General features: G+C 40.4%; 10 protein-coding genes and 1 long non-coding RNA gene across 30 annotated transcripts; 7 read left to right on the top strand and 4 right to left on the bottom strand.

The window, feature by feature from the left end:
• The first annotated feature begins 902 nt into the window (after positions 1 to 902).
• Positions 903 to 25579, top strand: adora2b (adenosine A2b receptor). 2 transcript variants are annotated; one of them, XM_034292986.1, is made up of 3 exons: positions 903 to 1093; positions 1299 to 1764; positions 21141 to 25579. In XM_034292986.1, the coding sequence occupies exons 2-3, from the start codon at positions 1433 to 1435 to the stop codon at positions 21895 to 21897; spliced, it is 1089 nt and encodes a 362-aa protein (XP_034148877.1). In that variant the 5' UTR covers positions 903 to 1093; positions 1299 to 1432; the 3' UTR covers positions 21898 to 25579. The 2 variants fall into 2 exon arrangements, with proteins under 2 accessions (XP_034148877.1, XP_019903765.2); XM_020048206.2 differs by lacking the exons at positions 903 to 1093; positions 1299 to 1764 and adding an exon at positions 18850 to 19146.
• A 6609-nt stretch (positions 25580 to 32188) lies between these two features.
• Positions 32189 to 52076, bottom strand: zswim7 (zinc finger, SWIM-type containing 7). Of its 2 annotated transcripts, none has more exons than XM_020048542.2 (6): positions 52059 to 52076; positions 51438 to 51540; positions 50249 to 50270; positions 49501 to 49603; positions 35965 to 36069; positions 32189 to 33101 (listed from the first exon to the last, which is right to left on the bottom strand). In XM_020048542.2, the coding sequence occupies exons 2-6, from the start codon at positions 51511 to 51513 to the stop codon at positions 32982 to 32984; spliced, it is 426 nt and encodes a 141-aa protein (XP_019904101.1). In that variant the 5' UTR covers positions 51514 to 51540; positions 52059 to 52076; the 3' UTR covers positions 32189 to 32981. The 2 variants fall into 2 exon arrangements, with proteins under 2 accessions (XP_019904101.1, XP_010897986.1); XM_010899684.3 differs by lacking the exon at positions 52059 to 52076 and adding an exon at positions 51660 to 51734.
• LOC105027551 lies at positions 52053 to 55289 on the top strand. 2 transcript variants are annotated; one of them, XR_002197010.3, is made up of 4 exons: positions 52053 to 52177; positions 52350 to 52786; positions 54105 to 54215; positions 54442 to 55289. It is a non-coding gene; the product is annotated as an uncharacterized LOC105027551 (long non-coding RNA). The 2 variants fall into 2 exon arrangements; XR_004575986.1 differs by having other exon boundaries at positions 52053 to 52786.
• Positions 55290 to 58081: 2792 nt separating this feature from the next.
• On the bottom strand, positions 58082 to 159549 carry ncor1 (nuclear receptor corepressor 1). Of its 7 annotated transcripts, none has more exons than XM_013134453.4 (47): positions 159409 to 159548; positions 151876 to 152067; positions 149560 to 149654; positions 149223 to 149442; positions 148772 to 148954; positions 146452 to 146574; positions 145449 to 145505; positions 145286 to 145338; positions 145017 to 145083; positions 141417 to 141589; positions 134852 to 134942; positions 133210 to 133388; positions 130569 to 130623; positions 130339 to 130440; positions 109376 to 109506; positions 108006 to 108307; positions 101222 to 101305; positions 94131 to 94267; positions 93657 to 93747; positions 90665 to 91145; positions 90360 to 90486; positions 88144 to 88345; positions 87170 to 87331; positions 85671 to 85837; positions 85125 to 85242; positions 84763 to 84849; positions 78963 to 79021; positions 76999 to 77164; positions 76584 to 76703; positions 76407 to 76490; positions 74086 to 74342; positions 71670 to 71994; positions 71172 to 71396; positions 70522 to 70725; positions 69922 to 70071; positions 69301 to 69525; positions 67725 to 67863; positions 66288 to 66772; positions 65124 to 65303; positions 64118 to 64266; positions 62739 to 62977; positions 62433 to 62579; positions 61757 to 61899; positions 61417 to 61470; positions 61108 to 61296; positions 60772 to 60951; positions 58082 to 60608 (listed from the first exon to the last, which is right to left on the bottom strand). In XM_013134453.4, the coding sequence occupies exons 2-47, from the start codon at positions 151984 to 151986 to the stop codon at positions 60409 to 60411; spliced, it is 7518 nt and encodes a 2505-aa protein (XP_012989907.3). In that variant the 5' UTR covers positions 151987 to 152067; positions 159409 to 159548; the 3' UTR covers positions 58082 to 60408. The 7 variants fall into 7 exon arrangements, with proteins under 7 accessions (XP_012989907.3, XP_028976591.2, XP_028976587.2 ...); XM_029120758.2 differs by having other exon boundaries at positions 64118 to 64263; positions 90240 to 90486; XM_029120754.2 differs by having other exon boundaries at positions 90240 to 90486.
• Positions 159550 to 160142: 593 nt separating this feature from the next.
• Positions 160143 to 184908, top strand: pigl (phosphatidylinositol glycan anchor biosynthesis, class L). The gene is given in 7 exon segments (NM_001304180.1): positions 160143 to 160441; positions 160813 to 160912; positions 179374 to 179464; positions 181390 to 181457; positions 182859 to 182890; positions 183973 to 184106; positions 184603 to 184908. Coding segments are annotated over 7 exon segments (837 nt in total). The 5' UTR covers positions 160143 to 160158; the 3' UTR covers positions 184732 to 184908.
• Positions 184909 to 190004: 5096 nt separating this feature from the next.
• Positions 190005 to 192109, bottom strand: cenpv (centromere protein V). Of its 6 annotated transcripts, none has more exons than XM_034293477.1 (5): positions 192038 to 192109; positions 190961 to 191065; positions 190573 to 190642; positions 190313 to 190427; positions 190005 to 190164 (listed from the first exon to the last, which is right to left on the bottom strand). In XM_034293477.1, the coding sequence occupies exons 2-5, from the start codon at positions 191050 to 191052 to the stop codon at positions 190040 to 190042; spliced, it is 402 nt and encodes a 133-aa protein (XP_034149368.1). In that variant the 5' UTR covers positions 191053 to 191065; positions 192038 to 192109; the 3' UTR covers positions 190005 to 190039. The 6 variants fall into 6 exon arrangements, with proteins under 6 accessions (XP_034149368.1, XP_019903630.1, XP_034149367.1 ...); XM_020048071.2 differs by lacking the exon at positions 192038 to 192109 and adding an exon at positions 191690 to 192000; XM_034293476.1 differs by lacking the exon at positions 192038 to 192109 and adding an exon at positions 191187 to 191374.
• A 5187-nt stretch (positions 192110 to 197296) lies between these two features.
• Positions 197297 to 202529, top strand: LOC105030976 (tuftelin-interacting protein 11). The gene is made up of 15 exons (XM_013134422.4): positions 197297 to 197424; positions 197845 to 198057; positions 198170 to 198326; positions 198515 to 198683; positions 198802 to 198929; positions 199100 to 199261; positions 199424 to 199615; positions 199698 to 199877; positions 199996 to 200130; positions 200258 to 200364; positions 200471 to 200639; positions 200800 to 201043; positions 201419 to 201561; positions 201682 to 201847; positions 202037 to 202529. The coding sequence occupies exons 2-15, from the start codon at positions 197855 to 197857 to the stop codon at positions 202384 to 202386; spliced, it is 2505 nt and encodes an 834-aa protein (XP_012989876.1). The 5' UTR covers positions 197297 to 197424; positions 197845 to 197854; the 3' UTR covers positions 202387 to 202529.
• A 1068-nt stretch (positions 202530 to 203597) lies between these two features.
• On the top strand, positions 203598 to 229504 carry p2rx5 (purinergic receptor P2X, ligand-gated ion channel, 5). Of its 4 annotated transcripts, XM_010905127.4 has the most exons (13): positions 216582 to 216907; positions 218036 to 218186; positions 220041 to 220112; positions 220784 to 220859; positions 223543 to 223627; positions 223769 to 223849; positions 224405 to 224546; positions 225375 to 225508; positions 226220 to 226313; positions 227850 to 227915; positions 228534 to 228616; positions 228718 to 228939; positions 229021 to 229504. In XM_010905127.4, the coding sequence occupies exons 1-13, from the start codon at positions 216771 to 216773 to the stop codon at positions 229031 to 229033; spliced, it is 1356 nt and encodes a 451-aa protein (XP_010903429.2). In that variant the 5' UTR covers positions 216582 to 216770; the 3' UTR covers positions 229034 to 229504. The 4 variants fall into 4 exon arrangements, 3 of the variants coding, with proteins under 3 accessions (XP_034149030.1, XP_010903429.2, XP_010903428.2); XM_034293139.1 differs by lacking the exon at positions 216582 to 216907 and adding an exon at positions 203598 to 204596 and having other exon boundaries at positions 228718 to 229504; XR_002196903.2 differs by lacking the exons at positions 228718 to 228939; positions 229021 to 229504 and adding an exon at positions 226703 to 226916 and having other exon boundaries at positions 216575 to 216907; positions 228534 to 228554.
• On the top strand, positions 207593 to 210710 carry ubb (ubiquitin B). Its single transcript, XM_013134495.4, has 2 exons — positions 207593 to 207703; positions 208775 to 210710. The coding sequence occupies exon 2, from the start codon at positions 208783 to 208785 to the stop codon at positions 210610 to 210612; it is 1830 nt and encodes a 609-aa protein (XP_012989949.3). The 5' UTR covers positions 207593 to 207703; positions 208775 to 208782; the 3' UTR covers positions 210613 to 210710.
• A 60-nt stretch (positions 229505 to 229564) lies between the features above and the next one.
• emc6 (ER membrane protein complex subunit 6) lies at positions 229565 to 230783 on the bottom strand. 2 transcript variants are annotated; one of them, XM_010905125.5, is made up of 2 exons: positions 230551 to 230783; positions 229565 to 230310 (listed from the first exon to the last, which is right to left on the bottom strand). In XM_010905125.5, the coding sequence occupies exon 2, from the start codon at positions 230272 to 230274 to the stop codon at positions 229942 to 229944; it is 333 nt and encodes a 110-aa protein (XP_010903427.1). In that variant the 5' UTR covers positions 230275 to 230310; positions 230551 to 230783; the 3' UTR covers positions 229565 to 229941.
• Positions 230784 to 231490: 707 nt separating this feature from the next.
• On the top strand, positions 231491 to 238234 carry shpk (sedoheptulokinase). Of its 2 annotated transcripts, none has more exons than XM_010905128.3 (7): positions 231491 to 231679; positions 231969 to 232110; positions 232279 to 232462; positions 233939 to 234091; positions 234254 to 234429; positions 234964 to 235164; positions 237347 to 238234. In XM_010905128.3, exons 1-7 carry the CDS (start codon positions 231545 to 231547, stop codon positions 237739 to 237741), a joined length of 1386 nt encoding a protein of 461 aa, XP_010903430.2. In that variant the 5' UTR covers positions 231491 to 231544; the 3' UTR covers positions 237742 to 238234. The 2 variants fall into 2 exon arrangements, with proteins under 2 accessions (XP_010903430.2, XP_019903426.2); XM_020047867.2 differs by having other exon boundaries at positions 231588 to 231797.
• Positions 238235 to 241750: the final 3516 nt, after the last annotated feature.

The raw sequence follows: 241750 nt of genomic DNA on the forward strand, positions 1-241750 counted from the left end.
TCGCTCTCTAGTGACACTTGAGCACACGCAAAGCCAATTGAGATCATCAGGTGAGCGAGCGCACCCTCACACGTGTTGACACATATGACATGCTCGGTTGGAAGAGCAGTGTGAAAGCAGAACATGTCTATGAGGAACACCAGCTGTTTGGGGTTTTTGCAATGAGACAAAGGGATATAATGGCATATGACAAAGATGGGGAAGGGACAATACTCAAATAAAAGTATACTTATTCTTGTTTTGGGCTGTGTTTTTTGAATAACAGATCATCTAATGCATGCCCTTTTTTTTTTAACCCAGGTCTTATGTTATGTTATGCTACAGATGAGATATAGCAGGGGATTTTAGTTATTTGTGTGTGTACCTAGCTGGTAACACTAAACTCTAGTCTATTAAACCCTCTGTGCCATGGTTGTAAAGGTGTTTATGGAAATATCAAGTGTAAGGTGTGGAAATATATTTTGCCATTCACCTAATGCCTTCATAAAGTTACTTCAGAGTTCCAAGACTGGTACATGAGTGTGTCCTCTAACTTGTAGACAATCCCCATGTCTATCCTGCATACAATCCCCATGTCTATCCTGCATACAATCCCCATGAATAACACTTAAAAAGAATGTTGAACATTCTGAGGGGGATAACAGTAGTCAGAGGATTAATCAGTCTGCATTTTAGGCACTGGTGGAGAAATAGCCTTGAAATGAAAGACATGTAAATGTCTTCAGAGAGAAAATGATGCTCAATAAAAAGACTAATAATTTAGCATGATGGTTGATTCATTTCAGCTGACGGCAACTGTAAAAAAAATACATAATGGGTACGTGATGACTCTTTTACAAATGATGAACTTGTCTGAGGAACTGTGGTTTGTAGCATTGCATGTCTATACTCTAAACACAACTGAATTCGAGGCGTGGCTGTACTCTAATGACATTTTCTTTCCTTACTTGAAAAACCATGTGTTGAACCGAACTAGCGTAGTAGCGTGACAGTCTCCACCATCGCCGCGCAACCAACGCTCGGACGGACGGGACGCAACACAAATATATGTTGAATGAACTACTGGTAAAGACAATTCACCGTTTCAAGAGTGGTAAGCAACGAAACCAATAAAAAATACTGTTAGCATTGGGTTTCCATGTTTTGAATGTCTTTTTGATTAAGTGTCTTGGTTTGAGATACCTTGTCGTTTTTGATAGACGCATATCTCAAGTTTTCAGATGTAAAGACTAGTAAATTAATTACAGGGTTGCTTTGCAGAAAACTAAACCATCCTATGTTCTTTTTTCTTTTCACAGATGGCGGTTTTCGCAAACTATACTTTTGGAATATTCATGGATTACCGCAAAAATATTTTATATCACTTTTGGGCGCACTAGAATAGTGTACCTAATGACACTTCTATTTCCAACAACCGACTACATTTTCTGAAATGTTTGCTGAGATGAATATGTACTACATAGCATTTGAAATATTAATAGCAGTTTTTTCCATCTCTGGGAATGTGTTGGTTTGCTGGGCTGTCGCCATCAACACCAATTTGAAAACCGCTACGAACTATTTTTTGGTGTCTTTAGCTGTGGCAGATATTTTGGTGGGTTGCCTTGCCATCCCCTTTGCCATAACCATAAGCATCGGTATTGTTTTGGACTTCTATGGATGTCTTTTCCTTGCCTGTTTTGTACTGGTACTGACACAAAGCTCAATTTTTAGCCTCCTTGCAGTTGCAGTTGACAGATATTTGGCTGTGAAAATACCCCTCAGGTGAGTAGTCAACCGTAGCATGTTCATTGTTAAACAGAGTATGAGCCTCAACAGTAGCGTATGGGTTGTAACCAATATAGTGATGCGGGCAACACTTTCCGTAGATGCCTAGTTTTGTTCAATATGTAATCTGTCTCAACTTTATAAGGCACTCAGCTTTGAGTTACACTGATCTAATATTTTGTAATTTACAAGAAGTTATATAAATATATATATCATCTAATTTAGAACTATAAAACTTTATATATTAAAATTACTTTCAGATGATTTGGACAGGAAAAACATAAAAATATCAGTAGACTTCATGAACATTTTCTGTTTAGGATGTTGCTAGTTTAACTTTGCCATGTCATTTTACATCTAATATATTAAAGTAAAAAATATATTTTTAGAGGTGGGGTAAAAATAATCAAACATATTATGGATTTGAACACACTAATCTTCAGAGGCACTTTACTCTATAGTGTGAGTCGTTTTACTCCAATAGTGGGGAATAATTACCTCTTTTTATAGTTTTTGGTTTTATTAAATGAGAAAATGTTAAATTTTGCCCAAACTGTTTCAAAATGAATTTGTCTAAGGATAGCCAGTACTCAAATGTAAATCCTAACGTTTTTTAGTTCAGAAAAAATAAATAGTTCCCTTAATGAGGGGTTATTTTGTCCCAAGTTACTCTAAGAAAAGAGATACAAAAATAGCATTGTTTTTCAATACTGACTTAAATTTGTTCTACTTCACTCACTATCTCAGTGTACACATTTAAAATGTTGTTAAGAAAAAGGAGGTCCAGTGTAATCTAAGCTGCTGCCTCCAGTGCACTTGGGATGACAAAAACAATACGCAGACAAGGAATTCACAATACAAATCCATAACAATTCATAACAGATCCTTTGAACAAAAAACTAAACGCATTTGTATTCTAGTTCAGTATACATTGCTTTCAGCGTGTCTAAAAGACATCAGTGGGTTGCACATGTATTGATGTTGATAATGATTAGCGTATTTCAGTTCTAGGAAAAAAAAATCAACTTCTGAGATATGTTGTATGCTTGAAAAAAGTGAAGATTATAACATAAATACAAATTAACATTCTGAAAAATATATTTTCAAGAACTTGGGAAGGATCGTGGATCCAGAGATGAGACTGAGATGTCTTCTACAAAATGCAGATGCTTTTTTTCTAGATGTGAATGTGTACGTGGAGTTATTGTCTTGTACGACAATTCACTTGTGACCCAGTGTTTTCCTTCTGTCAGACTCACACAACATCCTCCTTGCAAGGTGAGGTATGGAACGGAATTGAAAACAGGTTTCAGTAACTTCTCCTGCTTATTTAGACAACATATATATTACTTGGTAAAATAGTTATTTCTTGTTATCTCTCTTGTATTAGTACAAAATATTCTAATCTCCACATTTATTTGAAATTTCCATGCAGCTCAGTATTTGAATTGTGTTAAAAATGTATCAAAAGGTGTCGTCTCAAGGGCACATCTTTCTCATTTTAGGCTCACTGTATCATAACGTAAATACATGTACTGAACTTGGAGACTCACTGTAACACTTAAAATTGTGGTGGGACTGCAATTTTCATGACTTCTGTAGATATAAAGTGTGAATAAACGGATAACCAACACATCATAAAGGGGCACTGGGTCACTACCAGCCGTGAGAACAGCTTTTGTTGATGGTGGTGTGGAACGCTGTTTCAGGCAACGCTCCAGAATCTCCCATAAGTATTTGACTCGGTTCAGATCTGCTGACTGTGACGGCCATGGCAGTGGTGAAAAACCAGCAAGTTGAGTAGTCTTGGTCTTCCAGTTTTCCAAATATGCCCCAACAATCCCCCATCTTTCAAAGCCATTGTGATCTCTTCTTCTAGCCATGGTAACCAAAATAATTGCAAACTGGGCATGTCCTTTTATACATAACCCAAAAAAGTGTGGGATTTAAATTTCACCCCTGTGTGAAAGCAACTGTTTTCAATGTTCTTTGTATCCATCATTTACTCATTTAAGTGTTTGCTTTATTTCGGCAGTTACCTATTGATGAAAGCCTGCGGATCTTAGTGGGATAAACCCAAGTTTTAGGAGGGATATTACACCTGGCAAAAAAAAAGTCCTGCAGGTGGGTGCCCTATATCTTCACCCAGATAGGGAGTAGAGGTCCAGGTACAGGGTGTGGATGGTTGAGAGGCCTAAACTTAAAGATGTCAAGCAGGCCTTACTGTCTCACTCCAAGTGTCTTGCTTGTTGTGTTGATAATCTTCATGTTCTTCTGGCAGTAATATTACCAAACCCACAAATAATGCAAAATACCATGTAAATATTTGTAAATCAAGGTCAGTATAGTACACATGATCTAAATGTAAGCAGGTTTGCTGCAGCAGAAACATTTGCAGTGACAGGAAATGTGAATTTTGTAGTGGTTGGTAAACCTTTCCTAAGGGAACTCAAGTCTTATATTTTAAAGAGGAATTTGGGAACTTCTGAATTATTAAACGTATTGCACGAAAGTTCTCCTGCAGTAGTCCAATCACATTGAGACCCTTATTCTTTACTGTCAACATAAAAATATCCTAGGTTTTTGTTGTTGTGAAAGTACAGGTCCATCTCAAAAAATTTGAATGTCATGGAAACATTTACGTAATTCAAATGAAAAAGTGACATCTTCATATATTTTAGATTCATTACACAGAAAGTGAAACATTTCAAGCCTTTTATGTTTCAATCTTGATTACGGTTTACAGCTCATGGAAATAAAAGAATACAGTATCTCAAAATATTAGAATAAAACATTTACAATACAGAAATGTCAACCTGAGAAGAGATCTAATCAGCTAATTAACTCCCAGAGCCTTCAGTTTCTCAGTCTGGTTTAGGACACACAACCACAATCATGGGGAAGACTGCTGACTTGACAGTTGTCCAGAAGAAGCTCATTGACACAGAAGGTCATTGATGAAAGGGCTGGCTGTTTGCAGAGTGCTGTACCAAAGCATATTAATGGAAAGTTGACTGGAAGGGAAAAGTGTAGTAGGAAAAGGTACACAAGCAACAGGGATGATTTCAGCCTTGTGAGGATTGTCAAGCAAAGCTGATTCAAGAACTTGAGGGAGCTTCACAAGGAGTGGACTGAGGCTGGAGTGCATCAAGAGCCACCACACACAGACGTGTTCAGGAAATGATTGGAAAGTGGAAAGTGTCAGAAGCATCTTACCTGGGCAAAGGAGAAAAAGAACTGGACTGTTGCTCAGTGGGCTAAAGCCCTCTCTTCAGATGAAAGTAAATGTTGCATTTCTTTTTGAAATCAAGGTCCCAGAGTCTGGAGGAAGAGTGGAGAGGCACAGAATCCAAGTAGCTTGAAGTCCAGTGTGATGTTTCCACAGTCAGTGATGATTAGGTGCCATGTCATCTGCTGGTGTTGGTCCACTGTGTTTTATCAAGTCCAGAGTCAATGCAGCTGTCTACCAGGAGATTCCTTGCTTCCATCTGATGACAAGATTTATGGAGATGCTGATTTACTTTTCCAGCAGGATTTGGCAACTGCCCAGAGTGCCAAAACAACTGGTAACTGGTTTGCTGCCCATGGGATTACTGTGCTTGACTGGCCAGCCAACTTGCCTGACATGAAGAGGACTAGAGGAAAATGTAAAGAGGAAAATGAAATACACCAGACCCAACAACACAGACAAGCTGAAGGCCGCTTTCACAACAACCTGGGCTTCCATAACACCTCAGCAGTGCCACAGGCTGATTGCCTCCATGCCACGCCGCATTGATTCAGTAATTTGCGCAAAAGGAGCCCGACCAAGTATTGAGTGCATAAATTGACATACTTAGGAAACCTTTGCAGGTGTTTTGCGTTAATTAGCTGGTTAGAGCTCTTCTCAGGTCGACATTTCTGTATTATACATTATTTATTCTAATATTTTGAGATACTGGATTTTTATTTCCATGAGCTGCAAGCTGTAATGATTAAGATGTCACTTTTTTATTTGAAATACGGGAAAATATTCACTTTTCTTTTGTAGATGACTGTTGGTCTGTATATTTAGTCCACTGAAGCATATTGTCCAGGAATATTAACCCATATATCTGAACATATAGGGAATCTACAAACTTAATGTCCTGAATTTTGAGAGATGCATAAGTTAATCTTTTTCACTTTAGGAATTCTATGTGCATCTCATTGATCTTGTTGTTGTTGTGGTAATCATCACAGTGTTTTTCTCATTTTATATTTGAGCAGCCATATTTATGCAGTGACTTACAGTTAGTCATTTTGGTGAACTATTGCTTCAACAAATGTATATTGGCTCTTCATTGCAGGGAAGATCATTGTCTATCCCTCAGACCCTCCCGTCTGTGGACATGGTGCTTCCCATGGGTTCATAGGCGCTATTGAACAAGTTAAAAATATATATACTTCTGTGAATCTCTATGCACCCACATGGAAAGATTGAGAAAGTGGGCTAGAATGTTGTTTCTTTATGATTATCAGTAATCTCGTCCCCAGATTATTGTGCCAAGTACACTTAAACCTGCCACAACAACCATTAAAAGTTGGCCTCAGTTGAGTGACCGTATCATTCTATAGGAGTGGCCTTACCAAGAAAACTATTTGTCATCTTTTGATTTTGGCAAATAAAAATACTGCAAGGCTTGGCTCCAAATTGAGATTTGTTTCTGATACGTTTTAATTTAAAGCAACACTTGTCCATTATTGTTAGGGTTAGGCCTAAGCAAGTCTATTTATGCAAGTGCTAACCAGCCAGTAATGCAAGCTAACAATGCATAGCCTCTAACCAACAAACCATTGTGGCACTTTTGCATATCACAAGAGGTATATGCTTATCACACTCTGATAATTCAAAACAAAAATTGATCACAATCTAATCAAGTTGCTGCCGCAACGACACCTAATCTGAAATATATCAAGAAATACTCCATATCTGTACACCTAGCAATCATAAATGTATATTGTTTATAGTACACTTTTACAAGTCACACAGCTGTCCCACAATGACATTACAACTGAGCGTTTGGTGCTTGGAGGCACAAGTGGAGGAAGATGTTGTGGGAGATGAGTGGTAGTTAGACAAAGTTGATGAGGCCAGTTTTTATCGCACCAGCAATTCTTCTATTGGCTGTTATCACACCAACAACTATTCTATTGGCTAATGAAAGTCAAGTTTAAAGGATTATTTCACCCGACCCTCCACGTCTTCTGGTTGTTAATTGAGATTAGATTACCAAAAACATGCAAAGTGTGGTGTCCATTTTAGGACGCCCATCAGAAACATTTCTGTCATCTGTCAGAGTCCGGAAAATCTCTGTCAGAGTCACAAGGACATTTGTCTGAGTCAGGAAATTCTCTGTAAAACCATTGTCTGTCTCAGGAAAAACTTTCAAAAATAACTATCAGCTTCAGGAAAAAAAAAAAAAAATACTTAGCTTAAATTAAATGATTTACAATAATTAAACCCAAAACAGCATCTTTTGACGTGTTCAATCTAATGATACAAAACCAACATAACATTTTAAACATGACACTATGACATCAGTGGGGAGAACACGTATTTGATACACTGGTGATTTTGCAGGTTTTCCCACTTACAAAGCATGTAGAAGTCTGTCATTTTTATCATAGGTACCCTTCAACTGTGAGTGACGTCATCTAAAACAAAAATCCAGAAAATCACATTGTATGATTTTTAAGTAATTAATTTGCATTTTATTGCATGACATAAGTATTTGATACATCAGAAAAGCAGAACTTAATATTTGGTACAGAAACGTTTGTTTGCAATTACAGAGATCATACGTTTCCTGTAGTTCTTGACCAGGCTTGCACACACTGCAGCAGGGATTTTGGCCCACTCCTCCATACAGACCTTCTCCAGATCCTTCAGGTTTTCGGGCTGTTGCTGGGCAATACGGACTTTCAGCTCTCTCCAAAGATTTTCTATTGGGTTCAAGTCTGGAGACTGGCTAGGCCACTATGCTTCTTATGGAGCCACTCCTTAGTTGCCCTGGCTGTGTGTTTCGAGTCGTTGTCATGCTGGAAGACCCAGCCATGACCCATCTTCAATGCTTTTACTGAGGGAAGGATGTTGTCGGCCAAGATCTCGCGATACATGGCCCCATCCATCCTCCCCTCAATACAGTGCAGTCGTCCTGTCCCCTTTTCAGAAAAGCATCCCCAAAGAATGATGTTTCCACCTCCATGCTTCACGGTTGGGATGGTGTTCTTGGGGTTGTACTCATCCTTCTTCTTCCTCCAAACACGGCGAGTGGAGTTTAGACCAAAAAGCTTTATTTTTGTCTCATCAGACCACATGACCTTCTTCCATTCCTCCTTTGGATCATCCAGATGGTCTTTGGCAAACTTCAGATGGGCCTGGACATGCGCTGGCTTGAGCAGGGGGACCTTGCGTGTGCTGCAGGATTTTAATCCATGACGGCATAATGTGTTACTAATGGTTTTCTTTGAGACTGTGGTCCCAGCTCTCTTCAGATCATTGACCAGGTCCTGCCGTGTAGTTCTGGGCTGATCCCTCACCTTCCTCATGATCATTGATGCCCCACTAGGTGAGATCTTGCATGGAGCCCCAGACCGAGGGAGATTGACCGTCATCTTGAACTTCTTCCATTTTCTAATAATTACGCCAACAGTTGATGCCTTCTCACCAAGCAGCTTGCCCATTGTCCTGTAGCCCATCCCATGATTGAGAGTTTGGACAGGTGTCTTTTATACAGGTAACGAGTTCAAACAAGTGCAGTTAATACAGGTAATGAGTGGAGAACAGGAGAAAAACGAACAGATCTGAGAGAGACGGAATTCTTACTGGTTGGTAGGTGATCAAATACTTGATGTCATGCAATAACATGCCAATTCATTATTTAAAAATCATACAATGTGATTTTCTGGATTTTTGTTTTAGATTCCGTCTCTCACAGTTGAAGTGTACCTATGATAAAAAATTACAGACACAATTTGGCAGTGTATCAAATACTTGTTCTCCCCAGAGAAATATTTAGGTTATCACAACATAAAATTCTTAAGCTTTTATCAACTATAACTGCTATTGTTTGATTTACATAACATGAATTGAATTGAACCATTCAAGATAGAGAGACAACTTTCACATGTTAAGGCTGTAGAATGGAAAGCCTGGCTCATATATGTAAGTAGCTTGAGCTTGAAATGTGGATAGCTACAGGTTGGAGACGTCAATACAATTCTAAATTTTATATTTATCTACTATTCGGAAATCTTAAAATTATTTTACAAAAGTATGTGGTGTTCTTGCAAACTTAGAATGAAAATGCTAGATGGTTAAAAACAAATTTAAGCCAATTTAGAATCGATGTGGATAAACAGTTGTGAAATTTAAGGTGGGATAAATTGTGAAATGTTTGTGGTAGCTTAATCAGTTCAAGAGATACTGTTTTAGGCATATCTAACAGTAATTATTCTAATTAAGCAAAATATAGTCATAGTCGAATAATGTGTAATACCTTTCTGTTGGTATGGCCTAAACATTTGAAAACCTGTTGGTTTGGTATCTCGATTTGAACCGTTCATGATATACTGTTTTATGATTAATTCATGCTAATTCTGCAAAAAAATTGGTCATAGTGGATAAATGTTTAAGAGTTGTAGGTAGGGACTGGCTGACCAAGTAAACCAAAGTTGGTTTGATCTCTGTAGCTTCAACAGTTCAAGAGACGCTGTGTTAAGGTTATTTGTTATTGATTATTATGCAATTCAAGCAAATCAATATAGCATAAAGTACAACCTCGTTTCCAAAAATGTTGTGATGCTGTGTAAAATGTAAAGAAAAACAGAATGCAATGATGTGCAAATTATTTAAACCCTATATTTAATAGAAAATTGTACAAAGACAACATATCAAATGTTGAAACTGAGAAATGTTATTGTTTCTTAAAATATGCACACTTTGAATTTGATGCCAGCAACATGCTGAGACGTAGGCAACTTAAGTGTGGAAAAGTTGTGTAATGCAAAAAAAAAGCCATCTAACAACTAATTAGGTTAATTGGCAGCAGGTCAGTAACATGATTGGGTATAAAAAAAAACATCCCAGAGAGGAGGAGTCTTTCAGAAGATGGAGAGGGGTTCACCACTCTGTGAAAGACTGCATGGGCAAAAAGGGCAACAATTTAAGTATAACGTTTCTCAATGTAAATTGCAAAGATCTCACGATCTATGGTAAATCATATAATGAAAAGATTCAGAGAATCCAGAGAAATCTCTGTACAATGGGACAAAGCCGAAAACCAATATTGGATGGCCGTGATCTTCGAGCTCTCATGCGGTACTGAATTAAAAACAGACATGATTCTGTAGTGGACTTCACTGCGTGGCTCAGAAACACTTCTGAAAACCATTGTCTGTGAACACTACGTCACAGCATCCACAAATGAAAGTTGAAACTCAACCATGCAAAGAAGAAACATATGTAAACAAGATCCAGAACCACCGCCACCTTCTGTGGGCCCAAGCACATTTAAGATGGACTGAGGCGAAATAGAAAACTGTCCTGTGGTCTGAAAAATCTAAAATCTCTAATTATTTTTGGGAATCAAGGAATGCCAGCATCCATGATGATATGGGAGTGCATTAGTACACATGGCATGGGTGACTTACACACCTGTGAAGGCACCAGTAGTGCTGAACAATATATACAGGTTTAGGAACAACATATGCTCTCATCCAGACAATATATTTTTCAGAGAAGACCTTATTCAGCTTATTTCAGCAAGACAATGCCAAACCACATTCTTCACATATTAAAATAGCATGGCTCTGAAGTAAAAGAGTCTGAGTGCTAAACTGGCCTTCCTGCAGTTCAGACCTGTCTCCAGTGTAGACGTTTGGGGCATTAAGAAACAAAAAATGCGACATAGCTGAAATCCTATATAAGCAAGAATGGGAATACATTTCACTTTCAAACTACAGCAATTGGTCTCCTCAGTTCCCAAACGCTTACAGAGTATTGTTAAAAGAACAGTTGATGCAACACAGTGGTAAACATGCCCCTGTCCCAAAAAAATGTAAACGTGTTGCTGGCATCATATTCAAAACGGCATGTCGTTTTCCAAAATAAATACAATATCTCAGTTTCAACATTTGATATGTTGTCTTTGTACTATTTTCAATGAAATATAGGGATAAAGGATTTGCACATCATTGCATTCTGTTTTTATTTGCATTTTACACAGCGTCCCAGAACTTATCCTGAGGATGATGAATGTCCTTGAGACAGACAGGGACTTTCCTGACATATGACAGAGGTTTTCCTGAAGGATGACAGAGATTTTCCTGACTCTCATGGACATCTTAAATTGATCACCATTTAGTATGGCTTGGCAAGAGGTTTGGCATTTGATTCAACCCACCAAATACATCATTGTTTTTGGTGTTAACTGTGTTAACTGTTACATCCTCATAAACTGCACATTGAGACAAATGAAAGGTATCCATGAGTTTGTCTGACTGGGTAAAATTATGTTCCATATAAACTGAAATAACATTTAAGCCAGAGTAGTCTTAAAAGAATGACTTTAGGTTTACTGCCTAGGTCTATGTAAGGCAATGTGGAAAGAATATACTTAGGGTTAATCAAGCTATAAAGCATCATTTCAGTGCCAAACACAGGCTGTGAATGACCAATTTAGTTTATGCATGTAATGCACTGCATTGTGTTTCTGCTTGGAAGTTGAGTTTTCTGCTTTTTAGTAAAGTTCTCTGCTCTCTTGATTATGTATACTTTCTGCAATTGCACAACATTTTGCAACTTATATCATGCAATATATACACATTTATATTCACATTTGCATTAGGAACGTGTTGGCAGCATGCACAACACTTGCCCTCACCAAAATACACTCACCTAAAGGATTATTAGGAACACCATACTAATACTGTGTTTGACCCCCTTTCGCCTCCTGAACTGCCTTAATTCTACGTGGCATAGATTCAACAAGGTGCTGTAAGCATTCTTTAGAAATGTTGGCCCATATAGATAGGATAGCATCTTGCAGTTGATGGAGATTTGTGGGATGCACAACCAGGGCACGAAGCTCCCATTCCACCACATCCCAAAGATGCTCTATTGGGTTGAGATCTGGTGACTGTGGGGGCCATTTCAGTACAGTGAACTCATTGTAATGTTCAAGAAACCAATTTGAAATGATTCGAGCTTTGTGACATGGTGCATTATCCTGCTGGAAGTAGCCATCAGAGGATGGGTACGTGGTGGTCATAAAGGGATGGACATGGTCAGAAACAATGCTCAGGTAGGCTGTGGCATTTAAACGATGCCCAATTGGCACTAAGGGGCCTAAAGTGTGCCAAGAAAACATCCCCCACACCCTTACACCACCACCACCAGCCTGCACAGTGGTAACAAGGCATGATGGATCCATGTTCTCATTCTGTTTACGCCAAATTCTGACTCTACCATCTGAATGTCTCAACAGAAATCGAGACTCATCAGACCAGGCAACATTCTTCCAGTCTTCAACTGTCCAATTTTGGTGAGCTCGTGCAAATTGTAGCCTCTTTCCTATTTGTAGTGGAGATGAGTAGTACCCGGTTGGGTCTTCTGCTGTTGTAGCCCATCCGCCTCAAGCTTGTGCGTGTTGTGGCTTCACAAATGCTTTGCTGCATACCTCGGTTGTAACGAGTGGTTATTTCAGTCAAAGTTGCTCTTCTATCAGCTTGAATCAGTCGGCCCATTCTCCTCTGACCTCTATCATCAACAAGGCATTTTTGCCCACAGGACTGCCGCATACTGGATGTTTTTCCCTTTTCACACCATTCTTTGTAAACCCTAGAAATGGTTGTGCGTGAAAATCCCAGTAACTGAGCAGATTGTGAAATACTCAGACCGGCCCGCCTGGCACCAACAACCATGCCACGCTCAAAATTGCTTAAATCACCTTTCTTTCCCATTCTGACATTCAGTTTGGAGTTCAGGAGATTGTCTTGACCAGGACCACACCCCTAAATGCATTGAAGCAACTGCCATGTGATTGGTTGATTAGATAATTGCATTAATGAGAAATTGAACAGGTGTTCCTAATAATCCTTTAGGTGAGTGAATGATCTCCAAACGATTATCCGAATTTAGTCCTCACAGTCTCCTTTACCATTTAAAAAAAATCACAGCAAGCTTCCATTGATGCGTAAGTCATTTTACATCAAGCTGTTCGACAGTCAGTGAATAATTGTCCAACATTAACTACTTAGTTCAAGTCAGCCAGTAAAACTTTATATAAAACGAAAGGGAATAGGGATTCTGCTAGTTTCAATTCAACTTCTAGTGTGAATAAGCCCCATCTTTAATTATGTAGTACAAAATATGTGTTGATTACTCTAGGCCTTTTCATTTAGTATGTTTAGGGTGGGAGGTACTGTGCTCTGGCTTGCTTTTGATAGATCATGGATGCCCAAAGAGACATTTGAAAAGTAGCACTTGATAATTGCAAAAGCAGCTGTATAGTAACTACATTGTGCAAGGTAGTAATGCTATTGGTATTCACTATGAGACAACACCCATGGTACACTTTCACACGTGCAATAATCACATATTAAGTCTGAGAAAATGAATCCATACCTAGCCTGCAGGCCTCAGTATCATCTTATCTTGAAATATAGCTGAAGATGGCAAAGGGGCACCCTGATACTGACACACAGTCAGCCAGCCTGGCAGCCTAATGACAGAGATGACAAATTGGTCAAGGTAGAGAAACAAATTTCACACCCTCAGTCTAGCAGGGAATCTTTAATTGCAGTACTTTAGTATAAATATTGCAGATCCTCAATATAGCCTACCGACTCCTGTTGGACTTGCAGTCAAGAGGGAAAGTACAGACCATTGCCTCTTAGGGTGAAGATACATTAGCAAGCAGCTACATGTTCTTGAAGTACCACTCCTACTCATTTTCACAGAGACAAAAGTGTAGAGAAGCGAGTTGGGCAATGAGTTGCTGAGCGGTGTGCGCCTGTCACAACAGGTGTAGTGCAGTGTTGCAAGAGCAAGGAACCAGGTGCAGGCAGGTGTAGTCGGTGTGGAGTCTTTATTTGATAAGAAATAAACAAACACCGAGCACAAAACACACAAAGTAAAGGGCTGACTAAAGCAGCAAAAAACAACAATATGAAATAACACAAGTACTTACAATAACGGCAACATACACGACAAGCACAATGAGCCACAATGTGGGGAGCAGAGGGGAAACATACATACACATACAAATTAGCTAGATTGGGACCTGGTGTGGAAGATTGGAAACATGTGACAGTCCGGGATGTGTTCGTGAGAATATGGGAACTTGTGAAAATATGGCACGGTGGCGCTGCTGCTCACCGCACCATTACAGTACCCCCCCCCAAAGGCCCGGCCACCGGACGGGCCAAGACGAACCCCAGCCCAAGGGAGGGGGGGAGGGGGGGCGGGGCAGCGCAGTACCCCCATCGGCACAAACCCGCCGAGGGGGTAGAACAGCCGAGACTAACCAGGGTGGCGGAGCCGTCGGGACAGGCCGGGGAGGCAGAACCGGCGGAAGATCAGGAGCCGGCGGAGGGTCAGGGGCCGGGAGAGCCGACGGAGGGTCGGTAGCCGGCGGAGGGTCAGAGGCCGGGAGAGCCAACGGAGGGTCGGTAGCCGGCGGAGGGTCAGAGGCTGTGAGAGCCGACGGAGGGTCGGTAGCCGGCGGAGGGTCCGAGGCCGGGAGAGCCGACGGAGGGTCGGTAGCCGGCAGAGCCGAAGGAGGGTCGGTAGCCGGCAGAGCCGAAGGAGGGTCGGTAGCCGGAAGAGCCGAGGGAGGGTCGGTAGCCGGAAGAGCCGAGGGAGGGTCGGGGAGGCCCCGGACATAGAGGGGCCAGCCTGCACGGGGTCGAGGAGGCCCCGGACATAGAGGGGGCGCCGGAGGGGCCGGGACAGGTGTGGAAGTTTACAAATTAGCTAGATTGGGACCTGGTGTGGAAGATTGGAAACATGTGACAGTCCGGGATGTGTTCTTGAGAATATGGGAACTTGTGAAAATATGGCACGGTGGCGCTGCTGCTCACCGCACCATGACAGCGCCTGGTGTGGTAGGCAGCAAACATTTTTGTCATTATGGAAATCACCAACGGCGGACGCTTTGCTCATCGATTTCTTGCCACTGAACAACGGCTCTCCATACTACTACATCTTCCTGATGTATATATTGTGACTATGTTGGGCAGACGCTCAGAATGTGAGCTACCTGGGCTGTAGTTCTCTGGTAACCGAACAGACTGAGTCATTGAATTACTGTACGGTGTATTATAGGATGCATGCCCGAATGCCCTTCACACTAATATGAAACAAGTACTCGACAATGCCATGTTGTAAAGTGTCATTCCTTTAGAATTCCTTTAAAAATCCAGCCATTTTAAAATGGGTTTTTACTATCAGGGTTTAACCTTTAACCTAGACCACATCCCACATGTGATGGGGTGTGGTTAGCACAAAATGCTATTCTCTAGTCATTTCTTGTGTGTGGGTGGGTTTTGAATACAGTGCGTGTAGAACAGAGCTTAATTTCTCATGGTTTTAAAACATCTGGGCCTACCCTTTCTCTTCCGCTAGAGCCAGCTGTGAAAACACTCTGATATAGGGGAAACTCAGTCCCACAAGACTAAGGCTCTGTCAGTCGAACACACGTACAAACACATTTTTGTTTTACTACAGAGTTATTGTATTTGAGTTACTGATATTGTTATATGCTTGTATTTAATTATGTTTCATAGTAATGAACAAATGTTCCCCTGATAAGCATAGAGTATGATGTGTAGAAAATCAAACTCGTGAGGTATTTAATCTATAATTAACACTTTAAATCTGAAATTGTGACGTCTTTCTTTTTAAATTTGTTTAATTACATAAAAGACAGGAGCATATTTGGCATCAATATAGTAACAAACCAGCTTGCAATGAGCGTAAAGATGGAGCATGGTATAAAAGCTGGTTTTCCCTTGGGCGTTATTTGTTTGCCACGTGTGACTGATCATACGTCATCTGTTCTCTAGCAGCTTTTAGGTAGCAAGCCCCACTCCCCTGCTGGTGATATAGCCATAATAAGTGTGAGAGATAAAGCTAGTTATGTCCTTGACTTGAGTAAGGACATGATCTGGGAAAGAATATATCAACTAAGAGAAGCATTTGTCACTTCTTTGATCTATCACACAGATAATATCACACATCTCATAGAAATATCACACCTCATAGAAATATCACATATCTCATAGAAATATCACATATCACTTGAGCATATTTCAAAAAATTGCAGTGATATACCATGAAAGGGTGGCATACAGTGGGGAGAACATGTATTTGTTCTCCCCACTGTGAGAGACGGAATTCTTTCTGGTTGGTAGGTGATCAAATACTTATGACATGCAATAAAATGCAAATTCATTACTTAAAAATCATACAATGTCATTTTTGGGATTTTTGTTTTAGATTCCGTCTCTCACAGTTGAAGAGTACATATGATAAAAATTACAGCCTTCTACATGCTTTGTAAGTAGGAAAACCTGCAAAATCGTCAGTGTATCAAATACTTGTTCTCCCCACTGTATCTGCATATACTAGTAAATGGAAATGAACGGGATACAGTAAACATCTCTGTGTTTAAGGCTATACTAAAGACTCTATTGAGGCTGTATTGTAGACACCTCTTTCACAGATTGATACAGAGTTAGATAGTCGAACAGACATATCAGTTAATTTACACTACCCTTGGGGAAACGAAGCCCAGTGGCTGGGCAGATTGTGGAGTTGGGCTAACATTCTGCCAATTTTCTCATTGATGATCTCAATACAGTTTTCGGTACCCAAAAGTAGTATGTGTTAAAAAGTAGACTTTTTGCTAGTTTCATTTGCATTGTTTAGGAAGATTTTAGGGTGAATTGAGCTATTATACTACAATGTGCCAGTATTGTCCAATAGGATCTCACTACTGTAGCTTGTGCTTGGCTCTGCTCTCTTTTAGGTTCTTCCCTCTCTGCTTCACTTGCCTTCCATAGGGAATGACAACTTTTTTGGTTTAGTTATAACAGTCTTCTCTCAAAGTTTATTCTTTTAACTATTAAAAAAATTAAATAACCTAATAATACTACTACCAGTACTACTCGTGCTAATACTACTGCTACCACCACCACCACTACTATGACCACATTTAAGCAGATATGCTATACAGTTATTGACATTCTGTACGAGCCTGGTAGAGGTTTGTGGGCTGCAACTGGGCGTAGGTGGAAGCACAGGAACACTGGGGGTATGAAAAGGACTGGTGGGGAAATGGGAACAGAAACGAGAAAGAGCGAGAGGAAGAAAGATGCCAGCATGCTGTTGTCATGCCCAAACTAATCCACCCATCCGCACATTCAATGGCCCTCACAAAGAAGAATGCCCCTGGCCCCATCAGAGCAATAAGTAGGGAGAGGGAAAGAGAGGGAGACAGAGAGTGGGGGGGGATAGAGCAGGGAAAAGAGACTCAGAGAGCGATAGAGGGAGATAGAAAGAGAAAGCATGTGAGAGAAAATGACAGTTTGTGTGAGAGAAACAGAGAACTTAATAGAGATAACTTGAGCATGTATGTAAGAGAGAGAGAGAGAGTGAGAGAGAGTGAGAGAGAGAGAGTGAGAGAGAGAGAGAGAGTATCCCCCCGATGTAAGCCACTGCCTGGGATACAGACCTCTCTGGGTTTGCCTGACATGTTAGAGGACTAAGAGGAGAAAGAGTGATGGGAAATGGATAGATGGTGAGAGAAGAATAGAGGAAGGAATGACGCACGTGTCCACCCTGTTGCCTCCAGGCCCATCACTTCTGGTCCCTGAGAAGGTTCATGGATGTCTGTGGGTTATTGATGGTCTTGGGGGGGTGAGAGAGGAGAAAAGGGAAAAGGCAGGAGAGGGCTAGTACCCTGGGACCCATGGTAAATAATTTACTGCTGCATCATAAATGCCCCAGTCATCTGTTTTGAGTCCCTGGCGTCTGAGGGGCTGTGACGACTGGAGCTAACGATGGGAAGCCAGGGTTATTAGTCAAATAAGGCACTGCTTAAATATGGAGCCGTGAAATGACACACAACAGAAGTCATTTTACTGACAAGTTTATCACGTGAAAAAGTACAATTTTTCCCCCCCTCCATTGCACTCCTTTATTAGTTTGTATAGATATTTCATACCTTATCAAAGTGCATGTACTAATTCTTTGTTTTATTATCAGTAGTAGTAAGATGATCTTCTCTGTGGCTGGACTAGGTGCTCCAGATATTGTGCCCAGAGCAATGTAGTCTAAGTGTTGGACTCTGCCATTGTTTTTCCTGTCACATGTCTGTCTCCAAGACAATGTGCAGATTTACTTAATGAAAACAACGTAACATTTTTATGTCGAAGTCTGGGTCAACGTGTTGGATGCAGGACTGGATAAATGTTTTGGTAGTAAAGACCTGAGCGACTTTGACTGGGGCCAATTTGTTACGGCCAGACCAATTTGTGACCCCTGTGACCACTGTTGAAAGTGCCTACAATGAGCACACAAGCGTTGGAACTGGACCTTGGAGAAGTGGAAGGTCAACTGGTCTGATGAGTCCCATTTTCCCATCACTTGGACGGCCGTGTACGAGTGCCGTTTACCTCGGGAAGTGATGGCCACCAGGATGCACTGTGGGAAGACGACAAGTCGTGGAGGGAACATGATGCTCTGGGAAACCCATCCGGGCATTCATGTGCACGTCAGTTTGACACATGCCACCTACCTAAACATCGTTGCAGACCAGGTACACCCCTTCATGGCAGTGGTATTCCCTAATGGTAGTGGCTTCTTTCAGCAGGATAATGTACCTGCCACACTGCACACATTGTTCAGGAATGGATTGAGGAACAAGTTAAATGTGTTACCCTGGCCTCCAAATTCCCCAGATCTCAATCCAATTGAGCATCTGTGGGATGTGCTGGACCAACAAGTCCAATCCATGGAGGCCCCACCTTGCAACTTACAGGACTTGAAGGATCTGCTGCTAATGTCTTGATGCCAGCTACCACAGGACACCTTCAGAGGTCTTGTGGAGTCCATCTTCGGCATGGACCAGCAGCATATTAGGAAGGTGGTCACAATGTTTTCAGTGTCCAGTTGTGTAGTGTAGTGGGTTAGTGTAAGAAAACAAACTTTACAATTCAGATGTTTTTTTCAATAATAGGTTGTTTGACCCATCACCTGGGCTCTTAGGATTTATGAAAAAAGGGGAATGCCATAACTACTGGAACCGAACACGACACCTCTGAGAAAGGCTACATGTACAATTCAATGAAAAGGTATTTTCCCCTGTCAGATTCATTTATTTTTGGCACTGAATGTTTTCAACCAAAACCTGATATTATATAACAGGGAGCCTAAGTGAACAAAAACACATTTAGATTTGTACTTATAATTATTTTTTTCATTGGCTTTGGTACTATTTTCTACAAGTATGGGGTACATTTTCACACCTTTTAAAACAAAAAATACAACGGATAATCAAAAAAGCCTTTCTACATTTTTTTTTCGCACTTTGTACCTTACAACGCACATGTTTAATCTAGGAAGAGATCAGATTAGACCAAAATCAATGTAAAAAACTTGTAACAATGCAGAGAATCTGATACCTTCACTGTACAGTAGGATGTGAGGCAGAGCTGTGTGTGCACAGCAGTGTGCTGTTTAAGGCCATTAAGTTGTTCTTAGGTCCTCACACACGTAGAGCCAGGTGACATTCTCATCCAGACCTTCATCGTCCGATGGTCTCGTTATCTGTTGGTAACCTTCTTTAAGCAAAACAATGGAAATCATGTTGTATATTTCCTCTGTCACAGCTGTATAATTATCAGGTGGAAGAACTTGAGGATGTTTGCTTTGCTACTGCCGTATTGACTTTCTGTTACTCATTGTTATTGTGTTCATAAATGGATATGTAGCATCAGTGCCATAAAGCTTGATATAGGACCACAGTGGACTTTAAGGGCACTCAAACTCGGGAACAGAAAATATTCAAGAGTCGCTAGGGAAGGTCTACACATTCCATTAGATAGTCAAATTTATATACAAAAAGGGATTCAGCATTTTTTCCCCACCCATGGTACAAAAGCTACTAAAATGTTTAAGGTAAATTACAATTCATAGCTAATTGTATAAATTATTGTATAAATAATTTAATCTGACCACCACAGTCTAAGTTTAAGCCTTGACTTTTTCACTGGCTCAAAAGTACCTTGGAAAACCAAGGAGTGATGCATCGCCCAGGGAGTAAGGAAGCATTGTCAGGAGGGAGCGAGTGCTGTGCATCGATTGAACACAGGAAAACATTGGATTTGTTTTGTCTGAGGTGAAAAAAGAAGGGGAGGCGTCGACTGGCATCCGGGGAGAACCCTTTTCCCAGATTTGGCACATTTATTTGTTTCAGCCCTGAGACCCCCAAAATGTCTGTGCACAGCTCTACTTGAGACAGATGCCTATGGAAAACATTCACTCCCAATTCCATTGAGAGCTATTGTGATGAGGCAGGGCAATATAATTAGATATGAGAAAACCAATTGAAGGGAGGGCAATTGTTTTTAATATTAATAATCATGCTAATAATATGTTGAGTGAGTGTAATATTATTCATCCTCTGTATTGTCAACTATTGAGGTGGCAGCATCCTGTTTTGGGGGTGGTTGTCCCCAGCATGGGACGGGGAGTCTGTTAAGACTAAAATCGATATGAAAGGAACCAAGCTTAGGTAAGGAAAGCCTGCCCGAATGCCTAATTATGGGACAGTTGAACTTTTCTGCAAGAAAATTACACAAATTGCGACACCAAAGACACACCAGAATAGCTTTCAGAGTGTTCTTGAATGGTCCAGTGTCACAGTCTTTAATTACATTGAAAATCAGAGACACGGTTTGAACATTTCTGTATACCAATGATTACTAAACAAATTGATGACAAACATTGTGCAATTTTGACAAGAACAATGGATATACATTTACCTAAGTGTTGATACAGTTGATACAGAATCTTATTTAAAATAATTCACAGCTCTCAGTGCGGCCATAGGTGCTTTGTATTAACTGGGGTGTGAACACGCAGAAAGTCATTCAATTAATTTGGAAAATGTTCTACAATTTTCTTTCACTTGGGAAATGTGGAGTACTAATAAAATCCAGTTTAATATCTTTTTACATTAAATATTTAGGCGTCAAAATGTGAAAACTGCAAGGAATGTGTAGACTTTAACCAGGCCCTGGGTGTTAACACTGTGTTTTTGGTCTGCCCACATACCCCTACCTAGGTACAAGGAGCTGGTGACGGGATCCCGGGCCAGAATTATCATTGCCGTACTGTGGATCTTGTCCTTTGTCATTGGTCTCATTCCATTCCTGGGGTGGAACCGGAAAGGGACCACCTGCTGCCAGAATGTCTCTTACAGCCAGACCGGCAGTGCTGCGCAGGACAACACCAGCACCACCGCCGGCCGTGATCCGGACAGCGCAACGGACTGCCTGAAGAGCTGCAAACTCCCCTGCCTCTTTGAGAGTGTGGTAGACATGCACTACATGGTGTACTTCAACTTCTTCGGCTGCGTCCTGCCTCCTCTGTTCATCATGCTGGGCATCTACGTGAAGATCTTCACTGTGGCCCGCAAGCAGATGCACGAGATTGAGCTCAAGTGCTCGGTGAGCAGCAATGGGGACAGCCAGCATCATGGGCTGCTGCAGCGTGAGATCCGCGCTGCCAAGTCTCTTTCCATCATCGTAGGGCTGTTTGCCCTCTGCTGGCTGCCTGTGCACATCCTCAACTGCCTGACCTTATTCAAGGGCCTGTACAAGCATCCCCTCGTCATGTTCACAGCCATCATGCTGTCACACGCAAACTCGGCTGTCAACCCAGTCATCTACGCCTACCGCATCCAGGACTTCAGGAACACGTTCCGCAAGATCCTGACACGTTATGTCATGTGTCAGAGGGAGGAGCTCTACCTGCACTCCTCCAATGGGAGCAGTCGGAACAGAGACCAGATTCACATGACCATTGACCCTTTAATTTGAGGGTTACAGGGTCATGATAATTTACTGTAAGGGCAGGGAACATAAACGTGTGAAACACCTAGTCCCACGTACATGACCATTGACCCTTTACTTTAAGGGAATGACTCTAGGAGATCTTCAACTCTCCAAAACACTATCTATGTTAGCGTGATTGTTGTGTTCTTAAATGCAATTTTACGTTAGATTATAAATGTTTACAGAACAAGGAGAGTGTGTGTGATGATACGTGAAGCTGAATAGATTGTTAAATATGCCTTGAATGTGGAGCATTATTTATGAGTTAACCTGAATATCAGGGGAAAGTGATGAAAAGCTAGCTTGGTCCCAGATCTGCTTGGTCCCAGCTAACACATCTAGGACAGGCTAGTGAAGTCATCTTTAACTGTTGTGAAGGTTTTTTTAAGTTATTGTATTTTATTCAAGCTAACTGGATTTGCTGGACTGTGAAATGAATCCTTTAATGAATCAATTATAATGATATAACACATTTAACCATTATGATAACACATTTGACCATATCATAACCTCAAAAGTAATTTTTCTAAGCCTTAACTTAAAAGAATATGCCTCAAGTGTTCAATGTTGTTTACCAATGTTTTATATTTTTATTTAATTTTACATATAGCTGAAAATGGAAAAACCTGGCTGAAGTTTATAGTTGGTCATTGGCTTTTTATGAGGCGTCCTCAGTACTGGTGTCTTTATATGGGACTTTCTCAATATTGGTGTCTTTATATGACACTTCCTCAGTAGATACTCAACACAGCTCAAGTAGGAAAGTATTTTTAAACAATATAATCTTCTGGAGTGTTATTGTGCTTTCCTTGAATTATTTAGCAAATATCATGGCTTTAGTGTCATGAAGAAAGCTCAGGAATATGAAAAATGTGGTAGGATGATGTGAAAATACATTACTGAGAAAAAAGCATCAGTATTTGAAATTATTGATGGTTAATTAGCAATTCCTTTTCAAAATCATTGACTTACATTATTATTCCTGACAGAAATTAGGACATTCCAGATCATTTTTAATGTGGCCTTAATCATAATAACCTATTATGTAATGTAACAGTGATGAATTGCATATCTGAATGTCATACTATTCCTCTGGCATCCCTAGAAGACATATTATACAACAGAAACACACCCAAATCCACAGAGACACAGTGTTCTGATCATTTGCCCTAGTGGCATATTCCATTCCACCACAGGCCACCTTTGTCATTGTGTCAAGTGTGACTAGCTGTCTCTCTGTAATGAATGAAGAGAGAGGACAAGGGCACTGGAATTTAAAGGGATAGTTCAACCTAGATTCTTTCTACACTACACCATTAAGGGCAATGCTGAGGTCTTTCTTTGTTGAACAAATTAAAAACAATGACTAGATTGTAAGGATGAAATTCCATTTACATTAAGATGCTCTTGAAGGCCCATGGAGTCAATTTTCACAATAAGACATTATTCATTTCTGTTGCAGCCAGGAATTAGCATTATTAACATAGTCCAAATTCATGAACTGAAACTGTGCGTCATGAGGCACAAAAGCTGCATTGCTAGGGGAAACAAACTCAATAAACACATCAATCTAAATTGAGTGATCTGTCACGTAAGCATAGGTATTTTTGACTGCATACTGACGAAACAGCTGGCAGAATTAGGGGACTTCAAACTGGCACTACACAAATTATTTTCTGTAGCTACACACACAGCCTCTGTCATTCAGGCATAGATGTAAATTGGTAGAAAGTGGTTGCTAAGTGGTTGTTTAGAAAGTTACAACAAAACTTCCTCTTTCTGAAAAACAGAAACGCTGAGTGATACCATTTGTAAACAAAACTGACTAGTAAACATAGTATAAGTTCAGCTGAAAAGTAGACTTGTATAGCAAAAAATGTATATTATTTCAAGGAATATAACATTGACATGTTCTTTGAATAAAACAACACCACTAGTATTAGTTTGAAGTGTTTTGGAGTAGGTTTCGGATAGCAAAATGCTTTGGTTGCTTGGGACGCACAGTTTCAATTCATGAATTTGGACAATGCTAATAATGCTTCAAGGCTGGGACAGAGTTCAATAATGGCCTGTTGTGAAAATGAATCCATGGGACTTCAAGAACAACACAGAGTAAGCAAAAATTTACCCAAATGTGAATCTAGGTTGAACTATCCCTTTAAAGTGTTACCCCCTGCAATATTACAGGTGACTTTTAACACAAAATTATTTTCTAAATATAATTAAGTATAAAATATTGTACTAAATACTAAATATTGTCAAACTGCAGGATCAAACACTTACATTGTGTACCCCTGTCCTTGTACTAGCATAGCAGCTAAATGTAATGTGAAACACTTCTCAGTCAGAAATCCTTAATGCAGCACTTTACCACACTATACCAAGCAAAATCATTACCAATGCTGAGGAGGTCTTTCTTTGATGAACAAATTAAAAAACACTGATTAGATTGTAAGGATGAAAGAAAGAAAAAGCTTTATTAGTATGAGTGTTTATGTTCTTCTATCCGAGAGTGTGACAATTCTGATTAATGGTGCATTTGTCTTTGTTTGGATTCCATCATGGCCACTGTATATTCATTCTCCCTTCACCACTGATGCTCTTAGGCATCAGTGGCTGTCTGTTTTCTTTTCAACTGGCTAATATTAGATGAGGCCCTTCCTCAAAGAAAGACATCAAACCTCCACAAAAATGATAGTTTAACAGGACCTCTGGATGGAACAGCACACAATTGTTGCTAAAATAAGGTGGTTTTACTCTCTGATAAGAAAACGGACATCCTTGGTGTAGTCAGATTTGGATTACATGCACTGACATTTTAGATTAGGTTTGTTATCTTCCAAATTGAGATATTTTTAACATGCTTTAAAATGTTGTTCCTAATGACCAGTGTTGTGTACTGTGTTAGTGAAGACTAGCATTGTTTTAGCTCTGGGGTCCATAAATTAGAGTTGTTTTTTAATGTTTAATTTCCTAACCATACTTAATCTTCACATTTCTAAAATTTCAAGGGTTAAATTGTAGGAGTGGGCCAAAATGCAAGTACATCACATTGGAGACAGCTATTTGTTCTGTACTGGCACTATCATTTGTTCAATCAAATTTGAACCAAGATAACGTGGATGGGGTGCATTACTTTTCAATCCAGTAAATTTACAACTTCCCTCATTGCTCCTAAATGAGAACATTTTTGAATTTGAATTTACTTTGGGTATAAATGGAATTGACCCGAACCATGTAATGTACTGTAGGTTGTAAAGCCAACAAGTGTGAGTTGTGATAGTTGCTTTCAACTGTTTTGAAGAGAAACCAAGCGGATGTAGTAGATGTAATAGCTATCCTGGGGTCCATTCCAACCTGTGATTGTAAATGTGTTTCGGTATTGATGTCACTAATCAGAAGCCTAAACAGTCTACTGTAGTTCACATTGATGATTTTCAATGCTCCTCTTCTTTAAGAAATATTTAATTCACCTGCCTACAACTATAAACCAATACTGCAATTTAACCCGAGAAAATATTTACAGTGCCTTCAGAAAGTTAAAATCCCATTACTTTCTTTACATTTTGTTGTTTTATAGACTTCATTTATAATTTATAAAACTGCCATCAATCAATGCACAATACAACAATGAAAAAGCAAAAATGTTTTTTAGAAATGTACTGAAAATAAAAAACAGAAATATTTAATGTATGTATACCCTTTAGACAGCATATATGGATTTGGAATTTTTCTCTTATTCTTACTTGGAGATCCACTCAAGCACTAAAAATGGTCAGTGGGATTCAAGTCCACGCATTGGCTGAGCCACTGAAGAACATTCACAGACTTCTACCACAGCAGTGTTGTCTTGACTATGTGCTTGCTCCATTGTCATGCTAAAAGATGAATTGCCCAAACATGATTATCCAACTAACATGCTTTTCCATATGGACGGTATTAGCTAAATGTAGCGCTTAGCATTCGGGCTGAATAGTCTGATTTTGATCTTATTAGACCAGAGAATCTTTTTCCTCATGCTCTCAGAGTCCTTTAGATGACATATCATATGAATTTAATTTATGAGTGGCTTCAGTCTAGCCACACTCCTATAAAGGCCTGATGTAGTGCTGCGGAGTATATTTGTCCTTCTGGCATGTTCTCCAAACGCTGCAAAGAAACTTTAAAGCTCTGTTAGAATGGCCATCGGGTGCTTGGTCACCCTCTGACTAAGGACCCTCTTGTTCGGTTGGTCAAACAGCCAGCTCTAGGAAGTCTTGGTGGTTCTAAACTTCTTCTATTTCACAAAAATGAAGCCCACTGTGCTCCTGGGAACTTTCATTGCTTTAGCAATTTTATTTTATAACCCTCCCAAGATCTATGCCTGAAAACCATTTTATTTCGGAGGCCTATGGAGAGTTCATTGGACTTCATGGCTTATATACAGGTGCTGGTCATATAATTAGAATATCATCAAAAAGTTGATTTATGTCAGTAATTTCATTCAAAAAGTGAAACTTGTATATTATATTAATTAATTACACACTGACTGATATATTTCAAATGTTTATTTATTTTAATTGTGATGATTATAACTGACAACTAATGAAAATCCCAAATTCAGTATCTCCAAAAATTTGAATATTACTAAAAAAGGGATAAAAAAAGGATTTTTAGAAATGTTGGCCAACTGAAAAGTATGAACATGAAAAGTATGAGCATGTACAGCACTCAATACTTAGTTGGGGCTCCTTTTGTCTGAATTACTGAGGCAATGCGGCGTGGCATGGAGTCAATCAGTCTGTGGCACTGCTCAGGTGTTATGAGAGCCCAGGGTGCTCTGATAGTGGCCTTCAGCTCTTCTGCATTGTTGGGTCTGGCGTATCGCATCTTCCTCTTCACAATACCCCATAGATTTTCTATAGGGTTAAAGTCAGGCGAGTTTGCTGGCCAATTAAGAAAAGGGATACCATGGTCCTTAAACCAGGTACTGGTAGCTTTGGCATTGTGTGCAGGTGCCAAGTCCTGTTGGAAAAAGAAATCTGCATCTCCATAAAGTTGGTCAGCAGCAGGAAGCATGAAGTGCTCTAAAACTTCCTGGTAGACGGCTGCGTTGACCTTGGACCTCAGAAAACACAGTGGACCAACACCAGCAGATGACATGGCACCCCAAACCATCACTGACTGTGGAAACTTTACACTGGACTTCAAGCAACGTGGATTCTGTGTCTCTCCTCTCTTCCTCCAGACTCTGGGACCTTGATTTCCAAAGGAAATGCTAAATTTACTTTAATCAGAAAATATAACTTTGGATCACTCAGCAGCAGTCCTGTCCTTTTTGTCTTTAGCCCAGGCAAGACACTTCTGACGCTGTATCTTGTTCAAGAGTGGCTTGACACAAGGAATGCGACAGCTGAAACCCATGTCTTGCATACATCTGTGCGTGGTGGTTCTTGAAGCACTGACTCCAGCTGCAGTCCATTCTTTGTGAATCTCCCCCACATTATTTAATGGGTTTTCTTTCACAATCCTCTCTTTTCTACCATATCTTTTCCTTCCCTTCGCCTCTCTATTAATGTGCTTGGAAACAGAGCTCTGTGAACAGCCAGCCTCTTTAGCAATGACCTTTTGCGTCTTGCCCTCCTTGTGAAAGGTGTCAATGGTCGTCTTTTGGACAGCTGTCAAGTCAGCAGTCTTCCCCATGATTGTGTAGCCTACAGAACTAGACTGAGAGACCATTTAAAGGCCTTTGCAGGTGTTTTGAGTTAATTAGCTGATTAGAGTGTGGCACCAGATGTCTTCAATATTGAACCTTTTCACAATATTAAAATTTTCTGAGATACTGAATTTAGGTTTTTCATTAGTTGTCAGTTATAATCATCACAATTAAAAGAAATAAACACTTGAAATATATCAGTCTGTGTGGAATGAATGTAATAAAGTTTTTTTTTTAATGGGATTACTGAAATAAATCAACTTTTTGATTATATTCTAATTATATGACCAGCACCTGTACACTGGGGGCCAAAAGTTTGGAAAAATGTACACACCAAAAAATTTCTTTACAAAAATAAGGAACAGAAGACTGAGGGGTACAGGCCTTATGGGAAGAATTGCCAAGAAAAGCCACTTTTGAAACAGAAAAACAAAAAGAAAAGGTTTGAGTGGGCCGATCCGATCCAGTACAGCTCAGAGTAGCGCTCACTTCACATGGTCAGGGCATGCTCATCCCAGCATACATTTTTCAGGCCTAACGGTGCCACAGAGAAGAACCAAGAACAGGAGGGGGAGCGTGGTGTTGTAGTTATCACAGCTAAAGAATCATTGTAGAATAGGTGCACATACTAGCAGACAGGAACAGGGAGTGGGTAGCTAGGCCTACTTGTAACATTGTAGCAAAGAATTAAAACGTTTAGTACATTTTCATTTTATTTGTTGATATTTTAATAGGTTATTTTTGTTTGTTGCCTGAAGGTACTAGCCTGACTTTTACAATAAGATTCCGTTTTGATATGATAATTTACCTTAAAAAATAGAACTATAATAGGCCGATATATATATATATAAAATGTGATAGTAGTTGTATTATCTGTAAATTATCTTAGCCTATTAATGGAAAACTACCCTATCAGAGAATGTTTCCACTGGTTATGCGCGGTAGGCTAGATAAGTATCTTGTCCTAGCTGCTTTTTTGGATCCAAGATTTAAAACCAAAGGGATGATCTAGTGTATAACCAGTTTAGAGATGTACACAACGGTCCTCGCTGGAAACTAAAGAAGTAGAGAAGTACAGCAATGAGAAGAAATGTATCATGCACCATCGCATGAACATGAAGCCACTGACTCGGGCCAAACTCGTGTTTCTAAAAGTGAATTCCAAGTTTCTATGGGCAGAAATCTAGCATAAGGTTAGAATTACATTTCAAGTCAATTTTATATTTTCTTTTTTACATACATATATTTTTTACAGCCAGTATGCGCATTCTATAGGCAAAATATTGTTTAAACATTCTCATCTGTACATGCTCCTGATGTATGTCAGATGCACTGACACATAACGTCCCAGAGGTTCAGGTCTGGGGAACGTGACGGCCAGTCAATGGCATCAATGCCTTCGTCATCCAGGAACTGCCGAAAACACTTTGGCCATGGTGCCGGGCATTGTCTTGCACCAGAAGGAACCCAGGGCCCGCTGCACCAGTGTAAGGTCTGATGATGGGTCTGAGGATTTCATCCCAGTACCTACCAGCAGTCAGGGTACCATTCACTAGCACGTGGAGGTCTGTGCAACCTTTCAAGCAGGGTTGTGTAGGTTACTTTTTAAATGTAATCAGTTACAAATTACCTGTCCACATTTGTAATCAGTAATGTAACTTTTTGATTACTCAAACTCAGTAACTTAATCTGATTATTTCGAATTACTTTTAGATTACTTTCATATTAAGAGGCATTGGAAAACAAATAGGAATAGCCTATAACCAACTGAACACCTTTTGCGGGATCAAACAATGTTAGAGTTTACATAGGTGGCCAAAAACGGAATTTGCATTTTACCTTATGGGTTGTGTAGGCTATAGTGCCTTTGGAAATGAGTTTCTAAATAATTACTTTTTACTTCAGTATGATTGGGCTACACCTCTACATTAAAGCTAAAGGTCTGTCAGATATTCAGTCATTCCAATAAATCCAATAAACCTTGATCTTCCAGAATCTGACTTTTTATCTGAACATAACCCAAAATCTAATGATGCTTATGCCTGTTCTGTTATTTGTGTTTTATTTATGTTTTTAATTGCTTCAAAACATTGTTAAAATGAATGGCTGGATGATGTTGCAGGCAGCATAAGGTTCACCATGGCGTCTCCAGACTCTTTCATGTCTGTCACATGTGCTCAGTGTGAACCTGCTCTCATCTGTGAAGAAAACAGGGCACCAATGGTGGACATGCCAAATATGGTGTTTTTCTGGCAAATGCCAATCAAGCTGCACAGTGCTGGTCTGGCAGTGCTCTTCCTGGCACAAAGGAGCAGATACTGGTCCTGTTGCTGGGTTGATTGCCTTCTACGACCCTGTCCAGCTCTCCTCGTGTAACAGACAGTATCCTGGTATCTCCGCCATGCTCCTGAAACTGTACTGGGAGATACAGCAAACCTTCCTGCGACGGCACTTCCTGTGCCATCCTGGAGGAGCTGGAGTATGGGCTACTAACTCATGCCACCAGCAGTAACAAGGACACTAGCAAAACATAAAACTAGAGAAGAATCAGTCAGGAAGGATAAAGAGAGAGCAATTGTCTGTGGCACCACCTGCAAAACTATTCCCTTTTTTGGGGTTGTCTTGCTGTTGCCTCTCCAGTGCCCCTGTCACTTTTATTTGCACCAAAACAGGTGACATTGATGCACAATCACTTATACTTCCTAACTGGAAAGATTAATATCCCTGAAGTATAACTGACTTCTTATACTTACGTGTTCCCTAATCATCAAAGAAATGTTTTTATACTTTAAATACATAATCACAAAATTGACGGATTATGTTTGAATTATGACTGAACAAAAAAATGAGCGAATTCTGGTGGCAATAATTGTTTTCTTAGAGCGAAAAGCGGTTTTAGAGTGAGGGGAAAGACGTGGAGAAAGCGTAACCTTCGCTCCGAGAGCGATGAGCGGGATTTCCAAAAACTCAACTCCCCTCACATACTCTGATGAGAAGTGCCCAACAAGCCAGCCAGATGTATGGCAAGTGCTAGAGGAAGCCTTAGGTGAAATGTCACCGGAAAACCTGGACAAACTGACAGCTAGAATGCCAAGGATTTGCAACGCTGTCATTGTGGCACATGGAGGATTTGAAATCCTCTTTGAAACTCTTTGAAGTAGTTTCAGTACAATTTTTTTTTTAAATTATAATAATAATTGTTCATGTTAACAATGTCCTGATTACACAGGTGCATCTCAAAACATTTGAATATTGTGATTTTTTTTTCTTTCCTTAATTCAAATCAAAAAGTGACACCTTAAAATATTTTAGATTCATTACACAAAAAGTGAAATATTTCAAGCCTTTTTTGTTTCAATCTTGATGACTTGATCAAACTCAGTGGACCAACACCAGCAGATGACATGGCACCCCAAATCATCACTGACTGTGGAAACTTCACACTGGACTTCAAGCAACTTGGATTCTGGGCCTCTCCACTCTTCCTCCAGACTCTGGGACATGCAAAATGTACTTTCATGAAGAGAGGAATTTGGACCACAGTCCAGTTTTTTCTCCTTCGGCCAGGTAAGATGCTTCAGACGTTGTCTCTGGTTCAGGAATGACTTGACACAAGGAATGCAACACTTGTAGCCCATTTCCTGGACACGTCTGTGCGTGGTGGCTCTTGATGCACTGACTCCAGCCTCACTTTTTGTGAAGCTCCCCCAAGTTCTTGAATCGGCTTTGCTTGACAATCCTCTCATGGCTTGTGCACCTTTTCATACCACACTTTTCCCTTCCAGTCAACTTTCCATGAATATGCTTTGACACAGCACTCGGTGAACAGCCAGCCCTTTCAGCAATGACCTTTTGTGGCTTACCCTCCTCTTGGATGTTGTCACTCAGTGTCTTCTGCACAACTGTCAAGTCAGCAGTCTTTCCCATGATTGTGGTTGTGTGTACTGAAGGAACAGGGAGTTAATTAGCTGATTAGAGCTCTTCTCAGGTCAAGATTTCTGTATTGTAAATGTTTTATTCTAATATTTTGAGATACAGAAGTCATAATCATCTGGATTGAAACAAAACATTGTGATCAGTTGAATGCTAATTTGGTGAATAAAAGTACACATTTCTTTCCATAAGAGCAAAATCTGTGCATTATCCTAAACTTAAGGCCCCCAGTGTAGATAGCTGTGTGCCTTTCTAAATATTGTCCAATCAATTGAATCTGCCACAGCAAGACTTCAAGCTAGTTCCAGATAAATTTAAGGATGATCAAACACAGGATGCCTCTGAGCTCCATTTGGAGAGTCATGGCAAAGGGTATGTACAAGCGATATTCAATAAATAGGCAATTCAAGAAATTATATTTTGCTTGGTCATTATGGGGTATTGTTTGTAGACTGATGGCAATCAATTATAAAATAAGTTTATAACACGAAGAAATGTGAAGAAACTGAAGGATCAGAAACTGAAGGCACTGTATGTATGGTGAATGATTTTGGTAATAAAATATGTTTATATTATTACATGTCAGACTTCTATATTCTTACAGGAAGAGTTTACAATGAATTACGCAAGACAATTTCAATCCCCCATTCAACAATTTCCATTCATTTTATTTCATTATTTTACTATCAACAACAAACTTATATATACACAAATAACTTGAATGTAAAAAAACATATTTATACTCCTTGAACAACATAAACATCTTTGTACTCTCTTGTAACTAAAGGACTAGGAAAAATGTCCAGCAGTCAAAAAACTGAGCAGAAGTAGGCAACTACATTCACAGGCTGTTTTTTGTCAGGCATATGGATGGAACATACTTCAAAAAAGATATTTGTACACTACAACTTGACATCAACTAGGCCCAAAAGTGATTCTGATTAAATCCCTGGTAATTTTTATGTTTATTTGTTCAAAATGTTGAGAGGACAAATGATCCAAGCTTGCAGCCAACCCCTGCCAAAAAGTGATTGTGTAGTCTCAAACAAAAAGGACACTAAAAATAATGTCAAAAAAGTTCCATTCTCAGGCAAAGGATTAAGAACATAAACACAAAAAACATTTGTTCAGTTTGAGTTTTATAGACCAGAAAGAAACAAAATGACAACAACCTTAAAGGCCTAAAAGTAATCTTCACACATGCAGAATGACTGGAGAAGACCATGCAATAGTTACAGTTTGCCTTTTAAACAAACGCTCCACCAGATTCCTGCTTGGTTGTGCTCTTCATGTCTTTACTTTGGCTCTGTAGCTGAGATCTGCATGTAAATCTGGATCAGTGACATGGGGTCTGGTGCTTAACATTTAGAATCTGGTGGTTTACATGTAAGTCTGGATCAGTGACATGGGGTCTGGTGCTTAACATTTAGGATCTGGTGGTCTATGTGTCGGTGGCTGCTGCTCTCCCAGAGAGGATGTTGGACATGTGCTGGTCAGACAGGGTCTCCTGCTGGAACAACCCCATGGCCTGACTCAGGTAGGCAGCCAGGATGTGCTTGCACTGACATAGGAAGAGGAAGGTTAGGAAATCACAGTACACTACAATGGTGTGTGTGTAAGACAGTTTAGCTGTTAGCTAGCTCATTTAAGTCTTTCTTTTCTGTGGGTAACACATTGAAATTCAGGTAGCTTTACATTATTATAATGAGTTATGATTGGGAAATTACATTTATTATGCCTTCACAGTGTCAATATTTGTCAATGTGGTAAAGTCCTCTTCAAAGCATAATTGTAGGTGCCCTTCAGAATTATCGGACCACTTGGTAAAGCAGAGCAGAATTACTGTGAAGAAGTCATTTTTGTTTACTAGCTTGATCTAACTAGGCAAAATGAGAGAAATCTAACCTTTAATTAAGGCTGAAAAATATTTATTTGCTAAAAAGTGGAACAATTATTGGCACCAATAGAAATTATGAATCTCGTCTTCCCATTTTTTAAATCTAAGTAAACCTTACTGAATAGTACTGTAGTCTTACCTGAATTCTGTTTCAATGGGGTATAAATATTAGGTGACAGACACGAAGACACACCAAATTCCACAATTTAGCAAAGGCTATAAATAAATACCTACATGCTTTTTGGCCAGAAACATCAGAGGTGGGTTTGCCGTGACAAAAAGAGATGTAGAAATCTACTCCCCGATGTGATGTATAGGCTGTTTTGCATCCAAAGGTGCTGGGAACCTTTGCTAGGTTAAATGGCATCATGGACTTTAGTAAATAACAGGAGATTTATAAACTAAAGTCTAGATGCTTCAGCCAGCAGGCTAAAACTGGGTCATGGTAAGATGCTTCAGCAGGACAATGATCCAAAGCATTCTTCCAGATCCAAACAAAAAAGTAATAATCACTGAGCATAGAATCAAGCTTTTGCAATGGCCATCCCTATCCCTTGTAAAACCATTAAACACTTGTGAGCTGAAGATGACAGCCCACAAGCGAGAGATCCTGCATGGATGAATGGTCTCAGATCTCCAATGTTACCCCTATTAAAGGATAGCTTTCTTTAATTTCAAGTGTACCGTAAGATCAAGACAAGAAACAACAGCGATATCACCTTTTTTGCTAAGGGGTCTTTTACCAAGAGGCCCTATTATTCTGGAGGGCATTGTATTACATTTAAAAAACAAACTAAAATAATTACTACAAAAAAAACAAGGACTATAATTTCTGGAAGACCACATTAGTACAGTGCAGTGTATTAATATACTCTGCAGACAAGAATAACAGAACATTTTATTTTTTCCGTTCTGTGTTGGTAACTGGTTTACAATAGCAATATTCTATCTGGGGGACATTAATTGCAGATGCAGACTGGAAGAATATGCATGGCGGGCCCTTTGTAGTTGACTCTTTCTCAGGCTGATTTTAGCATTGCCTATCTAGGGACTGGGTTTGTCCTTATGCAATAAGTAGATAGGAGCCAAGATTATTTCATGGTAAAAACAGATATTTGGAGCAACAGTTCAACTAGAAACACAGACCGATATATGTTATCGCCTGGCTGCTCAGTAACTGTTTTCAGTGTTACTTCAGTGTCACTGAAAACCGTCTATGCACGACCAAAGACAAAGAGCATTAATTGACCATGTATCAGATGTGTGTCTCTGTGAGAGTGTAGGAGTAAGGAGGCTGTAGTTTTGGGCAGTGTTCTCAGTTTGTTATTAATGAATCTTGGTTGTGTACTCGGTTAATTTATAATACATTTGGTAGCACTTCTTAATAACACAACAAAGCATTTAGAAAGGATAACTAAATACTCCTACTTTATTTGGCCTTTTTCCAATTAAAATGTGCTATTTAATGACCAGTCACTAATAATTAGCTACCTTTGTTTGTAAGGCCTCATTTAAAGTTTGGGATAATTATACCCCAAAAAAATTTATTCATGTTTTGCGCTATTAGTATACTTTTTCCTAAAATGATGCCCTTGGTAGACATTCCAGCATGATGCTCCTTCAGGTCTCAAAACAGCATTGAACAGAGGTTGGCACCTAGGTTTGACCTTGGCCAGAATATAAATAACCACAATTAAGAGCCTAAACCTGATGTAAAACATATTAGAGCATAGGAAATGCAGGATGTGTTGTGGTGTTCTTACTGAAAATAATCTGTTAATGTTTAAATGGTCACCCTTAAATGTTTACTCCAATGATTGCAACAAGCACATTTCATACAGACATTGCAGGAGAATTAAGAGGTGTGTTTTAAGTTAATTTCGGGGTGTATTTGCTGTGTTTCAAAAAGTAATTTTAATATTTAATTACCTCAACTAGGATTCCCAGACAGTTGCATCTTAAATTGTCATAACTGTTTAATATTCACCCTGGTTCAACAGGGTGTTATTCTTTAAAACAGTTGAGAGACATACCTTTAGCAGCACCACTCTTATTATTATTATTTTGGTCTGTGTGTGATTTGTGAGCTTACATTTACGGAGCAGGCTTTTGTTATACATGAAAGAAAGTAGAGTGACAAATTTTCCTTATTTGTTGCCATTTACAATCAGGATCCTGCAGAGATTTTTTTTGTTCAATGTACAAATTAAATGGTTTCTCACAAAATACTTACGTTTATAAAAGTTTGAGGATTGATTAAATAATAATTCATTAATTATGAACTACGTATAAATGCTTTATGTACAGTTATCAAGTGCTACCATAACTTATTATGGGTGTGTGTGCTATTAATTATGACATGATAATGGTAATAATGTAATAATACATTTTCATGAGTGCTCATATTATTGATTGCAACTCTGTGCTTTACTAAGGATAAATACATTATTCTGACTATGTCCTCTATGGATAACACATAAAAGATTAGAGCAATGTGGTCAATTCACTGTTGTAGCTGTGTGCTCACCAGCAGGCTCTCGTTCCTCCTCAGCACTGTGTAGCTGAAGGCTGGGCAGGGGCAGTAGTGACAGTAGGTGTAGCAGGTGTACAACAGCCCCGAACCTCCCATCACCTTAAACAGAACACACAACAACTACAAGTATGAGTCAAAGGCAGAGATGAAAAAAATATATATACAGAACTGTGGCATTTTTCAAACAAGTAATTCATTGTAGTCTTGTCTCCACCGAGTACCCGATCACACAAGATTCCACACACGTTCAGAACAGCCATGTTACATGCCCTTTCCATGAGTAGACTGCATGGTATGTGGTTGGGGTTCCGTGTCCTTTGCCTCTGTCTCTCTCAAATACCATGAAGAGTGAGCACAGGTGTGTCAAATATGTGTGATCAAGGGGGCATGGTTGAACAATCACTGAATGGACTATATATATATACACGTTTCATTTGTGTGTTTAGAGAGAGGGGAGGAGGTTTATGCTGCCGCTATATTGATTGTATTCCTGTGATTAAGCTATTGCATCGTCTTCTTAAATCACTTTCTGGAGAAGGGCTAGGTAAGACACCCTGGGGTTTACACCCCTCCCATTGATAACTCTTTGTTATACACACCAGGTTAGACGCGAGTGGCTGTCACCCTTTAATGTAGCAGACAAATTAATAGGTGAAAACAGGTGAAAAGTAGAATTAATTCCACACATTCAGATCAGCCAAAGTAGCATGAGGAATGACCTCCAACATGTCCTGACTCCATGCAACACATCACACTGCATCTAACATGTCCTGAGTCCATGCAACACATCACACTACATCTAACATGTCCTGAGTCCATGCAACACATCACACTACCTCTAACATGTCCTGAGTCCATGCAACACATCACACTACCTCTAACATGTCCTGAGTCCATGCAACACATCACACTACCTCTAACATGTCCTGAGTCCATGCAACACATCACACTACCTCTAACATGTCCTGAATCCATGCAACACATCCCAGTAACCTCCAATATATCCACTATATCCTGAGTTTTGGATACTTTAAAAGGGTAGGGTTTCAGAAGTTTTCAGAAAATGGGTAAGTCCTAGCTATCCTAGCTTCAGTCGATGTTGAGAACAGTTGGCAAACTGGAGATCTAGATATTTTTGACAGCATGAGCAGAGAGTCCAACCAAACAGCCAACCAAACATTTGCAGTAGCCTAGACGTGATGAGACAGATGCCTGGATTAGGACCTGCGTTGATTCCTGTATAAGGAATGTAGCCACTGCCTTGACATCAGAAGAGAACAACAGGGTGTTCCCCAGAGTCACACCAATGTTTCCCAGCAGCAGAAGAGTAGTTCTGTGTTGTCAACATAGAGCTTGAGGTGGGCCAACATTCAAGCAGAGATGCGTTTCACCACCTGAGAGGAGATATTCTAATAAAGGTGTCATCAACCCTCTTTTCAAAGTGGTTGGCAAAGTCATCCAAAGAAAGAGAAAATTGGGGGATAAAAAAAAAGAATGGGTGGCAAAGTGTGTACCGGGAGGAGAGTAGGTTTAAAGACAAAAAATCTGCATACAAAAAGGACTGTGAAAGAGTGAGTCTAAGAGGAAAATAATTGAAAGAAAAAGATGGGTAGAAATGTATCAAAAGGAGACATCAGGAGGTTGAAGATATATTAGGTGTGCTTCCTTCAGAAAATGTGCTTTTCAAGGTTTAAAGCTCATTAAGGACATTTTCAAGGGCACTTGTTGGATAAATGACTAGAGTGTTCAGCTTGACTAGTTAAGCTTGAATGGTCCAGTGACACTGAAAGCATGGAATTCAGAAGATAATGCTGACGGGTGAGTGAGAAAAACTATTCATATCGGAGAATATCAATTGGGTATCAATTGGGTATCACAAAATTCTAGTGAAAACATTCCCTGTTTTGTGTGTTTATTTTGGTTGTTATTTTAATTGGTGTCCAATTAAAAACTTGACAACTAGCTGTGGTGAGTTCCTACTTAATTAGTGAACAGAATTTTTTATCAGGTAAAAGGTAGGAGAAAAAACCCATGCAGACACCGCACTCCATTAAATGAGTTTGACTATTGCTCTTGATGTATCGTATTGTAAAGAACTGTACTATAGAGTATTTTATTGCATTCTATTGCTATCAACTATGCTGTTTCGTCACTGTAATTTACTGTTTTGTACACAGTAAGTATACAGTCCCCTACTCACAGTACTGTGCAGTCAAAACTTGTTAAACATAGATGACAAAAGAAATCAAGGCCAGGACCATGGAGGTCCAGTGTTGGTTGGTGTTCAGTGGGTATGGATGCCGGTTACAATATTTGGAAAGTAGGATGGGATAGTTAACAGCTGGGAGAGTTAACATTCAATCAATCAATCAAATGTATTTATAAAGCCCTTTTTACAACAGCAGTTGTCACAAAGTGCTTTTACAGAAACACCCGGCCTTAAACCCCAAGGAGCAAACAACAGTAGTGTTGAATTTCAGTGGCTAGGTAAAACTCCCAAAGAAGGCCGAAATTTAGGAAGAAACCTAGAAAGGACCCAGGCTCAGAGGGGTGACCAGTTCTCTTCTGGCTGTGCCGAGTGAGATATTAAGAGTCCAATTGGAATAATTAATAAATGCATGTGGGCTAAATCCAGAGTCTATTTAAATTTAGACTAGGTCAGAAGCATGACAAGATGGAAAAGGACAGGGACAGCAACGGGGCCCCCAAACCAGGTACTCCGCAGGTGTGGACCAGGACCTCATGTCCTCCTAAAGTTTAAAATGGGAGGAGACTGGGAAAATTCAGAAAATGCATTCCTCATATCAACAATGATTTATAGTGGAGAAGGAGAACTTAGTGGGGAAGGAGAACCGACCCAATCCCGCAGCACAATAGTATAGCAGCATAAGACCTTGGGACTGAGACAGGGGGGGTCCGGCGACGAGAGCCCACCTGGCAAGACAGCAAGGGTGGACAGTATCAAGCCTTCTGGTCACCTTCACGCCCCCGGGCCAGGTTACACTTAATCATAAACCGTGCTGTAGAGATTAGTAGACACTTGAAAGTTTGCACTGAGTTTGCATTTCTAACCTTAATTGGCAGATCATTCCACAGTAGTGGAGCTCTATGAGAAAAGGCCCTGCCTCCGGCTGTTTGTTTAGAAATTCTAGGTACAATTAAAAGGCCTGCATCTTGCCATCGTAGGTTACGTGTAGGTATGTATGGCTTTTCAGCAAGGTAAGTAGGAGCAAGTCCATGTATTGATTTATAGGTTAAGAGTAAAACCTTAAAATCAGCCCTAACCCTAACAGGCAGCCAGTGTAAGGACGCCAGGACAGGAGTAATGTTTTAAATTTTTTTTGTTCTAGTTAGGATTCTAGCAGCCGTGTGCAGCACTAATTGAAGTTTATTTATTGATTTTCAGGGTAACTGGAAAGAAGAGCATTGTAGTAATCTAGTCTAGAAGTAACGAAAGCATGGATTCGTTTTTCTACATCAGTTTTTGATAGAAAGTTTCAGATTTTTGCAATGTTTCAAAGATGAAAATAAGCAACTCTTGAGACATATTTTATAAAAGGAGAGGTCAGGATCAAGGGTAACGCCAAGTTTTCTTACAGTTTTTTGGGATATGATCATGCAGCCGTCGAGGTTCACGGTGAGATCTGCTAACAACACTTTGTTTCTTGGGTCTTAAAACTATCATTTCTGTTTTTCTTGAGTTTAAGAGCAAGAAGTTATCTGTCATCCACTTCCTTATATCTGAAACCCATGCTTCCAAAGTAGCTAATTTTGGGGTTTCTTCATGCTTCATTGAAATATATAACTGTGTGTCATCAGCATAACAGTGAAAATTTACATTGTGATTTCGGATTACATTGCCCAGAGGCAGCATATACACTCACCTAAAGGATTATTAGGAACACCTGTTCAATTTCTCATTAATGCATTTATCTAATCAACCAATCACATGGCAGTTGCTTCAATGCATTTAGGGGTGTGGTCCTGGTCAAGACAATCTCCTGAACTCCAAACTGAATGTCAGAATGGGAAAGAAAGGTGATTTAAGCAATTTTGAGCGTGGCATGGTTGTTGGTGCCAGGCGGGCCGGTCTGAGTATTTCACAATCTGCTCAGTTACTGGGATTTTCACGCACAACCATTTCTAGGGTTTACAAAGAATGGTGTGAAAAGGGAAAAACATCCAGTATGCGGCAGTCCTGTGGGCGAAAATGCCTTGTTGATGCTAGAGGTCAGAGGAGAATGGGCCGACTGATTCAAGCTGATAGAAGAGCAACTTTGACTGAAATAACCACTTGTTACAACCGAGGTATGCAGCAAATCATTTGTGAAGCCACAACACGCACCAGCTTGAGGCGGATGGGCTACAACAGCAGAAGACCCCACCGGGTACCACTCATCTCCACTACAAATAGGAAAAAGAGGCTACAATTTGCACGAGCTCACCAAAATTGGACAGTTGAAGACTGGAAGAATGTTGCCTGGTCTGATGAGTCTCGATTTCTGTTGAGACATTCAGATGGTAGAGTCAGAATTTGGCGTAAACTGAATGAGAACATGGATCCATCATGCCTTGTTACCACTGTGCAGGCTGGTGGTGGTGGTGTAATGGTGTGGGGGATGTTTTCTTGGCACACTTTAGGCCTCTTAGTGCCAATTAGGCATTGTTTAAATGCCATGGCCTACCTGAGCATTGTTTCTGACCATGTCCATCCCTTTATGACCACCATGTACCCATCCTCTGATGGCTACTTCCAGCAGGATAATGCACTATGTCACAAAGCTCGAATCATTTCAAATTGGTTTCTTGAAAATGACAATGAGTTCACTGTACTGAAATGGCCCCCACAGTCACCAGATCTCAACCCAATAGAGCATCTTTGGGATGTGGTGGAACTGGAGCTTCGTGCCCTGGATGTGCATCCCACAAATCTCCATCAACTGCAAGATGCTGTCCTATCAATATGGGCCAACATTTCTAAAGAATGCTTTCAGGACCTTGTTGAATCAATGCCACGTAGAATTAAGTCAGTTCTGAAGGCGAAAGGGGGTCAAACACAGTATTAGTATGGTGTTCCTAATAATCCTTTAGGTGAGTGTATAGTGAGAACAATAATGGGCCCAGAACCGAGACTTGAGGAACACCAAAGCATACCTTTGACTTGTCAGAGGATATGCCATCCACACTAACAAACTGATATCTTTCAGATAAATAAGATTTAAACCAGGCTAGAACATGTCCATGTAGCCCAATATGGGTTTCCAGTCTTTCTAAGAGAATGGAGTGATCAATAGTGTCAAAAGCAGCGCTAAGATCAAGAAGCAACAGGACGGATGCAAAACCTTTGTCTGAGGCAATTAGAAGGTCATTTGTTACCTTCACGGGTGCACTCTCAGTACTATGATGGGGTCTGAAACCTGACTGGAGCATTTCATGAATGTTATTTGACTTCAGGAAGGCCTTCAGTTGTTGGGAAACACATTTTTCTAAGATTTTTGAGAGGAACGGGAGATTCGATATTGGCCTATAATTGTTTATTATGTCGGGATCCAGATTAGATTTTTTTAGAAGAGGCTTAATTTCCGCTATTTTTAATGAGGTTGGTACACATCTGGAGGAAAGGGAGCAATTTATTATGTTCAACATTGGCTGACCTAGCACAGGAAATTGCTCCTTCAGTAATTTTGTTGGAATCGGGTCTAGCTGACAGTTTGTGGGTTTAGAACTCATTACAAATTTAGTGAATGTGTCAAGCAATACGGTATCAAAAAATTCAAATGTCCCCATTGACACCTGGTCAGGGAGGTTCAGGACATTCTCAGGACAATTGAGATTTTGAGGACCATAAATATTTAAGGTCAGTTAACATTAACAGCTGGGAGAGTTAACATTAACTGGAGAAAGAGTTGAGGCACAAGGAGAATGAGAATGCTGTCTTGCATCAGATAAAAGAGAAACAAACCCATTATGAGAGGAAAATAACAGTATGACAGAGGAAGGCAAGTAGAAGGTGATAAAATGTGGTTTGTGACAAATATCAGTTCCCTTTGTAATCAATTCTATTGCAGAGGACATGAACACAAAAAGGCATCCAAAAATGATGGAGATACATTTAAAAATGAGTTTTAGTACCGGAGACCCACTAAATGTGTTATAAACTGACTCACCCAGGATAAATGTGCAGAAAATGACTCACTCTGGATAAATGTGTTATAAACTGACTCACTCTGGATAAATGTGTTATAAACTGACTCACCCTGGATAAATGTGATATAAACTGACTCACCCTGGATAAATGTGATATAAACTGACTCACCCTGGATAAATGTGATATAAACTGACTCACCCTGGATAAATGTGATATAAACTGACTCACCCTGGATTAATGTGTTGAAACTGACTCACCCTGGATATCAGCGTCCGCAAAAATTGATTCTTCTATTTTGAATAAATGATGCAACATAATGGATTGGCTGGACCAGTTTTGTTTCCATCTAACCCAACATTTCTGATTGTTCCAAGGGAGGAACAAAGGAAGAAGTATTTCTAAATAAATATTTTATTCAGTATATATAAATCCAGTGGTATCTACAGACATACTCCAACAAACCCTGTAGCTATAAAGTTTGGATGACTAGAGGAAGAAAACAACTCCTGGCCATACAGACTGTTCCAGCTCAAACCCCATACTGAAGATGATACATGAGGGCATTAATTCACAGCATTACTCATCTCTAATGACTCTCAACATGGCAAAAATAGACTCCATTATTCCCCAGTCGACTAATTCCCCCTAAATTATCTTCTCAGTGACCAAAACATAAAACAACTCATTTGTAGTAAAGTGACACTTTATTGTTATTTCTTGGAGTTAATTTAAAAAGTGACAAATGTAGTAATGATGGGTATTCCCAGTATTTCTGGTGGGCTGTCTCTTCTGACTCTGTTCCTCTGAAAGAGTTGGCTCATTTGGCTCCTGAACGGCTCTTAGTTAAAAATTACGCAAAAACAATGAAAAAATTGCAAATCTCCAAAGTAAAAGCCGAAAAGATAGGCTTGAATTATTATAGAATGTGAAATAAACATTCAAATAGGTTACATCTCATCTTGTTCTAATTATTCGATTGCCTGCTGTTTTTTTATTTACTGACTTTATTGAAAGAATTTACAAATATTTGCTGTCCTCACTATTTATCAAATCAGCAGTGCAAATATACAGTCTGTCATGAATACATTATCATCTCATCAGCAAAGAAATTATATGAAAGAGACATTGAAAACATCCTATTCTTTTACAAACAAACCAGCGCTAAAATGCAGTTGTGAGTCCGAGCCACACAAACTGTGTAGAAATCATGATTGCCCTACATGAATCTTCTCAGATTTTTTTACTTTACATGTCGATAATTATCATTGGAATAAAAGCAAGACAGCGGCTGACATTCCCCTCTTCAAAGTGTGATAAGTTAGACTAAAATTGCTAAATTTCTACCATGTCCTGCCTAAAATGTTTGTATGTCTGATAAACAAACAGATAACCCGCCATTTTGACTGCCATCATACTCTATCTGCGATGCAATCAGGCTTTAGAGTTGGTCATGTGTACCTTAGCTACCATGAAGGTACTAAATAACATCATATCTGCTGTACATAAGCAGCAGTACTGTGCAGCTGTTTTTAATCAAACTAGCCAAAGCCTGTGGCTCTGTAAACCATCACATTTTAATCAATAGACTCAACAGCCTTGGGTCCTCAGAGAATTGCTTAGCCTGGTTCGAAAATTAGTTATCTGACTGTTCACTGTGTGTAAAATCTGAGGGCCTGCTCCCTAAACCTCTAGCTATAACGACTGTGTTCCTTAGGGTTCAATTCTTGAGCTGTTCTCAGTATACGTCAACAATGTAGACAATGCTGGGGCCTAGTTGAACTCGGTACTGAGCACAGTTCCACTGCATATCGTCTCGCCAAATGCTCCTAAATAATGTAGGCTTTTAAATTCAGAAATTACCTATACCTGCCTCCGCCCAATCATGCTCATGTAAACGTGATTTCATAGACATGGGATATGGTGTCATGTGGTGAACACCTATCTAAGCACCTAATCTATCTGTTTATATGTAGCACAATATATCGTGTAATGTCTATCTTTATCTCCACGGATGGTATAATTAATTTGTCATTAAAAAAATATTCTCCTATTGTATACAGATTATTCTGAGTAATATGTTTTTGTCTGTGTAACTTGGAATTGGTCTTCAATCTACTTGCCGGATAACACATAAAATAAAGGTAAAGAGACTATGCCTGAGCCAAAAGACAGGGGCCTATTTTAACTGATGTTGATGGCAAGAAATGTTCAGTACGGCCCTTCAAACCTTGAAACCCTGAATGTGCCCTCAGGCAGAATTTGGTGGACACCTCTCTGAAGCATGAGAGTAATTGAAAACCACCTCACATTTGGGCTGTTTTGTCCTCTGCGGGCATTTCAGAATGTGTTCCCACTGCTGAATTCAACCCACAAAGCCAACAGGACGATCCCACAAAAAAACACTTAAACACTTCCTAGTATTCTCCTTCCACTATTTGGCAGGTGTCCCATTCAGAGCAGGGGGTTCCACATTTAGTAAGGATGTCAATGTGCAAAGTTCTTGCAAATGGAACAGACTGGAGTTAGCTTCCTTATTTTTATGGTAGGAATCCTGGGTTCTCGCGGGACTACTTTCAGTAGAAGGAAGTTGTTACTTGCCAGATCGCTCCAAGGATAGGGTTATGGCTTTGTCATCAGCCCGTCACTGCCAGTCTCAGTTATAATTTACAGCCCATCAGGGAGGACCGGTTTTCGGAAAGTTACAACAATCCGAGGAGTCATTGATGCATCCTGCGTAAAGGATTCTCATAACATGGATAATCTGGCAGAATTTGTCATAAAGGGGTAAAATGTGTGCCTTTGTCTAGACACCCACATGGAAAATGCAGGGTTGGTTTATGGAATGGCTAAAACCAAGACAAATCATGGCAGACATTTTCTCACCTTTAAGAAGATCTTGTAACCAACATAATAGATAGGCACACATCGCTTATTTCTCCAGTCCTGAATTTCCCAGTTACCAGAAATCTGAACACCCCCAGACCTGGGTTTCTTACATCAAACAAACAAAAAAAGCCCTATGAATGCTTTTTTTTTTTCATTATACAGTAATGTGGAAAATATTACCAAAACAGGAAAGTACCCAAATGTGAGACAGAAACTTCTGAGTCAAGTTGCAGTATACATATGTATAATGTGGATGTTGCTACATATCAGGTCTAATCCTTACAGGGGAAAGGCAACTGTAGAGAGCAAAATGTATATGCATAATTGTTAATCATATTCCAAATACTTAACCCCACTGTCTTTATGTTGGGACAAATATTTTGGATTTTAGACCCACCTACAATATCAGATACTAAAGAAGATACGGTGTATCAAAAAATGTGTTAACAGGAAACACTGAATTATTTAAACGTTACGTAAAAACAATATTCGCATTAAAGGGGATAACCCCAATTTACTCCCGTCCTTTGGACGATAGCTGAATTACAGTAACAAATTAGCTAATTAAAAGCAACTGTAATGTCTCCCACTTCGAACTTTTGGTTGAACAGCTACAAAAGCTGTAAAAGAGATTTTTTGGAATATTTAAAAACACATTTTCAATGGCACAATGATTCTGTACACTATTTAGTGGGTGCTTTTGGTTGGAAATAACACCTGTGTAATAATAGTAACTGGAAATAATTTGTGGTGAGTAAATGTTGTGAAACACTAAAATTCCACAATTACTGCAGACTTATTAAGGACATTTACTTATATTACAATGGATACATTCTACATAATTCCCCTTTAAAGGACGCTTCACAAGAGCACACATTCATCAGTACTGCATGGAAACAACACTACATTTGTACTTACGAATGGAATTAAGAATGTGAACATGCATAAAGTGGGATTAATCAAACAGTCCTACATCAGTTTCACAAAGGAAATTACCTTTGATTAATACCACTTGTTCTCAGACTCAGTAAACATGCACGACCATGGCTGTTTGCATGTTGAAACTCCCCTAATTACCTGTCAAAAGCATCCCTTCAGGCCTCAGGGAAACATACAATGACAAATCATGAAATACAACGATGCAACCCAAAATATTATTTTTCGGACATTTAAGTATACTGTACAATACAATAACATAGTGAATGCATGCCATAATTCTTTATTTTCTCTTGACTAGTATGAAAATCTTACCATAGAGAGAACAGTTAGGACAACTCACATTTATTTAGCATTGGGAAATAAAGTATGTTGTGCTTTAAATTAGTTTTCAACAATCACCAATAGGCCTCCTGTCCTCAACAGCTCCCTCATATGTATTACATAAGTGGCGCTAAATGCCTTACATCGTATTGTAAATCAATCCAGTCAATATTGCTCAAGCAATGTACAATCAATCAAAAGAGTTAATTAATCATTTTTAAATCGTCACCATTGTAAATGTGAATGAGCATGGGAGACAGGGGGAGCATGTTTTTTGAAAGATATATTAAAGTATTAAAAACAGAGGTTGGAGTGTGCTGAAACAGCATTAGGCCAGACTCGAACCCATGCTGCAGTGGTACATGTGCAACAGAATATCTCTAGGCAAAGATAATTAGGTACTACGCGCACAACCTCACACTGACAAAAATTAAACAGTGACGGCAGATGAGAACACAGGAGAAAAAAGGTAAAGAAGAGGAGTCTTATTTATCAGCCTCTTTTCTCTGTCAAACAAGCTCGTTCAAAATACCGGGTCAAGGCTATCTAGGGTAATACAGACCTCGGGCTGTTAGGCTATGGTTGACATGGGATTCTGCAGGTGGTCATATTACACATTAACACTTCCATTTGTTCAATGAAACAATGTGCATCTTTTAATAACTCTGGTTTTAATTTAGAGTTTTGTCAAATGAAAGAAAATTAGGAAGCAGATGCTGGGACAATTCTACATAATGAACAACACCATAACCTTCAATGTTGTGCCACTTGGACATTTGCCCCAGGTTACGTAGTTGTTGTATTGCCCATTACAATTGACATGTTGATTAAAAAGCCCTGGGGGGAAAAAATATTCATGAAGAGTTAAGTTCAATTCAGAAGGACTAAATATTCCCCCCCGGGTAAGAAATATGGGGAAGAGAAAAACTAAAGAATGTGTACTACTGAATCCGAGGCAATCTTGATTCTCAATTACCCAGTATGCCCACAAAAAAACTAAGCAACACTAACCTAAATGAACACCTGGTAATCACAACAACAAACTCCATCAAGATGTGTCCCAATGCTTTCTCAAGTAAACTGGGCCAAGTAAACTGGATTGCAGTGAATAACTATAGGATATTTACTCAAAAATAAACATTTTCCTTTGAGATTAGTTTAAAGGAAAAAGGCAGAAATCAGAATGGGACAGATAGGTTATCCAAAAGATATTGGAAGATAGCATACTGTGAGAAAACACAAACTTAGAGAGAATGAGATGAGGGATGTGAGAAATTTGTGACATGGGTTTGGGTGGGCAGTCATTGTGTAAACCCCAGTCTATCACCACCTCAGTATTACCTAACCTTCTTTAGGAAACAAGAAGGATAGCAGGCAGAGGTCACCAGGTCAGAGGTCACTACTTATTCACATCACTCAACTAAAGAAAATAAAACTGTCATAGTGTTAAAGGGCCTGATTGTACATCTGTACAGAGGAAATATACAGTAAATAGCTTAGTGGTCAAGAGTTTTGGGCCAGTAAATGGAACGGCAGATACCATAGCAGGTAAACCTGTTGAGCTGAAGGTTTTAATCCCTGAATTTATAGGTTCATAATCTCTAATAAATACCACATCATTTCACCTCAGAAGTCACCAACCGCAGTAGACTGCCTGGTTCATAACTGCAGCAACACTTTTTTCAACATCACATCTTTCCTTGGTTACAATTATGTAAGTGTCATTGTTTTTTGTTAAAATTGACAAAAGTTTATTTTTATTTATTTTTTAGTCCACTGGGCAGATTGGTTTAAATTACCAAAAACTTGAATGAAAACTATTATGCAATTTATTCTAAAAATAAATAGAAACCACACTTTTTCATTCTCATTGCGTTTTTTTTGTGCGCCATTTTATTAAGGATGTCTAAAGCCTTAACAGGAAAACTGGGTCACAATGACAACAACAGAATGACACTGACAGGACAGGAAAGGCCATGCCATAAACCACACAGGACATGAACTAAAAGGAGTCTGGGAGAGAATTAATCTGGTTTAGGTGTTTTCTACAAGAAAAAGCACAACAGTAATATGGTCTTGGGATGGTCGTGGGATTCTGAATGAAGTGCTGAGAAGACAAAACTTCTGATTAGGGTGTCTAGAATAAACTAAGAATATACTACTTCTTCATCTCTACAATGCGTTAAAACAAGAAATGGTATTTAATAAATCATAATACCAGAAAACCTCAAATAATGACTGACAGTTTTTTTTTTATTTGTTGCAATTTAACTCAAGGCTCTCCCAAAGCCACTAAAAATTTACAAATATGACATGCTTGACGTTCTGATCCCGGGGCACTTCCATCATTAACTGCAGTTCATTTAGTACTTTTTCATTTACTTCAGTTACAGGTGGGAGGAGAGGATATGAATGAACCAATGAGAAGCTGGGGATGATCAGGTGGCCATGAGGGTCAGATTATAAATGCAGCCAGCTGAGCAGGTATAATAACCCTATTCTTAGTGCCCTGGGATTTGTTTGTGAGAAGAGAAAGTCAGGACACAAATCTGAAAGGAGGTACCCTACGAAGGGTAATGTCCCCTGTACCGCCCTGGTGCATTGGGATTAGACCTTCAGACCAGGGGAAACGGTCCCCCACAATGGCTCCCTAACACCATGCTAACCAAGTGATAATTGTCATATACATATTTACAGTAAGTGACTATGCCCGTATGCACGTCTGTTTTGGTGATTGTGTGCGTGAGTATTGTGTGCCCAGCGCTAAACCAAATTTCTACCTGTAGCCACAGTAGATCAGCAATTCGGTCAACAGTGAGTAGCCACAAATTATATTTTGAGTCTCCTCCAGGGCCACACAGGTAGTTTGGTCAACCGGGAACGTGTATCAGGGAATCGCATGTAACATATACATAAGACCAACAACTCAATTTATAATGGCTACAAGATAAAACTGATGTTTTCTTTGAGACTTTAGGTTCAGAAACCTAAATACGGTGCTAGCGTTCTGATGAAGGGTCTAATGTACTAATGAAGCCAGAGACTCTGATGCCTGTTTTATGCAGATATTGCATGTACATTTATTTTTTGTTGCGTTGATGCAGCATAAAAATGTAATAACATTTAGGGAAAATGGGAAGGTGCTGGTTATAACATTTTGGGGTACTGGTCATAACATTTTGGGGTACTGGTCACTGGTATTAAACTGTTGGAGAACGCTTGTAGCGGATTTTTACCTGATATGCTCGCCGTCCACTGGGTGAGGACACACAGGTGACAGAACGCTGATCAACCAGGTCCAAGGCCTGTAGGGCACAGGAGCCAAACACAAACCTCAACCTGGGACAGAAACAGGGGTGTGGAACAGGCAGAGGCAAGGCAACATATTAAGGCTCTGGACATACTACCAAAGCACTTGGAATTACACTTGGAATGAAACAAACCGCTGAGTTGGGGAGTGGCTGACAGTGAGCCTGGTGGCATTATTCTTTACATACACAGCCAATAAGCTAAGTAAAACTATGTTCGACATGACTGAATAGGGAAAAACAGGTGTTATACCAGGAAAACCATAGACTAAAAACAGACAGGGCAAGATACAGCCTTAAAAGGCCAAAGCACAGCTTCCACTAACCTAGGTCAGGAAAGCCCTAACCCAACAACCAACCAACAGGAAAGGGCAAGTCTGTCTGGATGACAGTAACAGCATCTCCATCTAACTTTTAAAAGCACACACTATAAAAGGCCACCCACTAGCCAACTTCCCTGGCATTCCAAAAACATACATACTCACTCAGTTTCAATGATGTGATAGGTTTTTATTATAAATAGTATCACTACTATAAACATCGGCCTTTAGTTTGTTTAGATTTTAGTGGTGGAGTTTTTTTAACCACTTTTAAAAATGACTTCTTGGTCAAATGTGTGTCTATAGACAGGGTATGGAACCAAGGTCAAAAAGACAAAAGTTACAGTAATACTTACGCAATGAGAAGGTCATCAGGAACTGTGAAAGAAAAAACACGAACAGTGATGGAGTTAGAATTTACTAAACTGGTTTTAAAGTAGGCTATAAGCCTACGCTATAGGATATTAACGGTAAATAATTACTCAGGCAATGCTAAATTGAAAGTGAATTTGCAATTTTCTTTACTACCATTAGTTCAAATGAAGACGTGATATGGTGTCACTGTTGAGAAATGTACAATCAAACCTGCACTGTACACTGTCAATCTATGTAAAATCTCATAAGAATACATATTGTCCAACCAGGGAAACGGGTGAAAACAAAAGTCAACAAAGTGAATCCATGATCAGAAAAAAAAACGTGTACAAACAACCAGGATGTCGAACGAACATAATGAAAGTTTATCCATGGAGTGAATACTTTTGTGAGACACTGGCGATCGCTTAATGGCTAACTTGGGGTATACTATAATCACATGAAAAATACAGGTTATCCATCTGCATGTGGAAATATTTGTTTAATGACTAAGTCTTTCAATATTTAGAGGTATTCATTTTGACCGAGAGGCCATCACACAAGTACTGTCTACTACCAAATATAGTCTACTGTGATGACAAACCAGGCCGAGTGATGTTCTGAGTGGTCAACAAGTTACAGTAAGGGAGAGTTCCCAGAATCTACGCAAATCTCAGATTTAACAAGCAAATGTATTTTTATAGTAATAATTTATAGGAAAGACAAAGGAAAGCTACATAATAACCAACATGTTAGATTTCAATCTTTGTCCAAAATGTTTAGGAGCATATAATTAATTATACAATTAATTGAGCAGTTCAGCCCAAGAGCCTAATTTCGAACAAACATGCGTTGCCCTTAAAAACAGGAAACATAGCCAAATGTTACCAAAAGACCCACAGTGCCATGGGCTGGCTGCGCAGTGTTGTCAGATGTAAGCGTTTCCCGGATCAATTTGGCGATTTTTTAATGACAGTGTGCGTGGCAAAATGGCCTCGGACAAGATTATAGATAAAGTTGTATAGCAGAAATATAATTTAAGAGGGTTTGCCGAGGAGTCTGCAGCTTTAGTGGTGATTGTTCAAATTCAGGCTATGAATCCGGCAACTCGGGCTGTCTGGAGCATGCGTCTCTACCTGAGTCGTTGGGGAATTAATTATATTACTAATGTTTATTTAAACTACAACTCACTTTGCGTTTTCTCTTGGTATGTCTTCTGAACCTCTTTAAAAAGTTGTTCGGCCACTGCGGGTAAAAATGAAGTCATCTCAGAACCTACAAGTACGACAGAGAACTATAGGAAAAACCAACACAATACATAAGTAATTTATTTAACTACTGCTCAAAAATAACCACGGGTATTCCTGTCATATATTAGACATTCGCGATACGTAATCCTGGAATATAGCCTACATTGTTCAAAGTAGTACTGAGTTGTTTACAGTGGTTCGCTAGTTAGAAACTGAATTATAGTAGCTAATACTTCCGGGTACCTTTCCAAATTATTCTTTCTAGTGATAGGTCACTCGCGAACGGAATCCAATTTTTAAAAGGAACGATTAATTTCCCCAGGATTTTGTTCGAATACAAAATTATTTATAGTAAAGTTTGCATATATGTACGGTAGAAACAACAAATAATGTGGATAGTGCACATTTGTTTTGCATCGCATTTTCCAGATCAACGTCAATTATTTAAAAAGAAATAGCAGGCAATCTAATAGGACTGACATGGCATACTTTTGATCCCAGACTGGGCGAGGTTAGGATAGATAATATTTAACTTTTTCGAACGAGTCTTTCATGCTCTTACATAATTGTAGACTACTTTTTTGCCTTTAGATTGGTGATTTGCAATTGTTTCATTGTACTCTGTTTTTACGAATTGTAAACGAAGACACGGTCGGAAGTCAAATGAGCCAGCTCTTTTAGGTAAATCAATCTACAAGAATGCCTCCCACTAATGTTTTCGTTGGTTGTGAGGTGGCGCTACCATCATGACTGGGGGGATTATATATTTTTGGCCAACTGGAGCCAAACATTTCCGTATACAAACTATTTCTAAATAACAGGGCATTTACGTTTTTGATTGTAATTTCCACAGGTCTGTCAGTTTTTCCCCTCAAAACAGGTGACTGCGAAAGCTTGATTCTGTGGTCAGTGAGACGTTTTTGTGGATCGGGAGGAATGCTTTGAATCATTGTTGTGTTGGAATATCCAACAATGGAGTTGTAGCTTCCTGGTAGAAGCTAACCTTGTCCCCAAGGATATGAAGTGTCTGGGAATGAGATTTGGTAGTGGACGACATGTTTTGGTCTAACATCATCTGGTACTTCACAGAGTTCATGATGCCATGTATCCTAACAAGGTTCCCAGGCCATATTTTACATTATGAACTGGATCAATCTCCCATTGGTTGTAACCATCGAAGTCCATCAGCTCACCTGCAGACCGCCTGTGCACAGCAGGTTCACAACGTCGTGGGACTTGAATTAGCCAAGGCCTCCTTTGGTTCCACATACAGAAGCTGGCAGAAGCGAGGTAAAGTTAGTTTCATTATAGACATTAATATTCACCCATCAAAACCAACTAATTTAGGACAACGACATTTATGGGTTATTGATCAGGTGAAGGTGAACTACAATCAACACTTTTCAATGTATCAATCAATATTTTATAATTTTTTGTTTTTCCAAAAGATTATTTTTAATAATGATATAAAAATTCAATAACGTCTATTAGCGCGTTAATTTGCTAAACATGTTGAAAAACTAAAAGCCGTAGATTCAAGCCCATCCTCCCCCGATTCCGAATATAGAACTTTTCTTGTCATGGCACACTTCTTGTGGACGCTATTGAATTTCTAAGGATAAACACAGTGAATGGCAGGAGAAAACCTGTTCCCATACAGCTCCAAAGCAAAAGATGCGTCCAATATGACATTAATGACCCAGTGAAAGTTTCAGTTGGTGACAGATAAGTGGACAGTCCGGAACTCACTATTCGCTTGTCCAACAGCCAACAGTGAGGGAAATAATGGTGCAAATGAAACAATGTGGCATGCTGCTCCTATTCACGTTAGCTAGCACAAAGCCACTTGTCACTAAGTCCAGTGACAACTTCAACAGATCTAGTTATGAAAACACTAAAAAGAAAGTATCACCACCATTGTTACCGCGCTATAGGGTTCGGGGAGTTGACCATCAGCTATAGAGATTTGGACCCGAGTCAGCATTTGGAGCTCATCACAGACGGACTGGGAATGAAAAATGGCCCTGGACATTTTGACTCAGACAGGCCTACCAAACCCACCGAGCGATACACCTACACAACACATGCCACACTTCATGTAAACAAGATTCCAACAGTATTTATAACAATAACGAATTACTGTGTAAAATGCAAATAAAAACAAAGCAATTATGTGCAAATCATTGAATCCCTTTATTTAATTGAAAATAGTACAAAGACAACATATCAAATGTTGAAACTGATACATTTTATTGTTTCTTGAAAAATATAAGCCCACATTGAATTTGATGCCAGCAATATGTTTCAGAAAAGTTGGGACAGAGGCAACAAAAGACTGTAAAAGTTGTGTAATGCTAAAAAACTAAACCTGGTGGAATATCATACAACTAATTATGTCATTTGCAAAGGGTTTGGGGAACTCATTATCTATGGTACAAAATACCATGAAAAGATTCAGAGAATCCGGGGAAATCTCTGTATGCAAGGGACAAAGCACTTTGGAACACAGACCTCACATAGCTACAGTAATTTCTGGAGGGCAAAATACTCCAAACTGCCCTAACATACTTCAGACTCCGGTAATGTTTGGATGTTTCTGTTCCTACAGGGATGTGGTAGTGTTGACACGCTGGGTGGGACAGGACCACCTGAGACCATGATGACAGAGACCGAACCCGGACGTCTCGGAGGCCTCCAGATTACAACCCATCAACACCCTGTTAGTGCATCATCAACACAATATACAATCGACTGGGTTCAAAGTGAAATCCTATTCCCTACACCCTTCACTACTTTTGAGCGGGGCTTAATAAGTACTGTGCTAATAATAGCGATTCAGTTATGTGTGGCGGGCTCATTCATGATTACCGTACAGTAACGAAGGGTCCCCTGACCGTTCTTGTGTGTTCTCTTTTGTTTCTTATATGTTTCTCCCATGTTTTCAGTGTTCCCATTCCTACAGATTAGTGGTGCCACCAGCACTACGAGTGTGGCTCCCGCAACATTGTCAAAGGAGAACCAGTATAGACATGCCTCTGAGGCCGAAAAGCTTCAGTGGAAGTCGAGGATGAGTGTGCTGAGGGATCAGCAGGGGAAGGAGGCTGAGGAGGGATGGAGGACAGAGCTTGAGACAGTCGAGCTTTGGGCCTCTGCGTTGGAGAAGGACCTGGAGAGGGAGAAGACTAGGGCTTCCCTCCTGGAGAGGCAGCTGCATCACGTCAAGGCCAGACATCAGGAAGGTGAAACCAGGGCTTCCCTTCTGGACAGGAAACTGGAAAACACCAAGGCCCTTTAGAGGAACAGCCAGGCCAGTGCAGCACAGTACAGCAGCAGAGGGCAATTCACAAGTGGCAGAAAATAATGGAAGCGTTGGAGGTCAGTGTCTCTATGCTGAAGAGAGGCTTGGCAGAAAAATGTAATCTGCTGAGAGAATAGGCTGAATACTAGCTGAATAATTCTCTAAAATGTATGGAGTTAAAGCTTAACATTAAAGACGAGGCTGAGACCAGAGCATCAAAACTCAAAAAGGATATTGAGGATGTCAAGGCCAGACTGGAGCGGGACGACTGCAGGGCCTCTCAGCTAGCCAGAGCTCTGAAAAAGGAGAAGACTGCCCATGACCAGACAAGAATCAAGCTGGCAAAATGGTGGTGCTGAAAACTGAGCTGGAGAATAACCTGGCCAGGACAAAGCTCAATTTGGAGACCGTTAAGACTGTCTGAAACCAGCCGAGGAAAGAGAACAAGGTTAATGTGGTCAAAGTGGAAGAGTGGCGGGTGAAGAGGATTTTGTTCAAGCAACTCATGGCTGAGCTTGAAGGTTAGATGGCGGCATTTGACAACGAGATGACAGACGAGAAGACTTCCTGTGACCAGCTCAAGAATGAGTTGGCAGAAGCAGAAGAGAGAAGGCAGGCTGAGAAAACCGCCTGGGACAAGAGCAATACTGAGCTGGCCAAAAACATTTTTGAAGTGGAGAAGGTCTGCCATACTGTTGCAGCCCAGTGTCAATCTGAGGAGGAGCGTGGACAGGCCAGAGCCAGGCTTCTGGAGCAGGAGAGGCAGAGCAGTGAGTAGAGCAGTGAGCAGAAGTGGCAGGCGCTACTGAGGGGAAAAAGGTCTGGAGATGGATGCCCTGGAGAAGGCAACAACTGTTTTGCAAGAATTGTCTCAGGTTAAGATTGAGGTAAAGAGTGTGGCCTGGTTAATTGCTGAATTAGCTGAGTGTGCTAAAGTGTGCATAAAATTATGTAGATTTTTTTTTTTTTTTATATACCAAGGTTTTGCAAATACTGTTGTTAACTATTTTTATGAATTCAACATTGTAAATAGTTTTTTATTCTCTAACAGATAATTGACAATAGCAGGGGGATTTTCAGCCTGAAAAAGAGAACAAGTTTATGATCAGTAACTTGGAATTATTTCTTTTTTTTTTTAAACAAGATCCTCCTAGATTTTTATCCACCAGGACTTGGTGCTATGATACTTCTGTATTAATAATATATATTTGTTTTTATATACAGTAACAACAAATACTTTGGGAATGTAGTCAGACCCCTTATATTTCTCTACATTCTGTTGTTTTACAGAATTAATCTTAGATTAAATTTAGTTTGCTAACAATCTACACACAATAACCCAAACTGACAAAGCAAACTACTTATTAGAAATATGTTAAAATCTTTTGATAATAAACAATGGAAATATCTGATGCACATAAGTATTCAGACCCTTTGTCATAACAGAGCTGGGCTATGTTCAGCTCAGTAAATAAAGATGAACAGATATGTTCATAGACATGATTACACTTGTGCTCAAAAGTTTGCATACCCTTGGAGAATTGGTAATACATGTACCATTGTAAATAAAACATGAGTGAGCAGGCAAAACATTTATTTTATTTCTTATGGGATTCACATTCAACTGTAGGTCATAACAGAATGGCAGAATCATAAAACAAAACATGGCAACAAAGAAGAAAATTAACTGTTCAAGTGTCTGCATGCCCCCTTTAGCATCAATGACAGCGTCCAGTCAAATTACCAGAGGCTGTAAGTTGTTGTCGGGCATATTGTAACCAGGCTTTTTTGTGGCATTAGCGCAATAAAGGCTTCTTTCTGGCTACTCGACCGTGCAGCTAATTTTTGTTCAAGTATCGTTGCATTGTGCTCCTTGAAACAACCACACCGTCTTTTTCCAGAGCAGCCTGTATTTCTCCTGAGGTTTTTCTTTGTATCGCAAACAATTCTTCTGGCAGTTTTGGCTGAAATCTTCCTTGGTCTACCTGACCTTGGATTGGTATCAAGAGATCCCTGAATTTTCCACTTCTTAATAAGTGATTGAACAATACTGACTGGCATTTGCAAGGCTTTGGAAATCTTTTTATATCCTTTTCCAGCTTTATAAAGTTCCATTACCTTTTTACACAGGTCTTTTGACAGTTCTTTTCTGCTCCCCCTGGCTCAGTATCTAGCATGCTCAGTGCATCCACATGAGAGCTAACAAACTCATTGACTATTTATACAAAGACACTAATTGTAATTTTAAAAGCCACAGGTGTGGGAAATTCAACTTTAATTGCCATTTTCACCTGTTTGTGTCACTTTGTGTGTCTGAAACAAGGCCAAACATTCAAGGGTATTTAAACTTTTGATCAGGGCCATTAGGGTGATTTCTGTTATCTTTTTAATTTAAAAAGGAGCCAAAGAACTACGTGATAAATGGCTTTATAAGATCACTATCATTATTTTAATTTATTTTTGATTAGTCATATTTTCTAAATCAATGCCAAAATGAGGTGCCAAGGTATGCAAACTTATGAGCACAACTGTATCACAGATCCAACTTTTAAGGTGGAGGGTTAGTGACTTTAAAAAATTACAATGTTGTGTTCATATATTAAATAAATGTTCAGGAAATAAACATATGACTGAAGTCAATAGTTGCAAAGGCTATAATCCCTCCTTGCGTTTTCACATCAACAAATTATATATTTATTAAGCAGACTATGCTACAGGACATGTATTAGTAATTAATTTAATATTAGCTCATGCAATCAGGGAAAAAGATGTAGTCTCTGACTTTTGCAAATAACAAGCTTTATTTAAACCTTTCACTTTGGTCCTGAAGTGTTATATATTATTCATGCATGCATAATTGAATAGAATCACTAATGAACATCTGTTGATGGGAGCACCTCGTGTGTCCAAGAGGACTGACCTAGCTACCTGGCCCTAACCACGATCCTCATTCTGGACTTAAGGGGCTAATTAGCTACCCGGCTTAAAAACAGAGGCAGCTAGATAAGAGGTACCGACCCTGGGGGATACCTGCCCACCTACCTACCTGACTTCCCACGTTCCAGCCAGTGGATTGTTACACATGGATTGGACCGGAAGAGCTGAGCAATCGGGTCAGCTGCCACCTTACTAGCATTCAGCCTCCACTCGGTACCCATTTTGGTACTGACACACCTCCACTCGGTACCCATTTTGCCCTGATCTACCGTCTGTTGGTCTTTAGTTCGAATTTTAAATGGTTGTAAGCCAATTCCAAATCAGAGAAAAAAAATGCACACACATTTCAGAAAGGTGGAGAACTGATCCACTTTATTGATTGGTCTGAACTCTTGCAATAGACTACTAAGAGACATTGTGCGATGCAAACATTGCATTTCAACATCATGGGATACATGGGTTTTCAAGTCTCAAATTTTAAACAGGCAAAAAAAGTTACCACTGGATGATTAACAGATTGGGAGCCTCCCTAATGGACCCTATTTCCTATATGGTACACAAGCTCTGGTCAAAAGTAGTGGAGTATAAAGGGAATAGGGTGCCATTTGGAAACAGACAGAAAGCTGAAGAAATGCACAATTTTTTTTCTTTTATTCAAGTTTTGCCGTTGTAAACATTTGTCATCCCATCAAAAATAGGATGAATAACACCGATGTTGAAGATCACAGAACTTTATCTGAACATCAGTTCTGGGACTTAATTCAAAAGCAGAAAAAAATACAAATTCATAGCAGATTGGGGTTGTTATTGAAGCAAAGCAAAAGCTGAGAGAAACAAAAAATATGGTATGTTTTAACACATCCAAAAAAGGACTTAAAATTTAACATTACTGTCATCATCGATGTTGACCTAGTCATAATCCAAAATAGAAAGAAGCTACATATCTGTTGACAACAACCGTTGATATTCATCTTAGATATTAAGAGAGAATAGATTTGAGCCCATGGACTTGAATAACAGCAAAAAAGCAACTCTTCCTTAATATCTGGACTGTACCATATAAAAAAGTAAAACTGCAATGCATGTCACACTACAAAAACCATGTACCACCTACATTAGAAAACAGGGACTCAGTCATAAACATCCAGGTTTCCATGAGTGATAGGCAAAGTCAAAGCACATCTTAGTACAGTCCTCTGCGGAGCTTGAATAAGTTACAATAGGTAGTATGCTTTTGTTGTCAAAGATTATAAAGCAAAAAGTGCAACAATGGTGCAGACCATTCTTTATGTTTGGTTAGTTGTCACACAGATACTTTTTTTTATGCCAGGACATTATAAAAAAAAAAAAAAAAAAGATAGAGGGTCTACAGAAACAAAACAAAAGCTACAAAACACCAACGTATAATCTCTGAGAATTATTTTTTTTTGAGCTGCCTTCGTATTCTCCAGCCACAAGACATGGGTGAACCTTCTCTAAAGATGAAAGGTTCCTGACATACTTTAGTTACCATGACAACCTGGGCTGCAGAGTATTAAGTCATTCTGTACTGGTTGGGAACCATAGAGACAGCTCTGGGTCTGACTGTGTGACATACAGAACACCCACCAGGGTGGTGGTCAGCTTAATCCAAAAACAACTGGCTCAATTACAGAATTCAGATCAACACGGGCCCAGAAGTAGTCATGAGAAGAAAAAACTTGGACAACATCAAGCTTGGTCTTCCTTCACCTTTCTGCTTGCTCTTACACCAGTGTTCTCAACTTGTTCCAAAAACATTTTTGTTTTGCCAAGGGTGCGAGGACAGCCTGACAAAAACTTTCTTTGAGTTCTAGATCAGCGGAAATAATTACATCCATTCATCTTCCACAGTGCTGTAAAGACAGGTGTCAAATTACAAACACGTAATTTAAATGTCAATATGTCTGTTTGTGTCATTCGCTTTATTTCCACAATGTTCAGGCTTTGGTGGTGCTTGGTGGTCTGGTGGACAGGGAGCCTCCTACATTTCTGTGCTCCGCTCATTATCAAGTACACTCCACAGGTTCTGTGTCTCTCAGTTTTACTGTGGTGCTAGATAGGATGGGGAGTAAGAGATGGACAGGGAGAGACCTACTGTCATATTTAAGATGAAACCCCTCTTCTCCCCTAATCATTCAAAAACAAAGTGGATCCATTTAAAAGCATCATTAAAATGCAAAATTATCAAGTTAAGAAAAAAGAAAAAAAAACACTGCAAAAGGTTACTCTATTTACATATAATGATTTGACAAAAGCCTTTCTTTACAGAAATAGAACGAAAACTTTTTTTTTCCTTATTTTTTTTTTTTTTACAAGTTCTTCATCTTTACGTAATATCTTCCGCTCAGGCGTTCTCTGTCCTGACAGGCTGTGTCCGTCTAAGCTTCTGGACATAAAGGGAGTCAGTTTATCTACCCTGAAGAATCCTGCCTGTCAGAATTCACTCGCTACCTTTCTTCCTGCTGGCAGCCAGAAGGCGCTGTTGCACCAAAAGTACAACACCACACCCCTGTTCTTGCCACACTCCATCAGCACCAGTGAGTGAGGCCATTTTTAGGTTAGGGGGTGGGCAGGCAGGCCTATACGAGAGGCCTGGCCTTCCTCTGGTTTAGGCTGGGGGGGGGGGGGGGGGTAGCTAGGACTATAGTGGCTGTGCTCAATCGTCGCTGTCTGACAGGGTCTCATATTGCTCCGACAGTAGGGGCTCCCGCTCCCATACACGCTGTTGCTGTTGAGCCCCTGGAGCACCTCCAGGTGGGGGCTGCTGGGCCTGCATGGAGGGGGAGGCCATGGAGGTCGGGGGCGTGCTGCTCAGCATGCGCATGGTAAGGGGATTAAAGGCAAACTGCATGGAGCCTGGAGGGTAAAGTGACACAGGACTGTTGTTATGGGAATTCACCTGTCGTACATCATCTTATTTGGATGGCTAGACATTTTGGGCTGGTGAAACAAGAAACTAAAATCCAGTGTGTGCGTGTTAATGTGGAATGGTACAGAGGCGGACGTGGTTTATAGGTACCTGTAGACGATGGCCGGTCCTCCCAGGCCCAGACCGGGGGCTGCCGGTGGTAATCTCCCTCTGAGTGGACGGAGGAGACAGAAGAAGGCCGCTCCCCTCCTGCTGCTGCCGCGTACGTCTGGCCTGGGTTGGGCGACTTGGACTTTCGGCTGTTGGCTTTGCTCTGCAGTTTTTGTTTGCCTGTTGGATAATCAGAGAAGTACAAACATGTTAGTAATTAATCTGGTGAGGTGTATCTGAATACGGTGCAAATGTCTAGATATCACAGACTCCGAGGCCCATTGAACCAATTATTTGTGTATAACAGTTTCTGTGGGTTAGTTATTTTCCACTGACCAATGCTAGGTGAGGGGTTAGCCTCCTGGCGGGCCTCGCTGCTGGGAGCGTTAGAGCTGGGCTGAAGCCGTCCCTGGTGGTCCTCTGGCCTTTCATCCAGGTTGCCCATCAGGGCTTTGCGAATAATATCCTCTAGGCCCAGGTTACTGGCCGGGTCACTGAAGGAGTTGTTCCTGGGGTTCACACTGCCTGGATGGCCGAAACACACAGAGGATCAGGATATGTGGCTGGTTTAAACAGTTCTGGTATAGCTGACAGTTTTTAATGGGGACAATTAAATGCTATTGTGTTAGAAATATCTGTACTCACTTGAGCTGGTCACAGCTGGCAAATTGAAGATCTCTGTGCCTGGTTGTGCATTTCCTGAAAGGAGAAATGAAAGCAGAGTTTAGTTAGCAAAACAAAAAGTCTGTCCGAAAACCAAAATTCCAATAAAAGAGTAAACTACTTTGTTTTATCATTTACAATATGCCTTCCTATTGCAATGTTTTCTCTTTGAAAAATGTTAATTCATTGCACAGATAAGATCCTATTATATATTGAGATCCATCAAATTTTATTTTAGAATAGCAGAGATCGATCAAATTTCATTTGATATCCAGTATGGCAAGCTTGATAGTTAAGGATGTTGAGAAGAGAGCCCACTTACCAACATCAGAATCACCGACACCAGAAGAGTTCAGCTTCCGAAATATCTCCTGCTTCTTGGATTTCACCATGGGGGAGGTGTTCTCCAGCTTGGTGAAGAAGGAGGGAAGGTAGCTGACACTGCCAGGGGAACGAGAGTCACCCCTGTAACCAGAGAAAGGCCAGCACTGGGTTAGGAGTCAGGCAGCAGAGGGCTGACACCTCCCCGTCTCCATTCGGATAGCATGTCAAAGGTGTCACAGCTGCCTACAGGGCCATGAGTCAATGTTCCAGGACAAGGGATCCAATGTCTCCACACACAAATACATGTAGACATGAAAAAGTGTTTGGTCAACAAGCTCTCACAAGTTGACATTAGAAAGCAACGTTGACCTCAGTGGCTAGGTTGAAGCGGAGATGTTTTTTTTTATGCTAATATCTGTGTGAGTGTGTAAGTTAAGACAAACACACACTACTTCATAAAAACCCAAACATTTCCATAGATTTGGAAATCAAAGCTATCCCGACCTACCATTTTAGATCATGATCTGTGTTTATTAGGAAAAATACACATTATAAAATGTTTTTATTTTTTTAGTTTGGGGCACCCCTTGTCAGATCATAATACTGAAAGCCAATGTTTAGGGAAACCAACAAAAAAGTGCACCCGCTACATAAAATATGCCAGTACTACACACCTCATCTCAGGCTGGTCAGCGTCTCGTCTCTGGGACTGCTGCTGCTCCCTGGCCTCCTGTTGTTTCTCCTGGTAGTTCTGTGGGGGGGAGATAGGCTCATAGCTCTCCAACACTCCCCTGACACCCCGGTCAGGGGATTTACCAGGCCTGAGACACGGACAGGGGAAGAAAGGGATGTGAGAACCTGACCGAACAAACAGGTGTGCACCACCAGGGTTGCGTTCATTAGAGAGATTAGTCTTTTTAAAATGGAGGTACTACTTAAACACAGATTCTGAGGCTTACTGGCGCGTGCTGTTAGCATACCTGGCCCTGGGCTTGTCGGGTGCATTCTCTGGAGACACTCTGCTGGGTGGGGGTCTCTGGTGGTGGTGTGACGGTGTCTGGTTCTCTGGGCTGTAGCGGCTGGGGCCCTTGGACCGGCCCCCGGCGTCTGAGCTCGACACAGGCTGCTGGGTGTTCTGGAATGTAGGGGTGGCAGAGGAGATGGTGGTGGAGGACTGTGGAGGGTCTTGGTTCCTGGCAAAGTCCTGGGTGATGATATGCTGTAAAGGAAACAGAGGACAAGGAGACTGCCGATCAGAAGGCCTTATTCCCAATGAATATGCTCATGTTGGGTTTATTTTTTTGCTTAAGAGGGCCAGGAAAGGCCGTTGTCGGAGTTATTGAGCTCGCCATTCACCATTCTGTCGATAGGTCACTCAAGATACCATCACTCAGCCAAAGCAGCTGTACTTCATCAAACAGTTATTTCAGATGATTAATGGTGCTTGAGAAGCAGAAGTGCCCAATTTAAATATTTTATATTCTTCAGCCCTTTACTGTTGTCATTTTTAACAAGCCACTTCTGTGCTTGCAGTTAATCCCTCCTAAACTGCTTATTTTTTGCTCTTTTATAGGTAATTGGAGGGGTCCTTAGCCATCACTAGTCATAGACTTGAAGACAATATGAAGGTGTCTAGGAATGTTATACACCTTTCCAAAACACTTCAAAACAACTCAGTACACATCCAAGCACCATCGTAGAGATACTAAATATATTTTCTCATGAATCCATATGAGTTTATTTTTTGTTGTAAACGGCAGCATTCAAACAAGGCTTCATGGGATTGTGAATATATTTTTGTTTAGTGCAAAAACATTACTCAGAGTAAGACTACCAAGTAATTAATGTTAGGAGTGTTCAAAAATAAAATCAGTTTCAGAGACAACCGTTTGATTTCTGCCTGTATGAGTAGACTTATTAATTGTGGTGTACACTGGCTAGAGTCAGAGAAATTTAGGAATTTTATCTTCTGTATTAGCTAAGGGCCGATTCACATGAACAAGAGTTACCAGGACGACATTTCAAAACCTGCTCTGAACATGATTTGTCTAACATTACCTGCGAGCTAACTAATGTCAAGCTAATATGTCCCCACCAGTAGCTAGCTAGTGTTGCTGAGTAACTCAAAATTCATGAGACACTTGTAGTGTGAACAGGCCCTAAATGTCATCCACAATAAGATAGGGGAGGCGACTACAGATCTGCCTGATATCCTACATGTTTTTGTAAAACAAACCTGATGAACAATGGCTCCTGGCACAGATACAGTATCTGGGATTGAAATATTACACTGATTGGCCAGAATAATCAAATAGTATCAAATAGCATTCAAACATGGAAAGCTATCAGTGCGTCTTACCGAGATGTGGTCAGCTAGGGTCATGACTCGGTGAGTCTTAGGGACGTGCTGGGACTGGGAGTATCCTCCTTCAGCCTGGGAAGAAGGGGGCTGCTGTGACTCCAGTGAGGGTCGGTAGCGGCTCATGTCAAAGGGACGGATGCCAGCTGCTGAGTGAGAATATTACACACACACAGACACACACACACATTAATGGGATGGTATTGAAAAGGGAAAGGGAGGGAGAAGAGGAGGATGATGTATGGGGGACAGTGTAAGAAGGGCTAGCACTGTACTGTATGTAACAGCAGCTGGTCTACTGTACATTTGTCACCAGCTAACAAAATATATAGCGGGGAATGGAATTGGGTTGCCTGCTCTACTTGCACTGTCTGCCATACTCAAATGACAAGGTTACTAGTCGTTGGCCAAGTGTCCACTAAGGTAAACACACGCACACAGCTCCCCCAGGAATGGTGTGGAGAACAAACACCAGCTGGTGACATGAATTCAGAGCAAGACATTGAGATTTAATGTAAATCTACTGTTTCTACTGAGCTTTCAATTTGTTCACTATCTACATTACCCTCCACTGTGGGAATTATAGTCAAATCAATAACAGACTCTTACAAAAAAACAACTCTGCAAGGGATATTCTTTGTAGTGAGTAGTTTAATGACAAGCAGTTATGTTCAGCAATGGGGAATTTCATGCTTTCTATAAAGTGATCATTAAATCTTTCATATTTTTTTCAAAATGGTTAAATAGCCACAGTATTCTGCAAACACTGTTAAAACTAACTTGAAGCGTGTACAGCCTCAGCGTTCAAATCCCTTCCAGTAGTTCTCGGTCATCACCCGCTACAACAGGTTTTTACCTGTGCAGTTTGAGACAGTCTAGGAAATTATGTTTCAGACTAATTAAGTGGTTGAAGGCTGACTGTGGTAAAGTAGCAGTGCCAATTTAACCTCACTTAGCCTGTGTGGAGTGGGGACTACAGAATATATACTGTGTACTATGTTGTCACCTTGTGCTGCCGCCTGTACAGCCCGGTCCCTGTCGGCCCGGTCCCTGTCGGCCCGGTCCCTGTCGGCCCGGTCCCTGTCGTCCTGCTGCTGCTTCTCCAGCTGAGCCTGGGCTGGAGAGTTGGCTGGGCTGATGACCTCAATGGCTCCCCCACTGGGGTTCTCGTACCGGCTGGATGACACTGCAGGACAAACACATACACTTTAAAAACAGGCCGCTCGCAGACATGAAGCTATATTATCAGTTTCAGGTATTTGCCTGATTTAATTTAACATTTTAAAGGGGTAAGACAACCAAAATCAACTGTTACTCAATACAAATACATGACAACAGTATATTCTGTGACACTTTTCTAAATATCTTGGTTATAAAAATGCAGCAACTAGAAAGAACTTTGATGAGATACACGCTCTGGCTGGCTAGGTACCTTTTTACCTTAGTGGCTAGATAGTTAGAAAATGTATGTTCACAACAATACCCAAGTAAATATCAGCATGTGAAGAAGTTATGTAGGTCACTAAAACTGCATATAAGGAGTAGGAAATGTATGTACAAGTTTGTCAAGATTGAGTTTCTAGCTCAAATCTTTGTTTATTAGTTAACTTTAAAAGCCTGAAAGCAAGACAGCCTTGCCAGATTGAATATCATCACAATAGATTATTGATTAACTGCATTCATTATCCTGCACCCAATAATCAGTAAAACTGCTGGCAGGCTTTATTTCTTTTAACAATACATCTGTGTACATTATCACAGAAATATGCATGTATCATCACAAACAATCAACTATCTGGATTTATGATTGCAACCTGTGTACAGTTATAAACCTGTATTTATATTTCTGCCGGGCTGGATCTATTATATCTGCGAATGTAAACAGCCGTTGGTTGTAGTGCTTTGCTGGAGGACCACAAACGAAACCACTGATGTACCGTTGCAATCCCTTGGACTGAACGATACAGTTAAGCGAGTCACCACAAAGGAATGCCACAACACGCATCATACTAGCAGCGTCATGTCGGTTGGTTCTTGCTCTACTGTAACCCCACACTCATTTAACAGCAGCAAAGTGGAAATCCATACATTTCTAAAGTCTTTTTCTGGATTTTAAGAATCAATTTCAGGTCGTCCAAACAAGAATCCCAAAGAATCCGAAAAGACTCACAGCTGCTGGAGGAGTCAGAGCTCTGGGACCCTCTCTCCCTGGAGTCCTTGTCTGAGGCAATCTGGCGAGTGATGATGACATCGATGAAGTTGGCAGCTGTTATGGTAGTCTTTCCTCTTGTCCTCAGCTCCTCCTCGATGCGAGACTTGGTGGGGGGGGCCTTGTCCTTGCCCCCCTGGGGACCAGCTTGGCCCTCGGCGTAGCCTGTGTGGGGCTTCCCCCCTGGCAGGGACACCGGGCCGTAGGGGGACTGCATGGAGCGCCTGTCCGCCTCCTGCTGCTGCTGCTCATGCTGCCGCCGGGCTGCCGAGGAGGATGAGATGTCAGCGTCTCGGTCGGCCTTGGAGGGGTCCTTGGCCTTGGAGGGGTCCTTGGCCTTGCTGACGTCCATCTGAGGAGCAGAGGCGGCGGCGTCCACCAGGGCAGCGAGGGCGTCGGCTGCAGTGCTGTAACGGGCTCCTGCCTGGGCTGCTGCTGTAGACGGCCTGAAAGGGGTGCAGGGATGTTCACCATAACCATTACACGTATACGGAGTGTGTGTGTGTGTGTGTGTGTGTGAGAGAGAGAGTAATATTGTCAGTCGGCAGCTGGTATCAGTCACTTTGATTTTTGAGGACAGCGATCTCCACAAAATCCTCTTTAATGTAAAATGAAAATAACATTAAAATAAGTGGATGAATCTGAGTCTCAAAAAGCTTTGGACACCTGGATTATGCCCTATTTACCTATTAATCTTTCTAAAAGTCAAGCTTCTGTCACGAGGTTGGAGATCGTGTCTAGAAAGTGCTTAAAACATACTTAAAACTGATGTCAGTTAGAAATGTCACTTGGCCACTCAGGAACAGTTACTGTGTTCCTGGTAAATAACCTTATATTGTTGCTAAGATCTTGAAGAGCGACATCTTCTAAATAGTATGAATGTATTCACCATTTGCCATTTTTGGGGGGGGAATTTCATGGACAGACCAATACAGAGAAAGGGAGCCCGCACAATTTGGCCAACACATTTAGTGAAGGCCGGCGCATGTGGTGAAGGCCGGCGCATTTGGTGAAGGCCGGCGCATTTGGTGAAGGCCGGCGCATTTGGTGAAGGCCGGCGCATTTGGTGAAGGCCGGCGCATTTGGTGAAGGCCGGCGCATTTGGTGAAGGCCGGCGCATTTGGTGAAGGCCGGTGCATTTAGTGAAGGCAGGCATATTTACTGCAGGTTCAGATATATTGTGCGGTTTAACATTTAAAAAGAAATACCACATCCACACTAACTTGTTAACTTATGTGCTTGGTAACAGCGAGCTGTGACAAAGAACATTCTGCAAGCTTAAAAAAAACTAACAAGTTTCTCTTTTCTTCTATGTGGGAGAGAATGTGTGGTTACGAGGCAGGATTAACACACACAAACATCCACATTCAAACTCGACTAGAGCCGGCTCAGACTCACATGAGAGGGGTGATGACACCCTTGCTGTTGGCTCCCTGGAAGATGCTGGGCCGCTGCTGTTGGGCTTCCTGGGACCTCAAAGAGGGGGAGGGGCTACGCAGGTACCCACGACTACCTGGTCTATCTGGCTGACCTTGACCTATGGCAAAAACCAGAGTTGACTTTAAGAAAAGAAAACTCACAAAGGATGAAAGAAAATAATTGCTTTCTACCACTGCAAAAAACAGGTTACATTAAAATATCACGTGAGAGCATCTATTTACCCAGGTTCGAGCCTAATAAACACATTTCTGTTTTGTAAGGAACTGCCCAAGATCCACACCACATTTGTGAAATTTGGTTAAATAGGACATCATGTATGGTGGCTATTGGAATTGGCTCACTTGTCTTCATTGATGATGTATGTTTAACGTTGTAGTAATTACTTGATTTCAAAATTCTAACCTCTGGAGTATAGATCAGAAAGTAAAAGGTTTAATGCCCCAGTAAATGGAGGGCATCCTGTAAAATAAATGTTACATTGCACTACACAGCGAGACCTAAGCAATCAGAGGCCTAAACAATCAGGGGACATTTTGAAAACTCCACACAACAGATTTTTGTAATGGCTCTGATGTAAAACAGTTGGTATCAAGGTCAGTCATAAACTCATATAATGTCATATCTTCAACTGTGACAAACTGAGGGCTGTGCTGTTACCTCACATGGGTTTAAACTGAGGGCTGTGCTGTTACCTCACATGGGTTTAAACTGAGGGCTGTGCTGTTACCTCACATGGGTTTAAACTGAGGGCTGTGCTGTTACCTCACATGGGTTTAAACTGAGGGCTGTGTTGTTACCTCACATGGGTTTAAACTGAGGGCTGTGTTGTTACCTCACATGGGTTTAAACTGAGGGCTGTGTTGTTACCGCACATGGGTTTAAACTGAGGGCTGTGTTGTTACCTCACATGGGTTTAAACTGAGGGCTGTGTTGTTACCTCACATGGGTTTAAACTGAGGGCTGTGTTGTTACCTCACATGGGTTTAAACTGAGGGCTGTGTTGTTACCTCACATGGGTTTAAACTGAGGGCTGTGTTGTTACCGCACATGGGTTTAAACTGAGGGCTATGTTGTTACCGCACATGGGTTTAAACTGAGGGCTGTGTTGTTACCTCACATGGGTTTAAACTGAGGGCTGTGCTGTTACCTCACATGGGTTTAAACCGAGGGCTGTGTTGTTACCTCACATGGGTTTAAACCGAGGGCTGTGTTGTTACCTCACATGGGTTTAAACCGAGGGCTGGGTTGTTACCTCACATGGGTCCAAAAATGTTCCTTCAAAAAGCAGCACGAATGAACCGGGAATGCAGGTGTGAAAGGACTGCCGCAAGTGTATGCTATACAACAATCTACGTTGTATTCTTTGATTTATTTATATAAGACATGGCACGCAAGGTCTTTGTGGTGTTAGGTTTGTGTTAAACTTAAAAAATGTTAATTCCGTCTGAATATTTGTCATTGTTTCCTTTTATACGCTCTGATTTGTTATCACCCATGTAAAACTAGAATACAACACAACTCCAATGAGTCTCACCTCCACGCATGTAGTCATTGGCAACCGCTGCAGCCACTGCTCGCTCCCGCTCTCGTTGTCTGTGTTCCTGCTCTCTCTCTCTCTCCCTGTGCTCCCTTTCTCTCTCCTTCTCCCTCTCCTTCTCCCGATGCTCCCGGTCCCGCTCCCTTTCTCTCTCACGCTCCCTCTCTCGTTCTCGCTCCTGGCTGGCCACGGCCGCGGTGGCTGCGAGGTGGGCTTGGTGGCCTGTGGACACAAAGACACAGACAACACGCGCACGCAGCAGGTTTACACGTCGTCTCTACCCGGGGGGGCACGGTCACTGAGGTGGGTTGGGCCACCTGACGGGAGAGTCCCGCTGGACGCTCAGAGACGGTATGGTTACACATCCTAAATGGGGCGTCCTACTAACCGAACACCTCACTGCATTTCCCCAACATATTACAAAAAGAACATCTGATTTTGGGTCGGGGGTGGGGGGTTATCAACTTTGGCGTTTACTTAGATCTGGTCCATAGTAGTGTTCTGATGTTCAGCAGACAGGGGCTTAACGAGAGGGAGGGCAGCGGAGGCATGTGAAGGAACCACGGGGGTGGGTGTAAGGAAACGGCGGGGTCAGGTTGGGTTTGGACGGGTCCTCACCTGGAGATATGGAGGCTGGGTTGAAAGGCCTAGGAGGGAAAGGGGGTTGAGCTCCGGGGATGTAGGTGATGCGGTCCATAGTGGGAGTACCTGTCCCCCCCGGGTGAGGCAACAGGATAGTTGGAGGCATCTGGGCTAGATCAATAATCCCTTTTACAGACAGAAGCAAAGGGCCAACAGTGAGCAACAAGATCCAAATCCTCAGGCTAAATTTGAAGAGTTGTAAACAAACACTGTGTACAGTAGTGTTGGTTTTACCTGTCACCTTACTCTGAACAGTGCTCAGATAAAAACTACAATCTGTAATAGGGCTGCTTATGTGCGGAGTGGTGGTTATCATTTTAGGTGAAAACCACTAAGCAGATTATTAAAATTGAGTATTAGCTGTTGTCAGCTGCAGCGCCAACACACGAAAACAAATCATCAATAACTCCAATCAACTTGAAAACCAATATGATGAGGGAATTTGTCAGGGTCATTTGCTTCTGGGCTTCTGGAAAAGGTAGCCACTAACAGACATGCACACAAGCCTACACACTACCCCTCCCATCCCTCTCCCTCAGGTGAGAGGGGGACACACAGACAGTCAGAATCCAGTACCTCGCGCTCCGGGAGGGTAAGAGATGGCCATCTGCTGTTCCCGTGGTGACAGGCCCCTGGCGACGTCAGGACGTGGGATAACCTGCATCTGCTGGGAGGTGATATAATCGTTCAGGATGGTCTGCCTTGTGTTCTCCATGGTGTACAGCTGGTAGGTATTGTGGTAGCCTGTCGGGGACGGCTGCCTCGGAAACATGTACCCAGCTGCAGGGGGGGGGGGGGGGGGGCGAGAGGTGAGACGAGGAACAAACGGACACCAAAAATAAGAACAGCAGGGGAACACAGTCAACGCTCCCTACTGACGTCAATGGACACTCACTGCCTATGAATGAGAGACGCCTCATCGGTTTACCCGCAATCATGCCGGGGTTAAGGTCTATTGTTGTTGTGTTGTTCATGGGTGGTGGACTTAGGTTCATTAGCAGTGACTGGGTAGCCCGCACACATGGGTCGAATTAGTATTCATACAAACAACAAAAACATATATTTACTTTGAGCCTTTGATTGATCCCAGTGTGCCAGGTTCACAAAGTTTAAAGCAGCATTGAGAAGAAAATGAATACGGCTGGTTTAAATTCTCTTCTGTATTTTTCTCAGTCTGGAGTATTATTTAAACTATGGGTCGGGTAAGGGAGCAGTGCGTGTCCTACCTGGGTCCAGGACGGCCCGGTGGAACATGGCAGGGTCCAAGTGTGGAGGCAGATGGAAACGGGGCTCTCCAGCAGCCATGGGGCGGTGGTGGGGGTCGAAGGGGCTGTGAGACGCCATAGGGTGGTTGGGGTCACCTCCTGACACAGGGGACTTGGCTGGGACACTGTCCCTCTGAGTGGGGGTCATGGCACTCTTCCTGTCATGGGATGCTGCCTTTCCAGAACCTGGGCATGCACCACAATAGTTACAAATAGGTTTCATTAATGCAAAATCCCAATAGAGATGTAACTTTATAATCAACGTCCTTACGCACAGGAAAATGCCAAACAATTCATTTGGCATGTTGTCCTGTTGGCCGCTGTCTTTTGACAATTTTAAATGTGATTATTGTATGACAACTGTGAGGTCGTCAACAAGGACAGTGGTCGTGAAAAGCCGTCAAACGACGCTGGCATGGAAACACCTGCCAGTCCTAGTGTAGTTGGCTAAAGACGTACCCTCCTGTCCTCGGCCCAGCAGCGGTGAGCCTCTGGTGCTGTAGTTGACCGGAGTCCTGCGGGCATCAGCGTCTTGATACATGATCGGGCTGAGCTGGGCCTTGCCTTGCTCCTGGTGAGTGGAGCGTAGGACAGAGGTCGCCGAGTTGACAACAGAGGTGTGGCGTGCCCGCTGTTGCTGCTCCGCCGCCGCTTTGCTCTCCTCATACTTGGCCCGCTCCATGGCCTCCAGCTGGGGCATGGTGTGGCCGTGGGACAGCTTACTGGGACTGGTGATCAGGGACTTGACGTTGTGCTTGATGGCCGACTGGCTCAGAGGATGACCCTTGCAAAGAGAAGAAAGGATGGATGTTGAGTGTCTGCTGGTGAATGGAAAGAATGACTGGATGCACGAAACACAAACACACACAGTCAGACACAAAAGTGTTCCCTCTCTATCTTACATCAAGCAAAAACCATCCGATTTGTGCCCTACGTCACACATGCATGGAATGGCTGTGAGAGAAGACCACATCACAGAGAGAGACAAAACCTTCAGAGCGGTGGGCAGAGAACTTGACTGTCAAGCAGAGATCCAGTGCTGCACGCACAGAAACAATACTGACCTTGCAGTGTCAGGCCTGCAATTACAGTTGAATGTCAAGTCTGACATTGAGCAAGTAGAAAACCTTTGCATAGTAAATTAGTCTGAAAACAGATACGGTTCCCAAGTAGATGTATTAATCAATGAGGTTTCTACACTCTCATAAATTGCTTGAGATTAATTATATGCTAGGATTCGCATGCTATGACAGTGTAGTTATTATTGCGGGGTTCTGTGGTTGTCCCATATAGCCTGGACTATCTGCCCTGGATTAAAAATGATTTCTCTGACCATGTGTTCAATGTAATGGCTTGCATACCACACCTCCAGGGGAATCTACAGGAATGTGTCGAGGTTTGATTCTTGGAGTGACCCTGTTCTCTGTTCATAACAATGATCTAGCACTTACTGCCATTAAAGGGGAATAACTATGAATATCTAAGATTTGTCAAAGTTCAAAAATCGCTTGAACTAAAAATACACAGCTCTTTAAATCAGACATTGGGGTTGCCCAATCTTGTGTTTTCACAGTCACCGAACACTATTTTTCCAAATAGTGATAATAGTTCACAGAGATCTATCAAATTATGTTCTTACTAATATTACATGGTGTGTACATATTATTTGTGCAACTAATTAATGTGTTTTTATTGTATTTTTGTCTTTTGTAGATTTTATCCTGTAAAATGTCCAATAAATAAATAAATATAATGTTAATGTAATGGTCAATGAAACAGCATTCATTTATAATAGGATATGGTTGTCAGAAGCATTACCTTGAGGCTTTGTTTATTGTTGGACATGATGCTTCTCATGCCCTGGAGTTTTTATTATTATTATTTTATTAACTTTTTACAACAGAGCGATTTGTCTTATCAATGCCTTTTTAAAAAAGCACTTCAACCTTGGGTAACCTTAGGTGGTGTGTATCATGTCTGAGAGATTTCAAGGGTAGCACGATTTGTTTCAAGGAGTGAGGTTTGTTTTTTGCCCACTATCACAGTGTGGAGCAAAGGGCATGCAAGAACTGAAAAATAGTTTTGTTTCATTTCGCTAAGACTCCATGCTGTACCGAAGGCACTAGAAGTCAGTTTTATACTTAGCTGTGTTTGTCCTTGATTGAAAGAGGACATCTTTCAATTATGTTCCTATCAGCAAATATGTTAATTAATGATAAAGGTGTTATAATCTTTCCTCTTTCTAAAAGACTACAACTCTGAGGACTTTACTTCCTGCTCTGCAATCCTTTCCAAAAATATTTTGCCATCATGATTTGAAAGACTAATCATAGGAAGTGATCTTACATGGAGATACTGAACCATATGTAAGAACCAGAGTTGGATACTTTACAATGCTTTTCAAAGACAGTGTAAGCTGGATATACCTGGATTTCCTTGCTGGTGAAAAGTGTTCAAATGAGTATTGAAGAATGTATTTAATAATTGCATTTGGACTACAAAAGTTTAACAAGACCAAAGTATCAAATACGGAAAAAAATTATAATCAATGATTGCTCGAAACTGTCATTTCTACTGGTAAATGTGGTAAATTACTGTTTGTTGGTATGGAATTGTGATATATGGGAATGTGCTGTTTACCAGTAAGATCAGTTTTCAGGTTTACCACATTACTGGCACCAAGCTAACATTAGTAATTATGACATGAAGTAGTTGTGATATGGTCACAAATGCCACAATGCCCAAAAAAGGTGACCAATTGCATTTCATTTGTATACTCCAGGCCATTTCATTGGATGGATTTTGTAAACTGATTAACCTGTAAAAGATTCTAGCCAAAGACTCTGACGAAATCTGACACCATTAAAACACACACCTGGGACATCGAGCCTTCCAAGGCGGCTCGGCTGTTGGCAGCCATGTCTGGGGTCTTGCGGTGATCTTGTCCAGACTGGTCCTGGCGGGGTATCTCGTGAATGGAGCGGCCCATCTCCTTAATGGTATTCACCCCTTCGTAAGGCTTACCCTTACCTATCCCACCCTCAAAGGAGCGTATGGGTGGGCTCTCCCTCTTTATCTGCTTGCTGTACTTCATGCTCTCCTCATAGGCCTCTGCAGATGGTCTGGGAGTACCTGGAGTTGGAAGACAAAAAGAAACATCACAAAATGTCGAACTTGGCTAAAGCTAGAATCAGTACATGGTGAAACCGTAACTCCGTTTGTGACAGTACAATGACAAAAAATATATTAAAATGTTGGACACAATTTTGTCACTTGGACATCATTGTACATCAATGCTATATTGCATGTTATTGGATCTCAGTAGCAAACTAAACGTAGAGTAGCAAACAAAACAACACTGAATGTTCACCTCCTTCTTTCCAACCACTAAACAAAGAAACGATCAGTTACCCAGTGGTGCTACTTCCGCATTACATTCAACACAATTTGAGCCTTTGCTCTGCTTCTTTGTACGAAAAAAAGCATTTCAGTGACAAGTTGTGTGAGGGGAAATGTTAACAGATGTTCATTTTGGGGACGGGTCCTTTTTTACATGGCCTGGTGCCATTGTGGGCCAGTATATAATCGGGGTGCAACGGTACACATATCCGTACCATTCGGTACAGGACGTTTAGTTCCGTACACGTTGCGATGCGAACGAACGTAGTCTAGTTTTAACCACACGCTACTTTTCTGTGTGCGAAACTAACAAACTCTGAGTTTCCCCTTGGAGACGGATCTTGGAGCCGTAACTTAGTAACTGAAGTAGCCTAGAACATGTAACGCAGCCTCGTAAATATATATCATGAACAAAAACGACAACCAAGAGCTTGAGGACCCTCGTGTATTCTTCAGGTGTCCTGTTTGGGAAAATCACGGCTGTCCAGTTAAAGCTCCACTAGGTAGGATTTGTTCAGTAAAACCAGAAAAGGAACCAGGCAAGCCTAGTTCAGCTGCCCGCAATTAAAAGAGATAAATGTTGTTTGTTGCCCTCACTGGATTCAAAACCAGGGCTCCCACATGAGTGGCTGTAGCTTTAACCACTACACCACGGTGCTATATGTTTTCCCTGTGTCGGTATACCATCTCAACATTAGATCATTTTGTCACGCATTAACATCACGTCATATATTTTGCTAGACACCATTAAGCATTGCGTTAAACTGATTAAGTTTACCTCCACCACAAATAGAATCTATAAACTGTATGGCTTTTGCAACTGGCTGTTTTAACAGCTTATTAGCAGTAATAGGCTTACTAGTATCTACTAACTTACTACTTGGAATAGTCATAAGAATTGAGCCAGCGAGACTGAATATGAACTTTTCCCTGACAAAGCCATTTCATTTCATGGCACAAAAACATTTGTTTTTCTTTCATTTGGGAATGACATTGTTACAATAACTATCATTACAGGTGATGATAACTGACTTTTCATCAAGTGAAAAGATGAGAGAATTGTGGAAACCCCTACTCTTTTACTGCCCAATAGGTTTTGATTTTAGGCTTACTATAATGCAGCTACTGAAGGTTGTAGCCAGTAAAATGTTTGTCCATCAGGAACAAATCCTAATGCATAATTTGCTTTGACTGTGACAAGATTGAAACGCAGGACCTATTGGTTGCAGTTCCATGTCTCTAACCACTACGCTATTTAACAAGAGGTAGACAGTCAGTCAGTAACTCACTCAGTCAGTAAGAGACATTCGCTCTTCTTGGCCAGCACCGCTTACACGGTCTGGCAAAAACTAATGTTTTTTCCACTATAAATATGTTGTGTAAGCTGATGAGGCCCTCTTAGAGTTGTTTAGCAACACAGAAAGTTCAGTTTTTGGAACAGGTAATTCTATTTTTCATATTCGGAACTATTGGGCATTGGTGCGGAACCGCTTTCAGACCGGTGAGTAATTGCAAAATGCTGTAATTGTTTACTGAATAAATCCCACATAGTGCAGCTATAACTACAGTGGCAATGGGCAAAGTTTATAACTTTGTAATAAATTATAAGAAATGTTATGTTTGGCATGTCTATTTCCAATGTACCGAAATTTGGTTCGAACTGTGACTTAAAATGTTCGGTACGTACCGAACCGTGACTTCTGTGTACCGTTACACCCCTAGTATATAACGATTTGTCTACATTATTAGTTCCTGTCTCATACCCCAGGCCATCTGTTAACCTGATAAGTTAATTACCTTGCATGATGGATCCAGTCATTAAGGGCCTCTCTTTAGACTCCCCATGCGGAGTGTCTCTGGGCAGGGCTCGGCTAATCAACCCTGAAAAACACAAACACACAGTCACTTACGTCCAGAATTAATGCACACGCACAAGGGGGATAAAACATTTTCACACCCTTACACAGGCCTTACCCTCAAATGGAGCTCCTTCTCTCCCGGGATGGCCTCTGGTGGCTTCCATCATATCGTAAGAGCGTTTGAGCTCATGGCCTGTCCTCGGGCTACGCGTAGCCTCTCTTGGGTTCTTAATGGCTATGGTGACAGGAACACAATATATGCATTCATGTTGGCAGTTTGAAATACATAGAGTCTATTCATACTACTAACAGTAATTGACTTAAATGCTATCATAATTTATTCCTTGGGTACAACAATGACCAGGATAAGTAATAAGATCAGACAGAATGTAATGTACATTTCCAGAAGACGATTGCATTGTATGTAAAACAGACATTTCAAAAGAGTTACAGATACAAGAGGTTTGTGATCCTTTTGTAGAATGACCATAAAGTGGTCAGAGAATGACCATAACACAAATAAGGCGTACCGTCGTAGGAGACGATGTGACCACTCTTGCCCTCATAGATGACATGACCCTTGGCCAGCTGTTCCCGGGCCTTCTCTGGGCTGCTTGAGTCATCCGGGGCCAGCTTGGTAATGGTGCCCTTCAGTAGGTCAGATGGAATACCGGACCCGGACAGGGCTGGGGTGCCCTGATCGCACAACAAAGAGAGAGAAATTAACTTGAATATCAATTTTTGGTATTAAATAAATTTTCACACAGGTATACACACAGGGATAATCAAAAACCAGTTTTATTAGGTGCACCCATCCAGAACTGGGTCAGACCTCTTTGCCTTCAGAACAAAATGTTCAACAGGGATGTAGGTCCATGATGATGCAATGCCATCATACAATGGCTGCAGACTGGAGGCAGTACATTCATGCTGTTAACATCTCATCTCACCATTTGGTTGAGGTCTGGGGACTGCACAGAACATCTAAGTAAACTGAACCTGGATTTGTTGGACCAGGCAATGGTGTCCCATTCCTCAATTGTCCAATGGTGGTGATCTTGTGCACAATTGAGCTTCTTATTTTTAAGTGATAGCGGTGGAACCAGTGAGGGTGTCTGTGGCTATTAGGGCTGTCAAAATTCCTCAAAAATGACGTTTGAATATTCCCTCTAAAAAAACACAATATTCGAACTATTCGAACATCTGGTTGCGCATGCGCATTTTGTCAATGACGCGCATTACGTCAATAACAGGACAAATTAATACAAAGAGACATAAATAGACTACCTATACAAGTAGTTAAGTTTAAACATATTTGACAACGTATTACCTACACAAAAACAAGTATATCAAATGATGACCAAGAACTCAGACCTCACGCTCGCTCAAGCACTCTCTCTCTCTCTCGCCCTCACGCTCTCTGTGCAATAACGGTTTAAAATGAACAACAATAAACACTTGAATGCTGATCAAGAGTTTTGTGCAAGCAATATAAGGTCGCGACTATTGTCCCAAATATAGCAGGCTTCATTCAGTGATTGAAACAAATATTAACATTAATTGAAGTTTCACAGTTGTAGAGTATCCAGTAGAAGTAGACAAATATCTTTCAAACTAATTTTTGTTGAGCTGAGATGAAGACCGATTCAGCAACTGCATGGCCTATTTCTCGCTTAAAATGTTTTCAGAAACACGTTTCAGTGAACTATTTTTGTAAAATACGAGATCGTATTCTCAACGAGCCGCCATGACACTGTTGAAATTCTCGAGTAGCCAGACCCACATCACGCGTTCATCCAAATAGCTGCTGGTCAGGGGCGTGGAGCATCAACCATGGCTGTATGACGTCGCGACACCACGCTTCAGTTGTGTCAGTATGTGGATCTGTACCGTCAGGCGCGCCGACTCCAAAAGCAGACAACTAGACAACCTCTGCTACCGCAAAGGTTTTTTTTTTATTCGAATATTAATTTTCACCTTCGAAATTCGTTTTTTAAAAACAATTTGAATATATATTCGAATTTTGAATATTCGTTGACAGCCCTAGTGGCTATATCTTACCTGTGACAAGAAACAACCAAGAATGCCTTCTGACACCACAGTTGTACTGCACAACTCTTCATGCAATACTAATTTGCCCTCTCTAATAAAGTTTTTTTTCCACCCACAGGACAGCCACTAACCCCTTTTTTAAAATGACATCAGTCTTGAAAGTGCCGGTCAATATTTCGGGTGGAAAACACTATTTTGTGTGGTGGACTTTCAGTATACTGGCATAATATGTATGCCTGCTTTACATAAACAATCCACAGTACTCATTGTCCTAAATGGGGTAGTGTTTTTAATAAATTGTCTACAGAATGTAATCATAGGTAGGACTGTGCTATTAGATGTCCATAGACAGACTGATGGATGTATACACATAATGGTTTAGCAATAAAAAAAGAAAATCAAAGTTCAAGACATGCCTTTTGCAATTTAAACATCTTAATACCTGTGTGATTGATCCTCTTGCTGGGTTCCCTCTGCTTATACCCCCATCAATTGGGCTGCCTAAAAGGAAGAAGAGGTAAAGAGACCGATAGATGAGCCTTGCAAATAAATGGAAACACAACAGAAAGGTAAGTTAATAAACAAGAAAGAAAAACTAACTTAGTTTGGCCATGTTGCGAGTAGAAGTGAATGCGGTGAACAAGGAAGGGGATTTGAAGGGCATGGGCCAAAGACAGCTTTGTTGTGAGAAATGGCCAATACTCTGTTTCTGTGCTCATCAGAAACCTAGTGTATGGAATGCCATTTGCGTATACAAAATGTACATTTAATGTGTTTATTTGGAAACTGATTACTGTAGATGGCCAGCTTATAGTTATACAGTACCTATAATGAAAACAATGACTGTCAAAAAGTTATTTTTGATTTTCATAATAATTTGGTTGGTTTATAAGACAGACAGAAGAGGAACAGAAACTAAAAGACGAATTGTCTGTATACAACTGTAAGAATAACAGTGGTGTGAAAATAAATTATGCTACTTGTTTGTCAAAACATTTTTTTTGCCGTAGTTAACACATTTCTTCAAAGTTCTATCGGGTACATTAGTTGGGAGAGAGCAATATGTCTCTATGTTGCCCTCACTCTAACCAGCACACTCTAACCAGGGAGAAAGGAGCATTTCAAGACATACAGTCCAACACTTCAAGCGATTTTTGATGTCAGACATGTCAGTTGCAGTTTGTCCATCTCAACATTAACATAAACGGGACTCGGTCCGGCAAAGATATAGCTGCAATAACATAGATCTGGCTGGCGGGGAACTCCGTGTTTGTAGAGACTGCTGCTCGGAACACTGAGCCACGCAGTAGCGTAGAGTGGTGTTACTTCCTAATTTCCTGTATAGAACTATCTATACTACACCTACATTTGTCAATCAACATAATATATTTTAGTTGTAAGTTTTTGCATAGTTAGCTTATTTCTTCACAAAGTTCTATCAATTGGATTAGTTGGGAGAGAGCAATATGTTTTGTTGCCCTCACTCTAAACTGCTCTTCCTGTCAGAGAGCACCGTGTTTCAAGACAGAGTCCAACACTTCAAGTGATTTATGATGTTAAACGGTTTCACTTTTGGCTTACTATAGGTAGCTACTGAAGTTTGAAGCCAGTGAAGTTGTAGTTTATTCTCAATGAATCTAATTGTTTGTAACCTAATTTGTTTTGTCCCTGGCCGAATTCAATACCCGGTCTCATGTGGCTGGTATGTCTCTGGTCCCACATACTTGAATAGGTCCAACATCATCAGGCATACATTATGTGTATCAGTCAAGTATGTTTTAAACCAGTTACATGCATCTTAGTTGAGGAAAGTTTCTGAATTAGCTGTGACTGAACAACAGTATTGGCCTTTGATAGGTCAATGGAGAGAGAAGCACAATGTTCAATTTATAAAGTTACCTGAAACATTTACAACAAGGATGCAATAGAGATAGTGCTATGACATGGTCTTAAACCTGACTGATATATATTATGAACACATATATATATCTTAACTGAGAATTAAATGAACGTCTGGAAATACAGCAATATCTATTTAGGTCAAAAGGGTCACCACCTTGTGAGTGTGATTACATGCGTTGCCTTCCAAACCTTGGGGATAGTAGCAGATATAATCATCAGGTTGACAAAATGGGCTAAAGATTCTGCAATCATGGAGGGCAGAGATCTACACCAAAAGTTGACCAAGGATATCCCCAGTTGATTTATTTTTACGTGAATTTTAAGCAAGGCATAAGCACACCACTGGTAGTAAACTGTTGAAATTAAAACAGTTCACTAGACGTTTAGATTAGAGGCAGAGAGAGGGAAAAGGAATAGATTAACTGAACAGTGCCATTCACACCAGTTTTATCAATAAAAATATCTCATTGTTTCTATTATGATAGCAGAGTAGACAGAACTTGGTTTGACAGGGGAAGAATGTGTTCAGATGCAAGTGCTGTGGTCTCTGTTACCATGGTAACCTGCTTTCAAGCACAGATCTGTGATATTGTGACTTAAAGTAGACTCCGTTGAGGTCACAAGATTTTTTGTAAATTGATAAAGCGTGAATATACCGTGTTACTTGTTACCAGGAATTCTTTAATATTTTACAGTGTAAAGGGATGGAGGTGGCTTTCAAAATATGCAATTACAGAAATGGAATGTGTTTTTAACATATATCATTTATTCATTTTCCATTCATTACAAACTTATTTTAGATAGCCTTTTGTTATAATAGCATATAGAAAGATAACATTTTATGACTGAATTGGAAGAAGAGGATGAGATTGAGCATTAGCTAGTTCCAAAACGAAGACGAGCCCCAGGACTAGGCCGTCAGCAGCCAGCCCCAGGACCTGAACTAGGCCGTCAGCAAGTAATATGGATGTCAATAATTTTTTTTATTGAATGGTCTTCTTGACGAAGAAATGAGCCACCCAGCATCGCTGCCAATGTGATAAGGATGCAACCAGAGCCAACATGGATGGCAGTTACTCATGTGCAGGACATCAAGTCTTCTTTTGAGCTTTTCATCCCAGATGAGGAAGCTAACCATGGTGGGAAGGTTATGGAAAAACAAGTCTGAGCTCCCACCCCAACTGGTGACTACAAAGAACAGGCCTGTCAAGACTGAACTCCCACTCCAACTGACCATGGTGGGAACGATACGGAAAAACAGGTCTGAACTCCATCCCAACTGACCATGGTGGGAACGATATGGAAAAACAGGTCTGAACTCCATCCCAACTGACTATGGTGGGAACGATATGGAAAAACAGGTCTGAACTCCCACCCCAACTGACCATGGTGGGAACGATACAGAAAAACAGGTCTGAACTCCCACCCCAACTGACCATGGTGGGAACGATACGGAAAAACAGGTCTGAACTCCATCCCAACTGACCATGGTGGGAACGATACGGAAAAACAGGTCTGAACTCCATCCCAACTGACCATGGTGGGAACGATACGGAAAAACAGGTCTGAACTCCATCCCAACTGACCATGGTGGGAACGATACGGAAAAACAGGTCTGTGCTCCCACCCGAACTGCTGACTATAAAGAACAGGCCTGTCAAGTCTTCCACGTTTGTCTACACGGCCGACACGTCCCTGGTATCCTATGGGCCAAAGAAAGGCAGGAATGTGGTACTCATGAGTACACTGCACAGGGATGGGAGAATGTGGTACTCATGAGTACACTGCACAGGGATGAGAGAATCTGTGGCCAGAAGCATCAAAAACCACAGGCCACTGGTGATATTCTTTGACATATTGGACATCTCAGCATACAACGCCTTTGTCATCTGGATGGCACTGAACCCAGAGTAGAACAGAGGGAAGCTCCAGAGGAGACGCCTCTTTCTCGAGGAACCGTGAAAGGCACTGGGGAGACCTCAAATCCAGAGAAGACAACATGTTCCAAGAACCCCAGCCTCTACAGCCATCATGAGGAGGATTCAGGAGGAGAATGCTGGTGCCCCATCCACCCAACCTACAGAACCACCATCTGTAGAGCCTGAAGTAAGTGTGTGATGCTGTTGCAGTATATGTCTGACACTCATGCCTTGCCAGACAGAGGTTTTAGTAAAATTCCTGATCTTTTCATTATTCTAGTTTGCGGCCAGCAGCAACAAAAAGAAGCGCTGCAAAGTGTGTGGACCCAAGATGGACAGAAAAACACAATATACATGCATCAAGTGCAATAAGTACACATGCAACACACACACAGTAAAACTCTGGCCCTCATGTGTTGTATAGGCTGGTATTAAAAGGCAATGTGTTCAATGGGGCTGATGTGTGGTCTAGACTGACATGGTTACTGTATGTGTTCAGCTTGTGTTGTGTAAACTGACCTGAATGGGTTACATTTCGAATTAAGTTCAAATAAATAAATATCAATAGTTATGAAAAACCTTGCGTCATTTGTAAACGAGTAGCACTTTAATTCATAAATGTGATCTAACAAAGGTAAAGGGCAAATATTAACCATATATGCTGTTAATATTGATTGTAATTGGATGAAGTAAACATCTGTTGAGTATTTTAACATAAAATTGTTTGTGTTGAATTAAAAACTCAAAAATGCAGCGATTACACCAGACCCACGAACACTGGCTGAATAACAAAAATAAGAACACCCACAAAAGGGTTAAATGCCAGGTAAGACAAAAAGTAATGTATCATTTCTGCTAAGCTAAGCTAAAGAAATGACAAAACATAGGTATCAGTATTTGAATATCAGCATTGGCCAATAAAACGTACTACGTTAAAACAAGAAACTTGTATATTATTTAATAAATATTTCACTTTATTAAACTTTTAAAACTTGAATGGGATTTCTTAGGAATTCTGAAGTTCCATTGTTTACACTAAAGATTTTTTTTTAAGTCACAGTTGTTGCAAACCACCTACTTTTCCACCTTTCCGAACTACTTTGAAAAAGATTGTGAACGTCTTCATATTCTTAGCTACAGAAAAACCAAACAATACTATTCAGAACAACACGTACAGCTATTCAAAAGCTACAGCACACAACTTTCACAAATATCTGCATTTTGGACAACTTTGCAGGGGAGAAAAGCAAAAAGGTAGAGCCTTTCAAATCTTTGTCTAATTTGCAGCTGTTAAAATCTGAATCAGAAATCACTTTTACCAAACTCTAGACTCTGCAACCGGAGTAACCATCGCAACAGGATTTTATGCAGCTTTTCATAAACAGCTCCACTGGCATGTACTTTCAGAACCAGATAGACAGGGATTTACTTATAGCTATATTTCCCAGCTATTCATATCTGTGGAAAAAATTCTAAGTAGTACTCCTCTGAATGGAGTAACCACAGCAACAGGATTTTTTCAATATCAGCCTTCAAATACTTTTTATTCTTTAAAAACATAGAACTGTTCAATGTTTGCTGTAGCAATGTACCGCCAAAAACTTTGTTTAAAAGCATTAAAGCAGTAACAGTTTTCTTATAGCATCCCTAGTAAAAATGTCCACCAAGATAGCATGCAAACATGCTATCTTGGGATATTGGAACCAATTAAAATATTAAATTAGGGTTTTTCGCATTTAGTCACAAAGGTTTTCAAATAAATTTTGTCAAATTAGCAGCAACAAGTTACAAAGAGCTTATAGATAAGCATGCACACAGATTAAAGTAAAATGTCTGAGGATTGACACATGCAGTCACTGTGTAATACATATGGTACAGTCTGACTACAATATTGCAATGCTTTCAATCTCTGAGGGGGAGTAAAATAATTCTCACTTCTGGGAGAAGTGTAAAGAAGTAGGGAATGAGATTCAGCCTGAAAGAGACTGAGGTTTCCATACCATACCCCATTTTCACCTCGGGGGTCAGATGTAGGAGAAGGTGTGAAGAGGACCTTTTTGAACCAGGGCTTGTGAAGGCCCAGTAGCTCTCACTCTAACTCACTATCCCTCACCAGCATGTCACATTCTGTCAGGTCTTTGCTAACTGAGGGCAGGAGGGAGGGGACCATGGTCAGACTACTCCACTTGTCTTTTTCAACTTGCTGTAAGGCTCTCTTCTCTTAATTTCTTGCATGCCAGGGTTCAAATTGTATTTGAAATCTTGAACCCAGAATGCCAAACCCCACCTATCTGGCATTCCACAGATTTTTGGTGTAATCACCGCTGTTGTGGTGTGTGAAAGGGAAAAGACATGGAAGATAAGGACAGCCGAGTTGAGTGACAAACAGACAGATTGAGAGATGGACAGACAGACACGCACCTCTGACAACCCCCTCATACTGCGTCCGAGATAGGAGGCCTTCAGATTGGGCATGTGGAGGGCACTGCTCCTGCTTAATGTATGACACTGGGGAGAGGGAGATGGAGGGAGGAAATGAATAGGGAACAATTAGGGAAGGCAAGTGAAGTGGGACATTGGGGAATGGTCTAAATGTTGACAAAATCTCTCATGCAAATCTAATAGTGGTGAGAGAAAATGAGATGATAGGCAGCAGGGCTGATCTTGTATCCATAATAACATATCACTTCATACAAATACATGGTTGAAGTTAAGTAGTATTGTATTTTGGACATTGGAACCTAGGCAGGGTTATGTTCATTGTTCAGATCTGCTTGTCTTACCAGATTTGGTGAGGTCCTGTTGCCTGGGCAGACCCAGGGATATGGAGCCGACAGAGCTCTTGGCCCCCTCTGGGCCACCGTAGAGAGCATGGGATGGCAGGTAAGTACCAGGAGTTCCCTGAAATGGTAGGAGCCGACAGGTTAAGGGTGCAACATTCCAATGGAAGGACTACCTCTATGGCCTGTCCCTCCTGATTCTGGGATTCCATTAACAGGGATTTCTGAAAACCTTCAACCTTTTCAGAATTACACAGCAGGGAAATACAGGGAAATTGCAATGTACACAAATAAAGATGGATAGAGTAATCTGTACCAGTTTGCCCTTTGGCATGCTGTCTACAAACCGTTGCTGAATACAGACTACTGTCTGCTATAAAGGCAAATATCTGTATCAGTTCCTTAGTAAATCATTATCGCAGAAGAAATACTTGTTACAGTATTACTAGATGACCCAGACAGAAGAGGCTGAGAAATATTATGATCTGATCACTTCTTCCACCAAACAGGACATACAAACCACCCTCCCCTGAAGGTCATGGGTCTTACCTGGGAGATGGAGCCACCCTGGATAAATGAAGGCTTGTCTGCAGGTTTGGAAGTTGAAATGAGTGGAGGAGGAGAAGGAATGTTGGCAGGTCGGCTGCGTTTGGAGAAAGTCACGCGGACTCCATCGGGCAGGCTCTGGACCACCTGGTTGGGAGCTGGGTGGAGTACTGGGAGAAGAAAAAATATAAAAGTGACACTGATAATATGGTATTTTGCTTGAGGCTTTCAGGGATAGACAAAACTATCCTCAGCAAATTCCAAATGGTACCAAAAGGTATCGGCACTAATAGATCAAAAATACTTCAGCAAAACAAAATTAAATACATTTATAGAAAAGGTTTTAGTGCCATTCATCAATCGACGTACATCAGCAAAATATGCTCTTTTTCTTAACCAATGCATCATCCACAACATCAGTCTCCACCAACGCCTCATAGGTCAATATATGACTTTATAATGACAAAAGGGGCAGATTTTCAAAGCAGAATAGTAAAACCGGAGGTAACCTCCCTGCTGTCCGATCATCTGCCTGGCTGCCTGCCTGTCTGCACATCTATGGGAGCAGCCTCAGGGCAACATGTCAGTCATTATGAATTCTAGCCTGTTAGTGAGTCACTCCTAGGGCTTCGGCAGTCATGACACTTTGTTAGGAGGTAACGGTCATGCAAATTACTGCCAATCAGTACGTTCAAAACAGGACCTGAGAGCATGATCATGTTGTTATAGATCTTAGAAAGGCAAAGATTTCCAGGTTTAACAAGCTCAATCAGGCCATACAACATGCAAATAAAGTCACCAGTCAGAGGAATTCACTAAAATTGGTTTAATTTTGCAGTAGTATCAAATAAACCTTACATACATTTATATACTGCAAATTATATAAAATTCACATTAAATATCAAATTCAACCACTGTGTTTGAGGAGATTTGACTCAATCTGCATTAATATCAGAGTGATTAGAGGAACAATGGAGCACCAAGCAGCAGGCCATTAGTGACCTACAGTCACATCGTGTACTCCCAACCCATCAGTGCCATTTAAGTACAGAGTACAAAATAGATTACTGTCACTCTGTTGTCACGTGGAATTTGACTGCGGTAATGACTCATGACGGCCAGTTTGCAATAACACGGTCACCGTGACAGCTCTAGTCATGCCCTCCATGCTCCTGCACTTTACAAATTCTAAAATGGAAATTTGTCTGGGAGAGTTCCTGCAGACGGCACAGACGTCAGCATTCTGGCAGGTCACACCGAGAGAATGCTGCTCTGTATTGGACTACTGATAAAGCTGTACTACTGCCAGGCTGTGTTTGTATGTATACCATGAACATTAATTCAAAAACAAGGCCAGCTACACTACAGCGCAATCTACAGAGGTAAACTGGAAAGAGTTATGCCAGATGTACTGTAAGACCTTCAGCCAATGGAAGCTAGCTAGAGGAAAAAAACTGTATGGGACCAGGCTAGGTCATTGGCAAAGCCCAGATGTCAGTTACCTGGAGGCACACTGTAGCGAGAGGTGGTGGGGTCGATGGGCTGAGGAGAGGCTTTGCTCATTTCCCTGGGAGACAGCCTGTAGGGAGAGCCTGGACGACCAGACTGGGCCTCCTGCTCCAGAGCCATTTTCATATCATAAGGCATGTAGGGAAACGGCTTGCCTGGAGAACACATAACAGAGACACCTTCAGGATAGCAACAATTTAACAGAAATAAACATTTCCCATCTGAAATCCCTTCTAAGGAAATCTGTTATTTGAGGATACAAGTTGATGAATTTGATTATACATTCTAATCAACAACAACAAAAAAATCAAGCTACTTCATGATTCATGAACCTGCAGTTTGAACATGAAAATAAATCCATCTGCCTTATGTTTCCATGAAAGTTAGATTTTGCAGGCTTCTTCAAACATGATATTGCGAGACAACCCAAAAACCTGGCAAGTCCTTAAGAAAATACTAAAAGCTTTGGGTATCCCATCACACACTTCCCATTTCACCAGATTCAGAAACAAACTAGGCTAATCTGCCCTTTGTGGCTGAATGATTCCTCTGGCTTTAAAAATAGAACCCACTTCTCTGTCAGTCTGCCGGGGTGGGGGGTGGGGGGGGTATGTCCTGCTCTGACACACTCAAGCTGTGCTCCTTCAAAATTCGACAGAACATTGCCGCTATTTCCCTAGAGGCATTTTGGGAAAAACCAGCCTTACCCATCAGGGCCTTCAGCTTTCACGTTCACATCACTAGTACAATGGGGTTGGCTAACATCTTGTTCTGGCTCTGGCTCAGAGAGACTTTTTCTTTCGCAGTCAAAACCTTCTCTCTTTATCTCACTCTGGTCAGATAAATCCGTCTTTGACACAAAATGTAAGCAAACCGGACTGAAAAATGCATTCGCGAGGCTGTGGTAGTTACGGGTTCAAAGGGAGGCTATCGGAGAATGCGTGTGGGTGTGTACATTCTCTCTCACCCTCCCTGTCCAGGATGGTAGGGCTACGGGTGGTGAAGCTGGGGCAATTCGAGGGTTGCCTGCTGCGCTCAGGATCGGCCTGGTCCTGCCTCTGTTTTTCCTCGGCATGAGCAGACTCATGCACCGCCTTGATCTGGTGCTGGAACATGGTGAAGCCGCTGAGAGGGGCCCCCATGGGCACACCGGGGCCAAAAGGACCCACCTGCAGGAGGGAGGTCGAGAAGAGACGGCCATTAGAGACTAGGAAGGACATGAGGTCTGTACAGCTCATGTCAAGTTCTGATGCATTTCCCTCTAACCCTGTAGTGCGTCTATCTAGGGCTGAGACCTTGGAATTCCAGGCAACAGTGATTAGCTCGGTCACCGACAAATCGGGGGGCAGGTGAAGAAACACGACAACGACTCACCTGGTAACATGTATATGCGGCGGTTTAAAAAAGAAAGCGTTACACCGCCCTTATTTTCATTATCTACGTAGCCCATCTATTTCCGAATACTAGTGGGTTACTGGGCTGTACTGCCACAAAGGATTAGCGAGTTATATTTACAAAATAATTGCACAGACATCCCAGCAGGAACCCAATATATAAAGTTCGACAACTTTCTCAGCATTTAGTATAATATTCGGGGAATGTGACAAACCAGTGCAGAATGCCTTAAAATCTGATGTAGATTTCCAATGTAGGAAGCTTAGAGGGCAAGGTATTTCCTGCAGGAAGCTTATAAGCCATAGAAAGTAGTAAAATAAGCATTCAACAAGTTAAATTATATATGACAGCTGCAACATTTGGTTTGAAGCTAAAAAAGTGTCTTTTTTTTACATGTGGCAAAACGTGTGAGAACTAGAAATGACACAACCGCCCCACATTGTATTGCAGCACTGAGGATTCAGACTATAAATATTTAGTTTGTAACTAATCAGCAGATCCAAACCATTGTTATGAGCTAAAATAAAAAAGTGTGACTAAATGAGGTAATGTAGGCGAAACAACTAAGAATGTCTAAATTAGGGCACAACCTCTGGTTATTACATGCAGACATTTTCTAAATAGGCAAATCCCCACACAATGCCCTAAAAACATTAGTTAGCTAATCAAAGTCAGCTGCAATAGCAAATATTTATCCATTCCTTGAATTATATATATTTTTAAAAGATAAGGCAGTCTTCTGATTTCAAAAGTATACATTATAACTGACAAGATAATAACTCAACAAAGTTTGAATGGTAAGACAATGAAGATGGAATTGATAACTATTAAAATAATAATAATAATAAAATACAAACAGCATGTCCATAGCATACTGATCAGAGTTGATTAGTCTACAAATATTGCATGTCAAATAACCAAACCAGGATTAAATACCGCTTTGTTTATTTGACACAAGATTTGCAGATTAAGCCACATCATGCTGTCAATTACTGTAGAATAATTAATGAGTAGTCAGAGACTAAATCCTTTAAAAAGAGTAGCTATTCATTTAGGCCTATTTAAGAACAAGCGAGCAATCAAAAGAGGCAATGTTTAATGGAAAGCCCAACAAACTATTATTTTAGTCCTCTTTTTACTTTTAATGTACACTACTGCTTCTACAATGCATTAAAAGTTGCGTAAATTAAATATTAAAGAGTAAAAATATTAACAATAAATAATGAAACTAATTCATTTATATAATGAAACTAATTTCAGCACAGAATTAAAATATTAATATTTAGGCATGTCTTAAAATTATCCCCAGAAATGCAAAATGGAATTAACGAAATTAGCTAAACAGTAGTCAGATTGAATTACACAATTTGTCTGGGAGTGTTCCTGCAGACAACACAATTTGTCATTGAAGAGGCAATTGGATGGGAAGAAACGGACACCATAATAAATCTTTAACACTATCAGAGCCATAGCCTTATAAGAACACACAACAGATGGGCACAATGTTATTGATCTAGATCCTTGGTGACATAAGGATCAACTGACTGATTGAATGCTTGAATAACAGTAGATGAATGATTGGTCACAAATTAATTAAGGGACATTTTTGATTAAATATTGAATTGATTTACAGGTTGGTTGGAAAAGTGCAGGGAATGATGGACTCACTTGATGGGGAGGTTGGTCTAAATAAGACATGCTTTCACCCTGTTGTCTGCCTCCGTGTGTCTGCCTCTCCGAATGGGCATATCTGATCATAGAAAAGTGTGGGTTGCTATAGTGACTGACCATGGGCGGAATGGCAGCAGCACGCTGCTGGAGTTGCTGCATGTTGAGATGGGCCTGCTTTGTCGTGGACATCAGCACTGAGCCTGGAGGGCTGAGCAATGAAGGCTTGTCCACACTAGGGAACATCCTGAGAACACAAGACAGTGAAAAACATTGATTACAAAGAGATAAGGAGTTAGGAAAAAGCCCACTAATGGGGGGGTATAAATCCTGATCCATTAAATTATTAGAAATTGTATCAACAGTTGATTGTCCACCAGTGAAAATCAAACCCGCTTCAATCTGTAGTGACCAACCCGACCCACCTCTGTCTTTCGGGGTCAGCTTCTACATCCTCATCGGCGCTGCAGGTGGCGCTGGAGTCGTTTTCCGAGTGGTGCCCCTCCCTCTCCCCGTGATCTCCCTTGTCCCCCTTCTCCTTGGCAGAGTCAGCCTCCACCTTCACCTGCACCTCCCCGATCCCAGCGCCCACTGGCTTCATGTCCACATCCTGAGGCTCACTCTTAAGGTGCACCGGGCCCTCGTAGGCCACCCTGGCCATCTCCCTATCGTCCTGAGAGCCAGGCTCTCCAACCTCTCCCTCTGGGCTCTTCTCTAGCTTGACCCTCAGATCACCATATGCCGGCTCCTGGCCCTTCTCATCGCCGGTCTGGCCCTTTTCCTGGTCCAAACGCTGGTTCTCAGAGCCTCCAGCACTGTCTCCTCGCTGGGACTCTCCTCCAGCCTTGGAGGAGTCCATCTGCGACGGGGACGGGGCGCTTTCTGTGTCAGAGCTGTTATCTCCTACTGTATGGGCACACATAACAGGAAGAGATGCACTTGAATTCATTTGAAAGGCATTAAAAGGAATTTACAATGAGGAACAGGAAGTCTACTGATCCAAGCAAATGGATGAAAATATAAAAAGACAGTACAGATAACAATGCAGACAATATAAGACACATAAAGACTGGAAATATAAAACAAATAACGCAATGCTGTGCATTTGGCACTGCTGTGCATTTGGCACTGCTGTAGTAGAGCAGTAACCTGAACATTGACTAATGCAATACAACCCCATTTCCAAAAAAAGTTGGGACCCTGCTTAAAATGTAAAGAAAAACAGAATGCAAGTACAAAAACAGAAAATAGTACAAAGACAACATATCAAATGTCGAAAGTGAGATATTTTATTGTTTCTTGAAAAATAAATGCCCACTTTGAATTTGATGCCAGCAACATGTTTCAAAAAAGTTGGGACAGAGGAAACAAAAGAATGGAAAAGTTGTGTAATGCAAAAAAACTAAACCTGTTCAAATATCAGACAACTAATTAGATCAATTGGCAAAAGGTCAGTAACATGACTGGGTAATAAAAGACCAATCCAGAGAGGTTGGGTCTGTCAGAAGTGAGGATGGGGAGGGGTTCACCACTCGGTGAGACTGCGCAGGCAAATCGTGCAACAATTTAAGAATATTGTTTGTTATTGTTCTTATCAGAACACAGTTCAAAATCCAGCATCCGTGAAGGTATGGGAATGTATTAGTGCACATGGCATGGGTGACCTGCACATCTGTGAAGGCACCATAAATGCTGAACAGTATATACATGTTTTGGAGCAACATATGCAGCCATCCAGACAACATATTTTTCAGGGAAGGCTGTGCTTATTTCAGCAAGACATTGCCAAACCACATTCTGCACTTACTACAACAGCATGGTTCCATAGTAAAAGAGTCTCAGGGCTAAACTAGCCGGTCTGCAGTCCAGACCTGTCACCCATTGAAAACATTTGGCGCATTACGAAACCAAAGATACGACAAAGGAGACCCCGAACTTTTGAGCAGCTGAAATCCTATATCAAGCAAGAATGGAAAAACATTTCACTTTCAAAACTACAGCAACAGCTCTCAGTTCCCAACCACAGTACAGAGTTTAACAGAGGTGATGCAACACAGTGGTAAACATGCCCCTGTTCCAGATACATCTCTGACAGAAATCAAACAATCATATCAAACGTCAAAGATTATTTCCAGATAAGGTCATCAAAAACGATCTATCAATACATTCCAATTGACTGAAGAATTATGAGGAAAGTGATTAGAGGAAAGTTAAGGATGACCAACCACCCTCCAAGCCAGTAGTAGTGATATCTACACACACCTACCTGACACCAACCAACCTTGACGACAGTTTGGGGTTTGCTCAGGAGTCAATTAAACACATAACATGTGCAGACACTAAGAAAGGTCCTCTCTCAAACATGACCCATGCATGAAGATATCCAATGGCTCCGTTACATGACTAAACACAAACAAAGCAACAGAACCGTACAGGCCGCCATGGGTGAAAGCCTCTCCTACCTCCCTGTCAGGTGAGGGACTGGGCTCAAACAAACAACTGAGTTCATTTACCACAGCAAAGCCAAATGGTGGAGGGAGATATGCTCTATTCCAAAAGAAAAATGAAGAGGGTGATGGAAATAGAAAGCGAGAAGGGGGGGAATGGCCAAGAGAGAGAGAGACTGATCAGCGACAAAACAGGGCAGAGAAGGAAAGGCTCTGCAAAAATAGGCCATTCTGGGCCAGAATAAAATGGAAAGGTCACCACGTTCATCTGTACTCACACTTAATGTATCCCCATTCGCGACAGAAAAAGTCTGAGCAATGGACTTGCACATTCAAAACATCCCCTTTCTATCCTGTTACAAGAGCCAAGAAAAGGGCAATGTTCAAACTTTTAGTATGAGTGCAGAGAGAGAGGTGATGTCAAGACGGCAGCGGTTGTTGTACGGTGAGGTGGAGGAGAGAGATAGGGATGAAGCGAGGGGGAATCGGAAGAGGAGAGGATGGTGGAGAGGAGGGGGATGACAAATGGGGGGGAAAGGAAGGCGAGAGAAGGTGAAGGTGGAAAAAGGAGAGAGGGTAGTAAAGAGTAAAGGGAAAGAAAGAGACAGGGGAGGTCTGGTAGATGAAACACTCAGAGCAACACTCAGTGTTCTATGCAGCAGGCTTTCTAGACTCTTCAAAGAAAAGGAACAGTTATATAACCCAGGCAAAGCCATCAGAATTAGTTTACATCTTTTATCTCTTATTTCTCCCCTTCTCCTTTCCATTTCATCAATAAAAGAAACTTGACAGTAGAAGTAAGAAAATACCGGGCCTCTTACTGGGCCATTCATTTAAATAGAATTCTAACACAGGCCATTCTTCCAGTCCTCTTCCACTTTATCCAGTTCCCAGTGTCTGCTGACTATATATGGCAAAAATGAAAACAAGTTAATTTGTTCTGTGCGGTGTAGGTGTCTCTCTGACTGACCATCACTGTCCTCTGGATTGTCGTCATCATCAGCTGAGGCCATGCTCTCGCTCTGAGACGGGTCCCGATCGCCCCGCAACCGCCGTGAGTCCTGAACAAACACGCCATACAACAAACAACGTCAACTTCACTGCTCCTTTGTGCAATTATGAAAATACATGAAATACAGAGATAGGCATACTCTTATGATAATGAAAAATGTGAGAAAGGCTATAGCTAAAGACCTGAAGAGACACAATAAAGGTAAACATAACAATACGTTTAAAACAATGTGAACCGGTTTTTATTTTATGACACTAAACTATGACTAAAAGTCAAACAAATATCCCTTGTATAGGGTAAGTAAAGCAATGAGTGGCCAGTACGATTGGAGGCAATAAGAAACGGTTCATCCCCCAGTTCTATCCTATACTAGTCTGATAATCATAAATGGTTCTTTGCATGCTTATATAAAGGTGAATTATGTTGCAGTACCTGCTTGTGTTGCTGTAGCAGGTTGTCCAGGTTGTGCCGTCTCTTGTAGTTAAAGTAGAAGTTCTTGCACTGAGCCTCGCTTTTGGTGCCCACCATCTTGGCAATGGCAGGCCAGTTACGCCCATGCTCAACAAGCCCTGGCAGGAGAGAGATGGAGACTCTGTTGGGATCTACACCTAAAACAGAACTAAATAACCAAATACTGTCTGTCTATCTATAAAATATATTTATTCACCCTGAGCCTAGAGACCTTTTATGTTCACACACCGAGTTGTACAGCCACTTCAATAATGCTTGCATCTCTGGCCAAGCCTGCACAACCTTGACCAGCACTAGCTAATCAAATCAAACAATTAGCTTTGGTGGAGCCACAATCAACTGTTTAACACTGCGGACAGTGATTACATAGGCTCAGTGGAGATACACAGGTCAGTCTTCTGACAAAAGAAACCAGGCTTTTGGCTCAAATAACCTACCTAGTATCATTATCATAGTAATACACACAGTAATATTTACCAATACTTTGCCCTTCATGATTATTGGCACACATGACCAGTGACCAGCATTTTACACGTTGATGTTTTTGGCTGATTGTAAAACACATCCAGTTCTGCTTTTCATGATTTTGACAGTTCATTACAAAAGTGATACTGAAAGTTGTGAAGCACAGGCACCTTGCAAATGCTGTGCCATCAAAGGGAGGGTTCAAGTTAGTTTCCCCAAATGCATTTTCAGGAAATACAAAAGGGTTAAAATTTGCTTAAATCTCATCAGTCAGAGACACCATAAACAACGTTTCTGCTTATCTTAATATCTATCCTCACATTGAAGTTCAACCAATTTTCAGCACAACTTAAGTTACAAGTAAAGCAAAAAACATTTTGACAAACAGTTGCATTGATTAATAATAAACAATACCCTGACAGAATTATTTATTTTTGTATCCCGTTACTACATAAAATGGTTGCTTAGTCATACATTTTCAACTAGACAGAACTATGTGGAGTTCCTGACATCAATTATGTGTGCTTAATACAGTACTACAGACACTGTCCTGTGATCTTCAACTACAAAAGATCTCCTTGTCTTCTAAATACTCCTGTGTGGCTTGTGAGGAACTATGAATAAGGGCAGGATATCCTCATACATACTCAGCAAAGCAGCCTGTTAAAATCTCCCTTGATTAAAGACTGTCCAGTTGAACAAATAAAAAGAAGCAGTCATGGACGTTTGGATATGGTTGGCTGAAAGGCATCTTAAGCAACAGTGGGCAGTATTTTAGAAATTTTTACACACTAAATTGTTGTTTTTTTTCTCCAAAAGAAGCTTCAATGTAGGCTCTCTCTCAATACAATATAAACAGTACTAATGAAATTTCGTATGTGTATCACTTAATTCTTGTTTTAGACATACAAATATCTAGAATATCATGAGGCCTACCATTAATTAAACACCATCCAACAAATCATACCTCCTCACATGCCTGGTAATACCCAATATGGATAGTAAAATAAATAAATAATTGTTTATAATAAGAGGGGAATGCCCCTCTGACATAGCAAGTAACAAGCGAAACATAAACAATGCTGCAGTGAAACTAAGAACAACCATTTGCCAACTTCTAACGTGAAGAGTTAATATCTGTTACTCCACTTTAGGCAGCTCAATGAATAAAACATTGTCAATAAAAGTGCCCCTCTGTACTGTCATGTGCCTTCTGGAGAGCAGAGGTGATACGCCCGATGATGAACAGTACCAGTCAAACGTTTAGACACACCTACTCATTCTAGGATATTTCCTTATTTTTTGTATTTTCCACATTGTAGAATAATAGTGAATACAACAAATGACACATATGGAATCATGTTGTAACCAAAAAAGCAGAAAAACAAATCAAAATACATTTCTATTTTAGATTCTTCAAAGTAGCTACCCTTTGCCTTGATGAAAACTTTGCACACTTGGCATTCCCGCATTCCCTCAACTATCTTCAAGGGGTAGTCACCTTGAATACTTTTCTATCAGTCTTGAAGGGGTTCTAACATATGCTAAGCACTTGTTGCCTTCTTTTCCTTTAATCTGCAGACCAACTCATCCCAAATCATCTCAATAAGGTTGAGGTTGGATGATTGTGGAGGCCAGGTCATTCGATGCAGTACTCAATCACTCTCCTTCTTGGTCAAAATGAACTTATCAAGGAACCGATTTCCTATGGTCTAATATCAATTTCTCACATTTCCAGGCAATGGCAAGTCTGTTTTTGTTATTGGTGTCCTTCAGCAGGGGTTTCTTTGCAGCAAAATGAAAATGAAGGCCTGCTTCACGTAGCCTCCTCTGAAGAGTTTATGTTGATAAGTGTCTGTTACTTGAACTGTGGGAAGCATTTATTTGGGCTGCAATCTGAGGTGCCGTTAATTGCCAAACCTGAGGCTGGTAACAGCCTGAGGCTGGTAACTAATGAACTTGTGCAGCAGAATTACCTCTGGGTCCTCCTTTCCTAGGGTGGTCCTCATAGTACTTGATGGTTTCTGTTACTGCACATCAAAAAACTTTAAAAGTTCTTGACATTTTCAGGACTGACTGACCTTCATTTCTTAAAAGAATCATGGACTGTCGTTTCTGTTTGCTAATGAGCTGTTCTTGCAATAATATGGACTAATACAGGACAGACCTAATGATGGTTTTCTGTATACCCATCCTACCTTGTCATCCTTTATATACCCACACCTAACAAATTAAGAAGGAAAGAATTTCCACAAATGAAGTTTTAACAAAGCACACCTGTTAACTGAAATGCATTACAGGTGACTAACATGTGAAGCTGGCTGAGTGAATGCAAAGACTGTGCGAAGGTGCTTTCAAGGCAAAGGTTGGCTTCTTTAAAAAAAGTCTTCAATATGAAATGCATTTCCATTTGTTTAACACTTTTCAGGTTGCTACATGATTCCATGTGTTATTTCATAGTGTTGAGAAAAACAGCAAATGAAAAAGAAATAGCACGGATTGAGTAGGTTTCCAAACATTTGACTACTACTCACATATAGACAAGGTTAGTCAGCTGAAGTACAGAATAATAGTATTGGGTGAGTAATGTGAACAAAAACCCACCCAAAAGAGCCTTAATGAATCCACACTAATCTTCCTATTGACTTTCCCCAGTCTGGGCCTCGTCCCAGTGGGCCCGTTACAGAGCACCGATACCTCAAGGCGGATTCACAGATAACCGGTGTAGTGGGTGCAGACGGAACGTTGCAGCAGCAGACAACATTTGGGAACAGACGTTTCACTACTTAAAGGGTCTCTGTATCATCACAATATGAGCACAATACCTACGCAGTAATAGTGAAATATTTATTCACCATTAAATTATGGGTGGACAAAAAAAGGGCATCCTACAATGCAGACTTTCTATTGGTTGAAAGAAGCCGGACGGCTTCTGTCGTCCAAACGCTAAAGATGTATCTTCCGTCTCTTCTCTCTAGAGATCATCTGATCATCTACTCATCACAGCGCATCAATGAACAATGACAGAATGGGACAATCAAAATCCTTGTGATCAAAAGGAGCTGTTGCTTTAAAAATCCCTTGCTTTTCAAAACAAAACATGTAACGTGTTTGTTGTTTATTTGTTATAGACTAAAGTTAAAGGCAACACTACTGATACCTTCATCTTACATCAATATTTACATAACAGTAACTAAATATTATTTAATGAAACCCACCAGTGACGCCAACGATATCTGCCACCCTTCTACAAGCTGCATTTTTGGGTAGTGTTCATGTACACAACATAGTAGCTGATTTGGGATTCAACACTAATTTCATAACACAGAAGACATTCCATCAAGACACCAACAGCAACCCGTGTGAGCGGTTATTGCGGAGCACTCACAGTGGGGGATCTGCTTAATGAGGATGTGTCTCAGAATTGTTCACTGTCTCCCATGTCAAGTGGGCAAAAGCTCAGCGGGCTCAAACCCTGATTACATTCTCACAGCTTTTCTCTAATTGAAAATCAATAAAAGCGGGGATTCCACAACGCGTGGCCACTTGCTAATGTATCATCAGATAAAGACACAGCCTCCCAGTGGAAGCTCTAAGGCGAGGTGCACACAGACTGTCACACCATATGCATAGTGGTGGAAGTCCATTCTTTCCAATGGAGTGCAAGCTGCACAGCTACAACTCTTTCGCCAGACTAGGTTGCAGTGCTTGCAGGGTGTTGCACACAACCGATTTGTCCGTTGCAACACCATGTGACATAAGAAACAAAAGGGGATCAACAACCAAAGAAGATGCTGATGACATGGGAGTGGTCATACTGACTCAGAGCTGTTCTTACTAGTTGTATGACATCAGTGCATTGACTGAGAAAGTAAAGGAAACAATACTAACAACCCAAAGAAATGACCAGTCAACTAAATGGCTTGAGCTCTGAAATGCAACACTCCAGTAAGACCATAAGTCCTGGCAAAGTGTATTCGTGAAAAATAAATGTGTTTAGAAGTAGCACAAGCTGTCATGCACAGTTTCTTTTTAAGCCATTATGCTTCTACTAACACTCTCACTCTAATCACAGTGCTCCCCCAACCAGGAATTATTATTACATTTGAGTTCTTTGGCAGATGCTTTGTATCCAGGGGCGACCCAGAGTAAATGTGTACATTAAAAGAGCAGAAAACAGCACACACATTTTAACAGCAAGTGCATTCTAATAATCAATGATTTAGTTATCGTCAAAGGTCAGTGCTGGAAAGAAGACAAATAATAAACATAAGAAGTTAACAAAAGGACAACAGACAGTTGGTTGGTAGAAGATTTAGGATAGGCAGAGACTCTGCAGTCCTATAGTAGCCTCCACGGGAAGCTGGTTCCACCAGTTAAGTGCCATGGCGGAGAAGAGTTTTGATGGCATGGTTTGGGAACTGCCCCAAAGGGTGGCAGAGATGCCGGAACGAAGAGTCCAGGTAGGGATGTTGGGTTTGAGCACTGCCTGAAGGTAGGGAGGAGAAGCTCCTCTTGTGGCTCTGCAGGCAGGAACCACAACCTTGAAGAGGATTCAAGCTTCAAACCAACCAATGCTGACGTATTCAACCCCACCAATGCTGTCATCTTCAACCCAACCAGTGCTGGATGGTGCAAAGCCAATTTGCACAGCCCTTGGAATACAGCAACCAGGATTAGCACTATGTTCTCAGTGATAAGGTGATATTGCATGGCAGTGACTAATCCAATGACATCACCCCATTAGACAACTTTTGAGAGGCATGCAGGACAAAGCATAGCCATCGGCGTTAGCCACCAAAACATTTCTCACAATTTGATCGACATGATGCATTCTATATTGCTGCCTTTTTTTTATCTGGATAGCAGAAAATAACCCTGTGGAGCTATTTCAATTACTATTAATTAAAATAAATATATAGGATGTACACTACTATATAATGCCTGTTTGAAAGTGACAGTAGAAGCAGAGCACAGTCTAACGCTCCTTCCTCCCAGCACACAAACAGGTAGTAATATAGGCGGGCAAATTAAGGAGTATCAAACATTTGAAAGGCACAGACAGGCAGTCAAAATAGCAATATAATGTTTGTTTTTTGGACACTGCAAACATATTCACTCCCCTCAACCTGGTAGACAGTCAGGTTGAGGGGAGCGAAAGGGTGGGACAAAAGAATCATATACAAACTAACAAAAAATAAAATTACTGACTAGTAGGCAGCCAGACCAGACCACATGAAATTAATTGCAATGTCACTCTTGCTAAACGAGATACTTGTATGAAACCTTGGTAAAGCAGGAGAAATACAATTACTCAGTGTACATTTTCAGCAACTCAGGCTAAGATATGGCTGCATAACTATAAAGATTACATTACCTTGGTAATGGTTTTTCCCTTAACGCGACATGTAGACTTTGCCCTGATTCTTCTACAACGCATCCTAAGTTAACACCATCAATACCTAGGAGGAGTCAACATGTCAAACCCCTAGGAAACATCTTGTGTAGTTGTCTATGGTGGTCCAGCATTCCAAGCCACTGACTCCAGTACACATTTACTCCTGGTACATGGGTAGGAATCCGGCTAACGGCTGTTGTGGCAAAAACTTATTTTCCTGTCCAATAAAGCAGAAATTTATGAAGAAATATCAGTGAAATTAAATGCGCAAATTACCTCTGGTTTGTATTGGAATTCTCCAGTTATTCCACATCTGTAGATACTACCTGTTTAGTTTATTTAGTGCAATGAATGGGGTCTGAGCTAGAGCAGCTTTTGTGAGACATGGTTGGGACAAAAAAAAAAAGGCCTGGGTCTTTTCTTTAAACAAAAACATCTGTATAGTTGGAGATACCACAAACTCTTACATCTGAAAATGGTTACGCTCTATGATGCTCACAAGCAACACAACAGCTGTTACAAGATATGAAGCTAAGATCATAAGATTATAGGAAATCTGATCAACGTCAATCAGTGTCACTGACTGGTCCTGCACATACTGGATTTTGTTTTATTCTTTAACAGGTAATTCTTTGGCAGACCATTTCTGGTTTGTGACATTTGTGTATAAAACCCATAAATATAATTTGTTAAATTGTTTTGTAAATGTATGTACAGCACTGTTTGTCCTAAATATAAACATTCTCCATTTAACAATATGACAGCAAAGGAAGCAGATAAAGCAAACAAAATCAAACGTTATCTTTTAGTCAGGTCCTGGGATTGCAGAAAATGTAATGGCCTGTGTCCTAAATAAGCTTACAGAACATATACTTTTTGGGTGTTATTGCTGAAATGCCACCGCTGTCAGCTGTATTCCTGCTGTTTTTATTTATGCTGTTCAGAACTACGAGACAGAGACCTAGGCAACATCAGGTCACAGACGTAAGGTTCAGCAACAGATAGAAACGAAAGTAAAGGGGGGGGGGGGGTAATGAGCATCACCTAGCTACACGAGGATGTCGACAATTAACAGATCCACAGAATGTGATCCGCGCATGCGCAGAAACTTCACCAGCCATTGTGCCAGAGATGGTTTTAAGTAAAGACCAGAGAACAGTCATATCCCAAGCTTAATACCAAACGCTACCTTTTTTGGCAACTTCCATCTCCTCCTCGGTCCAGCGAGAAGTCTCTCCGGTTTCGGCGTTTGCAGCGGTAGCAGCTCCTCCTGCTAAAATCACAAGGAGAGAACAGAAAGCTCCATATCAGCCCACTGAGAAAGAGAGAGAGAATAGTGCTGTAGCTTGTTCCGCTTCTCAGCAGTCTTCTTCTCACGGCTGCTAATCTAATAATCTGCTTACATTCAGTGGCTCGCTGCCGAGACCTGCCCCTCTCTCTCTCACATTCTCTCTATCTCAGAGACTCTCTTCGTCCCATGCTCCATTGCTCTCTCACTCTTCTACTCCCTCCCAACCAGAACGACTTCCCTCCTCCTCTCACTCACTCACTCACTCCATCCCCCACTAGGGGAGGGCCAATGTCACCTGATCTAGTTCCAGACAGCAGGAGAAGAGACATGCCTCCCACCCTCCTCCTCTTTGGGAAATGGCCTTGAACAGAAACAGACAGAGCGCCTACCCCTCTCATGGCTACACTGCAACATAAACATTAACCACACACACCTCTCAGTATCAGCTTGTCCACACTGACCCCCAACTCTCCTCCCACAGCCTAATTCTATGAACACAACAATACACAGAAGGGGTGAGGCAATTCTGAGAGAGACAGCAAGAGAGAGATAGAGAGTGAGAGCGACAGAGCCAGAGCAAGACAGAGCCAGAAGTCAGAGAGCGAGCCAGAGAGAGAGACAGACCCAGTCTGTGTTTACCCTGTTTACTTTGATAATATAGATTTTCTTTATTATCATTAATTATTATTAGAATATGTATCTTTACAGTGGTTGTTGTAATTCTATTCTTTATTGTTGTATTGCTTGGGCAACACTTGAAAATGTTCGTCATGCCAATAAAGCTTTGAAAATTGAAATTGAATTGACAGAGTCAGAGAGAAAGAGAGAGAGAGAGACAGACCCCGAGAGAGAGTCCCAGAGAGACAGACCCCGAGAAAGAGAGTCCCAGAAAGACAGAACCCAAGAGAGAGACAGAACCCGAGAGAGTCACAGAACCCGAGAGAGAGAGAGAGAACCTGAGACCGAAAGCCAGAGAGAGAGAGAGCCAGAGAGAGAGAGAGCCAGAGAGACAGAAAAAGGAGACTGAGAAAAAAAAAAAGACAGCAAGAAAAAAAAAAAAAGAGACAGCAAGAAAAATAGACAAAAAGAAAGACAGAGAGAAAGACAGAGAGAAAGACAGAACCATGGCCCACTCAATTCCATTGGACCCATTCAGATTGTGTAAACATTTGGACCAATATAGCTGCAGTATGAACCTCTGACATTTATTGGGAAAAAAATCTTGAAAATATCCATTCTCACTGGTTAGACAGCTCCTAGAGAACATTGGAGGTTTACACAGACCTGGTTCAATTTACTCAAAGAAATGTTTTCTAAAACGCTTCTGCCGTCCCATGGCATTTTAAACTCACATGTTTGTGTAATCCCACCACTTTCTCCTCATTCCCCTATCATGCCTGTTAAGATTCAGGGACGTAATCAGGTCATTAATCTCGTCTGGCTTCCTGAATAGATGTCACCCTACTCCCCATATAATGGACTATTTTCACCAGCCCATAGGGGCTATGTGAACTCCTCTGTGACTCCTAATGAGATCCAACCACACTTGCAGGCAGTGAATCCCTGGTGAGTCAGCAGGGATGAGATACGTACACAAGTCAGCTCAGCAGTCAGTCACTCGTAGAAATTTAACCTGACACAGACCTACACAAATCCCTGATGCACCATTGCTGAGAGGGGTGACAGAGGTCAATGGCTTGGGAAGGCATGACATACTTTAGAGGGTTAATCACATTATGCCAGACCTTTTACGTAACAACACGACAGGCCGACTGTAAAATAAGGTGCAGACTTAAGACCGAGAGCTCAGATGGGAGGAAAACATGTAGGTTAATATATAATCAGCCATGTAGACTCACACTGAAAATTCCTAGAAACATTTAAATACAGTTAGATAGTGCATCCAAAGATATGCATTCTACTTTCTGAGAAGACTATAGTAGAATCACCCAGGCTGGCCCAGCAGAAACACTGACTCAGGTGCACATGTATTGCTGCAGAATAGGTTCAGATCTGGCACACTGCTCTTTCATTAAAAAGTATGGCCCATCGTCTCCATCCTGAACCAAGCAATACAAGCATTAAACGTAAGAATGAGTTATTAATTCCATGGATGTAGTCACAATTATTATAATTTTTTATGCTTTTGTGTATGCTTAAATGTTCAGTCTGCCACTAAGCAAACAGACATCAAAAGAAGCTCTCAGAGCAGCACAAGCATAAATTAAGTGGATAGGCTGAGATACAGCTAAGAGGAGCCATGACAACATGTTCACCCCAGGCACCACACGGTCTTGCCATGGTGATGATTGCTAGGGTATGGGATGGACTGAGCCTGAACTTCTTGCTGGATAACATAAGTAAAAAACGCCAACCCCAACTGGAACAAATTTCACCGCTACGTGATTAACCTGAAATATATTCAATGTGACAATTACTAATAACAAAATACTATTTAAACAGTTTGACACAATACATTTCCCAGTAAGCAAGTGCATATCCTAACACATTGGGTTACGAATGCAATTATGCATACACCCTAAAGCTTTTTTACCTTTATTTTACCAAATAAGTATGCCAAGAACACACCTTGTAGAGAACATTAGATTTTTATATATACAGCTCTGGAAAAAATTAAGACACCACTGCAAAATTATCAGTTACTCTGGTTTTACTATTCATAGGTATAAGTAAAATGAACAGTTTTGTTTTATTATATAAACTACTGACAAAATTACACCCAAATTCCAAATACGGTCATTTAGAGTATTTATTTGTAGAAAATAACAACTGGTCAAAATAACCAAACAACTATGCATTGTAATCAGACCTCAAATAATGCAAAGAAAACAAATTCAAGTCCTTCACAAAGACAAATCTGCCCGATTACAGCCTTGCTGAAGCATCCCCTAGATCATCACCGATCCTCCACCAAATGTCACAGTGGCTTTCAGGCCTCTCCAGGTCTCGGACTAACCATTAGACGACCAGGTGTTTGGCAAAGCTGAAAATTTGACTCGTCAGAGAAGATGACCTTATTCCATTCCTTGATGGTCATATCCTTATGGTCTTTTGCAAAATTCAGCCTGGCTCTTCTTTGAATCTCATTGATGAATGAGGCTTTTTTCTAGCTTTGCACAATTACAGCCCTGCCCCTAGGAGCCTGTTTCGAACCGTCCTTGTCGTGTACTTCATCCCAGCTGTTGTTTGTCATTCTTTTTGTAGGTCACTTGATGTCATCCTACGGTTGTTGAGTGACATTCGAATGAGTTGACGGTCATCTCGGTCAGTGGGCAGTCGTTTTCACCCTCAGCCAGTCTGTAGCTTTGTTGTCCCCAATGTCTGTTGCTTGACCTTGTTCATATGAACCGCCGTCTTTGAAATTGTAAGGATGGAAGCAATCTGACACTCACTGTATCCCTCTGCCAGTAAACCCAGAACTGAACCCTTCTATTCCTCAATCAAAGCTTTTCTTTTCAACTCTTTTGTCATTCTGAATAGTTATTTTTTTATTCAAATGACCTTTGAGGTACTACTTACACTGTTTTTGCCATCCAGCTGGTCCTATTGCAAGAGGATAGTGATGATCACAGCAGTGGTTTTTAAATTTTTCCTTGTTAAATTAGATTTGGTTCAGGTAAATACAAGTAAAATGAGGTGTGCCTGTGTTGGAATTTAACAGACACTGGAATGGAATGGCTGCAATTCATGTAGAGATGCACAGAAGAGAGGAACAGAAGGGTTAAAATTAAGAGATCACTGCAAATTCAACGCTTCTGTTCCTCACTCAAAACCTTCCTTTTCAACTTTTTTGGAAAGGAAAGAAAAAGGTGCATTGCTCACTTAATTTTTTCCAGAACTGTATATACAGTGAGGAGAACAAGTATTTGATACACTGCTGATTTTGCAGGTTTTCCCACTTACAAAGCATGTAGAACACATTTTATCATACATACTCTTCAACTGTGAGTGATGGAATCTAAAACAAAAATCCAGAAAATCACATTGTATGATTTTTAAGTAATTAATTTGCATTGTATTGCATGACATTTGTATTTGAAGAATCAGAAAAGCAGAACTCAATATTTGGCACAGAAACGTTTGTTTGCAATTACAGAGATCATACGTTTCCTGTAGTTCTTGACCAGGTTTGCATACACTGCAGCAGGGATTTTGGCTCACTTCTCCATACAGACCTTCTCCAGATCCTTCAGGTTTCGGGGCTGTCGCTGGGCAATATGGACTTTCAGCTCCCTCCAAAGATTTTCTATTGGGTTCAGGTCGGGAGACTGGCTAGGCCACTCCAGGACCTTGAGATGCTTCTTATGCAGCCACTCTTTAGATGCCGTGGCTGAGTGTTTCGGGTCGTTGTCACGCTGGAAGACCCAGCCACGACCCATCTTAATTGCTCTTACCGAGGGAAGGAGGTTGTTGGCCAAGATCTCGCGATACAGGGCCCCATCCATCCTCCCCTCAATATGGTGCATTCGTCCCGTCCCCTTTGCAGAAAAGCATCCCCAAAAGAATGATGTTTCCACCTCCATGCTTCACGGTTGGGATGGTGTTCTTGGGGTTGTACTCATCCTTCTTCTTCCTCCAAACACGGCGAGTGGAGTTTAGAACAAAAAGCTCTATTTTCGTCTCATCAGACCACATGAACTTCTCCCATTCCCCCTCTGGATCATCCAGATGGTCATTGGCAAACTTCAGACGGGCCTGGACATTCGCTGGCTTGAGCAGGGGGAACCTTGCGTGCGCTGCATGGTTTTCTTTGAGACTGTGATCCAAGCTCTCTTCAGGTCATTGACCAGGTCCTGCCGTGTAGTTCTGGGCTGATCCTTCACCTTCCTCATGATCATTGATGCCCCACGAGGTGAGATCTTGCATGGAGATCTTCTTTTCACCAAGCTGCTTGCCTATTGTCCTGTAGCCCATCCCAGCCTTGTGCAGGTCTACAATTTTATCCCTGAGGTCCTTACACAGCTCTCTGGTCTTGGAGAGGTGGGAGTCTGTTTGATTGAGTGTGTGGACAGGTGCCTTTTATACAGATAACAAGTTCAAACAGGTGCAGTTAATACAGGTAATGAGTGGAGAAAAGGAGGGCTTCTTAAAGAAAAACTAACAGGTCCGTGAGAGCCGGAATTCTTACAGGTTGGTAGGTGCTCAAATACTTATGTCATGCAAATAAAATGATAATTAATTATTTAAAAAATCATACAATGTCTCTCACAGTTGACGTGTACCTATGATAAAAATTACAGACCTCTACATGCTTTGTAAGTCGAAAAACCTGCAAAATCGGTAGTGTATAAAATACTTGTTCTCCCCACTGTATATGATTTATCTTGGTTTGATTTTTCACATTTTATGAAATGCCTTGTGCTTTGGCATGCCAGATTTCAAAGTGGCCAATAATGAATAGTGAAGGCAACTCTTTACTGAATTGGATCTTTGAGTCACACAGTAAAAAGCACAAATCTTTCGAGTTATTTCCCTTATTTTAGTCAGCAATGCCCAGAGTACCCCATGAATCACTGACAGCGAACAATAAATTGAAAACTCAAGCCAAGGGTGTACATACAAGCCTCTTGTTCAGAATAGGGAGATATATGCTTGAGACTTGTACTTGTTTAGTTAAAATAAAGGAACATTAATAACTACTTATCTTACTAACTACTAAAATCTTAATTAAAAAACTACAATAGGTCAAGTTGCAGCTTCAGCACGATTATAATTTGTATATTCCTTTGACATCTGCAAGGGTTATGAGCAGATAGTTGGCAAGCAGCAGAGAATAAAAAGAAGAATTTCTGGAACTGCTCATCACTAGTAAGGCCATTGAGACACTTCCCCTACCTTATGATGTGTCTCACATTTCTCTGTCTGAAGTGGACTGTGTACGCATTAGGTTTATTTTGAAAAGACACGTATTATTGTTGTTGCTCGATTTTTCCACCTGTATACAGTGCCCTCCGTACATATTGAGACAGTAAGTCAGAAATTATCTTTTTGTTATATGCTCAAGGCATATGAAAATACAGTAAAATATGAATGAGGTAAAAGTATAGACAGTCACCTTTTATTTCAGTCTGTTTCACAACATATTTTAATGTTCTAACTAAGATAACAGCACTTTAAGATGTCCATTCCCCCATTTTGCCAAGCATGTCACTAAATGTCATAAAGCAACAGATTCTACCCAATAAAAAAAATACTGTGGGTTTACTTTACTCAAAAAAAAACTTTTTTTGTTGTTGACTATTCACATTTTGCTTTCAGGAGCCAAACATTGATCTTCATGACATTGATTAAATGCATTAAATCAAACCTCAACCAAAACGAATTAGGCATTTTCATAAATTCAGATTTCTTGAATTCTGTTATAGAAGGCAAAGATAAGACACAAACTGATCTGTGCAATAATATGGTACACAGTAATATCACTAAGACTTCAATCACACTTGACACACACACACTTGTTCAAACATCTGTAGACCAGGAACATTCCCTAGATAAGACATTACAGAAATCTATTATCTAATCAGTACCATTGTGAAAAATACAACCAACTACTAAACCACCATATCAAATATAAAAATTGTCTTTCTGAAATAAATCAGAAATAGAGGGATTTGAAATGGACCAATAAAATAAAAACAACATAGATGGATAAGGAACTAACCTCCTCTGTTGGGATCCATGGGGGTCCCACCTTGCGTAGGTTTGGAGGGCTCTCTCAAAGCCTTTTGGGTGGCAGGCTCAGGTTTGGGAGGCTGAGGAGGCTCGGCAGGCAGGGCGGGTTCGGGTGCAGAGGCGGGTGGTGGTGGGGGTTCCTCGGCCGCCACAGAGGCCATGGAGCGCGTGGTGATCCTTCCTTTGCGCCGGCCCTGACTGTTGGCAGTTTTCCTGCCACGTGGCGTGCTCTGCTCCTTTCCGTCCTCTTCCTCCCCGCCTTCACACTTGTCTTTGTCTTTGCCGATGTCTCTGGCGAAGTAGAGGAGACAAGAAAAGGGATTTAAGCTCAAAGATGTGCACCCCTTTTTACCCCAAGAGTAAAAATGCGCTGAATGATGAACATGCCCTTGTACTACATATATTTAAACCAATCTTAATACATCTAGCTACTTAATATGTTGAAAAAACTCAAATTCTTAAATTTTATTCAACACCTCCATGACCATTTTAATGAATGGTACATGCCAATTATTCTGCACAGCTGAATGCTTAGGAAAAAAGCAATTTTGAGTCCCATCAATAGAATTCAAACATTTTCATTAGCAGGTACATTTTACAGGCCCTCGCATTTCTCATTTGGTCGTCATGACTAAATGCTCCCCACTGATAAATTGGGGTATACAGACATGAAGTAATCTGGCTAATGGCTTAGTTCTGGGTAAATTATCCTCATTGCCTCTTTCCCAATTCCCCTTCGCAAGAATCCTCACATACTCTCCATCTCAAAACACATTGGAGAAAAATGTCCAAAGGAGAGAACACACAAATAATTGATGAAGGACAAATTGAGACAGACCCAAACAGTGTGAGCCAGAAGATGTTTTCTAACTTAAAGTGCAACATGAAATGTTAGAATGACATGCCAATAAGCAAATCAGACCACTAGCTAGCTACCTACCTGGCTACTACAGCTAGCTACTCCTGTTACAGTCCATTTTGCAGTTATGTATTATTATAACTATACTATTAGTACCTCCATGTCCCCTGTGTCCATTTTCAAAACTTTTCCGATTAAGCACCCCACAAGAACTTGGCCCTGATCTTCTGCTCATTACAACATATTAACTTTACACTTAACTCTATAACCAAATAGGCAGACACAGAAAGACACGCCACTCTCAACTGGCTCCCAAAGGTTAACGCACCAAACAGAATCCAGGAAACTCAAATATTGGTTAGAATGAAACCTGATTAACCAGAGTGTATAAGTCCTAGCATTACTGGGTATTTTCACGGACCCACTGCAACAGAAAGCAGCCTCGGTATAGGAGTAAGCACATTTGTTTTGGCTACAAATACAAGTATAATTCAACTCACCTGGATTCCTCCTTTTCATCTTTCTCTTCCTCTTCCTTACTCTGCTCGTCCTCTTTTTTCTCTGACTTCTCAGATTTCTCCTCTTCAGTTTTGTCGTCCGACTTCTCTTCTTGTGAGGGTCTTGTTATTTGCTATGAACAAACCACCACATGAAGAAAAGGGTTTTTGCAGAATTTTTTGCAGTATTTCAAATGGATACATATATACAGACCAAAACTTCACCAAAGCGAGAGATTCTCTCAACTGTCAAGATGTCAGACAGAGAACCCCCTAGGCCAGAAAACTCACAACAAAACCTCAAGGCATTCCACTGCTCATTCAGATCTAGTTTGTTTGAATTCCTATTTAGTGACTGAGTGAGTGGGTCTAATGAGCCAAACAGCTAAACCGGCTTGCCATGACCCACTTCCCTTTTAAGGAAACAACAAGTGTTGCGCTAGAATACCACCATTTAAGAGAGGAAACATTCAGGATGAATAATAACAGCCAGTGACATTATGAACATAAACCAAAACCATAAACTGACAGGTTGAAAAATAACATCTTAGAGCAAGCTATAGTTTAATTCAGATATGATATACCATTTCATGGCCTATGCCAAGCCAAAGGTCTCTGTCCATCCCTGTTCACTGTTGCTGCAATCACCTAGATACTGAGTATTCCTTTTATACATACAGAAAATACAAGACTATTAAAAATATTCTCAAAGTTCAAAACACTCAAGGTTCACTGTGCAAGATGCTCAATGTTCCCCATGGGATATGTTAAAAATGTACTGTGGAAGATGTTATGACTAACAGTTCACCCTTAAAGAAGCCAGCGGTGTGTCTCTCAAGAAGCCAACGGTTCACTCCTCACAAAATTTAACGACTCTCTCTTCACAAAGCCAATGGTTCACCCTTCAAGAAGCCAGTTTCCTAGTGTTATTAACCCAACCTACTTTCCTCAAAACTAACTGGATAAGAGAAGCTAACATAAAGGGAGAGTGGAGTGAAGTTAAACAGGCTGGTCATGCACATGCACCCAGTGTAGATACAGTTATGACTACAACCTCCTCTGACAATTGTTACAAGGGGAAAGTGTCCATAGAATCATAGCAAACAAGCACTTGAAGTACAATAAATGTTAACGTTCCCATTGGATTCATTCTATGCAGAAAACCATAGGGATCATTTGATGACTAAATGAAGAAAATGACACTGAAATGAATAGGGTGAAACTACAACCAATCAAATAGTCAGATGCAACATAGCACTAAATGATGACTCAAGTAAAAATACAACGGCCCATAAAAACTATTACTACTAGTACACAAACCACACTTTTCGTTAGCAGCCCTCAAAAACATTGGATTGTCATCGTGAAAGTTAAGAGAAAATAAAAACTTTAGAAAGTGATGCTAATGCAAAAAGAAAAACACATCTTTACATCTAAAATGCAGCTCTCTAAATATAAAAAATAAACTGGTAACACTGGCGTTCCAAAACAAAATTTTTTGAACCCTAGAAAATAAGATAAAATCAAGTGTAGTGGCCCATGAAAGTTGCAGCAGTGAAGTCAATGTCATTGAAAGGCCAGGGTTCAACTCTGGCTGATTAGCCCAAGGGTCCTGCAGGTGTACAATTGGCCAGTACCATCCAAGGTTGGGGGTTTGTAATCAAATTGGCTTGCTTTGCCTCCAACTGCACATTGTGGTAGCTTGGGTGTCTGTGAGCTCAATCAAGGTAGAGATCCGGAGAGCGCTTTCCCTCAAACCCATAAGGATTCTGCTCTAAATTGCCTGATTGAGCAAGATAAGAACCAGAATGCTTCTATACAGTATGAATACATTGAGGGCTGCAACTAACATCTATTTTGATAATCAATAAATCTGTTAATTAAATAGAAAAACACATTCTCAGAATTAAATGAAAGTGTTGTATTAAATTTTTTCTTATCCTTTTACAATGCCTTCATTAAAACCACTGTAGGCAAAAACTAAAGGGTTACCATTATATAATTTACAGGACTGTTCCAAAAAAGCATTCCAGGGTACTACATGAAGCTGGTTGGGAGACTTGACCGATACTGTAAATGTTAATGCAAATTTTAATGTCTTTAAATACCACAACATTTCTATTGTGGAGAAATGCAGACCTCATCAAATCTGACACTGATGGGTTAATTTATCAGCAGTGTTAGGGGTAACGCATTACTAGGTAACGAGTAAAAGTATTCAGACTGCTTTTTAAAAATAACGAGTAACGTAACATTTGTTATTTAAGTATTCCCTTACTAGTTATTTTTCTAATAAATAGAGTGTAACTTAGTGCAACCTACGTAGCTTTATGTATCATTCCTTTTCTTTAGTAGCAAATGGCAACAAAGGACGCAAAGATGTCCGCACCAGCTCTCCCACATTAAGGGCATGATATACCTATCAAAGACACTCGCCCAGGTCCCATTCATTTTAAAAATGTGTAGCGTCGACTAGCGATTTGTGCAGTGGAAGGCTGAGCTTGGTTGAGCGTCACGATTCCGGCATGGAAAGCAGTTTACTATTTCAACTACTTTGCTATTACTGTTACATATATAACCAATCACCACGGTTGCTGTTATGTTTTGCTGGGATCTCTTGCCTGTTGAACAACCAACTTTGGATCAGAAATCTTCCTCTGTAGGACAACCAAAGCTGAACCCAAATCATCCCCCATTATTTCCAGGCAAATAAATAATTTAGGGGGACACTTAAATAAAGCTTATAGGGCATCGGGGCTTTGGGATTCACAATAGTGTGGTTTCACTCTGTCAATAAATATTATGCTGGCCACGTTGTATTTGTATATGGGAGGTGTTAATAGAGGTTTAATAGTGGTTGTTAATATAACAGGGCTGGACAATAACGTTGGCCCGATGACCCCGGGACAATAAAAAGTCAAGACGGGACTAATAAAACTAGCAATAAAACTAGCAAGTCACTGTCCCGATCGGGCCATTGTAAAAAAACATTTTGAGACTGAAAGAATTATCGCATTATAAACTCGACAACCTCCAGTTCTTTCGTAATCTGTTGGCCAGTCAAGAGTTGAGCAGTGATGTGCGTGGCTGTCTGGTATTTTTTTGCAGGACCATGTAAGCGGAGCCAGCCTAGAAGAGCGAATGTCTCTTACTGACTGAGTGACTGACTGACTACCCCTTGTTAAATAGCGTAGTGGTTAGAGACGCGGGCTCTGGAACAACAGGTCCCGCGTTCATCTCCCATAACAGTCAAAACGCATTACGCCTGAAGGTTCAGGACAGACAAAAACTTCGCTGGCTACAACCCTATGTAGCTATGTAATAGGAAGCCTAAAATAAAACAGTTCTGGTGGATATTAAGATTGGTTCAGGATAGACAAAAACCTTGCTGCCTACATGAATCTCTCGTCTTTTCACTTGACAAGAAAGTCAGTTACCGTCACCTATATGGATAGATACTGTATCAATGTCATTCACGAATGGCTAATCAGCTGTTAAAATGGCCAGTGGCAAAAGAAGATTTGTTCAGGATAGACAAAAACGTCACTGGCTACAACCTTCAGTAGCTACGTTATGGGGAGCCTAAATTTAAACTGTTCACTGTTATATTACGACTATTTCTGCTGGATTTTTGAATTATTTCTTAGGATTTCTTCAGGACAAACACTTCGCTGGCTACATGATTCTCTAGTCTTTTCACTTGACGTAAAAAGTCAGTTATTGTCACCTATACTGATACAGTAGTTATTGTATCAATGTAATTCACAAATGGCTAATAAGCTGTTAAAAAGCCAGTGGCAAAAAACTAATTTCATAGATGCTATTTGTGGTGGTTGTAAACTTAATAAGAAACGTTCCTCAGTTTAACACAAATGTTTATTGGCGTCTAAAGAGATATTCAAACTCTGTGTGATGTTAATGCGTGACAAAATTATATAATGTCAAGAGGGTATACTGACACCTGGTTATTCACGACTTATAACAACCGCATAGCTAATAACATATGACTTATCTTTTTATACATTTTTATAATTAGAAATGTGATGAAAGAAATATAAAAATATGCTTTATATATCCAGAATGCATTTCATAAAGGATAAAAAATGTTAAGTAAAAATTTAGGGCACATGCTGTAACAATGAAATTACAACTTTTGGAAGGAGGGACAGTAAAAATACTTTTTTATTCATGTACCGTGCTGAGCCTTCTTCATCTTCCGCCATCAAGGCTACAAAGCGTTTTGTTTTTAAATGCCCATGCATTACAGTCATGCTCGTGTCGTGAGAGTTCTGCTTTGGAAATTATGCAACACACAATTTTAGTTTAATCCTTCAATGTAAAGTAGTCCCATACTTCTGATGTTTTTGGTCGTACACAACTACCCTTCGGTGTAGCCTCCACAACCTTTCAAAATGTCTATTTTTTTGCTACATCTTCAGTGGACCCAACTAATAAACAGTGACATTTGTTGCCAACAATTTTCATTATCGACATTATCGATTACAGCCCAAAATACATTCAATATTTGACCAAGTTTGCCACGACGTCAAACACCAGGTTTGCGATGACCTCAAACACCTGGTTTGCAATAACTCATTAACCCAAAACTATGAAAATGCATACACTTACTGTTCCTCTGGATAAGCGTCTGCTCAAGCAAGTAAAGCCTAATTTTAACAAAAAAAATTATCTGGGTGAATAGTCTGTGGCTGCCCCACTCCTTAAACATAAATATCTTCCAACAAAGAAAGCTAGCAAGTATTGCTAAGTTAGGAGCTTCAAGCTAACAATGTTATGAATTTGCAGTGCAAAACTGATCCAAAGTATCATCCCGGACAGCAGTTATGCTGTATTTCTTTTAGACCATGAATCATGCTGGCTAAGGATATCACAAGAAATTATCCTTCAGTTTGGTAGTACCAATTGTAACAGAACAATTGCACAAATCAACCATTTCCAAGAAATTCCCAAAAAAGTGCAGGCGAAACACCCAAACAACCCGTGCTAGTTGGCAAACAAACACTTGAGTGCCAAGTGAAGAAAACACATTAAAGTTGTAAATATTTTGCTCCCTTCAGTCTCAAATAGCTACCAATGAGTTGTCTCCCAGATGATGCATTTACTGCGAGCATGCTCTAAGCCAACGTCAACGTGCAAGTATACACTTTGAGGAAGGTGCTTAACATTGTACATTTAGCTAGTGGACATAAATGCAATAAATATATAGCCTAGCTAGTCTAATGTACAGATTTATGATAATGTTGTGTGGAGGTAATGATGAACGGACAATTGCATAACTAAACACATGGTTTTTGCAATGCTCGTTTGTGGACATTGGTATCTATTCCAAAAGTGATATTTAGACTAACTGTAAGGTGATCACTGCACTGTAGGGGTGGGTATTGGCAAGTACCTTGCGATACGATATATATCACAACACACATGTAACAATGCAATACATCACGATACCACAACTGAATCTCAATACTGACTGAAGTGCTAAAGAAAAACTCAAATAATATTAGGCTGTTTACCTGAAAGGAGAATCTTTAGCTAATCCCCATTAGTGACAACGTTGTCAGCGAAGCAGAACATTACTGCCTCCACTGTTTGTTAGCTAGTGAATGTGACCGCTTTTTGCTGCACAAGCAAAACATTTGGGGCAGACATTTTTTATTTAGTCTGTCAGACGAAACAACCCAGACAATTAGTTGTCTAGTTAGCAATGGCATTTTCCATATTTGAATGAAATCTGAAAAAACGCGAGGAAACAACCAACTAGTTAGCCGACTACACAGCTCCTGCAACGCTTTCCATTAAAAGACTGCGCAAGCACCATTCGAGCTCCACAGCTGATGTGCTTGTCTATATCAGGTTATCACGACAGGGTGGCTGTTGTCATCTAAAAGACTTTACCAACAAAAACACTAAACTTATATTCACAGTTTGTTACTCACCTCAACATCATTATCGCTAAGGACGTATCTAAACTCGTCTAACATAAAAAGTGTTAAAATAATCTCTTCTAACATAAAAATGTGTGGCCACTTTGGAGCTAGCATTTGGGGTAAAGAAATTAATAAATCAAAAAAAGTAAAATGACTTTTCTGGTTTCTTATTAATGACGACTTCAGGCTTTTATCAGATAGATGGTGATATTAACAAATATTCAGAGGCTTCTAAAGCAATTTAAAAGAAAGCTATCAATGGCATAAAAAATAAATAAACATTGATTCCAGGGATAAGAATATCGATACAATATTGTGTAAAAAAGAATCACGATTTTACATTAAATCGTTGTATTGGCACAGCAATAATGAACTGTATTTCACAAAAAGATATTCTGCCCATTATTATCTTCCAATTATTTTGTGTAAAAGAATAACATATCCAAATATCAAATTTTGGTGACAGTCCCCGTACTACCAGTTGGTCCTTCAGGCACATAGCTTCATATTTTTTTAAACACTCCATTATTCAGCTCTGTCTCAGTCAGTAATTAGTGTTATTAGCAGTGTACAAATTAATGAACGGAAACCGTATGTACTACTATCCCAAAGCTGCATTGCAAGCGGAAAAATACTTTAAAACACTCCAAACAAAGTGGTGTTGTTTGCCTCAAAGATTAAGACAGTGTTGAATTTCTCTAAATAAAAAGTCTTAAAGTTCACAAAATAATTATCATATTTATATATTTTTTTATAAATGACTTCCTGTGTTTACCGGTCAGTTTTTTTCACAATTGTATCAATCCACGCATATTAGTTCGGAAAAAGTTAGTGTATACACAGTAAACAAAAGTTAGTATTGGCAAGTTAGAAAGCAAGTTACCTATTTCATCTTTGATATTCACCTCGGACAGTCACCTTGGCGATGGTGAACCCGATAATCCCCAACGCTTGCCCAGAATATCTGGCAATGTGTACTTGGTGTATTTTGTGTATTATAAAAAAACAATGAGAAGTATTACTTTGAATGTATTTTCTCCATGGGTTGAACTGGGTAACTTGATGGAATTGCATTAGCCTTTAGTCCTCTTCTAAGTGAACAGGGACAAGTCCTCTATATTAAAATATTTCTCTCAAAAATTGTATGTCTCGTTGGCGAAGCTGATCCATTGATTCTCCCACAATACAACTCGGGAGAGGCAGAGGTATTTTCCCAATTGCAGAGTGGGTAGAATTTAACTCAAGATCCAAGAGCAGGCAAACCAGCAGGCAGAAGTCGCCATCAAACAAAGGAAATCCAAAAGTTCTAATTTAATTAATCAAATGCACCGAACAACACTGCGTCATCCTGCACAATGAAATACTTGCGACATGGCACACGAAACCTACATAGTAAGAATTATGAAATATACGATGCAAAAATACAGCAAAAAATATAGCAATAAAATACACAAGTGGAAACTAGCAGCAATTTTAAAAAGCTATGCGAAGCAATCCATCTTCACATAGCTTGGGCAGGTTAAAGTTCATGCCTCGATGACATCACAGCCTAAGAACAGAAGCTGTGGCTATAGGAAAAAGTTCTCTGGTGCCAATATGAAATATAGTGCCAGTCAGTGCACAGTTTAAAAAAATATTTGCTACCGCAACAGAATACTGAATGTAGTTTGAAGTATTTTCTAATAGTTTTCCACTTGCAGTGCAGCTTTCCGATAGCCTATGAACCGTTTCCATTTCTAAATTTGGAATTATTATATATAAGCATTTTTTGTAACCTTTTTATGTCTAGATACCCAACCCAGGCCATTAGTGAAACCAGGAAACGGTCTTAAATCTCATACCAAAAATCCTCCATAAAAGCCAATATAATTTGACTACTCTGTATAGTGGTGCAAAATAAATTTTATTGCAATTTAACCAGTCATGGAAATAAGGTAATAATGTAAATAATAATGCACTATGTAACCATTGATAACAGAGTCATACATTTTCTCCAGAAAGCACCTTAATGCTTTCCCCAACAGAAGATACTAGATAGCAGTACTCTTGGGTCAGATGCAAATCTGAAGACAAGTCCTGCAGAGTGATTGAGAGTAGAGCAACATTTTCATTATCATTGCTAGTGCGGGCAACAACAGACACCCACCACCCACCACCCTCCCTCCCCCTCTGCCTGTTCCACAAAAGTGATGTGCTGGAACAAGTCTGGCTATGCCAAGCCAACATCCCATGCTGGTACCAGATGGGACCAAGGAATTTCAAAACTCAATGATGAGGCAGGGGAAAGAAGATAGGGAATGAGGCAGAGAAAAGAGCGAGAGACACCCAAGAATGAGAGATTATTAAAAAAGCAGGACATGGGAAAAACAAAGGAGACCTTTGACTGCATGAACACACTGTGCTAGCCTCCGTCTACAGAGAAACCATACAGACAACTTTGCCAAGTAGAGACCATAGAGACCACTTGGCTAGGCAGAAACCATAGAGACCACTTGGCCAAGACATTTCGGAAATGTCATTCTTATACATACTGTGCGCAACGCTGCACTTAACATTGTAATAAATAATGAGGCAATAATTGTGATAGGACTAAAATGTGACAAAAATATAAGGGTATTTTGATAACTAAAATGGCTCACTGTCATTTTAAAATAACTAGATGAAATCATTATTCAAATGATATGTGACAAACTTATTTTGGGTTAAAATAACTAAGGTAAGACTAAATAAGTCTAGCCAGGTGCACAGATAATATGCACACAACACTGAACACTTTCTCCACGATAGTTATTTGGCCATTGTAGGAAGTATTGAAAAAGAAACAATGAAGCAGAAGCAGCCTGTGTTAGCCTTTTCAGACAACCAGTGGAAAATCACACTGCTGAGTAGAGCTGCAACAACTAATCGAAAACATGGAACACAGAAAATAGATGGAAACAAATTTAATTACTGATTAATTAGTTCTACATGGGATGCTACAAACAAAAAAAGAAAGATTGAAAAGTAACATAGGCCGTGGCTTTATCAGTGGAAAGTATTGTACAACTCAAGTCTTCCACACTTCAACTTCTCAAAAAAAAAATTGCTGCCAAATTCAAAAACTCAGTCAATCACCACTGTATTCAACGGTAATGTTGTTTGTGTACATCAGGCTATACAGCTACTGTTAAAGCTGCCTGCTATAAGATTCTCAGCAATGTTTTACCATTCTCTATTCCTCCTTGTTAGTATCTACACTGCACAGATTCATTAAGCCAACCACAGACCTCTGGAAACATTCTAAAATGATAAATATACATTCTCTCAAGAAAAATTTAACTTGCATTTACTTCTAGGATGCTGTTTTATCTGAAGAATTGATTTACCAAAGTAGAAATTGAAAGATTCACCAATTATCGGAATTATTGTTAGTTGAAGTACACTGAATGTGTCCTTCTAATCTAGTGCATTCACAGGACAACAGTCAGTGACTGTAGACAATAAACATGATCTCTTTATAAAAAAACATAAATACATGTAAACATACATCTGGTCTATGTTCCCTCTAAGCTGCACGCCTGTGACAGACGCCTGTGGCAGACCCACAAAAGTAAAGTACACTGAGTTGACACTTTATTTGAACTATAGACAAAATTAAACCTGTCAACCAAATCTACATAGTATTATAAACCTTTTCAATCCAACATGTTAACAAATATAACTTTGCAAGATTTACAGTGGATATAAAAGTCTACACACCCCTGTTAAAATGCTAGGTTCTTGTGATGTAAAAGAATGAGACAGATAAATCATGTCAGAACCTTTTCCACCAGTAATGTGATCTATAACGTGAACAATTTAATTGAAAAACAAACTGAAATCTTTGAGGGGGAAAAATATAAAATAAAAAACTCACAATAACCTGGTTGCATAAGTGTGCACACCCTTAACCAAATTCTTTGTTGAAGCACCTTTACATTTTATTACAGCACTCAGTCTTCTTGGGTAGGAGTCTTTTAGCATGGCACATCTTGACGTGGCAATATTTGTCCACTCTTCTTTGTAAAACCGCTCCAAATCTGTCAGATTGCGAGGACATCCCTCTTCAGATCACCCAACAGATGGAATCAGGTCTGGGCCATTCAAATACGTTAATCTTCTTCTGGTGAAACCATGCTTTTGTGGATTTGGATGGGTGCTTTGGGTCGTTTTCATGCTGAAAGGTGAACCTCCTCTTCAGCTTTCGAATGGACGACTGAAGGTTTTGTGCCAAAATTGCCTGGTATTTGGAATTGTTCACTATTACCTCCACCCTGACTAAGGCCCAGGTTCCAGCTGAAGAAAAACAGCCCCAAAGCATGATGCTGCCACCACCATGCTTCACTGTGGGTATGGTGTTCTTTGGGTGATGTGCAGTGTTGCTTCTGCACCAAACATACCTTTTGGAATTATGGCCAAAAAGTTCAACCTTGGTTACATCAGACCATAACACATTTTCCCACGTGATTTTGGGGTTAGGGTTAGGCCTACCCTACCCTTGCCACCCTACCCCATAGCCCATTCATATGAAGAATACGGGAGATTGTTGTCACATGTAGCACACAGCCAGTACTTGCCAGAAATTCCTGCAGTTCCTTTAATGTTGCTGTAGGCCTCTTAGAAGCCTCCCTGATCAGTTTTCCTCTCGTATTTTCATCAATTTGGAGGGACGTCCAGTTCTTGGTATTGTCTCTGTTACATATTTTCTTCACTTGATGTTGACAGTGTTCACTGTATTCTATGGTACATCTAATGCTTTGGAAATTATTTTGTACCCTTCTCCTGACTGAAATCTTTCAACAATGAGATCCCTCTTATGCTTTGGAAGCTCTCTGCGGACCATAGCTGTTGCTCTGAGAAGCAACTAAGAAAATGTCAGGAAAATCCTACTATCTGAACTTTATTTGTCATTAATCAGAGTCACTTTAAATGATGGCAAGGGTGTAATGACTTATATTTAACATGAGTTTGAATGTGATTGGTTAATTCTGAATACAGCCACATCCCCAGTAATAAGAGGATGTGCACACTTATGCAACCAGATTATTGTAAAGTTTATATTTTTCCATTTTCTTTCAAATGAATTGTTCACATTATAGGTCACATTTAAGTGGAAAAAGTTCTGACATGATTTATCTTTGTATCATTCTTTTACATCACAAAAACCTGGCATTTTCTTAGGTGTGTGTAGACTTTATATCCACTGTAGTTGAGAAGTGTGCATCAATATAAACTAATCAGTCTTGAACCTGACACAGACCTGTGCGCCATAGCCAATCAGAGTTACAGTAGTATGTTAACATAGGGAATGTTAACATGACTGAGCTTAGGTGATGTGCTTTCTGAAAACAGATTCATTGCAGACATTCTGTTTAGGTGTTAAGTACTCTCAGCAGACAAGCAGTCGGCCATCTTACTGGTCTGTTCACTCCATTTGGGCAGTTCTGGTGAGTTCAGGGATCGCCTGTGTTTGTTTTGGAGGCCGTTTGGGCACCACAATGGCATTCCTGCCGCTCTCCCCATTCTGCTCAACTGCTTCCAGTGCTATTTCCACATTACAGACGTCCTCCAAAACTCAATGGAGCCCTGTGATTCATCATGTTTTAGATGAAGCTTCTTTTTCCCCTTGACCTGGTCTCAGATGAAATTTCCCCCCTCTCTCTCACCATCTTTTTGCTGATTCACTAGCACTGTTCAAGTAAGGAAAGGACTGAACAACAAGCCAATATTTTCCTTCACCTACTCTTGAGTTTAATAGGGCATCAGAGGGATCCTTCACACACAAACAACCTCATGCATGGAGTATCTATGCAACCTACAATTCTGTTTGTTATAACCTTCTCAAAAGGGTATTAAAAAAGTTATCAAACTACAATTCTGCTAGACCGTTAATGAGTCAATAAGCTAAAACAATTACATTTTACAATAGGGATTTTACTCCTTTTGGACAAAAAAAAAAGGTACACACCAAGTGATTTACTTAACAGCGATCATTTTCCTAGTAGGAGTTGAAATGCTCTAACTTCAAATAGCATAGCAACCTACAGTTGTGAGTGCATACATTTCAATATTTTCTTTACACTCGACAGCCGTGGGAATCGAAATCAAAACTCTGCATTATGAACACTGATCATAACTTGCAAATATAGATAACTATCAACAAAGTCAAGAAGCTTATTCGTTAGCTGTAAGTGTCAGTGAGCAGGGAGTAGCCTAGATTTTTAAATTCTCTATGTTAATAATAATAATAATATATTATTATTTACTTATAATTACAGTGTTACAGACCAAGTACAAAATCAGGAATGTTAGGCTTTAATGTAAAATGTTTTAATTGAATTGCATGAAAAACTTAATATGCTCCCGTAGGCTGCATTAATTAAAGTTATTTGAATATAGAAATGCTATTTGATATGCTCCAATCCTGTCTGTAGCACCGAAATTATGCTTAACTAGCCACAATAGCCTACTGGTTACTGTATGAAATTCTAACTTAAATTGGGTACAGTTTCAGTGGTAATTATATGATGAAAGATGCACCAAATTGTTACAACTTTTACATTTTTGCTCAAGAGGCCAGACTTTAGATGAGTAATCCAAACAATGAGAGGCAACATTGCCATTGAGTGATACCTGATGTTACATATTAACTTGTGCAGATTGATCACTGAGTGCCAGAGAAGCAGAACATTTCATGACTTAAGGTCAAACAGAGTGAGGGGTGTGACCTTGCAAAGTCAGAATTTGTAATCACTTGTTATTAGTGCCACCATCCGGCTAATCAGAGATATGTTTAAATGCTAGACCAATTACAAGATTCATCCTTCACCAAAGTTGTGAAAATCAGTCCAGTGATTGTATGTATCCACATGTTTGTAAATCCAGTGGTCGTTGATAACTATACTTTTGAGACTGCATGTGGAAATGCATACAGATTTCACTGTTGAGGGAAAAAAACTAATAAATAGGCACCATGCACTGCTACCACGCAACTGTGTGATTGTGCACAAAAGAAAATCTGCACATTGTTCCCGGTTGTAACTTTAAATGTATATTTTGGGAAGCATAAGCTGGGCTTTTGGATCAGTCAAGTGAGAAAGGAGGAGAATTAAGAAAAGGGATAGAAAAACCACAGTACTATTTTTCAAGCCAGCTGCTACGTACCTGCAAGCTATTTTGTCAGTCATAAAAGCCCTTATCCCCAGAGCAACCATAGAGTTCTGGGAGAGCGGATGTCAGTTTGATCAGACCCGCAGTAGCAGTAACAGTAGCAGCAAGACAGGAGCACCGTAGCAGAGCTCCTTAGAAGGGCTGCCTGGTCCCGGCCGTGCGGCATATATTCCAGGAAAGCATGTCCATCAGGCAGCTTAAGCTGCAAGAAGAATCTCACATCTCACATGCACACTAATCTATGTGAGGTCACTCAAGGTAATCCCTTCAGAGCGCTTCTCTTTGATTGGCACTCGCAGCAGCACTGGCCTGTTTTTTTTGGCCTGTTGAGTTGCTGAGGCATACCCCTCTGATATTAATGACCGTTTTTTTTAACACAGGTCTGGGCTATTGAACTATTTTCTCACAGTGCCAGAATCTGCAGATGGGGCAGACATTCTCGGCACAAGATTACTCCTAAAACTGGTGTCAAAAATGTATACATTAACACAGTAATAATCTTAAAGTATCACTTGATAAATTTTAATGTAGATATGTTTTTGATTTAAGAGGAAATGTGTACATCTAAAGTAATTTACAATTTCTAGTAATTTACTGTATTTTATAGAGCCTTCAGTGAAGTCTGTCAGTGTTTAGTTTTTTTCTCTGTTTATCTTCTATTCTCACAATTGTTCTATTCTTTTTGCACCCACTTTCTCTCTTACAGCCTTTTATAATCTATGGTGTTCTTTCTCTTGCATGTTTCTTTCTTTTGCACTTCATGCAATCTGAAGGATTTGGGGGAATTTCAGGCTAATACTAGAGATTACTGGAGTGATGATTCATAGGGCTGCTAGACCAAGCATGGCTCTAGTGTCTCTAGGACCAAAGTTGTGAACTGAACAAATGTCTCAGAGATGAAGTGACCTGTCTCTGTTATTGAAGTGATAATCCAGGGTTAGAGTTTGTGGTGGCTATGTCAGTCTATATGTATAGACTGACATAACGGTGCTTTCCTCTATGAATGGATGTTGTCAGAAGACAAACACTCATCTAATGATTACTTGTTTAGTAGCCGAATTGAAATATCCATTGACACACAATGTATTATATATATGTATTTATTATATATCTGGAAAAATTAAGAGACCACTCCTACTTTATCTTAAATCAGCATCTCTACATGTATGGCAGCCATTCCAACACAGGCACACCTCATTTTACTTAATGAGGTACTGATTAGGTTATTTACCTGAACCAAATCAAATTTAACGAGGAAAAGTATTTAAAAAAAACACTGCTGTGGTCATCACTGTACTCGTGCAATAGGACCAGCTGGATGAAAAAAACAGTGAAAGTAGTACCACAAACGTAATTCAAATTAAAAAAATAACTATTCAGAATGACAAAAGAGTTGAAAAAAAAAGCTTTCAGTGAGGAAAAGAAGGGTTAAATTCTGTCTTTACTGGCAGAGGGATACAGTGAGCGTCAGGTTGCTTCCATCCTGACAATTTCAAAGACGGAGGTTCATATGAACAAGGTCAAGCAACAGACATTGGGGACAACAAAGCTACAGACTGGCAGAGGGCGAAAACGACTGTCCACTGACCGAGATGGCCGTCAACTCATTTGAATGTCCCTCAACAACTGCAGGATGACATCAAGAGACATACAAAAAGAATGACAACCAGCAGCTGGGTTGAAGTGCACGGCGAGGACGGTTCGAAACATGCTCCTGGGGGCCAGGCTGAAGTTTGCAAAAGACCATAAGGATTGTACAATAGAGGAACGGAGTAAGGTCATATTCTCAAGTCACATTTTCAGCTTTGCCCAACACCTGGTCTTCTAATGGTTAGACGGAGACCTAGAGAGGCCTACAAACCAGTGTCTCGCACCCACTGTGACATTTGGTGGAGGATCGGTGATGATCTGGGGACGCTTCAGCAATGCTGGAATCAGGCAGATTTGTCTTTGTGAAGGATGCATGAATCAAGCCAAGTTCAAGGTTATCCTGGAAGAACACCTGCTTCCTTCTGCTCTGACAATGTTCCCCAACTCTGAGAATTGGTTTTTACAGCAGGACATTGCTCCATGCCACAAAGCCAGGTCAATCAAGGTGTGGTCACCCAACAGCAATGTGACAGACTGGTGGAGAGCATGCCAAGACACATAAAAGCAGTGATTAAAAACCAGGGTTATTCCACAAAATATTGACTTCTGAAAAGTTAAAACATTAGTATTTTGTGGTTGAAAAATGAATAGGAATTTGTTTTCTTTGCATTATTTGAGGTCTGAAAGCAATTCATCTTTGTTTTGGTTATTTTGACCAGTTGCTATTTTCTACTCTAAATGACAACATTTTTATTTGGAATTTGGGAGTAACTCATGGGAGGAACCGCTGTGGTCAGGTGCACTACCATATGGGTGGCAGTGAAGGCCAGGGGCCTCGACGGACCAGACCCGGGCGGCAGGGGCTGGCTCTGGTGACGTGGAACGTCACCTCTCTGTGGGGAAGAAGCCGAAACTTGTGAGGGAGGTGGAACGCTATCAGTTAGATCTGGTGGGGCTTACATCCACACACAGTCCCCTTTCTGGAACCGTACTCCTGGATAGGGGATGGACTTTATTCTTCTCTGGAGTTGCCCAGGGTGTGAGGCGCCGGGTGGGGGTTGGGATACTCACAAGCCCCCGGCTGAGTGCCGTTATGTTGGAGTTTATCCCAGTGGATGAGAGGGTCGCCTCCCTATGCCTACGGGTTGTGTGGGGGGTCTCTGACTGTTGTATGTGCATATGCCCCGAAACAGTAGTTCGGAGTACTTGGCTTTCTTGGAGACCCTGAATGGAGTCCTGTATAGGGCTCCAGTAGGGGACTCCATAATTCTGCTGGGGGACTTCAACGCACACGTGGGCAATGATGGAGACACCTGGAGAGGCGTGATAGGGAGGAACTGCCTCCCTGATCTGAACTCGAGTGGTCGTTTGTTGTTAGAGTTCTGTGCTAGTCATGGATTATCTATAACGAACACCATGTTCGAACATAAGGATAAGTGTTCGTGGTACCAGAGCACCCTAGGCCGAAGGTCAATGATTGATTTTGTGATCGTGTCATCGGACCTGAGACCGCATGTTTTGGACACTCGGGTAAAGAGAGGGGCGGAGCGGTCAACCGATCACCATCTGGCGGTGAGTTGGGTCAGGGGTGGGGAAAGTCTCTGGACAGCCTGGGAAAACGGGTAGTGCAGGTGAACTGGGAACGTCTGGAGCAGGCTTTTCTGGCATCCCTGTGGAGGTTGGGGGCATTGAACCTGAGTGGTCGATGTTCAAATCCTCCATTGCCGAAGCTGCGGCGGGGAGCTGTGGTCTAAAGGTCTAAGGTGCATCAAGGGGCGGTAACCCTCGAACACCCTGGTGGACACCGGTGGTCAGGGAAGCCGTCCGACTGAAGGAGGAGGCCTTCCGGGATATGTTACCCCGGAGGACTCCAGAGACGGTTGCAGTGTACCGACAGACCCGAAGGGCTGCAACCTCTGCTGTGAAAGAGGCAAAACAGCGGGTGTGGGAGGAGTTTGGGGAAGCCATGGAGAAGGACTTTCGGTCGGTACCAAGGTGTTTCTGGAAAACAGTCCGCCACCTCAGGAGGGGAAAACGGGGAACTATCCAAGCTGTTTACAGTAAGGATGGAACACTGTTGACCTCAACTGAGGAGGTAATTGGGCGATGGAAGGAACACTTTGAGGAACTCCTAAATCCCACTAACATGCCCTCTATAGTGGAGGCAGAACTGGAGGCTGATGGGGAAGCATCGTCAAGCTCCGGGGATAGACGAGATCCGTCCAGAAATGTTGAAAGCTTTGGGTGTGGAGGGGATGTCTTGGATGACACGCCTCTTCAACATTGCGTGGGAGTCGGGGAAAGTGCCTAAGGAGTGGCGGACCAGAGATTGGACGGAGTATCGGAGCAGTGGGGCCGGTATTGCATTCGTTTTACCGCACCGTTGTGACGAAAAGAGAGCTGAGGCGGTTAAAGTGGTTCGGGCATCTGGTAAGGATGCCCCCAAGACGTCTCCGTAGGGAGGTGTTCCAGGCACGTCCAGCTGGGAGGAGACCTCGGGGTAGGCTCCGGACTAGGTGGAGAGATTATATTTCGACATTGGCCTGGGAACGCCTCGGGATCCCCCAGGAAAAGGAAGTTTGGGGTCCCCTGCTGGAGCTGCTGCCCCCGCGACCGATACCAGATAAGCGGATGAAGATGGGGTAATGTTGTCAGTAGTATATAGAAAAAAACTAAACTGTTTATTTTACTCAAATACATAACTATGAATAGTCAAACCAGATAAACTGATAATTTTGCAGTGGTCTTTTACATACATAATTTTTTCGTACTATATACCCTCACCTAAAGGATTATTAGGAACACCATACTAATACTGTGTTTGACCCCCTTTCCCCTTCAGAACTGCCTTAATTCTACGTGGCATTGATTCAACAAGGTGCTGAAAGCATTCTTTAGAAATGTTGGCCCATATTGATAGGATAGCATCTTGCAGTTGATGGAGATTTGTGGGATGCACATCCAGGGCACGAAGCTCCCGTTCCACCACATCCCAAAGATGCTCTATTGGGTTCAGATCTGCTGACTGTGGGGGCCATTTCAGTACAGTGAACTCATTGTCATGTTCAAGAAACCAATTTGAAATGATTCAAGCTTTGTGACATGGTGCATTATCCTGCTGGAAGTAGCCATTAGAGGATGGGTACATGGTGGTCATAAAGGGATGGACATGGTCAGAAACAATGCTCAGGTAGGCCGTGGCATTCAAACCATGCCCAATTGGCACTAAGGGGCCTAAAGTGTGCCAAGAAAACATCCCCCACACCATTACACCACCACCACCAGCCTGCACAGTGGTAACAAGGCATGATGGATCCATGTTCTCATTCTGTTTATGCCAAATTCTGACTCTACCATCTGAATGTCTCAACAGAAATCGAGGCTCATCAGATCAGGCAACATTCTTCCAGTCTTCAACTGTCCAATTTTGGTGAGCTTGTGCAAATTGTAGCCTCTTTTCCTATTTGTAGTGGAGATGAGCGGTACCCGGTGGGGTCTTCTGCTGTTGTAGCCCATCCGCCTCAAGCTTGTGCGTGTTGTGGCTTCACAAATGCTTTGCTGCATACCTCGGATGTAACAAGTGGTTATTTCAGTCAAAGTTGCTCTTCTATCAGCTTGAATCAGTCGGCCCATTCTCCTCTGACCTCTAGCATCAACAAGGCATTTTCGCCCACAGGACTGCCGCATACTGGATGTTTTTCCCTTTTTACACCATTCTTTGTAAACCCCAGAAATGGTTTGTGCGTGAAAATCCCAGTAACGGAGCAGATTGTGAAATACTCAGACCGGCCGTCTGGCACCAACAACCATGCCACGCTCAAAATTGCTTAAATCACCTTTCTTTCCCATTCTGACATTCAGTTTGGAGTTCAGGAGATTGTCTTGACCAGGAGCACACCCCTAAATGCATTAAGGCAACTGCCATGTGATTGGTTGATTAGATAATTGCATTAATGAGAAATTGAACAGGTGTTCCTAATAATCCTTTAGGTGAGTGTATGTCAACAAATGAAAATGGTAGTACTGGATCAGCACTCAGTACCGGCACACCCTCAAAGTTCAGTCCTTGGATTTGGTACTGACGTGGGATTGAAGTGGAATTGGTGCATCCCTAATCTTGGACATGTGTCTTTATAATCCAGACACTCCCTTGACAACATTTTGTTACACACTTCTTTTCTGTTTACAATACCAATTTTAATAGCTCTCCAGTACCTAAAAAGTACTTGTTAGCCAACGGTCACCTGTCCAACCGTTTGTTTAGGCTAACCAGGGTTGTCACACATTGCAGTTGAGCCTCTAGTTTGGTAGCAGCATACACATCAGTGTCTACCTCCTGGAATGTGCTCTTGACCTGTCAGACAGTGTTTTGGACTTCAGTCATCAACTGTAGAGATCTTCATTAACCTACAAGGCCTTTTGCAATTGCTAAGCTCATCACAGCTCATCTTCTTCATAATGATGTTCCAAACATTTCTCTTTGTTAAGTCTAAAGTTTTGCATACATTCGTATTTTAATTCCAGGTTTTTCAGCCTCATAAATTAATCTTTGAGTTTAACTGATACCAATTCGGTCCTCATGTTGAAAATGACCAGCAGTAGACTCAGCTTTTGCTAAGTGTAATCAAGACTAGAGATTGAAATTATGCCTGTTCAAATTACTTGTTAAAATATAGCCAACAAACCAGAAACAACTGTCCAGCCAATTGTCCCAATACCGTTGGTGTCCATAAACAGAAATAATAGTAATGCATACTGACTATAAATTGTTAGTACTTTATAATGCTGAAACCACTACGTACACAAATACCATCAAATAAAATCTAAAAGTCTACTTTAACTACCTAGTAACTTTCGGATTTCAAATCCAAACTTTTAGAATACAGGGCCAAAAGCATAACAAATGCTTTACTGACCCAATAATTATAGTGGCCCCTGTGTATTGGACTTGATGTACTGTCCTTAGGCTACACACACTAGTCCCTCTCTCTCCGTACCCTCCCTTACCTAGCCCCAGCCTGGCCTCTGCTCACCTCTAAAAGACTGGAAGAGCATGGAGGCTTGCTGCCTGTGTCAACACCAGCCCCAGGGCAAACCACTACCATACTTATGTAACCCTAACCCACATTCAGCTCAGTGCTCAAATCCAATGGAAAGCACTCAATCATCAACTTAACATCCAGCGTCTCTATACAGTCGACTTATAATCTTGTTGAATTTTAATTGTGGAAACACATCGGTCTCAGGGCATAACTAGGTGATTATAAAACAAGCAGAATGTGCATAAACCTACTTGATAAAATCTCAGTATTCTGGTGATTTGAGAAAAAAAAACAGTATGAAACACTTGATGTAAAACATTTTGGGCTCTCTGCTGGTAAGCAAAGCTCCATGGCAACAGTTAACCTTGTTATGTGAACTCTGCAACTCACCCAATGTTGAAGTAACTGCCACGTTAACAATACCTCATGGAAATAAAAAGGTTTCTCAAGTTTCTTACCAAGGTTTCTGAAGTTTCTCACCAAGTGAGGAAATTATGCCACAAAAAAGTCAAAGTTAAACAAAAGAGCCTACCTGCTGTGCGTCAACATATTTTAGCAGTTAGATGGAAGGCAGGGACTAGAATAGAGGTGAATGGGTTAGTTTTCAGAGAGAGGGAGTCTCTCTTCTCCTCCCCCTCCCCTCTTTGGAAAGCAACATGGAGCCTCCCGACTAAGGCAACAAGATAAAACAGATTCCTGGGAACGTGTGCTACTTTCCAGCCCTTCCATAAATCAGGCTGAGCCAGCCAAGACTCAGATCCATGCTGCCTCTTTATGCCTGAGCCCTGGTTCATATTTACCCACACAGCACATCAAGAGCTTCCACTCGTTCTGCTCCCAAACCCCACAAGCCCACGTGGTTCTACTGCTAGCTCGCTACACAGAGGGAAGGAGGTGACGAGACCCAAGACGGCACAGTAGGCAAAAGAAAGGGGGGGGTTGCTAAATAACAGCAGCCAACATGAGGTTTGCACACTAGAGGGCCTCCTGCTCCAAAGGCCAACAAATTCCTTGGTGTAGATTTAAAAAAAGGAAAAAAACACTGACACTATCATCAACATAATTTACGCATCAACATATTTTAGCAGCTCGTGTCAACATTTGGGTAAAATCTGAACCCAGGCAGTATTACCAAAGCCCATTCATTAAACAGACTACACACAACCATTACCCAGGGAAGGTGCTCTGTAGATCTCACCTGGTTTCTCCCTCTCCGCCTGCCATAGTTGCGTCTGACCAGTGTCTTGTAGTTCTGGTTCTTCTTGGTCAAGTAGTAGTACAGAACACAATCGGACACACACTGCAGAGTGAGGAAATGACAGGGAATTAAGAATAAAATGATGAGCACAAATGCAAACCATGGGGTTTTAGGAATGTCTGATTAACTAATTAAGTGAAAAGCCCAAATATAATTTCAAGGTAGCTCACTTTTCTCTCCAGATAGGAAGCAATGAGGCCAAAGTTCTTTGGGTGCTGAACAAACCTGCAATAAAAACATAAAAAGGTACAGGGAAGCGTTAGAAGGGTAAGGTTACATTTAAACTACAAATTGTCACTGTTTAAATGTTGTTGTTTTTTAAAGATCTGCCACCTGTTCTGGATACAGCAGAATGTTGGGAAAAAATTATATTACACTAAAAAGCTTCAACCAACTTCAATATGATGGCAAGGGCCAAAGTAGATTTACAAAGGGCATGGAGTGCACAAATCAGCCCTGACTGTTAAACAAGGAATACTTTAAACAACTAAATTGAGTAGAAAAACTCCTGCAGACAGAACGGATTTAATATTGTAGAGTAACAATCTAAAAGTTGTGTCATTTACAATGACCAGCAACTAAAACTGTCACAAAAATAATTTTTGCAGCACCCCTATATGCCATTATTAATATAATTATTGAATGTTTGTTTCGTTCTTCACGACTGTGTCACTAATTATCCTACTGATGAAACTGATCATTACTAAGGCTATGGCGTAAATGTAATTAATATTATTTCCAGTTTATGCGTTGGCAACATGTACATAGTTATTTCGTGCCAAGATAATATATAAGGAAAATCACCCCTTAATTTATTAAACACTTCAATTCAATGCAGAACAATTAGACTTATTATTAATTTAGACATTAATACACAGTATGTTGCAGTAAGACAACAGGCCTTAACTGAAACATTTCTGAGGCAGCAAGCATCAGCAGGACTGCACATCATGACCCAGAATGTGGATGAAAGAACCCAAGATAAGGGTGTGTTTCAAAACTGTATACCCATACAGTGGATTTAAGATGTATAGATCAGAATTGGCTTTTGCAACGGGCACATTCACCATGCTTTAACCCTTTAAGAAACTCATTCGAGGTATCCGTGTTTCTGTGTGTAACAGCTCAACATTAGATGCTCAGAGGACATGGACTGATAGACTGCGTGAATCAGGCCTTTATGGTCAAATTGCTGAAGAAGAACATCTACTAAATGACACCAATTAGAAAAAACGACTTGCTCGCGCCAAGAAACACGAGAAATGGAATTTAGACTGGTGGAAAACCTTCCTTTGGTCTGATGGGTCGACATTTTTTAGTTTTTTTAGGAGTTTTTAGGTTCAAACAGCAGTGTCTTTGTGAGACGCAGTGTGGGTGAATGGAAGATATCTGCATGTCTGGTTCCCACTGTGAAGCATGGAGGAGAGAGTGTGATGGTGTGCGGGTACTTTGCTGGTGACACTGCCTGTGATTTCAATAGAATTCAAGGGGCACTCAGCCAGCATGGCTACCACCGCAGTCTGCCACAATACGCCATCGCCTCTTATTTGCGCTTAGTGGGACTATCATTTTTTGTTCAACAGGAGAATGACCCAAAACACACCCCGAGGTTGTTTAAGGGCTATATGACCAGTGTAATGGTGCTGCATCGGTTGACCTGGCCTCCACAATCACTCAACCTCAAAACCAATTGAGATGGTTTGGGATGAGTTGGACCACAGAGTAAAAGTAGCCAACAAGTGCTCAGCATAAGTGGGCACTCCTTCAAGACTGTTGGAAAAGTATTTCATGTGACTACCTCATGCAGCCGTTTGAGAGAATGACACATGTGTGCAAAGCTGTCATCAAGGCAAAGGGTTGTTACACTTCTTTAGTTACTACATGGTTCCATGTGTAAAGTCATGATTTTGATGTCTTCACTATTATTCTACAATGTGGAAAATAGCAAAAACTAAAGAAATACCTCTGAAGGAGTTTATCCAAACCAGAAAAGTACTAGATATATTTTAAGTAGTGAAATAGTAAACATATTGTGATATTTACACAGATATTCAAAATAGTGGTCAGTTGCAGCGCTACATAATCACAGTAGATACATTTATATTACATCAAAGCATGAAAACACAAGCAAAGTCCTAAACACCAGATCAAAAGCTGCTTGTTATCAAAGATGTTTCATAAAGTAAAGTAGTCGGTCCGAAACAGATACATTTCCTGCCTGTTGGGCCCTGTCTGGGGCCTCCCCCGGGTAGGGCCACAGTGTCACCGGACCCCCCCATCTCAGTTCCAAGGTGTTACGCTGCTATATTATTGTGCTGGGGGATATGAGGAATGTACTACTAACTTTTCTCAGTCTCCTCCAGTTTTAAATTTTAGGAAGAGATGAGGTCCTGGTCCACACCTGCGAATTACCTGGTTTGGGGGGCCCGTTGCTGTCCCTGTCCTTGTCCACCTGGTCATACTTCTGACCTAGTCTAAAATCAAATAGACTCTGGATTTAGCCCAGAGAAATGTATTTATTATTCCAATTGGACTCTTAATATCTCACCCGGCACAGCCAGAAGAGGACTGGTCACCCCTCTGAGCCTGGGTCCTCTCTAGGTTTCTTCCTAAAATTCGACCTTCTTAGGGAGTTTTTCCTAGCCACTGAAATTCAACACTACTGTTGTTTGCTCCTTGGGGTTTAAGGCCGGGTGTCTCTGTAAAGCACTTTGTGACAACTGCTGTTGTAAAAAGGGCTTTATAAATACATTTGATTGATTGATATATACACTAGCATCCTATAAGAAAAAACAAATAACACAAACTTACTTTTCCTTGAAGATCTCTTTCTCGTGTTCAGTCCACACATTCATAAACTGTCGAGCCTTATACACCTTCATAGGGTCATCCATCAGGCCGTTCATGTTGATGAACCTAACCCGCCTCTGCTCCAAGTCGTACATAATAGGAGGGATGACGGATAGCTGTCGCATCTGTTTCTCATTGTTCTGTTAGACAAGGGGTTATGAAAGGGAGGAGTATAGAGATTTCAGTTATGATGATTAGATGGCTGAATGACGATTTCTGCTTGTTTTGAAAGCATAGGATTGATTCTTGGACCGAAACTGATTGGTATAAATGTATAAACTGATTGGTATAAATGTATTTCGACTGTTCATAATTGTGCAAACAGTTTGCAATGCAAATTATTTTATTAAATGATTACCTTGAAAATATATTTTATACATTAAGTCACTATGGATAAAAGCTAAATTACAGCTAAATCTGCTAAAAAACATAAATGCAAATAAGTCAGAAAACAAGAGCAGAAATCTGCATTTGCAATATACTGTACAGAAAACAATGAAAAAAAATGATGGTCCAAGACACGAGTCAATAAAAAAGAAATTGCTGGCTCAATCTAAAGCAGAAACATGACCAGTGTTGGTTCCATTTCAACCATAGAATTTTAGCTCATATTAGGGGCAAATGTTTTGGCAAGTACCTAGACAGTGTAATGCAGCTTCCACTTCCTGATAACTGAGGTGTTCACTGGGATATCCAAGGACTTAAATTATTTTGTACCCTTGTCCTTCCGAAAGGAAGGCAAAGGGTATATATGTGTGTGTGTGTGTGTGTGTGTGTGTGTGTGTGTGTGTGTGTGTGTGTGTGTGTGTGTGTGTGTGTGTGTGTGTATATATATATAAATAAATGATATCAGAAAATACGAATGCAACTGTAATGATTCACAGATTAAAGTCTTTGTTAGGGCAATGTAATTTGTGTAAACTGGAAGCTTCCACATCAGAGGTTGAGCAACATATTTCAGTATTTTCTTCCAAATATAAAACCAATGACACCTTAAAACAAGATAATTGTTCAGTGGTTTGAATGAATTTGTCAGGCACTGAAAATCAATAATGCAATCTGTGAGAATCAGTAACTAGCAGCAAACAGTAACTTCAGCTTCAATATAAAACCTTCAGAGGATTGCATTGAACAAAAATTATTGTACGTGTACACTCAGGCAAATGTACGCTCATTTGTTCAAGTGAAAACATCTTGTCTATTACCTTGAAAACACCTAGTAAAATCTTTGACACAAGGACCAATTTGAGAAATAAACAAATAGATCCAGTGCAGAAGAGATCCGCAATCGGTATCTACCTCAATAAAGTAAATGAACACATCCCTACATTTAACCATGTTATAATGATCGTTGGCTGAAAAGTGTTTTTTATTATTGTCCATGGTCTGAAAAACATACAGCTGTATCCTCATTGTGGGCATTGACTTTTGAGTTGTTTAAGGCAGTTGGTGCTGACTGAAGCTCAACTTATAATAATACTGAAACATAAAAATGGAACCATGGAGAATATTAAATTGGCATAGTTCACACAAATGAAATGTGTCTTTTGCCATAATAGCTGTAACAGGCAAACTGAGATGTTTCAAAGGTGACAGCACTAACCTCCTGCTCAGACAGTCCGTCAATTATTTCAGAAATCTCATGCTCGCTTCTGGCAATGGTCGCAGACAGTCCAGTTCCTCTCTGGCCAACCCTAGAGTGCAAAAAATCAAAAGAAATTAATTATCTACAGGAAATTAACATTTAAAAACCTCCTTGACAACCTCCATCATCATCCCTTATTACAGTACTGTGTAGGGGCCATCACAATCTCACAGTGCGCCCATTTCTCCTGTGCCCAGGATGCCTATCATTCATGATGGCATTTTTCCAGCATGATAAAGTTAAAGAATGACAGCAAAATGACCAAGAAAACATTACACGTACTCAACAGTAGCTACAAACGCACCAAATAACCAGTTTTGTTATATTTATTAATCCACAGCATGCAAATAATATGCCTTCTGTCTACAAAACAGATATTCATTCCTATAGAAAATGTAAACATAAATGCTGTCAACAACACATCAATAAAGATAAGTGAAAATGTATAGATAGAGATACATAGATAGAGATATAGACAGATAAAACATGTCATCAAGAATGGGTGGAAATTACAACTGAGAGAATCCGATGGCTTCTACCAACCAAGAAAGGGGATGCTAACTTTTGAACCAGGATTATTTTGCAAAAATATCAATTTCTCTGGTTTTACTATTTATAGGTATGAGTTTGAGTAAAATTAACCGTTTTGTTTTATTCTATAAACTACTGATAACATCCCAAATTCCAAATAAAAATACAAACCCGGATCCAAAAAAAGTTGGGACACTGTACAAATTGTGAGTAAAAAAGGAATGGAATAATTTACAAATCTCATAAACTTAAATTTAATTCACAATAGAATATAGATAACATATTGAATGATGAAAGTGAGACATTTTGTAATGTCATGCCAAATGTTGGCTCATTGTGGATTTCATGAGAACTACATATTCCAAAAAAGGTTGTGACAGGTACCAATAAGAGGCCCGAAAAGTTACATGTACAGATAAGGAACAGCTGGAGGACCAATTTGCAACTTATTATGTCAATTGGCAACATGATTGGGTATAAAAAGAGCCTCTCAGAGTGGCAGTGTCTCTCAGAAGTCAAGATGAGCAGAGGATCACCAATTCCCCCAATGCTGTGGCAAAAATAGTGGAGTAATATCAGAAAGGAGTTTCTCAGAGAAAAATTGCAAAGAGTTTGAAGCTATCATCATCTACAGTGCATAATATCATCCAAAGATTCAGAGAATCTGGAACACTCTCTGTGCGTAAGGGTCAAGGCCGGAAAACCATACTGGATGCCCGTGATCTTCGGGCCCTCGGACAGCACTGCATCACATACAGGAATGATACTGTAATGGAAATCACAACATGGGCTCAGGAATACTTCCAAAAAGCATTGTCGGTGAACACAATCCACCATGCCATTCGCCAAAAAAGAAGTCATTTCAAATGGACTGTGGCAAAGAGGAAAAGTGTTCTGTGGTCAGACGAATCAAAATTTGAAGTTCATTTGGAAAACTGGGACGCCATGTCATCCGAACTAAAGAGGACAATGACAACCCAAGTTGTTATGAGCGCTCCGTTCAGAAGCCTGCATCTCTGATGGTATGGTGTTGCATGAGTGCGTGTGGCATGGGCAGCCTACACATCTGGAAAGGCACCATCAGTGCTGACAGTTATATCCAAGTTCTAGAACAACATATGCTCCCATCCAGATGTCGTCTCTTTCAGGGAAGACCTTGCATTTTCCAACATGACAATGCCAGACCACATACTGCATCAATTACAATGTCATGGCTGCATAGAAGAAGGATCCGGGTACTGAAATGGCCAGCCTGCAGTCCAGATCTTTCACCCATAGAAAATATTTGGCACATAATAAAGAGGAAGGTGCGACAAAGAAGACCTAAGACAGTTGAGCAACTAGAAGCCTGTATTAGACAAGAATGGGACAACATTCTTTATTCATAAACTTGAGCAACTTGTCTCCTCAGTCCCCAGACGTTTGCAGTCTGTTATAAAAAGAAGAGGGGATGCCACACAGTAGTAAACATGGCCTTGTCCCAACTTTTTTGAGATGTGTTGATGCAATGAAATTTTAAATCAACTTATTTTTCCCTTAAAGTGATACATTTTCTCAGTATAAACATTTGATGTCATCTATGTTGTATTCTGAATAAAATATTAAAATTGTAAACCTCCACATCATTGCATTCTGTTTTTATTCACAATTGTACAGTGTCCCAACTTTTTTGGAATCAGGATTGTATTGTCGTTTAGAGTATTTATTTGTAGAAAATAACAACTGGTCAAAATAACAAAAAAAATATGCATTGTTTTCAGACCTCAAATAATGCAAAGAAAACATTCATATTCATTTTTCAACAACAAAATACTAATGTCTTAACTTAGGATGTGTTCAGAAGTCAATATTTGGGGGAACAGTACAGATTTTTTTTATCACAGCTTTCATGCGTCTTGGCATGCTCTCTCTTGGCATGGCTTGTGACCATCTATCTTCCTCTTGATCAAAATTACATAGGTTTTCAATGGGGTTCAGGTCTGGAGATTGGGCTGGCCATGACAGGGTCTTGATCTGGTGGTCCTCCATCCACAACTTGATTGATCTGGCTGTGTGGCATGGAGCATTGTCCTGCTGGAAAAAACAATTCTCAGAGTTGGGGATCATTGTCAGAGCAGAAGGAAGCAGGTGTTCTTCCAGGATAACCTCCTACTTGGCTTGATTCATGCGTCCTTCACAGAGACAAATCTGCCCGATTCCAGCATTGCTGAAGCATCCCCAGATCATCACAGATCCTCCACAAAATGTCATAGTGTGTGCAAGAACTGTGGCTTGTAGGCCTCTCGAGGTCACTAGGTGTTGGGCAAAGCTGAAAATTTGACTTGTCAGAGAAGATGACCTTACTCCATTCCTCTACGGTCCAATCCTTATGGTCTTTTGCAATCTTCAGCCTGGCTCTTCTTGGCTTCTCAATGATGAAGGGCTTTTTTCTAGCTTGGCACGACTTAGGCCTGTTTTGAACCGTCCTCACCGTGCATTTCACCCCAGCTGCTGTTTACCATTCTTTTTGTAGGTCACTTGATGTCATCCTACGGTTGTTGAGTGGCATTCGACTGAGTTGACGGTCATCTCAGTCACTGGACAATTGCCCTCTGCCTATCTGTGACTTGACCTTGTTCTTATGAACCGCCCTCTTTGAAACTGTATAGGTAATCACCTAATCAGTACCTCATTAAGTAAAACGAGGTGTGCCTGTGTTGGAATTTAAAAAACACTGGATGGAATGCCTGCCATATACACTAACCTAAAGGATTATTAGGAACACCATACTAATACTGTGTTTGACCCCCTTTCGCCTTCAGAACTGCCTTAATTCTACGTGGCATTGATTCAACAAGGTGCTGAAAGCATTCTTTAGAAATGTTGGCCCATATTGATAGGATAGCATCTTGTAGTTGATGGAGATTTGTGGGATGCACATCCAGGGCACGAAGCTCCCGTTCCACCACATCCCAAAGATGCTCTATTGGGTTCAGATCTGCTGACTGTGGGGGCCATTTCAGTACAGTGAACTCATTGTCATGTTCAAGAAACCAATTTGAAATGATTCAAGCTTTGTGACAAGGTGCATTATCCTGCTGGAAGTAGCCATCAGAGGATGGGTACATGGTGGTCATAAAGGGATGGACATGGTCAGAAACAATGCTCAGGTAGGCCGTGGCATTTAAACCATGCCCAATTGGTACTAAGGGGCCTAAAGTGTGCCAAGAAAACATCCCCCACACCATTACACCACCACCACCAGCCTGCACAATGGTAACAAGGCATGATGGATCCATGTTCTCATTCTGTTTACGCCAAATTCTGACTCTACCATCTGAATGTCTCAACAGAAAATCGAGACTCATCAGACCAGGCAACATTCATCCAGTCTTAAACAGTTATCAGCTCGTGCAAATTGTAGCCTCTTTTTCCTATTTGTAGTGGAGATGAGTGGTACCCGGTGGGGTCTTCTGCTGTTGTAGCCCATCCGCCTTAAGCTTGTGCGTGTTGTGGCTTCACAAAGGCTTTGCTGCATACCTCGGTTGTAACGAGTGGTCAGCTTGAATCAGTCGGCCAATTCTCCTCTGACCTCTAGCATCAACAAGGCATTCTTGCCCACAGGACTGCCGCATACTGGATGTTTTTCCCTTTTCACACCATTCTTTGTAAACCCTAGAAATGGTTGTGCGTGAAAATCCCAGTAACTGAGCAGATTGTGAAATACTCAGACCGGCCCGTCTGGCACCAACAACCATGCCACGCTCAAAATTGCTTAAATCACCTTTCTTTCCCATTCTGACATTCAGTTTGGAGTTCAGGAGATTGTCTTGACCAGGACCACACCCCTAAATGCATTGAAGCAACTGCCATGTGATTGGTTGATTAGATAATTGCATTAATGAGAATTGAACAGGTGTTCCTAATAATCATTTAGGTGAGTATGTAGACTGACAGACAAAAATGCCCTAACCCATGTAAAAATCCATGACAAAGTATGCTAAATATGTTAACACACGAAATAGTCCAAGATCTATAAACAGGGCGACACTGTAGTAACTTAAACATCTTCATCCATCCTTGCATTCAGAGCATCAGTCTCCCATCTTTAACTGTTCTGAATTCCACATTTTAAATTCTCAGGTGGGATTGAGTCTTTTGAAAAGGATCAATTTGAATAAAGAATAATCACTGAGGAACCAGACATTAATTCATTAATAAATAAGAAAACTTGTGTAAATTAAAGTTCCAAAAAAAATTACCAGCAACAAACACACTGGTTACTTTAGTCAGGTAAATACTGCAGTTTATTGTTTAATAAGCCAGTGATTGCTTTAATCTGACATGCCCTGTTTTCAGAGAAATGTGATGGGTCCTTGGATGCATTGAGTACAGTGGGGAGAACAAGTATTTGATAACCTGCAAAATCATGTAGAAATCTGTGATTATTAACATAGGTATACTTCAACAGTGAGAGAAAATGACATTTTATGATTTTTAAATAATTAATTTACATTTTATTCCATGACATAAGTATTTGATCACCTACCAACCAGTAAGAATTCCGGCCCTCCTGTTCTCCACTCATTACCTGTATTAACTGCAACTGTTTGAACTTGCCAACTGTATAAAAGACACCTGTCCACACACTCAATCAAACAGACTCCAACCTCTCCACAATGGCCAAGACCAGAGAGCTGTGTAAGGACATCAGAGATAAAAGTGTAGACCTGCACAAGGCTGGAATGGGCTACAGGACAATAGGCAAGCTGCTTGGTGAGAAGGCAACAACTGTTGGCGCAATTATTAGAAAATGGAAGAAGTTCAAGATGACGGTCAATCTCCCTCGGTCTGGGGCTCCATGCAAGATCTCACCTCGTGGGGCATCAATGATCATGAGGAAGGTGAGGGATCAGCCCAGAACTACACGGCAGGACCTGGTCAATGAACTGAAGAGAGCTGGGACCACAGTCTCAAAGAAAACCATTAGTAATACACTATACCGTCATGGATTAAAATCCTGCAGCGCACGCAAGGTCCCCCTGCTCAAGCCAGCGCATGTTCAGGCCCGTCTGAAGTTTGCCAATGACCATCTGGATGATCCAGAGGGGGAATGGGAGAAGGTCATGTGGTCTGATGAGAAAAAAAATTTGCTTTTTGGTCTAAACTCCACTCGCCGTGTATGGAGGAAGAAGAAGGATGAGTACAATCCCAAGAACACCATCCCAACCATGAAGCATGGAGGTGGAAACATTCTTTGGGGATACTTTTCTGCAAAGGGGACGGGACGACTGCACCGTATTGAGGGGAGGATGGATGGGGCCATGTATGGCGAGATCTTGGCCAACAACCTCCTTCCCTCAGAAGGGTATTGAAGATGGGTCTTGGCTGGGTCGTCCACGCATGACAATGGCCCGAAACACACAGCCAGAGCAACTAAGCAGTGGCTGCGTAAGAAGCATCTCAAAGTCCTGGAGTGGCCTAGCCAGTCTCCCGACCTGAACCCAATAGAAAATCTTTGGAGGGAGCTGAAAGTCCGTATTGCCCAGCGGGCAAGCCACGAAACCTAAAGGATCTGGAGAAGGTCTGTATGGAGGAGTGGGCCAAAATCCCTTCTCCAGTGTGTGCAAACCTGGTCAAGAACTACAGGAATCTACAGGAAGGTTTCTGTACCAAATATTAAGTTCTGCTTTTCTGATGTATCAAATACTTATGTCATGCAATACAATGCTAATTAATTACTTAAAAATCATACAATGTGATTTTCTGGTTTTTTGTTTTAGATTCAGTCACTCACAGTTGAAGAGTACCTATGATAAAAATGATTCTACATGCTTTGTAAGTGGGAAAACCTGCAAAATCGGCAGTGTATCAAATATTTGTTCTCCACACTGTAGGTAAGACATGAGGGCACAAGCAATTGAGACTTTCACCATAGTACTATTGCTGCATTGTAGGCTCAAACCAGCACAAAATAATAGATTAATTCCAGTTCCAGGACACCTCACTTTACCTCTGGAAGCGCTCTTGCTGCTCTCTCTGCTTGCGTATCTCTGGGAACTGTCTCTCATAGTACTCCCTGGTGCGGCTCTCCTTGGCCTTACGACGCGGGTTGTTCTCCATCCTCTCAACCTTCTTCTCCCAGGCCTCCATCAGCTGGTCATAGCGCTGGCAGATGTTCTGTTCCTGGAGTAAAAAAGAGTAACACAATTATCTAACTGAAGACAGAGTACCAGTCAAACGTTTGGACGCACCTACTCATTCTTTGGTTTTACCATTTTACAAATAGTAGAATAAGTGAAGACAAATGCATGAAATAACACATATGGAATCAGGTAGCAACCAAAAACAAGTGTTAAACATTAAAATACATTTCATATTGTACATCTTTCAAAGTAGCCACCTATGTCTTGATGACAGCTTTGCACACTCCCTCCATTCTCACACTCTCTGCATTTAACCCTCATGAAGTAGTCATCTGGAATGCATTTCAACTAACAGGTTTGCAGGTGTTTAAAGTTAATTTGTAGAATTTCTTGATGCATTAGAGTGGGTATACAGAGGGTGATAAAGTACGATGGGTATAGAGAAGACCATCATTTTGTCTGTATTGTAGTAGCCCATATTATATCAAGAACACCTCAAATAAGCCAAGAGAAATGAAAGTCCATAACTTTAAAACATTAAGGTCAGTCAACATAAAACATTGAGAACCCATTCAAGTTTCTTCAAGTGCAGTCACAAAAAACATGAAGCACTATTAACAAAACTGGCTGTTGTGAGGACCACCACAGGAATGGAAAACTCAGAGTTAACTCTGCTGCACAAGATAACTTAATTAGTTACCAGCCTCAGAAATTGGCAACTAACTGCACCTCAGAATGCAGCCCAAATAAATGCTCCACACCCTTCAAGTAACAGTCACATCTCAACATTAACTGTTCAGAGACTGTGTGAACCAGGCCTTCATGGTTGAATTGCTGCAAATAAACCACTACTGAAGGACACCATTAAGAAGAGACTTGCTTGTGGTTACCGTCAAAGCTTCGATGAGGTGTGATGGCATGGGGGTGCATTTCTAGTGACAATGTCTGTGATTTATTTGCAAATCAAAGCATGCTCAACCAGCATGCCTACCACAGCATTCTGCAGCGATATAGCATCCCACATGGTTTAAATTAGTAGGACTATCGTTCCATTTTGAAGAACACAATGACCTTAAAAACACCTCCAGGCAGTGTGAGGTCTTTTTGACCAAGAAGGAGAATGACAGTGCTGCATCAAATGACCTGGCCTCCACCATCAACCATTATGAACCCAAATGAGATGGTTTTGGATAAGTTGGAAACGCAGAGACAAGAAAAAGCAGCCAACACGTGCTCAGCATAGGTGGGAAGAACTCCTTTAAGAGTATGCAAAGCGGTCATCAAGGCAAAGGGTGGCTACTTAGAAGAATCTAAAGTATAAACGTTCTTTGATTTGTTTAACACTTTTTGGTTAAAACATGATTCCATAGGTGTTCGTTCATAATTTTTATGTCTTAATCTATATGCCACAGTGGCTGGTGAACCAAAACATAAGTCTGAGGCCCTGTTTACAAGTGTCCCTGTTTGAGTGCTGAAATTAAAAGACATCCCTTTCTTGGCAGTGCCTGGGTAATGAAGCAGCTTTAAAAGCAATGTCACGATGCAATAATCTGTTAGTGCCTAAAAAAAAAAAATTATAAATCTAAGAGACCAAAATTGTATATGTACCATTTGTAATTCAGTATAATGTGAGAATTTGTCTGGGGTTTGAATATGCATAGCATATACAATATATAGCATAGTATATACAATGCATAGCAGTCAGGGGTGTAAAAAGTAAAAGTACTCGGCTGTGTTCACCAGTTTTGGGAAGTTCCTACAGAAGGGTTAAATGACCATGTAAACAGAGTTCATAACTCATCAGTGTCCTTAATTGATAATTTACACTCTTCCTTTTTATTTAATTGATCACTAGTTAGTTTTGAACTCCCTTTACCTGGTAATTTAGATCTTAATTAGATACTTCCCAAAAGTGGTAAACACAGCCGAACCCAGTTGAGTACTTTTACTTTGTACTTTTTACACCTCTGATAGCAGTGTATATACACAGATACATTTAGTGCAAAGTATTTTGTTTTGTTTTGTACTCCAGCACTTTGGATTTTAAATAAAACAATGACTAAAGGGTTAAAATGCAAACTGTCAGAACATGAAATGGATAGGAATTACAGCCCTTTTTATAAATAGTGCAGAGCGATAATAAAACGATAAAAAATGGTTTGGCAAGTTCAAGACTTACAGATAAATACTCATTTAGTTCCAAGGCAGAAGAAAAAAAGTTAGGCAACGCGCAACAAATACAGAAACGCGTTTGGATCAGGACTTGAATACGATTGCACGTCACAATCATTTTACTGTACATACTGTTCAATGGAAACCTTGGGATTTTTAGGAATTTTCCTTCTTAGGAAAATCCTACTCATAGTCAACTATTCAAATTTTTATTCTTAAAAATCTTCAGCAATGATCGCTGCTCAATAGTAATTATTCCAGTTTCAGGCATATATGAAGGTGACTTGTCACTTCACAAACTATTAGCTGTAATTTACTAAAATCAACGGGCCCTATACTATTGTTATATGTGAATTTAATACAAACTTTATTGTTAAAACAGCGTCTCACAACAACGTTTCAAATAATGACCATTACCAAGGGCAGTACAGTAAGAGTTAATTGTAAAAGATTAGAAGAGAAAACATTTAAATGAGCTGGAGAGAGTCCCATATAGCGAGGACAATGCTGCCTTGTTTTCTCTCTTGACTAATGATAGCCAAACAATCTGCCTTCCTCTTGGCAGTTGGCCATGCTGCGCACTCTTCTGCCAGTGTTCGAAGGGTTTGTCTGACTCTGTCTGGAATACACTGAGCAATAACTTTATTTAAAAACTAAGGAAAAATCTTCCACTTTGAGTGGTTTGACTAGACTACATTTATACATGGGCCGACTGACTGACTATTTAGAGAAAAGAGTAACTTAGCTGGTCAACATTGTCTTCTGAGATCTGTCAATTGAAGTGACACCATTGGTTTCTAAATCCAATGACAAGGCAAAGCCACTGATTGGATTTACAGTAAATTACAAGGGAATACAGGGATGCATGGAAATACCATGTTGAACCACCATGGTACTAACATGTAAACCAGGAAAATGTAAGGGCATTTATGTACAAGCTAGTGTGCCTCTTCAGAGGGCCACCAAATTCTATAGCTTAAATTTTCAATTGCCATCAGAGGCCTGCAGAAAACACTGAAACACCATTACATTAAGGAACACGTACAAACACAGGGTGGGACAGCATGAATCTACAAACAAGAAAATCTCCAAAACATACTCAATACCATTTTGGGTCAATATTAACAAGAGCACAACTTGTATGGATGAGATTTACAACCACGTCGGTCAGGCTGTCCGTGTGTGTGTGTCTGAGTCCAGGTTGGTGAGTGTTTGTTCTGTTCCAAGCATCTAGCACATTCCTTGAAGTTTCCCTCCCTTGCATCCCTACGTCAACAGCGGGAGGGGAGACTTACCCTTTGTTTACGAGCATGGTTCCTTCGCTTGAAAAACAGAATCAGCTTCTTCCTCATCACTTGATTACTGAGAGAGAGAGAATGGGTATTTAATGAGTAAGGAACCAACAACAGCTACTCTTTCTCAGTGTTTCTTCAATACAGCAAACATAATTGATAAATAACAGTGCACACAACACTTTTTCCATTAGTTCGGCATACCAAAATTAAGGACAAAGGTTCGGGCTGTCTATCCGACACACAACATACGATGCAATAGGTATACTCACGTCTTTATGTTGTCATGGTACACTTTAGTATCTGATGGTTGATTATAGAGGGGCTAGGAAAAAGAAATGACAAGCATTAGATATCATTTGTACCATATGCATTATTCTAGTAATTATTAAACCATTGGGGGAAAAAAAATTATAAAAATAAATCACACTATACCAGTTCAAGTTTAGGACCAAGACCTTCAAATATCTTATGGGCCTCTTCAGCTTTTTTCTGCAAAAAAAATGTATGAAAATGTAAAGTGACACTGTTGTGATTAGGGATGATAATAGAAAATGTGCATTCCTAACAGTAGTGCTTGGTGACAGAACGATGTGGTCCTGCAGGCTCTGCCGTTCCACGTGTTTAACTACAGCTGCAAAATCTCTTGCCACGCAGGCCAATAAATATTTGGACACATTCTTTTGCAAGATACTTTATTCCCTTGAACCAAACATAATTACACATTTTTTATATAATATTGTTTGCTTTTTCATTTTCCTAAACACTCACAACAAATTTGTATGTCAAGTAGGTATCTACTGAAAAACTGTTCTGGATTCACTTCTAGTTCTGCAAATCTTCCAGTCCAAAAGAGTAAAGCCAAGTGTGATCCTTATAAAATCCAGAGGTTAAAGAAGAAGTAGAAGAGAGAGACCAAATAAATGCTCTGAAGGTCGAGCATTATATTTCAAACCTATTTGATTGAGCATTTTAAGACTGGCTAGGAGTGGCCTAGCCAGTCTCCAGACCCGAACCCAATAGAAAATCTTTGGAGGGAGCTGAAAGTCCATATTGCCCAGCGGGCAAGCCCCGAAAACTGAAGGATCTGGAGAAGGTCTGTATGGAGGAGGTGGGCCAAAATCCCTGCTGCAGTGTGTACCAAATATTAAGTTCTGCTTTTCTAATGTATCAAATACTTATGTCATTCAATAAAATGCTAATTAATTACTTAAGAATCATACTGTGATTTTCTGGATTTTTGTTTTAGATTCCGTCACTCACAGTTGAAGAGTACCTACGATAAAAATTACAGACTTCTACATGCTTTGTGGGAAAACCTGTAAAATCGGCTTGTTGTCCCCACTGTAGTTGGCAGAAGTACAGTGTGGTAGAGACCAGCAGATAAATTAAAACAGTTGTCGGTGTACAATAGGGGGCGATGTCCAAGTAAACCCACCCTGTTTTCGTCATAGATGATCTGGACGATGCTGCGGTGCTTGTTGTGTTCCTGTGGTATGGGGGGAGGAGTTACTGGCTTTTCAGGCTCCACTGGCTTTGCTGCTTCCTCCTCTAGTTGTTGCTAAGAGACAACAGCAACAAATAATATGTCAACAAATGAGTGTGTATAATTTTTATGCTGAATGTTTATTTTAATGAATGCATTTTTCTAATGCAACCTCCATGCCTGCTTATGTTGGTGTCTGTGTCAGAGAAAAACTAGTCTATTTAAATTTAACGGAGCTAAATTTGATTCAGGTCTCAGATGTAAGGCTTATGTTTGATTTAGGTCTCTGATGTAAGGCTTATGTTTGATTTGTCTGATTTCCCCCCCACTGGCTTGTTTTGGGGTATTCCTTTTAAGGGTCCTGGTTACATCACAAATCTGGTCCTTATATTAACATGGCCAAACTAGCTTCCAATTGGCTCATGAATCCCCACTCATAATTTCTGTACCCAAAAAGAAATGTGAACTACTATAGTCAATAAATGTAGGCCATTAATAATGTTTGTAAGTTACTTAACTTAATTACTTAAATGTCAAGTAAAAAGCTCTGTAATGTCACAGATAATGGCTAATCTCTGTTCTGATATAGAAGATTTCCTTGTCTGAGTTTGTGAGTGTGTGTAACAAGATTTACATCTCTTCCTACATAGAGAAAAACACTGCTCAGAAACAGATGCAGCTATGGCAGCCTCAGGCTGCAGGAGAAACACAGTTCTCGCTGAACAGTGTGTGGACCACTGTCCACTAACAGTGGCCCTAACTTATTTAGGATTTTTCTCAATGAATATTACAAATACTCAAAAAAAGTAAATTGGAGTCAGCTACAATAAAAAAGGCATATATTTGTCCTTAAATAGCAAATTTGGCGCATTCTAGCATAAAATGAATGTGTTGTCTTTGTTACAAGCAGTACAGCATGGAATTTCCTCAGCATAAGGTGCACTTTTTTAATTACAAAGCTGTTGAAATGACATGCCACAAATGACAAAACGCACACTAACATTTAAATAAAAAAAGGCTGAACTAAATTAGAAAATTAAGCTTTGTGTGTGTACGGAAAAAAACTAAATCTGAAATCTTTCAGGTAATCAAACATAAGACAAACACTTTATATGACTTGGTGGAAAATAAAATGTTTTCCATGCCGGTTTGGCAGTTCTTCAGTTTCAGGCTAAATGAAAAAGCTGGGACTGTAGACTTAAAGTCAATTGCAGAAAATGCTCAGTTTCTTTCAAGCATTATAACAAATGGATAAGAGTGAAACATTTTAACCAATATGCACAAAAAATAATATTCGAGGATACGCAAGTTATTTTAGTAAAGCATGATAAAGGATGCATAAATTGCATAACCGTTGGTACGAAACATTTGCACCAACATTCTCTTACCAGGGCTTGAAAATGACCCGGGGCCAGTAAAAAGTCAAGTCGGGACTAATCAAACTAGCAAGTCACTGTCCCGATCGGGCCACCGTAAAGAAATTACAGATTATACTGCGATTATTATTTTACAAACTTGACATCCTCCAGTGATTTCATAATCTGGCACACGCACAAAATTACCTTGCAGCTCCTTTTGCGTGCTGTTGGCCAGTCAAGAGTTGAGCAGTGATGTGACGCATGGCTGTCTAGTATTGTATTTCAATAAAATATTTAAAAACTCACGAGCCACTCAATTGAAAAAGGAAGTGAAGGATAACTATGAGCTCAAATGAAAGCGAACTCAGATGCACTGTAGTCAGTCCTAAGTTCCCAGCTAGAGCAGACACATGAGGGTCTTTTTACAAAGGCACTGACAACTTTTTGAAATTTCTGTTAAACCTCCCTGTATCTTAGGTTTTCGTGCAACTGTTTTGCAAGTATCAGTCATTATTATACTAACCAAAAATATTATTATACTTGCGAAATAGAACTCCATTAAGCCAACAAATTCATGGACTGAATGGTTGATATTGAAAGGGGAGATTGAAAGAAATACTGTATAGCCAAACAGACATTTTGTGCTGCTCCCTGCTCCTGCTCTTTCCACATTCTCAATTGTTGTCTTGCATTAGATAAATATGATATGCTGCTCTGCTTGTCATTCACTGCGCTGCATTGGCGCTTGCGGACGCCGGTAGTGTGAGTCTATATTAAATATAGTAAAACATTATCAAAATTTAAATTGTCGCCAACATTGTCAAAATCGTCGCCATCAATGATGTTTGTCAAACATCATCAATAGGCGATTATTTCTGCCTTTCAATCAAGCCTTTAATGAAACTTGAACTCACCTGCTTCTTCTTCAACTTGAAGATCTGCTGTTCAACTTTAGCAATCTCTCTGTCTACACGGTCCATGCTCTGGATTAGTTCTTCCTTGGATAGTTTGGATGGTGAACCATCCTGATCATCCCCAACATGGTGCAGCCCTCCTGGAGACTGCGATTCAGCTTTGATACCACTAAACTGGGTCTCCTGAAACAGACAGAAAGAAGACATGGGAGATTCAGTTATTCCAATAAATACAAGGAATGTTCAATACATGCGTATGTTTGAGACTAACTACACTGCAGTCAAATCGCACAGAATCAATAAAATACAAATTAGTCAAATATCTACAGGTGATCACGATGAGCTTTTCTGCACTTCGCCTTGCTCAAAATGATCTACTTAAACTGACATTTTCCCTTTGCTTATGCAAAAGTTTATTTCTCTACTATATCTAAGTAACGGTGATGCCCACCTTTTTCATCTCCCCTAGAGTAGCTCGAAGGCTGTCCTGGACCTGGTGGGACTGCAGGGGTAAAACAATGCTTCCAGGCGGAGCACCACGGGCAAACTGGGCCTCAGAGACAGAGTCCATCCGCGGCCGCTTGGCATCTAGGTTCTCATGACCATCAGCCTGTTGCTGGGTGGTGACGCTGTGGAACTGCTGCTCATACCCATGACGTCTCTCTGGAGGCCTTGGGGATGTTGATCCATGCAGATGTTTAGACTTTTGGGACCACTGAAGCATCCCAGAAGGGATGACAATAATACCAGACTTTTTATTACAAGGTGGCCATTGTATGGTTACGTACCTCTCAGTTCCAGGATGGAATTCAGAAAGCAATGAAGGCCTCCGCCGACCCTGCTGGTCCTGAAGGTGACCTCGGTAATCTGGGACGGAAAGCTCCTACACACACGCACACACAGTAAAACCATAATAAGATGTATGGTGGGTGAGAGCCAGTCTAGAAACAAGTTATTCACAGCCAAGAGAACCTGTTGAGAGATGATATTAATCTAATGGTTGTGAAACTTAAACCCTGCAGTAAAGTCAATTACAGTGCAATCAAAAATAATTTGGCCCATTTGATATTTTGCAACATTTTCATTCAACGTTTTAATTTCATGTTTTTGTAGGTTGTAAAAGTATACAGGGCAGCATTTATCAAACCACAAGGTCCATGGACCAGCGCTACTACGTGGAGGAATGCCTGCCGGTCCGTGGCATGTCCCTAAAGAAAAAGTCCCACTGATTTCACTGATGCTTACTTCATAAAACCATAATGACTTAAGTAAAAGCAAAGTAACTTACAATGTTTGCACATGCAGTGATTTATTTCTCTCCTACAATTTGAATCATTTTTTAATTCTTATTAAAACTATTCAATGTGTTATTAGGGAAGTAAAAATTTGATGACAAATTTGAAAATTGCTAATCATTTAAATAGGCATTTATTTTACAGTTTTCCATTAAATTGTGAAAACAATTAAAATGAGAAGGACAGACTAAAGGGCCTGTTATTTAGCTACTAATGAGTTGGAAGTGCAAAAAACAGACTTTGCTAAAGATTTTGTTTTGTCAGTTAGCCAACATTAGCCTTAAATGTCTAGCTAGCATAGGTGTATAGCTTCTCTTAGCACTTACGCAGACTTTCCTGTAAGCGCTTGCCTGTTTCTGACTGTATGCATCTGAAATAATCAAAATGTTTAATTACTAGCAGTTAAATAGTAACTTACTAAGTTAACTAGTGGTTGCTGATATTATAAAGGGGGCACAGCCTAGACTGCCTGCCGCTGCAGCAGAATGTTGATTCATTTTTGCTGTACAGTTGTATGCAGTGCTGCAGTGAGTAGGGACATAGCACACATCATTGTTCTACCTTGCTCTGAGTAAGACACGTGTACTATGACAGACAGTGCGGTGGTCAGGGAGTATTAGGAACATACACATTTCCGAAAAGGTCTAATTGTTTGCCTTTCATTTCTGAAAGAACTACATGTGTATATATACTATAAATTTAATTTGGAACCAAAACAGTTGCGCTTCTACGAACTTCACACAAAAGTGCTTGTGGGTCTGTATACATGGAAATGCTGTCTAGTGAGTTCTCAGATTGCAACGTCAGCCCTGCCACCCAAAATCTGTTGTCTCCCAACAGGCTGAGCCTCTGAGTCCCACAGGTGCATTGACTGGATCATTGCTACCGCCTGTCCTGTCAAATGGGTTGCTATGGTGCTGTGGACCACTGAGATGTGTCTGCTAACACATTCTGCATATATTGATTTAATCAAAGCACATAAGGAATAGTGAATAATAGAATGTCAAGTCAGAGATTAGAGAAAAAGCATGTTAAGGGTACGCATAATAGAAATTTCAACATGCAGCATGTCAAAATAATATCCACAATGTTACAGTATGTTTTTCCCTGAAGATTAATTTGCCCGCATCTTTTTCACATAAGCTATGATTTTCCTACTGGAGAAGCAGGAACTCAATAAAGATTAGCTATATTGTTAAATCCAAAAATGATGATGTTCGCTCCAAAAAGAAAAGAATAAGGAAGACGTGTGATCTTAGCGACTTTGACAGTGGTATGATAATTGGTGCCAGGCATGGTGGTTCCAGCATCTCAGAAACCATTGACCTCCAGGGATTTTTACTCAGAGTTTACAGAGAATGGTGTGATAAATAAAACACACCCAGTGAGCAGCACTTCTGTGGGCAAAAACACCTTGTTAATGACAGAGGACAAAGGAGAATTTTTTTCTTGGCACACACTTAATACGAATACAAAAAATAAAACATTTGTATTGTATTACTGCATGAAATCAAAATGAAATAAATACATTTTAATTAATCAACATAATGTCAAAGTGAAATACAAAAACAGCAAATTGTTCTAAATTAATTGCAGATTTCCCCTCTGCATCTGCATGGATCAACCCCCCATCTATCCTGTAGAAATCATGTCAGTTCTGAAATCAAAAGGGCTGGGGTAGACGTGGAAAACTCATTTGTGGGTGTATATTCTTCTTCCCTGACTTTGTAAATATTGAGCTCTGGAGGAATTATTTCCATCATTAAGACATAAAGAGAAAGTTATGTTTCTTCAAGCAGAGTTTCTTACCTGGTGGTGGCGTGATGTGCTAAAGGTGTACTGGTAAGTGTGTGGTGGGAAGCGGCTCTGCTCGCTGCTGAAGCTCCCCTGGGTTGGGGGATAACCTGAGCTACTAGACATCCTAGCTCAGGGCTGAGCTGGGCAGGCTGTTGCTGCACTGATTATGGTCTTAGCTGGAGCATGGCTAGAGACCCAAACCACCTAAGACACAAATAAATGTAATTATTCATCTCACACAAAAAAAAGGACCCAATTCAGTCTGTCGGTCTGAAAATGAATCGGAACGGCAATGGGTGTGGAAGGATTATTTTTTCTAATGACTATGCGTAGCACTAATTTCTGTCCCAGAAATCAGTGGAAACTCTGGTGGACCCTCGCCTTAAACTTAATCTTCCCAAACCTATAAAACAACCAGCAGAAATTGGCAGCTTGATCGGATAGACAACAAATGTTGGCTAGATAATACAGCATCACCCATATTTGAAAAACAAACACATACCGTGCATTTTACACAACAATCTACAACGAATATCGTGGCGTGTGTAGCCAGGTGTTGTTGAAATAGCGTTTTCCCGGCATTGCTTCTTAGTGAGTAGTAGCTAGCGCGCTGGCTACGTTCTGTTAGCTGGTTACTATCGGAGTGCAGAACGACGTAAGCGTGAGGTAAAATATATAACAAGCTTGAGCGGTGAAAGGTGGCAAGCAGTTGATATGACAACCCCGAGCATTGATCATCTGAGACAAACTGCAATTCAGCAAGTACACAAAAATGAGATATTCAACCCACGTGATTAACTCCAGCAGTTATTCGAGCCAAGGTGCACGAGTGATTCACCTTCAGCGTAACTTTGCAAGCTCCAGCTCAAGCAGTCATGTTCAGGTGGCAAATATGTAGATCATTATTTATTCGAATATTTATATTAAAAAGTTGCAATTTTATTAAAGATTTAATTAATGAACTACATGATAAATCATTTCCATGACTTTCATGTTTTTTCAAAATCCATTACTTTTAGGGGTAAGATTGACTTCCTATTTAAACATGAAGTTCATGCTCTAAAATAATTCTAGCCTTGTAATTTCCTTTACGCTGGAGATTTAAAATAACACCCAACATTTTTTATGTTATGGGGTTATTCTAAAGGAGCAATATGTAATGTTTTTACAGCCTTACTAGCAGAAATACAAGGACAAATTACCAGTAGACATTTGCAGTTATTGTTTTAATTTAATATTTCGAATGACCTTTTTCTACAAAATTGATCCGAATGCCTGAAATATTCCCCATTTACACTTTCTCACCGGTCCTTCCCACCCGAAACCACCCTGGACTAACTACTTCCATTCCGGTCTAGTTCCGTAACTCAAGTGGGGGGAGAAATCTAAAATATCTTAACACATCTACACCAATATGACCACAGTTTCAACACCACAGAAAAACAAAGAAACAAGACAAGCTCATCTACTCAAATCAGTCTAACCAGGCTAAAGTCACAAAGGCCGCGTGTATAGCCGCAGATATTTATCCCTACGCTGTGACTGTAAATAGTTTCCTTCAAAGGTGCTCGAGTCACGTAACAAATGTCAATACATTTTTGCACTGTACCGAACCGTGATCCTTAATCGCAATATGTACAGTTGCACCCCTACACTTAACCCCAAGATCACCAGCCTTTAATGAGGACACACTAAGTAGAATGATCAGATGAAAAACCCTCAAACAGGTTAAATACTGGCGGGTTAAGCTAAAAGTGTATTCTGCTGGGCAAGGCCAACATTGTGCTTCCAGCTGTAGCTACGGTTGCAGTTACATGGTAATCTTTTGTACCATTCCAGCGTCCAACGCTAACTTTTTTTCTCACTGGCACTTTTTGGGCCAGTTGCTCTGAAATCTACTAGCCTGGACTGTGTTTTGACAGATATATAGTATGTAAATGTGATATAATCAGAATATTGATGTATACCACATTTGCATGTGATATGAGACATGAGAGCTGATACCAGCAGTTGCTGTTTACATAAATATGATACAATGCACATCATTACGGCAGCAACCCATTCAGGAACGTCGCTAGGCATATTTTAGGGGGGCTTTAGCCAGTCAATAATATTTGCCTAATATTGTGCAGGTCCCAGGTCTGATGCACACGTGCCCATTGTATGCGCCTTCGGCAGGTGTCAGAATGAATGGGTACCCTGACTGGTCTGCGGCTATGCAGCCCCATACGCAACAAACTGCAAGACACTGTGTTCTGACACCTTTCTATCAGTACCAGCATTAACTTTTTCAGTAGTTTGAGCTACAGTAGCTGGTCTGTGGGATCAGACCACACAGGCCAGCCTTCGCTCCCTCATGCATCAGTGAGCCTTGGCCGCCCATGACCCTGTTGCCGATTCACCGCTTTTCCTTCCTTGGACCATTTTTGATAGGTACTGACCACTGCAGACTGGGAACACCCCACAAGGGCTGCAATTATGGAGATGCTGTAACCCAGTTGTGTAGCCATCACAATTTGTCCCTTGTCAAATTGCTCAGATCCTTACGATTACCCATTTTTAACACATCAACTTTGATGATAGAATGTCTTCATATATCCCACCCACTGACAGGTGCCATGATAACGAGATTATCAGTGTTATTCACTTCACCTGTCAGTAGTCATAATGTTATGGCTGATATAACATAAAAATTAAGATAACATGTAATCATCACACCAAGTCAATTAAACTTCAGGGATATCAGTCTGTCCAGTTAGGAAGCCTAAACGACCCAAAAAAGGAATGGTTTTGCAGGTGGTGGCCACAGATTATTGCGCTCTCCTTATCCTTTCTGACTGATTCTTCTGCAGTTTTGCATTTTGCTAGTGTCCTTGTCACTACTGGTAGCATGAGGCGGTACCTGTAGCCCATTTAGGTTGCACAGTTAATCCAGTGCCTCCAGGATGGCACATCCATATGAGCCATCACAAAAAGGTTTAGTGTCTCCCAGTACAGTCGCAAGAGCATGGAAGAGATACCAGGAGACAGGCCGTTATACGAGGAGAGCTGGACAGGGCCGTAGTGGCAGGACCAGTATCTGCTCCTTTGTGCATGGATGAAAAGGAGGAGCACTGCCAGAGCCCTACAAAATAACAATAAAGCTCAGCACCGCCATTGGTGCCCTGTTCTCTTCACAGTTGAGAGCAGGTTCACACAAAGAGTCTGGAGATGCTATGTTATGTTGCTGCAACATCATTCCAGCATGACTGGTATGGCAGTGGGCCAGTGATGGTCTGGGGAGGCATATCCTTGGAGAGTCACACAGACCTCCAAGTGCTAGCCAACTGTACCCCACTACTGTTAAATACCGCAATGAAGTCTTCAAATCTTACACTGGTGCAGTGGGCCCTGGGTTCCTCCTGGTCCAGGACAATGCCTGGCGTCATGTGGCCAGAGCATGTAGGCAGTTCCTGGATGATGAAGGCATTTATGCCATTGACTGGTCCCCATGTTCCCCAGACATGAATCCAATTGAGAACCTCTGGGACATTATGTATCAGTACACCAGAGACTGTCAAGTAGTACCAAAGACTGTCCAGGAGCTCACTGATGCCCTGATCCAGGTCTGGGAGGAGATCACCATACGCTGTCTCATCAGGAACATGCCCAGATGTTGTCGGGAGGTGTGGGCCATACACACTACTGAGTCAGATGAGTTGCCGTGATGGAATTCACACAAGTTGGAACAGCCTGTGATTTCAATTGTTCACTTCGATTTTCGGTGAGTTTGAATCCAGACCTCAATTGGTTGGTGATTTTGGTTTCCACTGACCGTTGTTACATCAGTTTATTCTCAAGGAATTACACAATGTACAGCAAAGATTTTGATCATCTTTATATGTTTCTTTCATCGAGACCCGATGTATGATAAGTATTCGCTTAATTATTTTGTAAATCAAAAAATATAGTCCTGTGTTATTATTAAAAATGAACATTTTACTACTCTAAAAGTGTTGTGAATCTGGGAGAACACTGCTCTGCGTGCAGTGTGTTGTTATAGTTATTCTTGAATGGCATTTGGCATCCATGTCGAAGTTGTTGCCACTCCCTGCACATAACAAAACTGCAAACGAAAAAATGCCCAAGCAATGTTCTACTGAGAGGAGATCTGACAATAAATTTTTTTTATTTTTTTATTCATGGCACGGTTTAAAGCAGAGCAACATTTCTATGAAGATAGCTGTAGTGACTAGGGCTGTCGCAATTATTACATAATTGCCCAATTGTGACTATTTGAGCCAGATTGCAGTTATTTTATAGACAATGATCTTTAAACAACCATTTTGCACAATATTTTGATTCCAAAATCATGTTTCCAATCTGAATAAGAGTTTTTTAGGCCAATGTTAGAAACATCTCAACAAATACCATGCAAAATGTAGGATGTTTATTGCATGGGAGCAAAAGAGCATTTGAAACGTTTTAATAATTTCAATATGTTTAAAACTAGTTTAGTTTTTTTTCCCATGCACAGTAATTTCGCCGCATTATTAGTTAATAGATAAACACATTTAAGTCGCTTATCTGTTGCATCAACTTTGATAGATGAAAAAAACAATCAAGCGTGTGTAAAATCATTTTACTAATATTTTAATTCGAATTTTGTCATTACCAACCATATTTCCTAATTAGATAATGTGCATTAAAATGTATGGTTAGAACTATGTTGTCCCATTGCATATTAAACATTGAAACACATTTTGCTACGTAAGGAAGGCTGATTTAAATAAATAGGCTATACTATTTGCAGTGGAGTGGGAGGTGAAACTTCATGATCCGCAGCAAAATGTTACTGTCATTGCTTTGCAGTTGTGCTTTGTGAACAGCAATCGTTGACAACATTGATTTAGTGGTAGGTCAAAAAACTAACACAGCTGGAGCACTCTGGGCGCACTTTGGTTTTAAGCCAAATTGAAAGAGGTGGGCCCAATAATGTGGAGGAGGCAAATTGCTGGATTTGCTCCAGAAAGATGGTGCTCAAAAGCACAAACACCACACATCTCAAGGATCATCTCCGGATCCGCCACGTGTATTTTTACATTATTAGGCTTACACTACAATAATGGCATAATATATACAATATAGACAATTGAATTGTTAATCGCAATTATTTGTGCAAAAAATAATTTACTCAGATGTCAATCGTGACAGGCCTAGTAGTGACAATGTCAAATCAAAAGCACATGCCAAAAAAAAGGAAAACATCTGCACTAGGGCTGACCCTGTTCAGTTGACGAGTCCAGTGGTTGTCAAACCTGTCCTTAGGGAACAGCAGATTTTTCACATTTGTGTTGTAGCCCTGAACTACCCTCATTCACCTAAATTAAAAATTAAATCAAGAGTGCTTGCTCTTGATTCTAAAATATGGAATGGCAGTCCTGAGGAGAAATTTGAGAACCTCTGGACTAGTCGACGGTAGTCAGTAATGTTTTGCTCAAATAGGATTTTGTGTTGTCTGATTCCCGACTTTGACTACTACACTGTGGAGCTTGTTGTTGTGAAGTCATGTGGTCATGTCAGCCAGTCTAGATAGCTTAGTCCATCACTCAAAAAAAAGCGCTACTGATATTGTTTAGTATGTAAGACAAATAATGCGACAAAATTATTGCACATTTCTACAAATTGGTATGCAAGAACTATTTAGGGAAGAATCAGTCAGCTGGTATTCTGTCTATATTGGAGCGGCCTGCACAGTCACCAGCTCTTAACCCTTATGAGCTGTTGTGGGAGCAGCTTGACCGTATGGTACGTAAGAAGTGTCCATCAAGCCAATCTAGCTTGTGGGAGGTGCTTCAGGAAGCATCGGGTGAAATCTCTTATGTTTACCTCAAAAAATTGACTAGAATGCCAAAGGTCTACAAGGCTGTAATTGCTGCAAATGGAGGATTCTTTGACAAAGGCAAGTTTGAAGGACACAATTATTATTTCAATAAAAAAATCATTATTTATAATCTTGTCAAACATATACACTCCCTTGGGACATATCCACATTTTACAACATGAAATCAAGTCCAAGGGGATGAATTCTTTTGAGAGACACTTTATAGTCAGGTGGCTGCGGATGGGTTATTACTGCCTATATTATTTATATGGAAATGTGGGATTAAAAATCGAATTACAAAAAATAAGCAGAAAAATTCTAACATTTTTTAGGGCTCTCGTTTCCTGGCAAGTTCACATTATATTGGTGATAAGATGATAATTAACTATTCAAATTTTTTTAAATAAGAGAATATAGTAAAATCAATGCTTTAATTACATCTATTTGTGTGAATAGATTGAATGAAAAAACTATCTATAGCAAAACGTACCTATTTAATAACCATAATTTGATTCAAATGATCATGCCATGTTCAAGTTCAATAAATTCTGCTAAATCCTCCAAGTACGCCCACAAGCAGGCAACTCTAAGTGATGGTAATGTTGCTATGCAGACTTTTGCTGGTAACAAACTTAACCTATGAGAGAAATTCATAATTGGAATAAAATGCAACACACCAGGCTTCCATGATGATGCAAGGAACATAACATCTGACCTTCTCCTAGAAGCGTCTTGATATGAGGATAGCAGCTACAAAAAAACTACCAAAATGTAATATGGCCTGCTTTTTTGCATACAGAACAATAATATAATACCAATAGACTAAGTAATCTTCCTGCAAAGATGTAACTGTTTACAGGCAGGACCATATCTTAAAGACTAAACGTATTTCTTGTTTAATATTTATGATGAATACCATTTTAGGGTAATTTGTTGACTAAACTCGGTATCTTTGTGGTTGTAAATAGTTACTTATGTGATTATTGATGATGCTGGTTATACAGACGTTTAATATAGTAACCCAGTTAAATACATTTTAATCATGCTGTTGTTACTTGCCTGGCATGTCATGATCAGATACCTAGTTAGCATTACATTAGCTTGTTTGAAAACATTAGTTAAAGAAATGTACGTAACATTAAATAAATTATTTGATCTAATTTTCTAAACAACTTAACCACCTGATTATTTGTAATTCCACACGTTGACAGCTTTAAGCAACACGAAAAACAATGTTCGTTGCAATCTACTACTGTAGAGCTGGCGGTAGTCTGTACTCCTTCCTCTGTTGTTGTTTGCCTGATTAGCTTTAATGCTAACTCGGTAAAACTGAATAGCGACGTCAATATTGGACGTTGAACTGGAGACCGTGTGCGCTCGTTCAAAAAACTTATTTTTTATTTCGAATAACTACATTTAAATGCAGTGAAAACGAATGTTGTAAAGTACATACGAGCATTGGTTGTCGTAAAACGACATTGTTACTGGTTACAATTTCACCTTTGAAATGTCTCAACCACGCCGCCATCTTGCAAAAGGGGGATTGGGATTCGCGGTATCCACAGACAGTACGCTAAAGTAGCTAGCTAGCTAACTTGCTTGATAGCTAACTAACCAAACGCAACAAGGTTTTGCTCAATTTAACGTTTGTGCACAAATGAAGAGATATACTCTACACTCACCTCACATTCGGAACAATATCCTATATTAAGTAAAATGTGTTTCTGGTTGTCAAATAGACAGATGCTTGATAATCCGGGGTTGACGAACTGTGTGTACGAACGTAGCTAACCAGAAGAAGGCTGCACCACATTTGTATGTCGATGTCCTGGCAGGGTTGTGTCAATTGTTATGAAAAATATACTGGACATAAATGGAACATATTTGAATGTTTTGTCTGTGTTTATTTTTGTGTGCTAAATACACATTAAAACTGCTATTAGTCTTCAAGTCAACTTTTTCTAAACTATGAAATTCCTTTAAAGTATTCAACACTATTTTCTTTACCAAAAGGATAATCTTGTGTAACATTCAAACGACCCTCGAATACGAACAAGAGTTCCACAGTGGCTCTACTCTTGACACATAATATGGTTGTTGGACCTGATCTATCGTGATTTATCCGCTTCGAAAAAAGTAATAATGTCTCCACAATGCATTTCTGAAACATATGTACATTACAAATTATCGGGTGGTCGTTTACCAACTTTTAATGAGAAACGTTGTTAAGACTCGTAACTTATATTATGATGGCAACATTTTAGAATGTAATATAAAATTAAATGTTTCTGAGTATTTATATGTATATTTTATTTTAATTTGAAGTTGCATTCCAAAAACAGAACATTTGGCATTAATATTTTTAGTAGCGGAACCTTTATTAGGGGAGACTATGTGAAAATCCGGAAAGTTTATCAGAACGGTCAACAATAATGTATGTTTTACTTGTAATTTGCGTAGCGGTTGTGTCCTACTTACTTTGGATAAAATACATTTACTACCTACAAAATTTAGCAAAGTCACGTAAACAACTTTTGAAATGTATGTTATGTAGAAACAAGCAATTCAACTCGCCTCAAACAAGCGATTTGTCTCGCAAAGTTCGAGCGCTATTTTTAACTGCTCATCCAGATGATGAATGCATGTTCTTTGCACCAGCAATTTTAGGACTTCTGGAGCTAAATGCCTCGGTTCATTTATTGTGTTTATCTCAAGGTGGGTAACTAGAAGATTTGTCGCAAACCTAACTGCCTGAGGTCCACGAATCAAAATGAGATAAACATCATATTAGGTTCTTACTGTCGCCAACGCTTGTACATGTGTTGATAACCCTGTCAACATTTAATATATGCTAAAATATCCATATCAATCTCACTTTGACGAGCAGATGTTTACATTTTATTTGGATCGGTTTGAGAACTGGAATCTTCAAAACTACCCAGGATTTACCCAAGGTTGCGGTTGGCTACATCAGTTGTGGGAGGGAGATGACATACTTACTGTTGCATTATATTACTATGGCCATGTAGTAATTTGTTTACATGGCAACCTTTACATCAATTGTTTTTCTCCAAACAACCCTCAAGGTAATTACTACAATCAAGGTGTCCAGCGTCGAGAAGAGCTTCTAGATAGCTGTGCAGTATTGGGAATACCAGACTCTCAAGTCACTATACATGACTCCAAGTAAGTATTCTCTGTCAGCGAGGCTAATACAGTCCCCTCCATAACTATTGGGACAGTAAAGTCAATATTGCTATTTTTTGTTGTACATTATAGGGCATGAAAATATTACTAATAGATAAATATGCGGCAAAAGTACAGACTGTTACCTTTTTATTTCTGTCTCTTTCAACACATGGCTGGCCAACTCTGTATAACAACCCTTTTAGAGTTCCAACCCACCCCCCCATTTCATGCATGTATTTTCATGTATTGGGACAATTCAACTTAAAGCAAATGTAAGAATGATAAAATCTGGTATTAGTTGCAAATCGCTTGAATGCAATTACAGCAATGAGTCTGTGACCCATTGACATCAGAGTCTTGGTATAGTCCTTTGAGATGCTTTGCCATGCCTTTACTGTAAATTATATGTTGCTTATTTTGGGGAGTTTTTGACTTATCTTCTGCAAGTGAAATGCATGTTCAGTTGGATTCAAATCAGGAGATTGACCTGGCCAATATTAAACTTTCCACTTTTCCCACCTAATGAACTCCTTGTTTGCAGTAACAGTGTGTTTTTGTGTCAGTTTCCTGTCGCATTGTGAAGCACCGCCCACAAGAAGTTGTGGCACTTTCTTGTACTTTGGTAGCCAATATGCTTCTGTAAACTTATGAATTAATTCTGCAGATGCCATCATTCGTTGCATCATCAATAAAGATGAGTGAGCCCAAACCAGAGTCAGCCATATGTACTAATCTGATTTTATTATTATTGTACAAATTTTTTGTTACAATTAAGCAAATCTAGATTAGTTAAGGAAAAATAAAACATTTGTGTTTAGATTCTCAAGAAGTCATGTTCTGTCAACCTCAGGAATGTGTGATTTATCTTTTGGCTTCTGTGGTAGAGTGACAGGTCACAGAATGAATGCATTGTCTTAGGTAGATACGCCTATCTTGTATATATGTGAGAGGACAACCATCTAATGAAGAGATGATGTATAGAACATCCATGGAGACAACTATGCTGCAATTCCAATGAATAATTGTATCTCTCCCTTGACTCAACCAGATACGCTGTTATTTTTCCAGTATACATAACCGCTACAATCTTACACATGAATGCCCATACTGTGACATTACTTCCATCATGCTTCACAAATGAGGTGGTATGCTTTGGATCATCGGCAGTTCCTTTTTTTCACCCCCCCCCCTCCAAAGTTCAAAAGTTGTACTGGCTGATTTCTGCACTTTTTAGCCAATTCAAATCTAGCCTTTCTGTTTTTGGTACTGATCAGAGTTTTGCGACTTGTAGTGAAGCCTTTGTAATTCTACTTCCCAAGTTTTCAGTAGATTGTGACACTTTCACCCCAGCATTCTGTATGTTGTTAGTGATTTCACTGATGCTTTTACCGGTTGTTGTTCACAGATCTGGTTGTTTTTCAACCACTGTTGTTTTCCTTGGCCAACTTGGTCGTTTTCCTGAAGACACCGGTGGTTTATTTCTTTTTCAGGACATGCCCAACTGTTGATATGGCAAAGAACAACTTTTGCTTTATGGTTGTAATAAAATGTATTTTAGCATCCACATTTTTGCTTTGCTTATCTTAATAGACATCTCCCTTGTCTTCATGTTGGATTATGCCTAATGACACCAAACACAGACTCCAAAGACAAAAGCAAAAGACGCAATTGAGACTAAACATTCACAGCTCTTTTGTGTTAACAATCACTGCAACTGGAAGCACCTGATACATTAGAAACACCTGTGATCCAAATGTCCCAGTACATATGCTTACATAAAATGGGGGGCTGGAACTTTGGCAGTGCTTTTACTTAAAATGCTGTTAGTTGGCAAACATGAGCATTAAAACTGACAGAAATAAAGTGATTTTCTGTACTGTTGCCTCATTCATCTTTCACTTACATTTTCATATGCCATGAGTGCACAGCATACATTTTTTGGGGGACTTTTACTGTCCCAATACTTACGGAGGGTACTGTGTAAGCATTCCTTGGCAAACTACATATAAGCTTTTCTTCAGAACTTGTAGGCTAACAAAATACCACACATATTAATGTGCTGCTGCTTGGTACCAGTACCATTGATTACTTTATATGATTCATCATTAAGTATTTAACAAAAATCCATGTCAGTACACTGAAATATATTGTTTTTTAAATCTAGTCATAGAAAGGTATCTGCTGTTTTAAATAAGAATCACCTTCTATTGTGTATACAGTGGGGGAAAAAAGTATTTAGTCAGCCACCAATTGTGCAAGTTCTCCCACTTAAAAAGATGAGAGAGGCCTGTAATTTTTATCATAGGTACACTTCAACTATGAGAGACAAAATTAGAAAATAAAATCCAGAAAATCACATTGTAGGATTTTTTATGAATTTATTGGTCAATTCCTCGGTAGAACAAGTATTTGGTCACCTACAAACAAGCAAGATTTCTGGCTCTCACAGACCTGTAACTTCTTTAAGAGGCTCCTCTGTCCTACCTGTATTAATGGCACCTGTTTGAACTTGTTATCAGTATAAAAGACACCTGTCCACAACCTCAAACAGTCACACTCCAAACTGCACTATGGCCAAGACCAAAGAGCTGTCAAAGGACACCAGAAACAAAATTGTAGACCTGCACCAGGCTGGGAAGACTGAATCTGCAATAGGTAAGCAGCTTGGTGTGTAGAAATCAACTGTGGGAGCAATTATAAGAAAATAGAAGACATACAAGACCACTGATAATCTCCCTTGATCCGAGGCTCCACGCAAGATCTCACCCTGTGGGGTCAAAATGATCACAAGAACGTTGAGCAAAAATCCCAGAACCCCACGGGGTACCTAGTGAATGACCTGCAGAGAATTGGGACCAAAGTAACAAAGACTACCATAAGTAACACACTACGCCGCCAGGTACTCAAATCCTGCAGTGCCAGACATGTCCCCCTGCTTAAGCCAGTACATGTCCAGGCCCGTCTGAGGTTTGCTAGAGAGCATTTGGATGGTCCAGAAGAGGATTGGGAGAATGTCGTATGGTCAGATGAAACCAAAATAAAACTTTTTGTTAAAAACTCGTCGTGTTTGGAGGAGAAAGAATGCTGAGTTGCATCCAAAGAACACAATACATACTGTGAAGCATGGGGGTGGAAACATCATGCTTTGGGGCTGTTTTTCTGCAAAGGGACCAGGACGACTGATCCGTGTAAAGCAAAGAATGAATGGGGCCATGTATCATGAGATTTTGAGTGAAACGTGGCTGGTTCTTTCAGCATGACAATGATCCCAAACACACTGCCCGGGCAACGATGGAGTTGCTTCGTAAGAAGCATTTCAAGGTCCTGGAGTGGCCTAGCCAGTCACCAGATCTCAACCCCATAGAAAATCTTTGGAGGGAGTTGAAAGTCTGTTGAACTGTTGTTATTGACTTATTTTCCACCATAATTTACCAATAAATTCATAAAAAATCCTACAATGTGATTTTCAGGATTTTTTCTCTCTCATTTTGTCTCTCATAGTTGAAGTGTACCGGCCTCTCTCATCTTTTTAAGTGGGAGAACTTGCACAATTGGTGGCTGACTAAATACTTTTTGCCCCACTGTACATACTCCAAATGTCACTTAATGTAATGGATCTGCTTGTGTTAAATATGAATGGTACACATGTACACTCAGATGAACATGATCACATTTAGTTATGTTTGTGCCTCCAGGTTTATTGCATTTAAATTAGGTTATCCCCCCAGTTATCTACACTCTACATGCCAATCTCCTAAATGTATCCATACACATTGCTGTGGTCAGAGTACACAAATATAATGACACACCTTGTTGACCTTGATAAATAGGTACGTAGTCCAAAAATACCCATCTCCACTATTAGGGCAACAGGCTAATTAAGAACTGACAAAGAAATTATCAGTCTATAATTTTAATGGCAGGTATATTTGAACAGTGAGAGACAGAATAACAAACAAAAAAAACAGAAAAACGCATGTCAAAAATGTTATAAATTGATTTGCATTTTAATGACTGAAATAAGTATTGAAACCCCTCTGCAAAACATGACTGAATACTTGGTGGCAAAACCCTTGTTGGCAATCACAGAGGTCAGACGTTTCTTGTAGTTGGCCAACAGGTTTGCACACATCTCAGGAGGGATTTTGTCCCACTCCTCTTTGCAGATCTTCTCCAAGTCATTAAGGTTTAAGGCTGACATTTTGCAACTCGAACCTTCAGCTCCCTCCACAGATTTTCTATGGGATTGAGGTCTGGAGACTGGCTTGGCCACTCCAGGACCTTAATGTGCTTCTTCTTGAGCAACTCCTTTGTTGCCTTGGTCGTGTGTTTTGGGTCATTGTCATGCTGGAATACCCATCCACCCCTTTTTCAATGCCCTGGCTGAGGGAAGGAGGTTCTGACCCAAGATTTGACGGTACATGGCCCCAACCATCGTCCCTTTGATGCGGTGAAGTTATCCTGTCCCCTTAGCAGAAAAACACCCCCAAAGCATAATGTTTCCAACTTCATGTTTGACAGTGGGGATGGTGTTCTTGGGATCATAGGCAGCATTTCTTCTCCTCCAATCACGGCGAGTTGAGTTGATGCCAAAGACATCGATTTTGGTCTCATCTGACCACAACACTTTCACCCAGTTCTCCTCTGAATCATTCAGATGTTGATTGGCAAACTTCAGACCGGCCTGTACATGTGCTTTCTTGAGCACATGTACCTTGCGGGCGCTGCAGGATTTCAGTCCTTCACAGCATAGTGTGTTACCAATTGTTTTCTTGGTGACTGTTGTCCCAGCTGCCTTGACATCATTGACAAGATCCTCACGTGTAGTTCTGGGCTGATTCCTCACCGTTCTCATGATCATTGCACCTCCACGAGGTGAGATCTTGCATGGAACACCAGACAGAGGGGGATTGACAGTTGTTTTGTGATTCTTCGATTTGCGAATAATCGCACCAACTGTTGTCACTTTCTCACCAAGCTACTTGGCGATGGTCTTGTAGCACATTCCAGCCTTGAGTAGGTGTACAATCTTGTCCCTGACATCCTTGAACAGCTCTTTGGTCTTGGCCATTGTGGAGAGTTTGGAATCTGATTGATTGCTTCTGTGGACAGGTGTCTTTTATACTGTTAACAAGCTGAGATTAGGAGCACTCCCTTTAAGACAATTCTGTCACATCATCAATAAACACTAGTGACCCAGTGCCATTGGAAGACATGCATGCCCATGCTATTACACTGCCTCCACTGTGTTTTACAGATGATGCTTCGGATCATGAGGCGTTTCAAGCATTCTCCATACTTTTTCTTCCCATCATTCTGGTATAGGTTGATTTAAGTTTAATCTGTCCAAAGAATGCTGTTCCAGAACTGGGCTGGCTTTTTTTACAAGTTTCTTGGCAAAATCTGGCTTTTCTATTCCTGAGGCTTATGAATGGTTTGCACCTTGTGGTGAACTCTCTGTATTTTCTCTTGTGAAGTCTTCTCTTCATGGTAGACTTGGATAATGACATGCCTACCTCCTGGAGAGTGTTCTTCACTTGGCTGGATGTTGTGAAGGGGGTTTTCTTTACCATGGAAAGGATCCTACAGTTATCCAGCACTGTTGTCTTCGTGGACGTCCAGGCCTTTTTGTTGCAGAGCTCTCCAGTGCGTTTCTCAAAATGTACCAAAATGTTGTATGGCCACTCCTAATGTTCCTGCTTTCTCTCTGGATTTTTACATCTTTTATGCAGCCTAAGGATGGCCTGTTTCACTTGCATTGAGAGCTCCTTTGACCACATGTTGTGTGTTCACAGCAAGAAAATGCAAATGCCACACCTGTAATCAACTCCAGACCTTTAACCTGCTTAACTGATGTATAAATAACAAAGGAATAGCCCGCACCTGTCCATGAAACAGCTTTTGAGTCAATTGTCCAATTACTTTTGGTCCCTTGAAAAAGAGGGGGCTACGTATTAAAGAGCTGCAATTCCTAAACCCTTCCTCCAATTTGGATGTGAATACCCTCAAATTCAAGTTGAGAAACTGCACTTTAAGCCCATATTCATTATTTTACTGTAACCTGAATATAGTTTGGTAAACAGCCAAAATAATAAAACTTGTATTATATACTGTGTATATATATATACTTGTATGTATATATATATACACAGTGGGGAGAACAAGTATTTGATACACTGCCGATTTTGTTGGTTTTCCTACTTATAAAGCATGTAAAGGTCTGTCATTTTTATCATAGGTAAACTTCAACTGTGAGAGATGGAATCTAAAACAAAAATGCAGAAAATCACATTGTATGATTTTTAAGTAATTAATTAGCATTTTATTGCATGACATAAGTATTTGATCACATACCAACCAGTGAGAATTCCGGCTCTCACAGACCTGTTAGTTTTTCTTTAAGAAGCTCTCCTGTTCTCCACTCATTAACTGTATTAACTGCACCTGTTTGTACTCGTTACTTGTATAAAAGACACCTGTCCACACACTCAATCAAACAGACTCCAACCTCTCCACAATGGCCTGGACCAGAGAGTTGTGTAAGGACATCAGGAATAAATTGTAGACCTACACAAGGCTGGGATGGGCTACAGGACAATAGGCAAGCAGCTTGGTGAGAAGACAACAACTGTTGGCGCAATTATTAGAAAATGGAAGAAATTCAAGATGACGGTCAATCTCCCTCGGTCTGGGGCCCCATGCAAGATCTCACCTCGTGGCGCATCAATGATCATGAGGAAGGTGAGGGATCAGCCCGGAACTACACGGCAGGACCTGGTCAATGACCTGAAGAGAGCTGGGACCACATTCTCAAAGAAAACCATTAGTAACACTACGCCGTCATGGATTAAAATCCTGCAGCGCATGCAAGGTCCCCCTGCTCAAGCCAGCGATGTCCAGGCCCGTCTGAAGTTTGCCAATGACCATCTGAGTGATCCAGAGAAGATGGGTCGTGGCTGGGTCTTCCAGCATTACAACGACCCGAAACACACAGCCAGGGCAACTAAGGAGTGGCTGCGTAAGAAGCATCTCAAGGTCCTGGAGTGGCCTAGCCAGTCTCCAGACCTGAACCCAATAGAAAATCTTTGGAGGGAGCTGAAAGTCTGTATCGCCCAGCGACAGCCCCGAAACCTGAAGGATCTGGAGAAGGTGGGCCAAAATCCCTGCTGCAGTGTGTGCAAACCTGGTCAAGAACTACAGGAAATGTATGATCTCTGTAATTGCAAACAAACGTTTCTGTACCAAATATTAAGTTCTGCCTTTCTGATGTATCAAATACTTATGTCATGCAATAAAAAGCAAATTAATTATTTAAAAATCATACAATGTGATTTTCTGGATTTTTGTTTAAGATTCCATCACTCATAGTTGAAGCGTACCTATGATAAAAATGACAGACTTCTACATGCTTTGTGAGTGGGAAAACCTGCAAAATTGGCAGGTTATCAAATGCTTGTTCTCCCCCACTGTATTATCTGTTTGCAACTTAGTCTGTGGTATTGTTATCTGATCAGAGGTTGGTAGAGGTTGGCTGGCTGAGTTTTACAGTTGTAACAGTAGTTGTTTGGCAGTAACACATGTTTTCAGCCCAGACAGAGTCAAGTGGTATTGAGTTGTGTTCAGAAGTGCTCACATTACAGTGAAAAAGTGGAGGGTGAAAAGGTGGAATCAAGTACGAGACCTTTCTCTGGACAAACCCACAGTGGCTGTCCCAGGAGTGGATATTCTCAGAACAGAACATCAAGGTCTATCTTGCCCATAGGATTCTACACAGCAGTTCTTCAGGGCAGGAGTGTCATGTAGACTTGCCCTGGAACTGGCTGTATAAAAATGACATTGTACTTTGTTGGTGTTTTATAAGTTAACACCACCAACATTACTTCCCTTTTCATTTTATCAGCTTGTGCTCACAGAGACAGATAAACTTTGATCTGAACCTGCATTGTGTGTGCACTGAACTATAAACTACACCCTATCTCTCCTACAAACCCTCTAAACCCTACTTGTGAGTGACTTGCTCAACGTCCATCATCTCATAATCTTGCTTTTTCAATCTTTCACATACTTTTTACCTGTCATGCCCTACCACTGCTCCCTCACCTTCTCTCTGTACTATTCGATTTATAGTGCTTTATTGCATTTGATTGCATTGCCAAGGAAAGTGAAAAATAAGAATGTTTTCCAATTTGTTATTTATTATATCAATGTGTAATATGTTACAAGTATGAATTGCAAGGGAAAACAAAGAGATTAATATTCGTTATGATTACAATATTGTTGATGTTTCAATGGTTTCACTTTTCTCATGATAGTAAAACATTTTGAAAAATGTGTGTGTGGTTGAGAATCTTTCTCTCTTCCCGTCCTCAGTCTTCTTCCTTGTCTGTGTTTTCTTTTTTTTACTGTATAAAAATTGGCCACAAAACACACTCCGTTCACACACATTGACCTTAAACTTTCATAATGTAATTTGTAGTGTGCCCTCCGCCAAATTATGTGGTAGAACGCCACTGGATTTCTTTATGTCCTTCTCAAAAGTATTCACCCTTATTCACCTTTGGACTTTTACATTTTTGTGTGACAGTATGAAATCAAAACTGATTCAATCAGGGGTTTTTGCCACGGATCACCACAAAAAAGGTCCATAATCTAGAAAATGTCCTAAATTGATGCAATATATATATATATATTTGTATTCACCCCCTTTGCAATTTTACTCCTAAGCTGTGATACAACATATTCTATTTGGAAGTCATGTAATTATTTGAGTTTGGTCCACTTGTTTCATGTGATTTCAGGTTAAATACATCAATTGCTGGGAAGTTCCATTTAGAAGACAAAGGACATTTCAGTTCAAATCTAGAGTAAGGTTCTTCAAAAGCACAAATCATGGGTAGGATATTGGAAAGAACATTACCAAGGCATTTAATATAAAACGGAGCACAGTAAAGACCATTATTAAGAAACTGAGAGAATTTGGCACAACTGTGAGTCTGTCTAGAACAGCCCATCCTCAAAAACTCTGTGTCCCAGCAAGAAGGGTACTAGTCAAGGAGGCCACCAAGATGCCTATGGCAACTTTAAAATACTTACAGTCTTCCACTGCTGATCTGAAAACACTGCATATTATGGCAATAGCCCGGGTGCTTCACGAAAGTTGTTTTTATAGGAGATGGGTAAAAAGAAAGCCACTGTTAAAAAAAAAACTACTTCAAATTTCATGTAGAGTTTGCCAGGTGGCATGTGAAAGACTTGGAGACCAAGGGGAATAGCATTCTATGGTCTGAAGAGAACCATACTGTGACACAAAATATTATATTTGGTACAGAAACCTTTGTTTGCAATTACAGAGATTATACATTTCCTGTAGTTCTTGACCAAGTTTGCGCACACTGCAGCAGGGATTTTGGCCCACTCCTCCATACAGACCTTCTCCAGATCCTTCAGGTTTCGGGGCTGTCGCTGGAGTGGCATAAGAACAAAAAATGTGAATGTCCTGCAGTGGCCTTATCAATGTCCTGAACTCCATCCTATTGAGAATCGTTGGCACCGTTTGAAAATTGAGGTCCACAAGCATTGTCCAACCTCAACATCCTGTGGAAAATCTTCTAAGTAGAATGGGCCAAAGTATCACCCTGATACTGTCTGCATAGCTGTTACATACTCACCAAAAGACTAAAAGCTGTTATTGCAGAAAACAATGGTCTCTACCAAGTATTAATGTGTGGGTGTTGAATACTAATGCAAGCAATATATTTCTGTTTATTTTTCCTTCAAAATATTTCCCAATATTAAATCATCTGTCACCTTATGACAAAATAGATTTTGAGTTTCAGTGTTTTTCAATTAGATTATTTCAGTTATATTAGGGTATTGGTCAGGGGTCTGAATAATTTTTGCAAGGCACTGTATATTAACTGGTTCATTAGTATTCTTAGGGGTGCAAATAATTGTTAACCATGTTTTTGTTTATCTACTTCCACGCCATTCTTCTCTGAAATGTCTAATTTGCAACCAAGACACATCGTCATCACAGCAGCTCCCAGTATTGGTGGGAAAGATGTCCAGATGTTCTTTTCAAAAGTGAATCAATGCCATTCAGGTTCTTATCAGACTACCCACAAGTGCCCAAAGCACCACAAGGAGTTACCAGAGCTCAACATGGCCAGATTATATACAATACTATATACTGGACTAATAACCCCCGAAACCTGGGCGGTGCTGACCTATTGTACTGCCCTCTGCTGGACACCGGAGCAAATTCCAGATCACAATAACTATTTCTAGAAAATATTTAGAAAACAATTTTTATTTTTTTTTTACTTCTTTTCTGTTATCAGTTTGTGTATTCAAATTATTGTGACCTCTTGGAAGTAATTTCTCTGCACACTTTATTCAATGGACTGGGTAACACTGGTTGTTAGGACACATGCATAATGTCCCATATTCTGTTTGCCGACAGTTAGTGGGAAGGAATTTAAAAGGCATTTAAAATTCCCCCCCTATCTGAATCAGAATTGTTTCTCTCTGTCCATCAGAATTACATAACTTTAACTTCCCTTGTTTTACTTTCTTCTAGACAGTCAGTCAGGCAGTGGAACTTTGATCTGATCAGAGGCTGGTTGAATGTGTGGCTGAGTGGCTAGTTGGACCTTGTCCTCTGCAGAGCTCAATGCTCGCTGAATAGGACAGCTGTGTTGACAGTATCTGGGTTGGGCCCCAGTGCATGAGGCCTGGTTTTTATGCTCAGTCCTGATCTGAGCATGCTCTGCTGCATTGCTTCTCTTTACTGTATTTTGCTCTCTTTTCTCTACATAGTGCACTACAAAACAAGACTAAAGCTATATTCTCTGTCACAACAGGTGGTGTAGTGCAGTGTTACTTGGACAAGGAACCAGGTGCAGGCAGGTGTAGTCGGTGTGGATTCTTTAATTGATAAGAAATAAACAAACACCGAGCACAAAACACACAAAGTAAAGGGCTGACTAAAGCAGCAAAAAACGACAATATGAAATAACACAAGTACTTACAACCAACGGCAACACACACGACATCCAAACACGACAAGAACAATGAGCCACCATGTGGGGAGCAGAGGGGAAACATATATACACATACAAATGATTCAAATTGGGACCTGGTGTGGAGGATTGAAAACGTGACAGTCCGGGATGTGTTCGTGAGATATGGGAATTTGAGAATATATGGCACGGTGGCGCTGCTGCTCACCGCACCATGACAGTACCCCCCCCCCAAAGGCCCGGCCACCGGACGGGCCAAGACGAACCCCAGCCCAAGGGAGGGGGGGCGGGGCAGCGCAGTACCCCCATCGGCACACACCCGCCGAGGGGGCGGAACAGCCGAGACTAACCAGGGTGGCGGAGCCGTCGGGACAGGCCGGGGAGGCAGAACCGGCGGAAGGTCAGAGGCCGGGAGAGCCGACGGAGGGTCGGTAGCCGGCGGAGGGTCAGAGGCCGGGAGAGCCGACGGAGGGTCGGTAGCCGGAAGAGCCGACGGTGGGTCGGTAGCCGGAAGAGCCGAAGGAGGGTCGGTAGCCGGAAGAGCCGACGGTGGGTCGGTAGCCGGAAGAGCCGACGGAGGATCGGTAGCCGGAAGAGCCAACGGAGGGTCGGTATCCGGAAGAGCCGACGGAGGGTCGGTAGCCGGAAGAGCCGACGGAGGGTCGGTAGCCGGAAGAGCCGAAGGAGGGTCGGTAGCTGGAAGAGCCGAAGGAGGGTCGGTAGCCGGAAGAGCCGACAGTGGGTCGGTAGCCGGAAGAGCCGAAGAGGGGCCGGGGCGGCCGGGACAGGAGGAGAGGGCGCCGGGGGGCGGCCGGGACAGGAGAGGGCGCCGGGGCGGCCGGGACAGGAGAGGGCGCCGGGGCGGCCGGGACAGGAGAGGGCGCCGGGGCGGCCGGGACAGGAGAGGGCGCCAGAGCGGCCGGGACAGGAGAGGGCGCCGGGGCGGCCGGGACAGGAGAGGGTGGTTGGCGGCCAACCCCGGCAAGCTCAGGCGTGTGCAGGCCACTCCTCCTCGGCCTCAGGCGGTGCAGGCCACTCGGCCTCAGGCGGTGCAGGCCACTCGGCCTCAGGCGGTGCAGGCCACTCCTCCTCGGCCTCAGGCGGTGCAGGCCACTCCTCCTCGGCCTCAGGCGGTGCAGGCCACTCCTCCTCGGCCTCAGGCCTCACTCCTCCTCGGCCACTCCTCTATACACCCTCTCTGGAGGGACTGCCTGCTGGTTCCAGTTGCGGTGGCTCATTCTGTCACAACAGGTGGTGTAGTGCAGTGTTGCTTGAACAAGGAACCAGGTGCAGGCAGGGGTAGTCGGGATGTGTTCGTGAGATATGGGAATTTGAGAATATATGGCACGGTGGCGCTGCTGCTCACCGCACCATGACATTCTCAGATTCAAAAGGCTGCCATGCATGTAATGTACTGTCTGGATAGTACAGATCAAGGACAATGACAATTTTTTACGGTTATTAATACTCCCTATTTTCTGCAGACATTTGAATATTAATACCAAATACAGTAGGGAGAACAAGTATTTGATACACTGACGATTTTGCAGGTTTTCCCACTTACAAAGCATGTAGAACTCATTTTTATCATTGGTACTCTTCAACTGTGAGTGACTGAATCTAAAACAAAAATCCAGAAAATCACATAGTATGATTTTTAAGTAATTAATTAGCATTTTATTGCATGACATAAGTATTTGATACATCAGAAAAGCAGAACTTAATATTTAGTGCAGAAATGTTTGTTTGCAATTACAGAGATCATACATTTCCTGTAGTTCTTGACCAGTTTTGCACACACTGCAGCAGGGATTTTGCCCCACTCCTCCGTACAGACTTTCTCCAGATCCTTCAGGTTTCGGGGCTGTCACTGGGCAATACAGACTTTCAGCTCCCTCCAAAGATTTTCTATTGGGTTCAGGTCTGGAGATTAACTAGGCCACTCCAGGACCTTGAGATGCTTCTTACGCAGCCACTCCTTAGTTGCCCTGGCTGTGTGTTTCGGGTCGTTGTAATGCTGGAAGACCCAGCCACGACCCATCTTCTCTGGATCACTCAGATGGTCATTGGCAAACTTCAGACGGGCCTGGACATCGCTGGCTTGAGCAGGGGGACCTTGCATGCGCTGCAGGATTTTAATCCATGACGACGTAGTGTTACTAATGGTTTTCTTTGAGAATGTGGTCCCAGTTCTCTTCAGGTCATTGACCTGGTCCTGCCGTGTAGTTCCGGGCTGATCCCTCACCTTTCTCATGATCATTGATGCCCCACGAGGTGAGATCTTGCATGGAGCCCCAGACCGAGGGAGATTGACCGTCATCTTGAACTTCTTCCATTTTCTAATAATTGCGCCAACAGTTGTTGCCTTCTCACCAAGCTGCTTGCCTATTGTCCTGTCGCCCATCCCAGCCTGGTGCAGGTCTACAATGTTATCCCTGATGTCCTTACACAGCTCTGTGGTCTTGGCCATTGTGGAGAGGTTGGAGTCTGCTTGATTGAGTGTGTGGACAGGTGTCTTTTATACAGGTAACGAGTTCAAACAGGTGCAGTTAATTTATGGTAGAGCTAGCAGTGTGATAAAAAGCAGAACGTCTTTGGAGATGTATTTCAAAAAGGCCTTGATCTTCAAATATCTGAGCTTGCCACAAGGTACCAGTCAAAAGTTTGGATACACCCATTCTGTGTAAGTGTGTCCAAACTTTTGACTGGCACTGTACTTTCATGAGGTTGCTCTGTGTTTTAAAAACGGTCTTTTTGTGTGTTCTACAATTTGTTTATCTTTGCAATTAATGTTACAGCCTTATTCTAAAATGGCTGATATATGATCAGCCTACACATAATACCCCATAATGACCAAGCAAAAATAGGTTTTTATATTTATTTGGCAAAAGAAATCTAAAAAGAAATCTTATTTACATAACTTTTCTGACCCTTTTTCTCTACTTTCTTAAGCTACATGCAACAGCCCTTAAATTAAAAGCACGTTGCTTCACACATATCAACCTCAGACCCGCACAAACGATGATTGGTTGGATGGCGGAGGGAGGGGTTTACATTAATAATATAAATTGTAAATATGTGAAATGTCTCTTTGTCCATTTTATGCATTGGCTTAACAAGCACATTGTATTCTCCCTGATCTGCTCCAGACATATTCAAAAGCCTAGTTGACAAACTCCTTTTGTGTCTTCTCACTCTCCTTCTAATTAACTGTATACAAATCAGTTCTCCCAACTCATCGTCCTTCTCTTATACTCAATTAATTTTAAAGTTTTCTCAAACTCGCCATTCAAGAAATAGATTGTTTTTTGTGTCTCCCCAGAGCTAGCTCGGTAGCTATTATATTGTTTACCAACTATACAGTTACTCCTTCTGTGAAGTTTTCCTGCTATACAAACAAACAAACCATCATTTTGCGCGAGAGCACCACCTAGTGCAAGAAAAGTTAATGGCTGTCTACACAGCAAGGCCACCCAACTATAAATCCTGAGCATGTCTCTGCACACCTGTGCATGACATTAAGAACACAGAAGTGTAAACTCAGCTTCAAAGCACCTTTTCTCAGCGATTACAACCATGCATCTTCTTGGGTATGATGGTAAAGCTTGGCGCACCTGCGTTTGGCAAGTCTCTCCCATTCTTCTCTGCAGATCCTTTCACACTCTGTCAGTTTGGATGGGTAATGTCACTGCACATACATTTTCAGGTCACTCCAGAGATGCTAGAACAGGTTCAAGACAAGGCTTTGGTTGGGCCACTCAAGGACATCCACTGATTTATTCCGAAGCCACTCAGTGTCTTAGTTGTGAAACCTTTGACTCAATGTGAGTTTCTGAGTTCTCCAGAGTAGGTTTTCATTCAGCATCCATCCTTATTTTGCTCCATTCATCTTCCCCTCGATCCAGACTAATCTCAGAGTCCCTGCCACTGAAAAACATCCCCACATGATAAGGCTGCCACCACCGCGCAAAACTTTTAGGGATCAATTGGCCAGGTGATGAGCAGTGCCTGATTTCCTCCAGACATGACGCTTTGCTTTCAGGCCAAGAGAACAATCTAGGTGCCTTTCAGACAATTCTGAGCGTGCTGTCATGTGCCTTTTACTGATGAGTGGCTTTTATGTGATTGGTGGTCTGATCGGTGGAGTGCTACTGCAAGGTTCTCCCCTCTCCACACAGATACTCTGGAGCTCTGTCAGAGTGGCCATCGGGTTCTTGGTAACTCCCCTGACCAAGGCCCTTCTTCCCCAATTGCTCAGTTTTGCCAGATGGCCAGATCTAGTGTGTTGGTGGTTTAAAACCTTTTCCATTTAAGAATGATCGAGGCCTCTGTGTTGTTAAGAGTCCTGTCTCAAAGTTCTACAGACAATTCCTTCAGCCTCATGGCTTGGTTTTTGCTTTGACATGTGCTGTCAACGGTCATATCCAATCAATATAATTTATCACAGGGTGGAATCACATTTTAAATAAATGTCTGGGATGATATGATCAATGGAAACAGGATGAACCTGAGCTCAATTTCTAGTGTCATCACAAAAGTTCTGAATACTTATGTAAATGTGATATTTCTGTAAATTAGCAAACATTTCTATACTGATATATTCAATATACACACAAACATCAATGTAATCCACTTTAGAATAAGATGGTAATGTCACAATGTGGAAAAAAGGGGTCTGTGTGTAGGATATGAATGTTTAATTATCTATACCAACTTTGTTATTACTTTGTTGCCCAGTAAGGGGTTAAGGGTATGCAGGAGTCAGAGCATCCTCCCCCACTATCTGTAATTATACGTCTGGTTTTTAAAATAACTCTAGCTGATTCACTGGCTGCTGGCAGAACAGAGCAGAGGACACACACACACTCACAGTCCTGCTGCTAATATTATAATTTTTTCTTTATTTGATTGAGACAGTAGTGAAAGAGTGGGACTGATTATATCCCATGATACAGTGCACCAGAGTCTATGGCTTAGACTATGGCTGACCTAGGTAAACTATTATTATTAGGTGCTGTTGTTGTCATGTTAAATCTAGTCTTTTTATAGATTTTTTTTTTCTTTTACTTTGTTAAGCAGAAACAATAATTTTGTTGTGTACTTTGACATTGGTATCCTATTCATATTATTTTTAATATGAATAAGATATCAATATATTCATTTTTATTTTATTCCAGCTACAAAACATCCTGTCCTTTCCTCTGGTTTATGCAGTGTTACTCAACAGACTGTCCTGTCCAGGCTGCCTGTTAATGTAGTTATACTCAACACAGTTTAGTAGGGTCCAAAATAGTCTGTTAATGGTTGAAACATTCCATTGTTTTCGGTCACACAGAAGTTATTTGGTTAAGCTCAGTAAATAATGTACATACATACATAATGTTTTGTTTTTTTGCATGGCAGCCCTTATCTGATTGATCACAATCGGCTGAAGATGGTTTTAGAGCGTGTGAAGTTCTAGGTCTGTTAGGGTAAAGTTTTACCCTAACAGACCTGCTTTGCAGCAATGTCATTGCCACATACTTTCCAGCCTGGCTCAGCAACTTCTGGGGTGGATAGGAGGAATGAATGACATCAACTCCTCTGCAATGGTCAGTGTGCCGTGAAGGAGTTAACCAACCCGTGGGTTGTTTCAGTTTGTCCCAGCATGAACTCCATAGTAGGGACAGGAGCCTGTGATTACTTAGCTCTTTCCTAGGCCTCCGTCTGTTCCATGTGACCAGACCTCCATGTGAATTCATCCAGTTAGTCTGTCCCACAGCACAGCCCCTCTAGTCCACTGGGCCAAAGTTCAACAACTGCATCTAGATGCCTGCAAGCAATAGACATCCACATGCAGAGATGCAAAAGGGGGCTCTGGGAGGGGAGGTTACTGTAGGGCGTTTGGCACAGTTGCCATGGTGAAGTCAACACTCACTGCTGCTTGCATCACGCTTGAGGAAAGGTCAGGTAGATCATCTGTCTTTTTTTCTCCTTGTCTTCTTTTGCTTAGCTACGGTTGCCACGGTGAAAGCTGAATCTGATTATTTTTAACCATAGATTACAGTTGCTCTTCTAGGGTAAATTCATCAACAAAAAATAATAGATGTGAAGGATATGCAATAATTGATTGTTCACATGTCAAACAAAAGGATATCTAGTTGTGAAGCAAAAATTATTTTGCTGAAATTTCAAGCTTGGGCAACCGGAGGAAAGTTCTGCATGCAACATTTAAAAAGATGTAGCATTCCATGGATATTAACAACTACTAACCACCAATGCTTTGTACCAAAGTCCAACGACGTGAAAAAATAAAAGACAACACCGGACATTACCATAATTATTTTGGAATAATCGTAATGCTGTAGGAGTGTTGACTACTCCACATACCTGCCCAGCACACTGCTGCCAGCCGCCACCACTGTGACACGGCACCCATCATGCCTGACCTGCATGACCCTGGCAGAAATGGGATTTGTGTCCTGATCCACCATCATGTCTCTATGAAAGACCAAATGTTCTGTAACCAAGAAGGAGGTGGGACGACCTCAATTCACCCTAAACCCACATCTATGTGTCTAAGACGTCATTCATTGCTCTTTGTCCATTGTAGTCGTGCATTTTACTAGCGCCATGCATCCATGTTGCACCAGTCAAACCTCTTATTCTAGTTGTGGTTCAGATCAACATGTAGCTTGCTGAGAAATGGTTAGCCTGTTTGAGGGAGTTAGAGCACTGTAGTGCCTTCACCCAGCTTTCTAATGAAGCCCTTAGGACTTTGTTTTTGTCTGAACTCCCTTGACCCGATAGTGTCTGAATCACTCAGGACATGCTCCACTGCTGCTCTGTTTCCCTTTCAGTTTTCTAATGGTTGATGTCTCTGGCGGGAGAGAAAAGGGAGCAAAAGAGATGGAAATATGGAAGAGAGAATCTAGCCAATGAACATGGCTGTTTTGTTGAGTAATCAGGATGGTTGATGGGTAGCTTGGTAGGTACAGAATGTGCGGGAGTGTTAGACAAACTTTAATTCCAAACCAAGGGTGTGTCAGATGTATGTGTTTGTCAGGGTTGGGCTATAATGTAGGTTTTATTAGTTTTTTCCCTCAAAATAATCAAAATAATTTTTTTGGAAGAAAATTTTTTTTTATTTGTAAATCGTTTCTCTTATATGGATGAAAATACCCTAAAATTAAAGCTGATGGTCTGCACTTTAACCCTTTAGTCGTTGTCTTTTTGCCCCAAGAAAACTACAAATGTGTCACTGCCCAAATACTATTGGAGTTCACTATAGATGGGTCCATTATAATTTTGTTTTTAAAGGTTCAACAGTGTCTTGGAGAGTTTTTATTTTTTTTAACTGGACACACAACTGAAGCAGTGTGTATAGTTGTACTGCTTTTAACCAGAACCCCACTATAACTCAAACAACTCTAATGTCTTTCCCTCCTCACTTCCCAGAGAACTACCAGACAACCCTAACATAGAATGGAGCATCTCAGTGGCATCCTCTGTAATCCTGAAGCACATCAGAGCGCACTCCATCAATCTGGTAGGATGATTTACTTATCACTGAATATCACTATTAATAATAATTTCTCAAGGTAAACATTTAAGTCCCTTTCCTCTCCTGTGAGTAGTGTCATGAAAAATGCAGGGTCGTTTGACTATGGCGTTTACACCAATTTTGGAAATAGTCACCTGGTCATTCCCAATTGTCTTTAATCTGCATGCAGATAGGGTTTCTAGGTTCTTGTAAATTTCCCTATACACCCTGGTTTGTCTGACTTCGTTCATCAGAACAAGAATTGACTGATGAGTTTCAGAAGAAAGTACTTTGTTTCTGGCCATTTTGAGGCTGTAATCTAACCCACAAACTAGTCTAAAGAAGGCCAGTTTTATTGCTTCTTTAACAAGAATAACAGTTTTCAGCAGTGCTAACAATCACAAAGAGGTTTTCTAATGATCAATTAGCAATTTAAAATGACAAATTTGGATTAGCAAACAAAACGTGCCTTTGGAACACAGGAGTGATGGTTGCTGGTAATGGGCCTCTGTACCCCCTTTTTTAATGTTATGTTAATGGGCAAAAAATGCCCATTAAGTGACCCCAATCTTTTGAACGGTAGTGTATGTCTCTTGCAGGTAGCCAAGTTAGGGTTGCAAAATTATGGTACATTTCCCAAAACACACTGGATATCCAGAGATCATGTTTGGAAGACTCACAGATTTTTTCCTTATTTACTTCCCAGTACCAAGCTACACTGGTAGTAAACGGAAAGAGAACAAAGTCTTTCTTTATTTGTATTTAACCATCCATACATGTTATATAGATTGATTTGTGCTTTCTATTCTGTCAACTCTTTTATTGTGGCAAATAATGACAAAGATCATAGAAGTTGTCAAAACAGCACACAGATCAGAGACCAGACTATGTAAACAGCTATCAGAAACAACATGGCTGTCATCCGCAGCAGCAGATGATTGTGGTCCTGGCTTGAACTCGGCTCACTATCGGCATGTTTACTTCCAAGTTTTTATCGACCGCACAAAGACGTTCCGGGAATTTTCCCAAAAGGAATTTGTTTTTTTCCTGTCTGTCCTCAAGCATTAGAATTCAGAAAAAACGCCAAATGCAATCAGTCTTGATTTCTCAAATGCATAAATAAGCAGGAGAGGGCACAGCAGGATTCTTCTGAACAGAACCACTCAGTGTGGGCTTTCCTACTGATCTGTTTGTTTTGGTCAAAGTCTAAAAACAGTTGGATAGTTATTTCTTCCCAAATCTGTTAGGGATTATGCACATTTAGAAAGAAATATTAAGGAGACTACAGAAATACAAATATTTCACCTATTCCCATTGTTTAACCTCTGTCATAGCAAGTCTTAACCTAGAATAAACAAAGAAAGAATATCAATTTATCCAGTTGTATTTTACGTTTCCTTTGGCAACAACTCATATTTCCAGAAACCAGTGTTTTGTGTGTAATAAGAATGTTTTTCCTCTTCCAAGTCTGGCTAATGTCTTCCTCAGGCCAGTAAATGGCAAGGGATTCCCCGTGCTCTGAGTCTGTGAGGGGTTCAAATCTGACTACCCAGTGTTTTGAATAAAAAAACTAAATAAAACCCAATGATCTTTAAAAGGACTTCAAAAGAGGGATAGAGGACTATTTTCTGTAAATTGTGACTGTGTGTGGAACCCATTTTCAGTGTGGCCCAAGAGACATTGTTAAAGACTGAATGTGACCCCAGTGAAAAATATGTTTGACATCGCTGGGTTACTAGGCTGGCGGTGTTACGTTTCTGGTACATAATCATTTAGCCTCTGCTTCTTTAGCCCTATTATTTTTCTTTCCATTTGATCTGTTTTCTTCTCTATTCTTTGACCATCTTCTTTTGGTCCTCTAGTGAACATGCTGACAGAAAAATCTTATAAAATGGCATGAAAGTGTCTTCAAAGGAATAGTGTTGTTTCAGGTGCTGACCTTCGATGGAACCGGAGTGAGTGGCCATAGCAATCACACTGCCATCTACAAGGCTGTCAGGTATACTAAAGTAGTTCCTTTATAATAGGTGGACATGTGTCCATTAGATTTAGTTGTATTTTGTTCTTTTTGTCATAAGTAGATGCAAAGTACAAGGTATGTACTCTAGAAACAATAACACATGTTTTCTGTTATTTATCCATGCAAGATGATTAAGATTTGTTTTTATTAGCAGCAGCAACCTTGGGGTTATTAAGGGGGAGAAGGAACAATTCAGGTTAACTGTCTGGCACAGGGACAGAACAACATAGCTTTCAGCTTGATGGTTTGGGGATTTGACCCAGGGACATTTCAGACACTTGTCAGATGCCCTAACCACTAGGTTACCTTGCAGCATGTTGTCCACAGACGGAGTTCAGAAACCAGCCCTGTGGGCTACATTCCTAGACACCATAATTCGAAAGCATACAGACACCACATGCTCAACATCACAGCACTCATCCTTACCCCTCCATCCCCTACAAACACACACACACACAAACACACACACAATGTTTTGCGTAATGAATCTGTTGCATAGTTGAGGTCACCCAAAGCCAGACTTTACCACTGGAACTGCAGACAGCCCTGCTCTCAGAAACCACACTAAATCTACAAAATAATAGAAAGATTCATTTGGAGAACTGAAGAGGACAACAGTCCAATAGTTGTGAAGTTATTGTTATCAATACAATAACCCATAATGACACAACAAAACACATTTTCAGAAATGTGTGCCAATATATTTGAAATAAACAGAAATATCTAATTTATATAACAGACCCTTTGTACATAATGGGACATTTTTTGTAGATATACAGAAACAGGTATGTTTTTAATCAATTATAAGTTAAGTTTATAACACAACAAGTGTGGAGGAAGTGCAGTGGACAGAATACATTCCGCTAGCACTGTAAATGGAACAAATTGAATAACTGATAGAACATTTTGTTTTGTGTTCCTTTTGAATGATTGTAATGTGTAGCTCACTACTAATAACGTGTTGTATTATTTTAATTTTTTTTAATACTTATGAATTGTATTTCTAGTAATTTCAGATACCTGGGTTAAAAGATTGTATTATATTTGAGTCAATGTATATCGGTATAAATTATACTACTTGACTTAACTTAATGTTCATTTGTATATATTCAAATGCCTACCATTGGGAACCAGGGAAGTAAGGGTGTATATTTTCACTGTGAACTGAACAGATGTGTTCAACAGATAATGGGTACCATTTTTCTCACTATTAAGTTGTGGTCCTGGAAATGGAACCTTTGGGTCTAATGTTGCTTGTAGGACTGCACTATGATTTTGTATTGTTCACTCCCACAAATGTGTTTTTTCTGGGGGCTGGTGCAGTCCAGATATTATCTATGTGTCTCAAAGTTTTTTTTCTTTTGTTTTTGATACCAACAGCTATTTAGGTTCCACTGGGAATGTTCCAGATGGTGAGTATTTTCTATACCTGTATTCAGATAATCAGTTATCAGCACAATAACTGCAGACCTAAAAATATCGGCATTATTTGCCTGACATGTTCACAACTGGTACACTACCTGTATGAGCTTATAAAGACAAAAAGGACAACTGTTTCTAAAGCAGCGTTTAGTTGGAACTAGGGCCGTGGCAAAGTCTGCCACCTGGTGTTGAAATTGTGTCACTTAGTCAGCTGGTGGCAGTATTCCCATTAGCAAAACCCTCCTCTTTTACCCTTGTTTCCTCCTACTTATCATTGCCTTGGTCTTTAGGTAGTGGAGACAAATGAGCACAAGCCTCTTAAAGTGTTACACTGCTCCAGCCAGGCAAGGGTTTTTAAACCCCTCTTAGTGTAACAGGACTTCCAGTCCCTTTATCTGTCCATTATTATTAAACAAGACCATGTAATACTCAACTCTCCTTTTCCTTAATCAAGGAAATAGAGAAGACGGATGTCTTATGTTACTATAACTATAGAATGTAAGATAAACCTGTTGATTTAGATTTTAACCAGAATCATTTTATCCCTCTGTAAGCATAGTAAGGGCATTGTAAGGACATACATACATACAGCTCCGGAAAAAATTAAGGAACCACTGCACCTTTTTCTTTCCATTCCAAAAAAGTCGAAAAATAAGGTTTTGAGTGAGGAACAGAAGGGTTAAAATTAAGAGACCGCTGCAAATTCCTCACTCAAAACTTTCCTTTTCAACTTTTTTGGAAAGAATAGAAAAAGGTGCAGTGGTCTCATAATTGTTTTTGGAGCTGTATGTACTTATATGATAGCCCACTCTTCATAGTACTCCTTATTCAGTGTGGGGAGTGAGACAGTGACAAAAAATGAGATTGTGATTCTAAATCTGGTTTACACAGCTGCATACTTTACTCTCATTTTTGGTTTACCCAAAGCTTATTTTGCCCTATGACCCATTTCCTGTATATATTAAAATTATGCAGCCTCACAGAACTATGGGACCTTGTTTTTCTACAACATTGAACATTGAATGGTGTTTATTAAGTTGTTAACTAAATAGGTTTGTATTTTCTCCCACAGACTGCAGCCTCCTCTCTCTCTCAACCATCAGTGTCCTCAGGAAGTACCTTTCCTTTCTGGAGCTGCCAATTAGTTGGCTTCTCCCCTCAGATCTCTGCTTTATTATAGAGTCAAAGGGCCACTACCAAGCTAAGGTGAGACTGTCAAAAGCCTACATTTAGACCTTGCAATTGACAAATGTTACAACAAGTTCCATTAACATCTCTTCTCTTACATTTATGGTATAAATGTCATTGATACACGCAATAGCCTAACAAGTGTTTAGTTAGTGAGACATCTATAAACTGTATTGGGATTTATATCCACAAGTGTATAAGACAATCCCTAAACTCAGTGTACACACTGTGAAAGTCCTCTCTTTTCCACTTCAGTAAAATGAGGCCTCAACGCCGAAGTTGGTTACACCAGGCACTGAGAGATGTTGATGGTTAATGATATAGATCAGGGGTCTTCAAATCCATTTATTCATTGTAACCCTCTAATCAGAGACTTATTTAGACCGGGGACGCCTGGTAGGCACAATTAGTATGTATTAGTATGTGGATAATAACTGATGTCTAGGAAGGACTGCCTGAAAATTGTCTAAATCGGATCTTAGCCTAATAGTTCCCCTTTCTTTCTCTTCACCAGAGGGCCATGCTTTGTCACCGTACTCAGCTGCTATGGTTTCGCTACCTCTACATTTGGTTTTCACGCTACATGTTTGTTAACACGTTTAGAGTTATTGATCAAGGACCGAAGAACCTGAAGGTCTATTAGTCAATAATGTGCTTCTAGGTAAATCTTGTGAGAACACTGTTACTCGGGTTTGTTCTTTTTATTATACTTAAATCCGATTGCACTGATATTTTATATTTTCTCTTATCCTACATATTCATTTGATTGATGTTATAGCAATAATTTATTCAGACCTAACTAATAAATGGGTAGGTTGGTATTTTCTTTTTACTGTCTCTGTTCCTCTCACTTTCAACATTTGTTTTTATCCGGAACGGTTTACTTATGTAAACTGATGAACTTATTCCTAATGAACTATTATTTTCAGTTTACTGTATAAATATTGATATATACTGCACTGGCACAGTAAATGAATGTTTTTTGTTGCCAAATTAAGGAACAATGTTAATACATAGAGCAAACAGGAATTGATCACTGTAGAATAGCCCTGGCAGACTAATATCAGGAAAGATACCCAGTGTCTGGTGATGTATCTGGTTTGCAGATTTCAAGCAGTCATTGAATGTAAAGGATTTGCAACCAAGTACTAAATGTCATGATTGTATTTAAGATTAAGTTTATTTGTATAAAAACATCTGTAAATGGTTGACGTTTTATGGAAGTAAATACCCTCACATTTAAGCTGACAGTCTGCACTTTAAACTCTAACTCATTGTTTGATTTCAAGTCCAGTGAGCTGGAGTACAGAGCCAAAATAACCAAACTTATATCACTTTCCCAGTACCTACTGCACTGTATATTTATTGTAACCTGAGGTTTAGTTGATTGATTTTTGGGAAATTGTGTACACAAGTTTGGACTGATGTTGAAATTGTTGAAGAACCAATCAAGCTATAACACGTTAAGGAAGGTAAAGGACTGTTTTATTTCAGCTGTTTGTTTCCTTCTGTTTCGGAAAGAGAGCTGTCACAATCTACTGTTCGACTGTTGTTTAGCACCTTAAACAAAAAGGCCTAATTAGAATTTGTGAAAGAGTACAGAAATTAGCCAGTACAGTTTTGAAACAATTACATGAAGAAGAACCTTTATCAAAGTGATGGGAAGGCAGAAGTGCGGAGATAAAAAAGGTACTGCAGGTGATCCAAAACATACCGCCTCATCTGGGAAGCATGGGTATGCTTGGCTGTCTCTGGAACAGGTTCACTCATTTTTATTAATGATTTAACGTGTTATAGCAGGAGCAGAAATAATTCAAAAGTGTACAGAAGCATCTTGATGTCAATGGGTGGCTGACTCATTGCTTTAGTTCCTACAAAAAATTATACAGAATAAAAAATGACTTTGGTTGTGTAAGTGTGCAGATTTCTCAATTAATACAACGTGGAAGAACTTTTTGCATGGATTACAGCACCAAGCCCATTTAGTCTATATCAACCTAGAACATCAGGACATCAGGACTGCCATTTTATCCCACTCTTTTCTTCTGTATAGTTCAAGCTCAGTCAAATTGCAAGGGGATCTCCTATGCACAGCACACTAGGTGAGTTCACAGATTTTCCATGGAATTAAGGCCTAGGCTCTGACATTCCAGAATATAATTTTTGCAAGTCATTCCTTGGTTTATTTGGCTGTGTGCATCTGATTGTTGCCATGTGAAATTATTCTTTAACTTCCACTTTCTGGGACCGGGTTTGTGCTAAAATATCTTGATATGGACTTGTTGGTCCAAAACACCATAGCTATAGAAAACTGTTTAATGAAATGCTGTTTGGGTCATTATTTGTTAAAATCCACATGTTCAATAAAACAATTTGACACATCAAATAAGCTTTTAATTTGTCAAATAACAAAGTCTGATGTCGTGTGCATTACATTTGGAATCGCTTGCAGTAGATTTACCTTAGTACCAGCTTGAAGTTAGAAACTGATGTAATTTTCAATCGTCTTAGGTGTGATTTAGTAATCCATGTGACTATAGTTAGTCACATGGATTACTTAAATCAAACTTCAGTTCATCGAAACTAAATGGATAATGAACTAAACAAACAAGCTAGTCAACTAACTAGCTCTATTGCCCAAAGCAATAGTGGCAAAATTGACAGAAATTGACAGGCACATCCCTATAATTAGTTTCTCTGCTCCTTAGCCCGCTTGACAAAAAATCACGAACAACGAAAATATAATGCAATAGGTTTTCGGTGTATTTTTTATAATTTTTAATTATACATACTTAACACATATGCTTAATTCACATTGCATTCTTGGTTTATTGTAGTAGATTTGTCAGAATAACAATTTCGGACATCTGGCTACCAAGAGGCTGGTAAAGTTAAGGCAACGAGGCAATACATTTGATTAGACTACATTTGTGCCAAAATTAATACTACCCTAAACTAGGTGACCACATTTTCAAACCCCCAAACCAGGACCCTTAAGTGTACCGCACGTTCAAGCATGTGCACTTGTACAGTTGTGCTCAAAAATACCCTTGTAGAATTGGTAATCTATGTACCATTTGTAAAGAAAACATGAGTGAGCAGGCAAAACACGTCTTTTATTTCTTTTGGGATTCATATTCAACTGTAGGTCATAACAAAATGGCAGAATCATAAAACAAACTGTGAATGAACAAAAAATTAACTGACCCCTGTTCAAAAGTCTGCATACCATTAGTTCTTAGTACTGTGTATTGCCCCCTTTAGCATCAATGACAGCGTGCAGTCTTTTGTAATAGTTGTCTATGAGGCCCCGAATTCTTGCAGGTGGTATAGCTGCCTATTAGTCTTGACAGAATGCCTCCACGTCACACAAAGTCTTTGGTCGTCTTGCGTGAACCGCACGTTTGAGATCTCCCCAGAGTGGCTCAATGATATTAAGGTCAGGACACTGTGATGGCCACTCCAGAACCATCACCTTTTTCTGCTGTAACCACTGGAGTGTCATTTGGCTCCAACTTCATGCTTCACAGTGGAGATGGTATTCTGTTCACTATAGGCTTTGTTGACCCCTCTCCAAACATAGAGCTTATGGTTGTGACCATAAAGCTCTATTTTGGTCTTGTCATTCCAAATTACAGTGTGCCAGAATCTGTGAGGCGTGTCAAGGTGTTGTCGGGCATATTCTAACTATGCTTTTTTTGTTGCAGTGGCGCAGTAAAGGCTTCCTTTTGGCAACTCAACCATGCAGCTCATTTTTGTTCAAGTATCGTCGTATTGTGCTCCTTGAAACAATCACACCTTTTTCCAGAGCAGCCTGTATTTTGTCCTGAGGTTACCTGTGGGTTTTTCTTTGTATCCCAAACAATTCTTCTGGCAGTTTTGGCTGAAATCTTTCTTGGTCTACCTGACCTGAACTTTTTAATAATTGTTTGAACAGTACTGACTGGCATTTGTAAGGATTTGGATATCTTTTTATATCCTTTTCCATCTTTATAAAGTTCCATTACCTTGTTACGCAGGTCTTTTGACATTTCATTTCTGCTCCCCATGGCTCAGTATCTAGCCTGCTCAGTGCATCCACATGAAAGCTAACAAACTCATTTACTATTTATACACAGACACTCATTGCAATTTAAAAAGCCACAGGTGTGGGAAATGCAGCTTTAATTGCCATTTTCACCAGTGTGTGTCACCTTGTGTGTCTGTAACAAGGCCAAACATTCAAGGGTATGTAAACTTTTGAACGGGACCATTTGGGTGATTTCTGTTATCATTATGATATAAAAAGGAGCCAAACAACTATGTGATAATAAATGGCTTCATTTGATTACTATCCTTCAAGGAAATACAATACATTATTTTGCATGAATAGTCATATTTTCAAAAATCAATGCCAAAATGTCCCAACTTCTGCCAGGGTATGCAAAGTTATCAGCACAACTGTATGCGCTTATGCATGCACCACAGGCGATTTCATCAGGATGGGGGACAATTATTTCACTGTTTAGCACACCTAGTTGCAGTTGTTTGTTTGGCTCCAACTCATATGTGGAAACATTACAGCATTGTTATTATTTTAATTGTGGTGAAAACCGGGACAATTTGGTAGTGAATGTCGAAAACCGGGACATTTTAGTGTTTTACAGATATTTGTTGGAGCCCGGGACATCTGTTCACCCTACCCTAACCCTAAATCATTCTATTCCGATGGGGCTACTCTGGACAGTAAGACATCGGTGTGAGGGCCACCAGACAAAATAATGCACTCCTCAACACAATGGGGGAGCACGTCTTGGGCTGCCATAAAGACCACTTTTCAGTGTTAACTGACCACAAAATGTCCTCTTAGTCTCCAGATTTCAATCCTGTTGACAAACCTATGGTTTGAAGTCAAGACGGCAGTTCACTATAAGCCTAGACCAGAATTTGTAAAAACTCAGGAAAGATTATGTATGTACAGTAGGAATGGTCTTAAATATTTCTATATATATATATATATATTAATTATAGCTAAGGTATTAGTGTTTTTTCCTTGCATGGGGAGTTTGCACAAATTATTGAAAACAAAGGGGCCCATTTTGGTTGAATCCCTTGAATCATTAATGGATTACAATAGAGTCAATATTTTGGAGAATTACACGATAGGTCATTACAATATAAGTTGTTTAAATATAATGACTGCTTGGTGCAGATAAAACATCATGCTAAAGAAACTTAATTACATAGTTATGAATGTTGTCTATTAATATTCAGAGAGTAAAGACTGTTGGCACAGATTTCTTTTTTTGCTCCTTAAAACTCTATATCAACCACTATAAATGAAGGCAACACATTTAGAGTTTTTTTCTATGGCTGTAGCACTGAATTAGATCTGCAACCAAACAATTTAGGTTGCACATAATATGTGCTGTTACTTCAATTAAATAAATGGATTCTGTTCATAGACATGCAGAACATTGTGCAACACACTGACTTTTCCATAGCAACATTCATAGAAATTGATTCATAAGCATGTGAAAAAATACCGAACTGTCAGGAAAATCCTTAAAGCACCATACATGGGTTTGTACGTTGACATTGCTAGTTAAAGTCCCTTGCTTGTAAGCTACAGTGTGTTTCTAAATATGGCTCTGCATTACATTGCCACTCCCACCCTGCACTGGATTGTGCTTTCCCAAAATATACTGATACTGTATCCGCTTCTTTGTATACAGTGTCATGCTCCATTGACTGCCTACTAACCCTGTGGTTTTATTACGTCTATCAAAAAGTGTCAATACATAAAAAGCCTAATGAACACTTGAAATGAATAGTAAACTTGCATAAAGAAATATAAACATGACTGAAAAGTACAGTTTTGGTCTTTTTGTGTATTTGTTTAATGAAGCAGTAGGCTCATTAACATAATATGGTATTCTTTGGGCTCAACCGTGTCTGTTACAGGATTAGATCTATGGCTTGGACATGCCTTTGATAGTCAGGTGGTTCTTCATGCTCTCCTCCCACTTCTGCCCACAGAACTTCTCTACTGTCACGCTGAGCACAGTACCTGGGTCCAAGCAATGTGGAGCTACACCTAAGGTGGGGACAAGCACATGCACAAACCTGTCATTACAGTTTCATGCATGTAACACACTCCAACAACCCATCCTCCTTGTTTTAACATAATTAATTGTTGTTAGCATATCTTCTTTAAAGCCTCATTGCTTGGTATTAGTCCTTACCATATCCATCAGGATTGGAGCGTGGGGTGTAAAAACTCTGGACTCCACAGGTCTTACAAAATGTGTGCTTGGCATTGTGTGTATTGAATGTATATGTGGTCAGATTATCCAAACCCTGTAAACACAAATTATAAAGGAATAATAATAATTTTGTAAAGCATGTATCTTCAAACATTATTGCAGGATTCACTGGGAATGAACATGAGCCCTAAACACATTTTGAGTAAAGCTGATAGAAACCACAATAAATATTAGCCTACCTGTAAAAGAGTAAACTTATTATTTGACACAATGAAATGATGGTTCTGCTTCTTGGTGCAAATACTACAGCTAAATGAAGAAACATGAGTAAGTAATTTTGTAACAACATTTGTTACATATATCACAGATTAGAATTACAGTAGCCAATATTATGTTATGTCCAGTTTACAGCTCTATAATATACAGTAAAGGCGGTTGTCACAATGATTAGTTGTTTTTTTTCAGACCTCATTCAGACCTTTGTCTCTTCCATAACAGAATAGCTCAGTTTATTATTTTGTGGATCAGTGTAAAAAGTTTATTTATTTTATTTTTTACATTTACGGTAGGTAATTAGGTAATCTAAACTGTCAGGTTGTGCTGGATTATGCAAAAAACCCGGCATACTCGCAATTGAAAACAAGAAGGTCTGGAGAATTCCAGACTTCGAATCGGACAGCCCCACAATGGCATCCGCCAGTGTGTTTCACGCAATCCATTTTCAGTCCCAACCTGTGTAAAGACATAACAGCCAACTTAGACTTCCTGGCATTTTAGCTTCATTATTATGGCTTCATTATAATTATTTTCACAACACACAGCGCCTCTTCTTCGTGGCCTACGCAACATTTACCAGTGCAAATCTTTAAATCTAATGTAAAGCGAATTCCAGAGTATTAATTAAATCCTCCACTGAACAATAGAGTAACGTGTTCCTGAACGATAACAACTTCCCTTGCTGACGTAGAATCACGTGTAAAGTGTAAAACATTTGTTCTGGTTGTTACTTCCCACATAATCCTGTAAACATGCCGTAACCATGGCATGTCAGTATAGGGTTGCGTAGCCTTACCCAAAACAGCTTTATATTAAGTTTCCCTAAGAGACTGTAACTTAAAGTTATTTTCCTATTTGTGCATTATGTTAATAATAGCGTATGTGCAATCAACATACATTTTTCAAATAAAACGTTTTGCCATCTGGGTTACTTTTCTTTTTTTTTTAAACATACCAAATAAATTAGTTACGTAGGCTTAACTGACAAATGTCAAAACGCTGGATTTTGTTAATTAGGAATATTGATAGCTGCTCAGTAACCCAAATAATATAGTTGTTGGCAATCAGAGGTCTACTCACATGAACATGTTTTGTTCCCAAAATGCCCACACTTGCTTTTGGGGTACAATAAATTAGGCCTACACGATTCCTAAAAAGAAAAGCTGCTTATAAAATAAACTCATTTAATACCAGGGAAACTATTTCACTCATATTTCAATGTTTTTATATTACAGAATTTGTGAAAATTTGCATTGTTGATTTGTGAAAGCGACCTTTCTGCCTTGACAACTGTAACGCCTGTTCTACCTGCCACACCTGATACCAATCGCCTATTCAGTTTGTATTGAAGTCCCAGTTTCACAATTTCTGTATGGCTTGTGTTTAGCTGTGTTGTCAGTAGCCAGTGTTATGCTGAAAATACATTACTTCAAAATCTTCAAGCTGTCTCGTATTTTTGTTTTTCTCCTTTTTTTTTCGCTCAGCCCCTGCACAACAAATATAGCTACTGAGGTCTAAGACCTCCAATACAAAATACAAAATATATTAGATGTAAAAGACAGTTATTTTATTTATTTATTTTAATCCAGCTAAATTACATGTAATGTGATTACAAACTCTAGTTATACGACTAGCAAAAATAGTTCAATCAGGTTGAAGTATCATAATCACCTTTATTTGCTAAGCACATTTATTTACACAGAAGGCGTGTTCACACTGCACTTTAGCCTATGTCTAAGGGGCTTCTAAGCCCAGGGCTAAGCAAGTGTTCACATCTGCGTCTTGTGAGCAACATTAAAGAAACACTTCCGGGTCACGAAAAGCTGGAATTTTTCAAAATAAAAGAGACCAACGAATTACTTAAAAACGGAGATAAATTTAGTTTATTAATTGTTTGAGAACATGTACCTCTCAAAACATTGACAACAATTCACATATGATCATATTTAAGAGTAATTTCGATAAAAAGTGGGTGTTAGTGGGTGTTAAAACACGTTCCAAGGGTAAAATTCAGACAATGCCAATGACAGAATATGGAATACATATTGCCTCATAACTGATAAACTATTGAATATTCCACAGAGAAAGCAGTGTAGGAAATGTCCAGGAGAATGTGTAGAGTAAGACAAACCTGTCTAATCATGGGGAACAGTGTGCTACATCTAGCAACACAATATTTCCACACCCTCTTTTTCCACAATGCAACTCAATGGATATGAAATACATATTGGCCTATAAAAAAAAAACTATTCTACACGCCGCGGTGAATGTATTGTAGGAAATGTTCAGGAGACTCTATAGAATGATTATATGCAAAGAAATCAAGGGGCACTCTGTATTTGCAATTGTTGCTGGTGTTTTACTCCACCCATTCCATTGGCCACATTCCAAATAGCTGAATAGCCTTTAGATCCATTATTCTTTTTGTTAATGGAGGTGATTATCACCACTTGGTGATTACCTAACAATTCAGCCAACGATCTAATGTTGTTGTCAATGACATATATTAACTGGTCATTAGCCTGTTGTACCACCTTTAGAGATGTAGGGGAGTCCATAAGACCATTTACAGTTTTATACCTTTTAGATTAGCAAACAATTTTTTACAACAGAGTCAAATCATAAACAATATCCAACTATTACGTACTAGAATAAGTCAACTTATTAAAAGGTTATATGTTATTGCAACTACATTCCAGCCTTAGCTTAATTTGTAAAAAGAATATGTATTTGTCCTTATATTGAAAGATACATGTTTTAAATGAGACAGTGAGGAAAGAAAATATTTCATCCCCTGCTGATTTTGTACAAAAGACACCTGTCCACAGAAGCAATCAATCAATCAGATTCCAAACTCTCCACCATGGCCAAGACCAAAGAGCTGTCCAAGGATGTCAGGGACAAGATTGTAGACCTACACAAGGCTGGAATGGGCTACAAGACCATCACCAAGCAGCTTGGTGTGGAAGGTGACAACAGTTGGTGCGATTATTCGCAAATGGAAGAAACACAAAAGAACTGTCAATCTCCCTCGGTCTAGGGCTCCATGCAAGATCTCACCTCGTGGAGTTGCAATGATCAGGAGAACAGTGAGGAATCAGCCCAGAACTACACGGGAGGATCTTGTCAATGATCTCAAGGCAGCTGGGACCATAGTCACCAAGAAAACAATTGGTAACACACTACACTGTGTAGAACTGAAATCCTGCAGCGACCCCAAGGTCCCCCTGCTCAAGAAAGCATATGTACAAGCCTGTCTGAAGTGTGCCATTGAACTTCTGAATGATTCAGAGGAGAACTGGGTGAAAGTGTTGTGGTCAGATGAGACCAAAATCGAGCTCTTTGGCATCAACTCAACTTGCCGTGTTTGGAGGAGGAGGAATGTTGTGGTCAGATGAGACCAAAATCGAGCTCTTTGGCATCAAGTCAACTTGCCGTGTTTGGAGGAGGAGGAATGTTGCCTATGACCCCAAAACACCATCCCCATCATCAAACATGGAGGTGGAAACCTTATGTTTTGGGGGTGTTTTTCTGCTAAGGGAACAGGATAACTTCACCGCATCAAAGGGACGATGGATGGGGCCATGTACCGTCAAATCATGGGTGAGAACCTCCTTCTCTCAGCCAGGGCATTGAAAATGGGTTTTGGCTGGGTATTCCAGCCTGACAATTACCCAAAACACATGGCCAAGGCAACAAAGGAGTGGCTCAAGAAAAAGCACATTAAGGTCCTGGAGTGACCTAGTCAGTCTCCAGACCTTTATCCCATAGAAAATCTGTGAAAGGAGCTGAAGGTTTGAGTTGCCAAATGTCAGCCTCGAAACCTTAATGACTTGGAGAAGATCTGCAAAGAGGAGTTTGAACCCCAGCACAACGAGGTCTAGTTGAATCGATTACCTGTATTTCCTTAAACAAAGTGTCCTTGATCAGGGTAGCCATAATTGGCATCTCAAAATCATTGCTCAAATGAATCTTTTTAGCCACTGCTCATAGGGCCTGGAAGGCCCTGGACGTCTCCAATCCGTAAGTCACATCCAGATCCCATGCCTGGGTTTCATACTCCAAGGCCAGCAGTTCTTGGTAATTGCCTGGGAGATGGATGGGCTGGCTTCAAGGTTGTTACCAGGAATGATCAGACATACTATGACTGGGACGAGGCCTCTGGGTAACACCTCCCCACAAACATCTGCCATCCGATGTGAAACTCTTGCTCCAGGAGTGGACATGAAGCCAAAAGCCATGGTAGATCGACCAGTGGAATCAATCTGATTTGGCATGGGGACAATGTTATCCACTAAGGCACGGAGATGAGAATTACCAATGACCAGGACAAATTAAAAGGAAAGAAAGTTAGAGATTTATCCCAATAATTAATTTAAAAAAATATATAAATATAATTATTTGAAAATATGTGCATCCTAAAACCTTCAAAGTAAATTCTGAATGTGGGCTGTTAGGTTTTATCTAAATACAACTAATATGGGGCATTACAACTCCAAACTTACATCAAACAACATGCAATATAAAAGATGATGTACTAAATCATAACAGGATAGGGTACACAGTACATATAGTTAATCAAACCAGTTACTCAACCTTTTACCCAAGTTGATCTCCTTCCGTCTTGGCTGTCTTAGAGTTTATGATGCTTAGGATGGCCAATTCTTTGCGGTCATGACATTCCTGTCATGACTGAAAAGTCAATATTATTTCCGTCTGTCTAGAACGAGAACATTTGCTTGGAGACAAATATACTACAGGACTGCAAAATGTTGGTCCTGGAAGGGCAAAACACTTTTCTGTTTTGTTTCTTAAAGGAAGTTAGCACTCAGACCAACTCAACTGTACTCAGATGGTATCCCCGGTCAAAATAAGTCAGTAAAGTGAGAATGAAGACCTGGGTTTTGGCCCTACGCGACCAACATTCAGGGCAGCCATATGCTATAAATTTGTTAACATAGAGATGTCCATGGTGCTTTAAAGACCTCTCTGGGAATATTGCTATGAATACTTTTTAAGAGTTTTATTTTAAATAATCTAAATAAGCCAACAAAGAGAAGCTGTGTGTATTGATTTTCTGTCTCTACATTTGGCTATAAAAATCCTTCAATCAATCAGAATTTTGCTCAGGCAAATAAAATTAACAACATATGCATACCAACATGAATCAAACAGCAAAACCAACAAACTGAGAAGAAATTGCCAACCTGATGAAGAAACAAAGCCTCTTAAAAAAAATTAACAGTGATTCAGAACAAATGTAAGCTGATCCAAGCAGAGTCCAAACAAAGACAGCAGGCTAATGGCCAGTTAATATAAGTAATTGACAACTACATTAGATCATTGGCTGAATTGTTAAGTAATCACCAAGTGGTGATAATCACCTCCATTAACAAAAGGAATAATGGATCTAAAGGCTATTCAGCTATTTGGAATGTGGCCAATGGAATGGGTGGAGTAAAACACCAGCAACAATTGCATATACAGAGTGCCCCTTGATTTCTTTGCATATAATCATTCTATAGAGTCTCCTGAACATTTCCTACAATACATTCACCGCGGCGTGTAGAATAGTTTTTTTTTTATAGGCCAATATGTATTTCATATCCATTGAGTTGCATTGTGGCCAATGGAATGGGTGGAGTAAAACACCAGCAACAATTGCAAATACAGAGTGCCCCTTGATTTCTTTGCATATAATCATTCTATAGAGTCTCCTGAACATTTCCTACAATACATTCACCACGGCGTGTAGAATAGTTTTTTTTTTTTATAGGCCAATATGTATTTCATATCCATTGAGTTGCATTGTGGCCAATGGAATGGGTGGAGTAAAACACCAGCAACAATTGCAAATACAGAGTGCCCCTTGATTTCTTTGCATATAATCATTCTATAGAGTCTCCTGAACATTTCCTACAATACATTCACCGCGGCGTGTAGAATAGTTTTTTTTTTATAGGCCAATATGTATTTCATATCCATTGAGTTACATTGTGGCCAATAGGTTCTAGGATGGGTGGAGTAAAACACCAGCAACAATTGCAAATACATAGTGCCCCTTGATTTCTTTGCATATAATTACTCTATCCACCTTCCTTGACATTTCCTACAATACATTCACCGCGGCGTGTAGAATCGTTTTTTTTTATAGGCCAATATGTATTTCATATCCATTGAGTTGCATTGTGGCCAATGGAATGGGTGGAGTAAAACACCAGCAACAATTGCAAATACAGAGTGCCCCTTGATTTCTTTGCATATAATCATTCTATAGAGTCTCCTGAACATTTCCTACAATACATTCACCACGGCGTATAGAACAGTTTTTTTTTATAGGCCAATATATATTTCATATCCATTGAGTTACATTGTGGCCAATAGGATATAGGATGGGTGGAGTAAAACACCAGCAACAATTGCAAATACATAGTGCCCCTTGATTTCTTTGCATATAATTATTCTATAGAGTCTCCTGAACATTTCCTAGAGTACATTTTTACAATATACACTAAGCAAAGTGTCAAAATAGATACATTTAATATTATTAAAATCGCGTTTTACCGCGGACTTCTATTTTGAAGGCAAAATCCGAAAACCGGAAGTCTTATTGTTGCTACGGAATCTCTAATGTTGCCTGCATGACGCTAATCTCTTTTGAACGTATGTTTTACTTCCTGTCCGGTTATATGAACCGGAATTATTTGTTGTTTCGTATTTACTGCGATGTTAGCTGGATAGCAAGTGAAGCGTTTATGTACACATTGTTGATGTGTTTTGAGTTCTCTTATAGTTCCAACAACTGAACAGTTCAGGTAATAAATTAAGTTACACTTAATTTCTTAGTCGTGTAAATTCAGTTGGTCCCTCCAACGACGCTTGGCCAGCGGAATTCAGCTGTTGTACTACTGTCTATTACTAATTAGTATTAGTCGTAACCTAGCTATATAGCTAGTAGCTACATAAATCACCCAGGCTAGGTACCCCTATAGATCTAAGTGTCAGCTTGCTTGAGCCAGTATCTACACTTGTGTATTTTTCATGATAACACACACAGAATCGTGTTACTTCAGATGTTTCGCCACTAAGCTGCCCGTAGTCAAATAGCAGATAAGCACAGGACAAGACTTGCAGACCAGCGCTAGCAACTTTCTAAACATCCGTATAATTAAGTATTGGGTACAATAATTTATGTTAGCTAATCCTTAATGAAATGTTGTGCCTTTCTCCCTCAGTGTCCCGGACATGTCTATGTCCCATCTGTATGGACGGCAGGGTGAGGAGGACGGGGTGGATGTGGAGAAGTTTGAGGTGACTGAATGGGACCTGGCCAACGAGTTTAACCCTGAGCGCCGCAGACACAGACAGACTAAAGAGGAGGCTGTCTATGGAATCTGGGCAGAGAAGGGAGACTCTGATGATGAGAGGCCCAGCTTTGGAGGGAAGCGGTAGGAGGCTGATATCATCATCCCGATGACTAAACTACAGAAAGATGAGGGGTTGGCAGGGATGGTTGTCAGAATACGGTGGTCTTCACAGGGTCACTACTCTGTCTCCTAGGTCTAAGGACTATTCTGCCCCTGTGAATTTTGTGAGTGCTGGCCTGCGTAAGACTGCAGCAGAGGAGAAGCAACAGCAGAGAGGAGGATCAGATGACTCTGATGATGACAACAACACTCCCCCACCACGCGACACTGCACCTAAGAAACTGCAGACGGTGAGTGTGTGTGTGTGTGTGTGTGCGCGCGCGCACATGCTATGTGGGAACCCAGAGGAGCTTTGGGCTTCAATACACAATCACATGTTAATGATAGATGGAATTAGTAGGAGAACTGACTGTGGTCGACTTGCATGGATAAACTCTGTTGTTCAAACCCTTCATCCTCCTCTGCTGGATCTCTGCAGGGCGGTAACTTCCGTGGCAGCAGCCAATCCCAGAGGACTGGGTTTGCAGCTGGTATTCGTCCTGGAGGAGACCTGGGCACCTGGGAGAAACACACCAAGGGGATTGGCCAGAAACTACTCCAAAAGATGGGCTATGTACCAGGGAAAGGGTTAGGGAAGAATGCACAGGGTGGGTCTGAGAGGGGCAAGACGCCGGTGTCTCGGCTAAATTCTGTTTATTGTGCTTGAAATGTTCCCTGTTTGCTGGTTCTCCCCTCAGTTCTGACCACAGAACCATTTCTTTTCAGGGATTGTGAACCCCATTGAGGCGAAGCTTCGTAAGGGGAAAGGGGCGGTGGGTGCTTATGGCAACGAGAGAACCAAGCAGTCGCTACAGGACTTCCCAGTAGTTGATTCTGAGGAGGAGGAGGAGAAGGTAGCTCTCCCGCACCACTTCACCAGTCTTTTTATCTGTCTGAAAGGAACTGGTTTGCTAGGAACAGTTTAATGATGGCCTTTCCACTATATTCCAAACAGTCCTCAGGTTTGTGAGCATCTGGGATGTTGCTGTATGCCTGACTGTACCTTTAACCCCATTTTTCCCAGGACTTCCAGAGGGAGCTAGGTCAGTGGCGTAGGGATCCTGCGGGTGGCGGCGGGAAGAAGAAACCTAAGTATTCCTACAGGACTGTGGAGGAGCTGAAGGCTAAGGGCAAACTGGCTGGGAGGACCACAAAGACCCCTGCTGGAGAACTGGCTCAGGTCAAGGTGAGGGACAATACACACACCTTTCATTCATTATTGGACAGGAAAGGGGTGAAAGATAGAGAATGAGTTTTAGCTGAAGGTGCAGCAGGTTGGATTTGTCTTTTTAGTTTTAAGTATCCACAAACTGATTTAAGCAAGGAAATTCCTGTTCTGTCTCTCTAGGTGATCGATATGACTGGCAGGGAACAGAAGGTGTATTACAGCTACAGTCAGATGACTAACAAACACAGTGTACCAGAGGAGGCTCCACTGAGCGTGGCCGCACGGGAACAGAAGATTTCTGGCTTTGCCCTGCCTGAGCTGGAACACAACCTGCAACTACTGATTGACCTGACCGAACAAGACATACTACAGGTAACCTTCAACCCCTAACATGCATTATTTTAAACCCATTATCTATTACTCTAATCCTATCTCAATGTATTCCCCTGCCTAGTCCTCACGGCGCTTGCAACATGAACGCGATGTGGTGGTGACTCTGAGCCACGAGAGTTCTAGTCTACAGACAAGGCTGGAGGCAGAACAGGATGCCATCCAGAGGCTGGAGGCTGTACTGCAGCTTGTGGATCGCTTTCAGAGTGGAGAGACTGCGCCTGGAGTGGGACCTGGCCTGCAGGTACACACACACACGTGTCCTCTGAGGGCAGATTTATTTTAGAAATGGAAAGGAAGTGGTCCCAGTGTGGGACCTTGCGGTGTACTCACCTCTACATTGTCCTTAATTCTATCTTTAGGAGTGTGCTAGTATCTTTGAGACGCTACAGAGCGAGTACTATGAGGAATATAAGACTCTAGGTTTGGGAGATCTGGCCGCGGCGGTAGTACATCCTCTACTCAGAGAGAAGCTGCGCACATGGGACCCTCTGAAGGTACACACACACACACTCCACTGCCTGCTCCACCTTCTCCTGTTCAAGCACTATTTGGTGTGTGAAAACACTCATACATGTTGACCCCTCTTCCTTGATGCCTGCTGCTTTTGCTGTCGGTCTGTAGGACAGCTCATATGGTCTAGAGGAGGTGGGCCAGTGGCGTGCCATCCTGGAGTCCGGTCAGCTACACCACGCCAGCGCCCCCGAGGCTCACATGGACCCCTACCACAGGTACGTCAAAACCATCGCACCCCTAAGACCTGGGTGTGTGTTTATGTGGGCAAGTGGTGAAAATACTAGAATGTTAAGGTGTGTGTGTGTGTGTGCGTGCGCGCAGGCTCCTGTGGGAGGTGTGGATTCCGGTGCTGCGAGTGTGTGTGTCGGGCTGGCAGCCTCGTATGGTGGGGCCCATGGTGGACTGTGTGGAGGTGTGGGCTCCTCTGCTGCCCCTCTGGATACTAAACCACCTCCTGGAACAACTCATCTTCCCCAGGCTTCAGAGAGAGGTACACATGAAGTCAGTTGAATCCAGGAGATATGTTTCCGAACGGTTAAGTAGGAATGTCGTGTTCTTGTTGGAGTGACGCAACAAGTGTTGTCTCTTTTCAAGCCAAGACTGGAAACATCGTCAAGGCCTTTCTGTCCCCACTCCTTTCTCTGTGACAGGTGGATAGCTGGAATCCCCTGACAGACACGGTGCCCATACACTCCTGGCTCCACCCATGGCTACCTCTGCTCCAATCACGGCTGGAGCCTCTGTACCCACCCATCCGCAGTAAACTGGCTAATGCACTGCAGCGCTGGCACCCAAGTGATGGCTCCGCCCGCCTCATCCTCCAGCCATGGAGAGACGTGTTTACACCCGGTGCCTGGGAGGCCTTTATGGTCAAAAACATCATCCCTAAGCTTGGTAAACACACGTCATACACACTAATATGGGTCATGGTCCGATGGAGCTCCATTTGTGGAACACATTGCTTTGCACAGCTGAGTTGTGGGTTAATCTGCAGTAGGGGTCCAGTACGGGGGGATATTGAAAATGTTTGCAGTCACTTCTGCAGTTCCCTCTGGATAAGTGTGCCTGCTAAATGACTGATAGGTTAAACGTATTAAATGTTAACCTTTAGGGGACCCTGGGGCCAATTGAATGGCAGGTTAGGGATTGTCTATCTAAGAAGCTCATCCTAGTGGCCACCAGTTCTGGTCATAAGTAATGCAGGGAGAAGGTGCCATGATTGACAGGCCACCATATGTTAATGCTTAATTGAGTCATTCCCTCCTATAGCTCTGTGTCTGGGGGAGCTGGTAATAAACCCTCACCAGCAACAGATGGAGCCATTCAATTGGGTGTTGGACTGGGAGGGCATGCTGTCTCCCTCCAGCCTTGTATCACTGCTGGACAAACACTTCTTCCCCAAGTGGCTACAGGTAGGTCTGGGAAAGCACAGAGGTTGTGCTTAATTATAAGTGACTGATTACACATTTGCAATTGCATGTGCTGCTGTTTACACCCAGAACATTGTGGTGTGTTTGTGTGTGTGTGTGTAGGTGCTGTGTTCGTGGCTCAGTAACAGTCCGAACTATGAGGAGATCACCAAGTGGTACCTGGGCTGGAAGTCCATGTTCAGTGATGCAGTTCTGGCTCAGCCGCTAGTCAAGGACAAGTTCAACGAAGCTCTGGACATCATGAACCGTGCTGTCTCATCTGGCCTAGGTTGGTATTACACACACACACACACACACACACATAGTTAGCAGAAATGTTAACAGGGAGTACAATCCTGGTTGTGTAAATGTTCATGATTAAGGCAATTCAGAATTCTGATTCCCCAGACAACTTGAAGGCCTGACCATTGTATTGTTCAGTATGACGCACACACTCACTATCTCATTCGGTCTGTAGGTGGGGGATACATGCAGCCCGGTGCTCGTGAGAACATTGCATACCTCACACACACAGAGCGTCGGAAGGACTTCCAGTACGAGGCTCTGCAGGAACGCCGGGATGCTGAGAGTGTGGCACAGCGTGGCATCGGTGCCAGTCTGCCAACCAATTTCAAAGACCTGATCCAGGCCAAGGCTGAGGAGAACAACATTGTTTTCATGCCTCTGGTCGCCAAGCGCCACGAGGGAAAACAACTGTACACTTTTGGACGCATCGTCATCTACATTGACCGAGGAGTGGTCTTCGTACAGGGAGAGAAGACCTGGGTCCCTACATCCCTACAGAGTCTCATAGATATGGCCAAGTGATTGAGGGGCGGAGAGAGAGATTGGGATGTGGGGGAGGTTGTTTAGAGCAGCATTGCCATTTTTTTGTAATAAGTGTATGATATTCAGCCGGTGATCACTGAAATATGTACTTGGAACCACAAATAAATGCTTTTTTGACTTTGTTCTTTCTACTTTTTATTGTACTTACCACTGCTAGTGGAATCTGTACATTAAAGATAATTCATAGCGGACGTCTAGTGAACTGGAACGCTTTTGTATGTATACCACACAGCCACAAACGTGTGAGAATATTGAGAAGAGAATAGTCAGTACCGGTGCTTTCCTACCGTTACCCGATCTGCGTCTTAACAAATTTATAGCATACGGCTGCCCTGAATGTTGGTCGCGTAGGGCCAAAACCCAGGTCTTCATTCTCACATTACTGACTTATTTTGACCGGGGATACCATCTGAGTACAGTTGAGTTGGTCTGAGTGCTAACTTCCTCTAAGAAACAAAACAGAAAAGTGTTTTGCCCTTCCAGGACCAACATTTTGCAGTCCTATCCACTCTATCCACCTTCCTTGACATTTCCTACAATACATTCACCGCGGCGTGTAGAATAGTTTTTTTGTTTATAGGCCAATATGTATTTCATATCCATTGAGTTGCATTGTGGCCAATGGAATGGGTGGAGTAAAACACCAGCAACAATTGCAAATACAGAGTGCCCCTTGATTTCTTTGCATATAATCATTCTATAGAGTCTCCTGAACATTTCCTACAATACATTCACCGCGGCGTATAGAACAGTTTTTTTTATAGGCCAATATATATTTCATATCCATTGAGTTACATTGTGGCCAATAGGATATAGGATGGGTGGAGTAAAACACCAGCAAAAATTGCAAATACATAGTGCCCCTTGATTTCTTTGCATATAATTATTCTATAGAGTCTCCTGAACATTTCCTAGAGTACATTTTTACAATATACACTAAGCAAAGTGTCAAAATAGATACATTTAATATTATTAAAATCGCGTTTTACCGCGGACTTCTATTTTGAAGGCAAAATCCGAAAACCGGAAGTCTTATTGTTGCTACGGAATCTCTAATGTTGCCTGCATGACGCTAATAGTGTTCACACGCGTATTTTGAAGTGGGCCAGCACCACCCTTTGCCTTAACTTTTCGGGGCCAGCCCCAGAAACACGGTGCCAAAATAACCAGTGTGAAACGGGGTCAAGAATAAAACCGTAGTACGTTTATTGTCCAATCACAAAACCTGCCATTTCACTTTATTTACATTCGCTCGGCGCTACTAACAGCTGCATTTGTTGTGGTCCTTTCACTCTGCGAGATTTTGTCGTTTCGTTATGCCTTCCAAATCTTAGCGAAGTAGTAGCTTTCCGTGGCTGTAAATCTAGCAAATAAGTCGAAAGAATGAAGGTTGACTAACGTTTTCTCTTTCTTTGCGTAGTTTTAACTAAGTTGTCCAAGCAAATACCGACAGGGTGGGCATTGATTAACCGATGTCAAGTTGTTAATTAAATCGCGGTAGCGTAACATTGATCATTTGTGATGTAGGCTACGGTAACATTATTCGCATGCGGGAGAGAACGTAACATTTGTAGCTTATCAAAGAATGTAAAATGGTATTGTGTCGTATTTATCCGTTAGCCCAGGGCTTAGCAATACAAGTGTGAATCCTTATCCTAGGGTTAACAAACTATTGTGTGAACCCGGGGCAAGTGTCTACATGTCACTAGGACCATTAACCCGGGGCGAAGATAGCAATGCAGTGATAAAAGGCCTAGATGTACTTGTTGCAATGGTGCGGCTAATTGTAAACAATAAATTGGGACAACATATACAGAATCTGAAGAAGGATGACATACAAATATATACAGCTGAAAATAAGCATATGATATACATTAATTTACATTTGTTTACAGCATATTCAATGCTATCTAGATGCCAAGCTTAGAATGCAGTATAGTGCAGCTTAACGGTTTAAAGGTGTCTTGGTGTTTTGAGTATGGTCAAGTTAGTGTCTTTGGGGATGATGGCTGGTTGCTGAGGGCCACATCACCGGGAAATAAATGTTTTGAACATGATTGACCTTCTCTTCCGCTGCCTATTACCTTACAGAGAAGTATTGTGGAACAATTGACAATCTAACAGTCAAGCCCTCAGTTTCATCTACAAGAGGTGGGGGACATTTCCTGAGTCAACCACGACCTCCAGAGGTTTGACTGTTACATTTTTTTGTCTCTGTGATCTAGCACTTCGGATTAGAAATGATACAAAGACAATGGGGTTAACAATGTTAGCATTAATCTATGTTTACATAGTCAAAGACATGAAATATGTCTTATTTTATTTTATTGTGGTTATGTATGGTCTAATCAACAATTCTCATGGACTCCTTTTCACCAACAAATGCACTACAATTGTGTTTATGGGATTCAGCTTACTCCTTTCAAGCTTTACCATGAACATTAGATTAACAAAACATGTCATGATCACATGACATGTTTTGATCAAATTGTGAATGGGTGTAGCTACCTATGCAGGGTCTATTCCAGTTGCCTTCAGTATTTTTAGTTATTTCTTTGACTACATCTCTAGATAGCTAGCTGACCATTGATCAATTGCAAGAGGTTTTATTCTAGTTGGTGGGGGCAATAAGCAGACCGGTGTGACCCTGCCTGGATCAACAACATCAAAAATAATAGATTACATGTGACTTGTTTTTATGCCACAACACTGATAAACAGTCAGACTGTCTTAATAGTGCAGTAGGCTTTCACAAGCACATTCTAGTGAAGCTCAACAAGTCCTTAGGAAACAGTGACGTGGAGATCACATGTTTGGATTGAGTCACATGAAATCAACAGCCCACAATGCTGCTGTATCTGCATGGGAATACTGTGACCTAAATACCAGAGGAGTACTGGTTGCACTTAATATACCGTTGGCCAGTCATTAACTTCCTGGAAGGAAGGATAAAATGAGCCCCTCAAAAGCTAAATTTGTATTTGTTCAATATAGCCTTAATTTATTCAGTGGAGCTCATGGTCTGTTTTCTTGTAGTTTCCTAACTACAGCTGTTTCTAATGATTTCTCCAACAAATATGGAATGTTCTGTCCCATGCCATAAGATTCCTCAAGGGATTCCTGTTAATACTGGTGCCAGGACAACAGCCACTCCCTCGTCATCAGAAATGCTGACTTTAGGAAGCAATGGAGGGAACACACTCGATCTATAAATTTTTCTTTTTTACATTTTACCTGGAGTGACTTACAGTAGGGAGTTTTTCTTCTTTGGACTGCCATCCCCCACATATTTCTAGTGTTAGGCATAACATAGCAATGTGTGGTCAGTACACTGTTCATTAACATTCAGTGAAAATGCTTGAAAACGTTTGAAACATTGGGCTATATCTTAACATGTATCTTGTTTATTGCTGTCAAGTGTCTACATGTCACTAGGACCATTCCCAGGAATTATGGGCCCCTGAAAAGATATATGCCTGGGCCCCTCACTTATTGACAACATTGATACGATTCCATTCATTTGGTGCTGCCAAGCCAGTGCTATGGGAAACATACACACTTTTCCCCACCTTAGCAACGGCCCTGTCTCTAGATGTCACAAATATAATGTAACTTTCATGCTGCCAAATTGGTATGTCTAAAAATAACTGATGTTACATGATGGTATTGTTTTATAATACTGTAAATGTCAGTTTCAGGACCGAACAGGGTTAACAAGTTGACCTGGTATTGTGTTCTACCTGTGGAATGTATCTTGTAGCCCTGCCTCTGACACAACAATGTTAATCTTTTTACAGTCTAGTGAATCCAGATAAGCAGTTCCAAAGGGCAACGTTTCACAATGTCCGTTTTTATATTAATTTAGTTTTGATTTACTTATATTCCTATTGTTGTTGCATTGTCGATGATGAACCAGCAAGTGAGCAGTGTGTTACACTGAGTATATTACGGTATCATGTGTAAATGAAAAATGATCAAATTAATCTGCAAAGGTGCTGCCATAGTTTCACCAACTGAATCATGAAATCTAACCAGATGTTTTAGTCGGACAGGATGGTGAAAATTAAAACTGAGTTTCGCTGTATCCCATATACTAAATGAGGAAACATTTTATTTACATTACTTTGACTTGTTTGTTATCAAGAGGCAACCTGTATTTACTGTACCGTGAGATTTGTTAAACCAGTTTGTACACTAAAGCTTATACCTTACAATTCTCAAGTTTTTCTGTCTAGAAATAGGCAGGCTCTTTTTGCGTATCTTTTGTCTCCTAATATGTTATTAATCTCTCATCCGAGAGCTCTGCAGAGTAGGAAGCATAGAGATCTGAGTGTCAGTATTCTAGATCAGCCTGACCTACTTTACATTTGCAGACATAGCAGCTGGTAGCATGTTGGGAGAAAACATTCATATCTGCTTGAAGCTGGTCCTTATGCTGAACTATAATTTCTATAGTAAGTTTGTTGGATGAAAAAAAACACTTAACTCCTTACTTTTTTAAGTTCAAAAGCTTTGTTTGTCATTTGCAATAAGCTACGGCAATGAAATGCTTGGTTCTAGAGATAAGGAAATGCCATGAAATAATAATGTATGGGTATTATTGATATAGTAGACCCATAGGTTATCAAATAGTAGCCTTATTGTAAAACAAAATGTTGTCAAAGCCAGGTATAGAAGACATGAAGTACAGTATGGTTCCTAATGTTTCATAAATCATCCCCAACACTGAACAAGGCAAATAATCTAGTTTCAATAGTTCTTATTGTAAAAATTTTTATATCTCACAAACATTGTCATCATATTGCGTTTTGTTAATGATACAGTCAGACAAGTTCAAAACCAATCACATTCCAAAACATTATCCATACATTTATTTCAAAAATTGAACATGGTTTTTAAAAAAATGAATCGTTCAAACCCGTTCAGTGAGTCACGCGGGTCGCTTTGGGCAGACTGGGCTGTTCTAGCAATTTCGAGAGATATCAGCGCACAGCAAATCAATGTAATTCCGCCGTGTTTGATGTAAAATCGCGTAAATCACGCCAATTAATATGTGTTATAGTATTCATATGTATTGCCGTAGAAATTGATTAATTGCGTGTCATTCTTAACTTTAAGCTTTAGAGCAGGGACTATATTTTTTGTCGCGGATGGATATTGTTACATGACTCCCTAAAACGTCACAGTGTTTTCTTAGTATAAAAGACAGTATCCTCGCGCCCTCCTGGCACAAACGTGAACGGAGAAGACAAAACACCCCAAGTACACAGAAGAATAATTTCCTTCGAGAACAATCGTAAGTATCTACCTTCTTTTTTTTACATTTGAATTGCAAGTTGACCTTTTTAAATTCAATGTTACGTTCATGAGAAATGGGTAGGTGCTGGGCTGTTGTTGCTAACATAACTTATAGAATTCGATCGTACTGTACTGTATCTGACTAAAAGGTAGATTTTTCTTGCGTTCCTTAAAAGGAATAATGTGTGCCTTATTCATTAAAAAAGACTATGGGTTACTAGTATCGTCTCATAGTTTTCGCTTCTTTGCTACGATTACTTGTTTCACCCCTCCCTATATTTTTGCTGATTCATGTCTCTAATCCGTGGCAGGCTAAGCAAGGGCACTACTATCAAAATGGCGTCGGGAGATTGCTAACAAACAAAGCATTAAAAGGCTAGCTACCACTAAACTGTATGTTTGGGCCTACGTGAGCATAGACAGCCCCTAATATTACCAGAAGTAAATTTAATGTGATTTGTTTGTCAATGGCATCCGAATAGATGTTCCCATGTGAATTCTTACATTTTAACACTGTTGTTGTTCACTACATTTGTATGCAGTTGGACAAGTAGTTCTCTTGTGTACATGTAGCTTGTATTTTCAAAATACGAATACCTATTTAGTGTGTAACCACAAATGTATTCCTATTTACTAAGGGTTGATAATTGAGTAATAGTAGATTAACACAAGCTACTTATCAAAAGTAAGAAGTCTTGCATTATGGGTAATCCTGTTCTATTAAACTCGACTTCTGAAACAGACTAATAGAAATAGAATTGTTGACGCATTTTTGGAATTAAATTACTGTCCTCTAAATTTGTTCCATGTCACAAAATACATTGGCCTAGTCAGGATTCCAATCGCTCAAACTACTGGCATGCAGCTTACAGGCCTACCAACTAAACTTATCTTTACCAGTCAACTATATTTCTCCCTTAACATAATGACACTATTTCAAGCTGCAAAATACAAATGTTATGTCTTCAAATAAATGTAACATAAAATACTGCCCACTTCTGACTAGTACCCTTCAATTGAGTTGGATCTATTCAGTTGGTTTGAGAATTAACAATTAGTATATTTTCAGGTTAAAAGATGCAGATCTTCGTGAAGACCCTCACAGGCAAGACCATCACCCTCGAGGTCGAGCCAAGCGACACCATTGAGAATGTGAAGGCCAAGATCCAGGACAAGGAGGGCATCCCCCCAGACCAGCAGCGTCTGATCTTTGCCGGCAAGCAGCTGGAAGATGGCCGCACCCTTTCCGACTACAACATCCAGAAAGAATCCACCCTTCATCTGGTGCTCCGACTCAGGGGCGGCATGCAGATCTTCGTGAAGACCCTCACAGGCAAGACCATCACCCTCGAGGTCGAGCCAAGCGACACCATTGAGAATGTGAAGGCCAAGATCCAGGACAAGGAGGGCATCCCCCCAGACCAGCAGCGTCTGATCTTTGCCGGCAAGCAGCTGGAAGATGGCCGCACCCTTTCCGACTACAACATCCAGAAAGAGTCCACCCTTCATCTGGTGCTCCGACTCAGGGGCGGCATGCAGATCTTCGTGAAGACCCTCACAGGCAAGACCATCACCCTCGAGGTCGAGCCAAGCGACACCATTGAGAATGTGAAGGCCAAGATCCAGGACAAGGAGGGCATCCCCCCAGACCAGCAGCGTCTGATCTTTGCCGGCAAGCAGCTGGAAGATGGCCGCACCCTTTCCGACTACAACATCCAGAAAGAATCCACCCTTCATCTGGTGCTCCGACTCAGGGGCGGCATGCAGATCTTCGTGAAGACCCTCACAGGCAAGACCATCACCCTCGAGGTCGAGCCAAGCGACACCATTGAGAATGTGAAGGCCAAGATCCAGGACAAGGAGGGCATCCCCCCAGACCAGCAGCGTCTGATCTTTGCCGGCAAGCAGCTGGAAGATGGCCGCACCCTTTCCGACTACAACATCCAGAAAGAGTCCACCCTTCATCTGGTGCTCCGACTCAGGGGCGGCATGCAGATCTTCGTGAAGACCCTCACAGGCAAGACCATCACCCTCGAGGTCGAGCCAAGCGACACCATTGAGAATGTGAAGGCCAAGATCCAGGACAAGGAGGGCATCCCCCCAGACCAGCAGCGTCTGATCTTTGCCGGCAAGCAGCTGGAAGATGGCCGCACCCTTTCCGACTACAACATCCAGAAAGAGTCCACCCTTCATCTGGTGCTCCGACTCAGGGGCGGCATGCAGATCTTCGTGAAGACCCTCACAGGCAAGACCATCACCCTCGAGGTCGAGCCAAGCGACACCATTGAGAATGTGAAGGCCAAGATCCAGGACAAGGAGGGCATCCCCCCAGACCAGCAGCGTCTGATCTTTGCCGGCAAGCAGCTGGAAGATGGCCGCACCCTTTCCGACTACAACATCCAGAAAGAGTCCACCCTTCATCTGGTGCTCCGACTCAGGGGCGGCATGCAGATCTTCGTGAAGACCCTCACAGGCAAGACCATCACCCTCGAGGTCGAGCCAAGCGACACCATTGAGAATGTGAAGGCCAAGATCCAGGACAAGGAGGGCATCCCCCCAGACCAGCAGCGTCTGATCTTTGCCGGCAAGCAGCTGGAAGATGGCCGCACCCTTTCCGACTACAACATCCAGAAAGAATCCACCCTTCATCTGGTGCTCCGACTCAGGGGCGGCATGCAGATCTTCGTGAAGACCCTCACAGGCAAGACCATCACCCTCGAGGTCGAGCCAAGCGACACCATTGAGAATGTGAAGGCCAAGATCCAGGACAAGGAGGGCATCCCCCCAGACCAGCAGCGTCTGATCTTTGCCGGCAAGCAGCTGGAAGATGGCCGCACCCTTTCCGACTACAACATCCAGAAAGAGTCCACCCTTCATCTGGTGCTCCGACTCAGGGGTGGCATGTAAATGTTTCTTGTTTCTGACCAATATTTTCAGTTACATTACTGTTCTGACTAGTACTTTTTTTTTAAATTAATGAATGCAAGAATAAAGGTATGAATGTATTTGGTGTCATGTGTTTCCTTGCCCAGTTTGGGGTAATCCAAACAATACCACTTTATATTAAATTACTGTCCTTTTGTGTTTGTCATGACCATGATTATGCAATAATCAGTCCCAGAAGATGGCCATCCATGTTAAGAGCCTTTGCTAAATCCTTTTTCAGGTAGACCAATTCTTCTCCCAATACATTAAAGCTTATTTGAGTAAGTGGCTTAAATATCAACTGTTTATGCTCTATTAGGGTGAGATAGGTGTTGGCTTAATTCTGGGCACTGTTTATATCCTTACCTCTATTCAACACTTCGTGTGCTGGACCCACAGGCAATAACGTTCTATTAAATCAACTTCAAGGTTTTCAATTTATCCTGGGCAGAGGCAAATCTTTTTCACAGAATTCTGATTCATGAGCCTTTGCTGCCCCCTCTTGACTAAAATTCACTTAGTTCCCCCCAACTATATACACTTCTCATGTGTTAAAGAATGTCTGCAAGACCATACTGTCAAATAGTCAAGATGCTTGATGCCCTGGAAGTCCCACTTATTGGTTGCCACAAACATTCAACCATATGTTAGTCACTGATACAGTTAACACATTTATATAGTCTATTGGTTCAGCCTTTTAAAGTCGAATGGGCTTGTAATGGCTTTTTCAATGTTAGAATGTTGTATGTTTCAACATGTCCCTAATTTATATAGTGGTCTTAGGTTTGATTTAGATGTTTGCCCAATTTATAATTGTGTCTGGTGGGGATAGACACAATTTGCGCATTTAGGATTATCAATGCACAGATTAAGGCTGGTATTTGATATTTGATCACCAAAAATATTCTCCATACTATTCGAGACCAAAATAGGATTTAATGAGTGTTTCCATTTTCCTCATAAATATAAAGTACTCCCAAAGTGTCTACAGTGCACTCGCATACTGAACCTGACCCCAGAGCTCATGCACTGTGCATGTCGTCATTGCCCATAAACGAGTGAAGTTTGTCACCCTTGGACAACTGTCTGCACTACATTTCCTAATAAACGACCAAAAAGTGTCGACTGTAGTCATTGAAAGTAGTTGATTGTATTGGAAGCATGGTGGGAAGAATTATTGTGCACTTGTGTACTTTTTGTGAGAAATGTGGTGAAAATACAATTTGATTGCCATGTGATAGAAAACTATAGCAATACAAGTGAATATCCACCAGTGGGCAATGTCATATTTTACATGCGCGCACACACACACTGTTTTTCTATGCTGGTGGAAAGCTGAGACCTAAATCTTACCCTATTCCCTACCTCTAACCCTTACCCTAACCTTAACATAACCATAATTCTAAACTTAACGTCAATAAGCTTACATTCATGCCTAAACTAAACCCCCAATCCTAACACTATGCTGTTTTGTCCTAAACCTACTTCTTAAGCCAGAAATCTAATTCTTTATTGTGGGGACCTGCCAGAAAACCTTGTGGGGACTGATTTGTCAGGTTTTACTATCTGTGTGGCGGACTTTGGGTCAATGGACACTTAAACCTGGCTCACATACACAAACACATGTTTGTCTTTTTATCCTTGTGGGAATCTTAGACCTAACCTTGACACAGAAATCTGTGTTCCTAATTCCCTAGACCTAAACTTAACTTTCTGTAATCTTACCTTCAATAACCTAACCTTTATGTCGAAACTTAATGTAACCCTAATGCCTAAGCCTAAACCTCCCCAGTATTTTCAAAAGCAAAAGTAGCCCAATTCTATTACCAAGCACGTTTATTTGTTTTCCCCTGTAATCTAACCCTGCCCAAAAACCTTGTGGGGATTCTACTGTTTGTTGGTACATAAGCACCCCACATGTACACATGGACTGTCCAACTACTGGCCTATAAAGACCACCAGCATTGTTATTTTAAAGCTTTAAATGCAGCCTGCTGTAGTTTCTACTCTTTGATTGAGAATGGCAAAGATAATCCCAGGACATTATTTAACACCATCCGTCGCCTCCTCCAACCTACAGACTCTGGCAACCACCAAAACATTTGCTGAATTCTTCAAAAATAAATTCAACAACTTTAGTGAGGACTGTTACCCTAATCCCCCTCAGACTCCTTCCCAACCACCCATACCTGCTCCTTTTCTAAGTGACTTTGCCCAGGTAGCAAGCAAGCAAATTCAGTTATATAGCACAATTCGTAAAATAGAAGAAATTCAATGTGCTTTACAAAGAAACCACCTTAAATAACAAGGGTAACTCTTACCACATGAGGCAGACTCTAACCACCTTAAATAACAAGGGCTACTCCTACCACATGAGGCAGACTCTAACCACCTTAAATAGCAAGGGTGACTCTTGCCACATGAGGCAGACTAACAACCTTAAATAACAAGGGTGACTCTTAGCACATGAGGCAGACTCTAACCACCTTAAATAGCAAGGGTGACTCTTGCCACATGAGGCAGACTAACAACCTTAAATAACAAGGGCAACTCCTACCACATGAGGCAGACTCTAACCACCTTAATAATAAGACAAGGGTGACACTAACCACTTTAATAATAAAACAAGGGGGACAGCATCATAATAATAAAACATAGAAAAAGAAAATACAAAAAGACATAACTGACTAGTAGTTTCCATGAAAGAACAGTGATGTGCTCTGTTCTTTGGTCCTGGTTAACATTCTAGCAGCAGTGTTCTGAATGAGCTGCGGAAGTTTCACAGTCTTTTTGGGAGTCCAGTTAAAAGGCAAATACAGTAGTCAACCCTACTAGAGATAAAAACATGGATGAGCTTCTCTTGGTCTTTTTTGGACACCAAGCCCTTGATTCTGGCTATATTGTTAAGGTGATAGATTGCTGTTATGGTGACCGCTTTGATATGATTGGTGAATGTGGGATCTGAGTCTATCAGGACACCAAGATTACGCACTTGGTCCCTGGTTTTTAGGGCCAGAGAATCCAGCTCTTTACTAATACTAGTTCTCTTATTTTTGTTGCCAAACACAACAACCTCTGTTTAATCTTGGTTTAATTGTAGACAATTTTGGTTCATCCAGGCATGTATGTGTTGTATACAGTAACACAGTGAGTCTATTGAGCTGTAGTCATACTGTTCGAGGGAAATATATATTTGAGTATCATCTGCATAGCTATGGTAGTTAATGTTGTTGTTCTGTAGAATTTGGCCCAGAGGTAGCATATAGAGATTGAAGAGAAGTGGTCTGATCCCTGGGGTATTCCGCGTGTCATAGCCACCCTATCAGATTCATGATTGCCAATGGTGACAGAGTAACTCTGGCCATCTAAATAAGACCGGAGAGACCTACCCAATTTTCCAGCTTGTCCAGAAGTTATTTTATTCGATTCAGTATTCAGCCATATATCATTTAAAACTTTTATCAGAGCCGTTTCAGTACTATGGTGAGGTCGGAAGCCTGACTGAAAGACCGCTTGAGTTCACAAAATTGCTGAATTTGATTGAAGACAACCTTATCAGTGAGGCTTAATGGCAGCTGTTTTTAGAGATGTTGGGAAAATGCCTGATTGCAAAGAGCAATTAACTATTTGCTTTAGGTCCATTGTTATTGAGTTAAATACTGTTTTTAAAAAGTCAGATGGCAGTGTGTCGAGACAACATGTGGAAGCTTTAAGATGTCAACCTGTTTCTTCTAGGGATTTTTGATCAATTGTATTATATTGCGACATAATAACTAAGTTATGTCTTGGCGGTCATAGTGACTGTACAGTGTCATTGTTTGACTGTGTAGTTCTGATGGTCTGTCTAATAGTTTAGATTTTTTTTACTAAAGAAACATGCAAATTCATTACATTTCACAGTGGACACGACTTCTGATGCTATCTGCGTTAGGTGTTGATAAGCTTGTTGACCATGGCAAAAAGAGTGCTGGTATTGTTGATATTCTTGTTGATCATTCCCAATAAATGTTGCTGTCTAGCCCTGCATAACTCATAGTTGAAGCTACAAAGGCTTTTTTTATAGATGTCATAGTGGATTTGAAGTTTTGTTTTTCTCCACTTAAGTTACGCTTTCCTACATTCTCTTTTCAGGGTGTTTACCATCATGGTGTTTCTCCACAGTGCTTTCTGTTTGCTCAGAGTTTTCCTTGCCTTTAACGGTGCAACATGATCCATGACATTCAATATTTTGGTATTAAATTTATCTCCATAAATTGTAGACAATTGCTACTGTTCTGGAAATCATATTAAAAATTAAATCTTCCAGCGGCCCTCTTGACCCTATCATTATTTATAAAATGCTCAGCCACTCCCATTGATTTTGTTACTTGTTTTTTTCAACTAGTCCCTGCACACTGGGCAGGTACTGTCACTTTTCAAGAAGACAGCGATCTCCCCCTTATTCAAGAAATCGTCCCTTGACCCAGACATTCTTTCAAACTACAGGTATATTTCCAAACACCCATTCTTATCTAAAGTCCTAGATGTTGGCAACTCAACTTCACTCACCTCAGTGTTGACCAGTGTTTTTACGTTTTCCAGTCTGGCTTCATGCCAATGTATAGTACTGAGACAGCATTGATGAAGGTTGTTAATGATCTTTTCATGGCTGCAGATACAGGATCCCCCTCCATTTTGATTCTTCAAGACCTCAGGGCTGCTTTTGATGCATTAGATCACACCATTCGACTCCAAAGCCTAAGAGAGCACACTGCTATCTCTGGGACTGCCTTAAACTGGTTCAACTCTTACTTCTCTAACCGTCACTGGACGCCCCTGTCTCAGCCCCAAGATTTTATGCTGCTCTAGGGGAACGCACTCTCTAAATTTTTCTTGTCTCCTGCTCCGATTAAAATTAGGAGGACATGAGGTCTTGGGGCACACCTCCTGAGTACCAGACTCGAAAGACTTGTTGCTGTCCCGGTCCAAAGTCCTCCTGGTTGTGTTGCAGATCAAGACGATACCTGACGATTCCAGCTGCCAATCTAATAAAAAGCATATCTATTAATTTGTCTCTCCATAATTGATTCTGGGAATGCAGTATAAAGGGGGCCTGTCAGCAAATTCAGTAAATAAAATACAGCTCATTCAAAACAGAGACAATCAAAAAAATCTGCCCACATCACACCTCTCCTTGGTGACATTTATTGGCTTCCTGTCCCTAAAAGAAATGAACTTGAAATTATATTTTTAGTCTATAAAGCTATCAATGGCTTGGGACCTGTCTACTTATCTGACCTGCTCTCCCCCAAGAACCTCCATGCCCTCTACAGACTAGCAACGCCAATCTGCTCAATGAACCAAGAACCCAGCTCTGAAAAATGGGAGACTGTGCCTTTTCTTACATTGAATCTCACCTCTGGAACTCCCTTCCTGACAGCCTCAGGGCTGCACAGTCATGGCTTTTAAAGTAGGTCTTAAGATGTCTCTATAGGTTGGCCTACCCTTCCCTTTAATTTAATCATACTGTACATTATTATATAATAATGTGTATTATCATTTTAGTTTACTGTATTATCATTATAGTTTAATGTATACATTGTGTGTGTATATTTTATTTATTTTTACTTCATTTTTATCTGATCGTTATTTTATTTCTTTAATATTATTTTTTTCTTTTTCATGCACTTTGAGATTATTTCTCTATAATGAAAAGCGCTTTACAAATGCAATCAATTAATATTAGTAGTATTATTGGACAGGGTGACAGTCTGCCTATGCCTGGAGAAGAGATAACGCTACATGTTTATTAACAGAAATAAAGAGCAAATCTGAAGTCTGGTGTTAAGAGGGTGAGGTTGAAGCTTATTGAAATTGGCAGGCATGGGAACACAGATTAATTGCAAGAACTACCTGTTAAAATCTACATTTGAGATCAGATTATTATTATCTCATTGTCTCATTATCAATAGAATCCAGAAACTGATAGCCGCTATGGGTTAGCCCAGATCATTGAATGGCAGCGGCTTTGGACGATAGGAACAGAGTTCCTGAACAGTTTTTTATAAACAGCCCAATGCAGTTGTAGGCAACTGATTCCAGTGTTGCCTGTGGAAGTCACACGCGCAGACACAGGCTGTCAAAGTCTCCGGAGAAGAATAATGGGTGAATTGACTTGGGGAGCCTTTTTCCTGGGTTTCCTCAATTTTAAGACAGAAAAATATGTAATCGCTGAAAACCGAAAATTGGGAATCTCATTTAGAGTTTTTCAGATCTGCGTGCTGGCATACGTGATAGGGTGAGGTGCATGTCTTACTTTTTTTATTGCATGATCGCAATCAGAACAATTAGTACACCCGCAAGAAAAATGCATTTGAAAGAGTCAATCATTTTTGATACAATGGCTGTAGATATAATTGTCATTTCATTTGTACTTGTCTTTCGTTAAGGTCGTTCAAGCGACCACAATGGGACATATGGGTATGGTGTTGGTGACTGACGTAATTGCCTCATTACTGTAATATATTTACACACCCAGGGACTATATTGAGGCACTATGAAACTTTTTACATAGTAAGATATATATTTTGCTAAAGTAAATATATAGGTCCAGAATTCCAAAGAACTTTAGGGTGTCTTCCCCTTCACGAGGCTACTGTCTTATACTTTAAATAAGATAGCGGCGGATACTTATTTTCGCGGACCTCTAAAGAAAGAACTGTATCTCTTTCACTTAAATCCAGAAGCGTCTGCGCATGTGCGGATCACGTTCTGCCAAATATTCACACCATGCACCCTTATATATGTTTAGCTCGATTAGAAGACTACCAGATCTAACATTTATGTGCTCCTAAAAATGTCTTCCATGTAATTATCGACTCAATTATTTATAAGAAAATATGAAATTACTTATTGCAGTTGGGAAATGAAGCAAATAATGTTAGTTGAATTACTTTTTACCTTAAATAATCCACCCATGTTACAGAGGCAAATTATTTCTTTACATATCCCTCAAGGAAACTGGCTGACAGAATCTTTTCTCATTAAAATGTATTCTGTGAAAGTATACTTTACATTTTATTTTCTAAGAGTGTACTTTATATGAATAAAATATTTATGCAAGGACAGTATACCCATACTGTAAATTTTTCCCCATTAACTATCAATTACATTTTCATATGTGAGTCTGCTGTAAATTGCCATAAATAGTTAAAATATATGACAAATATTGCAGAAAGAAGTTGTAAGACGCAAAGAATAATAATAATAAGCACAAGCAATCAACCAATCAATTATGAGGACCACAATGGATTAAGTCTTCAGAGTTTATTATATTTATATTATCAATATTTTGTTATATGTATATCTTTTGTATTTTAAATTGTCAAATAAAATTAATTGAAAATCCATGTGTTAAAATTCTCAGGTGGGTTTTAATCTATAAGAAAGGATACCAATCGAGGGAAGAAACGGTTCAGAGCTCTGTCATTACAAAGTTGAAAGGAGTGGTCATGACCAACAACACAGAATCTGGACCTCATCTGTGGGGAGCTGAGGATTATGTTATACCTCCATCGGTAAGATCCAGTTACATCTAAAAATAATTATGTTAAGTTGACCAGCCATTGTCATTTTCTGGGGACTTTTGTTTGGTGGCTTGTCCCGGAAAAGAAAAGTAACTCTAAGAGGATTTTCCAGCTGATAGAGGTTTCAGTCTAAGCAAAATTGCCTAAACAAAGATTGCAGGGTATATCCTTATACAAACACATTGGCATCTGCTGAATTTTTATAAACAAGTTTGGTAATTGATGCATTGTAACCACTGCATGAACAACCATGCCCAGAATGTGTTACATTGCATAATGCTATCATTCCAGAAACAACATCAGTTCTCAAACTTAGGTGACTCTACAATAACTAAATGAAAGATTTCAACCAATGCTTCATGAAGCACCTCCCACAAGTTGGATTGGCTTGATGGGCACTTCTTACGTACCATACGGTCAAGCTGCTCCCACAACAGCTCAATAGGGTTGAGATCCAGTGACTGTGCTAGCCACTCCATTATAGACAGAATACCAGCTGCCTGCTTCTTCCCTAAATAGTTGTTGCATAGTTCATGGGTCATAGGTCATTGTCCTGTTGTAGGAGGAAATGGCATGGCGTTGCAAAATGGAGTGATAGCCTTCCTTCTTCAAGATCCCTTTTACCCTGTACAAATCTTCCAGTTTACTACCACCAAAGCAACCCCAGACCATCTCATTGCTTCCACCATACTTGACAGATGGCGCCAAGCACACCTGCAGCATCTATTCATTTGGTCTGTGTCTCACAAATGTTCTTCTTTGTGAACCAAGTTATTGTAAGGTTTTCATTTTTCCCCCTCAAAGATTTCAGTTTGTTTTTCATTTGAATTGTTCACATTATAGGTCACATTAAAATTTATCTTTGTCTCATTTTTTTTACTTTACAGAAACCTGGCATTTTAACAGGTGTGTGTAGACTTTATATATCCACTGTATATATAACAATAAAAGAACTTTATTTCATAACACAGATTCCGTATTAATTTCACATGAGGTGTAAAATACAGAATTTTACTTGCTACAAGCAGATGTAAGCAACTGTCAGATTGTTAGTAACGACTTTACAGTGCACAAATAGATGAATAATTCAATACTAATTCAGTTGAAGCTTAAGTAATTCAATACTAATTCAGTTGAAGCTTAAGCTCAGTCAATGGGCAAATACATTTTACATGAGTCAGCGCCCAGGGCGAGCAGGGTTTGCACATTTTCTAGCTTTCCATTGGTCCTCCACCCAAGTGGAGGTAGGTGGAAGAAATCTCCACCTACCCATGCAAAACCAAACCTTCCAGAGATATAGCATTTAGATGATTGCATGTTTTCAATTATCATCTTGTGGTGTCTTCATAAACTCATTAACTTCCACATTTTGTATCTACATTTTTATTTTTTGAGTAACAGGAAACATGCAACTTTATAGTACCATATCCACATAGACAGTATATCTGATCATGGAATGCAAGTATTGCACTCTTTGACATAAAGATGTGTGCTATTTTAAACATACATGTAATGCTATTTTGGAATATGAGATGCTGACCAGTGTAGTTATGTATTTTGTTCTTACATTAGTTTGAGGAACATGTCTAATGATAAGTCTTTAATGTTTATCTTGTGCTGTCATAGAAATGGCAATTATTGTGGTCATTGGACATTTAGGCCTATTGTATAGACCATTAAACAATAGAACAATACTAATTTGTGTACAGCATTGAAAGCTTTGGCAAATATGCGTACTAGGCTTTGACTTTGTACAGTGAACAAACATTTAATTCATCCAACGACTTACTTGATCGTAGAAAAAACTGTGCAGTGTTCAGAAATGTTTTTGTTGTTGTTTTTCAGGGTGAACAAGTCTTTTTCATTGTTACAAATTACATTGAGACCCCAAATCAGAGGCTTGGGTTTTGTGCTGAGGTAAGTGAAAAGCAATATTGTGCTGCCATAACCTAGAGAAAAACTTTGTGTATTGACTTTATTTTCAACGATCCCCAAATTGTGAAACAGAGATAAGATATTTAATGCAAGGAAATTAAACTCCACAAAGTCAGTGCAAAGATGAAATAATTATTGCAATGGCAAACAAGTAAAAAATGTAGTATTCATTTTAGGCGGATTGTAGAACTTATGATGCCTCAGGCTGAAAATGTATTTCCCATGTGAATGATAGCTTGACCTTTGCCATTGTCTTTCAACATTTGATTATTTGATGTTAGCGTGATCTCTGGGTGAATATTTTCAGATTTTCTTTTAATAGCTAAATCATTATATTTAATATTGATAAATATGTCTTAGTTTGATGTTGCTTTTTAGTGGTAAAAATATTTTTCTACACTAAAATAGCATAATAATAACAATAATTAGTATTGAAATGAAATTCAACACTACTGTTGTTTGCTCCTTGGGGTTTAAGGCCGGGTGTCTCTGTAAAGCACTTTGTGACAACTGCTGTTGTAAAAAGGGCTTTATAAATACATTTGATTGAAATGGTACTCCTGTTTGTTGCTCTCCTGTAAGTCACATTCAATACACTGCTTTGCATATAGGTTTGCATTTTTAACTACAGCAATGTGGTCTATTTCCTCCAGAGCTCTAAAGTACCAGATGGCCAATGTGTAAACCATGAGGATTGTGCAGAGGGAGATGCAGTAGTAGCCGGTCATGGTGAGTAAGGCTGGCTGGAAAGTATTTTACTCACTGTCTCAGTTTTCTACAAAATAGGACCTAACATTAAGGTGCCTTTATTCCTTCACACCTTATTTATGGAACAAATTGCATATCCAACTTAAGGTAGACACTCTGTGTCCCTTGCCCATTTAAAAAAAAATTAATAGAGGATCATCTGAGTGTAGTCTGTTGCATTCTCTGTTTCTCTGTTGCATTGTGTCTTTGTTTTGTATGTTTTTGTTTGTGTGCCTAAACTGTATATTTCACAGAAAATGTTAATGATGGTTATGGGAGCAATGTGTCACAACACACAGTGCATCATATGGTGCTTATGGTTCTGTGTAGCCACAGACCAGTCAGGGTGCCCATGATGACCCCTGTCCACCACTGAAAGCACCTACAATGGGCATTCGAGTATCGGAACTGGAGCTTGGAGCAGTAGAAAGCCACCTGGTCTGATGAGTCACATTTTCTTTTACATCACGTGGACGGCCATATACGTGTGCACCATTTACCTTGGGAAGTGATCACACCAGGATGCACTGTGGGAAGACGACAAGCTAGTGTAGGGAGTGTGATGCACTGGACAATTTTCTGCTGGGAAATCCTGGGTCTGTGCACTCATATGGACATCAATTTGACACGTGCCACCTACCTAAACATTGTTGCAGACCAGGTACACCCCTTCATGGACATTGTATACCCTGATGCCAGTGGCCTTATATCAAGGTGTGCATAATTACTAGACAGCTTCATGACCTCTGGTAAAATGGGCCAAAAAAGAGATCTAACTGACACTGAAAAGTCAAAAATTGTCAAATCCTTTTCAGACGGATGCAACACCCTTGAAATAGCTAAACTATTGATGCGTGGCCAGCAGACAATCACATTTTATGTTACGAATAGTCAAGTGGGGCGCAAAAAATGCATGGAGATTAAATGATGAAAATGTATTGCAAAAGACTTGAGAAGTATTAAACGTGAAGCTACCAGGAACCCATTATCCTCTAGCTCCACCATATTCCAGGAATGCAACCTACCTGGAGGGTCCAGAAGTATAAGGTGTCAAGTGCTCAAAGACATGGCCAAGGTCAAGGAGGCTGAAAGAAGACCACCACTGAATAAGATTGACACGTTGAAGCATATAGATTGGGCAAATAAATACCTGAAGACAGATTTTTCTAAGGTTTTATGGACAGATGTAATGAATGTGACTCTTGTTGGACCAGATGGATGGGCCTGTGGTTGGATCACTAATGGACACGGCACAACTTCAAGTCAGGTACCAGCAAGGTGGAGGAGGGGTACTGTTATGGACTGCTATCATTAAGGATGAGGTAGTTGGATCTTTTAGGGTTGAAGATGGACTGAAACTCAACTCCCATGCCTACTGCCTGTTTTTGGAATATACTTTTTTCAAGCAGTGGTACAGGAAGAGGTCCTCAGCTTTCAAGAAGGCCATGATCTTTATTTAGGACAAGTACTCCACTATTGGCTAGCAAGCAATGGCCTCTAAGAGGCCTGAATAATGACCTGGCCCCCTTCCTCACCTGACTTAAATCCAAAAAATTTGAGATTTACAGTTGGAAGACAGTGGACCTCTTTGAACAGCATTTGGGATGCTGTGGTTGCTGCTTCAGCCAAAGTTGATCGTGAATAGATCAAGAAACTGACAGACTGCATGGATGGAATGCTCAAGGCAGTTATTGCAAAGAAGGGAGGCTATATTGATCACACCATATTTTTTGAAAAGACACACATTTTCATTAATTGTCATTTTGTGTCACTTATTTGTTACACTTACTTTAAACATTCAAAATAAACAAGAGAGTTGGGAGAAATTATTTTTGTAATATAGTTGCCTAATAATTCTGCACACCAATTGTTTCCTAATAAGTGTGCACAGTTATGTATTCCCCTGGGAAAGATCAAAACTCACTTTTCCTTTGTTAAATATTCAGGTTTGAGGTTAAATTATAATTTGGATTGACATACAGCATTGTGATTGTTCAACAATGAAAGAAATCTTGCGAAATACAATGTGCCTAGTAATTGTGCACTCAGAGTATGAGCATAGGACTAAGTAACAATAAGTTCAGTATAAATGAACTGAATATTTTTTTTGCTGAGCAGTTACTTATACATTTACATTATTTACAAATGAACACTGGCTTTGGTTGCATTTCTCAGAAATGCACATACACCTTGTTAGGTTCTGTTTGTTTGGTTCAGATTTTGCTTTTGTTTTTGAATGTGGCATGTTTGGTTTTTGTCCTTTGCCTGTGAACTTAGCTTGTCTTTTTGTATTGTTGGTTACACCTGTGCCTTGTTTGCTCCCTCGTTGCGTCCCTATTTAAGTTCCTCCTGCCCCAGTGTTTCTTGTTGGTCATTGTGTGTCCGCGTGTGTGGTTTGTGAGTCTTTCTTGATTAAGTTACTTTGGTTTCTTGAATCTTCTGTGTCTGACTGCCCATGCCAAACCATGACACACCACGTATAAGCTTATGACAATAAACAAAATGAAAAAGGGACAAACATCTTTATGGAAAATTCTTGGATTTCAGTTATTTTTGAATGTCAAAATACACATTTTGGGAACTCATATGTAAAACGTCCCCCTAATTTCCCCCACAGCATATGTCCTCCCAGGATTTTAACAGGGATCTTTTTTTTTTCGTACAGGAGTAAAGACTGGAGTGTGTTTAAACTCTACAGGGACATGTGAGATACATGGCTGGTGTCCTGTTGAGACGGGCCGGAAACCCCTGTGAATATTCATTGTCTTTTGCTATAGAAATAATGAACTAGTCACTTTTGCATTAACACTCAGTAAAAATTCATTACATACAGCAATACAGTATGAATTAGTACAGCAGTTACTCTGGCTTACATTTTTTCCCCTTTCCAGGGTGGCTTTATTAAGCAAGGCAGAAAACTTCACAATTTACATCAAGAATTTCATCAGATTTCCAAAGTTTGAATTCTCTAAGTAAGTGGTTATGAGTGGGACTAAGTGGGGCTTGTTCATACAGCCTTCAGGCTACAGCAGTAGCAGCTATCTATCAGTAAAGATACAATCAGTGTCAGTGACATAGTTCAGTAAGTATGTGTGAGCAGGGCCGTTGGGGGGTAAATGTCCTTTCTATTAATACACCCCCCATAGCCATGTAGCCCAGGGCCCTGTGTGTGTGTGTGTGTGTGTGTGTGTTTAGTTAGATAGTAGAGCGGTCATCTGAGACGTCCTTGACTGTAGACCAGACTTCTGGACCAATGTCAAAACAGATCTGATTAGCTCACTGTGGTCTAAATGCTAGTAGGGTTGTTCTTGTCGATTATGTTTTGTAGTTCCTTCTTAGTGCAGTGTAAGATATTTAAGAAATAATATAATAATAGTGCTGTACCTTACCTTATCTAAGGGTCAAATAGAAAATGTTGTCATTTTAAACTGATAAGGCTTTGCTATTCGGTTAAATTGACTTGGTCTATGTCACTAGGTCAAGTATGTTTACTGTAGCTTAAAATGTTCCCTTTACCTTCCATTCAGGTCCAACATCCTGGACACCGGTAATGACTCATATCTGAAGAGATGTTCATATGACAATGTCCTCCATCCCTACTGCCCCATTTTCCGTCTGGGAGACCTAGTTAGCAGGACTGGGCACAACTTTCAGGACATGGCTGTAGTGGTACATATTAGCATTGTTTGCACTATTTCTTCCAATATATACTTTATTTAATGGGATATCACCATAGAGGTTACGATAACTATTTACTTGGCAGAGATTGATCTGGCACACATGGCGTTAAACAGCCAGTAATCAGATTAGGTTTCAGTTGAAATTCCAGATGTGACCTTTCATATTTATTCTATGAAAAATAAGGAAGCTGTGATATAGTTCTCCGTTCATCTTGTCCACATGATAATGAGGCTTGCTTTCAGGCAGTTAACAATTTTTGTTGTAATTTCATTTAATTTGGCATTTCCTTTTTTTTCCTCTGCAGTTTAGTTGTGACAGACATTTAAATGAATATGATAATTGCATAATTACAACAACAGTATAAAACATACTGTGACAGTTGATAGAAATTAATTGACTTCACAGAGCCCTACATAAAGTACCCTCCCCTCACATTCTCAGCAAGATCCGAATAGACATTTACAAGTAAACACTACCTCTAGCTGTTTGTATTGCAAGACATCGGGCATAGAACAGACAATGGGTTGACCAGAGGCATTCTTACCTTACATGGCAAAGACGATTAGCAGATTATCTACTATGTTATGGTTTGAGGTGCCAGTTGATACATCAGGATGATAACGTTTTAAAATACAGTATATTTCTGTTCCTAGTTGTTATTGTTTCACCAAATGTTTATGTAAGTGCAATCTTGATAGGGTTAAGGAAGTAAATCTTGATTTGCAGGAAAATAAGTAATCATCCACATTTAGATCAATGTCAAATAAGTTTTCTTTTCAGAAACCATGTCTCTTTCTCTCTCTCTCTCTTTCTTAGGGTGGGTCAGTGGGAATTTTGATAGAGTGGATTTGTGATTTGGATAAGGACTACTCACAGTGTAACCCAGCGTACAGCTTCACTCGTTTGGATATTAACTTAAACAGCTCTGTCACGTCTGGCTACAACTTCAGGTACATCGAGTGTAAACATTATTTAAGCACATTGTACTTCAAGGAGATATAATAATAATGTATTGTGCTCTCTCCAAGTAATGTATTTAACAAGCCTGTTTAGATTACTACAATTGTTGAGACAAAAATTTCATTTAAATAGGATTTACATATTTTGTAAATACAATTTACATTTCATGCTAGCAGTGAGAATATTTTGCTACACGGTACGGTGCAAAATGCAGGTGCATCACATTGGCCAGACACTTACCAGGAAGATGTATAAACGTACTGACAGTGCTGTTTACATGGTAACTAACACGGGGCTCTTTGTCAAAGTGCTGTTGCTGATGAAAATGTCAGATGTTTTTAGCTCCTTCTCAACAACAAAATTATTTTTCATCTGATACTGTTTATGGGGTTGGAAGGACCTAAAGGAACCAACTTCTTACGTTACTGCTCATTCTACCAATACACATAGAACAAGACATCATCTTTAGACCATGTAGCCGCAGAAACATCTGTGAGAAAAATATCCCACGTAACCTTGGAAGGTGACCTGTGACAATTGACATTTTTACCAGTTTACGCTATCATTCTTTTTATCTTTGATGCAAATCTGGCAACAAATCTTGTTAATCAAAAACAAACTATTGTAGTGTAAAACCATTTTAATCTCAGATCCCTATAAAGCAGATGTTGACATTTCTAAACAGCTGATTTGTTTTTCAGATATGCCCGATATTACAAAGATGAAACTGGCAACAGCTATCGGACTTTATATAAAGTCTATGGGATTCGCTTTGACATCATGGTGAATGGACGGGTATGATTCTTGCTAAACTTATCTATTTTAATGTGATCTGTAGTCAGGTTTTCTGTAGTCAGGTGGTTTTCTTTTGTCAGGCACCTCAAGTTTTATTATTATTTAGTGCTCTATTGCACATATTGGTCTCTCCAGCTACAAATGCAAAATCCAGGATACACTTTCACACTTCATCCTCCAGCCACTGTGGTGTTCTGGACATCAGGTGCAGCCAATTAAGATCCCATCCAAGGACTCCTGCATTTTGCAACACAGGGTTAATAAACATTTGATCAAAAAAAGCATTGGATATTATTTGTCACAAGGTGATGTCATTCTTCATTATTATTACTTATCCTGTCCCCAACTTGGTGAGGTCATAAATCTACAGTTCTGTCTTATTGCCACAGTTCCCTACAGATTCAGAAGAGTTGAAGATCATAGCATCTTCAACTCTCTTCCTCATAACATTCACATCAAGCCATTCTGCTTTTCTCCATGCTGCTCTTAATATTAACATAAAACCATGGGTCCATGGGAGTATAATTACCAGTAAGAGTTCTGGCTAATTGTTCCGCACAGAAGGAAGGAGCTGCAGGTTAAAGTAAAGTGCTCTACCAAAAGGTAAGATGCTCATTATCAAAAGATAATGTAATGTACCATTTTGTGCTTTTATAGATTTTCTAAGTATCTGTGGGCTTTCTATCCCAGCTCCTCTTCACTTCTTTGCTTTTTATCACTCAAAATTGGGTACCAATTTTGGTTTACCTTGTCTCGTTATGTTTCAATGACTTCTTGTGGTAGGTCATGCACCTACCTGCAAGCTTAATCTAAATTTTGGTTTGGTATAATTTTTTCTAATTGAAAGAGCAGTATCATGAACAGCAAAAGAGCTTGGTGAGATGTGCTTTAGGGAATCTCAATAGTTGGATCTCCTGAACCTGCTATGAAGGCAAGGACATAATTTTGAATTGGATCTCAGGAAAATTGGAAATGGAGATATGTTTAATATAAAAACTTTTTTTTTTTACAGAATACTACATTGTAGATTATCTCTTAAAATAACTTAGTTAGTCCTATGCTAATATCAAATTCCTCATCAGCCTTCCTATAAGAAATTCCTCATCCTGTAAGAAATTCATCACAGAGCCAAAACCTTTCTCCATAAAGCAATGGAATTTCCTAAAATAGATACATTTGGCCAAAAGAAATTTGAGATTTAAATGTTTCTGGTGAAGTAAACAAAATGTAATTAGTTTGTGAGTAAAAGGATTTGCTCCTTGATAGGCTAATGAGGAAATTGACCGATTCTTCGACATAAGCTCACAATTGAGTCCCAAATGAGTGCAGCAAAAACAGTAGGGTAGTTTCTGGTTTTGTGACAATATGAACAGGTGTAGGATGTTAACTCGAGACAAATCATCAAACACTTGATTAGTGAATTAGTGCCTATTCAGTGCCTATTGAATTGTTTGGGGATGCCTGATGAGATGGCTGAATACCTCTGTATAACCATATGTCTCAAATCAAATGTTCTGTTGTTTATTGTTTTTTTAGGCTGGAAAATTCAATATCATTCCAACAGTAATAGCTATTGGGTCTGGGTTTGCTATTATGGGCATGGTAAGTCATTTAATACATACCTAATGTGACTATTTTGTCCCAAGAAGTCTGCTGTTCACATTCAAAGATATGTGTTGTTGTCTCAAGCTTTAGTGGGGGTATTTGCTTTGTTTCTATCATGCTCATTACTGTGAATCTATTGTTTAAGATTATTCAATATCAAGACTTTTGTTCTAAATTATTGGTCCTCTTAGATGAGCAACAGATTCGTAATACTGAATATGTAATTTTGTTTTCTGTCAGCTGTTTTATGATATTGCAACCAGGTTTTTGGCTAAAGTTTACCTTATTAAAGTTGACCTCATCAGGGAATCTTTGATGGGGCAATTTGAAAGCAAATAGCCACATCAAAGATCCACCCCCATATTTTACAGTATGTATTGGGCTCCTTTTATAGTTGTTATTTTCTTTAATAAATGCATCTTTACTTTTTAATTCCCGATCCAACTGCTATGTTCATGCCCTCCAGGAAATGTAAACACATGGAAACTGCTAAATTACACGAGGAATTGCATTGGAACCTTTACTACTAAAATATATATTGAAGGTGCTTATGAAATGTTTTCTTGACTGTACTGTATTTCTTAAACCTAAACCTGGGCTTTGTCTTTGTTTTAGGGAAAATTTGCATGTGATATGATATTTGTCTACATGTTGAGCACAAGTTCCTTCTACCGAGACAGGAAATTTGAGATTCTCAAGTAAGACATTATAATTTCACTAATTAAAATGTAAATTAACTATTGGATGGCTTGCTGCATTAGCTTCCAGTCAGTAAATCATGTAAATCAACAATTTACAGGAAAGAACGGATTAAGAGGCACAAAGAGAGTTTGAAGACAGTTGTCAACCGAGACACAAGAAAACACAGGAAACATGCAGCTGAAAAAGAGAAGCTCACCACACTGTCCATGAAAAATGAGGAGAAACCAGAGCGCACTGATCAGGATCTGGAGAAACAGGACCTTAAAAGTGGGAAGCAAAAGGACGTTCACATAATTTCTCCGCGAACTGTCGGGCAACGGTATAATACTCACCCTCCACGACCACGACACTGACCAATTCAAAGTTGAGACACATTTTTACTTACCCTTTATTAACACAGGTTGTCCAATTGAGGTCAGAAGACCTGTTTTTCAAGTGACCTGAAAAAAAGATGTTCTGCTATCATCAAGAAGGCTAGACTGGGTCCTGTAGCAGTTGGAAAGTGAAACAAGGGGTGCATGAGATGGTAATCTGGATGTCCACCCCCTTTCTCCTTTACCAGCTGAAATTTCTGCTCTGGAGTCATGAACTGATTGGTGACTGATAGGCTAGTAAAGAAAACTGGCAATGCTGTCCTCGCCTTACTCTATTGGTGGAATGGCAATGCAGATGCTCTACTTAGCAAGATCATCAAAGGAAAAAGCACCAGCACATTTCTGTATTATGTATTTGTTCAACATGAGAGCATAATGCATATTTTTAGGGGGTTCATAGGACAAGCAACCAAGGCAGAGGGCGGAACTAGGATATGTTGGTTGGGAGGTTTCTTCATACCTAAACAAGATGCTTGTAGTATGAAATCTTTGATGAATTGTATTGGTAATGGATCTGTATGTCAAATGGACATTGTTAGAACAATCAAATTAATAAATTACACAAACAGGTTGTATGGACTTATTTATTTGAAAGGATCCACAATACTTTAAAAATCCTTGAGCATCAGTCAAATCACCCCAAGCCTTCAACCTGTCAATATGTTTATTACCTCGTCATCTAACATTATTAACACCATTTTATTAGCTGCTAGATTAGAACATGTGGTACATTCTGCTATATTACATTTCAAAAAAGCAGAGATTATCAATAACATACAGCAGCAGTTCTGTGCATGAGAGAAAGATGTGACTATGGAATTTGTGTATAAAGTTTCTGACAGAAATTCCTCAACTTTTTATAGAGGTGTATACACAATTTATCAAACACCTAGTAAGGCTATATCTATAAACAAACGAGCTCGTTCTCATCATTCGGGTGAACTATATTAGTAAACATGCACCATTCCGTAGAGGAAAGTCCAGAACAGTACATAGGTAAAAAGTCCTCCAACAAGACCTCCTGTGAAAAGCAGCCGCCTAGACTTGAAGCACTTGCTCCACCTGCGACCGGCCTTGAGGATGAGAAGAATGGAAAGCAGGAACGAGGCGAGGAAATAGAAGATGAATCCATACAGTCCTGTAAGACCAAGAATCCCAGCTGTCGCACCGGACAGAGCAGACACCGACGTTCGGCAGTAGTCCAACACGGCTGCATTGCCCCTTACAGCAACTTCACTGATGAACTGTGGTCCTTCTCGTTTCGCTACGACCGAGGCCATGTCTGCACCTTGCTATTTTCCCAAAGATGACAGCTGCTGCTGAAAAGTTGTTGACACAAGAAATTCACAAGTTATATTGCTGCATATACGCCGTTAACTAATATATATATATATATATGAAATTAGCCATTGTATTTTGTAGCTTAATCGAGCATTTTGTCAGTAGCTACATGCTAAGATTGCTAACTAGCCGGCCAGCTAATCGACATCTACTAACTAGCCGGACCGGGGCTAGCAAATTTTAGCTAGCTAACGTTAGCTAGTGGTTGAACTTACCGAATGAAAAAAATATATACAGCGCAGCTTCGTCTATTTCAAAAACACATTAGATGGACATAGTTTGTGACACTTAGATTTCTGTATCAATGTATTTACTAACACCTTCCGTACTGGAATGTAATTAGCTACAGAAATAATTCTAACCATAGACATAAAACAGTGTTCAAACAGCTATGTTTTTTTTCACGCTAGCTAAGTAACTGGAGCAGATACGACCGGATGCTACCATGGAGTACGTTAGAGGGCGCTTACAAATAGCCCGTCCGCAAATCAACCACTAATCACTGAAATAGTATGAGTCATAATAAATTGCAGTTAATACTATTTCAGTCAATAGCTCCATCAAATTCTGAGTTGGAGTCTGGACAAAGGTATGCACATCGTAATAGAAGACAACAACTATTTTAATGTAGTATAATATATATCCGCTACTGATATTCAACAAGGATGAAGCTGAAAGTTCCACCAATTGACCGGGTTAAAGAGAATCAAAGCGATTGCTACCGACACATTGGACAGTCGAGAGGATAAAAAAAAAAACTTTGCATAGGGAAATTCTGACTGACAGCTCTAAAAATAATAAGTTGTTATTTATACAAGGCAATGGGTAGCTCAGTTCGTAGGCAGTCACCTACATTTGTTTTGACACATAACCAAATAGTCGTTAGTTTAGATGCAAGGTGATAGAGCAGCCACTCTTTCACCACATGAGGCCTCTAACCTACTCTATGGCATTTTCTTGCTAAATGCATTCTGGGGCTTAGTTTTGTGTGAATTGTTTCCTTTTTATTACGTACATTTAATCACGTTTAATTACACAATTCTGATCATTTTATTTATTTATATTTTTAATTTTCTTTTCTTTTTTAATATCTTTAAGGTTTATATATTTGTGTGACCTGTGACCTAATGAACTTTGCTCTATTACTAGGTGAGACTCATCAATAATAAGTAGGCTACAGTAAATAACAGGCCAAGCTAAGCAGTAAACATGCCGAAGTATGTACTTGGAATAGACATGGGAACTTCTTCAGTCAAAGTTGTGTTACTGGACATTAGCTCAAGAACGGTAACGGACAGCTGCTCTTTACCATCCAAGGCACATGTCATCAGCGACGAACTGCATGTACGTAACGGATGACAACACCGCACTCGGATCGCATTACAAGCTAGAAACCTAAAACAATAACAAAGCGTGACCACTCTGTTATGTTTAAAAGCCACACAAAAATTCTTAAACAAGGGTATATATATTTTTTCTTCTAACGGAGTACGACAGTTGAACTAAGCTCATTGAGGAGATGTTTGACTGTATTTTCATTCATGTCATGAATGTATGTCAAGAAGTGGATGTAGCTAGCAGCTAATTCAAGCAGGCAGTTTAATATCTGACATTTCTGATGACATGATTGCAGGCAAATGAGCAGGTTACTGGACAAATCATAAAAACTTTGAATGAGTGCATTGCCTCCCTGCCTAAAGACAAGCTCCAGAACGTCAGCAGAATTGGGGTGTCGGGACAAATGCATGGTGTTGTGTTCTGGAAAGCCAAAACAGGTCATTTGTTTTTTATTTTGAACTACCCACTATAAGAACTATATGATATAGTTTTTCTTTTAAGTATGGGTCAGCCTCACTCATTGAGACAGTACATGCATGTAATATCCTGTATCTGCAGGACTGATGCACCTTATTCAGACATGTCCTGACACTTTCTACCTGTAGGCTGTGATTGGATAGGTGGAGACAGCTCTCAGTTCTTCACACCTAGGGACACCAGTCAGCTGATCACTTGGCAGGATGGGCGCTGCAACAGGGATTTTCTTTCTACGCTTCCAAAACCAGAATCACATCTCAGCATAGCCACAGGCTTTGGTTGTGCCACTATCTTTTGGTACATGAGACACAGGTACATTAGACTGTAACACAAGATGACAGCTGATTATAAGGAATACTATACTACATATAGTATTCCTGTATACACTCACCTAAAGGATTATTAGGAACACCATACTAACTGTGTTTGACCCCCTTTTGCCTTCAGAACTGCCTTAATTCTACGTGGCATTGATTCAACAAGGTGCTGAAAGCATTCTTTAGAAATGTTTCCCATATTGATAGGATAGCATCTTGCAGTTGATGGAGATTTGTGGGATGCACATCCAGGGCACGAAACTCCCATTCCACCACATCCCAAAGATGCTCTATTGGGTTGAGATCTGGTGACTGTGGGGGCCATTTCAGTACAGTGAACTCATTGTCATGTTCAAGAAACCAATTTGAAATGATTCGAGCTTTGTGACATGGTGCATAATCCTGCTGGAAGTAGCCATCAGAGGAGGGGTACATGGTGGTCATAAAGGGATGGACATGGTCAGAAACAATGCTCAGGTAGGCCGTGGCATTTAAACGATGCCAAATTGGCACTTAGGGGGCTAAAGTGTGCCAAGAAAACATCCCCCACACCATTACACCACCACCACCACCAGCCTGGTAACAGTGGTAACAAGGCATGATGGATCCATGTTCTCATTCTGTTTACGCCAAATTCTGACTCTACCATCTGAATGTCTCAACAGAAATCGAGACTCATTAGACCAGGCAACATTCTTCCAGTCTGTCCAATTTTGGAGAGCTCGTGCAAATTGTAGCCTCTTTTTCCTATTTGTAGTGGAGATGAGTGGTACCCGGTGGGGTCTTCTGCTGTTGTAGCCCATCCGCCTCAAGGTTGTGCGTGTTGTGGCTTCACAAATGCTTTGCTGCATACCTCGGTTGTAACGAGTGGTTATTTCAGTCAAAGTTGCTCTTCTATCAGCTTGAATCAGTCGGCCCATTCTCCTCTGACCTCTAGCATCAACAAGGCATTTTTGCCCACAGGACTGCCGCATACTGGATATTTTTCCCTTTTAACACCATTCTTTGTAAACCCTAGAAATGGTTGTGCGTGAAAATTCCAGTAACTGAGCAGATTGTGAAATACTCAGACCGGCCCGTCTGGCACCAACAACCATGCCACGCTCAAAATTGCTTAAATCACCTTTCTTTCCCATTCTGAAATTCAGTTTGGAGTTCAGGAGATTGTATTGACCAGGACCACACCCCTAAATGCATTGAAGCAACTGCCATTCGATTGGTTGATTAGATAATTGCATTAATGAGAAATTGAACAGGTGTTCCTAATGATCCTTTAGGTGAGTGTATGTATACTACATATACAGTCAGTCAACCCCTGATATGTGCACGCATAGAATAATTGCATGCCTATTCCACCAGGTTATCATTGATCATATTGGCATTTCTCAACAGTATTGATCATATGGGCATTTCTTTATAGACTAATAGGTTCAAAAATCTTGTCTTTCTGCTTTTCAATATATTAATGCAGGCCAGGGTTCCTGTCTGACTTCACGGTGGCTGGAACCATCCATGATTATGTTGTATCCATGCTGTGTGGCTTGGAAAGCTGTGCCATGACTGGCCAAAATGCAGCCAGCTGGGGCTACTTCAACACTGCCACCAACCAGTGGAACATGGACATGTGAGCAAAATGTCTTCTTCTGGTAGCAGTGTTATTATATGGCTTTTGATATAAAAATATCTTTATTACTAATATACTACATACTCAACATAATAAAAATCTGTTTTGCATTATATTATGATGTGTGTTAGCTAACATTGCATGTGTTTTGGCATACTCTAGTCTGAAGGATGCTGGCTTTCCTGTTCACCTCCTCCCTGAGTGTGTGCCATCTGGCTGTATAGCTGGACAGACATGCTGTGAGTGGCATGGTGTCCCCGCCAACACACCTGTGGGGGCAGCCCTAGGGGACCTCCAATGTTCTGTCTATTCCTCCATGACTGACAGGACAGATGCAGGTACAGCTTGGGGAAGAGGGGATGTCTAAACTTTGAATGCCAAGAGGATGCTGAATGAGAATTGGATAGATGGAAGCCATAGGTCTCCAACCCTGTTCTTGGAGAGTTGCAATATGTTTTTTTTTTAGTATCAATTGGTTTTGGAGTGGAAAACCTCAAAAGGATAGCAATCCATGTATAACATTTCACAATTACTGCCAGGGTATGCAAACTATTGAGCACAACTGTAAATCCAACTTAAGGTATTTAGTAGGGTAGATAGAAAATTCATCTTTCAAATATGTTGTAGCACCAATTTTTTATTTATTATATATTTTGTTCTTTGAAATTGTGGCACTCAACGCTTTGATTACACATTAAACCAGATGTCGTACAGTGTAAAAGAGATTTCTACAGTGAGAACGAAAAGGTATTCATTGGGTAGTTGTTGTTCATCTAAAGGTAAAACATAAAGATTTGTCTGGGGGAGCTTGATTTAGAATTCACGACTTGATCATTGATTACTGAGGTAAATATTTATATCCCTCTTTTCAGTTCTCAATATAAGCACTTCTGCTCAGTTGATCTATGCTATGCCACTTGACTTCACCCCGCCAAACTGCGCTGATCCCACCTCCACCATCTTCTACTTTCCCTACTTCGATGGCTCTTACTTGGCGGTTGCAGCATCGCTCAATGGAGGAAATGTGATGGCCAGTCTTGTAGGCATGCTGAGTGGCTGGATGAACGAGCTGGGTAAACTCTGTTTGTGTCACATGCCGTAGCAAGGCTCAACAACTATGTTAACACCTGAGAATAATGCAAACTTATAAAAGTTAGAAATTAAAATCTGGAAGGAAAAATGCATAGAGCACATTTATATATGATTTGTTGTTTTAATACATCAGGGTATTATACACAAATGTTTAATCTACTCAGCCTTTTTCTTACAGTTACAGTATAACATGGTTCTACTTCCAAGCAGAATGTATAGGGGGTACAGTCTTGGTTGTCACTCATCCACCAATCGGGTAAGGTGCATCTTAGATCCACCGATTTACAGATTACAATTCCAAATTAAAACAATTAGGCTAAAGGGTAAGGAAGTGGGTGGGTACACAGAGCAACCAATGCCATCAGTCATAAACCATTTATAAATCAGTTTCCTGGGTGTCCACCTACAGTAAATCCATTATATCTGTTAATAAGATGACTTACTGATCTAATATGTTGGCCAAATCAGAGGTTGTTAGGGAAAGAAAATACACTAAATAATACTAATTAAATTAACTTAGTAACTGCTTAAACAATTAGAGAGGTCAGCACAACATAAATCATAATAATGGTACGAACTCATATGTCAGTAATATTTCATTCCAAGTTTACAAATATTAGTTCAGTCAGTCTTTATTTGTTTTCTGCTAAAATAAAACTATTACATTTTTAAATAATTAGTTCTTATTTATCTCTAATTTATTCTTACTTAATATTTTGGAACGAAACAATTACTGACACATAAGTTGGTATGTCAGTGAGGACCTACTGTGTTAGGATCTAAGAAGTCCACAAAGAGGAGGTGATCAGAATTACTCCACAGAAAAGCCATGTGGATATGCAAATTAAATTCTGTTAAACCACAGGTGTCAAACGTATTCTGTGGAGGCCCGCGTATCTGTGATTCTTTCCCTCCTACCTTGTGCTTGATTGATTCATTGAGGTCACTAATTTGTTTAGCTCCCATCACCTGATTGTGTAGGTCTTAATTAGACACCAGTTGATATGAAAAGCCAAAGTACTGCAGAGTCTACACTCTCTGTGGAATGAGTTTGACACCCCTGGTATAAACGTAGAACTAGATCTCACAGCTTCTTTTAGACCCGTGTTCTTTTATTACTAGGAATGTGGGCCGCTGGTGGCCCCTGGCGGCCCCTGGTGGCATGTAGTTCAGCCCATGACATGCCTCCACCACTGGATTAAAGCTGCACTTCTGTCACATGATCTTCCATCTGATATCTCTTTTCAGCTAAAAAGTACCACTTCGTCGTTGGTTTAGAAGACAATATAAGAGTGATAGCTACTTTTAGCCTATTAAAAGAGAGGGAGTGCACCCCCCTCCCAAAACAACCTGCTACACACTTTAAAACTAATTTTGATTTTGATTGTGGTTGGTGGTAATCTGTCAGCTTTAAGGTCACCTTTTTTAAACATTGTTTTTGAAGGAGCTTGTAACTTTCAATGGGGTGATCATGTGATTTACTTGAATTATTGCCTTATTTTGTCTTCTGGTGAACACTTCCCAAATCATCTTATATATAACAATAAAGTGTAAGCCCCAAAATACATGAACGTCTCAGACAAATTTTCTGTGTTTTAAGCCATCTAATTTGACCAACATATTATATTAGTAAGCCATGTTGTTAACTGATATAATGGATTTACTGTAGGGAAGTGGACACCCTGATGCCATTAATCGCCCTGTGCACCCCGCCAGCACCTTACCTCTCTTCAGTAGATCAGTAGTGTCAACCAAAGTTCATGTTGATGAGTGACAGACCAAAATCTGTGGTCCCCACAAGTGCACTTTTGGAAGAACATAAATGAAGAATGTATACCTATTCCAGCATTAGAGTACTCTGCCTTGAATGACTGAAAATTCTGTCTCAATATATTATCTTTTTGGTGCTATAACAAAATTGTTTGACCTTTTATTAATTTTCATTAGTGTTGCTACTTACAGAAGCCCTGGTAAATCAAAGAGAGAGCGCTAATGAGTCATTCTTCCTGTTTTATGTGTATATATATATATATATATATATATATATATATATGTATGTATGTATGTGTATATATATATATATATATGTATGTGTATGTATGTATGTATGTATGTATGTATGTATATGTGTATATACATATGAATGTATGTATATGCTCATAGGGGTGGAATCGAGCGACTCCAGTCTATATGAGAAGCTGATCAGATGTGCCCTGGGGGTGGACAGTAGTGACCTGAGGGTGAGTCCTACCATCCTGGGGGAGAGACACGACCCGATCAGCCTAGGCCAGGTGTCCAACATCCACCCCTCCAACCTTTCACTAGGACACATTACCAGAGCGGTGTGCCGTGGCATTCTGGACAATATCACTTTTATGATGAACCCTCTTTCTCTGCTGGAGGCTGGAGTTCAAAGTATCAAGGGTAGTGGTAGTGCCTTATCTCAAAACGCAGTGCTCAGACAGGAAGCAGAGAGAGCATTTCCTCTGCCTGTAGTGTATGGACAGGATGTGGACTCGGCTGTGGGCGTGGCTATTGTATTTCATACCAGGCTGTGAGTTATGATTGATACAGAGCGACATATATTGTTTACTTGAAGATTTTAATACTTAAGTCATATTTTTTTGCTAAATATGGTATCTAATTAAAAGGGAAAATCCTCAGAAATCACTGTTGTGTACTATTTGAAAATCATTGTACAGCCTCCAATCATAATTCTTTGGTATGGACTAAGCTCTAAACTAAAATAGTGAAACATGGCAGATTGAGATTCTGGTCTTTAATTCAGTCATTTGTGGACCACACTCTTTTTACTTTGTCTGAGACTTACAGTGGCTAAAGAAAGTCTACACACCCCTGTTAAAATGGCAGGTTTTTGTGATGTTAAAGAATGAGACAGGTAAATCGTGTCAGAAATGTTTCCACTTTTAATGTGACATATGATGTGAACAATTCAATTGAAAGAATAACAGAAATTTTCTAGGGGTAAAATGAAAAATAAAAAGTGTGCACTCCCTCTTATAACTGGGGATGTGGCTCAGTTACTGGGATTTTCACGCACAACCATTTCTAGGGTTTACAAAGAATGGTGTTAAAAGGGAAAAACATCCAGTATGCGGCAGTCCTGTGGGCGAAAATTCCTTATTGATGCTAGAGGTCAGAGGAGAATTAACCAATCACATTCAAACTTATGTTGAATAGAAGTCATTACACACCTGCCATCATTTAAAGTGACTCTGATTAATCAAATTAGTTGCATCTCAGAGCAATAGCCATGGTCCACAGAGAGCTTCCAAAGCATCAGAGGGATCTCATTGTTGAAAGATATCTGTCAGGAGGAGGGTACAAATGAATTTCCAAAGCATTAGATATACCATGGAGCACAGTGAAGACAGTCATCATCAAGTGGAGAAAATATGGCACAACAGAGACATTACCAAGAACTGGACGTCCCTCCAAAATGTATGAAAAGACGAGAAGAAAACTGGTCAGGGAGACTTCCAAGAAGCCTACAGCAACATTAAAGGAATTTCTGGCAAATACTGGCTGTGTGCTACATGTGATAACAATCTCCTGCATTCTTCTTATGAATGTGCTATGGGGTAGGGTGGCAAGACCGAAGCCTTTTTTTACAAAGAAAAACATCCAAGCCCAGCTGAAGTTTGCAAAAATAAACAAAGTCTACCAAAAGCACGTGGGAAATGTGTTATGGTCAGATGAAACCAAGGTTGAACTTTTTGGCAATAATTCCAAAAGGTATGTTTGCCGCAAAAACAACACTGCACATCACCCAAAAAACACCATACCCACGGTGAAGCGTGGTGGTGGCAGCATCATGCTTTGGTGCTGTTTTTTTTCATCTGGAACCGGGGGCCTTAGTCAAGGTGGAGGGAATTATGAACAGTTCCAAATACCAAGCAATTTTGACACAAAACCTTCTGGCGTCCGTTAGAAAATTAAGTTCACCTTTCAGCATGACAACGACCCAAAGTACACGTCCAAATCCACAAAAGCATGGCTTTACTACAAGATTTATGTTTTGGAATGGCCCAGCCAGAGCCCAGACCTGAATCCAATTGAACATCTGTGGGGTGATCTGAAGAGGGCTGTGCACAGAAGATGTCCTTGCAATCTGACAGATTTGGAGCGCTTTTGCAAAGAAGAGTAGACAAATATTGCCACGTCAAGATGTGCCATGCTAATAGACTCCTACCCAAAAAGACTGACTGTTGTAATAAAATCAAAAGGTGCTTCAACAAAGTATTAGTTTAAGGTTGTGCACACTTACGCAACCAGGTTATTGTGAGTTTAAAAATGTTTCCCCTCAGAGATTTGTTTGTTTTTCAATTGAATTGTTCACATTGTAGGTCACATTAAAGGTGGAAAAAGTTTTGACATGATTTATCTTTGTCTCATTCTTTTACATCACAAGAACCTGGCATTTTTAACAGGGACTTTTTATATCCACTGTACATATTTATTACATTAGTAGTGGTTGGAAAGTATTTAAGAGAGAGAGGTGTCCAAATATACATTATGTTCATGCTTTATTGGATAGGAAATATGGAGCAAAACTGTTTTTGTGATGGACTCAAACCCATGCTGCAGAAGAGCATGTGTAACAGGGGCAGCTACTAAACCACAGATGTTTTTGAAGCGGACCCATTTGCATCACAGCCTACAACAAGACATTCGCTGGAAAAAGTCACAACTTTAAAGAAATAGTTTTTATTGGGGCTTGGGTGATCTGTTCACGGCCTCTGAATTTACCCGGATAATGGATACCGGATCTTAAGGTTCTTCAAAATGATCTAAATAATTCCAGACCGTTGGCTCTGCAGGTCGGAGCTCAAGGCAAAGTAGTTGAGCAGTGGGCCCTTTGACATTTGCCAGTATTCACATTCCTATTTTGCCCTGATTGCATTTGTTGAGCATTTGACAGATTGAAATGTGTCATACAAATTAAATATATGTTTAGTTTATGTGGTCATTATTTTGAAGCACCAATAAAACACCCAAAAGAGTGTTTCTCGCTATCGGACACAGGGATATTTTGGAAAAAGTAAAGCAATTGACATATGAAAACCTTTTCATTGGCAATAATTCGTTCCCTGCAGCGATATCACGAGGGTTCTCCAAATTTATGTTAGCCTTGAGTTTGTCCATATGAGAAAGAGATTAGGTTAACTTTGAGTAGGGAAGAGGTTCTTTTTCATTTCAATCCTCAAGTCAATAAATAAGTCAATCCATGCATCTGAGGAGATCTTCGATCTTTTTTTATATACGCTAATATTTCACCGCTCATAGCAGAAGAAACACAACAGATCATCACAGAAGCCCTTTTTTTTAAAAACTAAACGCTCATCTTACATTCACTGAGTATAACAAACATCTAGAAAGACAGATTGAAATACCTTATGTTCATACAAAGATAAGATTGATAAGATCTACCTTTTACTATCACTATGCTCATTGTTCCTAATTGATCATCACGCAACCATTTGGGGAATATATTGTATGCATTTTTCATTGTTTTGCCTATTATGTTCAGATTAAAAAGTACACACAATCATCACTCTAAGGCCGTAGATTTGTATGTGACCTCTGGGATTCAAACCCACAATGTTGGTGTTGGTAGTATGAGCCACAAAAGACCACTACATTCCCTACAGTATGTACTATACAATACTGTCAAATACAGGATTGCCATCCCTAACAATGTCTTTCAGCATGGAGCAGGATAGACAGTAAGGCAGAGGAATAACTCAAACAGATCACAAGTACATCTTTTTTGAGTAAGCATGCTTCTACCTCGTCAAAACAGCAGTGTCAACCCAATATCGTTTGCCAATAACCAACTGCCCATGTTCTTGGACGATGTGGGAGAAACATTCATGTGTGTAGCCATATCTGAAGATGGGGTGGTAGGACATAAGCCACTTCTTGGGTCTTATCATGCTGTGGCTGAACACCTCGTTGAGTTCTTCAATGAAATTGTGTGTAATAATGTTAGGTTCCACCATTCAGGTGATTCGGAAATGGTTTTGGGCCCATCCCAGACCCTAGACCTGCCCCATAATCGCCTTTTCATTTTGGAGATGGAAGATCTGTGACCGCCATCCCCATGCACATGTCACCCTTTCACAGCTCATGAATAAGCCATGGCGTGACATCACTGGTAAACCAATGCCAGGTTTGGATTCGATATCATGGCCAAATGCCGAAGACAGAATTAACGCAAACTGGTGAAGTGTGTGCTAAACATTTATATTTCTTTCTGATAGTATTTTTTCATTAGACAAACAAAACATGTTGTAATAAAAGTAACTTTTTTTGCATCAGTGATTGTATAAGATCACACTTGATTATGGGGGAAGGATTATATCAATTGATGGGTAATGTACAGTTAGAGTTTTGCCTAATCTAACAGTGAAATAAACTGTAACAGATTAGCTTTAGCACATTTTGGTTGCAATGATATTGTGCCTTCTAGGCAGAGTTGCAAAGAAAAAGCAATTTCTCAGACTAGCTAAAAAAATCAATATTAAGATGGACAAAAGAACACTG

This window comes from Esox lucius, chromosome 7 (genome assembly GCF_011004845.1).
Source record: "Esox lucius isolate fEsoLuc1 chromosome 7, fEsoLuc1.pri, whole genome shotgun sequence".
Taxonomy (NCBI): Eukaryota; Metazoa; Chordata; class Actinopteri; order Esociformes; family Esocidae; genus Esox; species Esox lucius.

What these genes read in the sequence shown, in the direction of transcription:
- ncor1 (XM_029120754.2), bottom strand. Translation starts at nt 151,986, where the DNA reads ATGTCTAGTAGCTCAGGTTATCCCCCAACCCAGGGGAGCTTCAGCAGC. An exon ending in CAATCCAGAGGACAGTGATG is followed by an intron (nt 91,146 to 93,656) that starts GTCAGTCAGAGA and finishes GTGCCCATACAG; the next exon opens with TAGGAGATAACAGCTCTGAC. An exon ending in ACAGGACCTCACCAAATCTG is followed by an intron (nt 84,850 to 85,124) that starts GTAAGACAAGCA and finishes CCCTCTCCCCAG; the next exon opens with TGTCATACATTAAGCAGGAG.
- LOC105030976 (XM_013134422.4), top strand. Translation starts at nt 197,855, where the DNA reads ATGTCTATGTCCCATCTGTATGGACGGCAGGGTGAGGAGGACGGGGTG. An exon ending in CCCAGCTTTGGAGGGAAGCG is followed by an intron (nt 198,058 to 198,169) that starts GTAGGAGGCTGA and finishes TCTGTCTCCTAG; the next exon opens with GTCTAAGGACTATTCTGCCC. An exon ending in CTGAGGAGGAGGAGGAGAAG is followed by an intron (nt 198,930 to 199,099) that starts GTAGCTCTCCCG and finishes CATTTTTCCCAG; the next exon opens with GACTTCCAGAGGGAGCTAGG.
- shpk (XM_010905128.3), top strand. Translation starts at nt 231,545, where the DNA reads ATGCCGAAGTATGTACTTGGAATAGACATGGGAACTTCTTCAGTCAAA. An exon ending in GTTCTGGAAAGCCAAAACAG is followed by an intron (nt 232,111 to 232,278) that starts GTCATTTGTTTT and finishes TTCTACCTGTAG; the next exon opens with GCTGTGATTGGATAGGTGGA. An exon ending in GACTGACAGGACAGATGCAG is followed by an intron (nt 234,430 to 234,963) that starts GTACAGCTTGGG and finishes CCCTCTTTTCAG; the next exon opens with TTCTCAATATAAGCACTTCT.
- cenpv (XM_020048070.3), bottom strand. Translation starts at nt 191,079, where the DNA reads ATGTCTTTACACAGGTTGGGACTGAAAATGGATTGCGTGAAACACACT. An exon ending in CTTCTTGTTTTCAATTGCGA is followed by an intron (nt 190,643 to 190,960) that starts GTATGCCGGGTT and finishes TTCTTCATTTAG; the next exon opens with CTGTAGTATTTGCACCAAGA. An exon ending in CTCCAATCCTGATGGATATG is followed by an intron (nt 190,165 to 190,312) that starts GTAAGGACTAAT and finishes TCCCCACCTTAG; the next exon opens with GTGTAGCTCCACATTGCTTG.
- adora2b (XM_034292986.1), top strand. Translation starts at nt 1,433, where the DNA reads ATGTTTGCTGAGATGAATATGTACTACATAGCATTTGAAATATTAATA. An exon ending in GCTGTGAAAATACCCCTCAG is followed by an intron (nt 1,765 to 21,140) that starts GTGAGTAGTCAA and finishes ACCCCTACCTAG; the next exon opens with GTACAAGGAGCTGGTGACGG.
- emc6 (XM_010905125.5), bottom strand. Translation starts at nt 230,274, where the DNA reads ATGGCCTCGGTCGTAGCGAAACGAGAAGGACCACAGTTCATCAGTGAA.
- p2rx5 (XM_010905126.3), top strand. Translation starts at nt 216,771, where the DNA reads ATGGGTGAATTGACTTGGGGAGCCTTTTTCCTGGGTTTCCTCAATTTT. An exon ending in GTGCTGGCATACGTGATAGG is followed by an intron (nt 216,908 to 218,035) that starts GTGAGGTGCATG and finishes TAAAATTCTCAG; the next exon opens with GTGGGTTTTAATCTATAAGA. An exon ending in GGTTTGCTATTATGGGCATG is followed by an intron (nt 227,916 to 228,533) that starts GTAAGTCATTTA and finishes TCTTTGTTTTAG; the next exon opens with GGAAAATTTGCATGTGATAT.
- ubb (XM_013134495.4), top strand. Translation starts at nt 208,783, where the DNA reads ATGCAGATCTTCGTGAAGACCCTCACAGGCAAGACCATCACCCTCGAG.
- zswim7 (XM_020048542.2), bottom strand. Translation starts at nt 51,513, where the DNA reads ATGACTTCATTTTTACCCGCAGTGGCCGAACAACTTTTTAAAGAGGTT. An exon ending in GTGGACGGCGAGCATATCAG is followed by an intron (nt 36,070 to 49,500) that starts GTAAAAATCCGC and finishes GTTCTGTTTAAG; the next exon opens with GTGATGGGAGGTTCGGGGCT. An exon ending in GGAGGAACGAGAGCCTGCTG is followed by an intron (nt 33,102 to 35,964) that starts GTGAGCACACAG and finishes TTCCTATGTCAG; the next exon opens with TGCAAGCACATCCTGGCTGC.